This window comes from Zosterops lateralis (genome assembly GCF_965231275.1).
Source record: "Zosterops lateralis genome assembly, chromosome: 1".
NCBI lineage: Eukaryota > Metazoa > Chordata > Aves > Passeriformes > Zosteropidae > Zosterops > Zosterops lateralis.
This window is the reverse complement of record NC_139762.1, coordinates 58,154,976-58,409,112: the sequence shown is the minus strand read 5'-3', so window position 1 is coordinate 58,409,112 and position 254,137 is coordinate 58,154,976. Positions and strand designations below refer to the sequence as shown.

Sequence of the window (254,137 nt, the reverse complement as noted above, 5' to 3'; positions counted from 1 at the left end):
CCCGGCCTCTCCTCCTCCTCCTCCTCCTCCTCCTCCTCCTCGTCCCGGGCCCGGCAGCGGGCTGCCCGCGGGCCCCCTCCGCAGCTTTTCTTCCCCCCGGCCCGTGGAGCGGCAGGGCCATGCCCAGAGGGAGGACTCGATGTGAATAGAGGACTAAGGAGAGGAGAAGAGGGCACAGGCTCGCTTGAATTAGTTTATTTCTATTTATGTATAGTATTTGAATTATTAACATACTTGCAGACATCTCTTTTGGAGCGTCGGTTGCAGCCTTGCAGTACTTTAATGGGCTTATGAGGAGAAGGGACAGTGACTTCTTGTCCAGGCAAACAGTGACTGGACAAAGGGGAATAGTTTTAACCGAAAGAGGAGATGTTTAGGTTAGATATTCGGAAGAAACTCTTTATTCAGAGGGTGATGCATTACAGGCACGGGTTGCCCGGAGGAGCTGTGGGTGCCCTGTCCCTGACAGTGCCCAAGGCCCGGCTGGATGGAGCCCTGCTGACAGGTGCCCCCGCCTGTGCCAGGAGCTTGGAACAAGACGGGCTTTAAGGTCCTTTCCAACCCAAACCATTTGTGATTTCTGTGACTGTAAGGTAACTTTATAGCAATGTTTTCTCCTTGAAGTTACTTTGTGTATGGTGTATCCAGTGACACTGCAGGAGAAGTGGCCCCAAGCCTGGGCTACCAAGGGGAGTGACCCCTGGGCTGGGGGGACAGAGGTGAGGGGGCTCTCATGGCTTGGTGCTGATCCATCACCGGTGTCAGATCCAGTCCACAGGGTGTGCAATTGAAGAGTCACAGTAGGGCCACCACTGGAGTTTATTTTCCATGTAGAGATCAACCTGCCCTCCCCCCACCTTTTTTTTTTAATGTAAGAATTAAAGGGAATTGAAGTGTAAGCCATCCAATGAAGCTAAAATGAACGTAAGTTACTGATCATTTAATTCTGCTCATGTGGCCGCTTTGCCTTGGTCATTCCAAGGTGAATGGATCAGCTTCTGACAACTCCAGGCTTTTTGGATGAGCACCTTAGCATCCCACTATCAGATTTTCCAGCAATAGTAAAACAGGAAAATTTTCAAAAAACCATGGAATTCAGTGTCCCACAAGCTGCTTTTCTGTTTTCCAATCTAGTATCTCGGTGACCTCCTTCTCCAAAGATAAGCTACCAAGCTATTGATGACTCCATGGTCTTATATAGCCTGGAGAATCTGTAGAAACTCTTTAAGTCCAATATCAAGTTATAAATGGTCAAAAAACTAATAAAAAACCAAAACAAGGCAATAGAGGAGAACATTCCAATAATTTGAAGACGTTTTCTCTCTCTCTCTCTACAGCAGTATAGAGCGAATAAAGTGTATTATTTCTTTGTCGACCAAAGCCATAAAAAATAACAGTACATTTAGTAGTATTTTAATTTGAAGGCTTTTATTACTATAATTGTGAATTCTAGAAAGTGAAAAGTCTCAACTGTAACCTGGTTACACAAAAATCTTTTCAAACTGGGACAGAAATCATGCTGGTATGTAAGTGAGGTTATATGCCAGTTAAATACCTGGGCTTCCCCCCACAAACCAAGATTGACTTCTGCTAATTTTCCATCTTGAGACTTAAAATTCATGGCGAGCCCACAAGGCGGCAGCAGATCCCAAAGGAAAATCAGCCGGATGGCTGAATTTGTGGGCTGGTTTAGTTCCTCTGAAAATACCGGCGTCCTAAACAGTTTAGATGCATTTTTTTTCCCCTCAGTAACGCTAAATGGTTTAATCTGGCTTGATTTTGGATGAGGATGAACTGCTGTGCATCCCACTTCCCCTGAGTGCCATTTCTGTGCCAAGTCATTAGTAGTAATTTGCTACTCAAGCAAACAGGGAAAGAAAAGATGTGGGTGAGTCTGACAATTCAAAGGTCATTACTTGTCCCTCTGAGTCACCTCTTCAGGTCCAGATGAAATATTTGAGATCACTGAAAGTATTTCCTTTGCTTTAAAGCAGCAAAGTGAACTATGAAATAATATCAGCTTCTAAAATTTGGCTTTTTAAAGCGTGGTATGAAGTTTACAGTAATTGTTCTAGAAAGCAAAGATTTTTGTCCTTGGGACTTTGGATGCTGAGTCTGCAGGCTACTGTTTTCCAGTTAAACCGTGTGCATTGGCCTTTTCAAAGCAGCATCCATTTGAAATTGATTCCTACAAAATATTTAAGAACGAGGAGTGGAATTCTGGGACTTGGAATAATTAAATGCCTCAGTGTAAAGCACTTTGCTACAAATATGCTGACAGCATAATTTTATAGTCTGGCGGTAAGACAGAAACTGTTCTTCAAGTGTTATGTTGTTTTTTGCTCCTCCTGTCAACTGCTAAGGAAAAGGGAATATTTTATTCTGTATGCTGTACTTCCTGTGGCCTAGAATATAATAATGTCTGCTCATTCAGCTACACCTTTTGTATTATCTTGAATAATTAGTTAATTATATTTTGTGCTGAATAGCATTTGATCCTGCCTTCTTATCCTAAAAATTGCTGAATACTACTCCAATAGTTAATGTTGAAATCTCCCTCAGCAATAGGTGAAGATTCTGATATAGTTGCTGTCTGAGTTACTGGTCCAAAACCACATTCTACTGAAAGAGATCTGACATGATCAGGATCCCCTCAGAAAGTGAAATGATGCCACATTTTTCTTAAATCCAAAATGTGTCGAATCTCTGTGTGTTTCGGCAGAGTACTTTGTGTACCGAAAAGAGTGTCCTATATTTGACTGTTACACATTGTATCTCATTTGAGATCTGCAGTGTTTTGTTGCTGTAATTCTCAGGATATCTACATCTTGCAACTGGAAAGGTGCTTACAACACCTTGTGAACCTACTCTAATTAGCATTAATTTGCCTAATCTGTGTATCAACAACTAGATACCTGCATGATAAGGCAGTGCCAGATTCCTAGCGTGAGCTGAATCGTTTTCCTGTGCTGGGGCTTGTTCGGTTTCATCTCCAGCTTGGCTCCAAGGTAGGGATTTGCAGCTGCCTCAGCTGTGTGTCTGGGCAAACTGAGAGGAGCTGCGGGACCAGTCCTGGGGCTGTCCCTTGCAAGCTGCTAGATAGTAAGTGAGGCTGTTGCCTGTTTCTTCGGGCTAAGCATGGATTTCCACAACAAAGCCTCTTTCAAAGAGATTTTTTTTCTTAAGCAGGTATACCTTCTTGTTCAGGCAAAGCTTAGCGACTTTATATTTTCTCTGTTAGATCTCAGCCAGCATTTTCCACCTGACTTTCCAAATAATTAATGCGAATAAGAAAGATTATTTTTAAATTACTTCTTCATCTTATTTTTTTTAAACCCAGAAAACTAGATTTATATTAAAAGAAAAAAGTGTTAACACAGAAGGTGGGTTTGGTGGCTGCTATTACACACATCAGAAGCATTTTTGCATTTATGCTGATAAAGAATGCTGTATATAAAGCAACACAGATGTGAAATAAAAGCCAATTGAAGACATACATTAATGCCAAATACAATGTCTGCAATTAATTTTGAGCAAGTTGAACATGTGGTGCATATTACAGTTCATAAAATCTTGCCATAGGCAAATAATTAACATTGCATACATCAAGTCTGGAAGGATAGCCAGCTGAAAGTGATTAAATTGTTGAATAATATATAATTAATTAAAATTTGCTGTGAAGGTAATAAAGAAGTAAATAAGATTCTGTCATCATCAGTGAGCATAAGTTAAGAAACTATTCTATTGTTTTAGAAAGGAATTTGAAATCGATCTCATGTTTGCTTAGGGACAGTTTTGATCTTCATAAAGCCACTATAAGAAATCTGGCACTGCTTCACATTGCATAACTCTTCTCAGCAGAGCAAACCACCTGAAACTAAAGTTACCTGTCAGTCTAAATTTTAAGCTCCTGAAATCAGTTACAGGGTTAGAGCTCTATCTGCTTCTCTTCAAATGAGAATGCTGAGTGAAGTAAATACACTTCTTGGTAACAGAACTTATAAAATGGATAATTTAAAACCAGGCTGTGCACTGATGGGAGCATCAGGACCATTCATTCTCTTTGACTGAGAAGAACTTCATTGGTGAAGTGTAATTACTATGTCCTTCCATGCTAAAGAAGGTGATGCTAAAAATAATGCCCAAAGAAATCACTAAGATACATGTCTGCTATTTGGCCAGATGCTTCTTGCTCTCTATGCTGCTTTGTATGCTTTGCAATCTCTGTTTTGTGAGTTATCAAGGGTGCTGTGTACTCTGTATAATGGAAATATGTATTAATGGATCTGTATCAATTTGCTGCCTTCAAAACCACTGCATGAGGGGTTGCTAGAAAGTGTCTGGAGCACCTTCATGTAAAAGACCCTCTATTTGGACAGATAATTTCAAAATTATTTCTAGAATAACATTGAGGGATTTATAGATTAAAAAAAGAGTTGATTTTCAGTTTGAGAAGTTGGAAATGAGGGAAATTACACTGGCAGGTCCTGGCGTTTGGGATTGTGGGAAAAGATTGTTTCAAACGAAATCATGTTCAGTCCAGTCAAATCCTTCAACCATCCTAATGATCTAAATCTCAATCTAAACTCAAGCCTGGCACACCTGTACCATAGCAGAGATGGGCTGTGCTTATGCCAGTTGAAATCCTACCTTCTTGCTGGCCTTGGCTCACCATCCAAGAGGACAAATAACAGCATTTAGCTGGTAATGACACATCCATGTATCATCTGTGTCTTTGGATACAGATAAAATGGATATGCATTTTGCTTTTCAACTCAGGCTTCTGTAGCAGCAGTGCATCTGCCAGCATTTCATAAGTATGGGCTGGAGATAGAAAAGGATGTGTTGAAGAACACTGAGAATGCCATATGGAAATTCTTCTGTGGATTATCCCACTGAATCATCTAGTTGTGTATAGGATTAGTTACTACTCCATATGGTGTTTAAGGACCAAATTGCTGCTAGAATGTTTTCCAAAGGTTATTTTTATGTTTTTCTGTACTATGGAACTGTGCTCAAAATTACATCATAACCTGCACCTACAGTGAGATATTTTAAAGAATCCAAAGAGCCTTATTCATTTCCTTTCATGCTTTAGCAGCTATAATTCTCTCTCAATTAGTAATCTTTGAGGGGCTGTATGTAATTCATTCACTGCTATACATTTATTTCCATATGAACACAGTCTGCAAATTTTGCAAAAAGAGGTGTGGGCTGTATGAAATAATTTCTGCTGCTAATTGGCAATTGTGCCGTTGCTTCTACTTTTAATCAGAAAAAAAATCAATGTAGACTGGCAGGTTAAATAAAAAAGGAAGGGGAAGGCATAAAATTCCATTTTTTGCGACCAGTTTGTGTCATACTATTTAAATCAGTCTTAGTTAAACTTGCTAAAACTAATCAGTTTAGCTACAATGAAATTGTTTTATTCTTGCTATTCCATAATTAGCTATCAAGTTCCATCAAGATGACATTATAATTACATGAATTACAGATCAGTGCCTATTCCCACTTGTACCTATGCTTGAGTGACATGAATGAATTATGGTAGAACTTTGGTAGTATGCATTCATCCTGAATACTTTTCAAAATGCTTTAATAAAAATATTGAAAAATACCTTATTTATCCTAGCTTATGTAGCCATTTGTAATAAAAATACATATAGATATGCATTATTTACATATTAAGAGTGAAGGAAGTTATTTTGAGAACTCTGATGTCTTTGCTAGGAAAGGAGAAACAATATGTGTCTGAGAAGAATGGAGAGAGGGAGTTGTGCACGGGAACAAGGCAGTGATGTAGTGAGAGCAAGAGCTGAATAAAGGAACATAAAATTGAAATTGACTGCTTGGAGGCACTGCCCGAGTTCCTTCACCAGACACTTCTTCCTACATCCTTAGCTGGGCCATCCTCCAAAGCTCAGCTCCTCCAGTGGAAGAGAGGCAGATGTGAGTATTGACATCCCAGACAAAAGCTGGAAACCCCTTCCCTTCTGTGTGGCCATGCTCTTCTCATAGAAAGCCTGAGAATAAGCAACCTCTCAAAAAAAGAATGAAGCCCATCACAAAGCGTCTTAAAAGGACAAAATTAAAAAGTAGCTTGCTTTGTTTAGAAGTGTTCTTACTAGGGCCAAAAAGGAAAATCAAGTGGTAATTTACCAATGTCACAGATAAACAGATGATGTTTTTTATGCATACCTGTATACTTTACATGCACTATTTGTTGTTTTAATTCAGCATTTAATTTCAAAAACAGAACCAAAATTTTATCTTTAAAACAACTTCCAGGGTCTGAAAGCCCTCTGGTGTGTTTTTTGCTGTTCTGTACCTCCTAGATTCAAAGATATGGGAAAAATAGTGAAACACAATCCTAAGTGGTACTTTAAATTCTTCTGTGATCCCTAGAGAAAAAGCTATCTATAAATGAAAGTGTATTTATAGTAGTTAGAAATGGAGTTTCATGATGGAACAGAACAGAATGTACAATTGCCTCAGAGGGTGCAGCCTCAATGTAATGACCAAAGCACAATGACCTTAAGTGTAATGGCAGCCACCTGTTTGCACACAAGCAGCCCCTCTTATCTCCCTTCCTCTCTCTTTTCCTAGGCTTGTTCCTTCCCTTCCTCCCTTTCCCTGCCTTTGGTTCCTCCCCTAAATGTGCTGTGGCAAGCCCAGCCAGAGGCCAGATGCAGAGAGCCTCTTCAGCAGCAGGATCATCAGCAGGGACTCACAGCTGGACAGCAAGGCTGATGGCATTCCCTGGGCAGCTTTGGGACAAGGGCTTCATTCCTCTTACTGGGCTCCAGGGATTCCCCATCCTGCCTCTGTGCTTCTCATATTTGTGAGGATGAACCGTTCCTCACATCAGCCAACATTGAACCAAATAATATAATCCACTTTTTGGTCTCTCAGTGTGTTATCTGCAGGCCCAAGAAAACCAGGACACATAACCAGGTAGTTGTGTTTGGTTCACCAGCCTTGTGATAACCAGGCTGAGGTCCTCTTCTTTGTAAAGGACCTGGGGGATTTTATAGTTATGCTAGGAAACTAAAATGGGGAAAAATAAATAAATTACCATAACTATTAAAAGCTGCTCAGAATATAACCTGAAGGACATATGCAACAATGAAAGCAAACAAGAAGGCCCACAATGAACAGAAAAACCCAACAGCTGAAAGCAGACCACATGTCTAGAGCTAGTACACTTGCAGAGATTTTGCATTCCTTAACCTTCCTCTTGCATTCCCTGAATTTTTCTCTAAGGAGCATATTATCAGTCATGTATCCCTGTGAAGCATATGCAGCTTCTGAATATCTTACCTATGAGCAAAGCACGATGTGTTAAAGAACAGTGTGAGATTTTGAAGGTACTATTTCTACAAAAGGCCTAAAGACTCCATCTTGCTTCTAAAAATATGCAAAAGTGGCAAACAAAGAAAACTCATTCTTTCCAGAAGGCACCAAGGGCATGCTCCAGGTGCAGTGCAGGTAATGGAACAGAGCACTCAGGCACATGGATTTTCTGGCTGGTTAAGTTAAGGTTTGTTATTTTTATCCTGTTTATTATTGTGACAAAATGGTTTTTGTATTAGTAATGCAATTCTAGTATTGCTAGTTAGTCACTAGAGCACTGACTCATTGCCAAGCCATCCCTAGTTCTACTTACAGATTTAGAAAATCTCTAATATTCCTTTTTCTTTTTGACTCACCATTATGAAATGTTCTTGTTACTGCTCATAGAATAAGAGCAAATGCTCATGTGTCAATGTGCTCATGTGCATCAAAGCCATCAGCCAAAATTTAGTTGTCCAGAATTATTGCCAAGTACCATTTTGCCAAGTCTAAGATTGTTTCCAATATCTGATCAGTTCTTTGTCCAGGAATGTGTAAATGCAAGGCCTAAAATTAAGGTAAGAGTTCTTCAAATTGAAAGCTTAATTCATATAGATTTGAAGTTAGCATTATCACATTCAGTTGATCAGTATTATCTATTTAATACCAAACCAGGGACATAGAAATGCTTTCAGCAGAAAGCAGACAATGCTCTTGCTTTCAGCAAAGCAGAAACGCTCTCACAGGAAGTGGCAGATTATTTCATCTGTGTTAATTAAATCTTGACATTATCACAGAATGGCTTGGGCTGAAAAGGACCATAAGGATTATCTAGCTCCAACTCCCAAATTACTAGAAATAATTAATTCCAAACACTTGAAAGTAATTAACTCCAAACTTCTAGAAGTTGATAGCTATCTGATTGTATCACTGAGTGAGAAAAAGCGAGAAAAGTAGAATATTGCCTTCAGATTAGTTCAAGGTGGGTCATTCATCACAGGAATTAAAAAAACCCACCTGAAGCAGTTGGGACTTGGTGTTATTTTGGCAGCTTGTGAAGGATTGGGAATGTACTGAAAGATTGGGATGGTGGACTGTGATTCTTTTGAAGAGGAGCAAAGGAAGGAAGTAAGAATTTTTATACCAATCATTTTATTTTGATGGTTTGGGGGAAAAAAATCCACCCCAAATGAGTCATCTGATATTATTTTTGAGTACCACCATGACAGCAAGCAAAAGTCAACAAGTATTTTGTTGCAGACAGGTTTTGGCAAACATAGATTATTTTCCTTCACAAGAACAGAGGCAAGGAAAATTGGGTTGGAATAAAAAACCTTTCTAAAGATAAGGCCAGTGAAATATTGGAATGTATTGCCTAGGAAAGTTGTAGAATATCTATCAGAAACAGTCTAGGAAATCTTTCAGAAATAGTCTATGCAAGTGTTTACCAAGCACAGGGATATGGCTTATCTCCCTTAAGTGAGAGGAGTGTGAAAGCTTTGATGATTTCCAGAATATTTTTCAGGCCTTTCCCCTCTGAATCTCCACACACTCCTACAGGCTTTATATGGGACCTTCACAAACAGGGCAGAGACTGCTGTGAGGGGCTTTTTTGGGCATCTGAAGTGCTCATGGACAAACCTGGAGCAGCTGGAAGCCCCCTTCTTCTGGCTGGTCCTTTGCCAGTGACCACCTGTAAGAGTGTGCTGGAAGAGAAACCTAACAAATGGAGCTGCTGAGATTTTTCAGCCTTTCTGGGGGTTAAAACAGAAAAGTTTCATTTTCAAACTCAGAATAAGACATGATCACCTCAAGACAGCACAAACAAAACTGTTTTGTCTCTAGGAAATGGTCTTCATTTGAGAACATTTTCTAAATGTCAAGAGTCATCTCCCACGTTGAAAACCTCCTAATTTTCATCCCTTTCTATCACAAAGTTCAAACTCCTTTTTGCCTACCCAATTTTCTGTGTGGCAGCTTCTTGTATTTCAAGATATAGTAGAAATGAACTGGGATTACATATCGTAGGTGTTATGCCCTCAAATGCTTCCAAGGAGGCTGAAATTGAGGATGTTTCTTACTTCACTTACCATCTATTTGCGGGAGAAATTCTGTTTGCTCTTGCCTTGGGCAGGCTCCCCATATGCTGCAGTGCTGTATCCACAGCCACTGCAGCAACCTCCTGACACCACCACTCTGCTCCATAAGGGCTTTTCTCAAGAAGAGCGAGTGAAAACAGTCTGTTCTTATATTTAGACCCATAGGAATTAGAGATACTATGAAAGAAGTGAGCAATAACAGTGTAGAATTAATTCCAAGGAAATGAGTTATATATTCCTTCTTTTCTTGGTTGCTACTGCAGATGCTTGAGCTATGACTGACAGCAGTAACTCTTGGCAAAATCTGTGCTCTGAGTAAAGTATAGCTATGGAACTATTTTCTTCAGAAGAACATTTAATAGCGGTCTGAGAAAGCATAGTGCAGAAAATACATAGCTAAATAAAATTACCTCAGTCCCAAAAAAGGTAATATAATTAGCTTTCCACACTTACGCAGTAGTTTATGTGTTTTATTGTAGGATATTACAAAATTAAATAATATTCCATTTACAACTTATATTAATTATTTTAAACAACTATTAAATTGTTTAAATTGAATTGCTATTACACTTTTGAAAGAATTTAAATTATTCTTAAAATGATTGTTCAATTATTTTATTATGGAATCTTAAAATCCCGAGAGGGGAAAACCAGGAAAGTTTTGAAAAAGCATTATGAATAAAGGCAGTTTAGATTAAGAATCTTTTCTAGTAATATTTGTTATTTGCTGAAGAGTTATCCTTGTTAGGTTTCTGCACTGTTTCTGCAGTTTGTAATGTTTATGATTATAATGATTATGTTTATAATCACCTCAGCCATCAGCACTTCTAATTAAAAAAACCTACATTCTTTTGGGAAGTACAATGTAAAAGAACAGATATTAAGGATTTCATCACAGTCTTTTTACCCTATTCAGCCTTTTTTATGTACAAGTCATTAAATCATGAGCCATGACTTATCAATTGTGAGGTATTAGATTTAAGGTAGTAGGACTTCTGATGAGATTGCTCTGTTATTCCTGAAACTAAATACCATGTTGTCACAATGGGACATGAAATAAAGATGTTTGACTCCAGTCAGAAGGCAGTAGAAATTAGAAAGTTTTATTTGCAATTTATTCAGCACTTTTATAACATGCTGCACTAAGAAAGTACGTTATTAGTTCATAGGGATGACACTTTTCTTTTAGTTAAGTAACAGAAATAGCAAACAACACCTGTTGTTATTAAAAAAAAAAATATTTACACAAGGTTGTTTTAAGAAAAAAGACAACTGTTGAAAGGTTTCCCTTGAGAAGAGCTAGCTCAAGCTCAAAAATATTGAATTTACACCATATAGTGTTTTGTACACAACATGAGATGTCTAATAAATGCTACATATTCCTCACAGCAGATATATTAATTTCCAGAAGAACAGGTTATTTTTAATTTAGATTTGTCATTAAAGGGATTATTTTTCAAATAACGAAGATTCCTTACTGAGGTCAGCAATGCAGTTAATTAAAAATGCAGCAAAATTAACAAAGATATATTTATTTTTTAATACCTATGTGCTGTTGCTAGTTTACCCTCTGCTCCAAATACTTTAATATGTGGATATACAAGACTTCTTGCAACAAAAGGTAAAAAAATTAAACAGCTATAAATTATCAAGTGCATGTAGTTAAACAGTGACTCATTTTCATTGTAGTAAGGCTGAATTTCTACTGCAATTTCTTGATGCCATGTCTCATGCAATGAAACACAAAAGAAAAAGGAAAATCTTCTCATTAACTTGGATTACTATGCTTGCATTTGAAAAGAATTTGATATAGCAGGAGTGGATGGGTAAATCTATCAGTAGAGCTACTAACTAACTCCAGTGCTTGTTTTAAGAAAAAAAAAAATCAAAACATATTCCTTGTGCCTTGTCAAATGGTCCTTTTTGTGCCAAGAACGATGAACTCACTGGCCAGTAAGAGTTGTATTCCATTAAATCAGTTCCTTCTGGGTCTTACTGTAAGGAGCACTTTCCTGTTTCACCAACTGTCTTGATTTAAGCCCAGCCAGCGGCCACGCCCTACGCAGCCACTTTCTCATTCCCCCAGCAGCAGAACTGGGGAGAGACTGGGAAGGGTAAAGGCTGGAAAACTCCTGGGTTGAAATGAAGACAGTTTAATAGGAAAAGCAAAAGCCATGCACACAAGCAAAGCAAAACAGGGAATTGATTCACTGCTTCCCATGGGCAGGGAGGTGTTCAGCCATCCCTGGGACAGCAGGGACCCATCACATGGAACAAGTTGGGAATACAAACACCATCACTCCAAATGTCCCCCCTTCCTTCTTCCACCACATTTTTACTGACCATGATGTCATGTGGTCTGGAATGTCCCTCTGGTCAGTTTGGGTCACCTGTCCTGGCTCTGTCTCCTCCCAAGCACACTCACACTCCTTGCCAGTGTGGCACTATGGAAAGCAGAAAAGGCCTTGGCTCTGTGCAATCCCTGCTCAGCAATAACAAAAATATCGCTAAATTATCAACCCTGTGCTCAGCAAAAATCCAAAATAGCCACATACCAGCCACTGTGAAGAAAATGAACTCTATCCCAGCCAAAACCAGCACAACAACTTATTAAGTAAAATTTGGTTTGATTAGGATTTTAGTAAATGTATAAACTATGTAAATAATGTTAGACAGATTTGTAATGGGTACTCTTCTCCAGTTTCATAACATATAAGATGTTATATGTGTGTATTATAAAATTGGCTTTTCGCAAGATGTACGCTATATGATTAATAGCATAGTAAAGATATAAAGGTATAAGTTTATTTCTGCTATTGGTAAGACTAGATATAAAGGGAGTAGTTGATGTAGCAGCTGCTTAAACTGTCTGTTTGGTTGGGATAACATCCAGTGAACATGTAAAGAAGACTCTGCTACTGATAACACCAACTATCAGCATCTATCACCCGCAGCAAGCACAGACCAAGGCCCAAGCTGGACGCGATAACAAGGACACAGCCACGAAACACGCATGCTCTAAAAAGGCGGACCCAAGGAGGGACCCTGCAGGGCAGTTCCTGGAATATGGAAACTAGTTTATGGAATTTCATATATCGATATAACGAGAAGGGTATTTAACGAGTATCCCTGAGAAGGCAAGGTGTGGACTTGGCTGAGTGCCAAGTCACCCGGCCGGCCGTTTTTGGTTTTTTCTTATCTCCTAATTGTCTTAATTATTTTATTAACCATATTCCTTAAAATTTACTAAAAAGTGAACCTCGTTTTTCACAAAAGATAACCCGAATTTTTGTTGTTTTAATTTGAAAAAAAGGAAATTAAAAGCCTCTGTATCATATCACATGTTCTTTTCTAACCTCTCCTTAAGCAACAGCAAGCAAAACCAGAGATAATGATCTGAAGAGTTACAGGCTTGTAAGAAAAAAATGTTTCAAAGCCATATAATTCAGATACTTCAAAAGTTCTTTTCTCTATGAAAAATTTCAAGTGAATTATGAACTAGAACAAAAATGAAGTACAACTCAACTCCCTTTCTCCCCAGAAAGAACTTTAAAAGAACATGACTAAGATTTTCTCATTAGGAGATAAATATCTGAAAAATCAGCCCTTTTAACTTGGAACTAATGATACCAGGATACACTCATGTTTAAATAGTATGGCACTAAAAATACCAGCTTCTTTAAATTATGAATTTTTTACTCTCTTGTAGAAAAGAATCCCATAGCAACATTATTTTCAGGCCTGGGCACTTTTAAGTAGATGTGTATTAAGGACTTTGGTTATTATTGTCTACAGTTTTTTTAGCATTTATAACAAGATTAAACATTTATAACAAGGATATATTTTCAGGATTTTAAAGTGAGTGTTCTGGACAGTAGATCATCTAGCTGCAGAATTGCAATGGGTTTTTGTAAGCAAACTCACTGCTGTTCAGTTCTGAAGAAACAATTTCTCTGATGCCTAAAGCAAAAAATGTTTAGTTTTGGGGAAGAACAAGACTCATAAGAAGTATCGTTCCAATCTCAGTTAAAAGATTTATTGCTGTCTGGCGTCTTTGATCTTCAGCATGGGAAGTAGAGCTGGCAACTGCTTTTTCTCATTCTCTCTCTTCCAACAGTGCTGATCTTATCCAAAATATTTAATTCAATTGCAGGAGAATGATTAATTGAAGTTGCAGGAAATATTATTTTCATAGGTCAGAATGGGAAGCTCAAAGAGTTGAGTGGTTGCCTAAACTGACTCATAAGAATGAAAAAAATGAAATGCGGTGTTTGTTATGGACAAAAGCAAACAAAGAATCTGAAAGCTCAACAAAAAAAATCTTTCATTCTTGTGTGTAAAGTACAGCATCACCCAGACTAGGGCCACCTTCTACCACCATGAATTAAATACAATAACTTAGTCACACAATTATGTTCAGTAATCCCCTCTAGTCTGTTGACAACAATACATTACTGACTACTTGAAAATTAAAGATGACTTGAGAAACTGAGATAGCTTCTAATACTGAATTGCAATTGTACATCACCTGTGGTATAGATGCAGGCAGTATGAAGACAGGAGACCTTACAGCATCTTCCACTACCTGAAGGGAGTCCTTCCCTGGAGAAGGACTTTTTACAAGGGCATGTAGTGACAGGGCAAGTCGGAGGATGGCTTTAAAGTGCAAGAGGATGGGTTTAGTTCAGGATTGGGAAGAAAATACTTCCTGTGAGGGTGGTGAGGCACTGGTATAGGCTGTCCAGAGAAGCTTGTCCAGGATGCTCCATCTCTGGAAGTGTTCAGGGCCAGGCTGGATGGGGCTCTGAGCAACCTGGTCTAGTGCAAGGTCTCCCTGCCCATGGCAGGGGTTGGAACAAGGTGATCCTTAAGGTTCCTTCCAACCCAAGCCATTCCGACTCTAGCTAGTACTGCATATACGTGTGTACTAGCATGATTGTTTTGGTACCATACATAGGCAGATCACTAAAAACAACTGAGAAACTATCAAATCCAATCTTCCTTTCAGCAGAGTAAAAGTATCAAAGTATTTAAAGGCAGAATGATCTCACGTAACAAGATTTGTAAAACTTATAAATTCAGGTGTGAATGCTTCAGAAGTATAATGCAAGTTTTGACAAAGTGTTTTGATTTGATGCTTTTACATTTTTGCTGTAACACATGAATAACTCTCAACCTACCTACATCTCCTAGTGTTTTGCAGTAAAAATAGCAGTGCTGAGCCACTTCCTGAGGTACAAAAACAATCCTACAATTCCTAAACGTGGGGGGAGATTCTTTTCCTCCGGTTAAAACAAAGAAATCATTGAAATAAGGAGCAGTCTTTAAAAATTCTTGACTGGCAGCTCTTAAAATTGCCCTCTCCTCCCTTCCCAGTATTAATAAAATATTATTTTCCAAAAACCAACTAGATTTTGCAGTGAGTATTAAATGTAATATTTTGAAAAGAAATACCTTATTTTAGATGTTGAGCATTAATGTGTACATATAATTGATGCATTTGAGTTTGATCCATGCTGTGACAGGCTTTGACAGCCAAAAATGACAGAATTAGCAGTGCGACAATAGGGCTTATGACAAAAAAGAAAAGTATCAGTAGAGGATTGTATTGTATCACACACAGAAACAAAAGAAAGCATATGGTCCATTTCCATATCTGCTTTTACTTCACCTGACTTAAATTTTCTTCAGGTCCATTGAGATACTGAACTTTGCAGAAGCTTGAGGATTTATTGCAAAGAAATTAATTGCCTCTGGTTGCAGCTTACCATGAAGCAGCCACATAAAATGGAGACAGACATCATTACAGTGTAGCCTGTCTTGTTTCTTTCAGGAACCTGGAAGAATCTACTTACATGACTGTCAAGCTCATGACTTTGAAACTAAGGAAACAGAAAAAATGAGGACAGAGGCAACAAATAAACGTTGCCTGAACATGGCAGTCAAAGAAGAAAATGTGAATTGTGCCAATCTTTTACTATGTACATTGACAGAAAATTCCAGGTATTGCAGCCAGGAGAATAAAGGTATTAAAAAAAAAAAAAAAAAAAAAAAAAGGAAAAAATTTAGCTATAGTCTGATTTCTTGATCTGTTCAGTGAGTCCTCCTTCTCTATAAACCTTTTATCAGTAAATAAGACACATACAAAACCAAGTGTGGGAGGTGCCAAACTTCAAGCTTGTATAGTGCAATAAAGAACTAGACAGAGACTAATAAAAATATTTTACAAGAAATGAATGCTTGTTATCACCTGCACAGAATGGTACTGTGTCTTTGTAGATAAGGGAATTTTTTCTTAAGGAAATAGACCATTTAGATTTAAATAGCATAGTCTGTTGTAATAAAGCCAGAATTAAAATACCAAAAAACCTCAAGAGCATGAAGACAACAAATCATATGGCAGCCATGCCAAAATGCTTGCTGTACCCAGACAGATTTATAATAACACAACAAACATATGGAAAGTAGTTTCATATTTACTAGTCCGTGTATTAATTACATTAACAAGAACAATAGAAATTAAAACACCTGTACCTTGAAAATAGGAGCTTTTCACTGTTCTTCCAATTATGGTGGTGGCTGTAACAAAACACAACAACCAGACCTATGGAGAATGCAGTCCTGCATGTCATTTCTCCACTGGACTCCTGGAACAAGACAGGAGAGGACTGTGCTGTAAACCCAGGGAAAACACCAGTAGTGGGAGACCTGGCAGAACAAGCTTCCCCTTCCCAAGTATAGCTTTGCTAATTGCAGCCATGACATGACTGTGCATGCACAAAAACATACCTGAATGGAAACCCACTTTTTCCAGCCAGGAACACACAAATGCTGCAGTGGGGCATCTGGAATCATTACTAATGCTGGAATTGTCCTGACTGCAGCAAATTTTTGTCCTACCTACAAAGAAGGTCTTCACATTACCTGATACACTACTTGGCTAGGCTTTCACTGTGCATTTGTCCCACATGAATTAATGTGGTCCTTTCCTGAGTAACTGCAGGGCTAATCAGACTGTGCAGTGGGAGGTTAAAACACGGGCTGTGTCTGCAGACAGAAAGGGTAAAGCTGCCCAGCATTTCTTGCTACAAGACAAAGTCATCTGTGGTTTGCTGTGAAAGCAAGGGAAGGAGCCTGTGGGGGTGCTGAAATTGTTTCATAGGTTTTTTAGTTGTAAGTTTGATGTGATTTGGACTGTAACCCTAGCCAGGTAAAGTTCTTGTCTTGGATTGTTCTTATCAGAAGTTGATAAGAGTTGCCAAGGCAACCTAATCCTCTGCCCAGAGTTTCGGTCATCCTATTGTATTTTCCCCCATCACAATGTATATTCTCCCCCACATGCCCATCATCCCCCAGACCCCAAAACCTTCGGAGAGGTGTCGGACAGTGATTGGTGGATCTTCCAGGACCCCATCCCAAATTCACCTGATTTGTTAATGTTGTGTATTGCATTTGGCCTTACCCACCTGGCTTTGTTTCATTGGTCTTGTAACTTGTGCCCACCCCTGAGATTTGTGGTAAACAAAAAACCCCCTGCAAACCAGGCCGGGGGTCACTCCCCAGAGGCACAGGCCTGGAACCAGGGACTGCCCCTGTGTTTCCCGAATAAAACCTTTCTCCCTGAGCCTCGAGAGTGTCCCCTCTTTTGAACCACGGCCGTGACAGCCAAGGCGAAGGTACTGTAGAGCCAAAGACCCACGCAAAGGTACTGTTGGGCGTATCAGAGCTAGCAGGGTGGTCCAGCCGACCACTGGACTGGCCTGAGAGACAGATACGCGAAGCAACAGAAGCCTCCTCCCAGACCAGGATGCCAAAGCTCACTGCTTTTTCTGGGTCCCATAAGCCATCAGCAAGATGCCTTTTGCAGAATGGAATAATCTGGGATAACTTTCCCCCCACATTCACAGCAGAAATGTAATCTACTACATTGGTCTCTTCCAGCTTGTTCTATGTCCTTTCACTATAGAAGTCTGATTTATAAAAAGAGTCATGGCTTTCCTCCTAGATACAGAGCATGTTCTCCTTCATTTCACTCTTCTGTACTGGAGAGCTGTATTTTCTCTGTATCTCGGTGTTCCAACTGTCCAGATTACAACAAGCCATGTTTTTGCATAGTTTTCTTGCTGTAGTTTAAAGCCCATATGAAAACAAACTGATTCTGGGTTGATTTTCTGTATGAAAGACCAAAATTACAGTACAGACAATGCACTACTTGTGTTATCTTCAACATTGCTTTCAAAATAGGATGTGTCAGCAAAATTCTGTCTAGCACCTCCTCGTATGCACAGATGGCATGAGAACTGTAGTGATACAGCTTTGTTTCTTTCTTTCTCACTTTCTTAGCCTTGAATTTTCATCCTTGATTTGTCATATTCGTGTCTTTTAAGTTTTTATTGCATCAGATTGTGTTTGTGTGTTTGCACAGCCATTTCTTTATTAGACCTATAAAAATACCTGTCTTACGTTCCTTGCTATGATAATTTTCTCTCTATAATTATTTTTAGCTTGTCATGACTCCCAAGCCTTCCTCAAGGAAGATAGATGAGTCCTTTTTTCAAGGGTGTGTTTCACTGTCTCACCTGTGAATAGATGGATATTTGCCTACCTGAATGGAAGTACTTGACCTGGTAAAAAACATCAATCCACACTAAATTGTGCCTAAGCAACACCAAGTGATGGAAAACTATCTCACCTCCTATCTTCTCTGTGATCACCTCTGACTTCAGATAAACCTTCCTTGATTTTTAGGAAATTTTCCTATGCATTTCTTTGAGAAGGGCCTGACATGAAAATCTTTGCTTAAGAATCAGCCTTGGTTTCTTCCTTCAATCCTGCAAAGTTTGAGAAGACTTCGAGAAAACTGAGATGAGCAATGTCCCTTCAGCCTGACCACCTTTTTCACGCCCACAATCACATACTCTGCAAGGACTTATAGCTCCTACTTCCCAAATGTCAAGCTTCATCTAGGGAGACAGCTTGAAAGAGGCTGACAGGGAGCCAGAAAAAGCACACAGGTCTGTATTTGAGGCATTGATTCATAACCTAATGAGTCACTCATAAGTAAAACATCTGTAATAATTTATAAAGTTCCTCTACTCCAGCTTAGACATAGTAAACAGGTCACTGGAGAGATGACACCTTCCTGAACTTTGGCCTATATACATCACCTCCAATTGTGCTCAAGACGTTAAGGAAAAACAACTGCATGAAAACACATGGCTCCCCAGTGACCAGACCCCTGCCAGAGCAGATCTGCTTCATGAATCAGTCACACAGAGTGCCTTGAACACTACTTCTGCTTCAGAAGTGTGTCTTTGCCTTGAGCAGACCATCTAATTTTCCCAACACCACTTAGATAAGGCATGTGGCTACAACTAAAACCCTCAGGAGTGCAGAAAAACAAACAAACAAACAAACAAACAAACAAACAAACAAACCTCTTCAAATTTCTTCTAAATCTCTTCACTTCCTGATCAAATATGAATCTTCAGGAGCTCAGTCACCATGTGTAACTATTGTCATAACCCAGGACTGTATGATGAGAAATTCAAACCAATTCAGATCTATAAATATTAGAACTTCTCGTAAGTTTTACATTTATTCCAGGGTGTAGCCGCCTTAATAATAATTTCTAACAGATGGACACTGAAGGAAACATGTTGGTATGTATTGAAGCTCATGAGCTTCAAAGTGACATCACTGGTTGTTTGATTTTACTCTATTTTTACCTCTATTTTTTGGTTTTCCTAAGGGCTGTTGTAAACAAAGAATTCTTTAAAGCATAAATTTAAGAATTCCAACAAGAACAGCTTTCTATCTTTTATAGTAAAGACAGGGGTAACATGATAATGATCCTTTCACCCCAGATAACACTGAATGATGTCTAGTCTTCTCCCTTCTTCCTTTTCCATCTAAGCAATTTCATTAAAGGAATTTTATCTAGCTGGAGTTCAGATATTTTCCAGGATGGTATCAAAGACCAATACAGAGGTCTCCTTTTATAAGTCACCCCATGAATCTTGCAATCATAACTTATTTCAAACAGAAAATTATACAGAAGAAATAGAGAATTACAAATTGCTGTATTTTACTGTACAATTTAGAACTGCTTTATGTGTGAAAATCTAGGAGAGGTTTTGAACATTAAGGATACTGGAGTCACAGTCTATATCAATAGAGAAGTTTTATTCTGCAAACTTCAAGCATACCACTGAGATGTTTCACCCTGTAAATCTGGATGAGTAAGGGGCCAAAGCAAAACAACCATGTGTGAAGTATTCTGTGTACAGAGGTGCACAAGTAAGGGAGCTCATGTCAAGAATGATCTGTGAGAATTCTTCTCCCCTCATCCACAATAATGGTAGGACTTCTAGGATGGGGAGACCCACTGCTGGATAAAATTTCTCAGTAAAGTCTCCAAGGTTGTACAAAAAGGTAAGAAAACTTTGAGAAATTGCAGAGGAAAAGAACCTTTTCAAATGAACTAAATCAAACCAACTGCCTTCAGCTTTCCAAGTGGCTTTCTGACATGGAGTAGGAAATGGAACTGTGGGGAGACAGGGAGAACTGAGTGCCAGTGACTCAGCACACATGATAGTAGAAAGATTTTTGCATTAGCTAAAACAGAGGAGTGAAGTAAGAAAGTGAGCAAGATGAGTGCTGGAATAGTCTTTCTCCATACTACAACACTAAATACACACAAAATGCAACACAGAAATACCAAGATAATTATTCCCAACAGAGAAGAACCATTGGATGAAAAAAAAAAACCCCAAGCAGTCATTCAACTTCTAAAAATGAGTGGCATGGTGTGAAAAACAGTGATACCTAAACATTTATCAATTGAACATCATATTAAATACGTTTCTTTAACTTCAGCCAAGTTTCAAATGGTCTAAAGAAAACATCAGTTTTTAATTTGAAGGGTATCAAATACATTGCCTTTAGCATAAATTATTTCTTTTAAAAACAATTTTAAAGTATTTTCAGCTGCTGAATACAACATCTTTGGAAGAGGAAACAACAAAACACATCTGGCCACATGAAACTGCAAAAATGTGGCTGCAGCAACACATCATTATGAAGGAAGAAATCATCAAGAGCCTAAAACATGTAATATTGTGTGCTGTAACTCAAAGACTAGCAGAATGATGAACAGAAACAGGTTACTGTCCTGGAACTTTTCTTTAAAATGTCTTACCTGTTTGTACTGTTACACTGCGATTATCTGTATGCAAACTCTTGGGTAAATTTTACCATATGAGTTTCCCTAGTATTATACTTCAAGCCCCCTGCAACTGCAGCAACAGTAAAGCTAACAAAGCATCCACCTCTCCTTCTCATGCATCCTCCTAACTGAAGAACCAGAAGAGCTGGACTTCAGGAGAGAGGCTGTGAGCATACTGCACATACTGACAACACAGCCTGAAGAAGTTAAAAAAAGAAATGTTGCAATACGTTTTTCTTCGCAATATTCCCTTCTCCGACTTGAAGTTCACAGAATCGTTCAGGCTGAAAGGGACCTCTGAAGACCTCCTAGTCCAAACCTCCTGCCAAGGCAAGGTCACCTAGAGCAGGTTACACAGGAATGTGTCCAGGTAGGTTTTGAGTGTCTCCAGCAAGGGAGAAGTTCAGTACTGTTCAGAGGGCTTTGAGAAAGGGACATGCTTACCTGCTCTACCAGCAATGAAACGAGGCTTAGGAGGCTACACGCCTGCCATCACATAAGCCTCAGCACAAGGAGCCTTTCCAAGAGATGGAAATTAGCAATTCGACAATATTACTGCAGTGAAGTAACTGCAACACTCCATGGACCTTTCATACCTGGATAGATGGAAATAAGGATCTCTTGTAAGGGCTCAGGTTTCTCAATACAAAAATTTAAAGCCATCTACCATGGGGAAGAGTTATCTTTGCAGAAAAAGCATAAGCAAAGCAGTTTCCTGAACAAAGGTAAGAAAAAGGTAGCTCGCTTTCAGGAAGAATTGTCCAGAGAGATTCAGGAACTGAATCTCACTGACCCTTCTGTTAACAGCAACAAAAAAACTCTCTTCATGGAAGGAGATGTAGGTCAGAGAGTCCGAGCTACAGGAGGGGAATAATGAAAGAAAACACAGCTTGATTCCACTCTTTGTAAACACATAAGAGTTAGACAGCAACTGTGGTATCACAGAATTCTTGCCATTCTTTCCCCCATTCCTATACTAGTTAAGAGTTTGAACAGTGGGACTACACATGCATGTTTCCCATGCCCATAGCATAGAAGGGAATGGGAAAATTGATTGAATACAAATTAGTATCCAGGGATGTCCAGAGCAATAGGTAAGCTATTACAAGAGACTCAACTTGGAATTAATCATCAACCCTCATTTTACATCATCTTAAGACTGTTACTTACTGTCTTTGCTTTCTAGGTTTTTAGATATTTAATTTAATGCCACAATAACATAGATGTTTTCTAGTCCCTATGGGTAGATGACCAATGTCAAGAATCAAAACAGTGATGCCCAGTTCTGGATGTACAAGCTTCTATTGCCCAAGCTACAAGAACCAGGCAAGCAACCTGCAACAACTGCATTGGGCCACAAAACTTCAAGAAAAACAAGTAACTGTATGTGCCTGTTAGCAGGTAACATAGAGCCATCTGAACAGAAGGATAGATCAGAACAGCCAACACTAAAGACCCCCCACATCTTCAGAGGCATAGATGTACTCCCTGCAAGCAGCTGCCCCACTGCCAGTCTCACCACCCACTGAAGTACTGGAGCTGCAGTCCCATTGGAGTTACAGTCCCACTCCAGTCACTGGTGCCTGGACCCACACTCTGGCCACCAGCACTATGGACATCTGTGACCTATGGTCACACTCCAGCTACTGACACTTGGATCTGCTCACTCTGGTCTTTCCCATTGCTTCACCACAGACTCACAGGACCTCCCCACTGTGATCTAGCCCCAGCTGCTCTGCTCAGACATCCCTGCACCCCAGAGCTGAGTCCCTCAGGCAGGAAGGGATTTAAAAATAAAGGAAGAGGCTGTGCTGGGCACAGATGGACTGGCACACTGACTGGTCTGCTATTTATATATGACCCCCAATTTTTGTCTCCTTATTCCTCTATTTTCCCATGTTCACTCCTTTCCAAGTCACCTAAACCTCTCCCTTTGCCTGTCCTTTTTTCCTCCAGTATGCATCCCGTAAGTCCTGCAGCCTGCTTGGATTTAAAGTCATATTCCTAACTCCTTCAACTCTCATTCAAAAACATACATAAATATATTTGATATTATACAAAACTGAGTATCATGTGCCCAATTCTTCAACTGCTTACACAGACTTTCTGCTACTGGTGGGTGGGAGAACTCTTCTCATTTTCCTCATTGAGATAATTAGAAACACAGCTTGAGGATGTTGACTCTTCATCTCCAGTGAAAACTCTTAATACCGATAAACACTGCAAGCTTGCATGGAGCATATCAGTATGTTTTGCTCTCGCTTTATTTTTCTTTCTTCTCAAAAGAGAGGCAATGATTTCAGGTACCATTTTACCTCAGAGACTGTGGATTTATATCTTATTTTCAAAAAACTCTGAGGAAGACTTAAGGGTGTGGGTTTCTCAAGCAGTACTGGATTTTATTTGCAGTCCAGGCAAGTTGACAAAGAAAATTCTGTGCCAACGTTTCTTTTTTTCCAACCTAGCAGACTTGGGAACAACTCCAGCCACTCTAAGATAGAACTTTGAGACTCAAAACCCCAGCAGCCTATCATGTTGGTAAGGGGATTTGCAGTATGAAGTTCCAGTAACCCTTCATCAACAAAACAATGAACACTTTTAGTTCCAGTTAAAACATTATGGCACAGGTGGATACATAAAAATAGCTAGTTAGAGCACTGAGTGAGAGATTTGGAATTTCTGATTTCCTATTTGAAAGGAATCTATTTTCTGCCAGGACCACTCTTATGCTATACTACAATTACTGTGTACATCACTGTACATCACTTCGGAATGCCACAAAAATTGATAAAAGGAAAATTGCAGCACTTGGTGCTGCATAGAAGGGGTTTGTTTATATACCCTTTAGCTATGCTGCACCTACAGAAAATATTCATTGCTTGGCTGCAGTGGGTATTAAAAAGAATCCCTTTCAACAGTCCCACACTTTAAAAATTGAAAAATAATTATGCTGGGCAAAGCAGGCAGCTGAAATTCTGCCACTCTTTATGCTGACTTGCAATCCAAAAGAGCATGCAGATCTTCCAAATTCAGCGTCTCCTCTAAAATGATCCTAAAACATCCTCATAATTAAGTTATTTGTGGGGATTGTTTGCTTTTATGTATTTTCAGTTGTTAGGCTCAGACCCTCAAAGTATGAAATGGAGAAAACTACTTCATGAAAACAAAGTTTGGTAGACAGCAACATTGCTATGCTAGCTCCAGGCCACACAATTTCTCTACTAGTAAATGCAGTAGAGGAATTCAGGATTTTCCTGAATTTTGGTTACTTGCAGGGGTAGCAAAAGCTTTCCTTTAGCCACTCATGGGAAAGGGACTTTTCTCACCCAAATAATCATAGCTCCTGTAAAAGCATTTGAAAGGAAGGCAGTATTTTGACATTGCCATGGGCTTTCTCTGGACACCTTATGGCTTCCCATAGTGGAGAAAGTTTACTGGAAGAAGTAATTTTTGGTCATTCTGTCTGAGCCAAAACTGAAGGATGAACCTAAACTTATGTGAGGGTAAGATGTCCTATTTTTGTTGTGTCTAAAAATCACCACCTTCCTTCAGAAATGCAACACCAGCCTGAAACTGAGTTTTGCACAGAAACAACCCACTCCAACTCAAGCTGATTTTACTTTCAGTTCTGGAATGCACTGAGGTGCTGAGCTGCTTAAACAGACTAAAATAGACTAAATGTTATTTCTATGCAAACATAAATGTGGAGAAGGAACAATTTGTCATTACTAATTTTGTTCAGGAGATGAGAGACACCAGCAATGTTCTTATACCAATATTACTGTAGCAGGCAAGGAAGAGCAGGCATTTTATCATTATGTACATAGCAGAGATGAGGTGGATTGCTTTAGCAGTAGCAAATCCTTTTAGCATTTTTGTACTAGAAGAAGCCCCTTCTGAGGAAAGACATTCACAGTAAACCCATATTTGAGCAGGTAGGAACATCACACACAAACCCGTATCTACCTGCAAGTTCTTGTTCTGAAAGACAACTCATGCATTTTGAAAAAAGTTATTTATTTTCACTGCTTTAATCTCTCTACTGTAGTGTTAGCACTTAACATAAGCATCCACTCCTCTACTGTCCTATTTACAATCCATTGAAATGTATACTCTACAAATACAATACATATTTTCAGAAATGTAAGGGAAATGCACAATTTGGTAAGGTTTAAAAAAGTGACACTCATCTGTACAGGATTCTCAAATCATCCAAAAAGTAAAATTTACAAGGCAGTATCCACACAGCTATGTAAGGGCAGGTGCTACAGTGACAAAGCAGCAAACTTGCTAATACAATAAAATAAAGAAAACAAAGTGTTTTGGGGCACCAGATAATACACTTAGTACCACTGAAGTTGTAAATTTAGTAATACCCATATTTCTAGAAACATGTAACTGCAAACCTGGAGAACATTCTGAAAAATATTAAACATTATATACACATGAGGTAAATGTACCTTGGTCTTTTAAGAGGTAATTTGAGTTTAAAGCAACAGATATGGTGAAGGGGTTTTTTTGTTTGCTTGTTTTTTAAACACAAAATGATTAACACCTTGCAATTATTTCAATGGCACAATATAAACAAAGAACTAACTAAAAGGTGAATTTCATGGCAATCACACTCAGAGCCATTACTGAAAAAAATAAAATAGCCTCTTACTTCATTTGACACCTTCATGTCCCCATACAGTCAATCCCAATGTCTTTACTTATGTACAAAGTCTTTCTCTAGGATTACAAGCAGAACCACTGGAGGGTGACAGTGTGTCATACTTGGAGAGTCTGCTTGAGAAACATCCCAGAATTCCAGCTTTTAAGGTTGGAAGGTCCCTGAAGAATTCCAGCATTTCAAAAATGACATCAGACCATTTCCAATACTCCTTGTTCTCCTCGTCCATATTCATCTGGTCACAAGTCTGTAAACCAAACTGAGGCTTCAATGCTACTAAAAGGTAAAGTTGATTAAATCCACAAAACTTAAGTGAATGTATAATGCATGTAATATTTACAATAAACATTTGCATCAGTATTAATCAGAAACTGTTTTGGTATATACTTGAAATGATACAAAATTAATATTTTGAATGCTAAAATATTTTGGTCCCCCTGGATTTCCAAGAGCAGATCTGGTGATATTACAATCTTAATTTAAAAAATACTTATGTGTACCTGTGTCCATATATATAAGATATGATCTTACACAGGTAACATTTAAAGTTACATAATATATACAGACACAGCCTTTGTAAAAGGTGTTCAGTTCATATAATGGAAAAGAAGAACAAAGCTTGAAGTTGTGGTGTCAGAACTGAGGATATATATAGCTCTACTCAGAATTTTCCTGTTCTGCAACCCAATAGGAATGATAAGGTTGTTCTAAAATACTGTTCCTTATGTCATACACTGTATCAAGCATCCTTCCGTGCTTTGTTTTTGCAAGCTTGTATTACAAAGCTAAATTTTGAACAAAGTAAGAACAGTTGCTAGCAATTCAGGAGAATGAAGACTTGCAGGTGGTTGAGGCAAAATCACAGTTACATTGTTGACAGAATCATCTGTGAGCCATGATGCTGTTCAGCTGCTGTACATCGTCTTTAAAATGCAACAGAACTGTTCCATATATTTAGGAAATTAAATGTTATGCTGATAAGGTTTTGTGGGTGCTAAAAAAGCTGCTAAAAAGCCACTAAAAATTATTTGATGAATTATACTGCAAGCTCTCATGTTACCACCAAAAATACCAGAGAGATCTGAGGCAATCCAGTAGCCTGATATTTTTGAAGTAGGAGCTGTACCATTTGTTTCTATGGTAAGGACCCCGGGACACCTATGAAAACTTGAAATGTAACAAAATAGAAAGCCTTTGGAATTAGCATGGAGAGCTTGACCTATTTTCATGATGACCTGTTTTCCTTAAGTTCTGTACTGATACATAGGACTTGCTGCAGAGGCTGCCAAGCAGATGGGCTTGGGAGTTACATTATATTCAAATGTGTTCTTTTGAACAGTCAATTGAAAACCTCTGCAGTGCACAACTGTCCACGTGCACAAAGGCATAGTTTATTTAAAATACCTACATGAGGTAACTTTTAATCCTGCTTTGATTGATGGAGGCCTGAAGCCCATAAGCCTGACTTGTCAGATAATGCCAAACACAAGAATGACAGCTGTATGTATGTCTAAGCCTGATTGTTTTCTAAGAACTTCTCTTATTTTTCCCTTTTCTCCTGGATACTGTCTTCCAGAATGAATAAATTCATCCATTTTATTGTTGACAAAAGCATTCCATAATCTGCAGTTTGACCTCCAAGGATCTATAATTCTGACACAACTTATCTCCAAGCAAGCAGTAAGAACACAGAAATAAACAAAAATTATGTGTTAAGGCTTTTCTTGGATAAGGCTCGTGTCAGCTATGTAGCCTCCACTCCCTGGGCCTCATTCCTCTTCCTGCTTTAGCTGCCACACATGATAGACCATGGCACAGAACCTTGATTGTGCTGCTGCCAGCAACCACCCTGCCACTGCCATCATCTTGATAACAAACTCCCAGTGGGCTCTGTGCTGAGGGATGAAAAGGAAGCTAAGTTAAAGGTTGCCATGTGTGTTGCATAATGGGATTTGTGTACTGTGCTCTGAAGAGTGGAAGGTTAGGTGGCATATTAATTACCAGGCATATTTACATACTGAAATACTATTGTTTTGGACATTAATGAAACCAAAGGTCAACCAGACTCTTCCTAAAATTGCAATTAAAAAAAAATCCTGGTAACAGCAAGTTTTTGTTGTACATTTGGGCAGGAAGCAATTTGATTTCTAAACAGGTTTGTAAAAATATTATGATACTCATAAAAACTCAGGGAAATCTTGACTACAGCCATGCATATTCTCTTCTGTGTTCTTATGACAACACAAGTCACCATAAGCTTTGTTCTTCTAACAATGAAGAGGATTGCTGGAATCCCCTGATATTTGTATCCAAAGACCTGCAGCTCACCACCTCTCTAGCTCACCACTTTGTGTATGAGGCACACACAACACACATGCACATAAAATTTTTAAGCAGCTTTGAACTGTCTAGTACAAAAGCCCAAATAACTCTTCTCTAATGACAGGTGCATTTAATCCTTGTGTAATTGCAAATATTGTTCTTTGAGCATTAAGACTCAGCAGAACTGCACAGAAAATAAGCTTTTCATACTCATTTAATGAAGCAAAATCTCCTTTAACATTTTACTTTTCCTGCTACTTTTCTGAAGTAGATAGGTACTTCAAGGATTTTAGAAGTACCACTTGATAAAAAAACCTTCTACATAATTATGACTCATAATTTGACAATTACAAAATATGACAGTGAATTTACTAGCTTACACTATTTAAAACTCCTACAGTGGTTTCAAGAGTCAGATTTTGTAAAATTGAAGATACTGTATCAGTTATGTACTCACTGTTGCAATGAGTGAGATTTAGATCTCAGCTAGGCAAAGGAACAACTTTTAACTTGTATTTTTGAAACCAAAAGTACCATAGGCTTTGTACATCCCTACTATTTTGCATTAAAAGACTCAAAAGTGGCACTTACTGGTGTAATACAATCTATTTTGAAGGCAATGTAACGTTCTGAAAAAGTGGAAAAAAACCAGTCATCATGTATAAAGTATAGTTGCATAAGTTATGTTCCCACAACTGAATGAGGTCAATTTGTAAGTCAAGGTAAGTGTCCAAAAGATGCACTACTTTAATAGCTAGCAAGATATACTCCAATAGTACATTCACAACCTGAATCAAGGAATTGAGACAGTGGTTCAGAGTAGTCAATGTACCAGGCAGGAATAAAGTTGCTTTAAGAGCCATCAATGCACTGTAGAACAATATAGTGAACCAGTTTCATTTCAGAAATGACCTCTTACTTTTAGCAGTTAACTAGCAAAGACCAGCTATCAACTTCCAGAAACAAAAAATTAGATTAATGAAACTAGAGTACATGATGTTTTGCAAGTAACCTGGGAAAGAGGTTCATAGTGCACAGAAAGACCCAACACAACTGTTTAGCACATCCACAAAAATCCTAATAAGTGACGTTCCTATGAAGTACTAAAAGGCAGCAATATCCTTCTGTTCCCCCAGTGAGGTAGAACAATTAACCTTCTTAACACGCCACTCTGGTGCAGATAGGGATTTTTACAGTGTTCTTTGATAGCAAATCCAGGATTACATCTTGATCCCCTCCTGTTGACTAAGTTGCGATAATGTTTTCTTAATGCGCAAAGCTGTCAGCCGAGCGGCTCCGTTGGCATACCAGCATTCCCGCATAATTTTTGCCATCACTCGTAATGCCTGCAAAGGAAACACAAGTCATTGTGTGCACTGCTGTTCCAGTGTAGCCCAGGTAACTGCTGCTTTGCCTTAGCCTCTTTAGGCATTTCTGAAGTCCACTACTAGTATTACAGTTGTATGATTAAAAAAAACTGTGTTTTTTTTTAAAAAAATCTTACTTTATTTACAGAAAAGTAAAATTTTAAACACTGTAGAGCAAACCTGATATTTTTTCAGTAGACTTTTGGCCCAAGAAAAAAGTATTTTAAAGAAAAATTACTAGCTCCTCTATAACTGTTTTCTGAATTTTCACATCAGACAAAAATACACTCTTTTATTTGCAGTTAAGGAGTTACTTCAATGAATAGCAATTAAGTTCATGAGCTGTCTTCCTCAAATTGAAGCTCTGCAAGGATTCTAAAGGTTTCAGAAGCCTTTTCATCTGTCAAACAGCCATTCTTTGAAATCTGAGTGCTTCTATGAAATTACATTTAAATACTTATGTATATAACTAAGGAACAAACAATGCTTTTAATAAAACCATAATGATTAGAAGGAAATTAATTAGGTTCTCCTAAAAGCAGCTCTTCTCTCTTCAACAATAAGTGCGATTTTTAAGCCAATGAAATCACTAAAAGCTCTAGTGTCCATTAAAGCAGCTTTAGCAAGGTTAGTTAATACCTCACAGCTCTGCCATCTGTTTGGAATATTGGGCCTTAACTTCTGTTCACACACAACTTTCCTCATTTCTTCAACAGAAGGGTCTGAGGGAACGAGGTCATAGTATGGCAACTGGTAATCTTCATGGATTCCTGTAACAGGTAGAAAATAGCTTAATTTTAGCTAACACTGAATTACATATTCTTCACTTTTTACTGTGTTCCTTATCAGTACCCTACCAGTTTTTGGTTTTCATTTTTAAAAGTCACATCACAATGACTGACAAATAAAAATCCTAAACCATACCTTAGGAGTATTTACATTACCCATGAAGAATCTAAAATTTATAAATTTGGAAGAGATACAAGCTACATCAAATCTTTCATATGCTATATTAAAAATATGCTTCTTCAGAGCACATGATTTGTAACAGCATGCTTCATTTTACATAATTCAGATTTATCTGAATACATTATAGGTAAGTCTTGTAGTGTTTGCCCCTTGCTCACAAGAGTATTAAATCTTACCCTTTTCTTCCCTCTCTGTAAATATTTAGAAAAGTAGACAAGAATATTTCCTATTTTGTCAATCTAGAAAGAGGCTGACTAGACCAGTTATCATTTACAGGATTAACAATTAGAAAGTCTGAGACAGACTGGCTATTACTTTGCACTGTTTTGTGAGCAAACTGTTTCCAGAACTTGAATAAGTTTAAGTTACTTATAGTTCCTCAATATGTCCCATTTTGTAAAGATTGCCACATACCACCAATTGAACACCGCCGAGCTATTTCCCAAAACACTAATCCCATTGCATAGATGTCTGCTCGTTTGAATGACTCAAAATGTTTCATATTTATGGAATCATCTAGAACTTCAGGAGCCATGTACCTGTGTGAAAAAAAAATAATTTAATAAGCACTTAAGAGTAGAAAAATTCAGCACTACTGATCAGCTCAAATATAAAATAATGGGTTTTTGTGGAAAAAGAGACAAAGAAAAACTCCTTCATTAAGGTTATCTAATCAGAGACAATTTAATGAAAAGGGACAAGTAAACTGAGAGAAACAAGCAGAGAAATAGGGGAAATAAGCCAAATGTCAAACAATAAACAACTAGAGCTATAAACCTGATACACAAGGCGCAATTGAGACAGTGACTAAGACCGAAAGTCTCCAGTTCCTCATTGATAGGCTATTAAGAAACTCCAGGCATAACTTTACAGAGGTGCACATTGTGTCTGGACATTGTGACTGTTAATAAGTGGGAAACAAGAAGAACACAAGGACTGAGAATATTGAAGGAAGGCCTGTGCAACTATACAATGCTCATCAAGGAATGCTCAGGAGAAAGAGAACAGAAGCGCAGCAACAGATGGTAAAGGGTAGCAAAGGGGCCAGTTGCATAAGAGGTTGCTAGTCTGCACATGCTCACCAGTGTACCCAATTTCATTGAATCCTAACTATTCTGTGCAATCTCACTCCCAAGCCCACGTGCACGTGTTCTCTAAGAACTGTATGACAGCAACTGGAGGCAGGCATGAGTCTGTTCAGGTCTAGCAACTGGCGCAGCACAAGGGATGAAGCTGACACTAGAGAGAAGGAGGGGCTCAACATCAGTAGCTGGAAGGGGAACTACAGGTCTAGGAGCATGCCTGCAGGTGCTAAGAGCACATATCTGGAACTACTGTGGGGGGACCACAGAGTGGTCATTCTGTGAATGAATTCTGGGCTAGCAACTGTAGTCTGACAGAAGGTGAAGGAAACCCTGGTGCCAACAACTGGAGCAAATGAGTGGGTCTGCTTCAGCTACTGAAATAAGACCATAGATCACAGGCTTCATGGTCACACCTTACATGTACCAGCTACAGAGGAGAAAGGAGATGAGAAGAACAGAATGAGGGCCTCTCAGTACCAGCAATAGGAGTGGGAGTCATGGTTGTAAGGTCTGTGTGACTGGGTGCCAGCTGCTGGACTGGGGCAGAAGGTTTGCATTCCCCCAACCCTGGTGGGGGAAACAACACAGCTGGTGTGCAGGACTGTAATTCACTAGTTTTGTTTGTGAATTTGTTCACAAAGGTTTGTTCCTTTTTTACTCTAAAGATTTTTTTTCCCCGGTAAGTTACCAAGGAGATTAAGTATTGGGTGCTTAAGGGTGCTTGACCAAAACAAAAAGGTGACCAAATCTCGGAGGGGGATTTTTGGGGTAGGTGAAGGACAGAGCTGGAGGCAGCTTTGCTTTCTGGATTTTGGCAGTCGGAGAGAGAGAACAGCTAGGCTGCTGCTTGCAGATACCTGTCTTTCCAAACCAAGACAACTAGCAACTCTCAAGCTGGTCTAGCCAGCACCCAGGAACCCAGGCAGGGATATTTGCCAGGGCAAGGGCTCATGTTGCTATTTGAGGGAATCCATGCATGGAGGCATGCATACAAATACATCAGCTGTTCGCTGCTGTGTGTTAACCCACCTGGGGAGTACGAGATCCATGGAGCACAGGAAAGGGGAATAGACACAGCAAGCTTTGGATGGATGGTTGAGGGGCTCATAAATGTGCATGGAGTTGTGAGGCTGCAGAAGGCAGTATGTACTTTCCCTAATGAAGTTCAATCCTGATCAACTGAAGAGAAGGAAGGAGACTTGGCTGTCTATAGTTGTGTTTTATACAAGTTCTGACAGTGTTTTATGTGGGTGTTGAAGGCAACACATGGTGCATAGCAATCTGTATAATCAGCCCTGTCAGTACTGTATGTGTCTGTGTATGACTGGTTGGATCCCAAGGAAGAAAGCAGCAGCCACATCCATGGACCTTAGATGAACAGAGAGCCCCAGCTCTTTGGAACACACCAACTGGGCTCCAGAGGTCAGACAAGAGGAAGCCCCAGCTCCTGTAATCTGACAAATTATAGCAGCCACTTAAAACATCCCCTAACGAGCCTAAAGCAAGAATAAACAAGAAGTGCTTGTTAAGAAACCAGCACTGTTAAAAATTTCTTGAGAACAAAGGCCCACTATCATTGTAGTACTTGATTCTTCATCATACAGTCTGCAAGTCCCATCCTAAACCATGCTTTTTAAAAAATTAGTAAATCCTATGTCAATTATAAATTAATAACTGGGCTCACAAATTTGGTTTACCCACACTTCATGCAAGGAGAAAAATTCATAACCAACTTTTCCCTAAGAATCAAGGCCTCAAAACTGGTCATGGCATCCAAATGGTTGTTACTTTGTTTAGTGAGTAAGTCTGACACAGGAACATCACAAGCAAAACATCAGTGAGGACGTTACTGCAAGAGCTACTGACAGCAGTAGCTGCTGGAAAGAATGAATGTTATTTGCTGCATCAAGTCAACATCACTGTTCTCTCATTCTGGTAGTGTTCTGGCAGCCAAATCCAGTATGTGATGTTTAGCAGAGCTCAGTGTATTTCTCCACATCGCTACTCTAGCAGTCTTAAGCTGACAAGCCAATGAAGCAGGCCAACAGTGGCACCTGGGCTTTGAAGAGCAGTGTTGACTGGTAAAAAAGCAATGTGTGCAAATTACTGGAGTGGAATACAGTGTCAGGCAATAGCTCTACCCCTGAAACAGCCACAGAAGCCTAGACGTGGTTTCCTTTAATCTATACTGTAAGTAGGATTTTCCTTTCTAGTACCAGGCACAGTAGGAAGAATACAAGACACACTACTTAAAAGAAATTTCAGCACTATCACACCTTTCAGAGCTCACTCAGCACTACTGTGTCTTAAAGAAATTACACAGATACAAGGAAGCAAGGGCTATCAAGATAAGTAAAAAAATGCAACCAATGGTTGCATTTATTCTGAACTACCCAAAACTTCAACTAAGTTTGCTGAGATGAGAGTTCTCCTAAGGCATAGAAATTTCTCACAAGTAATAAACACAGCACAAGCAGAGGACAGCTGTCTGAAGTTGACTGTAAGGTTTACTTTGACAGTATTTATTGAACAGAAGGGGAGTATTAAGTATTGTTGCAATCCTTGACATGGATGAGGCTCAAATTGTTCTGGTCCACCCATATCAAAAACATTTTAATCAAGAATGCAGTGAATGCTTTAATGTTCTCCAAGGATTCTGCATTATTGGATACTCTTACAGTACTTCATGTGCTTGACACTGTAAGTGATTATTCTTGGAGCCCAGCAGAGAGAATATTTGATCTATCTTAAGATGACATGAGGATGAAAAAGAGTGATGAACCCAAAAAATCAACAAACTAGAAACCCCAACCATGGTGCAAAATGTCAGCCAGAAACAATAAACAAGCAGTAAAAAAGATTGTCTCAACTCCTGTGAACCATCCAAAGAACAAGGCTTTTAACAGGAAAGACCATAAGAGGCTTGAACGTGGCAAAAAAAATCTCCTCTCCCCCCATGTGAGTTCCATTGGCAAATTGACCTCTTACCATGGTCCTCCATCAATGCATTTAGATTGGCTCTGGTTTCCATGGCATAGAATGGTGAATGACTGCTGAGAGATTATTGCTGGAACAAAAGCAGAAAGGCAAGGAGGTCGTGTAGTGAGGTCAGCAGCTCAGCCATTTCATGGCTGTTAGACAAAAGAGAGAGAAGCATGCATCTCCTTGTCAGCCTATGTGCTGGAAATGCATTGCTTGGCAGAAGCAGTATCTCAGGTTCTGGAGAGAGTAACTCTATTACACAGAGTAACTCTGACCTTCTGAGCCAGCTCTGCAGCTCAGTATCATCCAAGAACAAAAGGAGAAGTCTACAAAGAAGGATATAAAGTATGTTGAGCATGGTCTGGCCAAACTTTGGGTGCCTGCTGACCTCTTTCTCCCATCTCTTAGTCCAAAAGCTTGGTAATAGTTGTCTAAGTTTCTTGTACAACATATAGGGAGCTTTGTGTCAAACAGACCCATACACAACATGTTGTGTGGCATCTCCCTTCATCAAGCCTATACTCTACAATGTAGAATTCTGCCCATATTTTGTTTAGGTAAACTTCAGAGAAGCAGTCATGGTTAGAATTTCTGCCAAACTTCTCTTCAAACACAACCTATTTGAACTATCAAAGGTAACAGCTAGGCCATACAAGAAAAAAAAAGAAAAAAAAAAGAAAAAAAAAGGAGAATGACAGTTTTTTTTACTTGCCTCATTACTTGCTTAATGAAGGGGGTGAGAGAGGCAAATTCTATCTCCTTCTCAGTTTAAAGCTCACATTCCCTGCTTTATGTCACAAGCTGAGCTGTGAAAGCACACAGTTCACCGCCCTGGTAAAGCTAAGCCTCTGAACAGAAAAGAAATGAAGTCAGAAAATCCAGTCAGAAAGCGGGATCATCAGTCTGACTCAACACCTTGATCACTCACACAAGAGTAAGTCTGGTTGCTCCCTGGACATACATTTTTACAACTATCATTAGAAAAATACAGACTTTGTCAAATCTCCCTGAACTTGTACACAGAGCTTCCATGTGCAGAAGAGGTATCAGCAGTGACAATCAGAGGGAGTTAAACCTGTCACTGAACAGGTAAGACTTGAACTGTACTATGAAAAAATTAATCAGAGGTGCAGAGCTACTCACCTAAAAATGCACAAGAGAAACAAGAAAGGTTGAAGCCTCTTACAAGAATGAGCAATTTTCAGAGAGGTAGAAATGACTAATGTTTTTTAAAGGGGAAAACAGACTTAGCCCTCCTGCTGCCCACTGCAGCAAGCAAGAGTTGCTACAGCTTTACCCTTGTGAAGAAGCATAAGGCAGATGAACAAGCAATTTAATAATGCTTATGCAAGAAAAGATCTGGTAAGTGGGATCCGCAAACACAGCTGAAAGGATGCTTTCTCTAACGACTAGACTAAAGAAAGTAACTGATTTGTACATCATTTTTCTTTGCACGTAGGTGTAGTAGAAAATTCAAAATCACACGTGGCATGCACCCTGCACACAGCTAAATTTGCAATGACAAATTCTCAAGTAAGCCTGCTGTTTACTGGAGACATAGAGAAGGGATTATACTCAGTACCTTATAATCTAGGAGTAGTTCAGAAAATAAGTCTTCTGATCATTTGTGTGGTATTTTTAAAATTGACAAAGGACTAGTACAGCAGAGTTTTAGAACCAAATAGCTTCAGCAACATAAGTGTCAGTAAAAGAAATTTTCAGTATTTATCCTAAAAGCTTCAGTTAACTAAGCCTTAAAATAGTAAGGTTTTTCCCCTTCCAAAAAAACACAGCTCAAGGGGCATCCTAGTTCACTGTAAAACCCCAATCAACACCCCATCTCACAATATCACTTACTACATGGATATATAAAAAAAAGTATTTTTGATTTATAAACTGGAGATTGGATAACATCAACACAATTTTCACCAACACTGCTACGCTGTATGGGCTTGGCTGTCACACACTTCTCAGTGAGCAGTTGTCCAAAGTCCAGTTTGACATAGCATTGAACCTATAGGCATCAGAAGAATGAAAAGTTGCCCACATCCAAAATGCTTGCTGTGGTTCACTGTTAGTGCTGCTCTCTCTGTATTCTGTATAGCTGCATGGATTACTAAGGGAAATTTATTTATAGCTTCCAGTTATTATTACCTGAAGGTTCACCAGTGATAGATTACTGACAGTAAGTTTTACTGCACTTGTGCTGAGTTAAACAGCTCTGAATTCTTTTGAGGGCAAGAAAAACCTGTATTTCCAAATTCAGAAACGCTTTTAAGAGAGACTATATTGACTCATCCGCTGAAGATTCTATTTATGCCTTAGATGACAAAGATTACTGTTTTAACTTCTTGTATTTCTATCAAAAATGTGATTCCAGGACAGCCCATGTCCAAGACTCCGCACCTTGTATGTTCTACCACACAGGCTTCGCACTGAAAACCACAGCTTTTCACTGTCACTATCAACATCCTGTCTTACACCCCTGATGGGGTAGCAAGTCACATTTCCATGCAACACATGACAAGAAGAAAGAAAGAGCTCTGAAGTCTCTAAAATCAGTCATGAAGTCTCTTAATTGTTTTAATACATATTTGTGCCCTACAATACTTTGCGAGTTTTCAGTATTTTAGACATGCCAGCATTGAATGTGCTTTTTAAGTGCCTACCATCTAACTGAAATACCAGCTGCCAAGGGAGTGTGCCTAAGAACTCTATCTGCCATTATATTTTCTTGCTGCTTATATTTCCATCAACACAAATTTATATGGGACAAGAAAAACCAAAGCACTTTATTATAAAAGTTGCCTGACACATCACATAAATGATTTTACCTTTTTGTTCCCACTCTGTGGTTTGGGGCAATGTCAATTGTATCTGTAGCTGAATCGTGCCTGACTGCCAACCCCAAGTCTGCAATGCAGCATGTTCCATTCTTTTTCACCAATATGTTCTTTGATTTTAAATCTCTGTGGGCAATTGCTGGTTTGCCTGTAAGGGAAAAAAAAATAGAAGATGTAAAAAATCCCCAAACCAACCTGCCTTTATTCTAAGCCTAGGGCAAAATTTTGTTTGAAGTTACAGAATTCCTTCCAGCTCTGACATTTTATGTGCACCAGGGTACCTCCTGAAATCATTCATTGTAGATTGTCTGGCTGTTCAGGAAAATGCCTTTCATGTTTACTTGTATTACACCACTCTTGCTCCTTTCCCTCTTCCTGCAAGTATTTATTGCACACACATCCTACTCAAACTTTGTCTCAGCTCAGAGTTAAGAAGATGCTACATGCACCATTACTTGATGCCTTTTAACAGGTGTTTTGTAGGAAGGATTGTTACATCACAATACCAGAGAAAGGAAGGCAAAAAGCCTTTCAAATTAAGAAGTTCTATTAATTTGGAAATCATCACAGAGTAGAACGAGCTACTTATGTGTCATCAGAAAAACTAAAAAACCAATCACTATTATCCACATGATATGCAGAATAATTGTAAGATTACCTTGTGTGCCAACAATTTCCATGTGGAGATGAGCAAGACCACTGGCAGTAGACAAAGCTAATTTTATCATTCCTTCCACTGTTACTGTATACCTGTTCAGGTAATCAAACAGTGATCCATGTTCATGATAGTCTGACACTAACCACAGCTGAGTCCACGTACCATTGTCTGCAAGATAAAACTGGCATGAATACCACACATACACACACAAATGACAAATAAACAATATGTTCCACTTTTATACAATGCTTATGAAGTACAAATTATGGCCTGCAAGTAACCTCAGTAAATTAGACTCTTGCTATTAGACTCTCAGACTTTTCTATTCCTGTAACATTTAAATGTCCCTGCAAGGGCTGGTAATACCATGGGAGAGTTTCTGAAAAGCTTAGTGAGCATTCTTGTATTTAAACTAAAACACAAACCATAGAAAGCTGATTTCACTATAATTCTGAGGTTCAGGGTATTAGCCAGGCCTTTCCTTTCCCTACGTTTCCTGTTTGAGACAGGGCATAGGGAACAGAGCTGAATGTATGATATGAAATGAATCCCATCACTATCTGTCTAGCACAATACTGTCCAGGTTAACCATCAAAAGTGTTTCAAACTTTGCTCCCTATAACCTATATATACTCAAACAATTCCCATAATGGAAAAAGAACTCTCAATGGCTTGCTACCTCTACAGAATAATCTCAACTAAGTTGTTTAAACAGGCAAAAAAAAAAAAAAAAAAAAAAAAAGTCAATCTGTATAAGACTGGTAAAAAGCTACTACTGCTGCAGGAAGAGTCTTATAGCCACACAAGGGATGGCTAAATTTTGGTTTTTAAAAAAGGAATAAGGAAATAAAAGATTAAAAAAAAAATCTTCAATTATTTTCCAGTTAGAACTGCTACATCTCCTGCTACTTGGCAATATCCAAGCACAAACTCATAGAACTCAGCATAGTATTAAATGTGACTTTTTCCAAAGAGTTATGGTCTCTGAAGAATCAATTCAACAGTACTGGCTTCACTAAACCAGTCTTACAGAACCATTAGAAACAGGTATGACTTCACAGGCACAGAAAAGACGCTCTTAAATACAGTCAGAGAGCTCCAAAAAATTGCAGAAGTTCCAAGTAAATGAAGCTTATCATGTGAGAATATTTTCTTTACTCAGTTTTATTCTACTGGGTCATCAGTTATGTCCCTACATTGCCTGAAACAATCCTCTCCTGGGCATTAACATCATACACACTCATTGCTTGGTCCTGTATTTAATTTCTTCTCCTGTTTTTTAAGAGTGGGATACCTCAGTAGGTGTCTGTACTAGACACCTAGCTGTAAGGACAGAAATAAAACTTATTTGAATTAGTCTACCAGACCTATTGTGTTTAAACAGCTCTATAAAAGATGTAAGTTTCTGAAGAATTATCACAGCTTTGATTCAAGACTATTGTGCCTTTGCATAAAGTTCCTTCTTAACACTTTATTTCCTCCTAAGAGGAGAATACGCTGCTGGTTACAGACCCTTCTATTCAGTTTTATCTTGTGTATTACCTGCAAGTTTTAATATTCAAGCTCTCTCGCCCTTCCAAAGGAGAAATATAAGCTGGGCTTACCATCTAATCTGAGAAGAACCATGATTCATTCTTATATGCCATATTTATGACCCTTCAAACAGATTTTAAGAGGGGACAGTGCTACATCCAAACCTACAGCAATAATATTAATTACAGACAACCTGAAATGCAGCAAGAGGTCCAGTGTCCAGCTATCAGAAAGGACCTACTATGTTTTCCTTGCCTTGCTATATCTGACAAACTATACATTTGTTTAGCACTCCAAGCAGAACACATTACGATAAACATAAGTCTTCTTATTCTATTGACAGTAGTTGATTATCACCAAGTAATAATTAATTTGACCCCGAGTATTTTTGGCTGCACCGTAAACAGCATCTGCCATGAAGATTTCAATCACAGGATTTGCATTATCAGGTAGGAAAAAGTAACTACACTCAATAGTAATTACATACAGTAGCCCAGTTTTTCATGATCAGGTAATCTAATTTAGTTTATATACACACAGCGATCAAGAATCTCAAACAATTTCAGAATATTAAAAAAATTACAAAAAATTTGTATGTGTTATTGGAAATGTGTTTAAGAGATTAATTATGGTTATTTCAGCTATTTCAAGAGGCCTGAAAGCATTTTATACCACCAAGATCACTCAGAAGTAGAACATTTTCATTTTTAACTCTAAAAAAGACTGAAATTCTGAGAAAATAATTTTTCAGATTTGTTGTCACAAGACTGATTACAGCTTGGGAAAAACATTACTGATGTTCAAGCAAAATCCATCTTAGAGCTGACTCGTGAAGAAAGGAATTTATACAATTGTTATCTTAAATATATAATCAAATTTCAATTTAAATTCAATTGACTGGAATCACTTAAATGAAAAATATTTTTTTCACATCAACACTAGCAAAACAAAAATGTTTCCTGTGGTGTTATGTAGCAAAGTGTTTCAAAGCAGCGATTTAGCCTTTTTTGGCATGCAGTTAATGTAATATTAGAAAAAAAAACAGGAAAAAGCAGCAAAAGTATCAAATTCAAATGGGATCTACAACTAGAAATCTCTTACAAATGAGCTATTCAGAGAGATGGCACTACTGTCATCGACTGGAGTCTTGTTAGCATAACAGCTTGACTCTACCACATCGACACAGTCATCTGACTAAATGATGAAAAGCTCTTGAGCTGTGCAGATTCCTTCTTCTCAGGCTGAAGTCAGAGCTTCAAAAAGGATAAACTGCTGAAATACTACTTCTCAAGAGGCAGGAGTTCTGTTCATTTCTTTGCAGCATATTGTTTAACATCACTCTTGGGGATCTACCTACCATGAAAGGTATTCTGATCAAACCAAACTATCAGATAGGGAAGTGCAGCTTTCAGTAAAGTGGAAGGAATGGAGAACTCAAGGTATTTTAGTGCATAAAGTTATCTGGAAGTGTGCAGTGCAAGACTTCACACTATTTTAATTTGCCTACAGACAGTTATGATTACAGCCAGCTAATGCAGAGAAACCTTTAGTACTGTAAACTGCAGTTGCTGATACTACTCTTTTGCTACTAGAATATTACAGATAAGTAGTCCCTGATACACTTTACCTTCAGGTAACTGGGTTAGAAAGAACAAAACAAAAAACCATGCACAAAACAAAGCCTGTGTTTAGATGGTTCAAAACATGACAACACGTGGCCCTGAAAGCAACTTCCCTGACCTAGCAGTATTTGGAAGTTAGAACACAGTTGCTCTGCAAAGAGCTACCCAGAACACAAAAGTGCTTGTCAGGCAGACCACAACTGCAGTTAAAATCATTCATTGCTTTTCAGCCCTCAAGCTGCCTTAACTGCAGCACTTATTTCCCAGTAGATTACAGGATGGGAAGCAGACAGATTGGTCCAGCTCCTGTAGCCTTCTGAACATGATAGAGGTCTGGGGAAGTAGAAGAGAAGAACGGGCCATTAGGGCACATGGACTGTCTTGAACAGTGTAGTAGAAAAAGGAGTGAAGGCAGCAGTTTAGTCACAAGCTCTAATCTAAACACACACCCTCCTACCCAATGGAATCCCTTCCACCAATTTTACACAAAATAGCCAGCCAGATGTTCCTGAGCAGTTGTAAAAAACTGCAGTTGTGACAGGAGGAAAGACCTTATTAAAATGCCTTCAGCAGCAGCAAGAACTGAAGCATGCCTTGGTTCTACAGCTCTTTTACTAGTCCTTTGCTAATTTTAAAATTACTAGTACTCCTACATTTCTACAGTATCTCAGATTCTTGCAGTCTAATGCCTTTGTGCAGTCCAGCTAGGCTGTAGTAACTCCTGAATACGTTCAAAAGTCAGTCCTACAGAGAAATGGATGCAAACCCTCCACAGATATCACTGCTGTGAAAGAATACATAATCTTGCATCTGGCACCACACAAACATTCATCACTTAGCACCAGCATCTACAATGAAGGATTGTTCCTTAAGCCACTGGTCTCTAAAGCCATGCTGTGATACACCTTCTCCTTTCAGAGTACCATGATAGTGCACCTGCCATGCTGGGAGAACTACCCCTGTAGTGGTCCCTCTATGTTTTCCCATTTAATGGGTACAAGTGGCCTGAAGTGCTCTAAACAAGAATTGAAGTATTAACCTCCTTCAATATTCAGGACTGAATTCTTATCTCAGGGAGTGAATAGTGTGTACATATTTCCTCCCTCAGAGAATGTAGGTTATATTACAAATTAATTCTGCATTGATGGGTTAAAAGTCTATGTATGCTCAGACAGCAGTTCTGTTAGAGAACACAGTCAAGAATCATGGCATTTTCAAAACACATTTTTATCTCTTTTTCAAAAACCAGACACAAACTAGTTCTCAAAGTAGAAGTGTCTTACCCTGAAGAGCTAAACCAATGCCATGACCTATCAGTTAAAGATTTCTTCTTTGTATGTAAAGCATATTAACAGAAAAACCAGAAACAATTTCGTATCACATTATATTATATTACAAGAAAACTAAAGATGACCAAAATGCTATAGCATCTGCAACACAAACCAGCAAGCAAGAAATTATTTTAAAACTCCATCCATTTAGGAAATCTTCCTCATACCCTCTTCCTCACAGCAGTCAAATGTATTTTTGGGACAAACTACCTGAAGGTTTCAGGCAAAATGAGACAATAGTATACTTAATCACAGAGGGATTTTGTGGAAAGTTACAACCAAGATATTGCAATATATACCTTATGCTTTTAAATGAGAAATAGAAGCTAAAGTTCCTGCAGAGATGGCTTTAATGCAGTAGATCTAATTATAAACCCAGGCCCTAGATACTCCCCTAGGCCAAGCAGAGCAAACTCAAGCTCTTGTAGGTGCTGGTAATACCAAACACAATTCTTATGAAAATAAAACAGTTTCTAATGGCAAACATAGTAAGCTGCAGGAAAAAGTTGCCTGGTACGGTCTTGATCTGCACGCTCTTGGAGGATAACAAGTTGCACAAACATCTGTTCAGAGCAAGTTAACTTAGACAACCCTTTCCTGGAGAAGCGTTCTGCACAAGCTCTTGCATTCTGTTCCAATTGTACAGATTTATATAGAAACTTGAAATTCATCTAATGGTAATTAAAAAGAACTTTATACATACTTGACCCCCACTAAAACCATTTAAGAATTTCCCACAAGATTGAGAGCCCTTTAAAAATTCAGCATGTGTGTGAATTATTGACTCCTCCCTAACGTGACAGAATTTTCTATTAATGCTTTCTTCACGAAGATGTCAAATGCAATTTGTGGTGAAACATGCAACTTCAGATGAAACTAACTGAAAGAAACAGCATTTTAATATCTTAGCTCCCCTTAATGAAAGAAATTCTAAACTTCATTTTGCCAGATTCTTGCATCTTTACTGGAATTGCAGGAAAATCCAAGAAACTTTAGCCTGACCAAAATCACAACAAATCAAAGTTGAAAAAAATGGTTCCTCTTACTGGGTGATTAAAAGCTTATCAGGAGAGCTTCAGGAAGCAGGCATAGCTTTACTACTAGAAACAAATCATTAATTCCATTTTTGCAATATACTTTCTAAATTTTCTAAAAGAATAATGTCTCCTAATTCAGCCTTAAGAATAAATCCACTATCTCCTCATTTATATCAGGACAACAGGATTAGACACAATCTCTTTCAGTCCCACACATCTATATTATTAGGCTATGAGGTAGTGACAGGTACAAGTATTCAGCAGCTGTGTGGGCTCACAGGATAAGGCATGTCCTTTTTGATACCAAAGCATTTTAAACAAATTTAAGCCAAGTATATTCGTCAGAAAAAAAAGACAATGTACTTTTTCCTTCATTAAACCTAAGAAAAGCATACCAAACCCTGAACTGCTCCAGTAGCAAAACTATTTTTTGCTACTCTTAAATGGATCCTCAACTTCTTTTCCCTTCATGGTACTGTCTATTCTGACCAGGTGCAGAATTAGCAAAACAAATTCATAGTGCCACCAACCTTTGTTGTCTGCAGCTATAAATCCAAGAATGTTCTCGTGGCGTAGCATCACTGTCTGATAAATTTCTGCTTCTCGAAACCATGACCGTTCCTCCCTTGAAGAGAAGATCTTCACAGCAACTTCTTCTCCTCTCCACTTCCCCCGCCAGACTTCTCCAAAGCGACCCTTGCCAATGCTTTCTTGAAGTACTATAGTTCTTGCAATTGTTCTTTGCACAAGTAAAGGTAAACCTAAAAAGAAGATTTTACATTAACCTTAAATATCACTGTACAGAATTAGCACTTATCCCACATACTGAATATGAGATCCTATTTCTATTAGGGTATTTCTCTCAGAATGCACATATTCCCCAAGATTTTAACTGCTTGTTGAGAACTGCTAGCAAGCACAAAGGTAAGATTCTGCCTTCCCCTTACAAAGCCAGTTTAACAAGCACTCAAGCAAATTATGCTACAAACTACTTCTATGGTTGTTAAAAGCACAACACAAACTTCCTTTCAGCTAGGAATGTTGTCAGTTGCTGATCCATAAAGTTTTATTTAAATGAAAAAAAAGAAGCGATGATGAGGCAGTCAGGACCAGGTTTAGGGCTTTTTTGGTTGCTTGTTGGTGATGAATGTGAGTTTTTTCTTTATTTTTGGAAAAAGGATCTGCCCATAACTCTCTTGTCAAAGCAGTTTAAGAGCACTTTTGCTACTGATTTATTTACTTGGCTTATCACTAGATAGTCCATTTCTAAGTTAGTTACACCACACTTATCAGCAACACTGACTGCTGAAAATCCGCACTCATGCCCAAGTGTGCCAATAGCCTCTTAGTGATCCTGAGTCACTGCAAAATAGGAAAACATCCTTGTAAGACAAGCTTCCTGCTTTCCTGGCTGTTCTTGTGCACCTCACTGTAATTCTAATTGAGAAAAACGTTTACATTCATCAAGGTTTTATATCTTTGGAACATTTACATGCTTTCAGCAAAGAGCACCTCTTCAGTACGCTTCAGTAATTTTATACAACAAGCAGCACTGGCATCCCTCAGCCAGGCTGGGTTTTTGTTTATTTTACGTCTTTTCTATTGTAACTGCAGGGCTTGTCACTGGATTTCACGCTGATACCACACTGCGGGATGAAAGCATCAGCCAGGTTATCTGCTTATGATAAGCTCTTTTGGTATAGGATTATTTCACTTAAACCAAACACTTTACAAAGTAATCTATTATTCTATAATCGCTGCTCCAATAGCTGACAGAACACCTGCATTTCCTTATGTTATAGAAAATAAATCCCAACTAATAGCTCAGATAATTAATTCTTGTCCACCTCTGGACACTCTTTGCTAACAGCAGCACTAGAAGGACATCTGATCTGGTTGGCAGCATTGCCATACTTGTGTCCCAGTCTGAGAAGAGCAAATTAAAACACTGCAATATTCAGAAGAGCTCCTCAAAAATTCTAGACCTAGGAATTTTCTGCATGGTCTATGCTGACAACATACCTACATGAAGACAGGAAGGAAAAAAAAATGTACACTGTGCCAGCAATTCAATCATTGTCAGGTGCTATAACAATTTCTACTGAGGAAGTTAAAACTTTTGCTGTAATAGTCCTCAGGTGAATTGTACTGCATACCCAAACTATAGAGGCTCTCCTCTAACCTTCTTCATTCTCTATGAACAGACTTTTGAAATGCAGAAGAGGCCAGATTAGAACAACCACAGGACTGAATTCAACCCTGAAAATGTAAAATTTTACATCATTGGTCAGAGAAAGTTTCTTACTTAGAATTTATGCACAACTGCAAAATGTATAAGCAAATGTCAAATACAAGCTGATTTTGTGTACCTGAAATGGGTGATAGGCCATACAGTTGTATCAGAAAACTGTGTATTCCCACTTTCAGATGCACTGCTCTCAACTTGCTGCATCTTTTATAGACATCTCTCCTTGTTTAAAATGTATGTCCAAGGATATCAGCTAAACATATACTAACCTCTAAACCTTCTAGACAGAAAGCATTTCAATTTCACATTCATCACATTAACATGCCACTGTAGGATAAAACCCCTACTGTGATCTATCCACTTACTCCTACATTTGTTTTTACAATATTTAATATTCTTTTTACAAGATTCAACTAACTTGCTTCCGTTTGTCTGAAACTGATCTTTCTCTTACTACTGCTGCTTCCAGAAGATTGGAATCTTTATCTTGCATTCATAGCAATTCATTACAGACTTTCTGTTGCAACTGAGCAATTTCCTCATTTTGCTATAGAAGAAACACAGGCCTGTATGATCAGGAATTCGAGCAGCTGCTGTACTGTAAACCAGACTGCCTGAAAAACATCTCACAGGACACAGCTACAGCCTCAGCCTTTCACATACACATTGGGCACAACTGTACTCCAAGCTCTTGGATACACCTTCTTTTAACTGTGCATGAAGAAAGATGATAGCCAGTTTGCCAAACAGGAGAATAAAAAAATTTGAGCCCATATTCAATTCAAGAATAGTTCAATGTTTGACACCTTGCATTTAGCCATGGTCATCTGATTTATTTCTGAAAATATCATCATCATTTTCTTATATCATAAAGTATCCTCAAGCCTTCTGAAAGTCTAATAAAAAAAGTTCATTTTCTTTTCCACATCTTAAGCGTACTCTGATTAGTTTAGTGACTTTCCAATGCATAACGAGTTTGTAAGTAAGTTGGATAATTCAAGAATTAAGTTCTAGAGCCCTACAGGTAGTCAACAAAAGCAGCTGCTAGAATTGCATTCTTGTTCATAAGTCTCTGCCCAGAAGACTTCCTCTGATGAGTAATAAAAAACCCAACATTCCATGAACTGCAAAAAATCTTATTTCCTCCAAGCTTGTGTGAATTGCAAAATGTTTTTTAAGGAGCTTTACATTCACTTCAACTGACTCAACTCTGCATTGATTTCTGTGACCCTTTAGATTTCTAAATACCTTAAGTTCTTGCTGGAAGTCGCCTACCAATACTATCCAAAGCGTCTCCTCTGTTGTAGGCAATTCTTCCTACTCCCTTGTAACTAAGTGACTTCGTCATTTGTGAGTTAAGACAGTAACAGATGGGCGTCCCCATCTGTCTATACAATATGTAGTTGATATTTAGAGATCTGCATAATGATCTGAAAATCATTCTCAGCTCCAAGAGATTTTGAAATCCTTCTCTTAGAAGCTGTAGCTTCATGGATCTATTTTAGATGTTTCATTAATTCCTTTCATGGAGTATCTCCTTATTTCAGCTCTTGTTCGTCATGGAACAACATGGTAACAACTAACGTAAGTCAAGACCAAATAATTAATAGCAGCTTACTATTCATCATTGCAGCAAATGAATCCTACTCCCTTTTGCTCTGAACAGGAAGCTGATTTTTAGAATTCTGATTATTTCTGTTTTATACACTTCTCATTGGAGAATACTGAATTAACGAAATTGGTAGAATCCTTTTTATTTTACTATGAGCTCTTCTGGTCTCTCAGCATGAATTTAAGAGCAGAACATGGCTTTTGGGTCACCAACCTAAACACTTCCTTAGCTGTGACTCTTGGGTCTGGATTATTTTGCCTTTTCTGTACATTTCCATAGTGTTTTGGCAGCCTCTTGTCCCAACACCATTCCTTTCCGACAGTTCAGTTTCTGACAGGGTTAAGCACTATTTTAACTAGCAGCTCTGACTCTTCTCCCTTTGGACACCCTTTTCTCTACCCCCAATTTATTCCAAGAAGGTACGGTCTTCTCAACTTTAAATGTGCTGTACCCAAACTCTGGGTTAAAATACACATTTCAATGAGATTCCAATGCTGCAAGCATACTTCAGGACACACAAAAGTTATCAACTCAAGTACTAGAGCACTGTGAATTTGTAGTCATTTATTTACTAATTTTGAGACAAAGTGATACAAGTCATTGCAAATACACACCCTGCCAACAGTACAGAAAGTAAGTCCTTGAAGCATCTCATATTTCACTGTCATAATCAAAGTGAAGTAGACATCACTAAATAAGGCTAATACTTGTCTTACAAACAGCTCAACGACATGGAACTCACTGCAGCTGAGGTTAAAAGATCCCTTTTAAGGAAACAAACAGCCTTGTTTTACAGTCTTTCAAGCATAAAAGTAAATTAGTGAAGAGGCTTCCTTAGGGATAAGTCCAATTCAACCACATTTGTTGGTTTTGCTCCTTGGATGCATTCACCAGTAGCCAATGCTCAAATAGCACAGTAGGTCAGGTGCTCTGGGAGTCCAGACCAGCCTGAGTGCCCTGAATTCAGCTGTGAAAGCTTAGCAATTCCCTAGCAGGCTCCTTTTACTTATAGAGTAATTTGCAAATAGGCAGGGGAAGAGTCAGTAGTTTCTAGCCATGTGCTCCAGAGGAAGAATCGTAAGTTTCTTCTAACTTGGATTCTCTACCTTTCAAGAGCTTATTTTGAAGGACTACTTCCAGAGTTTTCAAACTAAAAGAAAGGTGCTGAATCACCACAGGTAAGAAGGCCAGAAGAAAAATGAAGGAATATCCCTGATAATGAATGAAAAGACCAATTGACAATTAAATTTGAATTTTAATTAGAATTTTTTTCAGTTTTCCTTAGGAAAAAGTCTAGATGTGCAGACATTAAGTAGAGTTTCACACTTCTAATACTGTAACAATTATATATATTAAATTTTCTGCATTGCAAGATACGTAAATCTGACTCATCCATGTTATCTCTATCTCTGACTACTGCATACTCCTTCTAGAACAAACAGAACTGGAGGCCTAAATTCAGAATTTCCACTTATCAAGCTATAGTCCAACATATTGGAAGTTTCATTAATCGCTTTCATTATCGGACTTGGTTACTCCTGTTAGTAAATGAGAAAATTGATATGAACACAAATTACTAAAACTCCAGTTCTAACCAGAGAACAACTTACCCTTATCAGAATCAAATCTTTTTGGACACATAAAAGCTTTCTCAGCTGAAACATAACCTACACACCTAGTGCAAGCTCACCTTATTTAGGGAGGATATGACTAAAATTAATTTTTGATCTAGATTTTGAACATGTTGAGCAAGTTACATTAATTTTATTTGACAAAGCAATGGACTCTAAACAATTTCACTAGTTACTGTCCTTGGAAAAGAAACACAATCTAGATGCTTGGGTTTTGTTGTTTTCATTTTTTCCAGTTCTGGGAAAATAAAAGATACAGTAATTGTGAATCAAACACCAATATTTCTTTCTAGAAAGTGTTCCTAAAGGGCATGGATGTTTCAACACATATGTTTGCAAGTAGTAGGAATAATTTTCAGTATTAAATTATTTAAATTTTATAGAGTAGAAGGTTGGTAAAAGGTTGCAGTACACAATTTGATGTCTCCTTCTTTAACAGGGACCAAAACTCAACTTATGTAATGATTTACCTGGCACATCATCCCCTAACAACACCTATTAAACTACATTTCCATGACACAGACCACCATAATCCTATAATTAATGGTCAGAGTTACAATAGCAGAGACTATATTACGCAATGACCAGACTAATGCCTCATCTTCCCAGAGCAACACCTCTTCAAGTCACAAAACAAAAAACCACAAAATAAAGGGACAGACATTCATCAGACATGGTCTGCATCCATTCTATACACAGAAAGGGCTATTTGTAACTGAAAATATCTTCTGTAAGGAAAAAATGGCTAAAACATTGATTCAGAATATTCTTTATACACCAAGAGCTACATCTATAAATTAAGTTTAAATTTAAAGCTAAAAAATACCCTTCACAAAGTTATCCAGCAAACACAGAAGATGGTAGTTCAGATAGGCTCTACAGAACAAAAAGGTAAATGACAGCCTTACAGAATACAAAACATTTACAATAGTTGACTGTGATATTCCCTGCATTATATATTTATATAAATCAGCCTACTTTGAGAATTAGGAATGGCAGCAATAATTCAGTGTTTCTTTTATTTCACTTATTTCCACACAAGGAATCTTCACTGATGTTGACTGAATGTACATGGAAGTTGCTTTTCTAGTATTTTCTCCAGTTAATTGTAAGTTTAAGTAGATTTGACAATATAAAAGACGATAGTCCTACAAGGCTCTTAAGCACAGAGTAATTGCTACTAGAAGTGCCACATTACCTGATCCAGAACCTGAAGTTGTCATATCATAAATTAAATCCTTTAAAGTGGTTCCTTCTGATATAAAGGGACGATCCAATGAAGGGTCTTCTTCACTTGGCACACGATGATGAATTACAGTACGATTATGACAAAGGTATAGAATCAGCATCAGTGAAATGCAGACAAAGCAGACAGGTCCAGCAATGACAGCAGCCAACTCCACAGGTCCAAGGTTAGAAGCTGGTTTTCCTGGAGTAGGACCTGAAAGTTAAAATACAAGAAAATGGTAAAAACATTGATTTCCTTTTATTCTACTAAACTTATAGTACACCACAACCGTATTCAAAATATTTTAATGCATTTGTTAAAACTTTTGCACAGTAACTTTTTTGAGGATCAAAGTAAGTACTACAAAGGACAAAAGCAATGTGCTTATTTACACTTTTCATTTAAGTCTTCAAAACTGTCCTTAATGTCCCTATCCAGAAGATTACAACTCTTGTTCAGGTATCATGAAACTGTCTTTACAGAATCTTAGGTGTACTTTAGGCCTTCAAATTTATCTACAAGTTCCACTCCTACAGAATTTTGTTTGAAAAAATGAAAAAAAAAAAAAAAAAAAAGATAATCAAAGAAACAAAAGAGCAAAAATCCCAAGCCCTTACCTGGTGTTGGAATTGGAAGTTCTACTTTATTGCAGAGAGGTGTGTTACAGCAATGAAACACAGTATGGACTCCTTCTCTGTTGGAGGGGGAGCAAACAAAGGGCCTGTCCCGGGGAATCAGATCAATTTCTGCTATACACATACTATTGCGCATTATTTTGTCTGCAGTTCGTGTTACTGAGGCAAAACATACTCCATCTGTCACACACGTAAAGTTGTCTTTTGTACATAGCTGGCAGTAACACTCTAATTCTGTATTGAGAAAAAAAATTATGTTAGTACTGGTATATGTTCCTAGTTGAGAAACAATTTGAATGACTAAAGAAATACAAATTCAAAATGCTAGGAGGCCTTTTTGGTTACATAAACACAGAACAGCAACACTAAAAAAAACAACACTACAAGGCTTTTTAGTGGGACAAAAAAATTAGGAGATGAGCAGAAGAAAGTCGAATTTAGATCTGAAGCCATCTTTCCTTACACAATAATGTATTAAAAGACAAAGGGTAAAATTCTAGCTGTTCCTCCAGACAAAGAAGCACCACTACAGTTCCTCCTACAAAAGATCTAGGCTTTTAAAACAACACAGCATGCAAGTCTGCTATTTTCAAAGCAAATACAAATAATGCCTTTTTTTTCGACAATAACCACAGGTGTAGCTTGAGTAAGTGACAAATTGGATGCTGTTGGTTACCCAAGATTAATACATTATGCATTATTTGATGGTTCCCATTTTGTGCCAAAGGGCAAATACTGCATTAAAAACCAAACCCCACATGATCCTTTCACAAAATCAGAATGTGGTTTAGCCTTGTTATTTATGAAGCCACAGGAAAACACTGTCTTACATTACTCAAGGTGGTGATTTAATAAAGCTATCAATCGCAGTAGTAAAGGAGAGAGCACAGGGAGGGAAGGAGGAATGACAGGCTAATCGCCCCTAAGATGATCAGGTTTCATTCTTCACATTGCAGAAGTTCTTGGAGAAGGAAGACTACTACTTCTAATTTCTCTCTGCTCTCCTTCCTGCTTTTGCAGCACCAAAGCCATGCAGAAAATGGTGCAGGAGCAACAATAAAAGTATCAATACATCCTGAGTCCACTTGTTCAACTGTGAAGAGTAAAAGCTGGCCTAGAACTTGTGTACACATACACAGAAACATTAAATACAGAAACTTTACAGACAAATTTAAAATCCTAAACATTTATGATCAAAACACAAAAATTGTCCTGAGCCGTAAAAACAGCCTCTTTCAAGGCTACATACAAAAACTCACACCAAAAGGATGAGGATTAACATGTGGCAACCAAAAGGTTCCCCCAAATCCGAACCTGGCGTTTCACTTAAATTCAAGAGTTTACTATAACCACATGGATTACCTTGCATTTTACACCCCTCTCTGTCACTGGATATCATGGCCTAAAGTGGCAATCTGATCTCGAATATGTATGTATGTCATCTCAAAGTTTGAATCCTGAGAAAGATTCTCTTAAAACACCCCCTTCCCCCAAGATTTTAAATCAAACCAAATCATTGTCAATCATCTTCTACTGTTACTGAAGAGATTTGATAAAATGCTTAGGACCCACTATAGAAAGATAACCCTGTTTCAGAGAGAATCACCAGCACACAGATCAGTCAGAAAAAGGGAGGAAGAAAACCCTATAAATGGGATTACAAATTTTTTTTATTATGAAGATTATTAAATATATATATATATTAGAAAGTAGATAAAATAAGAACTGGCATTCAGGAGGGTAAATCTTAACAGCATCACTTTCTGCACATCTTTCCCTGCCTCATGAAGGAAGTAAGGAAAGTCTTATTATTCAGAGTTTAACTACAAGAAAATTTAACATTTATTTTCATGTTGCTATCCATTTGGTAATTTACGCCTGAACAAATTATTTTTAACCTATCCAAACCACTAAAAACTTCCTAAAAATATTTACACACACTATTTCTTTCAACTTTGAAAGTGAGGACACCTTTATTTCACTTGCTTCATCATCCATTACTTTTCTCTATTTAAACGGTAATTGTGGCATCCTCACAACTGCACACACATCTGAATGCTTACAGCAAGAGACAGATATTCAGTGAGACATATTTACATTGAATCACTGTGCAAAGGCCAAGTTACTTGAAGTGAAGAATTACACTTGGGTTGCCGTTGTTACACTTACTCATCTTCCTGGTCTTGTGAAGCTGTTTCACTGTGACACTGTTTCAACAAAAACTAAATAAACCATTTTGTGCTCCATCTTCCTCATTCACTTTGTTCCCACCTCTCTTTTGCTACAGAATGCCCACTTAGTGCAATTTGATACAATTGACACTTTTGTTCTGGTTCGATGCCACTATCTTTTCCACTCCCGCCAAGACGCAATTCACTGTCACACACAACGGAATGATTTTCTCGGCACAAATAAATCACTGCTTCCGTCTGAAGCTGCTCTTCCCCTCCCATAAGAGGGGAAAACAATGCTGTCTGAATAGCAAAGCCTCTAGGAACACAGGTTTTTGCTGCTCTCTAGTGGACACACTCTTAAAAAAACTCCAAAACCTGGTTAAAAATGCTTCAGCCCCCTTACTACTCTGGCCACGTAACAGTTCTTCATGCCTTCCAACTCAAGTAGGTAACAGCAGAATTTCCATGTTTTACGAATGGGTAAACTAATTCAGCAACAATCCATACCAGGAGGTGAGAATATGGAATTAGAATATCCTTGCCCATGTCTCATTCTCCAGTTATCTGTGCAAAAAGAACATAAACTATGTGAACACATCACAGATGAGATTTAACATCAGCATGAGGAGATGTCAGTGACCAGCTATAGTTAAATCACTTCATTCCTATAAGGAAGTGTTTTCACTTATAACTGACACAAAAGAAAAAAAAAATCCCTCATACTGTTGTTCTCTTGGAGACAGAATTTTTTGCTGTTTGTTCAAGTAGTCTCTGTTCTTCTCAAAGAAGTGATACAGTAATATTAAAAGCTCAGACAGAACCAGCCAGATCTCCAAGTTCACTTTAATGAACACATACATTTCTAGAATGGATTTCTAACAGAAAGGGAGGAGAAATGGACAACTGATGTAAGCTGATCTTCCAGAGCCAGTAATCTTTCAGGTAAAATGCATTTCAATGCATTTGTGGTAAACACTGTTTATATCTACTACCACAAAAAGCACTTTCAAAACTACTGAAGAAGAGGAAAAAAGTTTTCAATCAAGTCTGCCAATATCAGAGAACTAAATTTTTTTTGGTAATTTTTACAACAGGTTTTGGATGGAACCACTAGCATAAGCTCCACTATCAACTAGTGAAAGGTCATGTCTGTTTAAGTGATACAAGATTGGGGAAATGACAGTACAAACAACTAAACAAATGCACTGAAAGTCATACAGACAAGCAGGGACATAGCCAAGAGCAGAAATTGGCTCAACATAGCAATGAAGTTCCTTGTGCACTGCATTTTGTCACTGCATCGTTATCATTCTACATAGTCATTCCTGCTTTTTGAGACTGACTACCCCAGAAGAAACAGTGTGTGCATTCTGACATTATCATGTCATATAAGTTATCAACAGCATATGTCTCATATCTCATACCACAAGATTAACTTCTCATGTTGAATACCATTACTCGTGTAACTGCTCAGACTCTGAATTTGACAGTTTTGCCTTTCCTTTAGCAAGTCTCTCTTCCATGAATGTTGCAGCCTGGAAAGCCCCCAGTGAGGGTAAAGCAAGCTGGTAGCACAAATGAAAGCCTGAAATGATGCAGCTTGACACGACTTAAAATTAGCTGATTCCCAGGAGCTCAGATATTAATACTACACACAAAATGTGAACAGAGAATGAAGTACCTTCTAGCCACTTAACTTTTACAAGTCTGTATCAAAACCAGACCGTTACCTACTGAAACAGTCTTTTTTGTATCTGCTGTCTTTCTGAGGAAAGAAAACTGCAGAAACACTGTTTTTTTAGTTACATAAAACCCTATGAATCACTATATAACATTTGTTTACATCCTGCATCATTACTTCAACCAGACAGTTCAGCACAGAATCTCACCTTCAGCTAAAGAAGTTTTACTTGGAGATTGTAAGTTGAGACATCTTCCAAAAGATGCTAACAAGGAGCAGCACACTTGTGAGGTGCTCAAAAAACCCTCAAACTCACATCTTATTACAAACAGTTAACAACTTCACATTATTAATACTTTATTTAATAATATATCTTTGCTTCACAAATTTAAAAAAGACAGTCTCAGCCTCCCAAAAGCAACAGTTGGCTGAAAAAGTAACTTCTCTTGCGATATTACAACTCTTCCTCCATGGAAAATACAATTTTTAAAACAAAAACTTCACCTGAAAGTAGAACGTCATCAGAAGAGCAATCACAATTCTGTTCCACAAGATGCAGAGGCTCGAGTCTCTGAGCAAGATAAAGGAGCAAGGCTATGCTCTAATGCAAGAGACATAGACAGACTTTTAGGGATATGAGCAAGAGGGCTGTAATGCTCACTGGCAGTTTTTTCCCTGTCAAATAAAACTTGCCAAAGGAAAAAAAGCATAATACATAACAGTGCAAATGTCAGCTTCTGAGTCTGTAATTCACATAATCCCCTCAAACAATACACCTGACTCATCTCTGAACTCTTTTAGCTCAAGACACAGCAAGGTTTAGGTCTTAAAGTATCTGGGACATAGGTACAGTTTTTAAAACCACAACAGTTCATGACCTTCACTAACACATTCTTCTCACAAAGGCACTAATTAAGTTTCACTGTTGCAAAGCAACAGCACTGGGTATCAAGTTTTCAGGAAAACTTTCACATACGTTTCATCCATCGTTGTTAAGCAAAACTTCCAGTGCAAACAGCAGGTCTTGTCAAACAAAGTGATGCATTCAAGAAAACAGACAAACTACTTTATTAAGGCCCTACTCACAACCTCCAAGTAATGATAAAACCTTGTGTAAACTCCCAACTTCAAAAAAGTGATATTATATTCTCTGCAACGTAGCTGCCGAATGGCATTTTTAATTTTCTTGCCCTCCATCCAAAACACTACCCAGAGATCTGTTCATGCAGCACAATACAGTAATAATTTGTTTCCCTATCTTTGGTAGAAGAATAGGCTTTAAAAAAAAAAAAAAAAAAAAAAAAAAAGGCAAACAAAAACTAACTGAAGAAAGATAAAATTAAAAGCTCAGATAATAATTTTACAAGCATTATTAAAAAAAATCTTTAGTATGGTGGAATGAATTTAGAAGTACAAGTAACCAGATTGCTATCTTTATTTGCAATTAGAAGCAATTGTCTGAATACAAGAGTTTCCAAGTGGTAACTCCCCAGAACTTAGGAAGACTAAAGACTATGGCCTACACAGTGAATACCAGAAAGCTTGTTTTCAGACTCAGTCCTAAAAATGAAGGGTGTTTGACTGTTCAGCTAACTGCTGGGATTCATTACATGCCTGACCCCTGTATAGACCATTTTGCAAGACGACTCATCCACACAGTAACATCAGCACACTGCAGAACAGCCCCAGCAGACACAATCACAAAATGCCCAACTTGTGTCAACCCACAATACGAACTCCAAGTACCAGTAGCCAAATCATGCCTTGAACTACTTTGTCAACTTAGACCACAAGGCTCAGGCAGATTCACTGCCTTACCCAAACCAGGGCCTCTGGATGAGTTATGGATCAGGAGGCCTGGATTCCTCCCGATTCCATTGAACAGAGAGAATTTGTCTTTTTTTAAACAAAAGGTAGCACACCACCACTTCCACCTATAACATTCTGTATGGAAGTCTGCGGCCCTGTTTTCACACAAAGCTGTTAGACCTTGATTTCATGCCTCAGATTAAGGGAAAACTGTTGATTGACGGGAGGCATTAAAAAGGAAAAAGTTCAAAGCTCAAACTGAGCTAAAATTTCCTTCAACATCTAAATTGAAAGCGCTACGTAAGAAAGCTTTAAATTATTAAAGCCTGCCGCACCTTTTCAAGAACACAAGAACAACCCGTGGGTAACTTAAGCTTGTTTCACTGTTTACACATCAGAGATCCTGCACTGCCTTTAGCAAAAACATGGGTGATTAACAATACATTTTAGCATAGCAAGTTATGTTTTAAGTAACCTTTTTCTTTTCAGCATGAGTACCATTTTAGATTGAATTATGAACCATATTAGATTGAATTATGATACAGATCCAGATTGAGGGATGTCTCAAAGCTGTAACTGAAGAAGTTGTGGTGCTTCTCCACTTCCTCTTTAAAACCCAAAGCAATATACAATCCAACTATGAGGGAATTTAAGAAGTGAGCCAATTATAAAACACAGATTTCATCATACAACTTAGCCTAGATAAAAACGAAGCCTCCATCAGTTCGGGTAGAGTAACACCTGTGTGTACCATTAGGCCACACGTCCCACACTGCTAACTGCAGAATAACACGCATGTTTAAAAAAACACAAAAAGGAAAAAAGAAAACTACCCAAATGTTGCATTTACGAATGCTGTTAAGCACTCCTGTTTCATGCACTAGCTCTGCAACAGCACAGCTCTGATATCAACTCTCTCTCGCAAGACAGCACAGGTACTGGAGGATAGAGGAACAAAACCATTCCGCTGTACAATATTCACCCAGAGATTTAATCTCCACAGGGCTCGGCCCAGAGTTCACCTGTCCCCCAGCCCCGCGACAGCAGCACAGGGTGCAGGGCGGGGGCGGCAGAGCGGGGACAGCCCCTGTCACCTCCGCGACACGGGACACTCAATTCAACACGTCCCGCTCCGCCGCTCCCCCGGACAGCGCTGCCAGCGCCCCGCCAGGGCCCGGGGGCTCTCCGGGGCTCCCGGAGGAGCTCCGCCGGCGATAACCAAGTTGCCTTCGCGGGCCGAGGCCACAGGCGCCCGCCCGGGCAGGCACCGGGAGACAAAGTTACCCCGGGCAGGCGCGGCCGGGCGCCGCTCGGCGGGGCGAGGAAGGAGCGGCGGGCCCGAGGGGAGCCCTCCCCGCCGCCTTCCCGCGGGGCCGCCGCCGCTCTGGGCCAACAAAGGGCCGAGCGGTCCCCGCCGGGCTCGGACACCGGGGGTGGGGGAGGTGACTCCGCCCCAGCCGGCCCCTCCGCCATGTTGTTGAAAGGAACCGGCGGGGACCCGCCGCCCCCCGCCGCTCTCCGAGCCCGGCCCCGCGCCCCCGCCCCGGCCGCCGCCGCCGCCGCTCCCGCCGGCTCCCCCCGCTCCCGCGCCCCGCCGCCCCGCGCGCACTCACCGCCCGCCGCGGGGCAAAGCAGCGCGGCCGCGGCCAAGCACAGCAGGGCCCAGGGACGCCGCCGAGCGGCCGCCGCCATGTCCCGGCCGCGACTCCCGGCGCCGGGATCCGCCTGGCGCCCGCTCCGCCCGCCCGGGGACCGGCGCGGCGCTCGCGCTGCGTGCGCCCTCCCGGCCCGCTCCGGCCGCGAGTGCCACCGACGCGGCGGCGGCGGCGCCGCCTGATTGGTCGCCGCGCCCCGGCCCCGCCCCCCGGCGGCCGCGGGCAGCCCCGACAACAACAGGCGGCGGGAGCGGGCGCGACCCGCGGACAGCGGGCGGGGCGGCGGCGCCCCCTCCCGGCGGGGCGGGGACGGGCAGGGCCGGGGCGGCCCGGCGGGACAGCGGCCGCTCCCTCCCCTCGGCGCGGGTTCCCAAGGGACGCGGGGGGAGGGAGGCCTTGGAGCTTCCCTGCGGCCGAGACCTGCGAGAGCGCTCGGGCCAGCGGCTGGGGAGGGACCCGCTGGCAGCCCTGCGGTGTGGAGCCCCGGGGGCTGGAGGGCGGGCGCGTGTGGGCAGCCCCCGAGATGCCTCCAGAGCGCAGGAAAAGAGCTGTGGCTGAGGAATCGCCCGTCTCGGGAGGCACTGCGGGCGGGCAGGGGGAGCGTGCGGGGCCCGGGCCGGTCCCTGCGGGGCCGCAGCGGAGGGATGGGCTCCGGGGCCCCGGACAGGCCCGCCGCCATCCCGGGAGCAGGGTGGGCCCTCCCGCAGCAGCCACAGCCCTGAGCCCTCGGGCGCTGTGCCCGTGCGGGACGAGAGCGGGGCCCGGCACCAGGTGTGGCCCCAGCTCCCCGCACACTCCGCACGGAGCTTCAGGAGCGCGCTGGGAATGGGAATCCGGCTCAGTCCAAACACCCGCCTGAGGCACACCTCGGACCTTAAAACCTGGGGAAACTAGGATGCGCATCGCGAAGAAAATGACCGTGACTGGGGTTGTTACTTTTACCCGCAGCTTTATTAGATTTTCATGAGTGGCAGGGCAGGAGGGAGGGCTCTCCTCTTCCCCCTTGGGATCAGATACCCTCTCTCCCAGCAGTTACCTGCTTGTCTGGGAATCCACCACCCCCCAGCTCCAATAGCTGACTGTTGCCTGCAGATCCTGAATCACTTCAGGGTCTCTCAGGATGGGCTTTGTGGCTTGTTTTGCATGCAGTGTGCCCCTCCCATCACAGAGCCAGTCACGGAGATCCCAGGCGATTTCCCACGTTATTTGCAGTGGCTCATGCGAGCCCGTGCCCTGTCCCTGTCAGGCCTGCCTTCCCAGCCCCGGTGCTCAGGACAGCACCCTCCTCTCTCCACAGCACCACATCACTGCCAGGGCATACTGAGCTGCCTTTTACCAGCAGCTGTTCAGCCAGCACTGCTTTTATAAAAACTCTTGTTTCTCCTACAGTACACTTCACCTGGTTAAGAATCTTGATAATATAATAGTTCTAAGTGGGGTAAATATTTATGAATTCATCCTCTTTCCCTTTCTCTCTGAGCAACGATTAGTGTCATACATAAACACATCCCAGTTATATTTTCTCTCACAAAATAACATTTTAATGACATGCATTTCATGACAGATGTTGAACCAAATGTCTGGATTTGATATAGATTCGTGCTGTAATGAACTACTTACTGAAGCTGACAACACCAGGCAAACATGTTCTTAGTTATCCATACGTAGAAACACTCAGAGGGCTAATCCTCAAATAAATATATTAGCATCAGAAAGAAACACTGAAGCACTCAGTTAAATTGCTAAAATCCTGAGATACCTTTTAAATTAATGTAGAACATTGAAACTATAAGTTAAGAAAGCTATATGCTCAGGGGAAAAAATTCCACTAATCATTTCTCCATCACAGATCTCCTGGGTTTAAGGATGGGCCAGAGACTATATCTCTGAAGGAAGGCAGGGAGCAGTAAGCAGAGCATGGTGAAGGATTTTTTTTTTTGGGGGGGGCTCCAAGTTCACTTCCTGTAGGGAACATTTTGAATTAACATCCCAAGTGACATTTGGCTGACAGACACAGAAAAATTAAATCAATAACTTACAGGTAGCAGCTCACCAGCTAAGGTGGATTCAGGTCATTTCCAAGGAGTGTCACTACAAAGGATGTATTTTTTTGCCAGGCCTCACTCTTGTTTGGTATCACACATGAGACAGAGACCACTACAGAAGAAATACTAAAATTATGTCATCCCCTGTCCTGATCCTGATTAGATCTCTAATCTTGTGTATGTTAGATTTAAAAACCAAAGTAAATGGGCCAGAAGCAAAGCTACCAAAATGGATTCTGCATGTCCACAGTCTCCCCTTTTCTTGCTTTGCTTCCACGTGTCCAGATTCTTAGGACCTCAGCTTTTGTTCTCAATTAAGGTGGGGTCTAAGAACTTCTGATTATGATACAGACTCTTGATATTCAATGAGCTCTGGTAGACATTTGGGTCTTGTTCTTGTTGGCACCTTCCCCCGTTAGTTCCCCCTTATCACTGTAAGACTCATCCTGGTGTTTCTCCATCATCTTTCTTCCACTTTCACTTCTGCTGTCAATGGCCCTTTCCCAACATTTAGGTCTTCCCATTTCTTCTTATGAGCTTCATAACTGCTTTTGGTGCAGCAGGGGGTTTGCTCAACTGGGCAGTACCCATCTTTAGGAGGGCTATAGGAGAAGTACTTAGATTCACTGGTTGAGATGAAAAATAATGCATGTTACATGTCCTCTTTGGTAACAACAAAATCTGCATTTGTTTTTGCTATACAAAATGGAGCAGTTAAATACAAATTGCAAAATAAAAATGATGGCCTGAAAAGATTTAAATCATCGGTTCCTTCCTATGTCTGCAAACAAATTGAATGCCAGTCCAAAGAAAATTAGGAGATCTTAATGCCTGCATCTAATTATTTTCATCCTTAAACATGCTAGTTAGTCAAGTGAGGCTAAGTCAGACAATGACACAGTCAGTAAAACGGTTTCCAAGATATGCCTTTCTGTAAAGTGACATTTTGTTTAAGAAGAAAATAACCATTCTGTGATCACAGATTCTGCGAAATTACAATAATTGCTTGGCCTTTCCTGCCAAAATAGCATGAAAAAACAATTTCACTGTACAGATTTGCCAAGTTCAATAGAAAAAAATGCATGACCATTGTATAGTTATGACATTTTAACTGGATGGATTAAATATCATTTTTTCAGTATTTCCTGTAAAGGAATTCTTAAAAGCACTTCTTACCTACTGCAATCCTCAGTGCTTACTGAGGATGGAAATAATGTCATCAGTGGACAAAAATTTAGAAGAACAGGCAAACTCTCCCATTTTGCCTAGCCTAATTTTTCTAATAAGATAATGAATTCATGACATAATTATATTCCAGTTATAGAAATATGCAACAAAATCATCATTATTTTTAATGCAAGGCAGAACACAAAGCAAGATGATGCAGAAAACCCAAATGATCTGGATTTATGAGATTTGTTTAAATCATCAAATTGGCTGGACATATTTGAAAAATCCTTGCTTTTTAGATTGAGTTAATCAGGTTATTATACAGGGAATATCTACAATTTAAACACTGATTAATTTCTTTCTTCTGTACTAGAATGTGACAGTCATACGCAAGTGCAGCACCCACAGGGAGAGAGAATGAAATAATTAATCTTTACCTAGTGCTACTTTTATTTTTTGCAAGAATTATTGTCAGTGTATGAGCACTACTTATGCTTCTCTTTTCTGGGAGAGGGAAAACAAAAGAATTGCAACTGCATGAAAGTTTCAAATGTACTCTGTACTGCAAAACCGCCACAAAGTAAAAAACTACATAGGGCATTGAAATAAAGGACATTTTGGAAAGGGACAAGTGGTGAGATATACAATTATACAAACCAATTTGTTCTATTGGTTAACCTTTGAGAAAGATCAAGGATATGAATGTACTTGTATTGTAGGCTGATTTAGTTCCAAAAATGGGCACCAATAAATTCGGGATTTTTTAGGTTTTAAAGTAAAAATATATGTAAATGTAATAGGTAATAGTATTAAAGGTGATGACTAAAAGTTTAATTAGTCTTTCAGTGTAAGAGGTATTGTATCAGAGTAATAAAGAATCTCTCTCCCACCAACAGTGTGTGCACCATTAGTGCTAAAGCAATAAAAAAAAAGGTGTTGCAAAACTTCATTTTTCACAGTTTTCTGTCTATGATAAGTAGCTAAATGTTATGTTTGTTTGTTTGGAAGAACTATTCAGTGCATCATGATATTTACAAATTACTTTCACCAAGGAATTTAGCAAGAGGAAAAGTACTGAATGTGTAACATTTACCAAAATAGAATAAGTTATTGAAAAAACCCCAACATTGCGCTCCCCACCTAGTCCTTGATTTTTCCAAACAGCTTTACTCAAACTGGGACAGAAAATATCAAAGTGCTTATTAGTGTGCAGTTTCTGTAAGTACACAAACCAGAAAGTTTCACAGAGATCTGTGATCTTTCTAAATCAGAGACAAGCAAAAGGGATAATTTTTTTTGAAGTAAATGCTTTATAGAACACTCAGAATTACTCATTTTATAACCCTTATAAACATTGCCTGATTTGACTCATCAGTGTTTCCAAAACTAAATACGGTGAGATCTTAGTTATTGAACACCCAGTTAACCATCTCCTTTAACTGAATGCCAGTTAAATCTTAAGATGTATGAAGCCCTTTTTGCTTTTAATTCACTGTGGAACACTTTATATCCCAGAGTTATGAGCTGGACAGCCCAGCAATGTACCACATCAGTATGCAGTTTCTTGATCCCTGCAGCTAACACCCACCTTATTTCACAGATAATGGATTTGTGGATATGTCATAGTGTCCTAAGTTCTTAAAGCAGATCTCAGTGATGACAATTAAACCCCTTAAACTTGTGTTTCATTCCAGCTTGTAGAGTCCATCAGCTGCAGTGCTTGTTTACTACATGTGTTCTGATCCAACTTCCCTTGAAATCAGGTAAGAACTGTTCAAAGAGAGAGATGTTGACTGCAAGTCTCCTTACAGAGAGATCTCGTTTATGCTGAAAGTAGGGAAGAAATGTATAGTCCAAGACATGCTGCTAAACACAGCAGTGACTAGGAAGTCTGGGTAGCTTAGGGAGTGGTTGCCAGAAGCAAAAGGCTGACATCAGCCATGTCCGGAAATTACTTTAGGCTGTTTGTCATTATGTTTGAAGGCCTTACATTGCTGAAGTAATTCTGTAACTCTGGTAACTCTGAAGGCACCGGGGCATCTCAGCTACAGCTACAGCAAAGGATACATGAGTGAAAGTAGCTTGTCTCTTATTAAGAAAGGATATTTCTTTTCCTGAGGAGGTACAGCTTTTACCTGCTTGGACACTACTCATTCCAATTTGATGGTGCAAGTAATAATCTATATCATTCTGCTTATCTAAGAAAGTAATTTTCCTCCAGAGACTGGACTCAGTTTTGCCTAGAGTGGGGAAGGAGCAGCATGTGTAACCTACCAAAAGTTAATGTCTTTCTGGCAATGCACAGATCACGATTTTCTGGATACCCATTAGCAGACAGGCGTCCTGTGGGCTTGACAAGCTTGATTCTTCTTCCATGGAATAAAGGCTCATAGCAGACAAGAAATTTCCTAGACCTGGAATTGGGAATTCTGGTGACAAGTTGCTAAGACCTAAAAATTAGATTTGGGGATCTAGATCACAACTTGGATTAAGTATCAGTTATCCTGAAAAAAAATTTTAAAAATCAAGTTTTTTGATAAAACCTTCACTTTGTTCTTAAAACAACGTTTTGTTCAGTAGAGTATAAGCTCATAATAAAAATAAAAAAAGGAGACAAGAAAATAACATTTAATTAATTAATGAAAATTAATAAAATAATATTTGACTCCTGACACTGATTTATTAACCCTGAAAACTGCAAATGAGAGAAGAGTGAGGTTCTTCTATCATGTACTACAGGAACTGCTTGTTTTGCTGCAGCTGTTTTAGACTTGATATATATTCCCCATCCACTCTCATTCTTCAGTGCATGTGGCTGTAGGTTGCTTGAGATGATAGCATTAAACCTTCTATCACAGTTTAGATTATACAAGGTTATTTCAAAATCCTGTTACTGTAGTCTCCCTAAGCAGTATTTTCTGTATGTTTCCACATGGTCATTTACAATCAATCGATAGAGTTCACTTTAAAGGTGCTCTACCTTGAGAAGTCTCAAGAAAGTTGTTTTGTAATGTGTTCTAAAAGGGTGCTTTTCCCTTTAAATCAGGTGGTGGAATTTGTACCTACTCAGGAATAAAAACTGAAGAAGAGATCTATTTGAAGATCTATTTGAATAAAGATCTATTTGAATAAAATAGCAAATTATGGGGTGATGAGAAAGATGGTGGAAATACTTCATAGAACTTAATTCTTTACCAGTTCTTGAGCTATTAAGTTTCTAACTTTTCTCCAAGAACATGTAGTTTTGAGATTGTGTAAGTCTTTGGTTATTTCTACATTTCCAAGTGACATTATTAAGAGGGAAGATTTTTGACACTGTAATTCATGCTGTTTTAACCTCTAAATTAGCATGGGAGTTCTCCTGAACAACATTTTCCTGGTTGCAAATAACAACCACTTACTTCATTCTGTTTCTCAGAATTCTGTTTCTCTATTATAGTGGTCATTTTCCATCAGCCATATCCCTTGAGTGTAATGGCTGACTTTTATCCAGGAAGTCTTAGTAGTCTGGATACTAGATTGCTGAAGTATCTCTCTCTCTTGAGAATTTAAGCATGTTAGATTAAGATTCTAGATAAACTAATATCCTAGAACTTCTGCAATAGTAGTGGCAAAAACACATTCATCACACCTGGACAACACAACTTCCTGTTGTCAGTGGTATTTAAAGGCAACCATTGCAAAAAAACCCAAGAGAATTGCATTCCTAATTTCAAGACAGGATAATATTAAGGGGAAAAAACAATATTTAAATGAAGATCAGGAACATATCCATCAGGGCACTGGATCGTTCTGCCAAAAAATATTGGAAATGATGGTAATAAGTATATTCAGTAAAGAGTAAAAGATGGGAAAGGAAAAGCCCTCTTTAGCAAGGAGATAATTTCAGTTCAACTAACTGGTCATGGGACTAACTTGCCAAAATTAATGATTATATTACAAGACAGAAAATGAAGAGCCCAAATAATGTTCAAAATTCAGTAGGGCAAAAAGACTAGAGTATATCTGTGTATCATTCTGTTGCAGTTTAGTTTTATGGAGGAGGTTACTCCTTTTGCAGCTGTAGCTGAAGCCATGAGAAGTCCAGATTTTCTTAAAAAGCTGAATGCTTTGTCTTTTTCCGGGATACATATTTTCTCAGAACTTTGCTGAAGGTCAAGGGGCTGTGTAAATATTACATTTTGGAGACTGGCTGAGGCTCTTTTTTAAATAAAGTTTTAGTTTCCACTTGAATCAACTCTCAGAAATTGCTCGACCCATGAGCAAATGAGAATTAGTTCTTACCTCCTAGCTAAGAGGAGATGCCTCCTGGCATTTGTAGGATAACTGTTCTCCAAGCCTGAGAGGCTGTGGGATGATGCCCTCACTTCTGCTGAAGTTTGCTCATATCTTATCCACAGGAACCAAAACAAAGAGCAAAGTCAGAAAGGAACAAATATCTTTTAGTTTGCTGGGTGTTTTTTATACCCTGTACTCTCTGTGGGGTTTCATAATTTTGAGGGTGGGCATAGGCTAGGATACAGGACATGGAGCACAAAGGTGTTTGTGTCTGGTTGAACTGTATTTAGTCTATTTTAGCCTGGTACTGCATGTTGATCTACTCCACACTCTCTGTCACCTACTCTAAAATGGACCCATTTATGTGGAGCTTTTCCTCCATGAGTGAATCAGGGACAGAATTGCATTCCTTTGGACACTGTTCTGTTGCCACAAGCATGAGATCATCCTTTCTCTTGGGCCACACCATGCCTTAGTCATGCCTTGATGAGTAATCCTAGTTCTCTGGATATCACTTTCTTGTGAGCAAAATGAGGAAGAAACCCTGTGAAAAGGAAACTGCCATAAACCACTTGAGCCTGAAAGGCAGTGTGTATTTGAACATTGCTATCAAAAACTGTAAAGGTTTGGTCTCATCAGGTTCTTGTCCTGTTCTGTACTGTTCTAACTTTGTCCTGTAGTTAACTTCTCTGTATGCTTCCAAGTTGGCTTGAAAGGGAGAATCACAGCTGCCACTGGACTTTACTGATAATACTGAAACACACTGACATGTTTTCCCAGAAGTAGTGGAATAGGTGAGTTGTTAACCCATTCTTCTCTTGCTTATGAACTAGGATTAACTTTGAAGCAGGCTCTAATTTTGTAAGAAAATTATTTCTTACCTTGACCAGCCTTTGATTAAAATAGGTTTCAGTTGTTTAGAAGTAACTTAATTTAGATGTAAGCAGCTAAAATTTTTTCACTGTAGCTTTTTTACAGTTGAGTGCTTAAGTTCTCTGCACAATGTACAGAGAGATACCTAAAAATTGAGAGAATATTTTGAAGAAAGGTTGCCTAAACTTCAATCTCTCCACATAGTTAATAGTTTCTATCTAGAATTAGGCTATTCCTGCAAAAGTATTCCTGGGAGCTGTTACATTTAAACATATTATTCTACTAGAAAATGCAGGTTTAATGCCCAAGTGATTTGTGCTCACAGACCTTATTTGCAAGACGAAGGATATTTGGAGTGCTACACAGGGTCTTTCCTACTGGAGCTACTTCAACAACTCTGGATTCACACCTATTCATGAACTACAGAAAGATTCTTGCTCTTCAATGGCCTAAAGTGTCAATGGCAGCACAGTTTCCCATGGATGTCTAAACTGTGGCTAAGCAGAAATTAGAGGACCATGAATCTTGGACATGGATACATAAATCCTTTTCATCACTGTGTTCAACATCTATTGGAATCAGCTGGGCTGTCCTTCACAACCATCTTGTTCGCTCTCCCTTTTATAGCTCTGACTCTAGCCAGTGTTGTTTAATGCCTTCAGATTTTCTTTAGCAGAAACTCTACAGAGCTGATAATTCTATATCTCATTCTAGTTTCTCATTCATAGAGAAGCTTTAGAATGTTATTCCTCCTCCCCAGACTTTTTGACTTTTTGTTTTACCCTGCTCCCTTCCCACCTTATGTCTTACTGAGTGTGCCAGTACAACAGGACACAGCTGTGACTATGTTGATCCCTCCTCTAGATTATTCATCAGTTTTCCTGAGCTTTTCTCCTGGTGATGAGCAATTGGGTTTTTGTAAGAAAGATACTGTGATTCAGTAACTTTGAGGGAATGAGTAGCTTATTACCTGTCATTATATACCACTCAGTTGAGAACAGGACTTTGCTCATGTGTGCCCAAGGCTTTCAGTGTCCTCTGATATATCATCAGTAGCTAGGCTGGGAGAGTTGACTTTATTTAAAAAAAGAATGCATATTAGGAGGTGACTGAGTTAGATGCTGTTAACTTACCTTGCTTCTCTCCCCATACCTTTTCTTTGTCAGAACAGAGATCTTCCATTAGGAGATAAATTTTGGGAAACCCAGGTCACAAATTTGTTCTGACTTTGGTGGCAATTACCTCTATCCATCAGCTGGATGCTTTCCTGACCTAACAGAAGAGAATCATGGCACGTAATAGGGACTTCTTGCCTTCTTAAAATGGAGGTGTAGACAGCTGAGCACACTGCTGCACCTTCAGTTTGTTTGCCTGCAATTTGAGAAGATCGAGCTTTGAAGTTAGCTTAGCTGTACTTGGAGCAGAGAGTTGGATTAGATGACCTTCTGAGACCAATTCCAATCTAAATTATTCTACTATTCTAAGACATATCAAGCTACAGCAAAGCAAAGAGAGAGATAGTGAATAAACATTTAACTATGAATCTCAACGAATTCTGGCTTTTAATAAGTTGGTTTTTTAAAAAACTTTTGAATAGCTGTCTGTATGTCCATTTCTTATTCAAGTGGATTAAGGGATAGCATCAGTTTTGGCTGGATTTTAAACCTTTGCACAAAGAGCAGTCCTATGTCTGCTCTTTTGAACTTCTGTAAGTTTTATTTGGATTAAAATGGAGATCAAGATGGGAGTTCTGTGTGATGTAAACCCTTTTAGATCATCCCCCCAAAGCTTAAGCTGTGTCAGTGGTATATGTATATTACTCAGATCATCTCTGTCATAGCAAATTTTAGCATGCTCTTCCAAACTCTTGAGCCAATTAGCTTCTGTATGTTGGTTTTGGCTCTCAGTAAAAGAGGCAAACAGTCTCAGGATATACTTAAAAGACCTTGACTTGTGAGTATATGATGTGAAAATTGATGTGTCTTCCTGATATTGACTACCTCCAAATCCTGGATATTTGAGATCAAAACCAGAAATATCCAAGATAAATTTGTGGTTTAAGAACAGATTTGCTATAATGATAGAGAAACTTTGTCAAGTAGTAGTGTGGTAAAAAGCTGCTGGGAGCCAGTTGGTTTCTTACTCTGTAGGCAGAAGTGGTAGCAATGAAATACAGCAGTGAATACTCCTGAAATAACCTGTTCACAGGTGTACCCTAGGGATTTCACAAACCCCAGTACCCTTATGAAGGCTCAGAGCCCACTTTGTTATAACTTCTTGGAAGGAAACATGGACTTCAAAATAATGGGATCAACAAACTGGAAATTGCTTTGATGAAGCTGATGAACTATTCCCAATTCACTCAGCTGGAAAAAAAAATTAAATGTAATATGACTTGGGGCTTGGTTTTGGTCAACATTACAATAAGAATTTGGTCAACACAGAAGTTCAAACGCATCACTCACCCTACCCTAATATGGTGTAGGATCAAGGGATGGATGCAGTCTCATATTTCAAAGTATCAGGGAGGCTTCTTGGACATCGGCTGAAAGGGTGGTGGGATGATTCTGGGAAGTCATGTTTGGTGTCTCAGGCAAACCTAAGCACACTTCCAGGCACTGAAAAGTCCCTGAGGGGATGCTGCTGACCCTAGAATGGGAAGCTGTTCCGTACTCCTAACAGGCAGGCAGTACACATCAACATGATGATTGATCCACCAGCTGGGGTAAAGCACTCAAACAAATGTCTTGTGTTGCCCTGTTTGCTAATGAAGGCATCATGGTAGTAGTTATCAGTTGTACAGGATGACTATACCAGTGCCCTTTAATTCTCAGATGTTTGAAACATCCCAGCTCTGTGAACAGTCAATCCATGCGCTAGCCAGTATGCTCATCAATGTTGAAAGAGGTGAGGATATGGCACAATATATCTATATTGATATATAGATATCAATATATCTATGTATTAGACAGATATATCTAATATATGTATTAGATGGACCTATATATCTAATATATATATATATTAGATCTATCTATCTATCTATCTATTAATATGGCTTTGTATGGCACAATGTATCTATATAGAGTTTGTGTAGGACAATGATGGCTTTAGGGGATGCCCTGAACAAAGGCAATCTGGACATGGGGTTTACAGGAGTGGAGAATGTTTGCAGGAGAAATGCATATGACTAACTTTGGCAAAAAGATGTAAAGAACCATTGATATGTGTTCTGTCCTGCAGTCCCTCTACGGGCTTTCAGTGTGATGAGGAGTCCAGTTAGCCCTGAGACCAGGAAAAAATGCTTAAGCACCTGTGAGTACAATTAAATCTTTCTGTTCCAAAATAGGGTGGCTCCTTCAAACTATCCACGAGAGTAGTTCTTGGCACTTGCTGTCAGTGCAAATCATCCCCTAAAGAAGTGGCTGGAAGGGTTACAAACGGCACTGACCAGAACTGTGTCAGGGAACAGTTCAGCTGTCAGTCAGATGTGATATTTCTACTAACAGCTCTGCCTTGACTGTGGTATTTTTCTAGTATAGTGGTAGTCTTGGGGATGAGAGTAGCTTCAGTTGAAACCTTGAGGCCTGCAACCTGAAAATATTTAACTGTAAAAGAAAGCTAAATACCGGCAAATAATTTTTTGTATGTTAAAACCAACCCATGTAACTCAGTGGGGAGATAGAGTTTTTTCAATAACAAATCATCACTAAGGCTAGGACCTCAATGTGTATGTCTGGAACCAAAGAAGGTCAAACTAAACACCTGTGAGGTGGTATTGGTACTGGTCTGTGGAAAACACAGTTGTTATACTGCTATTCATGTGAACATACTCGAAGTGCACAATACAAACATATCTTTCCTGCAGAGGCTATGTCATCATCGTCCTGACTTGAATTTGAATGTGATCTTAGGTACTTCTTGTAAAGTCCAAGAGGGCTGTCACCCCCTTTTCTGCTGAAGCATTACTAGTATCCCTGAGACAGCCTCAAGGAAGGTTATAAGTTGCCTCTGATCAACACCAGGGTGTGATCTGAATTAATTTTATGTACGTGTTGTGGCTTAACCCTGACTGACAACTCAGCTCCACACAGCTGCTTGCTTACTTCCCTCAGAGTGGCATGAGGGAGAGAACTGGAAGAGTAAAGATAAGAAAACTCCTGGGTTGGGTTTGATAGGTTAAAAAACCCCACACACAAGCAAAGCAAAACAAGGAATTAATTCATTGCTTCTCCCATTTTCAGGCATTGTTAAACCATACCCAGGAGAGCAGGGCTGGAATGGAATGGTGACTTGGGATGACAAACGCCAGCAGTGGAATTATTCCCTCTTCCTGCTTCTTCCTCCCATTTTATATGCTGAGTATGACGCCATCTGATATAGGATATCCCTGTGGTGAACTGTCCCAGCTGCATCCACTCTCAACCCCCTGTGCACCCCCAGCTGCCTTGCTGGTGAGAGGCAGAAAAGGCCTTGGCTCTATGTAAGCCCTGATCAGCAAGAATGAAAACATCCCTGTGTTAACAACACCGTTGTCAGCACACAGCCAAAACACAGCCCCATACCAGCTACTGTGAAGAAAAGGAACTCTACCCCAGGCAAAGTGGCACAATGTAGAAATTCCCACAGCCAGTGCTGTCTGTAACTCCATTCCTCTCTTTTGCCCACACAGGATGAAGAGATGTTTCAACTTAGTGTTCCCTCTCCCTCATGCAAAGTCTACTACTGCTGGAACTGAGACATGCACTCTGGGTGCACCTGCAAGTTAGGCTTTGTGTATGTAAAGCCATTAATTAGGAACATTAGGAGTAGAAGAGGGTGGTGTTATGGTGGTTTTGTTTTTCAATATGGATACAGTGGAAGGGAATATGATAGGAAAATTTTAGATCAACTAGTAACAGAAGTTGCACCAAGGTGCAGAAAAGCCCTTTTAAGATGCAGCAAATAGCAGCCCTCTGACTGGTTAAAAAAGCCAGGCCAGGGTCACGTTAAAGTATCAAAGTAGTCAAGTAATGTTCATCTAGAAATATTTCTATCTCTGGGCAGCTACTGTTGAAGCATTAAAGAGACACAGCAGGGAGGAACTGTTAGAGTGCAGGCTCAAACTATTTTTCAGACCAGCAAATAAAAGCCAAACCCCAACCAGGCTTTTTTTAAGATGCATGCATGGCATTAATCCCAGTACTTGAACACCAAGATGAAATTGCAATTCTAGCATGTAACTTTTAAAAAATCTAGAAGACTTATTCTCTTTTCCAGTGAAAGTGGAGTGAAACAGGACTTGTGAGTATTAATGCAGAAGTAATACCTGAATCTCAGTGCCAAAGAGGAGGAACTGTGGAATCTTCCAGGCAGGACATGCTGCAAGTTGTTCTTTCTTCTCTCAGTGCACAGCTCAGAAGCAAGGCTGGCAGTCTTTGGTTACACCAAAATGAGTTTGGTTGATTGTTGGTTCTTTGAGATGTGCATGCTGCACTGCAGAAACTCACAGGTTTGGCTTGATTATAGCAGCAATGGGAGGAGAAACTGCTCCTCTCACTGCAGTTCTTCTGAGCAGGGCAGCATGTTACTGATAGACGGTAACATGACATGGTTATATGATTGCCCAGAGAAAAGCTCCCTGAACTGAGAAGGGTGAAAGACCTGCTGATTACCTACTGCTAACAAAACCAGCGGGCCAGATCAGGATACTGGAGTAATCACAATTCAGTACAATTTGGACTGCTACATTGATTTCTTGTGCAGTTACTCTTTTCAGCCTTGCTCTAGTGTTCTCTTGGTGATTACTTTGCCTTATACACAGTTTCTTACCTGAATTAGCAAATGTTCTTCCTCAAGTGCAGCTGACCTTCATGTTGGAACAGTGCTGAAAAAGGTATTCTCCTTTGACATAGAAAGCTAATTTATTCCTAAGTAATGGGCTAATTTTTTCTCTGTCATATCCTTGATGAATACTATTTTTTCTTTTCAATTATACTAGAGAATCTAAAGAACAACACTGGCTTTGAAAAAAAAAAAAAAAGTGTTGTTGTTGCTGTTGTTATTGTTGTTTTCCCCAAGGGAAACATCAAATTTCTAACAGGTCTCTTATGCCATTCTCTGGTAAAGGTGTCTCCCTCAGCGTGTGAGCAAGCCTGTGAACTCAGCACCACAGCAGCCCAGGTGGTGCACAATTTGTGCTCTATTTTTAGTTAAAGGGTGTACAATAAATTGCTGTAGCCTGTATATAATTGTTAGAGGTGGGAAGCAAACACGGAGAGATTTTTAGCAACTTATTGATGGTGCTTAACCATTTCAGTTCCCTGCTAAGCTCTGTTCAGGATACAGAGATGGGTTAGCTCTGTGAAAGGACTGGCACAAAGATCTCTGGATGCATTTTGCTGGACCCAACTTATACTCCAGTTCAGTATCTCCTAAAACCTGCATGTTTTTATTAGACTTCTCCTGTCCCCCTTCACAGAGCTCTTCTGTGTGATCCCATGACCCTGCCACCTCTTGTCACTGCAATTCCAGGCAAAGGCACAGCCAGCTCCTTGAGTGCTGCTCGAGCTCAGGAGAGGAAGAGCGGGGACTGATGTGGATGAGTGGCTGCAAGCAGAGACCCCACTGGCCCGTAAAGGATTAAAAGTAGATGGTTCCTGCTTGAAGCAGGTAAAAGCACTTTATTTCCCCCCTTGATCCTTCTGTGACTCAGAGTGTAACCCTGCTGTACATAAATAACTCTTCCAGCTCTGTGAACTGGAGGAATTTGGCACAAGAGTGGCTCAGAATTTTAGGAAAGTCGACTATAAATGAGTGCAGTGAATTGTTATGCATACATTTTAAACATAATACAAATGGCTTTTGCCTTATTACCATTTTGTAATAATGGAGTAATTTACATTTTTTGCTTTTCCAGAAAATAAAGAAGATATCATTCAGCTGACCCTGGGAAATAAACTTTTATAATCAATTGGAAAAATAAAGCTGGATTTCAAAATATTTAGTTCTATAATTATAACATTTTAGTGTTGTAAGTATAGTTTACTTTTGTCTGTTGACAAAAGCTGTCTAGTTATTTAATACTCTATTTGTCAGCAAATGAACATGTATTTCCAACATGGATTCTTGTTTAGATCTTAAAAAAATGAGGATGTGGAGTTTGACCTCCATAGTCACTGTCTGATAAAACATAAGTAAATATGTTGTTTAAAGTATGCAGTAGACAAATATATCAGCAAAAGACTTCAGATATTATGGTGAAACTGTTAGTGAAGAATATTACCATTTCCTGATCATTCCTATAATTGTTGCAGTTATTTTATATTAAAGATTTTTTAATTATGTGAATGCCAGAAGGGTAAATTCACAAAAAGGAAAATCACTTTACATATAACTTAGTGGGATAACAATGTGTAGAATCTATTTTAAAGAAACCATGACAGACATATTTCATTCGTCAGTCTGACACAAAAGGAAATTACTTCCTCTAATATGCAATGAAATAAATAAAGGTCAGATGGTTCATTTGTCTGCATTTGTTTTGTTCAGTTCTACCAGTTGAACAGGATGTTTTCTATTAACATTGCTTTCAGGTTTCCTGGTAACAATAGCACCAAAATAAAGACCAGATTTTGTCAATGTGAAATTCACTCCTCCTGCATAAAGTCCTATGCCTAGAATCTGCAAAGAGAAAAGCTGAAATAAGATGTGGGAGCTGCTATATGTCTGTGTAAGCACCAGGCTGAGATCCGTACAAACTTACAGGAGTCAGGTACTCGGCTTCTACTCAGACGAGGTGAGTACCTTTGTTCTTAAAGCTTTGTTTTGCAAATGCGAGCTCTGTAGGGCCTAAGGGCCTCCTAGTATTCGCTGTATATATGAGTATACATGAACGGTGCCTTGGGTATCCAAAATCTATGCAAGTGAAAAGGAGAGCACGGAGCATGTAACTTCTCAGCTGTGAAGCAGCAGCAGCAGCCTTGCTGAACCATGCTGCTTATGAGGCAGGCTACTGGATCTTCCTCACCCACCACACTTGGCTCGTGCCCTTAGGTGACCTCCAGCTCAGGAAGAAGAACATGAGTTAATTGCTGGCAAGTGTTGAACCACATGGGGTTCAAGTGGAAGGAAGGGCTCTATGCCAGTCATGTGTGCACTGGATGTTCCACCTAACTGGAGTGTGGTTTGTGTTGAGGTATGTTTTCTTTGTCTATTTCTTCCTGAAATGTGCAATTACAAAAATTAAAATATTTACATCATTACAAATGAAATTTCAGTGTCAGCTTTTTTCTGTTGTCAAATGGAATATTCCTACGTGCAGCAGGTGAATTATTTTCTTTGGGGATCAGTTACAAAACTGTTTTCAATACAGAGAACAATAAACAGGTTATTACAGCTGTATATTTTCTGGTCAAGAAGTTTCCCTGTGTTCAGAGGTGATGCTTGTCCCATAGCTCCCATATCAGCTGTGTGCCAGGCTTCACAGTAGTTGCTAACCAGTCGAATCCCATTTGCAGTTGAACCATGCCATATTATTTTTTGAGGCCTGAAAGGTAACATTAAGAAGTTATTTACTGGAAAAACCTCATTTGCTTTATTCAACTGCACACCTGTATGTGTAGTGATCTGCACTCCTTGTGCTTGAAGCAAAGAGTGCTTAGGTAAATATGAAGACAGACAGGAGAGAAAGAAAGGTGAACACAACCTGATACCCCATTTCTAGACTATCAGAAAGGTAAAGAAAAATGGCATAATGAAAGTGAGAATTTTTTATCACATGTCTAGCAGCCCCAGATGCTGCTCCTATTTCTATTACTATCTGGCAAAAGTAGGAAAAAACCCCCTTACATATAACATGTAAAACATAAATGGTAATGTCAACTCACCAAGATGAATCAGTCATGACATTCCTCCCATCAAAGGAATATATTGGAACATGAATGTTGAATTGTCCACCATTTCCATCAAATATAGACTCCCAGTTATTGAAAAGGGTTTCTCCCTGTTAAAATTTCAAAGCCACTTTTACAAACAAAACAAATCCCAAATCTACATCAAATACCAAGTCTACCTTTATAGACTTATCTGTAAATTGAAAATTTTATCTGCATTAAAGTACAATTGTGATTTCATCTTTCACATCAGTTTCTGCATAATGTTCTTGAACAAACTTGTCTCATCTGTCATCTCTATGCAAATAGCTGTCTGGTAGCAAATAGCATGCCTTTGCCTCAAAGTTTTCTCTCTGTTCTGTTGTCACTCCAAAAATTCAGCTTGATCACCCCCTGTCCGTTTCCTCCTAAGGCATTGTTTGAAAATTTGCTTATAACTACTGTAGCTGTAGAGAAAATATAGACATAACTTGTACTGGAACTCCTGTTAAGGTCACAGTTTTGTGAAAAGTGTTGCAAAAATTCAGGGCAAAACCTTTGCTCTTGACTTCCTCTAAAACTGCTTTTGAGTTTTTCCAGTCAAAGTTGCAACAATATTGTCTTCACAAATTTCTCTCAAGGCTCTATGTTTGCGTGCACTTCAGAGCAGCATCCGTTCAACATGTTCCAAGCATCATGTGTTATTCCTGTAGGTTTCTTTGGCCGCTTGTCCTGGGAGCCAGCCAATGCTACAAAGACATGGTTTGTTTTCCTCAGTTTTAGAGTGTGTCTGTTTATGTGAGACCACAAAGTGACTCATGCTCTAGACTCTCCTCTCCGTTTCATTGGGGTATATCCAACATCATTCCTAAGTACAGAATTTGCATTTTTCTTAGAAATGAGAAAAATAGGTATTTTATCCTATGATCACACTAAAAGGTAGAATGCCATAACTCAGTAGTTTTCTTCTTCATCACTACTTTTTTTGTTTCTTGAATCTGGCTGTGAAATATGAAGCAAAGCTGCTTCTTTATAAAATGCAGTTTGGGCCGAAACTTAGTGCTTTTTCTATTTTCTGAGATTTTTGGGGAACCTACAGCCTATCCTAAAAAACCCCAAGCAGTAAGCACTCATTTTTACCTGAAGATTGACTATTGGCAAATGCTGTCGGTCTGTTTTTCTGACAACTGTGGCTAGATCTTGCAAGTGTGATGAGAGGAAGGCTCTATAGGTGGATGTCAAACCGGCAAGCTGGGCCTGCCGAAAACACTGAAAATCTGCTCGCATGTCACCAGACAGTGGGAAGTTCAAAGCCACCAGATGCAACTGGAAGAAAAAAGAAGAAAAGGAACCACTTTTAAAAAAAGTTTATGACACAAGGAAGATATATGTTGGAAAAGGAACAGCTCCCTCCTCCTGCCAGCACAGAACACGTACTCTTCATGACAGGTACGAAAGTTATTTTTTGCCGTAACATTACATTTATCAGAGTCATAAGATCCTTAGCAGAAATATCAATTTATCTTTCAACATTAAGGAGACCATGAAGATTATATACTCCTAAAAATAAAAATCTTTTAGAAGCAGCTAATATTTTCTATTGGAAATCTTTGAGTTTTCACATGAGCAAAATCCCAAATCCTACAAACATAGAAAAAAATAGTAAGAAGCGACTAGGTACCATTTAAAAATACAAGAAGTAGCATGCTTAAGTCAAACAGCACAGATGCAAGAACTAATCCACATTCTTGCTTTCTTTTTCTTTCTGGTTTCATTTTTGAGGTATGTCAGTTAAATCTTGCTTTCTTTATCTAAATATTTTAAAGTCTTTTAAATAAAGGCTTAAGTTCTAAAGTGTCAATCTAAGCCAAGCAGCAGCAAGAAGATTTAAAATATTGTAATGAATATTTTAATTATTTAATTTTTACACTATTGTTAGTTTAGAAGTTACTCTGTATTGCAGGTACAATCACTAAGTGAAGAGGTACTCCTAACTCAGAGTCAGGGTTTTTTTTGACTTTGAGGTGGGAAAGGGGCTGGGATGATGAAAATAGATTTAGGGGGAACAATTTCAAATTGTGTCTGGGATGTTTGAACAAGTTAAAGAAGTGTATTTGTAAATTTCTGAAGTAAAATCTCTGAGTTTGAAGAGCAAGTATCACAACAGTTCCTCAAGATGCAAACTGTCACATAACAAAGCACAGCTCTGCCCCTGCAATACAGATCTCATACTTACTGCTGGTTTTCCATTGTTCATATTTGATATTGGTCTCAGTGCTGGAATAGACTGAAATCCCTATTATTTGAACACAAGCAAAAAAAAAAAAAAAAACAAACCAATTAAATATCAGAATTTTATACACTCAGTAATTTTAAAAATAAAAGTTTAATCACACTTGCAGTCCTGCATGAAAACAGCCTGCTCTTGGTAGGAGCAGAAGAGCAGTTGAGGAAAATCAAAACTGAAAGGGTAAGGAGGATGTGAAAATAGAAAATGTAATGGGTGGAAACATTTCTCAACACTGTTAATTGTTTCAGGAACAGCAAAATTTTCTTCTCTAGTTACGGCAACTATGAGTAACAACCCACCAGCTGTAGCAGATGGGAAACTCGGGTGGTGTCAACTGGAGGCTGCAGAAAATTTCTTCTGACTTGAAGTCTAGTCATTTTCCCAGTGTGCTAGGCGAACTTCTCCATGACCTACTCTAACCTTTTTTATTTGTTTCTGGCCATCTTCCTTCTCACTGCCCCTTCCTAGCACTCTCTTGCCCTTTCATTTTCTCAGCAGATCAATTAATCTGTCATCAAAAAACCCTTCTCTATTTCCTTTATCATTTCTTGATTTTCATCCTCTCAAAAATTCTTTGGATAGACAAGCATGTTCACATGCAGGTTGGTACAATAAGTTGCAGAGTGAAGTCAGGTCCAAACTAACAATTGAGGCTTTAGAGTATACCCTCTGCACACTGTGGGGTAAGCTACATTCAAGTGATGGTTATGGTAAACTGAATGCAGGACTATAACCTTTCAAAGAAAATCTGCTTTTCAGAAACCCTTTTCTGACCTTCCTTGAAGAGGATCAGTATGATTGATTCCAGGCTTATGAAACAGAATTCTGTGGGTTTGTGGGTTGGTGGTATATATATATATATATATATATATATTTTTTTTTTTTTTTTTTTTTTTTTTTTTTTTTTTTTTTTTTTTTTTTTTTTGTGTGAGCATCTTTGTTTATTCTGCTTTTTGTAAATGTTGCTTTGTCTCTGTAGTGTTTGGGATCTCAGCTGGAAACTGATGACTATCCAAGCAAATCAATCTGCAACTTATGTAGTGATAGGATGCTTATTTTGAACTGACAAACCTCGATGGAAACTCACATTGTGCAGGGATCTGCATACAGCTTCTGCCAAGTGTATCAAACATCTAGACTCAGTTTTTCATGGTCCAGTATTTTGTACTTACATGGCTCGATATGGCTGGAGGAGGAAGGCTGTCAGCAGGGATAGGAATCAGCTCACCAAGCTGAAAGAACCAAAAAGGAGAGTAGAACAAATAAAAATAAAAATTAAAAAAAAAAAAAAAAAAAAAAAAAAAAAGACTTTGCACTCACACTTCTCTCCCTCTGTAAAAATATCTCAATATCTCATTCACTGTCATTGTGAGGAAGGGAATTAGAAAAGTTCAGGGTATAGTGCAATAGTACCTGCAATTTTCTCCATCCTCTTTGAACACGGATAAAAACCTCACTCGTTTCCCTCAGATAGATTAGTGTACCTTCTGCTACATAATGAACTTTTTCCAACATAGCCTCAATGTTTTGGAATGTTGTAACCTGTCAAATATGAAAACGAAACATATTTCATCAGACACACAAAACATTTTGCAAGTTAAACAGTCTCATTTGGACAGATAAATATCAAGGCTTCTTCTGCAGGAAATGCTCATAAAGTCAGTTTTATGTAATTTAACCCATAAAGTAATATGAATGTCTTGCTACTTTGGCATACCAGCATCATCATTCTGTGGACTGTAGTAGAACTCCAGCAATTTTGTACAAATTTTCTATAATGTGAAGATTGTTGCACTCCTAGAGTTTAGCAGCCTGGTTCAAAATGGCAGAGTTCAGAATAGAATTGCAGTAGTTTAAAACTGGGGCAAACTTCAGGAAAGTGCAATTTCTTTCACTTTTTTTTTCTCATTTCTTCATTGTCAGAAGGCATATGAATGCTTAATAAATAATGTAGACCCTACTACAAAGTTGTATATATTTTTTTTAATCTTCGTTTTGACCTAAGTAAGCTCAGACCTTCTGTCTGAGACAGTAGCTCACAGCCTGCAACTACAGCCTTCTGTCTTGGGGCACCAGTCTTTGAACATGTATTTCTCCCCTGAGAATTGCAATGAATGCCCTCTGCTAGCTTGTATAGGGCTTTTGGGGATGATTTTCTTAGGCTTTTTTGGTGTTTGGTGGTTTTTTTTGTTTGTTTTGTTTCTTTTTTTACAGAAACTATGAATTCTTAACTTAGAAATTACTGAGACTTCTGCTGTGGCTTTTCTTTTTTCTTAATGGGTATCTTATCCAGTTTTGATTAATTTCATAATATAAGAAAAGGAAACAAATTTACATGTATTCTCCAGCACAATGATTTTTAGATTTGCTAGGGAAACCTACAGTTTGCACCTTAAAATTATGTGGTTAATAAAACATTCTACTAAATAAAAACACAGGATGGAACTTTCATTCCTCTTTCAGTGCTACCAGTGACCACCAAAAGTTTTGAAGAAAATTTTCTATAGCAAACTTCCTTATTTTGCTCTCTTACCAGATTCCTGGTGGCAGGTGACCCTGGCTCTCCAGGAGGACCTGGTGGCCCAGGCATTGCAGCTGCTAAAATAAAATAAGCATACAATACATACTGAAGGTCATATTTTTTAAGAGAAAATGTGAGTGACACAAAGAAAGCATTTAGTGATGGTGTCCAGGAGCAGTGGAAGTTTTAAATAGCCGTGTCTTGAATACCTCAAGTCAACTACAGAAAATACATTCTAAGGAGCTTTTTAGAAGGAATGGCAAAACAGTCTTTTCTCTGTTTTTTTGGTGGTTAAGGCCAACAGGTTGCAATCTGTTGTAGAAACTGCAAATGAAGAACAAACCCCACTTAAATTGACCAGAATGCTGTTAGCTAGTGCACATGGAAGAGGAAGAACTTTTTGCTCCTGCCCATATAAGCTTTGAGGGAGGGAGACATTGCAACTTTTCCTCTAAAGGCAAACAAAAATTTACTTTTCCTTAGATGAAAAATTCATATGTGTAAGCTCAGCTTTTGTTACAAAGCAAAAAAGAATTCTTCAGGGATATGAACTTGGACTACTAAGACTGCAGTTCACACCACCTGGTACCTAGTATCTGTCTCTAACCTAAATTTCTTCACCTTGAGCTGGTTTCTCAAGTAAAAACTTATTTCTTTTAAGGCAGGAAAGATTCAAAGATATGGAAGACTAAAAGTATGCATTTTGTGCAAATGCATGGCATGAAAATGGAACTTTGGAGCTGTTTGTAAGGAGCTTCTACACAAGGACCTTACTTGTTTGGTTATGTGAAACCCAGAAGAGCCTTGAAATCCCCTTTTCCAAGAAGAATCTATGCACTGAGGCATTTGCAAGGATACTCCAGAGCAGGTTCTTCATAGCAATGGCAGGGGTAGGGGGTCAGCTCTCAGAAGTGTTTAGAGCTATTTACTTGGAGATAAGCCATTCCTCTTTCCCCATATTACAATATGTCAACTCTCTACTACAGTATGTGAACTCCGTAATTACAGATGGTAATAGCTTTAAAAGAGATAACTGAACCTTGAAGATAGGGAATAAATAAACATCTGTTCTGAACATTTAGTAAAATGTGTGCTGCCTTTGCTTTTACACAGCAAAGAGGAAAATGTGTAGGAGGATGATGAAGACTAATGGCAGAGAGCATAAACGAAAGTATAGGGATGGAATACTAATAATAATTTTTGTCTGACTGGATCTCTTAGCTAATATCCAGAAGTGCTTAATCTAAATTACACAGGAAAAGGCCTGAAGACCTTTATGTGCTCCACGGATGCTGCAGCTCTGTCTGTATTGTGATGATCAGGGGCTGATTCACATAAAGCCTATGTTTCAATGTTGAACATGTTAAGGATTTTTTCTTTGTCAAATATTATTCAGAGGATGAATACTTCTGATAGACACTAAATTGATAGTATTGACTGGAAGACAGATTGGAAGTCTCACTTGCTGTATAAATGAGGCTGACCAGGTTCAAGAAATACCTGGAGAGAACAAATTGAAGAGAGATATGTCTTCTCCCCAAACTAACACACTGGAAGCATCAGTCTTGTGGGAAAACAGGCTAATTGTTAGTTCTCAGGAATGGAGACCTGTATTTGCTAGACCTGTCAAAACTTTAGGAAGAACAGATCTCTGTTACAGCATCTCTATTCAGTTAAAGCCTTTCTACTAGTACACCATTTTCAGCTGAGATTAGGAATGCTCTGCTCTGGTTTTACCTGGCTGGCTTCCTATGCTGGTCACAGATCCTAGAGGGAGGAATCTGTCATTTTCTCAGGCATATCTGTCAAGTAATGTCAGAGGAGCCCAGGACCCCATCCACCACAACCTAAGGCTTGACATTAACAGTATGAGGATTGTCACTAGGAAACCTGTGATCCAAAATTAGTCAAAAACACGAATGTCTTGAACTGTGACATTTGATTTCTAACCACATACTCCTTTTTATGTCACCTTATTTGCAAAATTCCTCTCTTGATGTGACTATTTGTGGCACATTCTGCTCCTTTTCTAAGCCAGTAAGTTGAAAACCATTAAAGGCAGAGTAAGCAACCTGAAGTTTCATTTCTATTCAGCATTTGCATAGCAACTAGTTTTTAGAAGCAGTTCTCCAGCAGTCTCATTCAAGACCTAAACTCTACTGTGGGTACTGCCTTTTCATCAGCAAATCAGAGGAGCACTAGGTCATCACCTCCACCGGTGACACCAAGAACTGCCAAGTCTACTACTAAAACACGTCCCTAAATGGCATGGTTATGCTTCCAGAGATGGTGACTCAACCACTTCTTTGGGCAGTCTGTTCCTGTGGCAATCCTTTAGGTGAAAACAGTTTTCCTAATATCCAATTTAAACCTTCCCTGCTACAACTTGGGGCCATTTCTTTTTTGTCCTGTTGCTTGTAACCTGGGAGAAGAGACTGCCTTCCTTTCAGGCAGTTGTAGACAGTGGAAAGTCACCCCTGAGCCTCTTTTGCTCCAGGTTGAACACCCCCAGCTCCTTCAGCTGCTCCTGACAGGACTTGGGCTCCAGACCCTTCCCCAGCTTTGTTGCTGTTCTCTGGACACATTCCAGCACCTCAGTGCCATTCTTGTAGTGAGGGGCTCAAAACAGAGCACAGGATTCAAGGTGTGGCCTCAGCAGTGTCGGGTACAGGGTCAGTCACTGCCCTGGTCCTGCTGGCCACACTATTGCTGATACAGGCCAGGGCCACTGGCCTTCTTGGCCACCTGAGCACTGCTGGCTCGTGTTCAACTGCCAACCAGCACCCCCAGGCCCTTTTCTGCTGGGCAGCTTTCCAGCCACTCTGTCCCAGCCTGTGGAGCTGCCTGGGGTTGTTCTGATGCAAATGCAGGACCTGGCACTTGGCCTTACTGACCCCCAGACAGCTGGCCTTGGCCCATTAACCCAGCCTGTCCAGACCCTCCTGTAGAATATTTCAGCACATCAACCTTCCTGCCCAGATTGTAGGCAAACTCACTAAAGTGTGCATTTGATTCCCTAACCCAGATAATTGATATTGGATAGGTCTGGACTCAATACTGAACCCTGGGAAAAACCCCCTGTGATGGCCACCAGCTGGATTTAATTGAATTCCCCAAATGAAGAGTGTTTTGTCCCAAATTTAGCCAGCTGCTCAATTTGATGGATTTTTCAAAGCTGTCAATGTAACCTATCTCTACTATGCAGATTTCCTCCCAGCCACAGCCACAGCACGATCCTTCACACAATAGCACTCCCATGGCACTAGTCAGTGAAAACTCTCTGCAGAGAAATTGTCCCTTTTGTGCTCTCAGTTCCAATTCCCCACCTAGGAGAAACTGGTAGAGGGAAGGAGGAGAGCAGGGAACAACTTGGTTCAGATATGCAGAGAGGGTGGGCAGGTGGGACAACCTGCCAGGTATGAAAGAATTGGTCATGTGTGGGTTGTGAGCACGTGGCTGTACACTTGCAAATACACTGAAAAGCTCACCTGAGCCATAAATTGCAGGAGGCCCTGGTGGTCCAGGTGGTCCAGGTGGGCCAGGAGGTCCAATTTTTCCATAACCTGGTAAGCCTGGTAAGCCAGGTAACCCTGGAGGTCCTCTGGGTCCAACAACTGAGTCCCCTTTTGGTCCCTGTCAGTGATGAAAAATATTTCCTTGAATGTATTGGTTTCACTGCTGCAGGGCCATCATCACTGCTGCAGGGCCATCATCTCTGGTGGCAACATTTACCAGATGCCTGCCACCACACTACCATTCAGACATGAGTCTGTATGTAATTTTCTCCAAGGAGGCATGGGTATACTGGAAAAAATAAAATTTAACCACATATTGAAATAAAGTCAAGGATTTTAATTTCAGAAAGCTTTCTGAAAATTTTCATATCTATCCCTGAGCAGCTGATACCTGCAAGACTCTCAACAGTGCTTTCAAAGTCCTGGACTTCTACTCTGCTCACACTGAGACTGCTTGCTTTGATAGGCTCAGAGAGTTTATGGAGAACTTTAATGTCAAGTGTGTCTATGCAGGGTGTACACCACATGAGGAGTGCTGCCTTCTCTCTCCTGTGATCAAATGTTAGCCCTTAACCTCTCCAGCTGCCAGACTTGTAGAATAAAAAGCCTTCAACTCCCTTCATTTCCAGTTTAGCAGTGTGTCCTCAGTCTGACTGAGGAGGGCTCGTGCTCCCTGTGCTCACACCATCCTGCAGACATGGAACACACTGGACCCTGAATGAGGAGAGCTCAGCTGTGCCATCCAGCTCCTTCTTGCCAATAGAACAGGTTCTAAACAGGGAGATGGTTCTCAGCAATGTGGAATAGAACCAGGGGGATTTTTGAGGGTGGTCTTGCTAACCTAACACTTCACCCTCAGCTGTGGCCCACTCATTCATGGTTCTTGACATTGACATGGCAATAGAGGAATGCAATGAACATATTTCTTGCCAGATCCCAGGGATAAACTAGTTTCCAAAGAATTGGTGCATTTTGTTCCAAAGCAGCTGTGGTGGTAATTGCCAGAAAATAAAACTAAAAGGTAGACAGTAGACAATGGCTGAATTTTATAGAAATGGTCCAGATGGCTACACACTGGTCTTTTCAGTCATGTTTTTGGATTACTAGGAAAATAGGATTAATTATTTAGATGGCAAATCATTTTCAAGTCAGCCTTTGACTAACTTTATATGGCCTATTTTGGTATTTATGGGGGTATAAGTAGTAGCATCACAAATTATACATAATGCTTTGATTTGTAATGCTGTTAATAGCGTGATCTACATACTGGTGTAGCTACAGCTGAGCACACTATTACATCGGTATTTCATAGCAAAGTAATTCTATGCACAACAGTGAAGTGTCTGTGTTTACACTTCATGCAATTTTCTTCTATTCACCTAATGCTTAGCATGGCAGTTTTCATATAGTTCCTAGCAATCCTGATGTTTATCTCTTTTTAGTGCCTTCTAAATTAATTCTAAATGGGTAAGTCACAAATATTCCCATTGTACAATTTCTCTGACTTACAATTAATCCTGGTCTTCCAGGTGGTCCAGGAGGTCCTGTCAGAAAAAACCCTCCATTTGGTTCTCCTTTTTCTCCTTTTACACCAGTGACTCCATTGTCTCCTTTTTCACCCTTTGAAAAAAACGTATTTTAAAATGTTGATCTGAAGTAAGACAAGAACACAACGCACTAAACTTTTAAATTTACATGAAATCTCTGAGTTTGGTAAAGGAAAGCACCTGCTTGAAATGATGTTTTTGACATCACTTTCTTCTTCTGTGATATGGGATGAAAAGGAATGCTTTCTTTATTGAGGCTGCAAGACTTAGGGCAAGGGCTAGGGGAGGTGGGGTTCGGTGGAGGAAGAGAAAATGCCTCTGTTGCTGTTTCCTGCTGTTCTGCCCAGCAAAACCTTGTTCAGTGCTGTAGCTGGAGGCAAAGAGAGAGTTGGAGGAAGCATAAAAGCCTGGCTTAGTGCTTTCCTCCATCACCAGGGAAAAAGCAAAGCAAGATTGACATTGAATGGACAACTATTTGAAAGTATGTGACAAAGTGAGCAGAGCAGGGTGGGGGAGTGTGCCAGGATAACAGAGGAGACACCACACAAAATTGCAGACACTTGAAAGAGTCTGTCTTCTGCATGGATGATTATCAGTTAGTTTGGGAAACAAAGCAATAGGTAAGAATTATTTAAGTACTACATTATGATGTTGCTGTGCAAGATGAGCCACAGCATTTACACATTCCTCCTTACATATTTTTTTTTCTGTTTGTCTGCTTTTTTTTCCCCTTCAGTGTTATTTTTTGTCTATTTTTTTCATGTTTCTAAGAAATAAACCTGTGGATAGAAGAAGCAAAGGGCAAAGGAAGAATGGCAGGTATCTGCAGACAGCCAGAGGACATGGCTATGTATAGCTCCTTCTCTGACTTTTAGTCTTTGTAGATTCCCAGTAAACATGACTCAAAAGGTTTCTCTATTCCAGGCCAGTTTTGAGGTGTTGAAGAACTAGATGAAAAATGTGCTCTTGGCAACTAAATCTGTAACACTACAGACATTACACTGTAAGGTAAACCCCTATCAGCTCTGCCACAATCATGGGACACTTCAAGCCATAGGAATAACTTGGGTGTACTCAGCCAAGCAGAAATAAAATCCTAAAACCAGGCAGCACTAAGAGTTCCCCAAGAGACTGTCAGTGCAACACTATTGATAGCATCATTAAATGATAATTTGATTCAATTTTTTTCAGTTCTTTTACTGATAAAGAGTCTTATTCACCTAAAACCATTTAAAATATATCATATTTTTATTAATTTTTGTCTCTTGAGGCAGTCAAGAGAATAATGGAACAGAGAGACCAAACAAATCAAGGTATGGGTATACTTTGCTGTAAGAGCTTCCAGGAAAAGTAGTTCCCATAATTTAATTTTATTTGATGTGCTTAAAAGATAAATAACATGACATGGAGGTGATTTCCACTCCCCTTTCCCCTCACCCAGTGTTCTAGAAGCCTTTTAGGTAATGGATGTCTTTTACCTGAGCTGGCATGGAAACAAAAGCATTCATTTAAGGCAGATATGTTAGGTAACAGTGAATTATGACTCACTTTAATACCACTGGGAAGGTAAAAAGCCTCAACAATAAAGTTGCTTTCAAAAGTAATCTTTATAGACCTATGACAACTGCTATCTCTATACTTGCAATAAACTTGCCTATGTTTATTAACTAGCTGGAGTTTAAGAAATTAATATAATTTGTAATTGCTGATACTCTTATATTTGTGTGTTTCACCATGTTGCATTGATTTGTGCTTAATTTATAGTAAAGAACACTTTAAAAAAGCTTAACAGAACTCAAACACAAATGGGATATAATTACCTTTATGCTATTAATAAAGTGGCTGAAATATGATGGAGGCAGAAGTGGACCTGAAAAATGAAGAAAATACAATAAAGTAGCGTAATTATCTGTAATTTTCCTTTTAAAAGCACTGCTTTTGGTATTACTGGTTTAGAAGTTTAAAGGAAAACTATTTACAATAATGGCATTAACCTTTATATCAAACAGATTATTTTTAGTTTAGTTGCCTAACAAAGCAAGACTTATACAGCCTATCTTGTCTGTGCCCTATCTTGTCTGTCACTCTTCCACCTTAATAACTTCTGAATCTGGTTGGGATTTTAGAAAAATTAGAGGCAAAGAAAGCTCAAATATGAAAAATTCCCAGTTTTCTGAAAACATAGCAGCTGGGAAGAGGAGTGAAAGAGAAGCATCCAAGTTAATCCCTTTGATGGAAGCCAAGGTAAAAGAGAAGCTTTTCATATGTTTTGTTGGTAGTGGGATGATCCATCAGTAGATGTGTGATCTTTCCTGCAAAGACAGTACCAGAGCTGACAAGAGAAAGAGATAGTGTTCCTGCTATGCTGTCAATTGTATAATAACTCTTCTTTGACATTTTTCTGCAATGAAAACCAATGTCAGATTCAATGGTTATAACACTCATATTGTCTGCCAATGTTGGTCAGCCAAAGCTGTCCAGCACAAAAGGCTCAAAAAGCCTTCAAATATTATCTGCTTGGTGTACATTTGAGGAAAAAAAAGCGCCCTATTTTGCAGCTTCCCGTAACAGTTCAATACATTTCCTTCAAATGTGTTTTGGTTAATTTTTGAGAGTTTTGGGCCCAACCCTCTGCCAGCTATAGGGCTCATTTCCCACTGTGCCACCTCAGATAAAATTAAATCAAGCAGACATTGTGGGGCAGAAATGTATTCTCATTATGGCTCCTGTTTGGATTTTATTCCAACCTTACCAATTACAGCTTGCAGCAGTGATCTGCTTGATCCTTGTGAGGGTAAGGGAATGGACAGATCAAATGGAATGACAGGTGTCCTTCTCAGATGTTGCTTAGTATTAATCTCTACACTGAGCACTATCTGAGGTCCCTATAGGATGAGTCTAGGTCTGAATAAGATATGTGAAGTCCATGTTGGTTGAGTTTGCTGTCACCCTTTTTGTGTTGGCTTCATATTTTTGCATGTTATCAATTAATAGACCTGTTTATAAGGTTGGAGAGGTGACATTTTGAGAGAAGCAAAAATAAATCCACTGCATGGACAAATACTGCAGTTCAAAAAGCTTTTCTGGTTCCTGGAACTCAACAAATGTAGTGGAAAGAGTTTCAGCCACTTTCCCCTCAGAAAAGGTTTTTTGAAACACTCCTGTATTTTAATTATGCAATGACTGGCTTGTAAATTTTCCCTGTCACTGGTTATGTGGACACCTGTGAGAACTAGAGAACTGCTTTGTATGAAAGAATATTTTAGCAACTATATCATTAAGCAAGACCCAAACAGGAATATTTTTTAAAGCAGCAACAGAATTGGTCTTAGTTAGCACACTTCAACCTCATGTTGAAAAAAATCTTGGAGCTAGCTGATCTGTTGGATCAAATGAATAAATCTATGTTATTATAGGAGAAAAATGAATTTAGTTTTCAGTTTGACCAGAATTCTTATGTTAGTTTTGGTGTCCTTTACTAGCTGTAGTTTTACAACAAAATCATAAGCACAATCTTCTCACAATCTTCTCCTTATGGAGCACCTGAAATCATCAGATATAGGCAAGAAAATGCTTCTAAGACATTAATTTGTGTTCAGTACAGAACCTGAAAAGGAGCAGACATGTTCATGGCAGATATGCCAGCACAAAAGAGAAAATTTTCTTATTTTCTTTGAAAAGGAAAGCTTCTTGCTTCCTCTTTTGACAAGATGACTGGAAATGGCTAACTGCTTATTTTAAGATATTGGATCAGAATAAAAATTAGTGAGGACAAGACAGGAAAATTGATTTTATTACAACAAACAGATGTTGTCTTCCAAATAACCAAAACACCGTCTTCAGTAAGCAGAATTACGTCTTTGGAACAAAGACAGAAATATCCATGTAGATGTAGTGAGGGGTTAATATAGTTATTATATGGGGAGAATATAGTTATTATCAATGCATTAAAGGAAAATTACTATAAATATGGTATAGCAACATTAATTCAATATACTGCATTTTCTATTTCAAATGATTTTTGGCACTCATCTCAGTATATGAGATTTCAAAAAATGTACAGAAAATGAAGCATTTGTAATTACAATCTTTTCAAACAGATGCTTGTTTCTGTAACTCTTTTTGAACTTGTAAGAATTAGCAATGTATACCAACTTTTTGACACAGAAAGCGAATCTTTGGGTGAGAAATAATTCTTATAATGCTCCTACTGCTAGTGAATTGGTATTTTCAGGGCAGACAGACTCTGTGATTTTCACAAATAAATAATGAAATATTAAAAATTTGGTTGAAATGGAAATAATCTATTTCCACCTCCTGTTAGAAGTGGGACTGTCACTGTCAACTGACTGCCTTGAACTCAGAATGCACAGGTGTATTACTCTGAAATGTGAAGCACTGGATTCCAGCACAATTGGCTCAGAAAGACAGCAAAATGATGGCTCAGGAAGTGCCCATGATGTCCTTCTAAAATGCAAAAAAATCTCTGACCAGCCACTTACATTTTGATATCTATTCTTGCACTTAAAACATTCCTAATGTGTTAAGTCTGTCTTTTCAGCAGACATTTTGGATAACATTCTGAGCTTTGCTGTTCTGTGCATCAGTTCATCGAGGAACACTGGGGTACATCTCTAGGCAGGTAAGGCTGCAGAGATAATTATCCAAGTATCTTGCTGAATTGCTTTTCAAATTATACATATATTCCTCCACAGGATGTCAATGACATATTAGATTTAGTATACCTGGTGGTCCTGGAGCACCTCTGTCTCCCTTTTCTCCTTTTAAGTGTGCTGAAGTGTGCAGTCCCCAGGAATCTCGGTTTGCTTTAGCACCTGCCATAAAAGCATCACAAATTCATGAGAACTTGAAAACAGCGGAGACTGTAGCAGTGACAACCAAACCATTGAAAGTGGGAGCAGACTTTTCCATATATCTGAGGCACATGGCTCCTATCCCTCTATGCCCTTCTCATGATCATTGAATGGCCTGACTCTCCTCACTTATCAACTCATGTATGCGAGACAATCTCTCTCTCACAAGTCAACCTTTAACTCCCCTTTCCTTAACCACCCAGCCTAAGACCCTCTGAACAAACCTGGTTCTATTTTTCCATTTGTGAATTTCACTGCAGCAGATGCAGAAACAGTTCCTGAATTATGACTGAGTGTTGCATACCACATCTTCTACTACCTCTGGATTCCCTTCCCTTCCCTTCCCTTCCCTTCCCTTCCCTTCCCTTCCCTTCCCTTCCCTTCCCTTCCCTTCCCTTCCCTTCCCTTCCCTTCCCTTCCCTTCCCTTCCCTTCCCTTCCCTTCCCCAATAGCCAAGAAAGAGCAAAAAGTTCTTAAGTATGAAAAACCCAACCAAAAAAAGAGAACTTATTTATACCAAAGTACAAGAATAGAATTACCCACCATGGTCATTAGGAACTTCTTGATTTCCAGGATAGGGATAGGGAGTGTTCACCTTCAGACAAAGATATCAATCAAAAATTATCCATACATATTAAGCAATGGAAATGCATTACTTAGTATGGCTGAAAAGCCTGGCAAGTTTACATGCTAGTAAATATTATATCAACACCCTGGGACTATCTCCAGTTTGACAGGGTCTGAGTATTAGCTGATCAAGTTTTTATGAGGATTATGCTCTCTTTGACATGCAACATGCTTTCAGCAAAAGGGTAACATCATGCATTTTGGAGGCATCAGCAAATCCTACTCTCAGATGTGTCAGTGAAGCATCAGAAAACTCATTTTCCAAGAACAATTCTGAATTTATGACACTATGTTTGGAAGCAGGATTTAATTTTTGACTGTGAGATAACAGCTTGTGTTCAGAATTCTTTTCATCAGACCAGGGCTATGTTATGTCTGATGTTAACCTGTCCTTCAGGTGCACTGAGAGCACAATGGGGAGACAGAAGCTATTCTAGTCTATCCTTTTCTGACACCAGCTACCTGTAACAGTGGACATGCTACCTACCTCTGTGCCTGTCCTCAAAATAGGGATGATGCAGGAACTGAAATGTGGCACGGTGCCTGGAAATCTTGGTACTTTCTAGTACTATTTATAGGAAACTAAGCAAGTGTATGAAAAAATGGAAGTTGCTGAATCTGGCAAATCCTGTAGTATTAGTCTGTAGAAGTCTTACTCACATGGATAAATCCATTAACTTCAGAAGTTCAGTCCCCATGAGGAAAACTGGTGGGGTTGAGTCTGTAGTTCTTAATCGACACTCATTTATGTAGGCATGAACAGCAGACTTCTTATCTATAAACCTGGATAGGTTTAGGAGATTACTCACAAATGGAGGACAAATCTATCTAGAACACTCTGCATGAAGAGATGTTTACAAGTATGTGTTTCTATTATTTTTGCATGTAGAAGTTAGCGCTATTTTTCACTAATTGTAACCTTCCTGCAAAGTGGCTATTATTATCTGAAATTCAGAGAAAATAGGCTTGTTTTGTTTGAATCATTCCACAGAGAATCAGAGGAGAATTGAGGCTGGAAGGCATCTCTGGAGGTTGCCTGGCCTGAAGGAGGATCAGCTACAACAGGTTGTTCAGGGCCTCGTCCAGTCAGGCTTCAGAGTGAGGCTGACAAATACATATGTGGTTATGGACATATGTTATCAACGTACATCAGTGTTACACAATAGGAGTGAGAAGATTTAAGGGAAAAATTCAAAGAGGTGAAAAAAATGATGAGTGGAGGTGGTAGGCCAAAACTGTAGAAATGGCAAATTACTGTAGAGGAATGGCCATTTAGCATTAATTCCCAAAAAGGTCACAAGTTGGGATACAACTTTCTTCAGCAGTAAGGTTAGGGTGATGATGAGTATCAATACATCTAACATAGAGGAAGTCAAGAGCTGTTTCTCTAAAATAAGCAAAAAAGGACTGGAATGCAAATTGGAGGAGAGGGCACAGTATTATTCAGAGCTATAGAGTTTAACAGAAAAGCAGAACTACAATCCTGAACCCTACACTATTCAAGGGTGGACCATGGCTCCCAAAGACAGAATCCTTTCCAAGTACATACCCCACAGCTTAACAGTAGGATATTGCTTTAGGGAAAATACTTCCAGGACTGAACTACGTTCACCATTTATTCTAAAATACAATTTCTGTAATTCATTAAACAAAAATTGCACTAGGGCATTCTGAAAATCTGAAATCCAACTCCTTTCTTTTCATACTATGTGTGAAACTGCAGGTCCTTTGAAGGTAATGAAAGCTTTGCCATACTCTTTGAAAAGGAGGGGCAGATCTTCACATGCTGACATTTTATGTGAACAGATTGCATTTGAGGGTCAAATAAAGAACATGATCTTTTCTGATGCATCTTTCATGCCACAATGAAATACATAACAAACCTTATTTTGGACAAGCAAATTAAATACAGCTAAAGACATAACAACATGGGGACTGTATTTATACATACATCTAAAAAAATACTTATACCTGTATGCATACACATTCAGGTCCCCAAAGCAACTCCTAAACTATGGAAACACAAGCTTTGAAAGGCAAAAGTGTTAGAAAAAAACAAGTAATCAAAGTGATTGAAGCAAAAGAGTCTACTGTTTCTAGTTCTGTTATATATTTTATAGATGGCTAAGTTTTCATATATGGCTAAACACTTGAAAATCTGTTATCCTGAAAAACAAGTTAAACACATCCCTGGTGCAAAGCAGAAGGCAGGGGAAGGAAAGCTGCAGGGTTATGGTGTTCAGGTGTACAGCTGCTTTGGTTATGTTCTGGCCTGGCCATGCATCCTGCTAAGAGCAGATTCTGCATGTGTGACTTACTGGCATTTTGCAATGAGGCCTGGGAGGGACTGGGAAAACTGTCTATTGAAAACAGGAGGGAAATTACTTTAATGAGCATAGGTATGATACAGCATGTCACACACCATATAGATCTAACAGTCATGATGAGGCTAAGCCTGGAAACAAAACCAACGCCCCTCTAGAAGAAAGCCCAGCTGGTGCCAGGTTTGTCATCATGTCCCTCTCTGTGGGGCCATGGGGGCAAAACTCTTCCATGACAGTGGCTTTGATTAAGAGATCTTTTTTCTCTGCACCCACAGCAAGGTCACCCACAGTGAACTGTGTTGACTGAATCCAGTTTCGATGTTTCCCTTTGCAAACTGCTTCTAGAGTAGCACATTTCTGCTACAAACCAGTCACTGACCCCCAGTTGTACTTACTCCTTTGATATAAAGTATACGTCCAGGAGGTCCAGGGGGCCCTGGGGGCCCGGGCAAGCCAGGCAAGCCCTGGTAAGAGAAAGTAAAAGAAGGAAGATATTAGACCAAGATAAACCCCAACTGCAAACTGGAACACCTAAAGCACTGCATATTGAAACTAAATTAAAGACAGTGTATCTTGCATCCAAGGAAAATTAGGTATTCTACACTGATTTAGATCTCTCAAGACTACTAAGACTCATAAATTTTCAAGTGCCAGTAAGATATGTACATGCTAATTAACAACCCTGAGGTCCCCTGCTAGACTGGAGGCATACTGCCTTTTACAAAAAATGTGTGTCAGCTCTTTACTGTGTAATCTGAAAATGTGGCACAAGGCTGTTCGCCTTTCAGTCCACATCAATGCAACTTTCCATATGGTGACATATGTCATCTCATCAATAATTAGAGATCCATTAGATTTTATCTTCCCTGACCACTCCAGGAAGGACTACTAGAACATGTAGCCTCTTTTTTTTGCTTGTTTGCTTTAACTTGTCAGCCTGATGTACTTATTCTAGTTATACTTGCTACAATAGCTTTTGTGTGGCTAAGGCAGATAATCCAGAAAATGAACTCTAATATTGTTTGAAGATATGAAGGAAAAGAAAATATGCTCTCATATTTTCTGTCAGTGGGTAGTAATTTATCTGTCATTTTCTTCCAATTAGAATTTGTCCAATTTGTCTGTTTTCACTTTCCAGGAACTATATTTCTATTTGTACCTTCTTCTAGAGGTGTAAGCCACATTCAATATCTGGTCTTTTTTACTGTGGAGATACTTAAATACTTACCAATTCTGCAAAGATATTTACCAGTTCTCAGTCTCCCTGCTACTCAAATCAAGCAATATCATCCCACTTATATTTATTGTCTAGCTAGACAAGACACTTGTGTCTTGCAGTGTGTGTGCCATTTTTTTTTTGAACAAAGTATAACCAGAGGCTTCTTACAATAGAATCCATTTACAGAAATTGCTCTACTGAAATACAATGATACTGACTTTATGCTAAAACAGTAACAAACCCTTGTATTTTATTTTTTCAGCATTATCTGTGATGCAGATGAAATAGCATTAGCTGTTGTTGTGGCATGGGTACCAATTTTCCTAGCACAGATTGTCCTGTGACATCAGAACAACCACACAAATTACTCTGCTATTGTGAAGCTTTTTGTTTATGCTCAGCAGAGCTAGCTGTTGCGTAGTCCAGTCTCAATGTTTGTCATGAGACAACCTGTCTGAAATCTTTTCATGAGAACAGACTTGCAGTAACAGGAGCTTGGGTCATCACTTGTCATTCCACAATTACAGGTTGTAGGTGAGCATGGATATGCTGTCATCCATGCAGAAATCATTATTTTGGATACATGTAACTGTAGGAGGTAGCAAGTATTAGTGAGTATCTTCTTGTTAGTAAAGTAGATACCATTTCTCTGTGATATGCTCAAGTGCTCTTTGTACCTGGGCTCAAAAGCTCAGAGCCTGTGGGGGTGTCTTCACACCATGAGAGGTCACACTGGTGGCCTGGTTCAGGAAGTCCTTGATATATATAAAAGGACTGGAATTCCAAATCCTTTGCTATTTAAAGCTGCTATGGTAGCAGTGAATGACACATATTACACCTGGGAGATGACACAGCTATGTGTATCTGCATGAACTGCCCAGAAAGACCCAGAAGTTGACTTTACAATGACTTCTGCTAGATAGGAAAAATAGCAGAAACACAATTATTTCTAGAACATTTCAGGATTTTAGTCCCATCATCATTTGAAAGGAATCAATATAAATCAGACTTCAAATTTTAATAGATTTTTTTTTCAACTAATTGAAATACAAAAACTTACATGGACTGCTTCACCTCGATCACCTTTCACACCTCTCAGTCCATTCAGTCCTGGACGGCCCTGAAATAAGTAGCAATAATTTAGTATGTGTCAGAAGCAAGATTTTCTATCTTTATCCCACTTGAGAGCATAATACATACTGGGCGTCCTGGGAAACCAAGTTCTCCTTTGGGTCCAGTAGGTCCTATTGGTCCCTGAACAAAAAATAAAATGTGATTATGGGCCATTTTGTTGACCTGTATTTGATTATTTAGAATAAGAGACATAGTTTTATATCTGCATTAAAAATCAGTCTGTGATTGCCTGTAGAGACTGCACAGAACATTCTCTCTGCTTGCTCTACTGAGTGATCTCAGAAGCTGAGGACAGCATGTAACAGTCTGCTCTGGTTTGGGAAAGACCACCTATCTGAAATGAAATCTGAATTCCCAGCCCCTTGTAGGGTGTGCAATTCAAAACTGACTCACCATCTGTTGAAGAATACATCAGTTAGGAAAAGAAAAGAAAAATAGAGATGTATGCTTTGTTCAGATTTCCGCCCCCCCCCCCCCTCCTTTTTTTTTTTTTATTATTTTTGTATCAGGCTCTGTGAGGAAATGTCTGTGGATTGGCCTAAGAATTCCTGCAGTGCCAGGCTTCTACTTGCCTCCTACCAGCCTGAGTTTGTGGATTCGTGGGGTTGATAGCTGAAGCAGAATCATTCTTTCTGTACACAATTTTGACTGACTCACCAGGCTCCACAAAGTAATACAAGCCACTCCAAAAGGAGAGGACAAAGAGGGTGCCTGGGAAAGGTGGTCCAGGACTATGGATGACCTGTGATGGGGCATTTGCAAGCATGAAGCTTCTAGGCAGCCTGCAAGTGATCAACAAAAAGCACCAAATCTGAGGATCTACAAATTTGCAGCTGCTGTCAGCTTCCTGAAACTCACCAAAACCACAAGGGTCTAGACAACCTCTCTACGTATGTGTCAGCCTTTTTGATTTCATTTCCTTTTTTCAGTCTGCTGAAATGCTGAGATTCTCCTTCTTGTATTACTTGTTAGATAATATGTCTGTAGATCTCACACAGATACCACTTACGTGTGACAGTGGGTGTGTTTAACCCTTCACATGATCGCTTTTCAGTGAAAAGTGATATGTACATTCATGAAAAATTTATCTGATGAAAAACATAATTTCTCTAGCTGAAATTCATGGATTAATTGCTGTAATTTTTATTCTACTGAAACTGAAGACTGGATTAGACCTGAAATTCATAAGCAGTGACCATATGAACATATTCATTTATAATGTCGCCACTGTAATCAGAATTTAAAGCTCACTAACATCAGCTGAAAGTGCTTGAAGACTTTTATTCATCTTCTATTTTATTTCCTGTTTGAAGGTAATTTCTGCCCGTGTGATCAAAGTTAATGCCTGTGTCTCAATGAGGCAAGAGATTGCTGGCAAACTGGCAGATGTGAATTTCAATATTGTTCCCCAAGATTTCAAAATTCAACCCACCTTTCCATGATACCACATCCAATAATGAGGTTTGAAAAAAAAAAAATTCAAAATTCTAAGAAGCATTTTCCTATTTCACTGTCTGGTACCTGAGCCTTTAAAGATTATGTATATCTGAACTTTAATCAGCAGTGAGGAAGATTAGAAACAGACTTCTTTTATAGTTTAAATAAAGATCAATGCTTTAACTGGGATTCCAAATAAACATTAACAATGTGAGTGTTGACTAAGCTGGGCCCACCTTTACTGTTTTCTCTAAGTGCCAGCCCAGTCTGCCAGGTGTTAGCAACTCCCTGAGACAGAAGCCAGCAGTCACAGCTAGAAGTGAAAGAAGGAAGCGTGGAGGCTGCAGGAGTCTGCTTACCACAAAAGGAAATTTCATTCACAACAGCACAGTAGATTTGGCCAGACTGACATTGAGCTCTCCTTCAGTGATATGCAGCCCTTTGCTTCCCTGACAGGGAAGAGCATGATCCAGCATGAAAAAGGTTCTCATTTCTCCTGTGGCAGGAGCTTGGATTCAGTGTGCCTCTTCTGCTTTTGCTAACAATTGTACTGGCCTCCTGACCATCCCTAATTCTCATCTGCCAAACTGCTACTTCTCTGTAGCTCCCTGTGCTCCTAGCTCCTGTGATCCTATCTTCTGCCCAGCTGAACTCTCAAAATGACTATGGATTTGATTTTAAATTCTGGAAATTTGTGTGTGAGTCTAAGAGCAGAGAGGAACAATCAGAGTCCCCTGCTACCTCAAAGTTGTTCTTGGGCCAGAGACTCACTTGGAGCAAAATCGAACAGAACCACTGCACTAAAACCTTTGATAAGTTATGTGTCAGAGTCTCTGGCCTGGCATTTGAAGTCTGTATATTCTTGCTGCACAGGACTCACACTCACTACAAAGGGATTTTTTTCCTACAGGACAACAGCAAATCGTATCACTCCATTAGCAGCAATGATCAAACGAGAGTTCTGTGCTAAGAAGAGAACTGGCTGAGCAAAGCCTCGAGACAGGCTCCACTTTCCTGAAGTGTAACCATTCCCACCAGTGCTGGCAAGAACTTCCTTGCCTGCATGCTGAACTGTGTGAAACATCTTGTGGCAGTACAAAAGGAGATGTAAAACACAGAGTTTGAAGCTGAGAGGAAAAGGACATGTCTGCAGGATGCACAGCAAGTAGTAGTGAGCTAAAGCCAGAACATGAGAAATTCTAAATAAATATAAGGAAATTTTTTTTACTCTGAAGTTTGTCAAATGTCTGGAATGTGCTGCCCAGAGAGGCTGTGGAATTTCTATCCTAAGAGCTGTTGAAAACTTTGCTTGACAAGTTCCTGAGTTAAAGAGACCTGCTCCAGGCAGTGATGTGCATGAGCTCATCTCAGAAGTGTACTTTCATTCAAAGTTATTCTACGTCAAGATCTACTCAAGAAAGGGTAGATCATCTTGCAGTCAAATAAGGAGGAGGAGAGGAATATCCTTTCTGGTAAGTTAGGATAGCCTCCTCAAGGTATTTTGATACACAGTAATTAAGAAAGCAGTTACTCAGCACACCCAGTTAGCCCCTTTTGAAGACAACGGAAACAGATGTAAAAATCTCCTACGCACCTTGGTGTGCAGAAATGTCAACACCTACTAACATTCACTAAGGCACAACAGTGATCAGGCTACATCAAAAGCAGAAGCAAAGAAACATCCTTGATTTTTGGAATACTAGACTAGAAAAATTGGCACCCTAATGCTGCTGAGTCTGGGCAACTCTTCTTATTTTATAACTAATTTCTTGTGCTTTCTTACAACTTTTGTGTTCAGTCAAATGTATTAGACCAAATACTTGAAAGAAGGCCTCTAAATCTTGATTTTGGTACATGATCTTACTCTACTGACTGGCGTGCAGCTTTCTCATAATCAATACAACACTGTTGCAATTGCTTGGCATTGACAGAAATTGAGCTGATGCAATTAGTTGTTTTAATGTAAATCATATAAACAGAGAATAATTTACGTGGAAAGAGAGAGATCCTCTTGCACAACCTCTTGCTTACAAGACAAACTTGTAAATTAGGCTTGTAGGTTAGGTCAATACCTTGTTCCAGAATCTATCACCTCTCTGGGCACCTATTTCTGTGTTTAATCACTTTTAACATGAATTTTTGTCTTTATATCTAAGTGAAATTTCCCCCTGCTGGAACTTGTGATCTTTGTTACTTGTCTTTTCTCTGTGCATCTCTGAGAAAGACCTGACTTGTTTTATGATTCCCTTTCAGGCTGCAGCATGATGATATTTCACTGTCAGTTTAGATAGTAACAGAAAGTTGTTCTACCAGAATTTAAACTCTGCATCAAGTTGGCAGTTCACAGCACCACATATGTAACAAACACATTCTTCTTCTGAAGGACACTGATCACCCTGAAGCATGAATACTCCTTATCATCCCTACTCAGAAGGAATGAAAAGCTAAACCAATTTACCTTTACATTTACTAACAACTGTAAAGCCAAAGCAAAATTAAAAAATAAAAATCCATCCATCCATCTTTGTAATCATCTTACCATTGGTCCCACTGGTCCCATCACTCCAGCTTCACCCTGTTGAGGACCAACACAGAGAGAGCAATGACAAGGAGAATTCCTGCAATGTCTAGTAGAGGTGGCTGGTAGCATGGCCACCAAATTATTCTGGAGGAACACAACACAGCATTAGCTCACCTTCTCCCCTTTTTTTCCCAATAATTCAGTTAAAGATCCATCAGCAGAAATGATAGCTCCTGGTTCTCCCTTTTCACCCTGCAATTATCAGAGTAATTACTGTTTACAAAGCAGTTCCCAGTGAATCAGAAGAAGTCAAAGCAGCTTTACTTTTATTTGAAGCATGAAAGATTAGTCATGCTGTGATATCAAACAAAAAGTGATATCAGTATGAGTAGAGTGAATCTTGATTCTGGGGAAGAAAAGAGATGATCTCTCTTAAAACATAATAAAGTACACTAAAAATATCTCCCTGAGATGAATAAGCTCTTATTTTTCTTAAAAATTCTTAAATTGCTCTCTATACAGTAACTATGCGAAATATGCTGTGTTCACAAAAAGTCTCTGCCAAAGACAGACAGATTATTGGTGTCTTCTTGTGTACCATCAGCTTGATGGTCAGCAAATCCCTCTGGAAATACACCATCTCGATAGAGCCCGAAATGTTCAGATTTTACTATCAGGAAAGCATGAATCATTCTCTCTATGTGCCTGGCATGATGCAACCTCATTAACTTTAATGAGGCCAAGTCTCAGCATCCAAACTGTGACCCTCAGCATTCCTATTTCACCACCATGAATTATCACTTCTCAGTGCTAAGTGCATGGTTCCCACTCTGGATCTTTCAGCTGTAACTTTCCACTTCCTACCTCAGGCCACTTGCTACAACATCTTTCCCAAGATCTCATGGAAAAAATCTGGCTTGAAGCTAGCAATTGCATTGCTGATTAAAATGACAGTCCAGGTTATAGGCCTTTCATTGAGCTCTAAGTGCTGTAACTCAGTTCTTCTCACAGATTCTTAAACCATTGTGAGTCTTTTAAGTCTCCCTGAAGATAGTTGGAAACTTTGGAGTCTCCCTAAGGCTTCACTGACTTTATCTTCTGTGAGAGTTTATGGACCTGAGGTTGAATTTAATGATCCTTCAAGTAAAATGCTCCTAGGTGTGTGTACAGCTTCACTGTGGTTCCCAAACTTCATTGCTCTTGATCATAGCCTGGTGTTCACAGCTCAGAAACACCATCAGATACATCACTATGTTTTTGGTGGGTCCAAAATTAAATGCTTTCCAAGCTTTGAGTTCTTGCCAGTGTGGACACCAGAAGCAAAAAGAAAGCACCAACCAAAAAACAAAAGTAAAAACCTTCACAACCTAAACCAAAAATCACCCAGGTGGTTTTAAGGTTGAGCTTGATCATTTAATGTACTTTGTAAAAGAACAGGAAACCTTATGATAAACAGGGACTGGTATTTGTGGCCTGAGAAGTTTCCTTCTGAGCAATGACAATGCTGTTCATCTGCTACCCCATTTAACCATAATTAACCATTTCCAAGTCTTCCGATTACTTTTGAGAAAGTGAGCTCAGCTACTTAGAAAGAATAAGCAGAAAGTGTTCCTGTTTTTTGTGTTTGGTATCCCCAAGATACTAGATGTTCCTCTCCCCTGCTTTCTGAAGGTGGATAAGAAGGTAAAACTGAAACAGCTGCAGTATTTTCAAAAGAGCAGAGTCAGTATTTAGTAATCTCTTAGAAATGCTATAAAATACACACTTTTTGTGAAGAAACAAGAGAAAGAATCCTAACAAGAGAGCTCCTCGAGTCTTAGACTTTCTTTGGGAATTGAAAATTGCAGTCTTCATTCTGTAGGCAAAGCTCTCTCTGGCCTAGGAGGAAAAGTTTTGGTGTGTTGTTTTTTTTTTCCTTTTGGATAGGATTCCAGGCTGTCAACAGAGCAATCAGCTGGCAAGAAGAGGTCACTTCATGTTTAATGTTTAAAGAGACTTAATCTGATAAGTGCATACTGCACTGATGAACTTCAACACTGGGACAGGAAGATTAGCTCTGTGTGGAATTATATCAAGGGATGTCATTTAGCCTTTTCACATCCACCTAGTACATTTTTCACATGAACTTACTAAAGTTACAATTCCTACCAAAATTAGAATCATTAAACTTTTAATGTCACCAAGTACTTGCCGTCTAACACATTTCTCAGCATCTACTTTCCCCTACGCACATTTTTCATACCTGTTGTCCTTTAGGTCCTTGTGATCCAGGCAAACCAATGTCACCTTTTGGACCCCGAGGGCCCTAGGCAAAAAAGAGGTACATAAATCCATAGAGATATTTGTGAAGAATATGGAGCTAGGCCATTTTACTAAATGTAATTTTCAATTGCTGGCAAACTTCAAATTAAATCATTGTGGTTGCAATCTAAGAATTCTTACAAGACTAAATTGCTCTCTGAATCAAGTTATTCCCTAAATCCGATATCATACAAGGAAAATCTTTTAGAAAAACAAAAATGAAAAGTCCTTGATGTTTATCACAGTGTAAATGATACACACATTCACAAAGAGAAACATGTAAACAATAAGAGTGGAAATTCAACCTAAAATCCTCTATTTCTTCTGTAGTTGATCCTCTCTCTCTCCATGCTCATTCAGCCAGACTGATTTTCAACAGAATTTCTGAAGTTATATTTTTAACAGTATGTAAAACAAAAACAAAAAAAAAAAAAAAAAAAAAAGGGTATACGAAATAGAATTTATCTATTTGAAAACAAGATGATTTATCTGTTTTGTGGGGAAAGCATTCCCCTCAGATCAAATCATACTTTACAATCTTCCAAGAGCATTCAGAAGCATTTTTTTTACACACCAAGATCTAAACTCAGGTCTACATAATTTCTGCATTAGTCAAGAGATAAATAAAAGATATGAGGTGAGAACAAGAATGGTGTTTTCATGTCTGTAGAAATTCTATACAGGACAGAGAACAAGAATCCATTATATCACTTTCTAAATGTTATCAGCTCTTTTTAAATTAAATATATTTTTAAGGAGGTTTCCCCCCTCCTTTCTTTGGTTTTCTATGCAGTCCACAATACCCAGGACTAGCAAGCAACCTTCTGTAGAATTTTGGGCAATTTGCCAGCATTTTGTTAACATCTTTTGTCATCTTTCCCAGTTTTTTCCTTAATTGTTCTCAGGCAATAGACAAAGGATCTTGAGACCATATGCATGCTTTGAACTGTAGAACAATGATAACAAGGGAAAGTAATTCCATCACATTACACAGAATATGAATACAATAATTAGAACAATACTATCTGAAGTCATAAGACAAATAGTCACAGAATCACAGAATATTCTGAGTTGGAAGAGACCTACAAGGATCATCAAAGTCCAACTCTTGGCTCTGCCCAGGACACCTCAAGAGCCCCACCATGTTCCTGAGAGCATTGTCTAAACACTCCTTGAATTCTGACCAGAGTTTTGTTGCTGTGACCATTTCCCTGGGTAGCCAGTGGCAGTGCCCAATAAAAGGTGAAGAACCTTTTCCTAATATCCAACCTAAACCTCCTCTGACACAGCTTCAGGTCCTGTCACTGGTCATCAGAGAGAAGAGATCAGTGCCTGCCCCTCCTCTTCCCTCACAAGGAAGTTGTAGACTCTGATGGGTCTCCCCTCAGTCTCCTCCAGGTGAACAGTCTGAGTGACCTCAGCTGCTTCTTACACAGCTTCCCTTCAAGGCCCTTCATCATCTTCTCAGCCCTCCTTTGGACACTTTCTAGCAGTTTAATATCTGTCTTATATTGTGGCACCCAAAACTGCCCCCAGGACTTGAGTTGATGCTGCCCCATTACAGAGCAGAGAAAGACCTTGCCTGGTTGGCCATGCTGTGCCTGAAGCACCCCAGGACACAGTTGGCTCTCCTGGCTGCCAGGGCACTGCTGACTCAGATTCAACTTGCCATGAACCAGGACCCCAGGTCTCTTTCCCTGGCACTGCTCTCCAGCATCTCATTCCCTGGTCTACATGGATGACCAAGGTAGATAGGTGACTCAACCCCAGGTGCAGAATCTGGCACTTTCCCTTGTTGAACATCATACAGCTGGTGATTTTTCAGCCCTCTGTGCAGGCTCTTTCTGCCTTGGAGGGACTTAACAGCTCTTCCCAATTTTTTTTTACTTCTGCAAAATTGGTATCCCTCCAAGTCCTGTGTCTAAGTCATTAATGAAGACTTTTATACATGTTTATATGGCAGTCTAAGTGCAATAGGTAGATAGCATAGCAAAAGGCATCTTTTGATACTCTAGTTGTGAAATGCTTACATGGTAGCCCATGAATGTTATTGTAAAATATCATAAATATTTCCTAAAGGATAAAATAAAAAGGGTATATCTTATAGGGTTTTCCTGTATTCCGTAGTGGGGACAAAAAAACCTGAGGAATAACACAGTTACCTAAGCATATGCAGATAACTTTTAGAAGTTAATTTGTTCCATTTGTTTCTCTTATATGGCATAGGTTTTTCCTTAGGTAGTAGTTTTGTACGAACTACACCCCTATTTAAACCACAGAACTGACACTGAGATAAGCATATCAGAGCATACTTTGTTTCTGACAGAATAAATTTCTAACTTGGTTGGTAACTTCCTAAGACCTGCAGCGTCCTATACGAAAATTTATTAGACTTCATGCAAATTGTGTACAATATACATTTTAATAAATACTAAACTAGATGGAAAAATACTTAAAAATCCCAGGAAATACTTTTACATCCTTTCAATTAATACTTACAGGAAATCCTGGTAGACCTGGCTTGCCATCTGGCCCCTGCAAAATTAAAAAACTCACATCCTTACAAACACATATTGCAGAGTCCCCCCAAAAAGTACGCATTTTTCATGTATTGTGTCATTTGTGAATATAAACTCGTCTGCTACTGAATTAAGAACTTCATTTGGTTGATGGTAAAGACGTGAACCTCCACAACGACCTATGCTTCTAATTTAGCATTTTCTTTCAAAAACTGGTGAGATAGAGATCCAGAAAAGAATAAAAAAGGATAACATTTTCTACATATGAAATGCATGCAACCATTATTCGGCCTCCTCTGAATATTTTCTAGATACCAGCACAGAGACCACAGTAGCCACCCACCTTTCCTGTTTTGGTCCTGGATGTCTTTGGATAGAAAACAGAGTGTGTAGTAGGCTGTGAATAGAATCACAGATTGGGATTTGTATTGGACATATGTAGGATTTCCCTGCTGTGGTAACTGCAGAGAGACACTTAAATTCTGGTTCAGATCAGCAGGATGTCTATTTCCCCACCCACTATGAGCCTACATCTCTCTCCTCACTGGGGTTAGAGCTTTGATACTGAGGTTCAAATCTTTCTCACTGCAACTGCTCTTCAAGCTACAGGATCTGCTTTTTTTTTTTTTTTTTTTTTTTTTTTTTTTTTTTTTTTTTTTGTGGGAATATGACTATAACATCTATCACAAAACAAAGGTTTGAATTACCTGTGACAAGTACCTCATACTTGCCATAATATCCTGGCACCCTATTGTGTCTGGGGATTAGGGGAACCAGATCTTTGAGAAATACATGAAAATACTCTTCAATGAAAACTCTTTTACCATAAGCATGGCTGGATGCAGCCACAATAACATGAAGTTGTCCTATGGTGTAACAAGTGGGAAAGAGTCATGCTAGGCTAGCAGAAAAAGGTTACAAGCTGCTGCTGGAGCTAATGCCCTTCTACCCAGGTCAATGACAGATCCAGTAAATATTTGTTTTGGGACAGCTGTAATAGTAGGATACAAAGTTTTTGCAAACTTAAGCTATTTAGAGTGAAATTCTGCTATTGGCTATGAACATTCTGACTTTCCTTGTTTCATCAGGGATTGAATGTGGGGGAGATCACTGTGCTCACCAACAAGAGAACAGATAAAATGAAATACACAAACAAGAATTCACAAATGAAACTAGATGTGTAGTAAGTTGCTTAATTTGTCATGGTTAAGATTTTGCAAATTGCAATATGTTGTACACTTTTGGGCAAGTTTGAAAGACTCCACATCTTGGAAAATGTAGATTTCTCTTTGGATCCAGTCCTAGGAAATTGAAATCATTACCAAGAAGCATTCAGGATTTCAAGTATTTGACTGAACTATTTTGCAGCCGGAAGAGAACCTGAATTTCACATCTGTTGTTCCCTCATGAAATTCCTAGTTTTTCATTCACAGCTATAACTTGTGTGAGACTAAACATATACACAAGGAGCCTAGCATTTCTAGTTGAAGCCTCAAGCAGAACTGATCAAAATACTTTTTATCCCAATGCTTTGTGACTTGAAAAACAAGAAGGAAAAAAAGGCAAGAAACGTAAATCTTGGTCTCTATTTTTGCAACATCTCTACATTTCTACAATTCTGAGCATATTGTTCAGAATTAGAGATAAGGCAATTTCTTTATTTCATACAAATGTGTAAAATTACTTTGTTCACATAGAACTCAGTTCTGCCTGAAAGTACTTCCTCAGAGTTTGGTGCTGAAGTTAGCAGAAACACAATCTTAAAGCATAGGAAATTAATCTCTAGTTGACATTCAAAAGGGGACATGGAAGATAGAGCAAATCTGAAGATTTCATAAAGCAGCATATACTCACTGGAGGCCCAAGCAGTCCTTTAATTTCAGTAAAATTAAAAATTCCATTTGTGTCATTGAGAAGCAACTAAAAAGAAAGTTAAGAAATAGGTTATTTCAAATTGCTTATCTGAGGAATGTATACATTTTTAGAAATGTAAAATTATCCCTTTATAAGTATGACAAACCAAACATAAATAAAGTCACAGAAATGGCTCTCTACTTCTATTTTTTTTATACATCTGGAATAACAAAACTAGAATTTCTTTTACATTTCTTTTGTAAAGTATGCTTTCAGAAATTTAATTAACTGACTCATGATTTTAATTTGAAAGCTATGAGACCAAATTTTGCAGCATGAAGCCATTTCTCCTCAGCAAGATAAAGATCAAATGGAGGTTGTTGCTCTAGTATGTCACTGGCATTCTAAGATGGTGAATCAATCTGAGCACACATCCTCTGTTGCAGAGCTGAAGTTTTAATTGTATTCTGGACATGTCTGCATCACACCATGCAGTGCCATGCTGCAATCCTTAAGTCAGCTCTGATCACCCTGCTGTGTCTGAAACCAGCTTGGAGCCCCAAACTGTGATGTGGAGCCCCTCCTGTGCTACCCAGCTCTGAGTCTCAAGGTGCCTGAACAGCGCAGTGTAATTGCACTGCTGTTATCCTGCTTCCTATCCTGGAATCGGTGAGCTCCCCATTAGCCCAGGCATTTCTGCATAACTCAATTACAGAATCATAATAATGAAGGTGGACAGGGACTTTTGGAGCTCTGGTCCAACACTCTTCAGTGCAGGCCTAAATGGATCAGGTCACTCAGGCACTTGTCCAGTTAATGCTTGAACACCTCTAAGGATGGAGATGCCACTATTATTTTGGGAAATTAGAGTATTTGATCATCATCAGGGTAAAAGAAGTTTTACTTTTATTTAATTGGAATTTCCCTTTTTCCAGCTTGGGCCTGTTGAATATTATAATATTTCCATACACCTGTAGGAAGAGGCTGCTCCCATATTCTCTGTATCCTCTGATTATGTAGTCGTAGACAGAAACAAAGTCACTCCTTAGCCTGCTTTCAGCCAGGCTGATCAAATCCAGTTCTCTCAGTGCTCTGGTCCCCTGAACATCTTGGCAGCCCTGGATGGGGCTTGCTTCATTATGTCAATGTCTTTCTTGTGCTGGGATCTCACAGCTGGAAGCAGTACTCCAGAAGTGGTCTTGTGAATGCCAATCACAACTCCATGAGTCCATCAGCAGAGCTAATTTTACACCTGTTTTATCATTCTCTTATCCACTTCATAGGTCATCAGTTTGACGATAGCAAGGCTATGGGAGACTGCGTCAGAAGCTTTACTAAAGTCAGTGCCCATCCCTGGTCCACAAAGAAGCAGTGATTTTGATCAGGAGCAAACTGCCATTAGTAAATCCATGTTGGCTTCTTCCCATCAGATTTTTGTCCTGATGTTACAATTAGGCTTCTATTTTGGTTTCAGATAGCTAAATTTCTGGTTTAAATAGATGCTCCCAATATTGTATCTCATGGTCTTACAGAACAGTTCAAGACCAACAATATGCAAGTGCTTGCTCCACATAAATGTTTTAGGCGAAAAGATACCCTTACTTTTTTTTTCTTTGGTAATTTCTTTCATTCCAGTGGCCCCATTTGACACTTTAGCCTTGTTTTGGATTCAGAAGTATATCCTGAATCTCCATGGAAGCTTGAAATGGTCCCTTTGTTTAGCAGGCAAGCCATGCCATCCATTTCAGGATAAGGCTCTGTGCACGGCATTATGTTCCCGTTCAATGAATGGAAATGAAAATCTGAATTTCACAAGGCCAGGACAGGGCCTGCCTTCAGGTGACAGGGATTTAGCATGCACATGAATAAACACGTTGTCACTGAGGTTTTGTGAGATTTGAATGCCTCTTTTTCTGCCTGCAAGCATGTGCAGATCAATACTATCACAATATTTTCCAGCATTTGTTATAAATACAGTATCCAGGAACTGAGTTTGAAACTACCCTGCTTTAAATAGGAGGTTTGACCATATGCCCTCCAGAGATCAGTTCCAATATTCTTTTAAGTCTCTGAATACTGTTTTTCAAATCCAGATCACACATCCTATCCTATCCTCTCCTCTCCTATCCTATCCTATCCTATCCTATCCTATCCTATCCTATCCTATCCTATCCTATCCTATCCTATCCTATCCTATCCTATCCTATCCTATCCTATCCATGTTACCATGTTATCTGAGCATGGCAATATATGGTCAGCTTTCTGTACTTTGAGGTCATGTTGAACAATTCATACAGCTAAAGCTTCTACTGGGTGCTTCTTTTTGCTCCCTGTCCTTACGTTCTACAAAAACCACTGGAAAAATTGCCAAGTAAAAATAGAGGTTAGATCCTACAGGCAGCACTCCATCTCCCAGGCTGCATGAACTCTGCTGTACTCTTTAGGGGTAGTATGATGCCTTTGGTACCATTCTATTTCCAGTTCTACATTGGAAAGAAACAGGACACAGACTACTACTTTAATGACAGTAATAAAAAAGTCCTGCTGCTGCAATTGTTCTGCTTTATCTGGTGGCAGAAATCCAGGAGCCCTGGGTTTACACAGCCTTTTCACTATGGAATCACTCAGTATTCATTGTTTTTGGGCTCAATCCAAACTTTGGGAAAAGAATCTCAAAGGCTTTGCTGAGTTTGGGATTAGACACATTGTATATTTTACACATACAGTTGATCTGCAAATGTAAATTGTGGCTGGAAGTCAGAAAACTGTAGATAATGCTGAAGAAGATTTGAAAACAAAAGGTAGGAGAGTGATGATTAGAGGAAAAAATTGCACTCTTCACAACCCCCTCCAGGTATATAATTATTTATCTTTGGGTTTGGGTGTGCAAACAGTTTTAATAACAACAATCCAGCAATATAACTCTTCAACACACTGAATTAGTTCAGAAAGTTCTGACTACAATAGTAAGGACAACATCCATATTTTCTTCACTGTTATATTTTAGGATGATTGCGTTGATTTCTATGCAAACCTTCAGCTTTGCATCTAAAAGGCATGAATATGGCCTTGTTAGAATTATAGAAAGAACAGACTGAACAAAATCTTTTGGCATCTGCTTTACACCCTCAACATTAACCTCTTTTTGTGACTTTCATTTCTTGTACCTAAACAATGGGTGAATAGTGGCAGCCAAAGATAAATGTTTAAAAGTTTGAAATTTAAATTCAATAACATTTCTCTATTCAAAATGACATCTGTACTATATCAAACTAAATTTGTGTGATAAAATCATAGCAACAAATATTATAGTTTTCTGGTTATCATGATTCCATTAATGAAAATGCACTGAGTATCAGCAACTATGCTCCAAAAGAGTGAAATAACCAATAAGGATGAGAAATATTGATTTTAGTGTTTTGGAATATCAAACAGCAGCAAACAGAGGAAGACTTTTTTAAAATATGATTGGTCAGAGCAGACTTCCTGATCAGTCACAGGAGGCAACAGAGGAAGCAGCAAGGACAGGAAGCCTCTGAGACCCACATTGCTGGTGGGAACTGCAGAAGCTTGGAAGTGGATAGGTTCCACTGCAGACCTCAGTTTTACCCTAATGCATATTTTCATGGTATGAGAAGCGGTTCTTGAAGGAACCAAATCCCCTCCATTCACACAGGGACCAGGTGAAATGAGAAGGAAACCAAGGTCCACTTTTCAGTGCTGCTCAATCAATGTGCTATTAGCCAGTGACTGGTGAGGGCTGGACCTGAGCCAGAGCTGTCTGTGTCAGCTCTAAATATTTCAACAGTGCAGCATAAAGTCAGTTTAGGTGTAGCCACAGAACCCTTCTTAAGAAAACTTCCTTCCAGCTCTGACGGACCAGTCCATTGGGCTTCTGTAGCCCAAGAAGTATTGTTCTTGGCTACACAATGGTTAAATGAATGACCCTGACCTGGAAAGTGTGCCCTGTGGTTCACTCAGATCACTGATCTCTGCTGCTCTACCCACATCAAGCCAATATCCACATTACAACAGCTGGCAGTGTTATTTATTTTAGTTCTGCAATTCCAACTGCAATTGATAGGTCTGCTTGCAATAGTTCTTTTCCATATTTGAAGCTTACTACAAAAAATGAGACACTGAGTCAACAAAACGCACTTGGATAATTTAATGTCTATCTCAGCAAACTTATTGCAAACAAATGTCCTGTTCTTACCCAAACATTTGTGAGATAGGAAGAATTCAATGTCATACATAGTGACGAATACTTCCACACATGTTTAATTAACTGTATCAAAATCCAGTACACCAAGTCCTCAGAGAAATCTTCTGATTAACAGTACAGAGGATTTGATGGCTCACACTGTACCTTCCCAGAACACCCATACTACAAATGTATATAAAGCCATAAATGCTCTCAATTTTTTAAAAGAGCTTACTTCTAAAACTCAAAACAAGAGAGTAAAATTCTCTAAATATTATTTAGAGAAGGAAATGGGTTTCTGTATGGATTTGTAATGAACGTAACGCAATACAGATTCTACCAGGCTCTATACATTTCTGTAATACATGAAAAAAGTAGTTTATACAGGGGATCTGGAGGATTCAGAGGAGGCACTTTAGGTTTCTTCAGACATAGTTACATGTTTGACAGATGTGTAGACTGTGACTAGTGCAGGTAGTGAGACATGTAGCCTCCATCAAGTGTCATTATTTTATGTCAGCATCAATAATCTTTTTGTGTTCTTTATATGTACTGTCCCCCCTCTAATGCTCTCACAGTGTTTTTTTCAAGTATTAATGAGCTATGGAGCAACATATTGAGGTTCATTTTTACTGCAAACAGAGCTGTTTAGTCACTGATAAGAGTTAAGGCCCCACAGTGGCACCGTGGCAAGGCAGTGAGAAAGAATATGAATTTTATTTTAGCATTTCTATCACACTATTGAGCAGCTCCCCAGAAACTCTAACAGAATTGTGATAAAGTGTAGAGCTGCTGAAAGCCCCACTATGACCAGGATGTTGAAGAAGATCCTCATACTGCCAGCATTTCTGTGGATCTGTAATTCTGCTCATCCAAGACCAGGGATCCAAGATCCTAGTATTCTGCATGGATTCCCAATAAATTCAGTAAAGAAAAAAACACTTCTGTTGGGACAAGTGATGTGACCTATAGGATGGAAATTAATGCTATATTTCTTATTGGTAGCAGAAGCCTAAATGAAAGCCTAGTTATTTCAGTCAAAAAACGTTATGTGTAGTTCAGCTTTATGATAATGGTGGTACCAAGCTCCCCTTAATGCAGATTTCTCAGTTGGGCATTTTCTCTTCTTGAAATTACAAAACACTTCTTACTGCCCTTATTTGCATTTCCTGTGGACACATCTGGCTGTTTTAGGCACCTCCACCTCTCAGAGGTGAAGTTTTCTGCAGTCACTCACACTTCCTCCAAATCTTAATGTCATACCAAGACAACTACTAAGATTTTTGTTGTCAGCTCCAAGTGGGATTCATCCTAATCTTCAGCCTTCATTACTGCTAATAGTACTGTTTTTGCAAAGGCTGATGTACACACAGCAAAACTAACTGGAAATATACCTGCATCTAAAGCATACTGGAGAGTTTTTATGGGCTTTTACTATTTCACTCTTTGAGGCTTCCAGTGTCAGTGCTCTGGTTTGTACAGTGGACAACTGTCGGGAAACAACTCTCCCCCACATACTGCTGTGCCACGGGTGCTTTGTTTTGTTAAATGTCCCCAGTTTTGTGTTTCTCTTTAAATTTTTATTTGATGTTCCCAACTCCTGCAGAATCACCTAAAGAGTTTGTGAGATGCCCAATATGACCTCATAATTCTTGTAAGTAAGCTCTTTACCCACTTTCTTCCAGTCTAATCTTTTCAAAACAAATTCATTTGATACAGAGATTATTGAGATTCTTTTGTTTTGAGGAGTAGACTTATGACATGAATGTGAGCAACAGAATTTCCAGTGTGTTAACCATTTTTGCCCTCTTCTCTGTAAGGGGAGTTACAGACCTCAGAGTTGGCTTGACATACACCCTTACCTCAGGTATTGCTATGACTGGTCCCGGGGGTCCTGGTGGTCCTGGCGGTCCCACAACACTGTTCCCATCCTGTCCTGGTTCCCCCTATTTCAAAAGCATCACATGTGAAAAGCCAATATACTAAACACTACATTTCACATAGGTTTTTCAAAAAGAATGAAATCCACACAATCTCACCCGAGGTCCTGGGTCACCCTTCTCTCCTTTTGGGCCCTGCAAGTGATAAAAAAATGAGCATTAAGCGATTTAAAAGGGGAAATTATGAAATGTGCTCTCCCTTGTTTCACAAAAAGCACAGCAGTGAATTGCATGTACAGAACGATCAAACCCCAGCTCTCTCAAAGCACACATGGGGCCAACAAGTTTCAACTCAGATCTTCTGAGGGTTTGATGTTTAAAAGTATTTCCCAGAACTTTTGACAGAGTTCACAGATTACTAGAAGCAAATGGGCACAAAACATTTCATTAGCTGGGAATTAATCCAGTGAACCTTTCTTTCACTGCACTGAAATTAGCCATCCCTGGCTGTGCTGTCTTTTTCTGGCATCAACCACATCAATTGTGTCCGGGTTTTCCCAGGGGACCAGATAGGAGAAGACAGGGTAGTTGAACTGTCATCTTTCAGGCAGCTTATTTCTAAGCTTGATCAGCCCCTCTGTAGAACTCCCTGTGCTGGAAATGCAGACACTTTGTCTGGCACAAGTGAGAGGAAGGCGCCAGGGGACAAGCCATGGGACTTCCCAAGCAAAGCCTGCTGTAATCCTCAAGGGTCTTAAGCATGAGAAATACATTAAAATCACCTATGAGCCTGCTGGCTTTTCTCTAATTAAAGGCAGAGCTGATTTCTGGATAATTAAAAGCAGAAGGAGCACTGAGGAATCAGAGCTAGCCTCTGGAGATGCCTGAATCTCTCCTGACTGATGAGGGAGGCATGGGCAAGGTACACTCTGCTACTGTGTTTTTTGTCTGAGGTAACTGCTCTAGGTTAAGCAGGACAAACACAGCCCCAGCTCTTCACACTCTGCTAGCAAGCACTAACTTTATCCTACTGGTCCTTAAGAGGTAGGTTTGGGAGCCAGTGTGTGTTAGGTGACCACAGATTATGATAACCCTACTCACCACTTCTCCGGGATGCCCCGCAATGCCAGGAGAGCCTGGTTTTCCGTCTGTGCCCGGCATCCCCTGCCACAAAAACCACACTGTTATTCTCTCTGAGAACTGAACATTAAACTGCATTCTGTTTCATACAAGCAGGAGGCTGCCATTGGGGAGGGACATGGTACAGTTCTGAACGGGCTGGTGGGCAGGTTTGGGGGAAGCTCATTATCTCATTAGTCATCTGCTCTCTCCACTCCTCCTGCTCTTTCCCCCTCTCCAGAGCAGGCTTATGGCTTTTTTTTCCCCCTGCAGCTTCGATAGTTTTCCGCTGCTTCCACCCCTGCTTAGCAAAAGGGTGAATTTCATTGCTTTCCTACAAAATACATTTGATGAGTTATTTCCATCCTCCAGTTAAATGACTCTCAAGCTGGAGGAAGAGAAGGGATGTAGACATTGGTATTGGATGTAGACAGGAGTCAGTATGCGGGGTAAAAAACACCCCCTGCTGTATTTTAATACAGGCCTGTATATGACTGCTGGAATCTGACAGCTAATCTGTTCTATGGGAAAAACAGAAGCAGTAATGATGATGCAGTTTGCCCTGAGAAAAATGGATAAAAGAAGGTTATAATTCTTAAAGGACCAGATAAACAGCAAGCTATACTTTTTGCATCTGTTTTTCTCTGCATCATATGAAAGAGCAAAGGAAATGACACAGAGCAGCCTAATGATTCATTCAAGGGACCAATTACTCCTGTTAGCTTGTTTTTGTGGTGGGGTGTTTTTTTTTTGTTTTTTTTTTTTTTTTTTTTTTTTTTTTTTTGCTTTGAGAGGTTTTTATTTGCTTGGGGCTTTTTTTTTTTGTTTCAATTTGGTTTTTGGAAAATACTGTTTTGTTTCCAACATTTTTCTCTGCTTGAAGAAAATATTTTTTGGGTTTTAACGGTAGATAGTACTGCCAGAAGAGATTTAATGTGTCTGCTTCATTAAGAAAGGATATTCTCATTGCTATTTCTGGTTTTTGTCAGTGATCAGTGACGCGTGTGAGTCAGGAATAAAGTATGATTTCTGAAGTACTCTATTCTTCATTTTAGAAATAATTTTATAGACAAGATAAAGGGTGTCTGGATGCTAATGGAATTTAGGCATCAAAGGAGCTACCAGGATTTTGGTGTCTGCATGAGCAGTATGGTACTTAAGTCTTGGGTACTTACTTGGGATGTAAGACTCTCAAGTGCTTATGGAAAATTATAAGTGCCTATCTGCAGCCAAGGTAAATGGGCAGAAGAAATAACTTGGACCAACAGCATTTCCACAATAGAATGTTGTCACTTCGGGCATGTTGGTACTTGCAGGACAACTTCCTACCATTACAAATGCTTAATAATTTCTCCCACTAGTTTTCCTAACGAAATTTAAATGGGAAGAAAAGATCCAGGATAGGTAAGATGTTTTATTGCAACTAATGTATTCAGAGACATCTTTATTTCTAGCTCCCTTCATAATTTAAGAATCTAGCTCATTGCTCAGGTATAAGAGGAAAATGATATTTTTTAGTTTGAGGGTTAAAGAGATAAATTACTAAATTTTTAAATAACTCTGTAGTCACTTCACTTAGACACATATTCAAATACATCTATCATATAAAACAGTAATAATTACTAAAAAAAGTACCTCAGAAGAAAGGACATTTAGTCATAATAATAAAGAAAATATTCTGCAGTCTCAAACAGATTAATAAGAGTTAAACTACTGTCCTGTGTGTCAGTGCATCAGCTTTAATTATCATGCTGACAAATATCTATGTGAAATGACAACACTCAAAATATGTACAGCAGATGGAATTTATAGCAAGAAGAGTCTTGCTACATTGTTGGTATTTTTTAAAAATAAACAAGCAGATGCTGCTAAAAGACTGTGATAATACTCTTGTAAACACTCAGCAAGCATAACTGCATTTATCTTGTTTCCTAGTGAAAATTCTTATTTCAGGGCTGTCCCAAATGCAGGAGAAGGATGTTTATTTTATTTTATTTTATTTTATTTTATTTTATTTTATTTTATTTTATTTTATTTTAATTTAATTTTCTATGAGTCACATCAGCGCTCTCTGCTGGCTTATGGCTGCAAAAGACACTCAGGTCAGGTAGGGTCCAGCAAGGCGCAGCACAGTCCCAAACAGGAGTTTTGGGGTGAGTTCCAAGCGGAGTTCAGAGCAGAACAGGCAGAGATAACGATTGACATGAGCCTACTACTGTGGCACAGACCTGTGTCATGGGTGGGGTGTCTCTGGTGTGGGGTGACAGCTACACACCACCACAGGAAGGAACAGGGGGCAAGTGGAACTTAGGTTTCTGTCTAAGCTTTGCTGATTTTCATCTTTATTCTGGTGAAAATGAAAAGGTCCTTGCAAGACACCTTTGAAGACATGCACCTTTTAGATGCAATTTTAACCACATTTTAAGCAGAAGTGTTAAGCACCAGGTTATACTGGCTCCTGATACTCCCATTTCACCAGAGAAAGGGGTTTGTGAAGCCATCCTGGGGTTTAATATGCTGACACATACAAGAAATGCTCATTATCCCCTAAGTGCATTAAGAGATGAAAGGATAGAGAGGAAAGAAACAACTGAGGTGTTAGATCAGGTTAAATAAACTTCTCACCTTTGAACCTGGTGGACCTATGTTGCCTCTTTCTCCCTGAAACAGAGACACAGTAGGACTCAAGTATTAGTGAGCAGTAATTGCAAGGATTTTAAACATGTATGCTGCTTTCCTTAAAAACAAAGGAACCAAATGAAATAAAATGATTAGCAAAAATATGGCATATTTTTGGTAAAGTGGTGCTCAGCATACATTTGTGATTTGGTTCTGGGATTTTAACCACTCAGCTGCCACCCACATCTGAAGAGTTTGTGGTCACGACTCATTGTTTTTGCCGAGCATCAACCAAGCCACATGCCTGAATCCTCATTTTGATGTCTGAAATCAGCTCATGGTAACATTCCTGAGATGTACCACTGTGGCCATGACCTTGTGCCTCCACAAAGGACTCACCATCTTCCTCCAAAATAACACAGTCCCCCCACACTGCTGCTCCCTCCACTTCCCCAGGCACTGCGTCAAACCACTAGTGAAATAATGAACACTACACTGTTCCTCCTTTGGGACCGATTCTGCAGGATTTTGGCCCTAAGTAGACACAGTTCCTCAATTTTGTAACAAACAGAGAACATCCAATTTAGTTTGTTTCTTTGGAGATAGAGGATATAAACTGGAATAAATCAGCCATTGCCTCAAATGTTTATGCTTACTGCTTTTTGGGAGTTCTTATATTCAAGAGTGTGTGAAGACTGTAGGCTGTTTTTTAATGAAAACAGCTTTTCATAATAATAAAATTGAAAGCAGAATTTGGATTCATGCTTACTTGATAAGAAAGAGAGAAAATTGATCATAGCTGGTCTTCTCTGACAGCTGTACTCGTCTGGGGTATTTGAAGGATGAAAGATGCACGAAACAAAACTACACCTTCAACTCCTCGTGATGCATTAGCTCTTGGATTTGGGAAGTGGGTGGTTGTTGTATTTTGCCACTGTTGCTTAGTGAAGTAATTTATAATCATGAAAAGTGGGTGTAAAATTCATCCCCATGAGAATGATAGTGTATTAAAGCTATTTTATATTAATTTTGCCATAGTGTACCTGGTTTTGTAAAATGTCAGACAATAGCGTGTTCCTTTCTGTTTCTCCTGTATCTTGGGGGTGAATGACCCATGATTAAACCAAGGTGACGGTGAGGTCTCTTGACCAAGGTTTATGATTATCTCTATCGCTCCAGCCCATTTCATAAATCCTAGGAATGATGCTACCTCAATTTCTGAAATCTCTGTGAAGCAACATTTCTTAGAAACAAAATTTCTAGCTGAGGGCAGAGAATAAGTTCTTTTAAAAAAAAGTATTTTCAGCGTGGAGACTCGGCACCTACTCATGTGCACAGAGCAGCATCATGTGAGAGCACATCTATTCTTGCCAGTCCACTGCAGTATCACTCACCAACACGTGCTGTGCAAATTGCCATTTTTTCTCTCATAAGTTATGTGCTCCAGCAGTAACAGGAGTAGAACCCAATGGAGGAACTTTTTTCAGCCCTAGAAGCTGAGCTTTACAGACTCTAGACAGAGGGGCCTGGCCAGATCTTTGGTGGCTGTTGTGCTAGGAATTAGGTGCCTGCAGTTATTGCCAGCAATGGGCAGTCAGTGATTAGTGCTGGGTGTAAGTTCAGGGGAAAATTTCACTGGAGAGGATGGGCACTGCCACATCTCATCTCCCATTTCCTGCTCTTTCAATGCTACTGTTATTTCCCAAGGCAATGAAGACTTCAAATTTCTTTGACTTCATATTTAAGGTGTTGTCATGCTGTACTATTACCCTGAGTGGTAGTCAAGCTTTACATAGGAATAGGAAAAGCTTCTTCTTGTCTAAGGACCCATTCTGCAAATCTGCCCTTTTGTTCTGCGATTTTTCATCTCTCCATTTTTTTCCTCATGAGTTACACAACCAGTAGCAGCATCAAAGTGGAAAAATTCAGTTGCTTCTAAGCTCAAATAAAACCAAGGCAAAGTAGTCATTGCTCCCCTCTTCTTTCTCCCAGCACCTTCCAGAATGTTTTCCTATCACCTTCTGGGATCAGAAGGCCTCCTCAAGCAGATTTCTCTTTCAACAGCATACATGTAACCTCTCAGAGACCAGAGCGATGTACAAATGAGCAACAAAGGGAAATTGCCAAATGTTAAAAAAAAAAAAAATTAACAAAGATGCCATGTAATGTAATAGCCCAGTTAGTATTTACTCATTGCTCTTGTTGGATGCGAAATAATTGTAATAATACACATTCTACATAGATATCCAGTGTAAATGGGAACAAAACTTGCCCCCACTTAAACAGTATATGAATCTTAAATCTGTTACGTTCAGGCAAATTCTGGGAATATAGAAATAATAAATAAATAAAAAAAATATGCCAAAGCAGTACAGATTATCTTTCAGGTGTTTTTACCTTTGGTCCTAATGGCCCATGCTGTCCAGGTCTTCCTGCAGAACCCTATAAAAATACACTGAATTTACTGGTAAATCCACATGGCCCTTCAAAATAATTTTTTTTCAGAAAAAATTTAACTCACAACCACAACTGCTACAAAAATCAATGCTGGAGACCTGCAGTATTAACAGAGAGCAATAAAATGTACTTTTTCTTACAAATGCAACTTTAGTTCTGTCACTGCATACTCTACATATTTTTAGAAAAAACATTAGAATTAAATTTATCCAAGGGCATTTGTTGCAATGGATTGCTTTCAACTGCCTATAATTTTTTGAATTTGCATTCTTGGCTAAAATTAAGATATGCTACCAGTTTAGAGGCAACAGTCTTGCTAAGTTTAAAAGCAGTTTCGCAAAAAGTTTGTTTCAAAAAACATTTGGAAATTCAAATTCCTCTCATCTCTATATGGTGACATGTAAAGAACAATTATGGGTCTGATGGTAAAATGGACAGCAGTTAATTATTGGTCATTGTAGAAAGTTGAATGGAAGAGAAAGGAATTCAACAAAGTGATTTAATTGTCTTTTTCTGGAATATGAAGGCACTAATAAATGGTAATGCTAAATAACGAGAAGACACTAATGAAACTTTACACTGATCGGTGGAAGAAAAAAATAGAAACCCTGGAAATGAGAGCTGAGCCATCAGAAAAAAAAATAATTCTATTTCTACTTCAAACAACAACCACTAGTTTCTGATGAAAGATTAATAGAAATCTCAACAGATACAAAGGCAGTGCCAATAAGTATAATTTATGTCCTAGCAGCAGTTTTGAGTTGCAGCCCCCTTGGAAGCAGATTTTCTGGTTTCACCTAAACACCGCTGGGTACTCCGGAGTTGTGATAAGGTGTAAATGGCTCATGATGCAGCACCAATGTTTGTAAAAGCATTTTCATAACTACAGCTGAATTTTAATTTTTCTTATCTTTTTCCCATCTGGCTTCTGTACTCACTCAAACTTTTAAGACTAATTAAGCAATAACAGGAAAATTTTATTCAAATTCAACAAGCCATTTTTTGAATATTTATAGCTGAGTGACTTGGAAACAATGCCTGTTATAAAATCAAATGTGAGAGTAAGGCTGTGACTAAGGCCAGTCAGAATGCGCAATTTTGGCCCGGTTGTGGACATCTTTTTTCAGCTAGAAGATTCAATACTTATTTTTGTAACTGTATTTTTGTGATATTTTTAGTATCTAGGAAAAGACGTAAGAGGGGGCAAAGTTCTCTAAGCTATCGGCTACAACTTCAGTGACTCACAATTACTAGTACTTTCAACCAACACTGTAAAGAGCTGCTCAAAGTTGCTCCTGCCTCCAGTGTTCAGTTGGTGCCTGATGATTCATGAAATCACAGGCACAGGATTGTACAGGCCTGTGGAGGGCATCTGATCTAATCATTCTCTTGAAGCAGAATTGTCACCAGCTTTGGATCAGGTCAGTCACATTTCTGTCCAGCAAAGTCTTGATAACTCCAACACCAGATCAGACCTTCTGCAACTTCCCTGGGTGAATTGCCCCAGTCCTGCACCAACCTCCAAGGGAACAGCCTTCTCCTCAGAACATCACAAGCGGCAAATTGTAACCACCGTCCCTTGCTGCCCCATCTGGGATTACGAGTAACAGTTTGGCTTCATCATACTTGCAGTTGCCTCTCAGAGACTCATTAGTAGCTACGGGATCATGCCTTTGTCTCCTTTTGTTGCCAGACTAAACCACTGGAGCGCCTTCTATTGTTATGGATGACAATAAATCCAAATTATCTGGTTGGTACTGATACAATATATTCCCATATTCTCTACTTGATGATTTAAGTGGCCCACACTAGCAAAAAATCTCCTGAGACACAGTGATGGAGAAAAAAAGCATCCCTTTGTCTGTGACATTGCTTCCACATTACTGGGAACAATTTTTTAGTTTAAAAGTGGCATGTCGTATTACGCACATTTGATTGTCAAACTATAACATTTCAGTTTCATCTTCATATGTGTGATTCACCTTCATATGAGAGAAAGGAATCCATTAGGGTAAAAGAAGCAATAGAGAGCTAGATAACATGAAACTCTTATTTTACCCTTTAATATCTCAAAAATATATCAGAGCAGAATCAAAAAAATCATTAGCTAATGAGGTATCAGAAAAATTCCATTCAGAGTCTTTAGAGGACACAGTTATTTTAATGACATTCTAAGGCAAGTGAATCCATCTCAGTGTAGTGACTGTCAATCTATAGCTGTCTGGGGTTATATGTTTCAAAAAAGCAGAATGGGGGAAACTTCTGTTTGGAAAAAAACCCAAAACGAACCAAAAACCCAACAAAATATACTCCCCTCCCCCAAAATACCCACTCACCTTCGGGCCCCTTGATCCAGGAATTCTTGACTCGCTTAAAAGGTCGATGCTACCTGATCCTTCCATATCCTAATGGAAGAGACAAAATGCTACAGAATTTAAGAATTTATCTTTTTTTTTTTTTTTTTTTTTTTTTTTTTTTTTTTTTTTTTTTTTTTTTCTGGTTTGTTGTATTTTATTTTTTTTAACTGCTTTGTTTTCTGAAGTTCTGTAAAAACTGGAAACATACCAAACACAAATATTTTAATCTTTTCTCATTAACTTTTTTTCTGAGACAAATGGATGATGTTCTGGAGATAGGCTTTGCTCAAATGTGAGAAAACATGTTGGTCTTCCTTACAGAAACTCTGATGTTTACTGTCTTGTCAACTTTTGACACCATTGCTCCAGCACTTCAGGCTGAAGAGCATCAAGCAGAAGTGAGATGGTATGTACTATGTTTAAGCACACTTCTAAGCAGTATTCTTCTGTATAGCTGCCATCCAGCTGTGGAAACACTAATGACTAGTAAGGGTTACCAGAACTGATTTATGGCAGGGAGAACTTGCAAACAGTTTGTTAAGGGCAGCAATCCCTTTTCATCAATAAAGGTTCTTCCTAATTCTCACTGTTGAATACTGAACTCCTGCCTAAAATACTGCCTTCTGAAATTGAGCAGAAAAAAATAGTTCCACCATCAAATAGTAGAATTAATTATGTTGAAAAGTTCTCAGAGACTGCCTGGCCCAACTTCCTGTCAGAAGCAGTGTCAACACTGAATTCCAATCAGGTTGTTTAGGTCTTGGAACCTTCCAGAGATGAAGGTTGAGTGTTCTCCAGACTAAGCAAGCTCAGTTCCCTGAGACTTTCATGATAGGTTATCTGCTCCAGCCCACTGTCCATTTCCATTGCCCTCTGCTAACTCCAGAAAGAAATCTCTGTGTAGTGGGAGTCCTTGAGAGCAGACTACCTATTTCCCATGGGGATTTTTTAGTAGTTTTAAATGAAACTGCACAGAAAGCAGCAACCTCCCTCCAGCTTTCATTGCTCTATGGCATTCCAGATCCATGGTAGGAGCAGGAGCTGCCAGTTCGAAAGCAGCAAAGAAATAAAATTGCAGGCTGCCATAATTACTTGTTTCAGGCCCAGTGCCTGTCATGTTCCTGTCCCTTGTCTTGTGCCTAGTCTAAACTTGTCAGACTGTGCTTCAAAACATTTGGATGAACCATGCCAGCAAGGAACTGTTCACTTGCTTTTAGCTGCAGTTTTAGTTGCAGCTGTGCTGGCTTAACTGTTTCTTTTTTCTGAAAAGGGAAAACCTTAATCTTTCTTTGTTTCAATTCCCTGCTCACAGCCATACAACCTTCATTTGCAACATCAGCATTGTGTGTCAAATCCCCTCACTTTCCTTTAGATGACTAAAATGGCAGAAAATACGTTACCTTTGGGATGCGGGTGTTTCCTAAAATTTTAGTAAATTAAATCGGCTCGTGGGAGAATGGAGGGAATACTGAATATTAGTGCATGTGAAGGACAGGTATGTGCCAGGAATGTCTGCAGATGGGAGAAGGAACAGGAGCAAAGGAGAATCTCCACCTCCTAGTGACAACAAGCCCTTGTCTCAGCTTACCATGTTTAGAGGACTCATACTCCTGGCCTACTTAGCTTTCTGCCAGATAGTGACTTGAAATGGCCCAGCTTAGCACAGCTGTGAGGCACTCAGGACATGGTGTGAGGGAAAGGGTGAGATACCAATTAGATGAACTTCAGCTACTATTGAATGACAGCTTAACAACAAAGGTATGGAAAACATAATTTGACCTGACTCCACTGAAAAAGAGAGATCTTCTGACCTTTTCTGCCAGCTCCACAAGAGTTAGGGAAGCAGAAAGAATGTACAGCTAGAATCAGGTCCTTCTTTTAGGGGACCAAGGTGAGAAACCTTTAGTGCAACTTCACCTAATATTAAATTACTGTTATTCAGACTTTTTGCTCCTCCATCAGCTATTGGTGTAACAAGCACCAACAGAAAATCTCCTCATATTCTCTTTGGCCTGTTTAATCAAATTCTCACTGCTTAGGATAAATCACACTGTGTTTCTGTGTCCTTTCCCTTGACTGTACTATGCCAGTCTGTTTTTCCCTTTAAGAGAGTGCTTGATGCCTGCTTGATATAACACATCATCTCTTTTGACATCTGCATGTTTTCAATGGGTTTACCAGGTACCTTCTGCAGCTCAAACTGTTCTTTTGGCAAGCATAAGTGCCAGCAAACACCATGCCATTTGGTTTTTGCACATAGCTTATCACAGATGCTAACAAGTGCTAACAGGAGTGTTTTGCAGAAACAGCCTTACAGCAATAAACAGACTGCCAACCAAAAGGTAGTGTTGCCCTAACAAACTGGCAGACCACGGTGCTGCCTCAACAGATGGCAGGGGTGGGCATCCAAAAGATCAGCAACAGCTAGCAAGCCTGCTTAAAGTAGTATACCTCTCAGGGAAATGACAATCATACCAATTTTACTTGGACTAGATAAAGTTCAAATTGAAGCCAGTCAAGATACTGTTACTGCAGTTAGAGTTCAAATCCTTCTGCATTTACATCCATAAAAGTGGGGACTCTCAGTTTTCACCCTTTCCTGCTCATCTACTGAGTTTTCTCCTCTGAGACTTAGGTATCAAAAGTGGCAGAGTTTGATCCTAAGCACCTAATTTCAGAGAACTCTTTGGTGACATAATAAGGGCATGTTGCCTTCTACTCAAATAGTGCTAATGGGGAAAAGTGGAGAATCTCATAAATAGTGGATCCTCACAGGTCACAGAAGATGACTGTAAGTCAGAGAAGCCATTATTCTGGGCTAAAACTCAGGCCAGGCCTGGGATGAAGATGTGACTTGCCAGTGGTCCTTAACTCATTCTGAGACAAGTAGATATTTATTCAGGGGAGGGTGTAAACCAGTGCAGTGCACCTAAAGCAAGGCAAAGGACTGTTTGTATACTGAGACTTCAAGCTGTTCCTTGCTAACAATTTTGGTGCTGCAATTAAGAACTTGTGAACTGCTAGAGAGATTTTTGTCCAGTGAAATTCACTGACATCAGTGAGATTATTAACCAGGAGTGTATATAGTACAGTATTCTTTAGTCAGATCTTAGAAAACAAATTAGGTCTCTAAACAAGCATTAGTGGTCATGTTTGTGACACCTCAAAGTGTCTGTAGAGTAAAAAAAAGAAAAATACAAAAGGGCTGGGGTAGAAACTAAGAGAAATGTAAGCTGGTAACTGAAACACCCCCACTTTACTGCAGCTGTTCTACAGGTGGCCAGTAGTTTCAGTCAAAGATTCCTACTTCTCTAATGAGACTGTCCTGAGTTACTGTGCAAACTTTATTATGATATAAAAAGCTTTGGAAAGACTTTCCTGAGCCAAACAGCTAAATTAGAATTGAAAAGTATATGAGAAAAAAAGAGGAAAAAAGGGAAGACACAAATATGAATATTGATATTGACACTTTCTTGACCTCTCTTCACAAATATGTTAAGGCAACAGCTCTAATTCTTGAACCCTGGTGTTCTTCCCTTGCCTTTCTTTATTGCAAAGCCACGTTCTGCTTCAACAACATTACCCAAATGAGCAGTTCTCAAATAATATGCAAAACTCATCTGGAGCTTGCCTAGTCTCATATTTTTAAGTGATGAAGGTACTATTCTCAGAAGTAGAAAAAGTAACATCTGCAATTTTATATTTTTAATAGAACATTTTTGTTCTAAGTAGAAGAGACCATGAGGTCAGAAATGAGCGTGTCTCTGTATTTACACTGCTTGACAAATTTCAGTCTAGAACAAATAACTCTGTCATCAATTTGGACTTAAATACCTTTGAAATATACAGATGATCACATTATCCTTCCTCTGGAGGAAACATATTCATTGTTACAACAAACTTCAGAATAGCAAAATACCTCAAATCCCAAGCCGTAACCTAGTCCTGGTGGTCCAGGAGGTCCAGGGGGCCCAGGAGGCCCAGGAGGTCCTGGTGGTCCAGGATTTCCAGGAGACCCAATAGGGCCAGCTTCTCCTTTGGGGCCTGTTGATCCAGTGACTCCAGTATCACCCTAAAATAAAAATTCAGTCTATTGATGCACTGAATATGCCTAAGTAGAGGCAAGTAAGAAGATTTACAGGATCACAGAATGGTTTGGGTTGGAAAGCTCATCAAAGTTTCAATCCCTCTGCCATGGGCAGGGATACCTTCCACTAGACCAGGTAGCTCAAAACCATGCCCAACCTGGCCTTGAACATTTCCCAAAGTCATCCACCAATTATGATCATAGCCCTCCCCTGGACTTGTTCCAACAGACACATGCCTTTCTTGTGGCAGGGCTCCAAGAGCTGGACACAGCCCTCCAGGTGGGCTGTCATTAAGGCAGAGTAGAGAGGGAGCATCCCCTCTCTCAACTTGTGTCACCCTGATCTTTTTCAGCTTTCTGATGTTTGCATTTTTGTAGTAGAGTTTCTCACAAATTGTCATGTAAACAAAGAAATGTTATTGTAAACTCTTCTTATTTATCATTCCTTTCTTGAGGAGAGACAATTGATTAACTTCTAGTTTGACCAGTGTAGTTGGAGAGGTGTCAACCTCATCCTCCAATCCATAGTCATTGTGCAAAATCTATATAAATTGAAGTCGAAAAATAAAATTCCCTCTTTTTGCCCTGATGACTTGACTGCATGTGTGCTGTTCATTTTGTGTCTTATAGCAACAAACCTGCTGGTCATGTGTATTGATTCTGGCTGAGCTGGAGCTTGTTTTCCCCACAGCACTCCTCATGGTGCTGTGCTTTGCATTTGTAGCTGGAAAGGTGGTGATAAGACACCAGTGTTGTGTCTGCTGCTGAGCAGCACTGGGACACCATCAGTGCCATCTCTTTAACAATTCTCTCATCCCCTCCTCCTGTCAAGTGGGCTGAGAGTGGGCAATATCCTGGGAGAGGACACAACTAGGCTAAAATAGCTGACCCAAATTAACCAAAGGGGTATTCCATACCATACGATGTCAGCTCAGATAAAAAAGCTAAGGCAGAGAGGAGGAACGGGGGACATCTGTCATTTTATAGATTTGCCTTTGGAGCAATTGCTTCCTGGGAAGTGGCTGAACATTACTCACTGATGGGAAGTAGAGATTAATTTTTTTTTCTCTTTGTTTATATGCATGCAAACTTTCACTTTCTTTTTGCTTTAGTAAACACTGCCTTATCTCATCCTACAAGCTGTTTTCCATCTTATCATCTCCTTCCCCAGTCCTGCTTGGAAGGGGAATGATAGAGCCGTGTCCAGCCAAGGTTACTTGACTACACCACATTTCATAGAGGAGCATGCTGGCCAACTGAGAAACCAGATTTATCTGCTTCATTAGGTTGCACAATAAAAATCTTTAAGATTTCTCAGCCCTTTTCAGCAATGTGCTATATCACAGTGATCTTGCCATTCTATCAAGACACTGTCTTTTGTTACCTTTGCACCAGCAGAACCAGGTAGACCCTGTTCACCCTGTAAAAGAAAATGAATTCTAAGTACTTAGAATAAGATGATTAGGCAACAAAAACACATTTACGGTATTTCTCTTCATCTGAAACATCAGACTTCTCAGTTAAAAAGAAAGCAATCTGTAATTCAGGAGTTACAGTGACACATTAATACTCTGGTCTAGTATGCTGACTGGACTCAATCTTGTATTTTATTTATTGCTGCAGATTTTAAGGGTTTGGAGCACACAGAATTAGACAATGCAGGTCACAATCCTCATGCTTCTGAAATGTCAAAATTCTTAAGGGATATAACAGAAATGGAAACTGGTCCCACTCAAGTTGTCTAGGGAACCCTTCCAAACACAAGATGTGATGACTAGGAAGATTTTAAGGTTCCTCTGCAGCAATCAAGATTTTATCCATATTTGCTTTTATACACTTTACTTGCATACTGGTCATTTCCATTTCTATTCCATGGAATAGACAGAAAGCCAATAATAATGCACACAAATAATTATTTTCCAAATTGCTCTGAGTCTAGTGGAATAATTTTTATGTTGGCAAGCTCCTGCCCTTACTCACTCAGCAGAAATATTTCTTGAGTAAAGTCTGAAAAAATAAGTAAGCACCAGGAGTAAAATGATAATTTTTTTTCTGAAATCAATGGCTAAACTCCATGTCATATATCACTCCAATGAACAGACTGAATTTACTTTCAATGCATCCTGTTGTTTTTTCCCCATTATCTTCTCTGGATTAATTTGGAATAGTGTACAAAACAGGTACAGCAATATAAATTAAATCAAGATTATCAGAAAAAAAAATAGTAAAAATTGAAAAACTCTTACTTGTATTGAACAGGTGCAGATACATAGTACTTCAATTCTAATTGAACCTTTATCAGATATACACTATGCAGCAGACAGACTCAGTAAGGCAAAATACTGTAGAGCTTTTTTTTTGAGGACTATGATTTTTTAAGAAAATTAATTTCTCTTTAATTGCTTCTCTCTTCCCCATCAATCTTCTCTTATAGTATGTGATTCAATTTACTTCAGCTGGAGTTTTTTGTGTTCTTAGGCTCCCTCATGTAAAACACACACCATTGATTACAATGGACATGGGTTTCAGGTGCCTGCTTTGTAGCACGCATATTGCATGTTCTGGAATGCTACTGCTCCCGTATGTGTGCTGCACTTTGATCAGCCTCAGGCTTTTGATATCACAACTCAGAACCTTCAGCCTCCAGACATAAAAATAAATCAATGTTCTGGCCATTTAAGACCTTTTCGTGAATGAAATGAAAATGCCTTTTCATTTCCCTTACAGTGCGTAAGCTTACAATGTACAATTGGGAATTTACTTGTGTGTAAGGTGTGTTGTCAAAGCTCACTAGAGGATGAAATTGTCTTGTAGTCTTTGTCTTTGTTTTCTTCACATCCTTCTTGAAGTGCAGTGTTAAAAAAATGGTGCTTAAATGATGTTTTGATTAGCAATGGATTAGATTAATTTCCCTATGTTGAGTCTGTTTTGCCTGTGACAGTAATTGCTGAATGATCTTTCTGTCCTTATCTTGACCCATCAGCTTTTCATTGGTGGGCACCTGGTATCCAGCCAGCATAGGCCATGACTTGGTCTCTTGTTTGCCAGTTTAAATGGTTTGTGCTCCTTCAGACTCTTCTCCCCTGTCACACAATGTGCTGTCACTCTGTGCCAGGCTGAGCTAACTGGAGTTCTCTCTTTCCCCCTCCAGACTCCCCTGTCTGGGCATGGTCATGACTGGCTTTTGAGTGCCAAATCACAATGGAATATTCATACTGCATATCGAATATTGCATGCTGCAGAAAATGAGACAGTATCCAGTAGGAAATTCTGGATTTCTGAATATGCCTTTTGAGATGTGTTCTAATAAGCCATTAATATCTGGATTCCATTAAAAAATACTGAAGCCAGATGCTATTGTGTTGCAGGGACAACTGTTTACGATTTTTACAGCCTAGAATTGACAAAGATTTTCCACTGAAGTAGGAGCAAGACAGACATTTAACTCACCTTTTCTCCCTTCCATCCTGGTGGGCCAACCACTCCATCACGGCCAGGAGGACCTTGAGGGCCCTGTAGATGACAGTAAATCTAAAGCAGATGCCACTTGAGAGCTTGATTTCTAGAACACGTGTTTAAGTATTAGGGACCAACTGGTGATGCAGCATTACGAAAGACTAATGTGTAGCACCTCCCACCACTAAGTTTTAACACTTTTGTTTCTTGTCTTCTGAGAGTTTGGTTTTGTATCAAACCAGTATTTAAATATATTTTAATAGAAAACTATATACAACAATCATAGAATAATAAGCAAAAATAAAACCCAGTATATTGTAAATATAACCTTAGCATGAGAGATTATGGTGCTATCCAAGCAGGTTTTGACAACACTGTAAAAGACACAATTGGGATCCATCTCATGGGAATCCATGAGAATCCCCAGACATCTCAGTTATCCACACTTTTGGCAATGTCAGTGCTAGAGGAGTCCAGCTGAGAAAACCTTGGTATTGACCATATCAGTGGCCAGGTTTCCTGTGTGGTAGAGTCACTAAAAGCAGCTGTGATATGGAGGGAATGGTGTCAAACAAGAGACTTGTGTGTTGTCACTGCAAACAGAAAAGCCAGTAGGTTGCAGAGGTCTTGATTCATAAAGCTCCAGTGATATCCTCACGTGAGAACAATGAGGCTGGGCCTAAGCTCCCCATGTGGGGCAGCACTTGGCTTATTCAGACCCACTTTGCCAGGTGTCCCTGGGTAGCTGAGCCTGGAGGTGCATTCCTACACTTTCAGGAGCAGTACTCCTCAAGAGTCCTTCTGCAGAAAAAAAGCTGCTGCTGCTTTGCTTTGGTTGTTCATAATGTTCATGACATCTCACTGTAATTTTGCCTTGAAAAGTGTGTATTAGGTTCTCCACCCAATTTCTGGTGTTATATCCGTGACTTGTTGTATCCTGCCTGCATTTGATTGAGGAGGCAGGCTGGGAAACCCTGGCTTTGTAGGGTCAAACAATAAATCAGTACAGGTATTGAAGTCCAGCCCAGAAGGTACGGTAAGGTAACAGGCATATTGCACAGCCTAGATTTTTAAAACTGGGCTCTGAAAGCCTTTAACTACATTTACAGGGGTGTATTCTGGCCTCTAGGAATCTTTAATAATATTTATTTATTTATCTATTTTGGGGAAGAATATAAATGTCTAGTGAAGGAGATAGAAAACATTGTTTCCCTCTGATGTTTTCAAAATTATCACAAAGCCTTATTTTTCTGGCTTTCTTCTTCCCCCCAACCCTGCTTCGCTCTTTGGGTGCACTGCAAGTCATAGAGTAACTAATAGATATTTTTTTTTTTTAATATTGAGAATAATCAGAAATATTTTCAGTATGTTTCAAACATTTTCATGTTGTATTTTGGCATGATTACATTGACAGAAGAGAATAAGAGAAGAGGTTGAGCTAAGAACTATACCTGTTCTAAAGTTTACTGATTACTTCTACTGAACTGCTTAGCAATTTTAGGCTTTGTGGTGGTAAAATTGCTAATTTCCTTTAGAGCTTTGGAATAGTCTTTCTTATGCACCTAGTAGGCAACACTGGGACATTTGTTCTTCTTGTCAGAGTATATTAGTACATTTGTGAGCACTGCAAACAAAAAATTATGATAGAAAATATCCCTATACAATGCTATGAGTCAATTTGAGTTCATGTAGGATTTAAAAAAATGTATTTAATCAGATCAATATCATATAAGCGTGAGAAGCAGTTTGTGCAGGGCTATTTCCCATTACAAAATGCAGTCTTTACTCAAACATTTCCAAGACATGTTTGCCAAGAGAAGAGGTACTACATCACAAAGTTCTTCATTTAGCAAGGACTTAAGCCTGTTCCCCAAATTCAAGGGATTGGCTGGTCTTCTGGAATTACAGTTCACAGCTGTAAATCCTGTATAACACAAATGTGTTAATGTGGTGCTTAATGGGGATTCTCAACCAAAAAAATTCTTCTAGGAATTGATGTCACTTCATTTATCCAGAGTGGGCAAATGTGTGCAAAACTTTGAAAAGCAGGATGACAGTTTCTTAGGTCATCTGAAATTGTGGGAATGCATGGGTCTGTATTCTTAATAGCTGGAGTTTTCCTTCAGCAGCCTGCAGGTTTGTGCTGGTCTGATTCTTCTGAGAATGTTTTTTAGTAGTCTTATTAACATTTAACTTCTACTTTTTAAACTAATATGTTTCCCAGGAACTATCCTGAAACAATGATTTCTATTGCATCAGAAAATTTGCTGTCTATAAGTAGTTCATGTTATTGGCTGTGAAATCCCAAACTGCACAAGAGGGAATACACTCATCTTTAAAAATAAAAGATGAATCAATTCTTATTTATCCATTTTCTTTTAATTCCTTTTTACATTATTCTTTTATGGCAATTTTTAGTACTATATCCTGACCATTTGAATTACTTTGTATTCTAAAGATATAGAAACAGCCACAGTCAGGAAAGTTGAAGGTACATTTTGAATTGCAAAGAAGCTGTTATAGAGAACCTTCTAATCTAACACTGCACTTTATCAAATGCAGTAAATAAAACATTAGGGTAACTGTCTTTTTTGTAAGACTTGCCAATGCATTTTCCTTAAATTATATTTGTAATCCTCAATACAATTTGATCTGTCTCGGATTCAGAAAAGAAAAAGAGTACTGTTGGGAGTTTAGCAATTAGATGAAATCTGTTCAGCATTTCAGACTTTTTAATTTCATACTGCCTTCCATATTACTATCAGTAGATGCAGAGAATAATGAATTTGCTTGGCTTCCCGTGCACTTGACTCTTTAATACCATATTAAAGACTTTCAGGTGCCTAACGTCTTTCTGCACAAAAGATGCTGCTTTTCACCTGGATGGCCAAACATTTGTAAGATTTTGTATCAACTCCCATCTTGGTTATCCTCAAAAAAACCCCTTCAAGACAGCTGAGATATAGTGAGATCTCCTTTTCAACACCTGTCACCCATACACTTCCTTGATATATGCCAATGACACCCTGTCAGGTATGGAAGTGGTGACTCACTTTGAGAGCTGTGTGATATACAGGACAAACCTTGTCCTGAGAACAACTGCTGCTGGCAGATGGTTGATAGGGAGTAAGAGAACCTGATTACTAAATATATGGAATCAGCGATTATTCTGAATTGGAAAGGATCACCATTAGATCAATGGCCCACACAGAGATCAGACCCACAACCCTGGCTTTATTTAGCACCATGCTCCAACCAGCTGAGCTAATCTCATAGTTCCAGAGAGTATTCTCAGAGCTCTTCAGTCCTAAAAAAATTGATTTTCTTCACTGAAAAAAACACTTTATTGAGGATTCATTTGCAAGTTGGGCTTTAGCAACATTTTTTACAGTAGCATTATATTTCACATGTCCAGAGGAATAAGTGTTTCTACCTAGCTGAAAAAAAGGACAGAAGAGGAAAGAGGAGAATGCAGTTTATTCTACGAATTCCCTGAAGCATATATAAGTGATTTAGCAAACTTCATTTTCCTGAAAGTACCACAGGAAAACTGATACTTAGTCTTATTCAGTGTTGATAAAAGCATTCTTAGTTTTTATTTATTCTGATCCAGATTCACCAGTGTCTGTCAAATGTACATTACTCCTGTGCAGTAATGTGCCTTGGTTAACAAGATCTTTATTTATTTCTTTCTTTTTTAAATAAATAAATTTGCATAAGATTCAATCTCTTAAATTAAAAATATTTTGCAATTTAATTAAGAATTTTACAGACTGTAAGTCTTAGAACTTAGTGTTGCAGGACAGAAACAACATCAATGCTGGGTACAGAAGGGTACTTACTTCAGGGCCTGGTTCCCCAGAAGCTCCATCTTCTCCTGGTGACCCAGGAGGTCCTACACCTGAATCAGGTGCTGGCTTCCCTGGAAGACCAGGCAGCCCTGGAGGGCCTGGTGGCCCTGGAGGACCCTGTGTAAATCAGCAGGACTGTTAGAGATTATCCTAGCCAGGTTCATTTCTATATACACGGAACAGGATAAAGCTCACATAGACTACTCAGGCTTATAAAACTCAGCTGGGGTTTCTAGCCCACTTCTGCTTCACCGAGAACCCATTTTAGTTACACCCTTACATGGGGTCACACTGAGCTCCCTCACCCATGCTCTCTGGACTTTGCCACCTCAGAGCATGCATTGGCAAGCAGGACATTGAAAACCAAAACATTTTGTGTCAGCTGCCTGTAACCCAGTACAGATCTCAGACATATCCCAAGGATCAACTTAATTATAAGAGACCTAACCATAGTGAAACCATGGGATCATTGTACAGAGGGAAGTGGTCTGTTTTTTCTCCTCTACCATTTCATAGGTTTTCTCCATGTTATTGCTGGAGCACTGAGAGTCTCTACTCATGGTCAAGACCTGCTTAATGCTGTAAAACTGGCCTCTGCTCTAAAGTTCTATCCTGTGTGGACATGAGCAGAGGTATTTAAATTGAATGAATTGAACGAAATGAGCAAAATGTTGTTTTAGGGGAAACAGTACATTTGCAAATATTCTCTCTCATGTCCAAGTGGGGAGCTTGAAGTTTTGGGCCATGGCACTCTAGGTCAGTGTTGGGAAAGATGAATCAGGGAAACCTTATAAATATGATTGTTTAGCAAAAGATTCTGAAAATATGAAACCTGTAATCGAAATGAAAGCGTACTTTGAGTTGTAGGATACCAAGTCTTAGTTGCTGTATAACCTAAAGACAATAGCCTGGCCAGCTGAAGGAGAATCCCTTTTGATTGAACAATGCCTTTCTGCTGGCTAAGGAATCCAAAGGTCAATGCAGCAAAACAGAAAAGTCTAAAGAGTAGTTTTTAGAGTTTAAAATATAACACATGGTAATGTAGTAGTTCTTATAGGCTGTATGTAGATTCTATAGGGTTGTGTGTCTTGTATTGGTTGGTCACTGTAAATTAGAATATTCATCACAAAAGAAGATATAATGTATTGTAACCTGGACCTCGCTCTCTTGGCTTTCTCTCTCTTCTCCTCTCTCTTAGCCCCTACGCTCTTGGCCCACTTCTCTTCCCTGCTCTTCTCCTCTCTCTTGGTTTGCCCCCTCTCTGCTCTTCTCTTCTCTCTTCCCCCTGCACTCTGACCCCTGCCACGTTTCTCTAGCTCTCTCCCCTCTTCGTGCCAGCTTACCCTCTTTCTCTCTCTCTCGTTCTCTCTCTGGGACTTCCCTTCAGCCGAGGCTGGTGGCTGAAGGGAAGGCCCTTTCTACCCACGACCCTTGCAATAAAACCACGTATTCTAGAATATCTCAGGTTTGCAGAGTACCTTGTCCCTGTAAGTCACGGATGCTTCTACAGGTCAGGAAACCTTTAACTCTGACTTAGGGCCATGTATTTTCAGTATAGTAAACAGAGCCTTCTGCAGGACACTCACTGTCTTGTTACCTACAAAGGGCATCTGAAGAGGCTCCTAAATTAGGCAAGATAGCTAACTTTCAGCATGTGGGAATTGACTCCTGAAGGGCCTTGAGAATAAGGTATTAAGCACTTTTGAGGAAAAAGTAAGAAACAGGAGTTCTGAGGCAGAAACCAGTCTGAAAGAATGAAAAATATTGCTGGTTGTATTGCAAAGCAGAGGCCTCCAGTGTGCTATAGCATTCTGGAGTTCATAGAAATCATAATGGACTCAGAAAGCTGCAGTGTTACTGATGTTCAGTTCACCAGAAAGCTGCACCATAAAGTATTTCATACAGACACACTTATTTTTTTAGAACAGGTACTCCAAATTGAAAAAAGCAAAGGCTAGTGTCATATAGCACTTTCCACTGACTAAAAGGGGCTTACAAGAGAGCAGGAGACGGGCTGTTTACAAGGGTATGTAGTAACAGGGTAAGGGGCAATGGCTTCAATCTAACAGAGAGTAGGTTTACATTAGACATTAGGAAGAAATCCTTTACTGTGAGGGTGGTGAGACAGTGGAACAGGTTGCCCAGAGAAGCTGTGGATTTCGCATCCCTGGAAATGCTCAAGGCTGGGCTGGATGGGGCTCTGAGCAACCTGGTCTAGTGGAAGGTTCCCCTGCCCAGGCAGGGGAGCTGGAACAAGGTGACATTTAAGGTCTTTTTATGATTCCGTGAATCTATGATTCCCATTCCTCTCCTATTTACTGTGTCTTCTCACAGTCAGATTAAAAGCATTTTCTCTTTTTAAAAAATCCTCTTGCCATTATTTCTTTTTTGGCTTCCTCATGTCTCATGCTTCTTCCCCACTCACAAGCACTTAGGCCTTTCTGACCTCGAAATGAAATCCTACAAATCCTTTCTGGATGCTGCAAATTAAGCATGTATAAAACTTGCATTATGAAATTGACCTTCTACAACCTGCATCAGTAAAATTAAAGCTCTTTATTATGAGAAATATCAATACATACTTACTCTTAAGATCTCAGTCTCTCCAATGCTCTCAGTATCTCCAGAACCTGATTCTTCAGTTTCCAGTCTATTCTGAAATTAGGAAAATTCCATTTTAAGTTATTGCTTATAAAGATGACAAATGCAAATATCACTTGACATTTACTGGAAATACAGCTATCAATATCTTTACAGGAGTCTATCACTAACAAAATAAATTATAATTCAGCAAAAAACATTTCACTTATGTTTCTGGTGTTTCATACCATCTTCTTTTGTAATCACTGAGCAGTGTATTTACCTGAAGGTGCCCTATGAGCACAGTGACAACTATCCTGCAGGCCATGTGACTGTTTAAGTGAACTGAAGTTATGTCTCAGACGAATTTTAACTTCAGAGAGGTATCTGTCAACATTACGAATATCCTAAAATGCAGATCTTATACATAACCCGTTTTCCACAATGTGCTCCTCATTTTAAAAGCCAAATCCTGAGATTCTTACAGCTTAAAACTGGAATCAAAAAGATGACTTTTATAAAGAGGAATCAATATCAGTCAATTTTCTAAAATATTCTGTTGAAAAAACACCTTAGTGTTTAGTCTTTGGTGAGTTTCATAGCCATATACATTTTGCAGACTACAAAGAAAAGTACAGAAAAAAGTACTACCTGAATAAGTTATCATCATACCAAAGCTGGTGTTTCAAATGCCTGGGAGTTAAGGATGCCTTCCTTGGCTGCACTGAGACTTCTCCTACTTCACTACAGAATATAAGGCCTTGAAATGTGCTGTCACAGAGGACAAGAAAGTAATGGGGGTGCAGGACTTGGTGTTCCCTGCTGCATTTAAAGAAGTGGCCTTTGACTGGGTAAAACTGTTGGCTGGAGCACCTTGTCCTAGGGACCTGGAGCTGCCTTGCTGGTCTCTGGAAGTCAGCATCAGTGCAGGCTCAATAGTGCAGCAGAACACTGTTAATCTGCTTTTATGCTCCAGAAATATAGTGGCATAATTTAGCAGGCCCAGAATCAAGGGAGCAAATAATCCATTTTGGTCAGTGGAATACATTTCAGACTATCTTGTTAAATAGTCATGATGCCCAGTGTGACAGATGGTTTTGTTTAAAAGTCCACCCCAGGATTTCCACTGTATCCATGGTGAACTATGTCTAAGCGTAAAATCAGCTCTCACACCATGAACGGAAAATTCAGGCCAGATTCCTTCTTTAGCTGCGTGTACATGTATCCTCACAGATATAGTGGGAAAAGTCCAAGTACAGCAGTAAGATGGATCTGAAACCCATTCTTTAACATTGCCTGAGCACGAAGCATTCAAAGTACAAACACTGCCGTCATGCTGATACGTGTTCTAGTACTTAATGACAGCAAACATAACTGACTGTCAAACCATTTCTCTGATCAGTAGCAGGAAGAAATTAATAATTCAGGTTTAGAACGCCTTTTTGTGGAAATTTTTGTTTAATGTTCTCCCATATATTTTTGCTTTTGCACAGGGGAACACACATATCCACTGACATTTTAAAATGCGAATACTGGGTGTTTATGTAGCTTACAGTATTCAGACGCTTCAGTCAGACATTTATTTGCATTTCTGCATGAATGTTTTAGAAAACATGATTATCTCTGTGGCAGTCAGGCTAGTTTCCCAGAGAAAACCTCCTATTTAGTTCTGGATTCCTCTGTGGCAAACTGAGCTCGTTGACAGAGAACCCCAAATACTCACTAATCCTCTGGAAGGACCAGATGGTCCTGTGGGTCCTAGTAGTCCAGGGGGTCCTGGCAATCCCTCACCAGGATCACCCTGAAATGGGAATTAAGATAAATCAGCAAGGATTTAACCATATAAAGACTATAAGCACCAGCTACAATCTGTGCGGATTTCCAGTCACAAGAGTGGCAGCATAGATGCTATGAGCAGGGTTGGACTTTGTTCATTTCTAAGACAAGCTGCCAAGGAACATGATCTTTGCATTGGCAATGGAAGAAAGAACTCTTGCTTTTCTAACTTCTGCAATGAATTTGCAAGTGTACAAGCAGCATTAACAGCATTAGGCAGCGCATATGTCTTTCCAGAATAAGTTTAACCATGGATCTTGCATTTTTAGGGTATATTATATATGAACCCTCCTCCTACCCCAAAAAACCCAGCCCAAACCAAAAAAGATGTAGTCAGTGTGATCATACCACAGTACTCAATCTGTAAATTTCTTGATTTATTGCTACCCTCTGTAATGCTTTTTTCAATACCATCATTTGGTATTGATGTGCTGACCTTTATCTACTGCCAACACAATGAAAGACGCTGTTCAAATATGTGCCATTTTCTCTTATGATTACTACCATTTCTTATAATTTGTCTTTCTTACATCACCTTTGACATTTTGCTGAGGTTACTTTGAACTGCTTCAGCTTAAGATGTTTGTGACTTAATTTTTCCACTCAAATGCAGTATTTTTCACTCAAGTCAAGAGTTGAGGTTTTGCGTCCACTGATCTGTGCTTACCCTCTAACCTTCTGATTTGCTATCAGGACTTATGAGTATTTTAATTGTGTTCTATAAATTCACATATTTGGTTACATAGCAGGAAACACTGCCTTTTAACTGCCTCTTGGTCACTTGCTCTTTATGCTTGAGAGTTCATTAGATAAATGTATTCATTCAGTTCTTTGTTCCCTGTGGCTTTGTCAAATGGTTCCTATAGTGATACTTCAGTCATATCCACAGAGAATGTGTTTAATTAATTTGGGGCTATTTTCACTGTACGCCAGCATGTTCATTTACAGATGCTCTTCATTCATTTTAACACATCCTCGCTTTTTTCCAATGACTATTACATTAGTTCCTGGCAGTGTCTGGTGCTTGTTTTCAAGCAATTTCTTCCACTTTGTATGCACTGCAAGGAAGACAAAAACCCCAGATCTCACATTTGAGTCACAGTCATTTTTAGGACACCTGACTGTATCCATTCCCAAGGAGCATCTCATGGCTGTATCTCTGCACAGAACATGGACCATGGAGGAAAAGTGACAGCCAGCTCCCCACTCTCCACTGATATGTAGCACCCCATCCACTCCTGGCTTTCTGTTTTCAACTAGAAGAACCAGAAGGAGGAAGGTGGATCCTACTACTGTTCCTGAAATTTAGATATTGTTATACTGGAAAAGGTGCTGACTGTCTTTAGACAGCATAACAGTTTTGAATTTTTGTGTGTTCTTTAAGCTTTGGTCACTCTACCAATACAGCCAGGCCTAGGAAATCACACTGACTAGGATATTGAAGCAATTTGCTGAACAACTGACACATGTATAAGAGAAGTTCAGAGGAGTGTCTTCTTGTTTGTCCTGTTTTTACTGCAGGAGTTGGGTCTTTAAAGTATTGCCAAAACAAAGCTCTGCATATGAAGCTGTTAGCTTTCCTCAGTGCTTTTGAACCTCTTGTTAGGATTTTTAGCACTCTTTTGCTAACTTCACAGTGTCTGCTTAGAAATGTCCCTTGAAAATATTTGTCCAATTTTTAAATGAAAAACAAAGCTTAAGATGTCTACTAAAGGAGAAATAAAAGTAACCAGGAATAAACTAGTATTTTCCTTTCCAATAGAACTCTTGCTCTCTACAGCTAAGCTGCTTCTCCTGCTGCTAGAATGTTCCCTTTCCAATGTCTGTTCTGATCAATAAACTAAGGCTGGATGGCCTTTGGCTGTGAGGTCAGCTAGAACAGACTGGCTATGCCCACAATCCTTATGTACTTGACTCTGGGACTCCTTTTAGCCCTGCATGTTCAAAGCTAGCATTTTGAGTACAGTTTTTTGTGCATTTTGAATGAAATAACTTTAGACATATACTCAAGTCTATCAGCATGAGTATTTGAAAGCAAAAAGCTTACTGAGGTGGCACTGGAGGAGTACAGAGCCAGCTTATGCTCAGTCTCATCTTGCAGCATACTGTGAGCAGTTAACAACTGATGCTGCCCCTGAGGCATTGTCTGAATGAGGTCTATTTGATACAGGACAAAACATTGCCAGAAACCATGCCTGCAATCTGAACCATCAGTCAGTTCCTGGGCGTGCTCCATTTGGCAGTGTAGGTGTAGCACTTGTTGCTGAACATTGGAATGGTCCCTAACAGGAGCTGCGGCTGTAGCAGCTGCAAAATAAAATGCATTTGCTGATTTGCACTTTGCTTATAAATAGAAGAAATGGCAATGGGCGTAATCTTGACATATTTTCCATTTGCTTTGTTTTCATTTAAAGAATCCTGACTGATTTTATGGTTTCCTACACATGAATTATTTACGTCAGTACCAAGTATCCTAGAAATAATTCTGTGTGCAAGAAGGACTAAAGCAGATTTGCAAGAAACCTAAAAAGCTAATTGTGAAAGACATTTACGTGCCCATAATGCCTGTTGACAACTGATAGACTGTTTTTCTGATAATCTGCCTTCCCAGCCTATCTTTCCTGAAGGGTCTGTGTCCATGCACCACAGCACTCCAGTTGTGAGTGATCCCACCATGTCTCTGTCACCTCTGAGAGGTGCCAGCCCTCTGACTGTGCACAGACTTCTAAGTCCTCCTGTTTGTCTCCCATGCTGCCTGGTTTTGTGAACATGTACCTGAGACAGGTGCCAGAGGAGAGCTAGAGTGCCCATCGTGATGTACCTGAGATGCTCCCTGACTGCCCACATGCCTTCATTTCTCTACAGTTCACGAGAGCCCTCTGCTCAACATATCTTCCATTACAGCTGGACATAGACATGGGGGGTTGTCATGCAATATCGTGACCTGATTCCTGTACTGGAGACCAATTTTACCTTTGAAATGATTCTGGATCATTTCAAATCAGTCTGAATAGATGAGATTTATATGGGTCATGTTTGTGAATTTATGAAGCTTGTATTGTTTTGTTAAACGGATGAAAGGGATTATTAATTTGATACTTGGAGCTGTATGTCAATTTTGTGTGCAACATGTACTTTAATAATAGATTAATCCATTACATCTCACTTCATCTCAGAAGAGATACAAGCTGTTACTTCAGATGGATTGACTCTTATTTCAATTATGTTCATTTCCTTAGGGTAATATGATTATACTGCCTCTGTTAAATCACTTAGCCAGTAGAGTAAGTTGCCCAGAGCAGTTATATACAATTGACTTTTCTTTATTAAGTGTTCAATACATCTTCCTTAGCTCTTCTGTGAAAGCCCAACTTTTTCTACTGCTGAAGCTTATTCACAGCCTTGAAACATACTTATGATTCTGGTATGGTGCCATCCAGCCATTCATGGATGAACAGTAGGATGTTTAAATTCTTCCCGTGACTCCATATTTTTACGTCTCTGTCAGAGTGTACTAAATTCATACATGTCCAAGAATAAATAGTATCTGATTAATTGTTAGATATTAAGAGGGCACATACCTTTTCACCTTTTGGGCCTGCTTTTCCTTTCAGTCCTGGCAACCCCTGAAGTCCATTTTTACCCTAAAAGGAAATAGGTGTAGACATTATCTTTCATGTAGGTTGAACAGGCTGCACACTTAGCAGCAGAGGCTGGATGTAAGGATGCTAGATTCTAACTCTTGGTTTGTACAGTGGCAGGAAGTATGGGACTTGGCATAGAATGCCCCTGGCAGTGCCCAAAATGTGCTTCTCACCACATCTACTCTTCCTACAGCAAACTGGCAGAGAAGGCTGTTTGGGGGATACAGATGGGAACACCTGCAGGCTGCATTTGGATTTGGCAGAGTGCCAACAGGACCACCACAGCACTGATGGCAAGGATTTTTAAAACTATAGTATTTGTAACTCACTACTGCCAGCTGCTGCTCTGAGTGCACAAAATCATACCATTAACTTAAGCCTGCTCCCACCATCTACTAAAACATTTTTTTTGTCCTAACCAACTTGAATCTATTCAGTTTCTACGAACTAGGATCCTTTCTGAGGACATACTTCTGACAGGCAATGTGAGATACTAGGTAACATTTCACCCCATTTTCCATTTTAAACTTCACCAGTCAAATGAATCCCAAATTATCCTTCTTTACATCTTCATATTACCTACATAAAATATGCATATGCTCTTCTTCAAACCTATAGAGGTTTGTTCATGGGCTAGAAAGAAGTCCCACCACCTTTAAAGTCAGTGCTATTATAAAATGGGGCTGCTTATAAATTCAAGTTAGGACACTCAGGAAAATATTCAGAAGGCAAATAAATAATATTTTCCCACTGGCATTTTGGGAATCTGGACAGCTGTGGTTATGGACTCTACTGGACTCGTTTTAGGACTGTCCTAATTTTAAAGATGCGTTATATAAAGTCATTAGGGAGAAAAATATGTCTCTAAGACTGGATAGTGGGTTTGTTTTTTTTTTCCTGTGATGATTTTTCCTGTAGAGTTACTGGTAGCAAGTTCATAGAAAAGCATCAAATACATGACCAACATAATTGGTTGAACATATAATTGCTACTGATATGCTATATATATATATATGTTATATATGCTATATATATATGCTATATGTTCTAATGATATGTTAATTTCACTGCTGAGTAAAGCCCCATCAAAACAATAGTAAAGTTGCATGGGTATATGTAAGATTGGAATCCAGATACACATGGACAAAAGAGTAACTACAAAAAGTACAAGACACTGTCACAAGATGCCTACGACAGAAAATAGGATTCTTTTCACAAGGACAAGACAATTGGTTTTGAAGCATTTGAACTACATTTGAAGAATTTTCTCTAAGACATTGATTTAATAGAATTTCCTTTAAAGATATGCTGCATGAAGTTAGTCAGGCTTCTGTTAATACACAAAATATCAACTTCTTGTCCAAAAACAACTTAGTGACACATAACCTGAGTTTTGGCTAAATATTTGCAAATCTAGCTACATTTCTTTGAAGACACCAGTGTTAGAAGGCAGCATTCAGGAAGGAGCTCAATAATACACTCCATGAATGACCACTGAATTATTTTTTTACTATCTTAAAACATACCAGTTTCATTTGAGGTTCAGTTGCAGGGGGCAGGAAGGCTCAGGAAGCTCCCAGCAGCAGCACATGTTAGTATGGAAAAAAGAGAGAGGGCATGGGAATAGTGACAGCCTCTGGGTGGTAAGATCCTGGAGAGGGGAAAGATGCACAAAGCAGCAGCAGGAAACAAATGAGAAAGGAAATAAAGAAGCCAGGCAGCAGAACATCAGCAGAGGACACATACAGAACAGCCACTGAGACATGCACAGAATATGACAGCTACAGATTTGTCACTGTGTGCTTTGCTGGGCAACGCCTCACACAGAGGATGCATGTGCAGGCTGTCAGCAGCTTGTGGTGGACTGACCCCGGGGTGGGAGTTACCTGGAGAAGGAACACCCCAGGAAGAGGACAGAAAATGTGACAGAGAAGGGTAAAGTAGAGGAACTCAGAGAAAGGAAAGCAGGAATGATAAGGCAGAAGATGCAGTCAAATTACTGTACAAGAGTAAAGGGGTGAGAGGTACATCTCAATTAACTCAAAATTACTCTCAATTAACTACAAAGTTAATTGCAGCTGAGGTTAGGAGCAGGCAACATGGAAGGATGTGTCTATGGAGGGTCAATGAAGCACCCCTCTAGAAGGGGTCTGAGTATGTCCCCTTTTTGAAATTCCCCTCTGCAAAAAAAGCCAGCCTCACCACAGCTGAATTCCTGGTACAGCTGCTTATGCCATGCCATGCCATGCCATGCCATGCCATGCCATGCCTCTTTTTTTGTTTGCAACTGGGAAATCATAAATTTCTCTTAGAAAACTGGATTTTGCTCTCTTGACAACCTAAGGATGTCAACTGCAGTACCAGAACTGTTTTCTAAAGAGAGGAGATGAAGAAAACACTTTGCTGCTTAAGCCTCAATGTAGCAGAGCCTCATAAAAATGTTGTGTTTTCCTTAATTCAGTTAACCAAAATATGTATAAAAGAGTACTTACAGGTAATCCATTTTTACCAGGAATGCCCTAAAATAGAACATCTTTGTTAGAAAGATAAATAAAAGACTGTAACATAGATGTAAGAGAAGAGAAAGGTAATTAATTAAATTGTGATGTGTCATGCAGTGACAAAATGACAAACAGAACTATATCAAACACTGGCACAGTGGGATATTTTGCACCTTTCTTTAATCTTATGTATCTTATGCGGATGGTTCACAAGGATTTGAAGTGAAACATCCTGGATTATAGAGAAGTCACTGAAGGAGGCCTGTGAGTTCTGCACCTTTGTCCACATTCAAACCTGACAGCTGGGAAGGTGCTGCAGCACTGCCCGAGGAGTTGGTGGAATTGCTGCTCTGAGAGCATTTGTATGTTGGCACAGCAGCTGCTTGCCTTTTTTCTGATGGTTGTCACTTACCACACCCCTGCCCCTGACACTTGTGCAGTGCAGGCAGGATCCCCCTGAGCTGCTGGGCCAAAACCCCTCTCGTAGAAGTGTAACTGGTTACAGTGTGTAAGATTATGCAGTTCCAGGTCTTCACATATGTGTGATGGACTACCCTTTCTAAAATACATGTTTTCTTTCAAGAGAGAGAAAATACTCACAGGTTGACCAGGTTGCCCAAGTTTCCCTGGAGATCCAGGAGGTCCTTGATCTTTATTTTCCATATCTTCTATTCCTGATCCTCCTAGAGACTCTGTGGACCCGTCCTCTACTTCCTGACCTTTCTGGCCCTGAGTAATTAAAATGTGAAATATGAAGAATATGTTATATTACTTTTCCCATTTGTCTCTCTTCCCCCCTCCCCTCCCTTTCTCCTACAACCATTGTTTTGTTAAATGCAGTCAGAACCTGACAAGCACCATACAAGCAGTATATTCCATCCAGCAAATTAAAGATCATTCATGCACCTACAGATAAGCTGGTCTCTGAGCTGGTTACCTAGATGCAAATGACCATGATTTTATTTCATATCCACATAAATCTGCACAGTCTAAGTCAATAGTGTAGGTTTGAAAAAAATATAATGTTTACATACTCAGTCTGTCAGGGAAAAAATTGTGAGAGTTAAGATAGACATGTTTAAGAGTGTTTTAGCCAGCTTCCCCAAGATCCATGACTCTAACAAAGAAGGGTTACACATTGATTAAAAAATGGCAGAAGATGAAATGATAACAAAAAATAAAAACGGAAAACAGCAAGACTATAATATTGCTAAACATTAGTATTTGGTCAAGAGAAAGTAATAATAACAAAAAGAATAATTTAAATATTCCAGGAACAAAATTAGACCTTCCAGGAATGAAGCTTGGACATTAATACATATTTAAATTAAAAACCAGTATACAGAACAAAACACGTAAGTCAGTAGTGTATTTTGAAATAAACACTAGAATTTACTCACATTTTAAAGCAATGAAATATTTTGAGTTCCATTATCAGCTAATGAAACTAGGAGGGATGAAATATAATAAGTCTCAAAGTTAACAGGATGACAGCTTTCAGCAAAGGAACCGTAAGCTGATTTTTTGAAAGACAATTCTGGGTTTTGCCAAAAAGAAAGGTCCCAAAGACCAGCAATTTTTAATTTTTATTTATTTATTTATTTTTTAGATCTGGACCTATTACAGAATTTTTTCCCATCTGGAAGAGCATTGGAAGAGAATCTATTTAGTTAAACTGTGGGTAGAGATCATAGCCTGAATGAGATAACAGGATTGTGGACCCAGTGTTAGAGTATTGAAGGAGGTAGCAGATGGTATGGCAGGACCCCTCTCAATCATCTGCCAAAGATCTTGGGAGTCTGGGCAGGCTCCTGTTGACTGGGAGATAATCAGTGTTATTCCAGTCTACAAAAAGGGTGGAAGGGAAGAAACAAAACTACAGATCTGTTAGCCTGACCTCAGTTCCTGGAAAGTTAAGGAGAAGATCATACTGAGTGCCATTGAAAAGCATTCAAAGAACACTGCACTTGTCAGGAACTCACAAAGGAGTTGCCTGGGCTCACAAAGCAAAAGTCCTGTTTAACTAATTTGATATCTTTCTGTGGTGAAGTCATCCACCAGAAGGATGAAGAGACAGAGGTGGATGTAGCTTCCCAGGGTTTTTGTAAGGTTTTTGATGCTGCCCATCACAGCATCCTTTGGGAAAAATTGTCCAGCTGTGAGATGAGTGGGTTTGTGGTGTGCTGGGTGAAGATCTGGCTGAAGGGCAGAGCTCAAGGGTTGCAGTGAACAGAGCACATCTGGCTGGTGACTGGTCACCAGTGGTGTTCCCCAGGGATCAGTCCTAGGGCCAGTTCTGTTCAGTGTATCTCTCATTGATCTGGATGCAGGAGTTGAATGCACCATTAGCAAGTTTGCTGATGGTTCCAAACTGGGAGGTGCTGCTGACTCTCCTGAAGGACAGGAGGACTTGCAGAGGACTTGCAGAGCCTGGAGCATTTGGGCAGTGATTAATAGCACGAAACTGAACAAGAACAAATTCCAGATTCTGCACCTAGGCAGGAGCAACACTGGGTGCAAGCAAAACCTGAGGAGGAAGGGGTAGTAACAACTCTTTAAAATTATTATTTTCTAAATGATTGATCATTATTATAATATATAATCATCTTAGGTATCTGTGTAGTGAAAAACATGTAAAAATTGAAATAAAGTAAGGAAAATTTGTAAAGATAAGTGAGTAGGAAAATCACTTGTCACAATATATTTAAGATTAATGCGTCACCCTTCCTAAATGAAGACCAAATTTTTATTTAAGTAATATGGCGAGACAGTAATAGCTTATCTGATATTTAGTTTATATATTTATTTATATAAACTGATATTAGAATTGCTGCTTTAAAAATATGTGAATTCAGGCATGAAAATGTTAGATGAATTATATTTGGAAGTTCTCCAACAAATACTAAAACTTCTGGTATGTCAGCTCCAATGGGTGATCCTTAACTTAGTATTTCACCACTGGCTATATTTTACCACAGTAAACACAGGAACACAATAAGACCCTGCAAGGAGCATCCTTAAACACTTGAACTAAGCATACACAATGTGGAAGTTTTATTCTAAATTTCTGTCATTGGTGACACAGTGTGTTTTCTGGCAAAAAGAAGCTGTCATGACTGACTGTAATTTCAAGCAGTAAGAAAAATGAGCTTTTGGTGTAGGAGTCTCAAGGTAAGAGGAAGGAAAGGTCATTATTTATTTTTTTGCTTGGAAAAATCTGTGGTGGATTTTTCAGTAGGAATGTTAATCAATAAAAAATGTACTGACAGATGATTATTTTGAAATATACCAACAAGTAGGGCAAGTATTCCAGTAGCTCACAGGATTCCAATTGGGTGACCTATCTAATTCTAATTTGTAGAATCATACAGAATTCAAGTTCCATGCTACCTTACAAATGCAATATGTATCAAAGTCCAGATTTTCCTGTTGTTGGGTCTTAGAGATTAGCCACATGAAAAACTCATTATACAGACCTCCTCTCTGCTTACTCCTGGCAAAACATCAGCACCAGAGCCATCTTCTTCTCTTAACATTTCCGGTGTGACTGTGGTAGACTCACTGTTGCCTTGTCCAGTTTCTGTGACAGCTACATCTAAATAAAATAATCACTTATTAATGAGACAGCAAAACAAAACCTGCCCAGAAGTATTTATGAGACAGATGCTGCAAGTTGTGAAAAATGAAAAAAGAGATTATTCAGATTATGATTAAAATACATTCCAAAGATTAATATTAATCATTTTACAACTCTGAAAATTTTAAAAGAGAAGAAAAAAAAAGAGAAAGGTGAGAGTAAAATTACAAAACATGTCTATTTTAAGGTCAAGGACTATATTGCATCATCATAGTTTCCTCGAGGTATAGTCTAATGGTTGCCTATTTGTCATCCATGTAACACAAAAAAATAAGAATTAATTACAACAGATACTATCTGAAGTATGTGTGGAATCAAAATAGGAACATTGTCTTTGGCCTTATTAATATATCTAGCTTTTCTTTTTGTTTTCTAGGAGTGCCATGAAGTTGTCCTAGCAGTGGAGAACTGGATTCCTCACTGCATTGTGCCTTGCTGTCATTGTTTTGCTGCCTACACTTGCACCCAAAACACCCCAGTGGTGCACTAGGTACACATCCTTTGGAGGCAATAAAAGTAGTAAATAGTTGTTTATTCCGTGGAAGGCTGTGCTTTACTGTATCAGGTCATGAAGTAAATAACCATCTAAAATCCCTTTTAAAGGTGCAATGTGGCTTTAGAGAGACAGCAGGAGTATTTTCAGAGGTGTATGACTTGAGGGGTGCCATGCTTCTCACTGACCTGAGCAGAATGAAGAGGATTTTTCTCCTTTCATTCCCTTTGCCTAACACTTACACTTTTACTGGAGTGTTGTAGATTGTCACAGCAGTAGCTCCTCAGGTCAGTTTCTTAGTTTTATTCAAGTACTTTTTAAAAAAATTAAAATATGAACTACAATTCTGTAACTGAAACTTCCACACTATAGAAGGGTAAATCCATTCTTGGCATGTTTAACAACAATGAGTCTGAGATAAGCCCCTATATGGAGGGAGAAGTGAGAGGTGTGTTGAATAGTGGCTGTAGTTGCTACCACTTACTTTTGCTGCTATTAATGCATTGCAGTTTAACAGACTGCACTTTCAAAGACCAAAAGTTTGATGTGCCAATTCTTTTCTAGCACACAGGATGTTCAAACTCGTAGGATTTTCCTTTCCTGGCTGCACCCAAAATATGACAGTGGCTTTACATACACAGGGAAATGATAGACTCAAAACCAGAGAATGTAAATGATCCCATCCCCCCAAAAACCGCAAAACCAGAGGCAGTGCCTTGTTCTTTAAATTTAGCTGCTTCTGAGGTTTCTTCTGGTCTGGGATTTCCAGAGAAATCATTCTCTTCCAAATAAGACAATATGGTTGGGGGGGCTTCCACTGGCTCAGCCAACGTATCTTCAGGCTAAAAAAAAAAAAAAAAAAAATCCCAAAGAATGGTTTAGAGTAAAGGCTTGTCACATGTTTTAAGGGAAGAACCACTCAATTACCTCCCTCAAAGCCCAGTAATCAGAACTACCATATCTATAAAGCAAACCAGAATTCTGAGAAAAATTAGTGTAGTATCTTTGGAGTCCATTCCTCCAAAGCAAGGGATGTACACTTGACAAATGCATAGAGAGGGAGGAAACCAGAAGCAATGTACATTTGTCAGAGACTGCATTTCCAAGAAGGACCTTTGGGTTGTTTCATTCCAGCTCAGTATTGCTTTACCTATTAATGTGTCTTTTTTTTTTATCTCAACCCATGAGTTTTCTGACTTCTCTTCCAATTCTCTGCCCATTCCATTGGTGGGACAATGAGGAAGTGGCTGTGTGGTGAATAGTGGCCAGCTGAGATTAAATCACATCCTTCAGAAGGAGGAATAAAAGCAAAAAAAAAATCTACTATTCCTGTATGTAATTTTGAACCATGCAGTAATTTTGAAGACTATTAAACAGAAGCTAAAAAAAAAAATAGCTAAAAGAATTGACATTTTTCTGGATAGAGAAGCTAGACATCTTTCCTGAATTAGCTACAGTTTTATCCAAATGAGAAAAAGTCAAGGCACAGTAAGATTTTATGGATTAAATTTTGTGGTGTGATGTAAAATGCAGGAGTCATCAAGCACTAGGTGATTTTTCTGCCATTTGGAAAGACCCCACCTGGCTGCAGAAATTCAGGAAAAGTAAAGCGCAAATCCTGCATCCAGTGAGGAATTACCCCATCCAGCAGTATCATGTGGGGCCAGCTGCCTATCTTTTGATCACTTAGAGAAAGGTGACAGAGTAAGGACTGCTTCAAGAAGGCTCAGAATAATCTTATCAATGTGTAGAACATCCTGATAAGAGGGAGTAAAGAGGACACAGAACCAGATCCTTCTCATTGGCTGTAGCCAGTGAAGGGAAAACAGATAATGGACACACATTAACATACAAGAAATTCAGGCTCTATGTCAGAAAAAAACCTGCATTGAAACAGAGAAGCTGTGGAGTCTCCATTCTTGAGGAAATCCAAAACCAATTGGCACTGAGCAACCTGCTCACTGAGCTACCAGCTGTATTCACCTCTGCTTTGAAAAGGGAGGTGGACAGGTCAATTTTCAAAAGTCCCTTTCAAACTCAACTAGTTTGTGATTCTGTGCAAAGCACAAGGCCGACCAAAATGAGTTTAAGGAGCTCACATGTAAAAGGCAAAAAAAAATTAATAAAAATTTATTCAAACACATCAGGAACAGGAGGCTGGGTCAATACTTAATAAAGTTATAAAAAGAGTGATTAGAGAATGTGAAGTCTATAATAGAAAAAAACCAAGGTTTTCTTCCATTCATGTTGACCTCGGAAGACTTAAAATTTCTGAAGAAAAATATTCTTGGGAAACTCAGCAGTGGATACAATTAAAACTGAAGTCTTAGTATGAAAGGGGTAGGAAACACAGTAAGTGAATGACAGGACATCACAACCAAAAAGTATTTACCCATGGGTTCTATAAGATTCAAGAGTGAAAGAGCTGAACTATGTACAATATCAGACAAATGTGAGAATGGTTTCTGTCAAGTTATTTCTCAGAAACCTACTGATTTTCTCTAAAGGAACCAATGAGAACTTGTATTAAAAAATAGAATGTTTGACAGAAGCAGCATGGAAAGCTTCATTTTGAGGAATGGACTGGAATAATTAAGACTGGCACAAAAAGTGAGGAAGACATGATGAGTTAGAAATCTCTGTGGCAGGAAACAGCTGTTTACTCTGTCCTCCAGCCCATGAACCACCACATGAGAGCTGCAGTTAGCATGTTCAGAAGGGCAAGAAAAAGGTGCATGGCCTTCACTAAACATGTCTTAAATTAGGTAGGGAATTCTGCAGCAGGAATCAGAGGGTGTTAAAATTCTCATGTGTTTAAAAAACCCCAAACAACAAAACAAGAAATTCAAGGATGAATAATCCAGCTAAGTCCCACTAACCACATATACTCTTGGCTCAAGCATTTCCTGGGATAAAAATTGATGTAGGGTAAAAGAGTGTTCCCAGGAAGCATCATATATATTTTCCCAATCTTGTATTATACTCTTCCCAAGATCTGGTTGCTGATTGTTGTCAAATATTCCAGATTTTTTATCTGGCACTGAGCCATCGTTCTCATGGATAGGTGCACGTTATTCTCATGGGAGCCCTTGGAAATTGCCAAATATGAAAGCTACCAATCAAGTCCAGACCCCACCCTTTAGAAGAGTAATATTAAAGCAGAATTTTAAAGTAAATAAATCAAATAATTTTACCCTCATGGGAAGATGAGGAGGTGCAAGAGCTTCTTGTGCCTCAGAAGTGTCATATTCTTCAATGCTGCCATTGCCACTGCTGTCCCCTGAAGCCTGTGCAAAACCCAATTATTGACAGAAAGTTCATAAAAGTCAGAGAAAAAAGCATGACCTCCAAGGAACTGGCCATGTAAATGCAGGAAAATGCCCCTTTTTTTGGCTAGCAAAGCCTCAGTATCATTATGATGTTAACTTATTTCAGTACTTAGAGCATTCCATGAAAATGAACGTTCAGAAAAATAAAAGCCATAGTTCATTTCCTGAAAGGTGTTTTAGACAAAATAAAATGATACTTTCTGGAAAAAAGAAAAAAAAAAAAAAAAAGTTTGGGGGTTGTGCAGAAAAAAAGATCTACCCCACATATAGATTGAAATATGACACAATATTTCCAAGAAAAAAATACTACATCTGGTGTTACAAAAGATGCCAAATGGAAATTTACTTTGAAATCTCTGGGGCATTGAGGAAGTGTTTATGAGCATACTTACATAAGGGTCATCATCTTCACAATGATCTTCAGTAGCCCTCGGGTCAGATTTGATTGTCAGATGTTGAATCGAGCCCTACATGGAACATCAAAAACATTTCAAGGAAGTAATATTTTAAGCAACATGTGTGACGGGGAGAGAGGGTGGGGGGTGGGAAATAAACAAAGCAACAAAATACCTAAATTGTGTTCTGATTTACTTGGAAAAGGGTCTGAAGTATAAAATTTTATTATGATAATCCAAATTTAAAGATATAAATTTGTTCGCAATTTTTCCTTTTGCAGAATGTAGAGCAAAAGGGAGCTGCCAGAATATGATGACTGTCATGTTGCAATGACACTATGATCACCACACTGCATCGTTAGTGCCCCAGCTGAAGGATCTAGTCCTGGATTATGCCATACCCTCTGTAAAACACTGTCTGCTTTTTTTAGTAAAGAGGTGCATTGCAGCTCTGGAAAACCCTGGCATGTGAAAGCCCTAAAAATGGAGACAAAGGATGGGAACACCAATAAGTGATGAAGTGAGTCAGGAAGAAACCAGTTAAAAACTTTCCAGAGAGGAAATAAAGGAGATGGCTTTTCTGATAACAATCAGTAAATTCAGTTTCTTTTTTCAGAGTCACAAACTGTACTTCTCAGTCTGACATGCTGAAGGAGCTGTAGCAATTTCATTTAAAACATTTCTGCAAAGACTCAAAGTGTTTTAAGAAATGTAGGGGATGTTTTCTTTTTACAAGATCTCACAGTTAGATGTGATGCACAATGAAACACAAAGATAGATATTCAAGTCAAGAACCTGGTTACATGTAACACACCACCTAGAATATTTTAGAAAGGAATCAAATTTGTGATTCTGTCTTTAAAAATCCTCTAATTTATCTACCTTTCAATCTACGAAACTCATGCACTTGGTGCCTCCTGAGTTTGCCTGCCTTCTGAGGCAACAGCTCAGTAATCTCAACATCCTATTTCTCTCAAAACTTAATGGGCAACTCAGATATTGAATGTTGTCAGATTGAATGAACAGTTCACTGAAAAATCATACATGAAAGGAGAGACAACCAATTAAGCAGTCTCTTGGAAGTGATTTTTTTCACAATACAAGTGAATCACATTTGGAGAACACATTTTTCTCCTCTTGTTTTAATCTGTGGCCCTGGATGGTAAAGAAAGCAAAATGGAGAGCTCTAGTGTTTCCCAAGTGTTACTGCTAGCCAATTCCTCAGTTTCTCAAACTTGGAAAGTCATGGACCAGTCTGCATCATAGGGATGGCAGGTACGCAATATTTAACTCTCTCTCTCAGTCTTATAGATGCTGCTGCCTCTCCTGTAAAAGCTAGTTTGCAGCATCTGGCATCATCACTGATCTAGCTATACTTGGTGTTGTTTACAAGCATCATGGCTTGATTTTCCTTTAGTTTCAATAAATCTGATGGTAGTTATGTCCTTTTGTGTCTGACAACCAGAGCCTTAGACACATGAATTCCCATTAGCCAGAGCAAAGCAGCATCTGACATCTATTCATTTACACAATCTGCTATGATTTGTTTCTGTTTTGGACAATTAATGTAAACAGTTCTTGGCATAGAAACAGAGTTTGAGTCAGGTTCAAGCATTTAGTTTTTCTACTCAAAAGCAATTGTGACATGATACATGAAGAAATAAAGGCACAGGAATCTAGAGTACAAGTCACAATTAGTGCTAATGAAGCACTCAGAGTATTGGCTGAAATTTATGTACTCAATGTAGCAGACAGAACAGCCTGTTTCAGTGGAAATGCATTACAGTGTCATCCACCATGCATTTCTGTCACCATATTCACAGATTTATTGGTGATAATCTCAGCAAATGATCATCACCTGTGTTCTCCAGGTGGGATACCAAAGTGTTTTCCTTTTCTTGAATATTTCTCAATCCTACTTAGTGATCAGGCATTCACAGTACTCCAGTCCTCCTATTTGCCTGAGAAAGGTAGCACCAACACTGTTTTCCTACATGTCACTTTGCACCCTTTATTTTCTGCTAATCCATATAGTTCTGTGATTCTTGGTGCTTAGACTAGTTACACAAATTATAAAAGTGCATTAACCTTGCTGCTTAACAGGTGGAACTCACAACCTGCCAGTATGCCTGAACTTTGGAAAGAATATCTTTATTCCTTAAAGAAAAGAATCCACTCTGTTTTGTGCTGCTGCTTGACTAATTTACAAGAGACATTAATCTCACAAATCACAATACAAGTTCTGAAGTACAGGAAATACAAAAATAGGACGGATAAAGTGTGACATTTTCCTTTCCATTTGACAATGAGTTGATCTCACGCATGCTGGGTGCTCTCAGTGGCTGAGAATTTCAGTCAGGATGCAGCATGAAGGATGCTTTCTCTCAAGCTAAGAAGGCTTCTTAGTAGTGGTTTTGGTGCATTTTATTTCATAAAGCACCTGATAAGTTTCAAATAACATATAAATTTTAAAAATACACCCTTATCTTCCAACTATCTTTACCTTTGATTACATCATTCTCCTTCTGATGTTGAATATGAATACCTAACTAAGAAGCATTTAAAGCATTGGCTAAATAGTAAGCTGTTCTCAGAAATTAGGAAAATGAATTCTCTGAAATCTGCCCTTCTTAGAAAGGCCATAAAAATTATGTGACATATTTACTTTGAAGTTTCTAATATTCAAACTGAAGAATCTGCTTAATATCTAGACTATTAATAAAATTCTGAGGTTCTCAGAACATTTGTATATTAAACCTGAGGTTATATAGCTTCACTGTCCAAACCCTAGCTAGGTATGGAAAATAAGCTATATGATTTGATCCTCACTTGGGATATAACCTCTGTAAGCAAGGTTTTTTGGGTAGAGAGTACATGCATTAAACACTGAGGCATGTGAATTTATCAGATAGCACTTACTGTGAACTTTTCCAGTCCTGTGGCTCCTGCATTACCCACAAATATCCCAGAGCCAGATTCAAATGCCAAGGGTTGAGCAGACCTTTGAAACTGAAGCCTCTGATATTCTTCACAGTCCATGAACAAAGCAACATCATTTCCCTCAACAGTCACTGTAAATTTATTCCACTTGTTAGTCATCACTGGCACTTTAAAGGAAGCAGCCTCTCGGGAGATATGGGATCCAGGCTCTGTGTAGTACATGATTATTCTCTGGGTGCTGTCATCCACTGGTGAAATCCTCAGTCCCAGGTAGATGGTTTTCTGGAAGGCATCTGTTATTGCAAAGAGCACTCCTCCACGGTCGCTGTTGGGTTTCACGGTTACCACGACAGCGAAATCTCGGTAGAAAGGCGATGGAATTATAGCGCTGGTCAGCCGGCCGATGTTGGAATCTGGACCAAAGCTGTAAGCTGGGAACCCTCCATAGCCCGTGACAAAGTAGATGGAAGGAGGAAGAGGGACTCCGATTAACTCTGTGAGGTCAAGGTGTCCTTTTGAGCCTCGTTCTGTGCATGAGAAAAAGCATGTTATTTATCCTTGAGGTACATGGCCCATTTGATTTACATGATTTAAGAAAGGCCTGAAAAACTGAAATGCAGTGTTACAATACCAGGAACATAATTCTGATCCTTCAGGCTGCAGTTCAGGTAGTGCTGAAACACATGTAGCTATGTACACACATCATGTTTTGTCTTTTGACTAACAGAGGTTTACTCATATGCTAAAGGAAGGCACATACAAACATTTGGTGCAATTGAATGGCAACAAGTATTTCCTGCAACATATATTTACTTCAGCTGTCCATAAACTGCAAAAAATGCTGAATGTGCATTCTGTGGAAAATGAGCAACATCTTAAATATATTGTGATTCTTTTTTCTCACAAAGACAACAATAGTTCTCTACAAACAGCATGGCACAGTTTCACAAAACAGGATAAAATTTACAGTGGGTTTGCTTTAGCCCTTACAGTTGCTTGTGTCTACAACAGAGGTTAGATTTTATTTATGCCCTATTTTCACATTTACCTCCTTAATTGCATGTTGTACATAACAAATACTGTTCAGCAATCAAAACTCAGTTTTGAAAGGAGAGAACTTGCACTTCGACAAGCACACAGAATTTTGTATCTCTGCCAAACATGCCCAGAGAAACAACTCCTACCAGGTGATGAAGGAACAATGACAATATCTAAGTATCTGCATTCAATTTTAACTAGAACCTTGGGGAGGCACACTCTAGCAGCATACCAGAAACACAACTACCAATTTTCTTCTTCTAAGAAGTAAATGCAAGCAAGAAAAGATAACATTTTTAACCATAATGACCCATTCAGATATGAAGCTATACAGAAATCCTCTTTCAATTTTTAAACTTATTCAGTTACCTGTGACTGTAATGACTATATAGGCTGAATAAATCCAAATAGAGTAGTAATGGAAAAGGTATCACAGTTCATCTGAATGCCACAAGCAAAATGAACTGAAAAACTTTGCTTAAAATACCTGACTAAAATCAAAGAATCTTACTCTTTGCTCTGTAAACTGACAAGCTTGTTCTGATGAAGAGCTAGAGAGTTTATTCAGCTGCAATGCGCTTCTGTTATTCATTGCTCATATGCAGTACCAACCTGGAATATGCATGGCAAAGTGTTCCATTGTACTAGTGGTTTGCAAAGAAATTGTTTAGTTTTCTTCCTGTGCCGAAGATGTAATTCTAGAGTAGAAATAAATCCTAATCTATCTTCTTCTCTGTACTGTATAATCATAGAATCATAAAAGCTGGAAAAGACCTCCAAGACCACGGAGCCCAAATATTAAACCAGCCCCACCATATTCACCACTAAACCATGTCCCCAACTGCCATATCCACACACCTTTTGAACACTCCCAAGGGGAACTCATTAACTGGAAAAAAGTTAGGTGATATGCTGTGCTTCATACAGAAACTATGCCCTGAAATATTTTTGAAAGTATAGATGTTTTGTTTAGAAATACTAGCTCCTCATCCAGAAACCAAATTCTTTTGTGAGTCTAATATTGGGTCATGTTTTCTATCCACACATACATACACATAAACTAACCCACACTACAAACGAAATGCATAAGCCATTATACAAGGGTAAGAAGGTTGGGAGAATAGTGATCTTGAAGGATAATATAAGAACTGTACACACATACCAAAGCTACATCCAAAGAGTCATGGTAAAGTCACCAAGAAAGGAGATGGACAGTATCTAAGATGTTCAGCCATCAGCCTTGGACAGCAGGATGCATCCAAGGAGCGAAATTAATAAATACAGCTGTAGTTTCACATTTCCCATTCTCAAGGGGAGATTTGGCAACTGGGAAAGAGCTCATTCATTCTCCCCACACAACATGTGCAGCTGCAGTGTAGTTGCAGTTTCCCAGTCACCCAACAGTAACACACAGAGCCCCTAACACAAGATCTTTTAACCTCTGAGACAAACAAAACGTGTTTGCAAAAGGTGGCAGCAAAAGACAGCAAAGAATCGGGATTTTCATTTGAGCAAAATAAGTCAGAAGGACCAGGAAGAGTCTGAACTTTAGTGAGGCTGGGGTAGAAGCTTGCACCTATCCCCTACAGAAAATCAAAACAAACCACATTCTGTACTTACAGCTCATACCCAGCTCTTAATGGATTTATGAGGACCTAGACATAGTTAAAAGCAGAATACAGACCTACAACCACAGGTTTTCAACTATCTCTGACAAAATAATGTCTCTCTAATGCAGTTATGTTAGAATAAAAATACTCTCTTATTGCCTTACATAAGTAGGTAAATGCTATGCTATTTTAAGTACCTGTAAACCAGCAGAGAACTATGTTGCATCAGAGTAGTTTTGTTTCAAACACTACTGAGGCATTGGATATTGGGGAGCAATATCCAGAATTCATCCCGTCTCTATCCATATTTCCTAGACCTGGGAAACTGGAAGTTGTAGTACAGAAGCAGCTTTAATGTTAGTGATATTTTATCTCAACAAGCATAACCCCATAAATTGGGATGATATTTTTTATAGTTTAGAGCTATGAGCTGTGCTGTACTTTGCATTTATTACTATTTATTACTATTTGTTACTGTATGTTACAGTTGGAATTGTTATAATTTGCTGATAGCTGGCTATTCCCACTGAGTAGCTTCAGGGACCACTTGAGAAGCACCAGTGTGTTAAAAAAAAATGTCATGTAAGTCAGTATATGGAGTGTTTCAAGACTGCCCAGGACATTAGTGGGAATTAGGTTGTTGTTTTTTTTCTTTTATTGCAATTTTTTGATGTAGTTACTTAGGCAGGGTGGAATTTCAAATCTGTGGGATCCAAAATGCTTTTTCACTGCTAACAAAGGATGAAGTACAGAGGAAAGAAAAAAACCCTACCTGCTTGGAGGCCTAACACATTTGTTTTAGATGTTAAGGCTCAAACACAGTATTTATATGTTATAAAAGGGAATGGAGGCAGAGAAAGGTCCACATTCATATAATTTAACTTATTACACTGTGACTTTTTGGCTAGGAGCCTCCTTTCAGAGGCAGTTCCTGGCACCTGCAGCACTTTCTGGACTGTGCATGTGTTACCTCATCCTGGCTGCCTCCTCCTCATGTTTTCCCTCCAGAAGCAGGGTAGCCCAAATGCTAGGCCTGATCCAAAACCCTAGGATGATCCAGCTGCATAATAGAATCATAGAATTCTTTAGGTTGGAAGAAACCTTAAAACTCAAGTACTTCCAGCCCCCTGCCATGGGCAGGGACACCTTTCACTGGACCAGGTTGCTCAGAGCCCCATCCAACCCGGCCTTGAGCACTGCCAGGGATGGGGCAGGGACAGCTCCTCTGGGCAACCTGTGCCAGTGCCTCACCACCCTTGTAAGTAAGGAACATCTTCCTTACTTCCCAGATGTCATCTAATCTAAACCTATCCTTCATTTTATGTGCCTGACCACTACATGCCCTTGGGAAAAGTCCCTCTCCAGCTCCCTTGTAGTCCCCTTTAGATACTGGAACTTGCTATAAAGTCTCCTGAGAGCTTTCTCTTCTCCAGAGAAGATGCTATCAGGATGCTGTATTAAAAGCTACTTCAGGAATATGACTAGAATCCAAAATTTTCTTACAAATAGTAGTTTTAAACACAAGATTATTCACTGGGAGTAGAGTATTTGTATTTCCTGTTGTCGACAAGAGCTCATATAAAACTTGGAATATCCACAGTCCCTAGTTTCTAGTTCTTACACCACACTTCAACACAACCTAACTTCAAAGGTGGTATAAAGCATACTATCACACAGGCTATGGGAAACTACTGCAACAGAGTCAAAGGCTACAGGGTTACAGATAAGGACACTGTCAGTCTACTTTTATCCATGGTTTCATCACTAGAAAATATAACAGAAGCAGAGTTCAAAGGCAAGGCCCATGCCTCTGACACAGACAGAATTACCCATCTCAGCCTCATTTTAAAATATACATTTCTAATGTTCCAAATCTGAATTAAAAAAAAAAGAGAAATATTGACAAGTCCTTTGAGCACAAGAACATGTTTGGCAGCGGTATGGTGAGACCAACCCAAGTCACACAACTGCAAGATAAACACACTGCTGCTGTCTTCCATGCTGTGAGAAGATGCTTGAGCTGGACTATCTCAACTACACGAATGCAAAGACTGAAGTTACAAATGTTTGTTGTATTTGGCGCCAGCCACCTACACATTAGCAGTACTATTCATTCAGCTGATATTTTAAGGATTGTCCCATTTATGTTTCCTATTGTGTTTTTACCTAGAAATGCCTGTTAACAATTATTCAGGTAAATCAGCTGCCACATTTGGCCCAATTCTGCTCCAGGCTAATGAACCATGATGGGTACATAGGGGTCAGAATAACATGCTCAAGTGGTTGCTATTTGCTAAATATAAGAAGTCAAGCACCCTGTTGCTGGGACTATGACAGCTGGTTTTAACTCACTAAGGGGAGGGCTTGGATGGCTCCACACAGATGGGAGTGGGATGGGTGCTGGCTTTTGAAAGAAATTATTATTTTCCCTTTATTTCTAACTTAACTTCACCTACTGTTTCCCCCTGTTCCTCTTCAGAAACTTTTACTGGAGCTGCTCCTGGCCCATGCCTGTAAAAGTCCATTCACCCCATAGTCAGTGACTCTCATCCTGTGCTAGAACACCTCGTTTCACTGCTGTCCCTGCTGCATGAGCCTTGCTGGCAGTTCCTTTTCATGTTCTTTTAAGGAAATGAGATAAAGCAATGTTCTACAAAGGCTTTCATAACCAAAGCAGGCTCAGAGCAGCCAAGATCAGGCACTTCTCTGTCTTAAACTTGAGCCAAGCTGACCTTGCTTCCTTGCTTTCTTCCAGTCCAAATAATCATAACTCCAGGTTGTATGCTCCCTTTCCAGCAGCATAAATAAACCATCTCTGTCTCAATGGCACAGACCCTCTACTCTCTCTACTCTGCATTCGAAGAGATGCTGTAATTGTAATAGAACATTATTTTATACTGAGTGCAGTTAAGAGGTGCAGTAAGAAAATTACTTCTTCCTTGCTGCCAAAGTGCTTTTATTTTGATTTAACAAGAAATATTTATAGCAATACCATTAAGCAGAGAAAGATTTCCACATCTACCAAATAAAATTTATTTGAGTACTGTAAAAAGAAAAAGAAGGGGAATATTGTAACACAGTCCCAGATGTGCTGCATGAAATGGAAGAGGCCAGCATCATTGCTGCTACCAGGAAAAACAGCACTGGCTCTGCCTGACCACACTTTTAGCTGCCATTAATACACTGTTGGAAAACATGGATAGAATCTACTGGTATTAAAGGCTGCAGCATTTCCTTCCAGATGCCTCAGGACACCTCAAAAGCGCTTTCTAGTGATGTTGCACACTTGGAAGTCAGGCTGCAGCCAGTAGGAGTTGGGGTACTCACTGACACGCCCGAGCAGGGCCGGCAGTCCTTTGAAAAAAACACTTTCCAATACTTTCTGCCAGCTCCTGCTCTTACGTCATTGTCATTCTGCCCTCTACTGGGCAAAAGTGGTTAAATATAGTTAATTAAATAGACATCTATTTCGCACAAAATACTGTTTGAGGGTTCCCCTCACCCCCCCCCCCCCCCCCGTTTTATTTTGTACGAGAAACTATATTTCATTAAAATGATTTCAAACTAACCACCATCATCATCAAAACGCTGCCTTCCATGCAATCTGTTTTTCTGGGTTTTGTTTTTTCCCCTGATCAAATACTTGACTATTTTCTTACTGTTTTGTCAGTTGTTCTACTAGAAGATCTTCCATATATTTTTGGCACCTTTTTTTTTGTACATAAACCCAAAGCTTTTTAATATGTACTCAATGAACTGTTCTCCTATAATGACAAAAATCTATGTTTTGAACACACTGGTTTTTTTGAGCCACAGCAGTAGATAATACAAAATACAGTATAGATACTAAATATTCTTCTTTCCTCACAAACAGATGGGAGGAAAAAGCGGGAAATATTTAGCAATTCAACTCCAGTAGTGAGGCAAAGCTAACTGGGCTGTTAACAAGGTCAAGAGACTGAAACCACTATCTGGAAACCCAGAATCCTGATTCTCCTTCTGAGTTTGCAGCTGCATGACACATCTCTGGAATTTCTCTACTACTACGGTGCCAGGTTCACACTCTGCTTATGAGGCCTTTAGAGCCGTTTAATTACCTGTGAAAGGGATCCTTTTTCTCATGCTAATCCTTTGGGGATGTACCAGACCCATCAATTTCAAGACACTTTCTTTACAATTGCATCTATTCCAAATATTCCATATGCATTAATGGAAAAGGAAAGGCAAATAGCACAGATGCCCTTCATGGAAAAAGATTTTCAGACTTGCTAGGATATCCAGCCTCCTAAATGGAAGTTGACAAAGCTAACCTGTGCAAGAATTAGAGTCTGCATCAAATATTGCAGCTGCTGTTGAACAGCAGGCATCTGTGGCCAGGTTGGACACTGACTTTATGAAATAAAATCTGTGTGGGGTGCACATCTGTAACTGATATGGGCAGTCTGATTGCCAGCTAGAGGGACAAGTAGCTTTTAATGACTGCAGGAGAGCAGGAGCTTTTGCAGTTCACCACTAGAAAGCAACACAGCACTTCATAAATCAGATGGGAGCTTTGGCTGAGGAGAGAACACTGCTTACGAATCACCAGTGTCAGTGCCTGCTGTGCAAGCTCTTCTACAACATCTATGCTGGGATGTTTTAATTTCCATTACATCTATAACAAAGCAGATGTGAATTACCACTTTACTCTTCTTCTTTCACAATGACCTTGAAAATTAGACGAAGTACATTGTCTTCTGTGCATTTTCTTGCGGGGGGGGGGGCATATATTGCTCTTCTTGTTTTCTCTTTCCCTCTGTCTTTTTTAATCTTGGATTTTAAGGGACAAAATGATTAATGCCCTCATTGCAAAAGAAAAAAAAAGTATTTCTAAGATGATGAAGACAGTTCACTTTTAAAATACTGGCAGAGGCAGCCAACACTCCTAGATTTAACAGTAGTACATGCCAGCAGAGAGTCTCTTCCCAAATGTGGAAAAACAGACACTGACATAGTCTGGCACACTGACCTGAATGTAGATTCTCATCCCTTATAAAGAGGTTGGATGGGAAGCAAGGCTAGAGAACACTTAATCAGCAGCTCCTGCAGTTGCCCCTGCTGTCTTTACCAGACCCTGTCTCTACTACAAGGTTCTGTCATAGAATAGGGGCATAGGAAGGGATATGGGAAGGTGGGATTTGTGACTAATGATTTGCTCAATGACAATTTGAAACCTTCAGCCAAAAATGCTCTTTTGCTCCTCACACCTGAACGACCTGAACACTGTCTTCTCCCTGTGTTTCCCATGAGTATCACGCCTTCCTGCTTTTCCTCTGACACTGTGAGTGACCCAAAAAGCTCTCTCCTGTCAGGAATTCCTGCTCCCGACAATCATGTGCATAGTCAGTGCCTGTGTAAGAAGATAGATGTCATGGTCCCTGCTCACACCACTTTCAGGACATCTGTTTCATCACAGCAGTAAAAGTCTGTATGTTCAGTGAGCCTTCAGGCCAACTTCATATGCTGTGTGCAGTTTGATCTTGCAAGCAGTCCCTACCCAAGAACACCCAAGGACAAGCATTACCTCCAGTATGACTGGAAAGGATGCCTGCAGAGAGTTTTTGAGTGGAACATGAAAGAAACAAAGTGCTGATAGATATTTTTGTAGCTTCTACTGTCTTTGCTGGTCTCTGTGTAGTGGAGGCTGATATATTTACAACACATCATCAGAGCTTTAGGCAAAGCATTATAAGACCTTCCTCACACAGCTAAGCTGAGAGTAGAAAATCACTTCATTCCAGTTCAGAGTAGATGCAAACAGAAAAATAAATATTGCAATAACTGAGGAAATGTTTTGGACTTGGTGTTTTGGTCTTTGTTGTTTTGGGGTTTTGCTATTGTTGGGGTTTTTTTTATTATTATTATTTTTAAAAATTAAGGGCTATAAATCCAGTAAGGTAACAAAAAATAGAGGATTTTTTATGCATCCTTGACTCTTCCACAGCACTTTGAGACCCGGTGGACAGCGTGCCTCTCTCAGGTGACTAAGCTATCCATCTTTTTATGTTAATCAACAGAAGTTGATGCTTTGTTACTAATGTTTCATTTCCAAGTCTTTAGGAGGACTTCTGTTGTCTTCCAGGAGCATCCTTTTCATAAATGTTCTCTGTATGTCTGTATCCAAATTTATGCACCTGATATTTATCATTACTTTTTATCTTTCTAAGTGTATTCTCATGTGTTCTTTATGCTATTGGATTTAGTAGCTAATAGATTTGATATATAAATGGCCAGGATTCAGAAAAGTTGAAAAAAGATTGTGAGGTAGATGATATGGGAACAGTAAATACTAAAAGTATGTCTTGTGTTGAACATTAACATTTCTGACAGCTAAATGCTTTTATAGCATGAATGCACCAGTAAAAATGTAGAAATAAAATGCAGCCAACATAGTCTTTTTTCCATCTTCCTTTTTCCCAAGAATATAATTTCCCAAGAGCTGTGTTACAGTACTTTTATATCTTAGTATAAATCACATATGCTTTTATTATGCTTCTGGTTTTTTGCATTTCCCCAGTGAATGTACTGAATTTTGAAAAAAGTAGATTGATTTTAAACAAGATATCATAAAAATGTCATCTCTAGTCAAAAAGCTCTAGGTTGAAATCCTGGCTAAAGTCCTAAGCGAAAGACCTTCTGGTTTAAAAATGATTACTTGATACAAATTCCTAGAATTTTGTGTTATGATTGGATTCTGTTGCCAGGAGAGGGTAAGCACTCACTAAAACTTTTCCAGCACTTAAGACAAATTCAAATATGTTGTTTCTCCAAACAGTCCCTCTCTAAGTGGAGACAAAAGTACGTTTCCCACTCTTCTTCTCTTCCTGATCCATGAGGTCTGTAAGGGTTTAATGGCCATCAGGCCTCTGTGTCTTTGTGAAATTTGGTGCATAGAAGTTTGGGCTCAAAGCAGACTCAGGAATCACTGCACAGTCACATGCTGCAATAATATATGCATTATTTTCTAGTTAAACTCAAAGCAGCACTGTAATCCTTGCCTAGAGATATCCTCTTAAACAGCAATATAACAGGTTCTTTTTTTCAGCTCAGTGGAGTAACTACTTTTACTACTTACAAACCACAGATTTCCCACTAGGGACCTCACACATGGTGCTGTGCAACAGTAAACTAAACAAATCTGGTTTCAACTACCTGACTGCATAAACAAATATTTTGTTAGGTATCTTCTAGAGGAACTGCTATCTTCATTAAGAATAATATAGAAGTTTTCTTTAGAAGACAAATGAAATAAAAATGAGGTGCTGGGTATAGGTATTTCACCCTATTCATACAGATGGAGAATGCAGTGTAGTGACTTTACTTCCACCTGGCTTCAAATGTGCACAGACTCACACATTACATTATCCATGTTTTTGGAACTTTCTTCACAACCAGAAGTACTAGAAGTTCAGAAAAAAATCCTCAGATATAGACATACCCACTGCTGTCTCTGTCAGAGAGTTCAAAAACTTCAATAGTTCTGCAAAGAAGATTTATCATATTCTTTTTGTTTTCACTGACATACTACCATGGAACACCAATAAACTGCTGGGTTTTTTTCCAAAAAGGCATCATGCAGAAAGTGACCATGCTATGAAATGTGTTATTCTATGTAGAGGATAACCATAAGTCTTTCCTCATACAGTAGCATGTATTTTCTATTTTCAACTTTTCTATGTATTTTTCTATTTTCGATTTTCAGGCATGTATTTCACCTTTTACTCCATCCTTGTCCACCTATCATCACACAACCCAAAATGCAGTCTCAGCCAATAGCTTGAGAAACTTGAGAGAGATGAAACAATGTTTCACTGTGATTCAAAGCTGCATTTCTCTTGTGCTGTTTCCAAGGAAATATGGCAGGAGCAGTGTGGCAACATTGGAACAGCCCCACAGATCAGACCTTTCAGCAATGCAGCTCACTGTTTGAATCAGGCTCTAGCATGTAAATGGGGTTTTCTATATACACATACTTGTACCAAAGCTTGAGTGATCCAGCTGTGATATCACTGATCACGGCCTGATGACTAGATCAGGGAGACCAGATTGCCAGGTAGATCGCAATTAACCGTAAGAACACTGACACAAAGTGAAGTAGAAGATAATATGTTTTCCAGCTTGGTAACATTAATTTTAACAGCTCTACTACTGTGCAGAATTATTGAACTAATTCTGATGTCTGTGCCGCTTATTGCCCTCATGAGCAGTTCTCCACTGCTTGTATACAATGTGAATTAATCAATGGCTTCTGTCTAGAATAACTGAAACATCTGTTATATTTTATTCAGGATTTAAAGCTGTATGACCAAAAGGGGAAAAAATGAACTTTTTTTTTAACCACACAAAAAATATACTATGTTTTACCTGTGCATGGCCAAAAATAATTTCATTTCCTCCAGAGTATGAAGAGAATAGATGAAGCCTTATGTTTGGTAAATATTATATTTTTAGTTCACTCAAATGTTATTTGAGACAAGAGCTGAAAATAGAGAAAAAGATAAAAGCAGCACACAGCAGTAATTCTTACATCTTGATACTTGATACACAGTTGAAAGTTTTTCCCAGAGAAGCCTCATCTGCATGCTCTTCCTAACTTGGAAAATATAGCTGATTTACATCTGCATCCAATATTTATAAATCCATTTAAAATGTGTTGGCATATTGGCCTGATTTTAGAAAGTTAGTTGTCAGAAAATATTGTTCTTTTTGCTTAAATTTCAAAGGTTACTTTCTCAAGGCCATTTGTGTTGTGACAAGAATAAGAATAAGAAAGAGTGATGTCCTTAGAATTTATTGTGTTTTTCTTAATGCTCGCTTGAACTGAAGATTCAGAAAGTCAATAAAAGAAACTCACATAATAAGCAACAAATCATAAAGTCATTGGCACTTTTTTGGCTTTGATTATATGCTTTGCTCTTTATTGTCACTGAGCCGTCATTTGTATTTTAAGACACTGGTTTCACTAATTTCACTCATGATGAGTACAGCTGTGTTAGTAATAGGACAACTATGTTGCATAAAATTTTAATTAAGGCTGAATTAAAGTGTGCCCTTTGTTGCATCAGACTCCAACAGAAGTCTCCAGGTAGTGGAAATTATAGCACCATGCAGCCTAAAAGCTGTGTTTCCCATGTTCTGAGAAGTGAGTTCTCCAAATCTTTCAGCTGTCTGCTCTCACCTCCTTTTTCTTCCACCATCAGCTGGGATCACCTTCCTCCTCCAACATTCCATATACAGTCAAATACCACCTCATCTTTGTTCTTTGTTTAGCAGCTTCTTGCCAAAACCACTGGACAAAGACATGCCATCCAATGTGCCGAGCTGCAGCTCCAGGAGGCATTTTTCAAACTGCAGGCTTTATGACAAATGTTATAGGCAGTGCTGGAGCCCTTTTCCCTGAGAACATACTGCAGCTTAATCTTGCTCCCTGGCATATGCTGCACATGCTGCCAGACCTGTGAGCAGAAATTAGCTTTGACACGTGTACATGCTACTCTATGCACTAAATACAGCAGTAATAAAAAGCATTCAAGGAACAGCAGAATCATGCTGTAGTAGGCTAAACCTGAAATCATTAAGAAAACTGAGGAGAAAACATTGCTGTTAAATAGATTTTTTGATTCTCAGGAGCTCTGTAAATACAGTCAAAAAACCAAAGACGTGTAAGTAATTTTCACATGGGGTGAATCATAGTAGTTCTGTTGCTTTTAGTACAGGAATGACAATTTTATATAATACAGTAGCTGCTCTCAATATGCAAACTGAGGCTGCAAGTGTGGAAACATATGGTTGAGGGCAAACCCAAACTTGTGTGCATCAGTTATTTAATCTCTTCTAATTTAATCATCTTCCTCTTGTTTAAATGCTAAATATGTTACATAGAAACATAAATCACAATTTGACATGATCACAGCAGCTGAATACAGAAGGTATAAACAGAACATTGAAATTTGCAATACAGAGACTGACAGTATCCATCCCCAACAACTTTTCCATATGGATTAGTTTCTTGGTGAGCCAGGTCAGTTCCCAGTGGTCTGTCTGGCAGCTGCATTGCTTGTTTTGGAGTAACACGAAGGAACTAGCTGATATAGCCTGTGAGGTCATGTGTAGGGGCTTTTCTGTTATTTTAAAGTAAAGAAAAGAATCACAAAATTATTTTGGCTATAGAATGCAACTACAATACTTCAGACTCAACACAGCAAGAGGTTTATCTTGGATCTGGCAGGATTTCTCTTTCTGCAGCTGAAATTTTGTAGTCTGTTACATGACCACACAGCCAAAGTCACAGAAATATTAATGTATTTGGCTACACTCTCATATCTGGCATCTGAACATCTGCAGTGACCTGAAGTAACCTAGTGAATTCTGGTAGGCCAGAAAATAAAGACAGGTCTTAAAAACCACTTAAGAGATATCTAGAACCGTGTCCCAGCTGAGGTTCTGTGCCAGACTGAAAGGGAATGAACAGAAAGATACACATTCTGGTTAGCAGGAGAAAGAGCATTCAGAAGAAATACCAGCAATACTGCCAGTATCTTTATTACATCCATCTCTCTTGGAAATTTTTGGTGGTCAAGAGTAACTGCTATTAATTAATTACAAAAAGTAATATCTACTTAGAAACACAGTTAATGGCAGATCTGCTAGTAACAATCTACTTGTGAAGCAGTGCTGTATTTGAATGGGAACATAATATATATAGCTATAAAAGAATGGATGCTTTCACCATTGTCCTTCCTTTTATGGCTTTTCCTTGTCTTCATAAACACTTTTGGAGACAGTGGTAACTTCATCCATTTGATGAGGTTCGATCTCAGTGTCAAAGACTTCATATTGTAGCAAATAATTCCTCATAAGCAAAGGAAGAATGAGCTTGAAAGAACCTAACAGAGCTTCTTTATATATATATATACATATTTTTGCACACACTTGCTCAAGTGTTTTCCAGAGGAAATGTGGCTGGAGGAAAGAGAGCTTTGATCCTTTGAAGTCTCTTATATTTGCAGCTATTAGAGGCAATTTTTTTCAAAGAAGTGCTAAGGATCTGACACACAGGACCTTATTATATCCTTGCTAATTTATATAAAAAGATGAAAAGTTTTTTGGTTTTTTTGAAAGAGGATAATGCCAAACCCTTTTCAGTAGTGCCCATGGACTGGAAAAGAGATGATGGGCACAAACTGAAACACAGGAAGCCCTCTGGGCATGAGGGAACCCCTTCTCACTCTGAGGATGACTAAGCACTGACACAGATTACTCAGGGAGTTTGTGGAATCTCTTTCCTTGAAGATATTAAAAAATGGTCTGGACATGATCCTAGGCAACAGGTCAGCAGGAGACTGCACCAGATGACTTCCAGAGGTCCCCTTCAACCTATAAATGAATAGACTCCAAAGTATTTATTTCCCCCATTATTCTTTGTCCTTTATTTTCAATGTTTTTCATAGTGAAAAGAGCCACTGATTGACTTCCCACTTGGAAGTCCTACTTTATTTTCAACATAATGTGCCACTAAGGAGAAATTGTCTCAAACCCAAAGACTGAATAAATCCTGCTGCGCAAACTGCCAGACTGCTCTGGTAGTTAACCATGACAGCAGGCAATGCACCAAAAGCCTACAAGCCTGAACTCTCCTGTTGATCAAAGCTGCTGAGGTACATGCGTGTATAGATATGTTTGTACATATAAATATACTTCTCAAAAAATTAACTTGTCCAGTTGTCACTATACAATGATAAAAAATTTCTTCTGAGACTTCTTGAATCCAAAGCTGGAAGAATGACAAATTAATTCAAATTATGCAATCCCTCTGGAATTCCCATAAACATTAAAACAGTATGTGGTAGCAGACTTTTTTTTTGAACAAGAGCTGCTCAGTCTAGTTTTGAAGCAGTTGGTGAAGTGTTTTCTAACAGCAGGGCCTTGTGCTGCTTAATCCAGTTTTGCCTATGTGGCAGCTATAGATATTCCAGACTAAAGATCAGATATTTATTGCTCATTCATTTCCACTGAGACAAGTTTGAAATGGGCCCTTGCGTTTGTACATAGTCCGGTAGTGGAAGAGGATGAAAACAGAAGCCTAATTCTCTGGCATGCTTCCTGCACCCAAACACAACACGCATGAAGATATGGAGCACTTCAAGTAGGAATGGTTGTGGTTTTCTCTCTTGAAAAAAAACTCAACCCAATCACAAATAGTGGACACAAGCCAGAGAAATAACATGCTGAAAAGTGAAAAACAAAGCACATACCCTCCACAGACAACTGGGAAAAACCCATACTTCACTTTGAAAACTTATTTTGCTGTTGGGTCATTAACAGCTATCAGGACTGCAGCATTTGCTTACTGTAGTCACCAATGAAATTACCTGACTGTGCCCTTTTTGAGTGAAAAGGAGACTTTGTTCAGGCCAAAGAAAATTCCTCAAGGGGGATTGGGAATACTTTGTGAACTGTGATCATTTTCATGTACACATTTTGTGTTTGTTTTACAACTTTTTTTAATTAGCCCTTTTTAGTTGATGAAGTCAGCACAACAAAAGGCTTATGATAAAAAAATATTTGTTTAAGAGATGCATTGATACATAATAATATAATAATATAATATATAATATATAATAATATATTATCGGATTGTAAAATAAAACATGAAGCCCTGCCAAACATCTTTGGATTATAATTCTGGCATAGTTTAACAACACAATAAATTTAGATTCCAAGGTTTCTGCAATGTATAAAAATATCATCATCACCTAATGTTAAGGCAGAAATTTCCAGTTTAGCTTTGTAGAGTCTGCCTTTACAGTTTGCCAGGAATTGTCAGTCTCCTTGTTGGTGCTATAAAGCCAATATGATGGGATTGACCCTTGAGCTCAGTTAATGAGCTAATGTGTGTTTCAACTTAATGTTGAAATTTGTACATTCCTGGGTCACTCAACTCTGTGGCCAACTTCTAGGTGAAATTATAAATCCTTCAGCTCTTTCAGAGGATTGGGTCTTGATTGCTGAAATTATTCTACTCGGCTAACAGATTTTCAGTCTGTGAAAAATAACCAAGTCCACAGGAGATTTTTACAGTGCATGAATTACTCCAGTATTTATACTTCCCAGATTTCATTCTCTTCAGTGAACTAAACATTCTCCACTACAGAAAAGAAACAGTGCTTTACGGAACACACATTTAGTTTCAACTTTTAACAGTTTAGAGCCAGGGAAAGGTAAATTGAAATTATTTTTCAATACTTGCCACATTTTTCTATTTAGTTTCCAAGAGGATCCCAAGCTGAAAGAGGAAGCAGGTTAACTGGACACCAAAACATAATCCTGCTTCACTTTTTTCTTCATATGTTTGTAATTTCATCATACATATTTATGATAGTCATGCTTCTGACAACCAATTTTAAAATTAATTTCTCTGTTTTCATTTTGATGGTAAAAATGAATGGAAATTTATTGTTTAGCTTGTGAGTCAGATTCACTTATGACAAAATGTGTTTTAGCTCAAAAAATGAAGCCCAGCAAAGTATTATCTGCTAAAGATATAATCTAAATATTATGTGCCTCAATCAGGTCTAAAACATGATTGCAAAAAATAGGATATTTTTCAAAGCACACACTGCTTGATTGTTTTCTTTATACAAAGTGCTCCAGTAGCTACCTTTCTTTTTCCAGTTTCCTACATTCCATAGAAATTTCTTCCATTCCTTACATTGATCAATGGAGTTACTGTTTGATTTACAGCAGTCTTGATTCACAGTTGGTGAAAGATGTTTTTCTAGGTGCAGATCTGTTAAAAAAAGGGAGCCACTGCCATGTTTTAAATGCCTTTTTGTGAAGCTCCACTTCATTTGTCCCCAGCATGCTAAGGTTTAGAAGAGGCTGTGATGAGCAAAACTTTTTCTTTTAGAATCACATTTAATAATGCTCAGATTTTTAAGCATAGATTTTGCAAATCTTATTTAGAAGTTGTCAGAATTCTGTGCTTATTTAATATACTCTCCATGCACACACATCTCACAACAAATTGTTTTCTAATGCCAGTGAAATGAGTGGATAATGTAGAAATATTTGATTAAAGAATAAATGTAGCCTTTTGAAATAATTACATCATTTACGTATCTAAAATGTAAGTTTATTTTTCATTCCCATTTCTTCTTCACTGCTGACACCAGAACTGCTGAGGATAATAAAAGCAGATACTTTTTCCTTGGCCATTGAGTTCAAACCCTTCTAACAGACTGGAATCCAGTGTTATATCAGGGTGGAATGGAGTAACAGTGTACACAGGAGAGGATGGCATTGCCAGTGCTGCTTTGCAGGATCACCTTCCCAAGAAACATGACGTTTTGCTTTCAGTTGCCAGGCTACACGGAATGCCATGTGTATCAACCCATTGGAAGGGTTAAAATACTTTCTCCAAGTAGGTCCATCACATCTAGGAAGTTCAAGGCTAATCAGGCTAAGCCAAAGCTAATTTGATCTAAAAATTGTCATAATTTGAATGGAAAGTTGGAACAGATGATCTTCAGAGTTCCTTTCCTTCCAAGCTGTATTTCCATTATTTTGTTTTACAGGTAGAAAATAATCTTTCATAGCTGTCATTACTCACCGATAGATCACTGTGAATATTACTGGGATTTTAAAGAGGACTAGGAGGCAACAACTCCACTATGAGAATGCTGAGACCATACTGCACAAACTTTAATGCATGGACTTGAACCTGCTCTACTGATCTGCTAAGGGAGTAGCAAGACTTTAGAAAAATCTTGGTGGAGCAGAAGAGTGGTAGACAACGTTTCTTTTGAAGAAACCTTTACAAAATCTTTAGAGAGAAGTACCTGGTGGTGAGAGGGAGCTGTAAGCAATGAATGCTAGGAAATGGAGTGAATAGGGATTGCAGTAAAAAGGGAACCTGGGAGATGTCACAATCTCCTGGAGTGCTGTGAAAATCCATGCATAGCAAATACCAAGGCTACAAACACCTAAATATTCATATGGCTCTGCTTGCCAGGTATTTTCCCTCCTAATAATTTATATGAACACAATCCTGGAAAATGTAGAAGAGCAGCTTCCCAAGTTCTGCTTCTATCAGTTTCAGAAGACACTGGACATTTTCAAGCCTCTTCTCAAGGTATCAGTAGGCTGCAGAATGGTGGTTTTTAGGCTGGTTCGGAATGGAACTTAGGGACGTGCCTTTGGGGACATCACCCCACAGATGTGAGTACTGATGTTTTTAAAAGCAGGGACATCCTCAAATACTCTCTTGAGCTGTGGCTGTGCTGTCTTCTTATTCATGATCATCTCACTATTAGAAAAGTAATGTGAAATTTCCAAAACAAATCTCTGACAATCAAAACTAATGGTGTATTTAAAAGACTGAGCATCTTGGTGCCCTTAAAAAGATGATAAGGTTTTCCTCTGTTATCTGGTGATATCCTCACTGTCCCTGACAATACAGTTTTTGTATTTTCTAGCTAAATCTATGATAAATTCTCATCTCACTGAAGCTTCTTGTAGCAACAGCAAAAGAATCCTATCCAATATCGTTACTGTGAAAGGTTAGCAGACATCCTACTGATAGGCAGTAGTAACTCCTTCAAAAGTAAAGCTAATGGCTAAAGGATTTTTTGTTTAAAATTGAAAGAAAAATCACTTTTGTGTGAAGAGTTACTAAAACAGATGTTTCTTAGACAGGTTGTCCAGCCCTGTGATACTGGGCAATAGAGGATCTAGTTGCTACTGTGCTTCTTGCAGAGCTGATTTATTGTTGTGTAATTCTTCAATCTGACTGCAATGAGTAGGAAATCAGACTTTTATTTCATCACTCATCATACACACTGTGGAATGGATTGTATAATGGAAAATATTTTCCATGCAGTAGGGAGGGGTTTTGATAATTAACATGATTGATATGGCTGTATATACTAACAGCACTCTAAGTGATATAGACCAGAACATTTTGCAGAAGCACATCATGACAGACTTTAATAGCATTTATGTTAGCTTTCCTTTCACAAATATTATTATTTTAGAATGACCATGGAGTAAAATTTTTTGGTTATCTTGTTAACAGTAATGTGCCTATCAAGCAACTTATCTATGGTAGATTTATTAACTGATATGGGATTTTTGCTGGTTTACGAGAAATAATCTGGGAGAAATATGATTTCAAAATCCTTGGAATAGATACTCCTCTGTCATCTGTAACAGTAAAATAAAAATGAGCAGATGACCAAGAAAATACTTTTTAAAATAGCTATAAATGTTTTAATCCTTGGAACAGGATTAAAGAAAGGACATGGAGAATAAGGAGGAAGAAAATTATACAAATGAGACAAAGGTTACAGAAATAAATACATGCCCTTAAACTAGCAACTCCCAGAAATCCTGCAGAATCTTACTGAAAACGTGGCAAAGTATCATTCCAAGCAAGTATTAATATTACAACACTCTGACTACTTTTGCATTTTAAGTATATATTATTGTTTTTAAAAAGCCAGCAGTGAGTCTAGCAAAACTGCTTGGCAAGAACTTACCTTCTTGAGGTAAACCAGACTGCATGTCAGCACCACCCCTGACCTGCTAGGATTTACTATAGAGCTTAACATATTGCGAAGGAGAGATGGGAGCTCTGTGAAATGTCCCAGTGTCTGACTGTGGCATGATTTCTTTAAAATTTATTTTTCTACAGCTCAGAGGCAGAATATCATAGAATCACAGAATGATTTGATCTAGAAGGAACCCTAAAGATTGTCTAGTCCCACTAGTCCTGCCATGGGCAGGGACACCTCCCACTAGACCAGGCTGCTCAAAGCTCCATTCAACCTGGCCTTGGACACTACCAGAGATTGGGCATCCACAGCTTCTCTGGGCAACCTGTGCCAGTGCTTTAACACCTCCACACAGCAGAAATTCTTCCTGATAAACCTACCCTCTTTTAGCTTAAAGCCATTCCCTCATGTCCTAAAACTAAGTGCATTTGTAAAAAGTCACTCTTGAACTCTCTTATAAACCCCCTCAAGGTACTGGAAGGTGCCATAAAAGCTTCTCTTTTCTCCAGGCTGAACAGCCCCAATTCTCTCAGTCAGTCCTCACAGGAAAAGTGTTCCATGCCTCTGATCACCTTCATAGACCTCTTCAGGGCACACTCAAAAAGGTCTATGTCTTTTGCATGCTCGATTTTCTACTTTTGAGTATTCTGACTGATTGTAGACTTGATGAAATGACTGAAACACTGACAGTGGCATGCCTTGGTTTATGTATGATTTGTCTACTTTTTAGTGTTCATAGGAATGTTTTCCCTTTGATTATCTGCTTTTTACGCAACTTCTTTTAACAAAAACAGCAATAAGAATATCCAAATGTCCTGCTCAGGCTTTCTGAATCAAGTTCTATGGCCATTATAGTGTTAAAGAAAAAAAGATATTTAATTTGCAGTACATGGCACATTTATCTCATTTGAATGTAATTAAAATTGTTTGTATAACTTCTTACATAATGTAGAAAGACAAATCAGCTCTTAATTCTTCCAGTTCTTCCACACTTCTTATATAAAAGTCAGCTAAGGGAGAAAGATAATAACATCTTACAGACTTTTGGTTATCTTTATGCTTATTATTAATAAAACAAAAGGTTTTTCATTCATGCAGATTATAAAAATAGAAAAATTTAAGACCAGTCAAATAAAATTCCTCTCTGATATTTACAAAATTTTTCATTTGAGACAAATTTTTCTACTTTCATCCTCAAGGCTCAAAGTTTTATCAGAACTTCTGAAAACAAAATTTTGCAACAAATTCACAATCTCTCCATATAGATGGTTGAAAATGCTTTCTCTGATTTAGATCTTTTATGAAAGTCCTTTTGATCTTAACAGTTTTGGTAAGATTCCAAATAATTTAAAAAAATGTTGTCTGTGTTCAAAAATTTGTATGTGTTTGATACAGCAGGAAATCCATATTTATCTATGGAATAAATAGCAATTTTTTAAAGTGCTCAGAATTATGCTGGGCAAGCACTAATTGTTGTGTAATGAAGCCATCTTCCAGAGACTCTTGACACAAATTTTGTGGACACCATTCCAGTGTCTACTGAACATTTCCAGCTCAAATGCAGAATGACTGAACCACTCATTAGTCATATATTGCAACAGTTTGGTCATATTCCACGTACTAATTCGCAAAGTTGGAAAGAAAATTGGCAACACTCAGTAAATTCCATCTGCCCTTGATTTTTCTTTGTGCAGTTTCTGTTTTCAAGGCAGTGCTGGGTCTTCATGATGCTGCTTTGGCTTTATCACACCATGTGCTGGTTTAGGATCCAGGCTTGCAGAGAGCAGCAAAGATTTCAACCTCTCTGGCTCCAGTTTTTCATTGCTTTTGTATTTGCTTTAGCATCCGGCCTGCCTGAATTTTCATCTCCAACAATAAATACCACATAGACTATTCCTGATAATCAGGTCCATAGTTCTGATTTCTTTTTCCTAATTGATCTGAGGAGGATTTTCATAATGAAGTGGGTTTTTAAAAAAAAGCCTACTGATTAAAGATTTTTAGAAGACATGATAGTGCCAATGAACTTCTGCCAAAACACAATCATGCTTCTTTTGATGGGTCTGGCATACTATGTAAAATCAGATACCAAACATAAAATTGTAACTGATTTTTTCAATTCACATGGATATCTCAAGTTCAAGGCTTCAGGATACTTTCCTGAAGATTTCCATAATACAGAAATCCCCATTTTGTAACTGACAGCATTAGGAGTTGGACTCTCCGGAACCACAAATTAACTTGGAAATGCTGGAACATGTTTCCAAGGGGTAGTAATATTTCATATCTTACAGAGTAAGTGGGGGGAAATTGTTAAGAAAATGCCAAAGTTTCACTTTACATTAAAAAGAAACACAGATTATTATTGATATTGTCATTTTTAAGAGTGTCAGAAATTCCTAAGGAAAGCAAAACTTGACTTTATCTAGAGCTAAATCTATAGAAAACAGATTCTGCAGCTCAGCCTCATTTCTGCAGTCTTTCTATATTGAAACTTCTAAGTGGGGAAAGAGAAACCTTTTTAAGGAAGGCAAAGGTACAAGCTAAGAACACTTATTATGTTTAATCACAGCAGGTTTCTCTTGGTCTTGGCACAGTTTCACATGCAAGGACACATCCAGCAGCAATTGGACCAAATTTGGTCTATGGTGGGAGTAAAAGTGGTAAATAAAATCCCTACCACAGCCTCAGCAGGTGCCAGCTGTTTTTCTGCACACTGTAAGCTATACTCTGTCAGCAACAAAGAAGGCACCCTCTTGCTACCTCACAAGACATCTGTTTGCTTCAGTCTTCAGTGGTGGCTGCTGCACAAGTCAGAGTACAAAAGAAAATGAGTAATTATGGAAGAGGCTGTCCACTGGGAAAATGAATCCTTCAAGTCTTGCAAAATCCTTGCATCTTTTTACTGGTCAGCTTGTTCCTGGAGGAACAAGAGCTGTCTTCCTTCCATGTTTTTTAAAAAAGTCCTTGTTTTAAAAAGAAAGGTTCTTTAAAAACAGTCATACTCTTGCATGAATTTTAGCATCTAGTTCATCCAAATGAATGTTCATTTCCTTTAGTAGTAACTGGAGACCATCTGCTGCAACCAAAAATTATTAGAAGTTGACAGACATCCAAAGGCAGCTTTCCCTCATTAATCTCTGAAGATCAATGGCTGCCCTCTGTGTCAGACTTGTGTATCTTCACTCTGGGTACATGAAGCACCTCCCCTCACAAATGTGCTGGTTTATGGCCAGGGGTCAGAGGTGTTACAGAAACACTTAAGAAAATAAAATTACTTTCTCTACACAATACATTGAAACCTGCTTTTCTGGAGAAGAGCTACATTCAACTACTGCACAACTGCCTTCATTTGGCTGAAATTCAAAATAATCAGTGGAAAAAGAAGCCAGTAACAATACTGAGTTCAGAAAGCAGAGGACAGTTTCTTCTGAAATGATCCAGACTTCAAAGTGTCAGTTCTACATACACAGAGCTATATGTTTGAACAGTTGGCTGTAGCATAAAATGCTTTAATGCAGAGAAAGAGCAGGCTGGAAGCAGTTATAAATTATAAAGTTATAAATTACAAAGTTATAAAGCAATTTCTCTCTGAACAGTGTGGCCATCCCCATATGTTATTCCTAATGTACAGTTTAATAAATGGCAGTTACAATGGATTTGGTCAGTACCCTTGGCATGAAAAAGAGACACCATGAACACAGACAAAACTGATCTCTGAAATACATCAGATTTTACAGCTACAAGGCCACTGGGTTTTGTCAGGCAGAGCAAAGAAAACTTCAAACCATCTTCTCAAGGAGCACATGCCGTTGTATCTCTCAAATTCCTATTGTTGGCCATATTGAAATAACAGACATGAAGCAGCAAAACTAAAACCAAATTATTGTTAATAAGAAGGAAACATGGTTTTCTCTGGACAAAATATCATGCATCTAAGGTTAAGCTATGGTATCCCAAAATCAGTACGAGCTTCACAAAGGTCTCTCTAGGTTTTCTTGTTGGAAGTTATTATATTAGTTACCACATTAATTATTAATTTTAATAGTTAAAATGGCACTGCAAATTCAGAAAATATCTGGTTCTCTGCTTTGGCAAACGGGCATATTTTTTCTCAGTGTGTAAGCAAAAATAGACCTGTAAAGTATGATGGAGCAGGGAATCCCAGAGTCCAGAAGGATTTCGTATCATCATCATTAGTGACAGAGTAATTTCTGGCTGCGAAAAAGAGGCTGTTTTGCATAGTGACATCTCCAAGCTTTTCAATATCCAAATCATACAATGCCTGTGCTACTCTTGGGGCTCTGCCCTGCACCACAAATCCTCTCAGACCTTCCTCCATACCTGTCCTGGGTTGCAGTGTAGGATGTACACAAAGTATTTATTCTATCACCATCTTCATGAACTGTTGAAACCAGGTGGGCTAGTGTCTTCCCAAGCCCCCTGCCTTTTCTGCTAATGGCCCATTAACGCCTTTGGGGTGTTTTCTGCTAATGACTTCTGGGGTGTCTCCTGCTAATGGCCCATGAGTCACAGGTAACTCCTTCCAGGGGTTATCTCTGTTAATGGGCCATCAAGGACCCATTTCACACTTCTCATGCTATTGTGAGGTGCTCTGCCCAGGGGGAGGAGCCAAGCATTCTCACCTGGATATAAGCTGGTATGTGGGACAGTGCAAGGGGCACTTATCCACTGGATTCCCAGAGGACCAGAGCTCCCAGACCTCTCTACAGGATCACTGCTTCAGGAAGAGCACCTCACCTGGACTGCTTCCACCATCCTGCTCAGGTTGTATTCTGGCTCTGTCAGTGGTCCTTTGTGTTATTGTATTTATTTTATTTTACTTTTACCTTTTTACCTTTTTTCTTATTAAATTATATCTCTGACTTGGAGCCTCTCATTCATTTTGCTTTCAAACCACAACAATGCCCCAGTGATACAAAGTTTAAACAGTACAAAGTTTAAATGCTTCAGGGATATCTCACAGGACTATCTGTTAGGGCTTCGATTTGCAGCATTCTGCCATTTCTATCTGACAATAATTGCTGCTGGCACCATTGCTTCTCTGCAACAAAGGCACATAATAGGCACAGATTAATAATAAGGCAACATCCTGAAGTGAAAGTCTGGATCAGATCATGCAGTGTAACTACCATTCTCTCTGAGACAATTTTAGACACCATCCAGTGTATAATCACTTCAGCTGTAGTAAAAAGCCAGGAAGACCTTTTTTATTCTATGTCCAGACAGGAAACCAAGACAGCTCTCCACTACACGTTAAAATCCAAAGACAACTCAGTAACAAAGGGGCTCACTTACAGAGCAGGAACAGAAACTTCATTGTTCTGTGACAGTGTAGGTCTCATGCATTTAATATTCCCTGTAAAAACAGTTCTAAGAAGCCACAGCAGGGCTTTCCCTCACTCCTCCTTTTGGCAGTTGCCTTCAAACTGAGGATCTTGCCTTTGGTCCGTGCCTAGCAGCTGGCTAGTCCATGCCCAGCCACGAGTCCTGCTGACTCAGACCCAGAGCCTTACCCAAAAACTTAAATTCCTGGCTTGACTTTCTGGCTTCCTCATCACTGTGGACTTGTGCAATGATACAGACTCTTGGCTGAACACGGCTGCCATCAATAAATACACTCAGATAATTTTGCCTTCTTTCTGTGGAACTGCATCCCTGCTGGTGAGGTCACTTAGTCAGATGTTTGGCTTCCTGCTCCCTGACCACTGCAGAGCAGCTTGCCTTTGGTGCTCTCTGACAGTCTACACCTGCTATCATGAAAATGAAAACTACAGTAACATCTTCCCAAGTATATATTTAGAGCATACATGTATTCATGACATGGCTTCAAAATTAAGAAAAACTATGAATTAAAAAGAAATTAATGTAATAAAGCATCAAAACTTTCTTGTATCTAGAGAAACATGTAATGTCTAATTAGATTAATAAGAAGACACAAAGAATTTTTTAAGTGTAGTAATTTGTAGTCTTCAAAGACAGAATCTACCAACTAATTCTTTGTAAGGTCGTATGTCTGTAAAACTTTATATAATGAGAAATACACATAAGACTTGATTAGTGATATATATCACAAATAATCCAGGCCCAAGTCTTCCAGCAGAAGGATTTCCAGTTAGGGAAGAATATATGTGTTTTTTTCTGAGTTAAAATTAGGAGAAAGCAGTACAGACAATGATTATACAATTGTGTTAGGTTTTACTGCCTTTTGTGAATTTTTGGCCTCTAAGTGAAGAAACCTGTGTTTGTTTTCTTGGTCTTGCAGCATACTGTCTTTTGTTTATTCAAACCTTGATCCTACAGGGCTGAGATTAGCTTTTAGGAGCTGAATAAAGCACCAGTTTTAGCAAGGATTCATGGTTGGTTTTAAGTTTAAAATATCCATTAATATTGCAGGTGGAAACCTTTCATAATGTTCAGTGATAACCCTAAATTAGAATGCTGTCTAATACCTGTGACATGCATATAGCAGGAATAACACAGAATCAGAAGGATAAATCACAGCTCACAGACTCACTGATACTTTAGGACTCTGGCCCATTTAAGACAGTCTTCTGGGTCTGAAATATTTTTTTTTTAATTTGAGGCAAGCCTATCAGATAGAATTGGATATTTGTTTAACTAACTCCAGGTAAAAATTACATCTTGGAGTGAGACAGAGGGGAAATTCTCCTCCATACTCTTCTGTATTGCAAAAATGAAAATGTATGTAAACAGGACACCAAGAAAAAAATGCAGTTGGTCCTATGTACTGTATTGATCTTGCTAATAATACAGTTAATATGACAGCTTTTCATTTTCTGTCTTTAGACGTATGTCCGTGCTCAGGTGTTTTTTGGTGTGAGAAGTACTTCTTGAAATCAGAGACTTCCCTTTCTTTTTATTGAGAGTTTATCTTGTGCATTAGTAGAAGGACTATAATTCAGGAGAAAATGCATGACAGTCACAACAGTAACAGGTTTGCTTGTACTAATGCAAAGCTACAGTTTGCCTCTGTCCCAAACAGCTGAAGTTTGTGGCTATAGTCAGGTCACTGTGACATGTTTGCCCCTCCTGAGACTGAGGGCAAACAGCTGCAGAGGGGGATGGACCACGGGGTTTGTGGTCAGTGTAGCCTGCCTGATCATGAGCCCCGAAAGGTCACAGAGCAAGAAGGCACTTAAATTTCAAAAAACTTTCACCTCTACTCTCTTGGAAAGGAAGGACAAGAGCATTGCTTAAAGAGCCTCATGATCAGCAGGACCATGATGAAAGATGAGACATCATAAGGTTGCAGTAATATATTCCTGGGTTCTTCTCCAAGATTATTTTCCCAAAAGCATTCTACAGAACTTCAAAACAAAACAAAATGAGAAACAGAAGTGGAAATTGAAAGGGAGGAGAAAGGGGGGAAGGGAGAAATAAAAATGGAGAAAGGGTGAACAGGAAAGGGAAAAGAGAAGAGGGAAAAAGAGAAAAAGGAAAAAGCAAAAAATGGAAAATGAAAAGGGTATATCCTTATATATAAAAGCATATATCCTTAGACAAGCATATAAAATGGATATTGGGTATTAGTATTAACAGCCTATCAGCTCTCTGATTATTCTAACAGGGCTCACAAACAGCAAGGGATTAAAACAGCCAAGCACAAGTCTTTTAGTATTAACTATATTCTCTTTCCTCATCTTTGATGTCCTTTTCTGTGATCACATCACTGAGAATGAGGCTCAGAAACAAATTAATTATGCAAAGCCCAATTTTAAGATCTATTTTTAAAAATCACAGAAAAAAATAGTTTACAGGAGTCCTTCAAAATTCATCTAATCCAATCTGCTGTTCAGTACAAGGCTATCCTGAAGAGTAATGTTGCCAAGAGCCCTATGTAATCAAGTTTAGAATACTTGTAAGAATGGAGATTCCAGAAACCCTCTCATCAACGTCTTCCAGAGTTTAACTGCTGCCATGGTGAAGATTTTTTCTCCCCTTTTGTTCAATCAAAATTCCCTTTGTTGCATCTTTTGACTGCTACTTATTCGTTTGCTCTGTTTTATTCTCTAAGAAGAGTCTGGCTCTGTTGTCTCTACCACCATTCAAATAGTGATGATAATGACCACGTCATCACCTTACCCAGAAGTGGAAACTTCTTGAAGCACAGGGTGGCTGAAGTTATTAAGACAGACACCTAGGATCTACAATCCAACAATAATAGAATATTGAACAGGAACTGCTGATAAAATGGTGATATACCAGTAAAGAGAGAGAGAGAAGATGTCAAAAATAAGTGCTGTATACTGCAGGCTATTCTAGCTGCTTAACAAAAGTTTCATCTTCAGATGAAGAATGCCTTCGAGTTTCTAAACTGCAACAAGACAGTTCAGTTTGGGAAATCCACAGATAGCATGAATGTGACCATCAACTTTTAGGCTTTCCCTACAACTTACGAGATGTATTTTAAGTAAACTGGCAGCTGAGAACCCTTTGTTTCATACCATTACAGAGGTAGAGAACCATCTGAAGCCTGTCAAATGGATCCACTTGCACTTCAGGACAAATACAGACATTATGACCAAGTTCCTCTTTGATCCTTGTGCAAATGCAAGAGGATGTGGAGAAAAGTGCTGAGTCTCCCTGCCTCTTTTGGTCTCACAACACAAAGTTTGCTCCTTCTACATACTCTGAATAAAAAATGGAAGGCCAAAAGAAGTCGGAGGCACACAGTTGTCACAGTTTCCTCAGTAAGGAAACACTACCTGTCAACCATTTTGATGATGGTGTCATTCTAACAGACTGTTCCACACAAATTTTCCTTCATGATTTCAGTCTGCATTGTTTGTATTGCACTGATCTATGTTTAGAAATTTATCCATGAAGAAAACAGAACAGAGCTAAGTATTCAGACACAAGAAAACCTTTTGTTCCTATCAGATAAATATATCACACAGGTATAGTTAATATTTCCAAAATACTTCAGTGTATGGCCATGGTATTGCAATTACACCCAGAACACAGGACAACACAAGGTATTCATGTAGATAGTCTTGCTTTCCCCATAGTTGTTTTAGGTATATGTACCAAATGTATTTACTATGAAATTTTCTTCTGCTGACTGTTTAGGAGCTAAACGAGACAGTAGCTTCTTTTGAAAGCCCTTTATGGAAATTCTGCAGTGTGTCTGGAAACAATATGTCCTGGAATAGGACCCTTAAGAGATTAGTAGCTTCAGTATATCAGAGGGCTTGTAAAGAAGCATTCATTTAAGACTCATACTGTAAATACTTGGGGGTGTCAGCATTAACTCCTAGTTGGAGCAGCAGTTTTATCTCCACTTCTTTTTTTAATGAAAACTTTGTTGCAAGTCAAAGCTCATGTGGACAAAGCAGTTGGCAAATTGTGGCAAATCCCACAATTCCATTCTGTCTTTTGAAATTCTGTAGAAGTGTAAAAAAAGGAGCCACAATACTTCAGGTCATCAGTGGTTTGTTTATTTTTCCACTGAGAAAGCATCCTTGAAATTTTATGAATGTTTATGCTTGCACTGAACACCACCCCCACTCCCCGACTCATCATATCTCAGCACAAGGAAGTTGCCATGTGGTACTCATTTGCCAGATTTGCATCTCGTGATAGATAGAAGTTTCACTATAAGGGCATCAGAAAAAAACCCCTACATCCCCAACCCCCCAAAAAAAACCCAACAAAAAGACCCAATAAGATATACACATGTATAACTGAAGCCTTGATTATAATATAAGGCCACTTTATGCAGTACTTCGAGTTCAGTCAAGTAATGTTTGGTAAAAACAAATGGAGCTATACACTAAGATGACATACGATGACATACTTTATAGAGCACTAAAAACTAAAACTCTTTCAGATAAGTGTTTTTTACATTAATACTATTTCACTACAACAATTAAAAGGTTATTTTGATCAAAAGTCAGATTTTTTCAGCTGAAAAAACTTTCAAAACTTGTATGTGTTTTATACATTTCCTGTAATCGCATGTGAAAGAAACTAAAGACAGAAACTAAAAAAAATCAAACCATGTGTGTTAAACCACATTCATGGCTAGCCTGAACAGGATGAAATGTTTGCTTGTTTTTTACTGTGAAAAGCATGAAAGGATTTGAGTCATGTATACTCACACCCACAAGCACCACAAAGTGGCAGCACTACTGTGGAGCATTCATTACAGATGAGTGGTTCCCCCTTACCAAGTCAAGAGTTGTGCTGGTTTGGCAGAGTGTTGAAACAGATGGAACTGGAACAGCCTTTGGAAAGTTGAAGACTAAAAAAAGCTAAGACTTTGGCCCTCTGAGAATAAAAAAGCATCACATTCACAGAAGTGACGCAGTGTATTTAGTAAGTCCGTAGCTAACCAAAGTGGGTTTGGGAAGTAAAAATCCTTACTGTGGGGAGACACTGCTCCCTCCCACCTCCTGCTGTGAGGTAGCCAATTCACTGGCAAGAATTCCTGATCAATGGATATTTTGATGTTAGGAATTCCAAGTAGAGAGGATTCCTAGAAAAGCCTTGGGTTTTGCATAATTTTCCCTTCGGTTTGCTTTGTAGACCACAATGTATACATTAATGCCTAATGATTACTCAAGTTACCAGCACATTTGTTTTAATTATCCACAACAACTCCTTTCCATGTGAAGGTTTACCGTCTCATGCAACATGACAGTGCTGAGCCAGAAGTTTTCTGTGGGATGGAAAGAAACACAGGGACAAGCAGCAACAACTCTAAATTAATATATTTCAAGAAATGTTGTACCTGCAGTGTATGATTGACAGCTGTTAGTTATCAAATTAAGATATCAAACATACAGTGTATATGCCTAATGGTGGGGAAGAAAAGGCTTGATATATACTGTCACCTGGTTCAGTTTCTTTGGTACTGTCAAAGAAGAGAAGATGATAAACTTAGGGAAGTCACACAGTTCTTCAGCCCCAGAAAGATCTGCTCTTTCTAGTTGTCTAGTTTTTCCCATGAGCATGATTCACAGCTCAAGTTGTAAAATTTTTGGAGAGATCACTCTTGATCACGGGACTGGATTCTACCTGAGATGTTCAGGGTTCAGTCTATCACATCATCCATGCTGTGCATGAAGATGTTAAGGAGTGTTGGTCTCAGTGTGCACCACGGAGTAGTACACTAATGGAGTGGTAGCTGGCACCCAGTAACTGCACTTCATTCCACTGATACATCCCTTCAAGCATGTGTAGGTCAGACTGTTGTCAACACACATCCCACTCATCTCATCCTTACTTCCAGAGTTTAGCTATGTGGATGTTACAGGAGACAATGCTGAAAGTCTTGCACAAGACCACAAATATCAGCTGTCTTCTCCTCAAACACTGGTTATTTCATTGCTGAAGGCTACAAGACTCCCGGGCCAGATTTTCCCCTTCCCTCTTATGTGGTGACTACTCCTAATCACCTCGTTCTTACTAGAACGGCTTCCACAATTATGTGCTCCCACACCTTCCCAGGAACTGAGGTCAGCTGCCCAGCCTGCAGACCCCCAGGTCCTGCTCCTTTCTCTTCTTGAATATAGGAGTGACACTGGATTTCCTTCCATCCATAGGATCTTATTCTGATCACCACAATCTTTCAAAGATTGCTTTCCAAAACTCTATCTCAATGATATCAGCCAGTTTGATGAGCCCTCTTGGATCTGTCTTATGAGGTCCTGTGAACTTGCAGGTATCCAACTGATTTCAATGTCCCTTCTCTCAGTCTGCCTCAATGGAGGACTGTTCATACCTTCAGACTTTCCCAGTGGGTTCAGGGGCTCAGTTTCCTGGAAGGAAATCTTACTAGTAAAAAATGACGCAAAGAAGGCATTGAATACCTGGGCTGTTTCCATGCCCTGTCACCAGATTCGTTGGCCCATTTCATTTTGCAACAGATCCACATTTTCTCTAATCTTTTTGTAGCTGGTGTATCTGTAAAAGACTTTCTTGTTGCTCTTCTTTTCCCTTGCTAAATGTAATTCCAAATGGGTTCTGACTTTTCTGAGCTCATTCTCATACTCTCAGAGTCTCTATATTTTTGCCATGTTACCTGACCCATTTCCAACTCTCATATGTTTCATTTTTTCATGCTTGAGTTTACTTAGAAATATCACCAGAGATGAATCAGAGATTGGATGCCACACAGTTTATGTTCTGAAATGGTTTTTCAGTGAACTCCAGTTACAAACAGTTATCCATAGCTTGTAGGAAATTTTGAAGCATGTCTTGGAGTACTATTCTTTTCTGTCGAGAGTCATCACTTACTCTTTAGCAGGCAGCACAAAATTAGAATTGTTTCTAGGTGGGTTCTGTTCTCTTTGAGTTAGGTTATGTGTATCAGTTGTAAGGGCAGTGATTATAAAATGCAATGGGTAAAGACAAATGCTATGCCATCTTTGTCACCAACCACCAAAAAAGTACAGAGGTAATCAAAGGCTATGTTCAGCTTTCCAAAGAAGCAGAGACAGACATCATGAGTATGTATGGAACTCTGATAAGGTAAAAGGAAGGTATGTCACAAATAGGACTGGAAGTTTAATCTTACCTGAGCAGTTATAAGTTACTGTGGTAACTCCACAGCAAGAAGTGGATTCAGCGGTAGGAGAGGAGGTAGACCCAGAGTCTTAAGACACAAGAGGTTCCCAAATATAGAATAAACTGGCTGAAGCCCTTACTTGCTAATATTTTTTCTTCTGTACTAAAGATGAAACAAAAGACCAGGAGTGATGGGGCAGCTCATATTCAAATCTCATTGCTGACTCACTATTACCAGATTTAGGCTTCCAGTGATTGAATGTTTGGGATAAAATGCATTTGAGTGCCTCCAGAAAAGCCTGGTTCTTCTCAGAACCCTTCAGGAACATTTGGTACAGACCCCAGTTCTTCTCAGACTGGGCTGTAAGACAGCTACAAATTATTTAAAATACTGCAATTCTTTTTCAGGACTCATTCAGCTCTGCCCAAGCTTTCCTAAGCCTTGGGAAAGCTTTTCCCAAGGCTTTCTGACCAGAAAGCATTGTGAATAATACATTTGTCATTTCACACTGCTCATATACAAATACATTAAAACTGAGGTCTGCTCATTTTACTCATTCTTAGGGAGAATTCTCCCTGCATCTGACTCTCTGCAACATCTGTGAGTCTTTAGGTTTGGGAGCAGGAGCTGCTAGAGATGGGAAGTTTTCATGAAGAGAATTGACCACAGTCTAAATGGCTGGTTGATTTTGCTGTTTTATGAACCTGCTGTAATCATGTGGGTAGGCCAAATGGGAAAAGATTGTTTTAGGACTTAATGATGATAAAGAGGCATACTCTCTTAAATAGTTACCATTAATTACAGCCTAAATAAAGCAATCAGATTTCACTAAACTGTAAAATTTACTGTCTTTCTAGCCAAGGCACACTGGGATAAATTGCCAAAGCTACTGCATGAATTTGGTCACTACAAGAAAAACTGATCCATGGCTAACACAGCAAAGGAAAGGGGAAGAAATCACAGGCAAAGGGACAGAGAGTCTCCAAAACAAGCTTTTGATCTCATAATTAATGTGTTAGAATAAGAAATATGTTCTTTGGAACCCTCTGAATAAACCAAACATAAGCAATGCAGTCAAATCTTTCCTCCTGAGGCTCATTTATTGAAATGATCCTTCAAATCTAAATGCAAATGGCAAATGCAAGCGCAAATGTTATTTTGAGTTCTATTCAAGATCATGGAAACAACTGCTTACTCCAGACTTTCAGTGTGCCCAAGGACACCTCCACAGAGGAAATGAAGACAGTTATTATAACACTATATCCACCCCAGCTGGTTTCCTCTTCTGAGGCCTCAAAAAAAAAAAAGCTAAAAACCATCTTCTGTTGCCTGGTAGAGTCGCTTAGGAAGCACGCAGTTTATTGTCCAAGAGAATTATCATGTAGAGAGTGTTATACAGAAAAAGAATCCATTTAGAAAAGTGACAGAATGGAACAAATTTTCTAAGTCAGGTTTGTTCTATTGGTGTTATCAATCTCTTCAGCTACTGAAAAAAATGACACCCACTGAAACCAACCGATTTTCTAATGTAAATTACTGTGTTTTGCATGGAAAGGCCTTTTATCTACTATGAAATCAGGCTCAGCTCCACATTAAAAACATGCACAACAGCTGGTAACAGCTTGAAGACGTGCCTGAAGGATCACAGTGGCTCATTCAATTTAGACTCAATTGCAGTTTGATGATGTCCAAATGCTCAGTCTGGTACAAGAGAATTTACAATGCCATCTGAATTCTCTTTAAGGACTGTGCTTTATTATCGCTGTAATTGCGTCCTGTCTTTGGAAAGAATGGACTGAGCCACCCCATCACATGTGTGATTTCACACATTTGACACTCAGAGCACATACAGCAATGACTTGGTAGAAGCAAGATTTGAGATGCACAGACAAGTTTGTTTACACTCGTTATGTCAGCTCGCTGTGTAAAGAAGTTCTGGTTCGCTGTTTGTCAGAATCACATCAGTTGATCATCAGCCAATGAAAGTCAATAATTCAGGATTCCTCCATTAAAGTCAGCAGGTCAGGAGTGCAAAGTTTATGTCAACAGCCTAATGACAGCCTTTCTGTGTACAGAGGGCCAATGAAAGACACAAATATTTACTTTATGTAAACTATCGCTAAGCATGTTACTTAGGCCAAGAAAGAGCTGTTCAGCTTGGCTAATAATAAAACCCAGATGCCAATGAGAAATTTGTAAAGCTTCTTTTAGAGCTCATAAACATAACATAAACTACAGAACCACACATATTTAAACATTTTTTCTATATTTTTTAAAATGCAGACACTGATTTGACTGTAAAGAACTGAGAAACACTGATAACTGCCTAGACAGCCTAAAAGAATAAACGTCACTTCTGCAAGAAGCTAGAGTAAGTCATAGGAAGGATTCAAACTTCAGCAGGGTTAGAATGGAGATTTTCTAACTTTAGACCTGTCTACAGTTTGGGTGCCAGCCTGTTCAGGGCTGTGGTCTGAGTATCTTCTGTTCAGTAATTTGATTTGTTGTTGAAGAAGCAGAACATGTTAAAAGCAGCCAGGGTAATCAGTGTAAGCCAAGATACATTATCAGGCATAATTAGGGCCAAGTACATGCACTGCAAGGCAGTGCCAGATAAGATAAGGTAGACCACGCTTTTATGAAGAGATAGACACATGCTTAATTGTCAATTGAACAAAAGAGAAGTGGTGAAGTAATTCATTATGACACCAACATATCTTCAGTCCTCCTGCACAAAACCAAGAAGAATAGGGTGCTGTATTTGCATAATTTTTGTGAGCACAAGAGAAAAACTGCAAAAGCTCTCCATGGTTCAAATGACACTACATTTGAGTGAAGAGGATTTCATTCCTTACTTATTTGCATGTGTGCAATGCTAGTTGCAGTGAAATGGACTAAAACCTTTAGACAGAGATAGTAAAATTCACCATTCTAATTCACAGAAATTGCTGAGATTTCAGAACTGTTCGGTTTCACTCTGAAGCAAGGTCACATTACTTCTTAAAAGTTTTGTTGAAGCAAAGACCAAATCCTATCAATTTTCAGACCATGCAACTGAGTTCTAAAGTTCTGAAATAAATATTTCAAAATTTTAAATATTTGTTTTACAACACGTAGTTCATTACTTTAAAAATAAGTGTTTATGTACTTTCTTTTTTTTAAAAAAAAATCTGTTTTATTCTACCATGAAACCAATAGCCAGACATTCTAGGACTTGGAGATGAAAGCAACACTTCTACTGAAAAAATGACCCAACATCTCACAAGTCTGCTAAAAAGTTAAACTAGAGCCCAGAAGTTCTCAAACAATTTCAGACTGTCACCTGAATTTTTCCCCTACAACCCTCAACCCTGCTCCACAATTCAGTGCTTGCTTGGGGAAAACAAGAAGACGAAGATGGTAAAGGCAAAGATGGCAAATTTTTCTAAACTCTGAGGGACACTGCTTTGTTTTCGGGTTTGTACAAAATAAGTTAGCCCTTCCCCATCCCTCAGTGAATAGTTTAATCCCTGAACAATTTTCTTGCCATTATTTAATCAACTCAAGAACATCTCAAGGTATTCTTTCTCTTTTGCATGTAGCCAGCACAATGGTCCAGCAGAAGACACCTGCACTGTTCCTCTAAAACCACGTTTACTCATTCACAGTTTCTCTTTCATTCAAAGGAATTTAGAGATATGAATTTGTGCTATGGATAGATAGAGCTGGGCTCAGAAAAGCAGTTCAGCATTATTCACAGGGCTGGAACATCCTGGAAAGCAGTAACCTAGAAGGAGACAGTGACAAAAAGGACATTGGATGAAGCATAAGTTTAGCAGCAAAAGGCCTGAATACCAGAGGGCAAATTCATCACTCTGTCGCCAAATATTTTCATCTTAAATACACAGTTTATTTCTGTGCACTCTGCTGATAAAAGGAACTGTGAGAAAGGAAAACGAGGTCACTTCTCCAACAGTTAGACTGAAAGGTTTCAAGTTTGGAACTCTTCAGTTGCAAGTAGAATTTGTATTAGTCATGTATTTGCAGCATCAGAAGGAAAGGAATATTATTCATGTCTCTGGCGTTCAACACCTGATTTCAGAAGATGAAATAATTTAAAACAAGCATCAGCAAAACATGTAGTGTAATGGAAAGCATGAGACCCTCAATGTTCACTATCCCTACTGTCAAGCATTTAAAAATTAGATGTGAAAAGAACTTAGTAAATATTTGGGGACAGGAACTTTTGTATTAACAGACAAATGAGTAGGGAATATTTGGCCAAGACAATAATGTATTAACATACTCCCAGAGCAATCTCCAAGTCTCCAGTGATCTTAGGACACTTCCATAACTCCACTTGATCTTCATTCATGGTAAGGTTAGGAGTCCTTCCAGCAACAGTAAAATTCTGCACTGGAAGAAGTTGTCCAGAAACAATAGGGACTATCTTTCCTACTTCTGACATCTGATCTGAGTTTCAAAGGTAAGATATTTTAAAAAACCCCAAATCTTCAGGTAATAGAAAAAAGCATAGATCCACTAAGAAAGAAGCTGTGTGTCAAATAAATACTTGCAGTTTCTGTCACTTTACTTGCAGTTCTAATAATCTTCTGTTTATTAACTTGAGTGAACCAAAATTTGGTTCTCTCCTGTCCAGATCTCTCTCAGGCACTGTCATTCATCAGCACAAGGAAAACATTGATGCAACAGATCTGCCTCCAGTGGATAGACAATATATTATATGTCACTCACCATTCAGATATAAATTTCTTAATTCTAAGAGCTGGTTTCAGTTTGTTTCCTTATTTAGTTACATGTAATATACAGCATCACATATTTCTCATCTGTACCTATAGCATTTTTCAGTGATAACTAATCAGTGGCTTTTTCTCCTACTGAAATAACTACCTAGGGCTTTTAGATGCCAAAATGTCAGTGATCTATGACAGTGATCAATTAAAAAGGTAAAAACTAATCTGAGTAACATTAAAGTCTTCATGCATGGTATCTACTTCCCACCAATACTTTCTAATGCTCCTATTACACGTTTATCTAGAGGTCATTTACATACCAAATTCCAACTATTTTTTTTAAGAAAGTTGCAAAAGCTTTTTGGTGTAAATATCATCATTCCTAATGGCAAAATAATATGTAAAGCTTTTTCACTTTTCTCAAAATTACATGTAAATTCTTAAATCAGTGTTCTCTCTCACTAGTTAAATGTGAGGCTACGCCTTCCAGAGATGCTTAGGAATTTGGCACTGTTACAAGAACGTATGATCTGAAATTACAAAAAGACTTTTCACTGAAAGTCCATGAAGACCGGACTGATAACACTAAACATTTAATTCAAGAGATTAGAAAATCTCAATTTGTTCAGACTCTTACCAGGAGAAATCTCTAAGCACTGGAACAGGCATCACATCTCTATCTTTGCACTCACACAATGCCTGGCACATTCCTGATATGCCCACAGTGACACATATCTCTATCCTAATTGTAAAAGCATTCAGTAGTCTGAATTTCTTTAAAGTACTTTCTGTTAATTATTACACCCTGAAGATCTATTGAGAAAGCAGTCATGATAGGCTGCCTTAGAGCTGAAGAACCAATGTACTTATTTACCCTCATCCAGAATGAATGGGAATTCAAGCTCCTAACTCACAGCAGCTTTCCCATATGAAACAATGAACGGTAAGCAGCAGAGAAAATTAAGATCTGAAATTGTAGGTTCTCTTTCCATATTAGGAAAGCAAATCTTAAAATTCACACTTACTCTCAATTTATAAACATGATTTGGAGAGCCTTACCTTCTATGATCTGAGCTGCTGCCCCAGCATGGATTGACAAGCCAAAGAGCAGTAGTGACAATTCCCAGGTCCACCAGGCGTGCCTGGAGCAGGTGTGCCAAAAAGAAAAAAAGGGGTGGGGGAAGAATGAGACCAAAAAGTGTAACACAGAAACACATGGGGAAAAAAGAAAAAGTAAAATTTAGAAGCAAGAGTTCTTACCATGAGAGCATTTTCTGAAAATCAGTTGAAAGAACTTAAGTGAGGAAAAAGTGCAGTGCACATGAGTTTTATGCTTATGAAAATAAGAAGTTAACAAAAAACTGGAGCCTGCTGTTTCTCCTCCAACGTTCAGACACAAGTGGAACAAAGGCAGCACTCAGGCTCTCTGTGTGACTCACTGCAATTCACTGCTGCAGCTCTGAAATCTGACTCCGTGTAGACTTTCCTGTCGGACCACTGCAGAAAACTTCCTACTGTATTTATGGATGGACACCGTTAATGCTGTACACCGTCCCAGTGCTGTCGTTATCCAGCCCTGTCTTTAACTGCTGCCTACCCTGACAGGCATTGGCACAGCTCCCCCAGCCTCCTCTCCCGCCGCTCCCACTGCCCACAACCTCCGCTCAGCCAATAAAATATGACCTCCAAAATCTTTCCATCCAGCCTTACACAGGCAGTGATACAAATTCGTATATGGAATGGACATTCCTCCTGCCATTTTAGCCAAACTTTATCAGAAGCAAGTTTGAAGATACGAGCAGGACAGAAGAGCAGTTAAATGGCAACAGATGCCTGGGATTCACACCTGCACTGTTTTACAGATTTTCTGTCACCTACAGAGTCATTTTGAAGTACACCCTTTTATCTGACAAGCTCTCTAAGTTTAATACTCATATTTACAGAGATTTACACCCTGCATGTAGTTTGAAGGTGTCTCTACCTCAGCAGCTGTACATTTACGTGTCTGCTATGGAGATCCTGTAGCTGAGCATTTCTAATAGTTTCCATTAAAAGTGTTATTTCACCCCTCCCTCCTAACTCAATGAAAAGCATTTTTTTCCACATGTAGTTCTTCAAAGCTAGTACTTGCCCAAGGAAGAAATTCTGCAAGGATATGCTCGAAATTAATCAGACAATTTTGAAGTCATGAGATGTTTAACAAAGCCTTCAATTGTCACTTTTTGACTGGGGCAGGAGAGAGCTTGGAAAGCGCTGCATATGGAAAGAGACCAGTGGGCTTTTGGTACATCTAAGCTGAAAAGTGCTGAAGATCACCTTACAAGAGTCAAAACTGAAAATGGATTAATCTACGATGGGAAGTGGAACACAGACAGGAGTAAAATTTTTTGCAGTAATGAAAGAACAATCCTAATCAATAAACAAAATTAGGAAAAAAATCATTTTACTCTGAATAAAACACTTGGGTTGGGGAGTGGTGGTGGTGATGTTTAGTTGGATATTTTGGGGGAGGTTTGTTACTGGGTTATTTTGGTGGCTTTTTGTTGTTGCTCTTCTTTGGGTTTTTTGATTGCAAGTTTATTTATTTACATTTTATTAAATTAGGAAATACAGAGGTTAGGGCTTTAAAATCTAGAATCTTGATTCTACCCTAGACTCCCCTTTTTGGTTAGAAACCATGACAGGTCAGATCTCTCCAGGTATATTTTTAACTAAGCCCCACACCAGTGTTATTTGCTATCCACCTTCTCCATAACAACAGGGAACAAAGAGATTAAATTATCTTTTAACCAAGTGTCTTATTATAAACATACACAGTTTTATCTTCTTAAGAGGACCAAGAACCTCCTTTTCTAAGTCCCACAGTACTATATCAGGGCTGAAAAAAAGGTTTCATCATTCACCTTTTCTACTTGAGGCTGTCAACTCTTTGTTTTCTCTGTCCCTGAAATTTCTCCATTGTTACCACCAGCTTACAGGAACAATGTTTGTAACATTTGGTCAAATCATATTTTATGCCTTTATCTTGCACACTATATATATATGCTATCCTAAGAGAAAATACTGAGTTTTTAAGCATTCATGGAAAATGTATTTATGTACAGCTTGACTAATTTTTCCATTTTTTCAGGTTTAACACTTACCAATAGCTACCAAGAACCATTATTAGTCCTGTTAAACTATTTTTTAGGAACTCAGTTCCTTCCTTTGATAGGAAAGAAGAAACTTTCTGTCTCTTTATCCACAAAATGTCAGTGGCTTACCTGCATAATCCTTCCTGTTGCAATGGAGTTTTTATCAAGTATATAAGACAAAAACAAAGGTCTGACTTGGTATCTTATAGTAGACTAACATATTTAAGAGACAAATGTAGAAGCAGCCTCCAGATTTGTATAAAACTTGTAATGAATTTTTACAGTATACACAGCAAAGACTTAATTATTGGGTGGATTTTTCGTCCAATTTTAGAAAACTCATGGAAATTAAGGAAGTGCACTATTCATGCAGTTGATCTACATGAAAACCTGCTGACAGTGCCTTTAGTTTCTGCTGGACATTTTGACATGGATATCTGGCCAATGCTCAACATTTTTCTCCAATACTGGATAAAGGAAAACAAGACAGAGCATGTCCTTGACCTCTGCAGTCCATTAGTTTTGAGTGGATGGCTGTGGAGGAATCCCTAAATACAAACAGTTTATTACCTCCCTCCTGTAGGTCACTGGGATTTCTTGAGTTTCTAGTGCTCATTTGTAGGCCAAAGAATTGCTGAAGGAAAGGCTCTTTATGCCTGCTGTATCCATCTATCCATGTGTATCTTACTCCCCACAAGGGCAGTGACATTTGTACACATCCACTTAGTTTTAACCTTGATGTTTGCCTCATCTTTTTCAAACATGGCAGGATTCCTTTGAATTAGGACATCTGTGCTTTCCTTCAGTACTATGTCCAGCTGCCTTCAACTAAACTGAAGTTTTCCTTCTTGTTAAAAATCTGCATTCTCCAGGCAAAAGTTTTGTTTACTTCCCCTAGCTCTTTCAACTGGTTACACTCCTTAAGACTGCAAATGGCAGGCCAAAATTCTGCTGTTGCAGTTTTTTATCCATTCACTGGGTTGGTCTGGCTGGCTGTTGTTATATTTCTGATCACAAGGGATTTTTTTCTTTTCCTGATGACTGCAATACAAATTTACTAGCTGCACACTTCCATCCTCTTTAATTGTAGGATATAAGGCTCATAGGAATATTCTTATGCAAAGTTAATGTTAGAGAAGCAGTCTGGACAAGTGGCCTGAGTGAGTGAGTTGAGAACCACACTAGAAAAGAATAAAATGCTTATCTTTTGCTTATACTGCTCCTGAGCATGTACAAATAGTTGGCATTTACCATATCCTCTGGAAAGGAAGTCCATGGCTTAGTTATGCATTTCATAAAGACATCTCTGCTTTTTTGTTTTCAGCTTAAGTCCTGCTGATGTTCTTTGATGTCTCTGAGTTCTCGTACTGAATAGGGTTCACTAAATCAGTGCCTACTTTTCTTTCTCCGTGCCCTTTGTGACTTAAGAAGCGTCTTTTTTATACCCTTTCCACTTTTCTTTCTGTACTAAGCGTGAACTTACTTGGTTGCTTCTTGTAGTGCAGGCATTTCACACCTTTAGTTATCTTTTTAGTCTTTCTCACAGTTTCTGTTTTCTAGAACGTAATTTTTGATCTCTGATGAAGTCAGGAGAATCATGACTGCACATGATGCAGGTAATCTCAAGATTTCTTGAGTGACATAGTAATGTACTCTGTCCTTTCCCTGGTGAGGAAGACAACTGATCTGCTTTCTTGACTGCAACCAAGATGACATCTTCATAGAACTCTTGTAAGCTCAATAATTCACGCCTAAGGGCTATTTTTATGTGTAATTAGGATTTCTCCTCCATCTGAAAAAAATCATAGCAAATGGTAGAAATTAATGTAGTCTACCATTTAATTCTCCAGTTATTCCCTCTTAGAAGATCCATTTGGGATTCTTTACAATCTGTCCCATCCTTATTAAAAAAGCCCTCATAAGCAAAGTTCACTGCACAGCACTCACGTAACTGCCTGCCCTCACTTAATCCCACAAGAAAGATGGAGAGAGGCTACAAGTGCATTTAATGACATAACAGGGAGGAATGGCTTCACACTGACAGAGAGTACATTTAAATATTAGAAAGAAAGTCTTTACTTTCTGTAAAAATGGTGAGGGTGGTGAGGCACTGGGATAGGTTGCCCGGAGAAGCTGTGGATGCCCCATCCCTGGAAGTGTTCAAGGCCAGGTTTGAAGAAGCTCTGAGAGTAGTCCCTGTGCATGGCAGGGGGTTGGAACAAGATGGCCTTTAAGGTCCCTTCCAGCCCAAACCACTGTGTGCTTCTATGATAAGGCAGGCAGTACAATATCTATAGAATTTCAGTGGTGACAAATCTCTACTACAAGGGCTACCAGTATATTCCTGACATTTTTGCCTCTCTTTTAACCAGTAGTTCGCTCACAGGCTCATTTCTTGTGCCTTGGGTTCCTGAAAAGCCAAACACTCTGAGTACTCATTTAGGTAATGGACTACTGCAGGGCGTATCAATTTATCCAGAAAACTCTGAATTACATTTTGGCTTTGAATATGATCAGCTGCTAAACAGCTAATTTCACAGTGGTTTGGTAATATACTTTCAGAATCATAACAGATGATTCAGTATCTGGTTTTCTACATTTTTTTCCTTTAAACAAAGCATCTTAGGGAAGAAAATCTGTTAATCCATATTTTTAAATATACTTATGAAGGAATAAGAGTGTACATTTATACACCTGAAGACAGGGCTGTAGTAAACCCTACAGATGGGTACAAATTAAGGTCACACAGCAAAATAATTTTGGCATTTTCTGGTTCTTTAGTACTTAATTTCAATTAATTTGATTTTCTGCCTATTCTATCTCTCCCTCACAGTATTATAAAAAGCATTGGAAAAAATTGTTAAATCTTTCACATAGCTGAGGCTGATTGGCAAAGGAGACAAAGAGGAATCAGGGACCTGATTGGAAATCTTAGAAAGAAAGGAATCTCCCATCAATACTTACATTGGGAGATAATTTTTGAAAGGGAAGAGACAAGGCCTGTTGGGCACACAGGGGGGTAAGAAACTAGATGAAAAATACAGAAAAAAAAGGAGAGTAAGACTGAGTGAAAAGCCTGGGATAACAAGATGGGAAGAGGTGAGGACAAAGCTAACAATACTCAAAGCCAGTTAGGAAGCAGAAGGAAAGGGATGTGTTGGTATGCTACCTGATGCCAGGTAGCAAATACACCAAGAATAAATGTTTAGCCATGTATATTTCTCCTCTACAAACTCTGGCTCAGTTTTTTTTGCCAGGCAGCATGACAAAAAGAGAGAAAACTCTGTGATACTTCTGTTATAAGCAGGCATCCATGAAACCTACAGGCAAAGCATGACTTGTGCAATACCCTAATATTTCAAGCAGTTTATGCTGTGATAAAGGATATTTCAGTACTTCTGGTGGCAATTGCAAGTGTCAGCATGCCCCTATGTGTTTCTGAGTTCGTGTTCTAAAATGAAAAAACTTTGTAACTATTAACCAATTATTTGACAGACTCACAAAAATTATAATTACCCAAAATGGCAGAACAGTTTCTGGTGAAGTTTATGGTATTGGCATGAGATACTAAGTCAGTGTTTAGAAACTGTACAAGCAATTGAAATTATTCAATAGAGCATGTGGGACAGCTGTAAAACCAAGCATGAATAGATGTTCTGCTTGTAATTTAAACTCATGTACATAGCAACACTGATCCTATTAGTATACTAAATTAATTTATCATGAGCTGAAGGGTACATAGTTTTAAAGCACATTAAAAAAAGTAAGTATTAACCATGTTAAGTACATGCATTGCACTGAAAGGCTCCATTCAGACTAAATGTCACACATTCCTTTTATATGAATAAACCCAGAAAGAATTATATGCAGCACTTTTTCTGTCTGTCTCCATGTGCAGCTGAGCTGAAGAAACATTTTCTCCTCCAGACACATGCGCAGAAAATAAAACCTTCACCAGAATCCCTCTCTCCTTCTGTGCAAGGTAACTTAAGTATTTTCCTTGTAAAAATACTTACAGAGTTTGACTCAGTGAGTGAGCTTAGTGATTACCTTTTACACTGCCTTGAGATAAACCTGTAAAAAGCCTGCTCTTCCATACTGAGACAAACCTCTTTTCACACAGGTTTATAAGAAGTAGGGTTTTCATTAGAAAAGTAAAATTCTACTTTTTAAGCCAACCTCAAGGCAATGCAAATGACAAATCTTTATTCACTTTAGATTATTTTCTCAAATTTCTGCTTTGCAAGTCATCACAATAACATGGACAGGATACGTGAAGAGCAACTGATGTCATCGACTTGTACTTGTGTGAAGCATCTGACCCTGTCATCCATATGTCTGTGTCTCTAAACTGGAGAGACATGGATTTGATGGATCGGTGGATGAGGAATTGGCTGGATGGTCACACTCACAGAGCTGTGATTAGTGGTTCAATGTCCAGGTAGAGACCAGTGACAAGTAGCATTCCTCAGGGGTTGGTGTTGGGCCTGGAGCTGTTCAACACCTAGGTCAGTGGCATGGACAGTGGGGTTGAGTGCACTCTCAAAGAATCAAACAAGGAATGACAATGGAGGGACCATTACCAAGCAGTCCTGTCAGAGTGGGGTGGATAGGGCTGATTAGCAAGAGGCATAGGGTGATGTTGTCACAAAAGCAGAAAAAAAGACTTAAATGGGGGCACCTCCAGACTTTGCCTGTAAGCAAAGCAACATTACTGGAAAAATCCAGGCACTGAGGGTTTCTAACTGTTCTAGGATGCCTCTCTGAAATGCGTGTACATAGCACAGGGAATAAACACGATGAATTAGAGATCTATGTGTATCTGTTACAATCTTCCTGCAATCATGGAGACATTGTGGGATGGCCTATAGGCCATTCCTGCTCCCAGCAAGTTGACAGAGGTTGTCCTTCCCCTCTGCTCAGCTCTGGTGAGGTCACCCATAGAGTGCCATGTCCAGTTCTGGGCTCCCCAGTGCAAAAATGATGTGACCATAATGGAGAAAGTCTAATGAAGAGCCACAAAGAGGGAGAAGGGACTGAAGGAATCAATTCCTTCCCAGATCCCTTCCCCCTCAACCATGTATGCTTTTGGGATTGTTAATAAAATGGAATCTTTAACAGTCTAATTGAAAGATCACCATTAGTCTTTTTCTAATTATTACAGAAAAATAATGAAAAATAAATTAGCTACAATAATAATATACAGGAAAAGATGCAGTAATTGCAACAATACCATTAAAAATTGAACACACACTATTTTCTTAGCTTCTAATCCTTTTCTGATGTTATGCTCATCCTTTCACTGTTCCTCTGGGTCTTAGTCTTGGTGGTTTCACTCTGGTATTCCTCACAGGGATAAGGTCTTAGAGCAAGTTCTCAATATCTGGAGTCCTTTACTGGAGAGAATACTATATTTGTGCTGATTGCATCTTCTTCCTCTAACCTAATATACATTTGCTTTAAATTTAGGACATTTTAGAAATTGTAAGCAAAATCCAGGACATAAACAATGAAAATAAGATATTAAGTGTGACTAAGTTATAAATTGAAACTAAGATCTATTCAGAAAAAATCCCATCACATAGAGATGAAATGTCCAAATAATAGAGGTGTCAGAGCAGGATTTCCTTATCTCATGAAGTTTAACAGGTGCAGTTCTCACCAGCTGTCAGTGGAAAAATGCCAGTCAAGACCACTGTGTGTGGTGCTCTCAATATGACGGCTACATTTGCTGGCAGGATGATCTATTCATATTTGTGTCTAGAAAACACATTTCTGATGAACACAAGATTTCACTTTCAAAGTGACAAGGCTCCATGTTACAGGAAGGTATTTATTTGCCAACACAGCAGAGCAGTGTCACAAAGATCTTTGAAAATAATTTCTCTTCCCCCTTCAAATCTCCTTTATCCAATCACTCAGCTGCCATTATATTACTTAGAGAAAATTAAGGTATCCAATTATCTTAAAATTTGAAGAAATTTGTGAGGATTAGGAGAACTAGCTATACTCAAAAGCAGAAATATCAAAACTTTTTCAAATAATTTTTAAATAATTCTGTTGGTAAATGATTTTAAAAGATGTTTACAAAGTCCATAAGGGTCATTAAAAATATTCAAAGCAAAGCAGAATTTAAATAGAAATGTCAGTTTTTATGTCTTAAGTTTCACTTTTCAGTTTAGAGAACGGAATTGTTTTTCTACAGGAATAGTGTTATTTGAGATATTCATCTGTTGAAGAACTTTAAGGATAGTATATGACCACTTTAATCTGGCATAAAATTTTACAGATAAATGCATTCTTTTATCCAGGTATGCCTGTTCCTGCTTCATTCATGTATTTTTGGAAAATGCATTCCAAGTGGCAGATTATTTTCACACAATTTTGTGAACTGTTCTCCCTCTCTTCTGAAATTACAGTGAATTCTGCCTTCCATATTGCCAGTCCTGCCATTACCGATCAAGATTGTTCTTCTCCTGATCACTTTCCGTGTGAGATTTCTGGAGTGCCTGTTCAAGAGAAGACAGCAGAGGTTAAAACTGAAAGTTGCCCACAGGTAGTGAGATTGCTCATTAAGGGGGCAGGGGAGAGAAAAGCTGGACATTTAAATACCACAAAAAGGAAACACAGCATGCCAGCAGGACAGAAAGTGTGTTTATGCCGTGTGTGGCTGTTACAGGATAGCTGCCACCCACACTTAGGAGACAGAAATAAGCACATTACCCACATACGGGTTTGACTCTTTTACCACAATTTAAAATGCAGTTATTTATAGATCTTAAAAAGTATGATGTGGGCAAAATTATCTTTGAGCAACAACGTGATTCTCATCATGTTTTAAGTCTGACTTTTTTTTTCATTGTTTCTGTTTTAGGAGGAGGTGTTTGGCACACGAACACATCCAACGATGCTTTACACAAAACTACTCGAAAGTAAAAAGAGACACCCTTCCACAAGTTAAACAAACCGATGGCTTCTGACACAGCATAAGGATTGTTCAATGCTGCCAGAAGTATTCACACAGACAAGGTTTATGACTAAAGGTAGTCCTCATTAAATAATATCAAAAACGCACTGATAACAACAGGGTTGGGAAGGGTAGCAGAAAGAGACCAGGGAGCAGAGAAACCTGGCTGTATCCATGTACGGTGCTTCATATAATGGTATGTTCATAACTCTTAAGGGTCTTTGTCGAAACAGACTCTAAGCTATCACCACTAAACTTAAAATTAAAAGATTATTTTCATCTACTACCTCTTGAAACTAAATTTCATTGTCCAAAGGTTCAATCACAGATTAAGAAGAAGTTACCAGTGACAAAGTAGTTCTTTGCTTTAGCCAGGCAAATGATGCAGTCCCTAATACATATTCAGATAAATAAGAGTACAGCTATTTACCTTAATGTCTTCAGAGATATGCAAACTGTGTTTTCTGATTTCCTGGAGATCTGCATCATGCCAGCCAACTCAGATCCTGCACATGCTGCTTCTCAGCACACCTTCTGCCTGGTCTGCTGTGCTGCAGCAGCTCTCTGAGCAGTATTGGTGGACTGATGGGCCTACCTGTGCTCAGAGGAGGCACCGAGTGCAGTTCTGCTGCATTCATAGCAGTGGGAGCACTAGCCTAGGGGGATGAAGACTCTCATTCCCACAAAATCCATGAGAACAGTTCTGGGGATAGGAAGTTTCCATCTTTGATAGCTCTACTATTTTAATTTTGGCTGACATTAGCCATGGAGATCTAAATTGTTTTGCACGTGCGTCAAGACTCCTACTTCTCATAATTGCTGTGGTTGTGTTATTGAATCAACTTAGAAGATCATTTTCTTTTTCTCCCTTTGCTGCTGAGATGCAATGAGCTTCACTTTTCCCATGGATTAAAAACAAACAACTGAAAAAGCTTGCATTTTGATGATACGAATTCTTTTTGCCAGACGTATTGCTTTCTTCCTAAGTAATAAACTCTAAAAAATTGCTTAGCAATAGTAAATTAATTAACATTATGCCAATATATTCTGGCTTTTTGGTTCTTCTTATGATGGCTTTTATCTACAAATACTTTATCATTATTTTCTTCCTTGCTTAACACACAAATTAGGATGTGCTAACTCAGTCACCCTGTATTTTATCCCCAGCTGAGAGAGAGTCTTGTAATACCTGAACACCAATTACATGAACAGTAACTCTATTCTGAATTGCCTGTGTTCACACCTCATTGCTTCAGAAACCAGCTGAGCAGTGAAGACAAGCATGTACTAATATCCCAGGGTGAGTCCTGAGTCTCACCTGCCTTTCTCACTCCATCACTGTATCACCTAATTATAAGTACGTTTTTCTTTCAGCTCCCAGTCCCCGCCTGTCTCTCTGTTCTCACAAGCTGTAAGCCCAGTTTCATTACCACTTCATTCCTTTCAACCACTTTTTTTTTATCAGACCTTGTAGAATTATTTAAGCTTTCTGTATAACAGAACCTAGGGAGGACAACCTGGGTAGGAAATAGTTGTAGTTAATTTTAAAAAGCTGAACAAATATAAATAATTTAAGGACATGAGCCAGTATTGTGAATGCTGAGTGCACCAACATGCATTTCCCTGCAGCACACACATAGCACATCCCTCAAGCCCTCCTAGAACTCTAGTCAGCTCTCAAATGGGTGAAGAAGTCATTGTCAATCCCTTTTAGTGTTTTCATCAGTTTTAAATTAACATGCTTCAAGATTGTGCTTGTGTTTATGTGATAGAACTAAGTTAACAGAACCCCTGAAACAGGTCTGAGATACACCTGAGATACACCTGGCAATGTGGTCCTTCTGCCACACTGTGACACCTCCTACTCTGGTATACACTGGCTGTTAATGTATTAATGGTGTCAGTCACTCCTCAAGACATCAAACATTAATTCCTTGCCTATAAGGATGAGCTAACCTGTTCAAAATGTTGCCTAGACAAAATAGCTGACAACACTTCTATTTTTACCATCCCTGAAAGGTATATGCAGACCTTCTACTAGAGTTTCAGGGTTTTCTTCTACTGCTTTGCCCAGCTGGAGCAGCCACAAATCCCTGATGTTCCTCAATGACTATGTAAACCTACTTCTTTGATGTGCTGGTTACACAAAAACACCAACAAAAGGAAAGGAAAAGCCTTCTGATTGTATGCTTTGCAAAGAGGAAGTCAACGAGCAAAAAATATATTTTTGCGCACATTACTTTTACATCAGTCAGGATGATGCATGAGATTCTGCACTGTGCAGCAATAAGGAAAGAGAGAAGAGATATTTCTTCTTCTTTTCCAAAATTGAAGGTAATCTCAACTTTTTTAAAAATAAACAACAGTTTAAATGCTGATACATGTAACAATCAATCAAACAAAACAAGGAAGATACAGTTTTAAAAAGAGAGCTGAAGATAATTCTCTGAATAATAGTTGTAAAAGAAACAGGGAAAAGTGGCTCTTAGATTTTGGATTTTCCAAAAATGAATCATGGCAGTTATTTGTAACTCTGCTTCTTGGAAGAAAACAAAACAAGACAAACAACATAACCAGAAGACTTACTTAACAACCACGAACTGCTAGTTTTCCAGACTTTCATTCTTCCGTCCTTTGTGCCTAGCTTCTACTTTTTCTTGAGTATTGCCCAAAAAGATGGAGCAGTATGTATTAGCCAGCTACACCTGCAAAGGCAATGATAGCAGCATGGGAAATGCCCAGACTAGAAGTGGGAACTTATGAGAGTAGTTAAGACTTTACTTTGAGAAAATTTTGATAGCTGGTAACAAACCAGTACAGAAAAAAATCTAGGTTGGATTTTTGGCACACAGGTGAACATGCAAATAGCAGGAAAAGCTAATTTAAAACTTAGTGCACTTAGTATGGTGCAACCAATATTAAATTGATAGAGAGCCTGTGCAGGTTTATGAAACCTTTACACTGACCAAGGCTTTATTTTGGTCACAGACCTGCTCTGTTGCTGAGGAATTTTCTTTCTTTCCTTTAGAAGTGCCACAAACAGCAGGAGGGAGGGCATTGAGTCAGTGGATTCCTGGCTAGAGCAGCTGCTGCTGCAGAGCACAGGGATCTTTCAAGCAAAGTTTGTGTTTACAGAGGTGACTTGTCAAAAAACACCTGAACTTTTGCATTGTTTCATTTTTGTAACCAGCCATGATGTTACCATATATTAAAAAGGGATTTTATAAGCACTTGTTTGCACTGATAAAGAAACTTGTGTTTCCTTGGCTCCAAGAAAGTATAAACAAAGGAGAAATGGAAAAAACAAGTAAGATTAACAGAAGTTTCTTTTAGCACAGACTCATTTTAACTTTCCTGAAGCAGTATAATCCAATGCAGATGTTCATTTGCCTCATTCTTGGCAGCTGTGTCAGATGAACTTCCTCTCCTCAGCAACATTTTCTCAGGGATTTATTGTCTCTTTGTTAGTCTGCCCTTAAATTGCTCATTCCTTTCATGTGACAGTGAAAACCCAAAACGGTGACAAATCAAGCTAAACACACAAAAGAACTACGAGAAAATTGTAACATTGTGTAAAAGTAAATGCAATATTTAAGTGATTTAAGTACAAACAATGATCTCTGCTTTCATTTTATCATTTCTGATAGTGGAGATGATAGTGGTAATGAGAAATTTATTAAGTCAAAATAAACCAAATAATTACATAAGAAAATTAGAGAGATGGAGCGGTAGAAATAAACCAAATGACAAGGTTTACACTTAGTAGCAAATGTATATAAATGTGCTTTCTCAGATTTTTTTTCAATAACCTAAAGCATTAGGTTCTCAGATAAATGATTTTTTTTCTCATAACATGAGCACACAGCTTCTGATAATGTGAATATGGAAGAGAAGTCAGTACTGCCAAGTTCTTTAGCATTCAGGTTGTCCTTTTAATTGCAAACTTTCCCTTTGCTTTGAGGCAAAAATGCTACAGATGGTCAAAGCCTTGAGTGAACCAATAGACATCAATTGTTCTAAGACCCTCATTAGGGACTTTCACTGTACCAGGAGCTCCATCAATCAGGGGGATTTCAATCTCTGGGCTGTGCTGCAGGTGTAGCTATCTGTGCTCCTATCTCTGTTACTACCTTGACTCCAGAAAACCTGTGCTATTTTATCACAATTCTATCTCCATTAGCACTAGCTGAAAATGTGCCAAGGAATTTTAAAAATGTGTATGTTAGGATATTTTAGGGAAATATCTAATTAGGGGAAATTCAGGTGGAGAAAAACACAGTTAAGAATCACTAATTCTCCTTATGTTAAAAATAGTTTAATCAAGCCCCAATTTTATGAAACTCTAAAATGAAAACATTTTACATTAAGCAATCTTTATATTACCCTTTTTTTTCTTGAAAATACTAACTGGAGTCCTGAATTCCAGACTCCTATCTATCTCTTTAAAAGTGACTGAGAAAAAAAATCACAGTGTGACCGTTCTGGGGGTTTAATACAATGAATGTCCTTGAGGGGTTGCCAAATCAAGTAGCCCAAGAGAGGCAGAAGAGCCATTTCCTTGGGTCCTGCCTGTGGTGAGGATGAGCAAGATTTCCCCAGAGCCACACAAACACACACGATATCAGAGTACACCTGGCTGGCCACACAGATCAACATGGACAGAACACAAAGCACTCCCAAAGAGCACCATCCTGTTCCTTCCTGTGACTGATTAGGATGGAAGCCCACCCTAACATGCAGCCTGTCCAGCTGCTGTCCCCTTCATCCTCTGGTCTTTCAGCTGCCTCTCACATAGGGACATACACATGCGAACAATTCTCTCCGACAGCTGGTCCAGCCCTGAGGCCCTGCCAACAACCAATCCCCAGCCCCACCTTCTGCTCACTCCAGGAGCCAACTCACACACCCTCTGGTCTCTCCAGGATCCAGCTCAGACTTAACAGTCTCCAGCCCATTTCCTGTCACCTAAACCTCCAGACACTCTCATCCACACAGATTGACTCTGCTAACCAGGAGAGAGGCATGGAAACAGACAGAGGAAAACAGACAGACCAGGCATCTCTTTACGCACCACCAGTCCCTTTTTTCTCCCTTATCCAGCTATTTTCCCATGATTGTTCCTCCCCAAACTGTTGTGATTGCCCCACCTACCTCCACCTTTAGTTCTTCCCTTAATCAATCCCGGTAATCCCACACAGCTGTTGGGCAGTGACTTCCTGCACTCCAGTTTAAAGCACATTTCATAAGGAATGGTTGACAGGAGTCAAAGGCTAAAAGTATGAGATGGAGGATGGAGGCTGGTGGTGGCATTACGTGGCTGTGCCAGAAATGCAGCTTCCTTTGTAGATGATGTCTGGTCCAGGATTCCTGCACCGACACATCGTTTGTATGTAGCATAAGCAGTGCCTGCAGTCACTCAAACTAAAATATTTTAAAAGTGTGGTTGTGGCTGTCTCAGTTGCAAGTTCATTACACTGTCAAATATAAACCAGACTTAAACAGGTCTAGGAGTGCCTACATAAAGATGTTTAGCATTTTAGGAAAAATAATTTTAACAAGCTTCTTGTGTGGAACTAATGAGAATGCCTGTCTAGAGTACGACTCATTTGTTGTTCCAATATTTATATATTCCTACACTCTTTGGCTCTCAACACTAACAGGATGTCCTAAGAGGGATGGGTGATGCTCTCCATGATACAGAAATCACTGTCAGTATCTCAGTACATGTTTTTTGTATGTGTGTGTGGTTTTGTTTGGTTGGTTGGTAGGTTGGTTTGTTGTTTTTTTTTCTTTTGTTTTTGGTTTGGATTTTTTTTCAGGGGGAGGGTTGGGGTTTTTTTTAGTTTTGTTTTGTAGTTGTTGTTGTTTTTAAGAAGAATTCAGATTTCTAAACAATTCCTTACCTCTCATGAAACTGTTGCGCTGCAACAACTAGAAACCCATTCTTGTTTAATCTTGAAAATTTTCTGAAATGAAAAGCCAAGGGTGACACAAAAACTTAGAAAATCTGCTCTATCCAAAACCCCATCGCACCTTCCAAAAACTGAACCTGGAAACAAATTTGTCACTTTAATCGTAACATAGAAAATATACCAGTAATTAATTGCTGGAATGAAAAATCTATATTCTTTCTTACCTGGGGAAGTTCCAAAGTAATAAATCTGGATCAGTTTTGAATTTTTTTTACAGTTGTATCTGATACCTAAAGTATCAACTAAAGTAGGAGTATTTTTCAGCCTAATTTCCTGTCAGCACAAGAGTATTCCCCAAAATATATTTATAATACAGGATTTTGTGGGAGTTTTAACTGTACCAAAAATAAACTTTGCATTGCTTATTCTGGAATCTGATACCCTTTCGCTGTGACTCCCATCTTATCATTGAAAGTTTTGATTCAAGTAACCAACACCATTTTACACTGACTAAGACTAGTGAGCAAAAATTTTCTAGATAAAGTAAGATCTTCACATACAGTTGCCTTGTTATTTCCCTGGGCAGTGTGAGAGCACTGTGAAAGCAAAAGGACAATACTAGTGTCAGGACTAGGGCCACTGCTGACTCTCATCAGTGAGAGGTACAAGTAGCCCCAGTAACTTCTCTCATGTGCACAGGGTGGCTGTGGAAGAGACCATGGCTCCAGTGACACCCTGTTTTTTCACCTGTTACACAGAAATAGCACACAGACATGTATGAAACCTCTGGTTCATGCCTCAGAAGCAGGTACTCAGAACCCTGGTAAATGTCTCATTTCATTAAAATAAGGGAAGACATTAAAATAACTTTACAAAGCTTTCTAAATAAATTCCGTGCTGGCAGAAGAATCACTTGCAGGGGATTCATATGCTTTCTACTGAAAAAAAAAATTGGCTGTGTGCTTTTAGTGAACCTTTTATTTTTGCTTAAGGAAAGTAATAGCAAAAATTTTCATGGAGTTTAATGAGCATATACAGGGCCAGTATCCTGAGAAAAACCAAGCTGGCACATGGTTTCTGCCTATTGCCTCCCAAAATTTCTTTTCCATACATATATTAGTTGCCTCATTGAGATTTAGGAATAGGCCAGCAGGGAAATTTCAATGTGTGTAGTTTCTCAAAGACTTAGGCAACTGCAGACTCAGAGCAAGACCTGAATCAGGTGGAAAGTAAGGACAGTAATTCACAGCCAGGGGCAGCAGATATGCAAGACTATGACAGTTAGAACTAAGTTTGGTTTCAATTGCTCTGAAGTCAAAGCCTAGGTGAAAGCCAAAGCCTAGAAATGAAGTTTTGCATCAGTACAAATCAGTCCATGGTCTTTCATTAATTGTCACACACATGACTCTTCTGTGAGCTTACTAAACTGGCAAGGAGTTATTCTGTTAATTTCTGCTGTGCAAGTAAGAACATTTGGCTTACAGCATGAAAGTTGAGAACCAGGATCAGAAAGAAGAATTTGCATGGATGTACAGCCAGGAGCAGTAGGAGAAGGAGGGAAAAAACATTTGCTTTCTTTATTTTGACCAGTTTTGAACACAAGAAGCCCATCATGCCCAAAACTCTCTCCACACATGAGACAAAATGAAAAAAACAGCACAAAAATTGTTCCAATTTAAGCAGATTCTTCCAAGCTAGTACTTCATCTTGCACTGCATATTTACAAATTGAACAACCACAGTAAAATTAGTAAAGAACTATGGATCATTTCTTCATGTCCAGTAAATCTGTAAATAACTGGAAAAAACAAATTTTTGACAAGTGTCACTGGTCCCACCTTACCAGGTCTCTATGGCAGTGTGCAGTCTATGACAGAAAAAGGAGAGATCTCTGAAAAATCAAACAGGTTACAGCAGATGGAGGCACTCCAATAACAATCTGTTCTCCCCAAGATCACTTTGAGGCACAGGAGCAAAGCAGTGTGTGAGAGATGCTTGCCTGCAGATAAACAGAAGGTTTCTTTCACTACAGCTAATGCCTCACATTTTCTTGATATGAATATTAAGGATATAGGAATTTACTGGCTCGTCTGAATAAACACCACATGTGCAGCTGTACTAAGTATGTCAGCAGTGCACAGAGTAGAGCGGTTTTATTTGTTCAATACAATGTGTTAGCTTTGTATAAAATACATGCAGTCACTATACCTATGTATAACTCAATGCAATATTTATTAAAACAGTCATATATTATATTATGTAACTAAGAATTAAAATAGGTTGATCATATTTAAAAATCATAAATATGCATTCACCCCATGTATACTGTGTATTAGTTATTTGTTCTTACAGGTGTTTGTGATCAGAAAAATCCATGAGTCTGAGTCATTCAGTCAAGAAATACAGTGATAATATCACTGATGCTTGAGATAAAACAATAGGCCTTCCTGAGGATCTACAGGAGCAATATCCTATAGCTGTAGTTATTATAACATCCATTTATTCTATTCATTTATACTTCCAAGATCTAGACTTTCTGAATTTCCAGAACAAACTTCAAAAGGAAAAAAAACAAAGATTGTTTCTTAATTCAGTAGCAATCGCTGTATTCTTTATATATGAAAACAAATCTTCTTGTAATTATTTGTAATAATTGAAAAATAGTTTCAAAGAGATTGATGTTTTTGGATATACTGGATATTTGGATATATTATTATCAATAAATATGTTGATTAACTGTTAACAATATCCCTGTACCTTTCTGCTGTCATCCTCTTTAGACAAAGATTTATATAAGAAAAGAACAAAAACCAAACTGAATGTTAAGAGTTGGATTTCATCTTGAAATAAGTAGTAGTCAACTATGGGTTTTCTTTGCATAGGGACAGAGAGAGCATTTTAAAAAGCATTAGAAGACATTATATCTTCCTTCTTCTTCTGTCCAGGCTTATCCTGGAAAGAAAATATTCTCTTTCCTTGACTAAGAAAAAGGAGTTCTATAAAATCAAAAGAGTGCACATTCAAAACATACATATAATTGCTTTGAGACAAGGACTTTTCATGGAGAAATGCAGTCAGAAGAGGACACAGTAGTCAGACTGTGCCTAGCAGCTTGCAGCTCAGGTAGTACAGACACAACATGGTAAGGAAGAGTGAAATAAAGCTCCCTGTTTTCCCTCCAGGGAGGTGAGTACAGTGTATGTCTCCCTATCTCCTTCATGGACACAAAATCTGAAGGTGGTGAGGCCTCAGATTCCATTCCTGTGTGTCCACTGTGTGAAATCTCAGCAGTCCCAGCTTTGTAAGGACCTGTGTGTTTCAGAGTTAATTGGAAGAACCTGGTCCAGGATTGCTCTCCCATGTGTGTGAGTGAGCAAATTGCAGTGGGGAGTGGGGCTAATTACTTCAAAAATTCTTTCTTTGGAGATACTCCATAAGCAATCTCACCTAAATTGGTCCTGCCTTGGGTAAGAGACTGGACCAGTTGACTTCCAGAAATATTTCACAGTATGAATTCTTGGAATGGTCTGTGATTCTGCAGGGGCATTTGGAGGGGAAGAAGACTGCAAGGGGCCATTCGCCACACTTGCCAACATGCAGTCCTGAGGTTCATGAGCAGAGAGGATCTCTCAGCAGGAGACTAATACCAAATCTGCCTTTACATTCAGAAGGCATCTGGGTCAAGAAACTGTCCTTGTAAAGCCCATCCCACAACCATAAAGAAATTGATCTTTTCTTGAAAGTATACTTTGTATGTTTGGAATGAAATAAACACAGAAACCAAGGCAGGATTGTGATAGGCTGGACTGTAACAGGCATCAGCAGATGTCTGTGAGAAGAGGCACTCACATGAACACTGCTGCAGCACTCCTTAGGTAAAGATTAAATAAATTGCTCAAAACTATTTAACAGTCAGTAGCAAGGCCAGGTGTAGGAATACAGCTTAGAAGCAGGACTCAAAGTACTGCTGAACTCCTTACAGAAGTAGATGTGCTAGAGGGCTACAAGCCCTGGCAAGTCAAGGCAAGACCCTGAAGGAGGAAAAGATGAGGGTGTATTGTAGGTATGCAAGACAGTACAGGCCTGTACAAGTCTGTACTAGCCCGTAGTTAAGCAATGTTACTAAGAGACATAAATATGGTTATTATGCTTGGAAAGTATATAAACCAGGAGTGTGTTCAATAGGCAAACCATGGGGACCCTGTCTCTTCAATCACCCAACAGCCAGGCATAGGCAATCATAAAACTGGGAATGATCCAGCTCAAGCATATCAATCACATTTTCTGATTTTCTTTTTATAAAAATACTTAGTATTCTGTTGAATAAAGCTGGAAAAACAATAATGTAATAAGCCATGTGGAAATATGCACAGTAAACATACAGTTTTATTTCAGTAAATCAGTAAAAAGTATTTCAAATACTAAAAATGCAACTTAGTTAACGACTTCAACAAATGCTTGCTGAGCGCTCCAGCTTCCCAGTTAATAGATGTGGATGATTAAAAAAAGGAACAGTAACAGAGAATCTATGCACATCATACTATGCTGTTACAAGTACTGAATGCAAACTAAAGAACTGTGACTGAAGCGGTAGAAGAAGGACAAAGCTAATAAAGGGAAGAAAAAAAGAGTTGTATTAATTTGACAGGATGAACCCCACAGGCACCTTCAGAGATGAAACCTGGATCACCTCCCATTTATAAATCTAAATAATTGAATTCAGAAGGCTCCAAATCCAGCCAAGGATGTGGAGAAGAGTCTACATTAGACAAGACTCTGAGTATTTAAACTATTGCAACTGTTGTAGAACAGGTTTGCAGGCAAATGTGTTCATTGTAGATCTAATTTTTTCAAAATGCAGACACCACACTATGAAGAACATCAGAGGTGGCATTAACCCATTTAGGTGTAAGGGGCTGATGTCACTAGGCAGGAGTCAGGGCTCTGAGTGCTCTGGGGTCACCTTAATGGCACAGAACCCCCAGATGTGGGGCCTCACCCACAGTCCAGGATGGGGGTTCAGTCTTGCTACTGGGGACATGCCGCTGCAGGAGGTTTGCATCTGACAGGTTGGGACAGCAGGATTTCCCCCAAAAGGAGGGTCAAAAGTTCTCTACCTTCTAGCATACTATCCAGATAAAGAAAAAGGAAAATTGATGTCTGCATTTGTGGTGTTTTTTGTTTGGTTGTTTTTCTGGTTTAGTTTTGCTTTGTTTTCTGTGTGTTGTTTTTTTTTTTTTTCTCCCAAGCCAAAGACTGTTGCTCTTGTCTTCTCATTTCTTTGATCAAAGCATTAACAAAAAGTTAACACTTCAAGGAAAAAAATCACCAATTTTGTTTCTAATTTTTTTTTTTTTTTTAATGAGACACCTCTTCATAGTTAGTGTCTTAAGAAAGGACTAAGCCCTGATGTGGATAATGAAAAAAATGGGGTACAAAAACTTTAGAATAACTGCATCTGACTCTTGGTTTCCTTGGCAAAGGAGCCATCAGTCATCATGAATCTTCTGTTCCATTGAGAGCTAGATTACACTCCTCAAAGGTTCAGTGATTCAGCTATATGAAAACTTGACATAACTTACTGTTACATTTTAGAAGTGTTGGTCTGCATTGTATTTAATATTCAATCTACAAATAATTGAAAATTAGAGTAATAATTGGCAGCAGGTTAATGCAAAAAAGAGAGCTTTCAGAAAAGCAAATGCTGTTCTAGTTCCCATGGCACCATTCCCAATATTTGTTTTATACTCCTGAGAGAAAAGAGGAAAGCAGAACAAATGTTAAACCTCCCACACAAAATTCTCAATGTAATATTATAATTCCCCCTAAGGCTCCAGCCTTGCTGTCAAATGCTTTCTCTGTCAAGTTTCCAAATTCTTTTATTGAGAAAGGATAATAATTACAATTATCCAAAGTTTAAGTTGGTGAGTTTTTTACTTAACTTAGTTAAGCTGCAAATTCTCATTGAAAAACCTTGTAGAGTCATTAATTTAATTTACACAGTATGATTACCACAATGAGAAAGTCTCATATATATATATATGCTTGTGTAAATGCATTTTTTGTCTAATTATCACCTTCATGGGAAAATTACTGGTTTGTATCAGCAATCTCAGTAATTATTCATATAAAAATGAGCTCGGTATTTATTGCTTCAAAGAATTATTCACTTGTGCACATATTTTCTTCTTCACTTTTCAATGATGTACAACTTCTGATGCAGTGCCATATGACTTTTCTTATCCATTTAGCTGATTGCGCTTTCCATAATTCCTTGGGCTCAACGAGAACTTTCCTAGAATGCCCAAGAAATTGTTGGGGTTTTTTTCAAGATTTCAGTTCAGCCATGTTTTGCCTTTGGGGAGAGGAAATGTTATCAAAGTTCCCTTTATCGTATTTTATTTGTAAATATGTTTTCAATACTGAAGTCCTTGGTATTCACAGAAATTAATTTCTAATTTGGCCCTCAAGTGGTGGTACCACAGATCTTTAAACATACAAGGCCGTACAACTTATCTGCTGTATGGCACTGCCAGGAGATACTCTGAAGTGATTAAAGAAATAGAAAGCAACCAAAGCAACACAGGTAAGTTAATAGCTGGAAAGACACCTTAGCTTCTCTGTGCATGCATGACAATTCTTCTGTTATCATTTAGTTAGATTCCATTAGAAACTCAAGTCTTCCCTGTACTAAATGCAAGACAAGCATGCAGAGCAGCTCAGATGAGATGCTTTGTAGGGGATGTGTTAAATGGATGAAACAGGTGCTTGAAGACAAAACTGCTGCAAGAAAACTCTTTTAGATGGTCACAGTTTTTGGACCAATATCGTTTAAAACCCCTAACTTTGGCACCAAATGTTAAGCAGAGAAGTAGTTTCCTGCATCCCTGAGGGACTTAGGCAAAGTACTGAAGTATACCAAATAGGTGCTTTTCAAAACTAGAACCTGTCAACGTTTTTGGGATGCTCCTGTCACCAACCGTTTATTACTTTAAAGCTATTTGCCAGAAGTCTCTAACCCATAGATAATATGTCACCAGATTTGGCTGCCTCTAACAGCACCCCATAGACAGCTCTTTGCAATCTGAGGAAGATGAGTCCACAGGCTCTATCTGAATAAAAATCAGATTCTATCTGAATCCTTCAGCTGAAGGATAAACCAGTACACACTAGTATCTTTACTAGTGCAGGCTAATTACAGACTAGACAGAGTTTAAAAGCAAGGTTATTTAACCACCACCACCCCCAAAAACCCAACCAACCCCCCAGCTTTATACCAATAAAACGTATTTATAAAAATCATTGCTAGAACTGGAAACAGTTGCAAGAAAGTTAAGCAATAGCACATCTTATTAAACATCTTAATATTTGAGTTATTTTCAACATCTGTTCTACATTTCATTCAGCTAGAAGAGCTGTCAGGATAATCTCACAGCCCTGAGATCTGAGGCCTACTTTCTTAGACAAACTTGGTTCCCTAGACACTTTTTTCTAGTGGGAAATATCGGCTGGGTCATTGTTCCCTTTTCGATGCACTTCTATTTATGACATATCCCAGCAATTGTGTTTGTGCAGTAAGTATGTTTCAGAATGAGTTTAATCAAAATGTTTAACAAAGCAATTTGGTGGCTTCCCAGTCCTCTAAAGAAAGGCTGTTCTTCCAGGGTTAGTCTTTACTCTGGAAAAAACAAACCCAACTCAGGCAAATAACAAAACAAAACCCAGCAAAAAACTCAAAGAGGCTGCAATTAACAACCTACTCAGGTGCTCTTCCAGAAAAACTGAGTAATGCCTAAGCACCTTGAAGAAGCCTCCACTTTTAGAAGACCTGCAGAGAGAGGCCAAGTGCTGTTCAGCATAAATGAGCTCTGAATGGATATCCTTTCCTTCCTGGGATTCTCCTTTCCTGGTTACTGTGACTGAGGAGCTGCAGTGGACAAGTGCAGGGAAGCTTCAAACAACCTCTGGCTCCTAAATCCTTTCCGTGGACCAAGCCCTCCTGCAAAGCTTTATGAAATCGAAAGAAGGACCCAAGCCTCACAGTGATATTTAGTGTCTTTCAATCAGACTGGAGAATCCCAGAATAGTTTGGGTTGGAAGGGGCTTGCAAAGGTCATCCAGCCCAACTCCCCCAACATGAGCAATGACAACATTGATTGGCACGTCCCACCACCAATGCCCTATCGCAAAAGAACATCCTAATCTTTGAAGTATGCAGGGAAATTGACTGATAGTTATTGTAGTCAGTAAGCCTTTAATAGTTTGAAGGACACATAAAGGTCAGAGCTACTGTAGTTGATTTATTTGTATCTATCTGTAATTGTAAGCTCAGTTTTACATGGAAACATAACAAACCTCTGGCTCTGTGATGTCAAAATGCTTGAAAAAATGGGGTTCTTCAGTTTTGTTGATAGCAGATGGTCAAAAGTAAACAGTCCTTGTAATAGCGTGGCCTTGACTGGTGGTTTGCTTTGCATTGCTCTCAGTCCTCCCCAGGCTGTGGGGCCCAAACCCTGATTTGACACCCAGGACCATTTATTTGCTGGGGTGTTTAGGATGATGCTGAGCTCTGTTAGAAAGTGCCAACCCACAGTCCCTCAAGCAGCATTGGATGTGACGATCCTAAGCCACAGTGACATCCAGGAGCATGATTCTCCACCTCCTTTTGAATGGAAGCACAGCTGGGTGGTTTTAGGATGAGGACCTTCCTCAGGAGCAGAGTGATTTTTGCTTCATATCTGGATTACTTAGGAGGCTGAGCACCAGCCTAGCATTATTCCTAGAAGATTATCAATTGGAGTAAGGCAACTGACCTATTTAACGATTAATGATTACCTCAGATTAATTTGATGATCATTCTCTCTAGCAGGAAAAAATCATCAAGGTGTTTCCATGACAGCTTTTCACTTCTTCCACAGAGCTGGAACTCCAGAGCAAACTACCATACAAACATTTCTACTGGTTCTAATGATTACAACTTATTTCTGTGCCATAAAAAAAATCTAAGAGAAAGAAAAGTTTCTTGGAAAACAGCATCTCCCCAGTCTAGCTTGCTGCACATTGCTAAGTGCAGTACCAAGCCTCTGTTGATTTCCAAAAGTTTGCTTTGAAATCATCATATTGTTCTCAGTGTCTGGCCTTGCCTCTCCTACCCTGGGCTCTCATCCTTTCCTGAACTGAGAATTAAAAGGTGCAACCGTGCACTGAGAGAGAGCCATGAAAGTAGGATAATTCGAAATGAGTGTTTCTGCAGGTCCAAAACTTCAGAGAGCTATTTAACCTTTAAAATAAATTGTAGAAAAATCACTGTCTTTGCATAATTTCTAGTGAATAAATTGGGTAATAAAATCCTTCTGTCTTCAGCCTCCTCTACTCCAATTTTTAAAACCATGTCATAGGATCTGGATCAGAAATGAACAATTTTTGCTGCTTGGAAAAACATTAGTCATGGAAACATCTCATAAAAATAAGCTGTGCTCAGCTTATTTTCTCAGTCTATATTTGCTTTTTCCAAGAAAAAGAAAAAAATATTTTACTTTTCTATTTCAGGATTACTTAACTCTTCTAAAATCCCACATTTCAATGTGCTTATGCTGAAAGTCTTTGCATTCAACAGGCTCAATATTTCATCATCTATGCTTATAGTGATCTAGATCCCAGATATTTTTCTAAACCCACCAGCCAGTAGATGAGATGGTAAAAGTACACCACAAAATAATTTCTGCTGCAGCATAGAGAACTCATTGCTTTTCATTTTTGGATCAAATTCTGCAATGGTTTTCTTTTATCAGGTAAAACATTTTTAATTTCAGAATTTTTCTGTAAGGCCAAGCAGAGAAATTCTATGGTGTTACATTACATTACAGCTGACATTAGATCCTGAAGAAGGATTTTCACTGCATCAAACTCTTGCTCATTATGGCTTTTGCAATTTTCAGTCAGCATTCCTATTCTCACACAACTTGCTAAATCTCAAGGATTCAGTTTTGCCATCTAGTGGCTTTGAGCAGAATTAAAAGAAATTTGTAATGACAAATTTGAAAATTATTGTGATAAAACATGGCAGTTTTAATTTATGGTTATATTTGAAGAAAATATTTATACCTGGAAAAGAGGACTATTCCCTCTACATAACCATTAAATGAACACTGAAAGAAAACAGGATTAATGTGTGGCCACTGAGACTCTGTGAAAACAACAGCTGAGGTTACTGGATTGGAGTGTGGGACAGAGTTGCACTGACTGAGGGAGGAGGTTACTCAGAGGACTCCTCAGATATTCAGGTTACTCAGATATTCAATGTGTCTTTCCTTATAGCAGTCCTGGAGATTCATAAGACAATCCAAGCAGAACTCTCTTCTGCTGCCCACCTCCCTTCTATTTTAGGGGGGTGGATACGGAACAATATTTAAACAAGTTATTTCCAAAAGGAGTATAATGAACAGACACTTAGGCTTAACAGAGAGGCTCTTTTTACCTACAAATAGATGCCATAATAAAAAATTAATAGAACTTCACAAGCTCCATTCAAATTTTTAACCCATAGCGTATAGTGTTCATTAGTAACTGTAACTCAGTTAGTCAGGATAAAAATATTTCATTTTATGAATGTATAATAAAAGATTGATTTAAAAGATACAAATAAAGAAGCAACAAAATGCACTACCACTAAAGTCTTTTAACACCAACAGCTAGGAGGCATCTCTGAACTGGATACCATCAGCTTGAATCTCTCAATTTTCTCTTTAAAAAACTATGGTTTGGGTTGAGACCTCAAATATCATCCAGTTCCAGCTTCCACCACTCCCATGGGCAGGGCCCTTCCCACTAGTACAGTTTCTTTAGAGCCCCATCCACCCGGGCCTTAAACACTTGCAGGGATTGAAATCAAGGTTTGTCTGGGCAACAGTGCCAGTGCCTCACCACCTTCACAGCAAAAAAAAATCCTTTCAAATATCTAATCTAAACCAACCCTCTTTCAGTTTAAAATTGCTCTCCCTTGTCCTATCACTACACACTCCTGTAAAAAAGTCCCTGTCCCTCTTTTTATACAATAAAACCAAACAAAATTTTCATTTAAGGATAAAACATTTTAGTTACACTTCATAGAGAAAACATGGTCCACTCTGGTTCACATAATTTCAAAAACATGATGTGAAATTCTGATGGGAACCCCCCAAATTTTACAAAATACAATTATGTGATCTCGTCAGTTTAAATTTTTGAATCTGATGTAATTAAAACCCATAATAATTGACACTAAATTTCAAGATAAAGAGATATCAGTATGACAGATTAGATCTGTCCCTGAGCACTTTGAATTCTTCCCAGTTTCACGCCTGTTATTTCAGATGAATGGATAGAAAGTTAGGGATTAAGAAACAGGGAACAGAAGCCTGCCTACTTCAGCAGTGGCAAAAAGATGGAAACTGACTTAAAACAAAAACCTTTTACCATCCTTTTACTGACATTTGAAATAAAGGTTTCCAAAAATATGCTGTGAATTTCCTTAGTTGTTTATTAATGAATATTTTAAGAAAACAGATGAGGCATTCCAGGATTTTTAAGGTGCTGACATTTTATTTTACAAATGCATAAAAGTAGCACAACTTGTATGAAAAATGTAACAATTCAGTCAACTAAAAAACAGTAGAGTATCACACACAGTCTGCAAGATTCTTTTTTTCTTCAAATTGTTTGTCTACTGCAAGTGAAAGGGCCTGAAGAAAAGTTGTCATTGTAACACTGGGGGACTGAAAATAAGAGAACACTTTGTTAGACACACCACAGCAATAGGCAGACATAGAATTTTATAAACAAATCACAGTATTTAAAAGCATTTGAATTTCATGTTACAAAAATTGAAAAATGCTATAAACCAAACTGCAAATTTATTTAAAATCAGCTAGCACAGCAAAGTCAAAGTCAACCTGTGCCAAGTCTTCAGTCACAATACTGTATATTTGCTTAGAAAAAGGTTTTTAACAAATTATTATTTATAAAGTGGTAGAAGTTTGGGATTTTTTTCAGAAAGGAATTATAAGAACACCAATATTAAAGTTCATTAATTTAATTAAAAGTAGAATGCTCAAGTCAATCCCACCTGTCTTCAATCCTATTCTAAATTATGGGCAGTACATAATTGTTTCAGTCTACAAAACTTCAGAAACAAGTGCAATTTAGATTAAAAGGGAGGTTTGGACCAATCTTTCACTTCAGGCAGTGTTCAGATGTCTTCCTACCTCTCTCAAACCCCACCCAAAATACAATGAACAGAATAAACTCACTTGAATATAATAAACTTACTTGAATATAAAGTGCATGTGCTAGGAAAGGAAGCTTTCTCAGGACCCGGCCACCAAGACCTTCACTTTTTCTGTAGTAAAACAGAGACAAGTCCTGCTTAAATGCTAAATATCCACTCTTAAAATAAAGCCTTTCCTTTTCCTGTGTTCCTCCATTAAGTTGCTCTAAAAGAACCTCACATGACAATTGAACAGGTCACTTGCAGTTCTTTTAGCAGGAGCAGGGTGTGAACAGACAAATTCTGCTTTATGATGGGAGGCTACACAGCAACAGCACAGGCACAGCTGCCTGCCAATGCTTACATCAGGCCCTCCACATAGTTTTGGCAATCTCGTGGATTTGGGGGGATGTCTACCACCACTGTACAGCATGGTACAGACACAGACACTTTTGGAAAGACTGGGAAAAAAAACTGGTTTGAATGCTGGACCTTATGGGTACTGCCTGTCTCCTTCTACCCACCATTTACACACAGTTTCCTTCACCTCACCCACTTGGTGTATGTTTGTATCTTTTCCAAGCACCACTCTGCATACGTAAAATGCAAACCTCCGTTCCTGGAAAAACTTACTTGCTTTTACTTCACTCCTCACTGGTTAAGACTGCTTACTTCAGGAACAGAAAGAAAGCACACTTTCCAGACTTTATGAATATTATTTTGTTTCATAGGAACCGGCACTTTGGAAAAAACTATTGCTTGAAATTGTAAATACAATTTTTATTGTTTCAAGAACTGTTATGCTGCAGTGAAAGACCATCTACTCTACCAGCATCCTCAGCAAATCAAAACACTGTCCATTTACACTTTACTCCTTTCCCCCTGGTTTCTGTCCACTTATATCTCCATGCTAAATACTAATCTAGCAGACAGCAAGGCATTTCAAGACACTTTTTTAGCAGGACCTAAGGCTCATTCTATTTCTACTAAAGTGCATTACAATTCCCAACATCCACTGAAATCTAAGGCTAATCCAGCCAGCAACTTTTTAAGAGGACTTCAAATGGTAGAGCACAAAACAGAACCAGTACTAGGCCAAGCCAGATCTGAGACTAAGAAATGTTAGTAAATTGCGATTGCTTTCACTTTTTGTCCCCTGAAGGTTTTTGCACTATCCCAAACAGAAAAAACCATGGAGTTATTTCAGATCTCCAGCTGTTGGGAAATTTGGTTACTTTTACACAACATTCCATAACTCAGTATATATGTATGAAAAAAGCAGAATTTCAGAATCTTACCTTGAAATTTCTTTTAGTACAAGGCTTAACCTTGAGACATTATTTTCTACGAAGCCAATCATCTCAAGCTCTCTGAGTGTCAGAAGCTGCTGTCGAGGATAAATTATTTGACACTAGAAAAGAGAATTACACTCTGTTGTATGAAAAACAAATGCATTCAAAATTAGGTTCTAGAGTAAGAGTAGAAATACAGAAAAGGAATGAAATTTATGCATTTGTGTTACTTAGGAAGTATGATTAAAATTTAAAATTTACTAAAGTATGACATTTTTCAGTTTTGCTTTCAAGTATTACCTTCATCAGTTCTTCTAGGCAAGAAAGATATATTTTAAATATTGCTGCAGTAGATGGAGGTCCAATGTATTGTTTTATGTCAGCCCTGTCTACAAAGGCCATGTCAATTTTCTCCGTAATATTTGAGGTAGTCAGGATAACTACATTGGGATACCTTCAAGACAAAAACAGATTTTTAGGTCACATATAGAAGATTTATCTTTCTTTGTGACTGGCGAGTCGAGACCTTCCTTCCTATGATTCAAATAATTTTATGCAATAAGCTGTCACATCATTCTTGTCAATCAGGAATTACAATAAATGATCTGAAGCTCTTGGCCAGGTATCACCAGACTATTTCAATGAATAGTCTCTTTCCTTCAGCTGTTTCTCAAGTGTCCATAGTTCCTCTAATTCTATTTCAGAAGTGATACATGTTAACTATCTAGAACCTACTGGCACAGCTTCTGACACACACACAAGAAAATTATGATAAGAATTTGAATCTTAATCAACATGTTTTCCGTTTCAATTTTGACGTCTGTTCTCCAAGCAGACATCATGATGATCTGTCCTTTTTCTCTCCCCATCTTTAGGGGAAGCATACTATCCATAGATTTGATTGTCCACCCAGGTACATGCAAAATATTCTACTGGATTACTCCTATTTCTTTTCAAAATTAGCATCATTAACAAAGAATAGTTCACTAACTAATCTGGTTTAGTATTCCAAGTAGGAATTGAAATTTAGCAGGAATAGGGATACTGAAACTGTCAATTACCTTTTGCTGTTGCAATAATATGCAAACAATACCTTTTAATCTGATCTATTTGTGTCAGGACAGCATTGACCACACGAATAGCATCTGAAGGCTCTGTGCCTGCCTTGAAGGCACTGCGGGCTGCTGTGAGGCTTTCCACCTACAAAAACCCAAACCAATCAACCAAAACAACAACAACAAAATCACCAAACACGAAAAACCCCAGAAGAGTGCACTTTTGGAGTCCTGGCAGCAAACAGGTAACCCATGCAACACACCTTCAGATTCCTGTGCCTACTATCTAAAACTTCTTCAAAATCTTTTATTAGGTAGGAACTTCCAGGGAGAAAGAAAGGCATGTCAACGAAGCAAAGTGTAATGAGGGAAATTCCTGTTTAGATGGCAGAATGGAGGCTGATTTTAATTTTAAATTTTGGAGGTGGAGGAATGGGACACACCACCAGAATAGTGAATAGGTTGAATTTAGAGTGAGCTTCCCCAAAGGAACTCCAATACGACAAAGCTAATAAGGTACAAACTTACTAAGCTGCTTTTGTGTGCGAGCTTGAAGAAAATCTATTGACAATGAACTGAACCATATTCATGTTTTTTAGAGCTTTACAACAAATGCAAATAATACAAACCTGGGCTACTTTGAAGTTTAAAACAATATTCCACTTGCAAACATAGCAGCAAGGGAAATTCCACCAAGAAAGGTTTCAATTAATTTTCAGCTGGAATTTGCCTGCTAAGTCATACTATGTTCTTTCCAAACCTCTCAAATCCGCACAATCACGTAGCTTACAAAATAGCATAAATTAGCTTTTATTGTTCTTTATGAATGAGCACTACTGCAGCTCCTTCCCATCAAATTCCTTTCTGTTCTAGTTTATGCTCCATAATGTTATTGGAACCATACCTCATCAATCAGTACAAATACAAGAGCATCTCTGTCATCAACCAACTCTTGGATCTTCTGGAACATCTTGGTTACAAGCTTGCCACTCTAGAAAGACATCATATTCATATGTTAACTCTTCCCTTATCACACAACTTTCTAAGGTCTATCATATTTAAAGGTGTAAATGCCTGGATTTTCCCACAACTTTCCAACAAAACTTCTCTTTAAGCATTCTCAAACATATTAATTATTCTGAGCAATCTCTGGTTCACATACTTAGGACAAAAGCTCAACAGAATAATTACAATGTAATTTCTAGAATACAAAGTTTATTTTATTAGGTACATCAATACATACCTCCGAAAACCATTTAGAAAAAAGGCTATGGCTGTTTATCTCAATTAACTGTCCATACCTATACCTAAAGTATGAAGAGAGAAAGAAGTATCAACTCCATTCTAAATAGAAATCAGTGACATCATTAACTTCTATAAGTCTCATTCTTGACATTCTGACCCTGGAATTCTGTGAATTAGTACCTTAAATTACTTACCTTTCAAAATAAAATACATGTTTTATCAGTATTATTTTTGTTGCTGGAACTTGTCATATTGCTGAAAATGTCAGTAGAATTCTGAATATAAAATTATTATTAGAATTTCTTCATTAGGACAGGGTAACTCTAATAATTGCCTCATTCTTCTCTTTGTGTAAGATTTTCTTCAATATAGGAAGAAGTGACAAAGTATCTCAATCATACACTACACTGCCCGTGATTTTCATACATTCAGTTTGGGCTAGAGCCAGATCATGCCAATAATTGCACATTATTTATGCTACATCTTGTATTTTATATGAAATTTATTTTTTATATAATTTTGTTAAGTTGCTATGAACTTTTAGGCTATTTCTTATTACCTGTCTGATATACAAACTGACCTTTGCAGATCATGCCATTCGGACAATCCAAGTACAAAAGAAATTAGTTTAAAAAAATCACTACCTATTAAAACCAGGCTCTATCAAACATGAAGATACTAAACCCAAAATACTCCTCCATCCTTTGTCCTTTAATATTCATTGATGTACAAAGTGAGCAAAAATTACTGTACTGCCACTGGAATGTCTTTTACACACCTGGGCACAAATAATTACACATTTTACAAGGCCTTAAAATATCTTAGTCAGTCTAGCAGATCAATTTTATTGCTAGCCTGGTGCACTACAAAAAGAAAGCACATTAGCACGAGGTACAAGTTACTTGAAATCACATATGAAATATACTTGGGCCACTGAAAAAGAACAAGTATAGTAAGCTAAAGTGAAAAAGTTAAAAAAAAAAATCACCTGTATGACAGTCGAATTGTCAGCTTCTGAGCCAATGCTTTACAGAGAGAAGTTTTCCCAGTTCCAGGAGGGCCTGGTTTGAAATCAGATCCATACATTACACGGAGTCTGCATTAGATTGTTAATGACATCTAACAGATTTTAATCTACTATTTCATTACAGCACTAATTGTAGAGTAAAAACACAGCAGATAATGATTGTGTACACCAGAGTATTTTGAGAAAATTGCTTACTTGACTATAATCCCAGAGCTCATGTTTGATTTTATATACTATTCAATTATTAGTATAATTAATATAACATTTTGTATGCAGACACCATAAAGTTAAAACACTCAACAGCCACAGAAGCAAAGTGTATCACCCCTGCAGGGCTAACGCTCATCTGCATTCTCTGTAATCAGTGCTATACTCAAATCTGTATCTTCTGAAACACACTCTTCAAACATGGAAAACAGAAACATATCATGATCAGTTTCATCAGCTGTCCACTCTCCCAAAAATTTCTTCCTTGGGGCAACCCAGATCATCTTGGAAACTATACTCTGGGGCAAACCTTTTGGATCTGGCTTAAAACCCCATAGAAGAGCCACAAAGACTTTGTCCAAAGAGGCAAGTACAAGCACAGTTACCAGAGTATTAGTCTGAAATAAAGTCTTTCAAACAAAAACATCCTGAAGCTTCTAAATTGACAGCTGTAATTTAAATACAATCAACCAATATTTCCACTATGACCTTTTATTTTTGAATACCAATCTTCATGACAAAATCAATACAAGATGCATTCTGCAAGAAAACAGATTCAGTTGATTCTAACCACATTTGTGGTATAACCTCCACAGTAAGCTAGGACTGACTGAAGATTTCAGCTTCACTGAAATAACAGTAACAAAACTAACAAGAGTTTGCAACAGGACACAGTGTCAACAACAAAACACAGATTGTTTTCTCAGTTTCCCCAAAGTTTTTATGAAGCTATAACTAACAAAATATTTAGTATTGTGATAGAAGTCAAACTAATATATACCTCCTAATATCTTCAGTATCTGCATTATTTTTGTTCATTATGTAAAATGCAACAATTTAAAATTAATAAATCCACAGTTGTTACTGCACTGTAAATTTTAGAATTTAGATTCATGCAAAACACAGTACATGTGAACATTGATTTGACTCTGACATTACATTTCATCCAAATCTGTACTATTGAGGTGCTGCTTTTGAATCCCCTCATTTCACAACACAGGACTGCAGTACCAGTCCTTCCAGGAGGAAAGTGTAAACAGACAGCCAAAGAATCAACTTGGTTTAAAACAGATAATTTTTACCATGCAGCAAAACAACTCTGTTCCACGAAATCACGTTGCTGTCAACGTTTTTGTCGGAAAATAATAATGTTGTAGTCACATAATCGAGTAACTAAATGAAGAGAACAAATATAAAGACACAAATTAGACATGACAGCAAATACAACTACAAATAGAATCAATCTCTAATGGTGTTTATTGTGTACTCATAACAACAACAAAAAAAAGAGCTTCTGTCTTGTAGTCAGGAGGCAAATTTAGGCAAATTTATTTCTGCAAAGGATGGGAATTAATTTCTGTCCTGCTTTAAGATTAAGAATAGCATGTACTTGACACAAATGGTGCTGTGGAACTTTTAAATGAATAAATTAAATGCTTTAAGGAAGGGAAATTGATTCCATTTTTCACTGTCTCACGTACTGTGTGTCTATAAAACACAAAACCCAGAGTCAAAGACTCAGACTCTGGGTCCTGTTTAGATGTTGTACAGCCATACATTTGTTCAGTTTGTTGTAGTCAGCCCACCAAACAAAGCATTTCCTGTCACATTTATTTCCTTTTTACTGAAGCATTTGTATCAGCTACTACAAGGAATTTGTAGATTAATCCATTCTTCCAAATAAAGGAAATTGCATGTATTTCCTGGAATAGTTGCTTTGAAAAATACTGCAGTTTTATCTCAGAATTATCTAGAATTAGGAAGTGGAGAACTCTTTCAATAAAATGAATATGAACTTCAGGTGTGAATCTATAATAATTTTACCTATAATAACACCTGATACCACATTATCTTCTGTTGCTCCCACCTGTAACGTGTTGGGACAATACAATTGTGCTCCTGCAATATCTCATGCTCAAGGTGGAGAAATCACAAACAGCAAAAACAACTGAACTTAATGCACATATTTTCCAAAATTCTATCGACACCGTGCTATTTTGAAAATTCACAGCAACCGTTTCAGAGCCCGTAGAACCCAACCATGCTCAGGCATTTCCACGGTTTAAAGAATGAAGATTCATCATAATTTTACAGCCATAGTTCTAGTTTCAGCCATTAAAAGCAACCATTTCTTCCTACCTATACACACTTACATTCAACAGTGATCAGCTTGCTGTTATTTAGTACACCAGCAAGTCTAATTAAATAGTCTTGTCATTTCACAGATGACTTTGAAAGCTATTCCATAAATTAGACAAATGTGGATATATATTAATTGATATTTACCTTATAAATTAAGAAGTACAATCACTGGAATGTTTTGCTTTTCTATATTTGGTTATAAAGACTTAAGGGAAAATACTGTGTCTACGGTATTACAAATAAGCTAATGAATTAATTATTTGTGTCCAAGAACTTCAGTTAGAAGCTGAATTGAACTATTTGTGGGGTTTACTTGCATCACAATTACTAAATTTCAGATTACAGTATTACTGTTCTAAAAGCTCTGGCAGTTATCACAACCTCTGTTGAATGCATAGGATCTTCAAGCTAGAAAATGACCCCATGGAAGTGTTTTGTTTCTTTTCAGTGTCTTGCCAGCACTCAGGTGGCAGGGCACTCAGCTCTGGCCAAATCACTGAATATGTATTTGCATGAACAGTAACAGTGCTGGCCAACACTACTGCCAAGCCCATTAACTGTTTAGCTGCTGCCAGAAACAAAGTTAAACTCCCATTCCCTTCTCCCCAGCCTGCACCCATATCTCCATAGGACACAGCAAACTTCAAACAGGCTTAATTTCAGCTCTTACTTCTCCTCAAGCAATCTTAATCGTTATTAATTTTGAACTTACATTTGATTTTACTTCAGTGTCATAGATAAGATTTTCCCAAAGGCCGTGGAATTCAACTGCAAAAGCAATATATTACATACCTGATTAGGATAAATCAATCTGGAAACTTGTAACTCATCATTGCATCACAAAACAGTTTTCAAATTATGCTCAATTGAAATGAAGAATTAAGAACATATATATGAAAGCAAGTAAAGCTTCTGTGGGGAAAAAAATGTTATTTTTCTCAAAATGCAAACATCGCTTTCTAACAGACAAAGTCTTTTTCAGCATATAATGTATTGGAACAAGGTCCTTGCTTCTCTTACTTCTTACTCTCTCTAACCTCACCTCTCTTACCTTACCTCGCTTACCCCTACTCTCTCTCTTTGGGGCTTCCCTCCCACCGAGGCTGGTGGCTGAAGGAAAGGCCCTTTGTACCCATGACCCTTGCAATAAAACCATGTGCTCTCTCAAGAGTGTCTCAGGTTTGCAGAGTTCCCTCTCCCTGCCCTCCACAGATGTTCCTACAGTAAGGAACCAAAAAAAACATGTAGCTGAATAATGCATAAAAAACTAAAGTTGTCATTTGAGTATCAATCATTTCTAGCTGTTGGCTTCTAACTTTCAGCAAAGAAAAGCAAATAAGACTGAACAACTATAAGCCACAAAACCGTGGCAATAATGTCAATGTATCAGATTTAATTCTTCCTGAAAACAAATGTAATGGATAATTAGGCATTTGACAACATGGAAAGAGTAGGAAATGTTCCAAAACTACTGTCTCTCCGAGCTAAAGCTCACACCTGTGCTTCTCCTTCCAGGCAGAGAATCCAACTTCCCCAAGCACAAGACAGTAACGGAAATAAACGATGCGCTTTGCAATCACCTGCAGCAGTACAGTCAAAACCACAAAGGAAAAAGTCCAAATATATTTATTCCATTAAGAAAAAGGTCCAAACATTTTTGTCCTATAGACAAACAATAACTACAGATAATACCTTTAACAGGTAACTATAAACACTTCTATCCTTTGTGATATTTTTTTATTGCTCGAGAGGTTCCAGCAATGTCACAGAGGTACCTGATGGTAGCACCCAGTGGTGAGCTGCAGTGATATCCTCATTCTCTTCTTCCAGGTTTTCAGAGGTTGGTCCTTCTTCATTCAGATGAAAAATATGAAGAGAAAGACTGCTCATGCTCAGGTCAATAGGCTAGAATGAACATAAAAAAGATTTGTTATGTGTCATATTTCTCATTCAAAGTTAGCTGAACAAAACAAAGTTACAGTTCTCAGCTGGCATTTATCTCCAAAGCCTACTACCTCTGTTTCAGACCTTACTAAGCAGTAAAAAAAATTTAGCCACATTTTCCTGGTTATACTAGTCAGCCTAAGAAGAGATGCTCCATCATCCTACAGACCTTGTCTTGCTTATGCCCTTAGGGTACCACCAGTCTACCTACAACTAGTTCAGGGGCACATAAACAGAGCTGCACGTTTTTGACTGGGAATACCTGTCTGTCCTTCAGTTTCAGCTCTGTATCTACAATCGACACAGACTGCACGTTGTTGTTTAGGAAAATGTCGTCAAACTCCGTCCACTTGTAATCACCAAACACGATGTTGTGTCTGTTCAACAGCTTTAAGACACTCATCTTAATATCTTCTTTCTTGGCCACACTAACAAAAAAGGAACACCGTTACTCCATGGCATTGACATTTATAAGGAAATTTGAATTAGTTGTGCATTATGGATTATTTCATAAGTGAGGCCTTCATGGACAACAGCTTCCATCTCATACACACCAAAAAACCCAACCAACCAACCAACCAACCAACCAATAAATCCCCCAATCCTAAAAAAAAAAAAAAAAAAACCCACAAAAAAACTCCAAACCCACTCAACCTTCCTTAACATTCTACAGGAAAAAAGAACCTGTCAGATTTAGTCTGTCTGCAAAAGCAACAAACTTGATAGTTGTTTTCAGTTTGTGCATTAAAAGACATAATCCAAATAATACTATTGCTCTGTTTGGGGTCATACCATGGCATACTGAATGAGACAGGTAGATTTCAAGAATGGAAAGCAGTTATGCAATCTGTGGTTTAGTAGGAAACCCAGAAAGACTCAGAGTCAAGCTACAGACAGAATCTGGTAAGCTTAGCTTGGTAGCTCAGTTATACTTTCAGGAGAGCTGAAACGTCAGGATGGGGACATAATATAAGGAGAATTCTAGAAGAGACAAAAACTATGGGAAAAGGAATCTCATTTGAAGATTTAACTTAATCTTGCAATTTCAGTCATCTATAACCAGTGCAAATACTTCCCAGTTCTCCGTTAAACCTGGCAAAAAAAGCACAGTGGATAATTTACACCTTGATTTTCCTAATACATCAGGCATGCTTTCCTAAATCCTTCAGATATCCAAAGTGGTAAGATAAGAACTGGATAAATGGACAAGGAGAGTTGGACTGTCTAGCTCAGAGGGCTGTGATTAGTACAAAGATTAAGCAGAGCTGTCAGTAACTTGGATGGGGAAAGGCAGTGAGGTGCTGTTAGCATTGGGACCAGCACTGTTTTTGCATCCTTGACAACGGCATGAAAAGCAACTGCATCACGTTTATGGATAACACCAAAGCAGGGAGAACCATGAGTATTCTGGAGGGCGGGGCTGCTGTTCAGAGGGACCTCTGCAGGGAGGCATTATGGTTTGACTGGAAGCTTTTGACATAAACATGAAATCTTAGCTTTCCATCCACTGCCCAGACAACAGAACAGATCAGAGGCCAACAGGATGACATGCAGTTTTGCAGAAAAAGGCCCACGGGTACTGGTGGACAAGTTGGCAATAAGTCAGCAGAGTGCCCCTGCTACAAATGAGGGCAACCTCATGTGAGGCTGTGCTACCAAGACTGCAGAGAGCAGCTGCCTCCATTCGCTGGCTTTGTACGACCACATCTGGAGTGCCGTGAGCAGTTGTGAGCACCAGCACAAAGGAGACAAGAATAAACTGGGGCAAACCCCGAACACGGCCAACAACTTATGAGACTGGATGACATGACCCACAAGGTGCAACTGAGAGAAATGTATTTGTTCAGAGTTAGGAAGAGACAGAGGTGAGGAGACTCCTGGGAGAGCCCAGGGAAGGCAGAGCTGTGTCCTGCAGGCTCTTGGCAGAACCAGGGCGAGAGGAAACGGGCACAAGTGGCAGCAAACAACGCTCTGACAGAGACCTGCTCGACTTCTGGTGAACTTCCACATGGATCTGAGCGCCGTCACACACGTTGGGGAGCGCCTGCTTCAAATCTCCAGCGGCGTCATCCATCTTCCTCGCTCCTGAGGGAAAAGCGACACCAAAGAGAAACGGAGGGCCCTTTCCCGGCGCCCCGTCCAGGTGCACACACCGCCCACCGCAGGGACCGGGAGCGGGAGCGGGAGCGGGACGGGGATCGGCACTTCCTCAGGGATGGCGACGACAGCCCGGGGACACGCCGGGCGCGTAGGGAGGGACGGGCGGGCACTGCTCCCGCCTCAGCGCCGGGGACAGGGAATCACCTCGGGCACGCGCGGCCTCGGGAGCGACGGGAATCGCGATGGCGGGCGAGGCTGAGGCAGCGGGCACCCGCCGCTGTTTGTAAAGGGCGCGCTGGGCGAGGCAGGGCCGGCCCCTCACCCGGATCTTCCTCCGCGGCGGGCGGGAGGGTCCAGCGCTTCCGGCGGGGCCGGCCGGGCTCCGCCATGGGCAAGAAGCACAAGAAGCACAAAGCCGAGAAGGCGGAATGGCGCTCGACCTCCGCCACCGCCTATAGCGGTAAGGGCCGGGGGGGCCCTTTGTAGCCGGGACGCGCCCGCCCCTTCCCTCGGCGCGGCTCTCGGCGGGGCCCGGCGTCCCTCCGCGGGCGGGGGGCCTGGGCGGACACTGCCGGGCCCGGGGGCGGCCCCAGGAACGCGGGGCGCGCGGGGGGTGAGCCCGAGTCTCCCCCGCTCCCCACGGCCGCTCCTCCCCCGCTCCCCACGGCCTCTCCTCTCCTCCGGGGATCCGGCCCCTGCGGCCCCTGAGGGATGCTGGATTTCACCTTGCTCTGCAAGGACCTTGCGGCGTTTTCAGGGGAGGCCGAAGAGCCGGTTTCTTATGTCTTGCGGGTCTGTGGAACATCACAGCATGAGACGCGCAGAGCGACTGTTTGTGAGCTTGGACTTGCTGGTCTTAGCTGTTGTTTCGCTTTCCAAATGTATTGTGTGTATTTTTGACTTGCAGCGAATTCTTATAAGCAGCAGTTCTAGAAGAAGCTTGGGAGCTGGGGGTGTTTAGCCTGGAGGAAAGGAGGCTCAGGGCAGGCCTTTCCCCTCTGCAGCTGCCCGAGAGCAGCGGGGTGCAGGCGGGGGGGGTCGGTCTGTCCTCCCAGGAAACCAGGGCCGGGACAGGAGGACGTGGCCTCGAGCTGCACATGGGGAACTTCTGGTTGGACGCTGAGAAAGAATTTCTTTACAAAAAGGATAATTATGTATTGGAATGAGCTGCCCAGGAAGGTGATGGAGTTACTGTCCCTAGAGGTCCCTAAGCACCTAGAAGTGCTTACAAAACTGAATGTGGCACTTAGTGCCATAGTCTGATTGACATGTAGTGTTTGGTCATAGATTGGACTCAATCTCAGCGCTCTCTTCTGACCTAATTGAGACTGATTCTGTAACTGCTGTGTGCTATTACCTCCCTATGCATTTATTAATTTTTTTTTTTTTTTTAAATTTAGATTATGTGGACAAGCCTTTGGAAAAACCCTTAAAGCTGGTTCTTAAAGTTGGAGGCAGTGAAGTCACTGAACTTTCTGGGTCAGGGCATGATTCTAGTTACTATGATGATAGATCAGATCATGAGCGAGAACGGCATAAAGAAAAGAAGAAAAAAAAGAAGAAAAAGTCAGAGAAGGAAAAAGAAAAGCATCTAGATGATGAGGAAAGAAGAAAGAGAAAGGTAAGCTGTGATTTTTACAATTCAGACACACCAGTATACATGCTTGCTTATCAGATCTAAAATCTGGTGCAGAACTTTGTTTAAATCACTGTTGCAAGAAGCTTATTGTCTGGATATAGCAATTCAGAAATGTAGAGGACCCTTATGAGTGAGTTGGTACACTTCTGTCATTTAAAGGAGATACCTTTTGTCATGATTCTATGAACAAAGTAAAAGCTTCCTTCTTATAACTTTTTATTCTCCTTATTTATTTGCCTTGAATGCATGCTTCTGTATTTTAGCCAGGTCATAAATGTGCTTTGCTACTGTTTTGGGAAGGATATTTTCAGCTATTCAAATTAATCTAGGCTGCATTTATCTTTTTGAGGTGTGCCAAGTTACTGGACATTGAAATTGATGCTGTTGAGTACTGTGGTACTTTACTTGGAACAACCTGTGTGCTGCACTTTCTGGCTTTGTTAGTAGCAGGTCGTGTGGTCACCTTAGTTGTCTGTGTTGAACATTGGGGAGTTTGATTAAAATCAGCAGTAGGGCATTGGCAGCACATTTACTTTACAGTTTAATTTTAATAGTGTTTCTTTTATATAGTAATGGTTCTCTGACCTTTCTGCTTTTTCAATTCTTTCTTTCCTGTCAGGTAGTTCTACTATTCTTATGTGACAGATTTCAGTGGTACTTTGTGTGCGTTTGTGGCTAACATTTATCAGTTCCAAGTAATACAAGCCTAACAAAAAAATCAGCTGGAAGTGACAGATCTCATGGGATCGTTCAGAAGCTCTTGAATACAGCACAGATAGTGCATGATTTTCTTAGTACAGATGTTCCAGGTTGGGACTTGAAATGTAGCAAAACCAGCTGTCCTTCGTACAAGATTTTGCAGTGTCAATTGCCTTTACTGAGTTGTGGGATGGGGATTGTTTGGATTTTTTTTCCCCCAGAACTTCATTATTAATACATTCAAATTAAGCTAATGAATAACTAAGTAACAAAACCCTAGTCTAAGGAAAGGTTAATGAAGGTGTGCTTTTCTGGGCAAATGTAAATAATGATTGTGGTATTTTGGGAATGACTTAGGTGTGCCTTTGCGTTAAAACTCAGGAAGAGATCATTAATTGCCACCACTGTTTCTTATGGTTCTTTTGTTGGCTGAGTTGTCATGTATTTTACTCATCTCTGTTTAATGTGACAAACAACAAAAATACATTGGTGAGAGCAGAGCCACAGATTGATCTTTACAAGTAGAATCAATCTCTAATGTAATCAATCTCAATAATAAATTGACTTTCTTTTCTCTCCAGTGTGGCTTATTATTGTGCAGTTTTACATATAAATAGCTCCAGAATTTGTCTTTTCAATAAACATGCAGGAATGATAGAACAATACTGTATTAAATACAAGGCAGCAAAAGATTAACACTTCAATTTTAATTGGAGAAGAAAATTGAAAAAGTAATAGTGAAAATGTATGCAGTATTGTTTAAACCATATTATGACTTGGATATTGAATGAGTATTCCAAATTAAAAACATCGCAGTTTCTTACCTTTTGATCTGTAGGATTGCACGTTCCAAGTACGTCCCTCTAAAATAAATCTTCTCTCTGCTGTCCTAGGAAGAGAAAAAGAGGAAAAGGGAGAAGGAACAGTGTGACACTGAAGGAGAAACTGATGACTTTGATCCTGGAAAAAAGGTGGAGGTTGAACCTCCTCCAGATCGTCCTGTCAGAGCATGCAGAACTCAGCCAGGTGAGCAGTATGAAAGATTAAATTATTTTTGTTCTTTTTAAAAGCACACAAAACAAAGCTTTTGTCAAAGGTACCAAAATGTAAAATATTCATGAAGATTTACTGAACTGTAGAGACTTTTTCCAACATTCAGAACTTTCTGCTATCTGAAAAGTCAATATTCCTCTTGGTGCTTCTATTTTTTAGTAGCTTTTTTTTCAGGTGACTGGCTTTGCCAAGGACATCTGTCTCTGGCTTCTGTTCCTAGGCAGAATAAACCTCATTATAAAAGTATTATTGCACTAGTGTTCCCCTAATTCATTCTCCTTAGCATTTACACACCAGTGATCAGAATATCTGAAATTAGGTTTCACTTATTTCAAAGGAAAAAACTCTCGTAGAGACTTCTTAGGTGTTGTTGTGGTCTTATTTTGTTTTCTAACCTATGTGAAGTTTTAGTATCTATTGTCCTGGAACGGAAGTTGTGGTAGTGTGTTTTCTAAAGACTGTAGACACCACACACCACCGCCTCTGGTTTTCATTTACAAATCTTTAATTCTTATCACCAGCCAAAATATTTGTCAGTTGTGTGTGGCAACTTTTGCATGTTTAATCTTTTCAGATTTTGCCATGATTTTTCTACCTGTAGCCTTTGCTTGGTAATTAAAACTGAGCATTACTCAGTGGAAACCTTTACTTCAGAGAATTTTCAATTACATCATGATCTCAGTTACACATAAACGTGGAACCTAGTAGTAAAAAATTGTGTCTTTAGGAATATTGTGGGTCTTGTCTTTGGAATACTGCCCTTTGACTGGTCAGGTAATCCCAAGGAATTTTATAATTGTGACCACACATTAAATTGAGAAATGGTGGCCATCAGCTGTCAAGGTAACTGAAATTTTCAGGTCAGAATTTTATGTCTCTGGGTAGTCAGGAGCCTTAAAAACTGACAATGTAAAAACTACCCCGTTATTATTCTCTTTTCGTCTGGTTGTAAAATGGTATTGGAAAGCATATAAATTACCTGACCTATTCTGGTTAAGAAAGGAAATGTCTTTCCTCTATCATGATGGAGAGTTGGATTTTCAATTCTTGATGCTTCTTTAATGTTTCACACTTCACTAAAGCCAGTCTCTCTGAAGTAGCAGGTAATTAACACGTAGTGTTTCTTGTGTGATCTGTACAGGAAGTGAAATTGTAATTGTTTCCTCTCTTGCCAGCAAGTCTGCATCTGTCACTCTGTGATTGAAAGGTTTAGAGAATTGCATGGGGTTTATGGTGAAAAAAACATTAAAATTTGCATGGCAAACTGTGGAATCCCTGCAGCCCCTCAACATGATACCCAGGGTCAGGCCTTGGCAGTTACGTGCCCAGCCTGAGAGAGGAACTTCCCAATGGTGCTCTGCACACACGGTTTGCCCTGGTTCCTCCCCCCGACAATGCCCCTGGCCCTTTGGTGTCTCCTCTCCTGGGTCTGTCTCCATTGGTTGTGGGACCCGGTGACCAGTCTTATCTCCCCTATGGAATACTGACCTTACCTGCCCTTTGCTCTGCCCCATACCTCAAGGTCAGTGTCTGCCCAACCCCGAACTAAAGCGGGCACAAGCAGATGTCTCACTCTCTTGGCTCTCTGGTCTCCCTTTGGCTCCTGGAAATAAACCTGCTGGAACTGACCTGGTGTCAAGGCCTTCAGCATCTCCTGGCTGTGCCAGCCACATGGTGTGTGTGGATGTCTGAGCTTGACTGCTCTGCCTGAGTTTCCCCAAGCGGCCTTTCCACTGGAGAGGCATATTGGGATCTGGGCTCCAACTCATCTCCTAAATAACACAACACCACAACGGACATGTTGTATGAATGTGGATTTCCCAACTGCAGTATTTTAGCCACCAAGTTTCACTTTTTCTGGAAAAATATATGATGTAATTATTTTAATCTTATTAATACATATTCTTAGAGCTATTAAACTTAGCACTCCATCTGACTTAATGGGTACTAGGTTTTAATGTGATAAAAAAAAAGGCCCAGAAAATATAAGAAGAAATAGGTATTGTGTGCTTAGAAATCTGATGTGCTTCTGCTTTGAAATCCATGTCACATTCAACTTCAGATCAGTAGAAGCTGTAGTTGTAGTAAGATTTTCTCTCTGGTATTTATATTTTTAAATAAGCAAATATATGCATATGCCGGTTCATTTCACTTATCTGTCTTTTTATCTCAAAATGCAGCTGAAAATGAGAGCACACCAATCCAGCAATTACTGGAACACTTCCTTCGCCAGCTTCAAAGGTAATAAATATTATTGTGTCTATAGCTGTGTTGGCCATGTCTGATACATATTTATATGTCTGACTTGGCAACTTCTTACCCTGGTTTTCTGTTTGAAAGTGGTGCCTAGAGACTGATTGTAATATATTTGTTAACCTTTGCAACCATGTCAGACCTGGTAGTTTTAAAGATAAGTTGAAGAAAATTATAACCAACTGCAATTCTAGCATTGGACAGGGAAGTTAGTGTTTTGGGCAGAGGATACATTGCCTTTATAAATTTATTAAACATTAATGACCTAGTTGAGGAATTAAAAGCCTGTTGTAGCTCTACAATATTTTAAAATTCAACTGTTGAGTTAAATTTTGTTTTATTTAGTGTCCACTGTCAGACACAGAGCAAATTTGGACTTAGTTACTTGATAATCTTCTGAATTTGAGGAGGCGTTTTATTTTATTGTTTTCTTAAATCTCCACCTCATGTTTTAAAAAAATTCTTTTTTTATTTTGTAGCAATAAGCTGAATTTGGAACTAATTTTTAAAAAATAAACATTGTATTTATTTTTGGAGGAGCTTATGAACAAGAAGCATTGACCTTTTTTCCTCAATGAAGCCAAAAGATCAAGTTGGAGTGTAGAGACATAGAAAACATAAAAGAATTAATTAAGAAATACAAGAATTAGTTTGACTTGATCATTGAATTGAATTAAAAGACATTTTTATTGAAAATTTTCAAGAATTTCTTTTTTAAAAAGAAATACAATATTTCTTACATATTGTAAGAAATATGCATGTATGTATTTCTTACATTCTATATATGTGAAATCAAAATGCTCTCCTTTATCAGGAATTTCTTTCAAACATGGATCTGTTTAATGAGAATGTTTTTAGTGTTTTTTGGTTTTTAAGTAGTGCTATGGAGTCATTAATGTGATACAAAAGCAAGAATCATTTTGCTTGCTGCTGTAAATCTAAATGTATTGTTTTTATTTTTAGGAAAGATCCTCATGGGTTTTTTGCTTTTCCAGTCACGGATGCTATTGCTCCTGGATATTCCATGATAATAAAACACCCTATGGATTTTGGTACGATGAAAGAAAAAATTGCAGCAAATGAATACAAATCAGTCACTGAATTCAAGGTGAATTAATAAAGATTTAGATATTTCACAACTCGTAAGAAACTGAAGAGTCTTTTGAACTGTAGAAGCCTTTCTTACATTAATTAATGTTTTTTTTTTAGAACTGAGCACTTTTGTATATTCAGTGTGTTACAAATAATCTGTCAGATTCTACTACAATCTTCTATAAATTACTATGGAAACCAAGAACATTTTCTAAAGTTCTGTGGTATTTAGGCTGCTAAACTTCAACAGGAGTAAGACTATCACAAAGGCTTAAGCCATGGAGGTCTTTTTTTTTTTGTCCTTTTTCTCTTTTTGATCTAGACCTTGTTGGATGGGTTTAAATGTAATTTGGACCTGTCTGCAAGAAACCTGTGGATATACTGAAGCATCTTGTATATGAGTCAATAACAAGTACATATTTTTTATCTTTAATTATCCTGTTTTTCATAGAACTTCATTTGAAATTGTCTTCTGGCAGAAACTTACTTGGCAAATTTATTTGCAAATTAACTTAGTTATTAAGTGTATTTTTGCTGCTGTAATAATTTATTAGATGCATCATGCTTTTACAGACAGTGCAGTAAAAAATGTTTTCATGGTATCACTAGCTCCTGAAGGAGAGGAGTTTTCCTTAACTGATTCATCAAGGTCATGAATTATTAGCAGCCTTTGGAATTGCTTTTTCCTAGACTGATGTTGATCTGATGGTTGATCTAGCCTTGGCAAGAGAGCATTGGTTTGTTTCTCAGGGTTAATCTCTTTCTTTGAAAGGTCCAGCAAGGTGAGCAAAGAATGGTTTACATTTTTTACAGATGCTTTGACAAAGATTATTATTCTGTTTCATTAAATATGCTATAGAGATTTATAGGAAATAGTGAAAAAGGATTCATGATAGCATTGCACTCAGAAATGCCTTCAGGTCTCTAAATTCTGTCTTGCTGGATTGTCTTTGTCTAATTCAGCAGCTTAGAAGGAAAGTTTGGATGGGAGCTCTGTGGCTGTTAAGTTACAGGCAAGGTTGCAGTATTGAAACTGGTGGGATAGAAACAAGAAAAATAACATTGCAGCATTTTTGAGGCTGACAGATTTCTTTTTTCTCAAGAACTTAGCTTCTGCTGGTGGTCAGAGGAGTAATAAAACTTTGCTAAAGTCTGCCCATGTTAAGAGTGAAAAAGGAATTGGACTCCCTTTCTAGATACATGAGGGTACCTAATTACACAGAACTACAAAGCCATAAGCTTAATACAGAAATTAAGTTTGCAGATTTTTAGCCTCCGAAACAAGGTCAGCTCCAATGATTACCTGTCTGATATAACTAGCTGAGGCTAGTCACAAGACAATAAATAATCTGTCTAAGAGTAGAGTTGGCAAGTACTCTTTCCTGCATTTAGAAGAGGGGCAATTGCTGCAGAAAACTCACTTGTTTTGCTTCAGAAAAAAAGGATCTACTTCAAAGTTGAGCAAGCAAAAGACTGGCTTTTTCTTCAGCACTTGAAAGGCCATCACTAGGAGTGTAGCTTACCTACACTTTGTCTGCTTCTTGGCCCATAGTTTGCTCCTCAGTGTCACCTTCTTAATTTCTGTCTTTGTGATTGTCTTGGTAATTGGAAGCAGAGGGCTTAAAAGTTACATTGGTGGCTAGGTCCAATGTTCGGTCCATTTGATTAAGGAGATGTTGCATTTGACATTCAGGAAAGAGTGCGTTTTTTATAACCAAAAGCCAGTTCTAAAGGAAACTCAGCATCTTGAAGAGGTAGAAGAGGCTCAAACTTTGCAGTTCTGCTTTTGGCTTGCATTCATGAGCCTGCTGCTAGAATATTACTCTGTTCTTCAAAATGCTGCCAAGATGGAGTGGTATCTTCCAGTCATTTAACAAAGAACTTGAAATGTTTACAGTTCTTTTGTTTTGTATTTTACAGGCAGATTTTAAACTGATGTGTGATAATGCAATGACTTACAACAGACCAGATACTGTTTACTACAAGCTAGCCAAGAAGATACTGCACACAGGCTTTAAGATGATGAGCAAAGTAAGAGACTTACTAAAAACAAAAAGCAGAAACTCTGGGGGTTTTTATGTTACCATACTTAAAAGGAACAAAGTAAAAGTGGTAGAGGTTGTTTCATTCATCTGTGATGGTTTATAACAGTGCCAGTTAGTACTGCTGTATTTCAGGGCTTAATGGCATTCTTGTTATAACCCAGTAATTTTTACTTGTTTGTCAACCTTCTCTGCACCACAGAAGTCTGTAAGAGCTTCTTTCAGTGGAAGCAGTTAATATCCACATATATTGAGCTCTACTATAAAATCCTACTTCTGGCTGAAACTTTGAAAGCAAGATCTCTTCAGTTTTATTTCTGCATAAACAAGAAAGCACTACATTTGTCAAGGTGTTGGGTGCAGGGGAGTTTTCAGAGGTGTCACAAATACTTTTGACTCTAATACAGTTGTTGGCTTGTCAAATGAAGGTTTTTGTGTGAGCTGCTCTGTGTGTGTGTGTGTGTGTGTGCATGTGTCACAGTGATGGTAAGTTTTGTGTAAAATAGTTGTTTTTGCATATGCAGTTTGTTTGTTTGTTTGTTTCTCTCTTGATAGTTGGGCTGCAGAAATTCTGATGCCATGCTACCATGACCAAATCATGTTGCATCGCCATTGAGAACGAGACATTAAGAACAAAATAAGGCCATGGCCATTCCCATCCCATCCCATCCCATTATCATAGCATCTTGGCTATGAGGGAAAGGTTAAGTCCCTGCTGCTCTGTCCTTTCTGATTCTAGGAACGGCTGTTAGCTTTGAAGCGCAGCATGTCGTTTATGCAGGACATGGATTTCTCTCAGCAGGCAGCTCTTTTGGGTGATGAAGACACAGCAGTTGAAGAACCTGTTCCTGAAGTTGTTCCTGTACAAGCAGAGACTACCAAGAAATCCAAAAAGCAAAATAAAGAAGTTATTAGGTAAAAGTTTTAATGGGCCTGGTTTCTGGCTTGTTGCAGCTTTTGTAGTATTACACAGCAGCAAAGAACTGAGGGAAAAAACTTCAGCATTTTTCTGTGAGGTCCATAGGATAAATAGGCAATTTTATTGTATTTTATTTGTTCATTTATAGACCTTATTTCATAACCCAGTGATTCCTAACTTGAAGCAAACAATTCAAAAATTACTGCATTTTCTTTCAAACACCTAAAATTAATATCTACAGATATATTTTCATTCTTCTTTATATTAAATAATGAGTGGTTCCTTCTCTTGATGGTTTAAAGCGCTATTTTATTTTAGATATAGCTACAAATACCTTTTGAATTTTGTCCGCTTTTTTTCCTTTCCTGAAGTAGTCTCATCAAAATGTAAGAGATCCTTTCCAGGAGGGCAAAGTGGTCCCAGATCAGTGAGTGATTTTATTTAACTTTAACCTTGTCTGGCAGGTTGTGAAAGTATGGGACATTATTTCTGGAGCAGATGATAACATCTCCCCAGTGAAATCTTATTGAGCTCCTTGGTAAAATACATTGCTAGTGCAATAGTAATCCTCCACCTAATATGTACCCTCATGTCACAAATTCTTATTTTTATAGCTAAAATCTAATGTTACTAAAAGTTGTTTTTTTAAAAATCTGAATTTAGTCATTTTATTTTATGAGATTTTAGCAGAAACCGTGATATACCAGCAACTTATGTTGTTCAGCATTCTTGCATAGGCATTATACAAAGATAGACTGAATTTAAATTGTAGAGCATTATATCAGCTGGAATTTTATGGAAAACATTCTGCAACAGAGCATCACTAGTCGTAATATTATAAACTAGTTATGTCGTAAATAATCTAATTTTGTAGATGTGCTCTGCAGGTTTCTTTGTAAATCTTCAAAGTATAAAAAGTGAACTATACCTTGTTTCATGTTTTTTAAAAGTGAACTTTAGAGTTCTCATCAGCCACTTTTCATTTTTTATACTTTCAGCATTTTTTTAATCCTTAATGATGACAGAAGTGGTAGTATTCTAATTTAGGGTTTTTATGGAAATAGAAGACTGCAACATGTAGCTTCAAAAATAATTTTTAACAGTAATTATCTATGGTGGAAGCTATTCTAATGATAATACAGAAACTAATCTGTTGCTCTATCATAGAGAATTAAGAAAGTGTAATTTGTCCTTTGTTTAATGGATTATGGATAGAAATCACATGATTTCTGATGTGATTTCCAGTGTGAAGACACATTTTTGTTAACAAGTCTTGAGGGGAAGTGCTTTGGTTTTTGGTTGTTAGTATTTTTTTAGAAGACACAATAATTTGGTTTGTGTGCTCTCCTCCAGCATTAATTCTTGCATAAACTCTGCCACAGGAGTAACTTTGTTCTTTGTCACAGAGCAGGAAATTGAGACTGCCAAACAACACGGTTTGTCTTTAATATCTATCTTAACATACAGTTCAGATAGCTAAAAAGTTATGACCTTTAATTTTATCCTGGTACCAGTTTCTCAGCAATCAATTGTAGTATAAATCTACTTTTCTGTTCTTTGCAATATTTAAATGACTTCAGTAGTTGGAATTAGTTTGTTTTTTTCTAATTCATATGAACTTTTAAATACTTGTATTTTTGCATCTGTGGGATTGATACTTTATTTTTTGATGAGCAATGAGAGACCCTCAGAGGGGAAAATCAAACCTAATAGAAGATATTTTTGCCTTCATATTTTTCATGGTTACAAACAGAAGGAGTTTAAATCAGCTTTTGCAAAGTGCTAAAGCAGCTTAGACCTCTATATGGAGGAAGAAGTGGCTTGATCACTTGGATATCCTAGTGTTCAATTAGTTTTTGAAAATTTTGTTTAGGATGTTGAAATTTTCTGAACATTCTCTCACAATTCTTATCCTTTAAGTATTCTGTAGTGTGTGATAGAAAGTGCCAGTTGTTGAGGAGTTTCCTGCTGTGTACACCCTTTCTTAAAGTTTCAGTGAAACAAAATAGTATAACACATTTGTCTTGTAATAGTATGATCCTGTGATCTTTTTATTGTCTTTAATAGCAAAACTTACTTGTGTATCGGATCTGAATCTCTGTACAGAGAGAAATTCTTAGCTAAGCAAATGGAAGAAGATAACCCAGGAGAGAGAAATGGATTTGGTGTGAGGAGATGCTCTACCCAGTACCTAAGGTGTTTGGCCCTAGTGTCTAATGTCCATATAATGCCCTGAAATATTTTGATGTACAACATTTATTTAATATATAAAATATAATGAAGACTGCCATATTCTATGATATCTTCACACTTTCCTTTATGATACTGCCTTTTTCTGAGTTTATGTGATAGCTGTGTCCTGTTTCATCCTTAGGTATGCTGATTTGCTACAATTTTATTGGTTTGGAGCTTTAATGAAAAGGGATCTGCTGAAAGATAAATGTTCAATTCTGTAATTTCAGTTACAAGCAGTTGTGTGATTGATACAGATTAGGAATGCTAATTGCCAATACTAGAAAACATAGGAATTAAAGCACTCCCTGTTAGACTGGGAGTTGTGTCCTACTTCTGCAAGCAGCTGTATGACATAATTATCATAAATGCAACATTCACCCAACTACTCAGTGTTGGGTTTTTGGGTTTTTTCTCTGATAAGCAACAGTTTCTATCCCTCATTACATAACTTCTTTTATGCATCTTCCTGTTTGGAATTTTTGAAAATAGCATATTCATGCATGTGGGAGACTAAGGATGCATGCAATATTCACCTTGTATTAATGCCAGTTTTACTCCCTATCTCTGTTTTGTACTTCATTTTATACTTCATTTTCATCAAGATACAGAAACCATTAAATTTTTGAAGTAGTTTGGTAGTTCACAGCTTCTGCTGCAAAACTTCATAATATGATTATAATTCTACTTAAATGCTGAAGTAGACTGACACTGAGAGAAGAGTGGGACTGATTGCTTTATTAAGCAAAGCCAGAATTCAGCCCTTTGTTTGGTTTTAGCTTTTAATTTCTACAGCTCCTCTTGTTCTCTTTTTTAGCTGTATTTTTGAACCTGAGGGGAATGCGTGCAGCCTGACAGACAGCACTGCTGAAGAACATGTCCTGGCACTAGTGGAGCATGCAGCAGATGAAGCTCGGGATAGGATCAATCGATATCTACCCAACAGCAAGGTCTACTGCACATGGCAGTTTGCAGTTCCAGTTTGTGCTTGACTACTGAATGCTTTGTTTCACGTTAGGCTTTACTGTTAGGCTTTCTGAGACTGGAACATCTGGGGTGTATGTTCTGTGTGGAATACTGATACCACTGTTGTCAATCATTTAGTTTGCACTGAAAGCCACTGTAGGGGGTCCTGAGTGGATCTCGGGTTCTATTGTGTGTTGAACATCTTTGGAAATTCACTTGCAGGAAACAGTGAAGTGTTGTTCAATCTTGAATTGCAGCCCTTAGCATTGAAAGTGATTAAAATAACATCACACTTCTCTTATTTTTGTAACCTCAGAAAAAGCAAACTATGGGGTAGGTTGAAGGACTATTAGGATTCCCCCTCTCCTCCCCCCCACCCCCAGGAATGAACATATTTTTAGTGTTAAATTACTGTTTTTAATGAGGAGAGTCTGTAAACTCTTGTAGTTTTGTGTTTACAAGTAGCTGTCAGCTGTAGCACAAGTACCAAATGCAAAGATCTTTTGTTGACTAGGTTTAGATAGCAAGTTTGACAGTCCTGAATGCGATTCTGATGTTGTTCTGTGTTTGAGTTTTGTGCTCTTCCAAGGGTTAGAAGGACAAGCTTTGTGGTTTAGAAAAGGATCCTTCCTTTTCTCTGAAGGATCAATTGTTTTAGCTGTGAGTTTTTTAGCTCTCTGATGATGGTGTTGAATTGCTTCATTTCCTTATGGTAGGGTTGGAGTGAGTGCCTGGTGCATTCCCTACAGATCTGTACTGAGATATGGTTACTCTCTTGTCCTTGAATTTTATGAGACTTTGTCCCATCTTTGCTTCTGTTTCTCATCTGTCACTCTAGTGGCCACTGCAGTTGAGAAAAGAATCAGGATGTATCCACATCCTGCATTTTTCCACCTCTTGAAAAACTACTGCAGAAGAAACTCTACTTTGAAGCAAAAGTGGTGTTGTGTCTTCAAACTTAAATGTGCATTTCTTGGGCAGTGGCCCTGATCATGCAGTCAATTTAGGCTCAACTGGATTGTGAAGTAAAACTGTGAAGAATAGTGTGTGAAGGCTTAGCTTCAATGTATTTGTTTCTTTGGATAATTAGAAGACTTGCTAGGATTAAAGACTATTTGTAACCTCCAAAGCAAGAGTGACTTTTTAAATCTCTTCGAAGCAATACCAGTCTTTCCTGCTGATGCAATCAGCACTGTTCAAGGAAGTTTCTCAAGGTGTCCAGCTCTTAATTGCTAAGGCTGTTAAATCAGCTTGACAGCCCCACTGCATGTGTGACTAAATCTAGGTAACACCTGCATGTTCTTGGAATTCAGCCATTCATTCATGCTAACTTTTGCCATCATTTGAAGATACTGTTCTTGTTCATTCTCTTTCCACCATCTCTTGCCTCTGTTTTTATTGTATGCCAATATTAGCTTTGACCTCCTGTACAGAGAGAGCTTTAAACTTTCTCAGGTGGAAGGGGATAAAAAATAAATTGTCAATTTCCTTGGAAGTACTTACTAATATTTTTGTAGAGAGGGAAGAGTTTTCATTTTCCTTTAATACTGAGAGGGTACAGTATTTTTTTTCTCAATTCATGTGTGGTTGATTTCTGAGATTAGCTTTGCTTGTTGCATCAGATCTGGTGCTGACTTCACAGACCCTGGTGTGCTCGGTTGTCTTTCACATATTGTCTTTCACTTTTTGACACTGTGCTTGTCTGCTTCAGTTGGTCTGTCACAGCACTTCTTCTCTTGAAGAACTCGGTAGTGTGTTCATAAAAGTACTTCTAATTAGAGGAAGTTGTGAGTGAGACATGAAAACAAGCAGTTCAATTGACATTTGAAAATAAGCAGTGACTTTGTGGATAGGAGTTAGAGATCTGCTTCTAAAGAGAATGTGTGTTCTAGGCTTTGCAGTCAGGCTGGCTCTGTGCTAATAATGGAATTGGGTTTATCTTGGGTGAAAACTTTAGATCTGATTTAGAAAGATGAATAAGGCATTGTATATATGATGTATGAACTTTTGCTCCTAAGTCTTCTGTTCTGAAACACTTGCTAAGTGGTGTTAAATAGTTGTGTCCCAAGGTTCTCTGTATGAAAAGGGAATACCAAAGTGCAGTATCTAAATACAGCTAAAATTCCTTTTTATAGTTTTCTCTGTAAATGGGCAACTCCTTCTTTGAGTGTGAACAGTTTTGAATGATTCCTCCTATGTCTTTCTGGTTCTATTCACAGATTGGTTATCTGAAAAAAAATGGAGATGGAACTTTATTATTTAGTGTAGTAAATTCATCTGATCCAGAAGCCGAAGGTAAAAGCCATACTCTTTCAAGAAAATATTTCTAGTCTTGAATGTTCTAACAGATTTTATAGTCTTAACTGTAGATACAGATCCTATGTAGTATAAGTGAGTTTTAAAATGGTTAATTTTTTTTTTAATTATTATTTTCATATTATTTCCCAAACCATTTCCCCAAACACCCCAAAGGTGTTTCTGTTTGCCTTTCATATTTTCGCTCTTTAGATGGTTTGTTTTACTGACGCTAACAGTGAGGAGATAAAATAATACCTCCTTATATGCACTTGTACATTGCTACTACCTAATGACAAAAGGTGAATGAAAATGCAGCAATTCTGCGTAAATGTGCAATGCACAGATGCCAAGTGAGAATAATCTTTTACCTCTTTATTACCTAATTTAAATCGTTAGCTAAATTTCAGTTTTAAATTTGAGGTTTTGCTCAATTTTTTTTCTTTAGTTCCTTGATCATCTCTTGGGGTTTTTTTTGTTCTGTTGCCATTATGTTATTTGTACTGTTTTATGCTTTTCCTTTGTTTTAATTTCAAGGTCAAGTTGCAGAAGTATTGAAAATTTGTATGAATGAATATGTTTTTGGTGCTGAGTGTCGTGTTGATTTAGCACTTCCTTCTCTTTTGAGATTAGAATTTTTTCACAGCCTTCCTCTTGTTTCACTGATGAATGCTTTTGGCTGATCACATTGAGAGATGCTATCCTGCTAAATTCTTTTTCATTTGGTAGTAATTTTTTCTGGAATATAATTGAGCATTTTGGCTGCTATCATGCCTATTACCTATTTCTGAAAAAGAAATTATTTAATGCCTCTGAAATTATGCCACTGAAAACATGTAGAGTGATGGTAATGGATTTCTATAAACAACCAACCACACAGTCAACATAAGAGACTGCAAGAGACTCCTTTTATGACTTCAGTAATATCTGGATCTCAAAGGTTTGTGATTCATCCACTAAAATAATTACAGACGCTGCTGTATACTTTAAAAATGAAATAAGTAAGTCATAGATTTTGTGGATATGACATGGAAGCATGTTTATAGCTTGTGTTTGAAATCTAAATGGAAAACCTGAATTACAGTACCTACCTTTAATGTATAGTTTAAAACACATTTAGTCTTCATTAATTACAGCTCTAAAATAGAAAATTCTAATTATTTGTCAAGCAAATTGTAAACATGAAATACTTTTCTAAACCTTCTTTTAAATCAAATTATTAGAGGAAGAAACTCACCCAGTGGATCTGAGTTCACTGTCAAGCAAATTATTACCTGGCTTCACTACGCTGGGCTTCAAAGATGAACGAAGAAATAAAGGTAAATACCAAAGACTGTGTTTTAACTCTGTATTTATTAAATGTTCAAGCAATTACTTGATATAAAATAATTTCAGTTTATACCTGTCTCTGTATGAAAGTTTGCTTGGTAATTTTTATAATATATAATAATTCCATTAACAGCGAATGCAGTTTTTATTAAGTTGAACTTTCTGCTTATTAAACGTAATTTAATTAGCAGATTTTGGATTAATATTTTATCCTCATGTTATAGCCACACTAGGAAATTTCCAGTAATGGTAGTCCATTTCCTCTGGGGGGAGTAGTTTTTCCATAGTAATTGCACTTATGGTTGAAAGACAACTTCCAGTCATTTGCATTTTTGCAACATATGACAGAGAGTTTTGCAGACTGGACTTTTTTTCCTGATAGTATTGACAGTTTTTAATAGTTTCTAATCTGCTGTCCAGAAATGGACTGGCAACCAAGAGTAAAGTAGATGCACACAAAATGTAGAAGTATAAAAGGGAACATGGCCACGAACCTTTTTCTTCTTGGTGTGGGGTGGATAACTTAGTGCTTGATTTTTCAGTAGTATGTTTGTTTGTATGGTTAAAATAGTTGTGCTGATTCTGGAGTCTGGAAGTGTCCTTGAGATATTGCTCTTCCTTTCAATTGGAGACAAAAGTACATGGCACTTTCTGCATCTGTTTCATAAAGCACAATGTTTTTGTTTTTTTTTCCCCCAAGTGATTTGTGACACTTGTGCTAATCATTTGTTGTGTCTTTTATCTGTGTAGTAACCTTTCTTACCAGTGCCAATACAGCACCTTCCTTGCAAAACAACTCTATATTTCACGATTTGAAACCAGATGAGATGGAGCTCCTATACTCAGCATACGGTGATGAAACAGGGATCCAGTGTGCCTTAAGGTAAGGGCTTCCTTATTAGGAAGGTTAAGTCCTCATATCAATTTTTTGCAAAGGAATTTAAACCAGATCTCAACAAAGAGCCTCCAAATCCTGTTTTTTTTTCTAAAACTTTTTATTGAATAAATCACTAAAAAAATTGAGGCTGGCTTTCATCCTTCTTGTTTTGTTTTTTGTTTGTTTGCTTTTGGATTTTTGGCGGCGGAAAAGGTTTTGGGGAGTTTTTCTATTTGTCCTTTTAAGCTATTCTATTTTATTGCAAGGTTGTTATGAATCTTGTTACTAGAGTCTTCAACCACAGTATATTATAGGTTGCCACAGATTTAGTGTTTTGCTTTAAACCCTGCAGTAAATAATTTTAAAAGACAAATAATATATTTCAGTGGCTTTAAAACTATGTTTTTCAAGGGGTTTCAAAAGAGTTAAAGCTACTTGAAAAGAAAAATGCCACTTATCATTAAATTCTTGATCTTGGAGGGAAAGAAATAATTTCAAGCTTTTTATCTCTTGTGTTTTGTCTTTTAACCCACTAACCTACCATCAACGATAGTTCAAGTAAAAAATTGCTGGTACTTGTGAAAAGTAAGTTGCAGATCTACTTTCTATTAAAATGAAAGAAAAAGCTCTATGTCCTGACAGCCTTAATTGCTTTTCTGAAGAAGCATTAGAGTTAAAGAAAAAAGAAAATATCGGTGTAATGCAGTGTATTTGGGAAAACATTTTAAGATGAAGTAGTTTTTACAAAAGTAAATGTTTTCTGTAATGCTTATCTCCATTCCTGCTAGCTTACAAGAATTTGTGAAGGATGCTGGAAGTTATAGCAAGAAAATAGTTGATGATCTTCTGGACCAGATCACTAGTGGCGACCATTCCAAAACTATTTACCAGCTAAAGCAGGTGTGTCCTGGGAGCACTGATGTGTCACAGATTCATCAGAATAAGAATGAACCTATTGGCTTTTTAATACTGTGTGAGATACTTTGTTTTCCACTGTCAGTTTAAGCAGTGCAATTTCAGCTGTTCAAGCAATCATAAACTTTCAACTTAATTACAAAAGCGCTTTCCTTATAAGATTTATACTAAGATTGGAGAAGAGAGTTTTCTCAGAAATGTGTATAATTCTAGTGAGAATGTTTGTTTGCATTCCCAAGACAAAGTAAGCTAAAAAAATTGCAAAGTTTCTGAAGATAAGTTTCATGTTATCTTCACTTTGAAAACCACTCTTAGTTTGAAATAATTGCTATTTAAAATGCTGACGCTGAAAGACTGAAGAATAAAGGTAGGCAGGGTGGGAAGATGGAGATTATTTAGGCTTTCTGACGTGGTGGAAATGAGATTATGCTACATCTTTGCAGACTTCGAAATGGAATAGGATAGTTGGTGTTTGGAAATAAGGAGACAATAGAATGAAAAACACCAACAATCCTTTAGAATTTTCTGGGTGTTTTTTTTCCTTACGAGAAAGAGATGGTACTTATAACAGGGAGAAATGTAAAGGATTAGCTCAAAAAGTTAAAACCCAATATTTCGAATACTCTTCTACATACAGAAATGTGTGTATGCAATGTCAACTTAGCTTTAAAATAAAATGTGCCTTTGCCTTTTACTACTTTTTTCTATGAAAGTCATTCTAGGTGAGAATTTCTGAAGATCTCTCAAATGGTCAATGGCTATTTACACTTGAAAATGCTGTTCAGTTGTGACATATTACACAATTGTGTTTCAGTGGTCATATGCATGATGTTTTATGCTTGAGCATTTTGTACTGCTGCATTTGATTAAGAATTAGTATCTCTGAAAGAACAATCTTAATGATTTGTGATCAGAATTTACTGAAGTAATGGCAAAGATACTGAATTTGAATATAAAGTTTGTGAGCAGAAGAAAAGAAATGGTATAAGGGCACTCAAAGATTAGTCAAAATGCATAATACTAAAATATTTAAGAACAGCAACTATTGCATTCTAATTGCATTACAGATATGTGAAAAAGTTAGCTGTCTCTAGCCTCCTTTTGTGTGTGGTTTGAATATACTTGAGGTGGTACAAGAAAGACATCTTTCCTGTGTGTTGACTATAAGTTATTGGTATTCTTTCTTTCCAGAGGCGAAACATCTCAGTAAAACCACTGGATGATGTTAAAGTAAGTTATGCTAATACTCAGTCTGTTTGATTGGGGTTTTTAACTGGGAAAAGTGTTTTGGCATTTTAAGTGAGAAAGGTATGTTCTCTGAGCTTGCAACATTCATATTTTTTAGTTTATTTAATGTGCCTCATGGTAATACAGAAAAGATTGATAAGTGGAGTATATGAAAAAGGAGAGGCTTTAGGTTGTTCCTAGAGAGGCTGTGCTGGTTAGTTACAAATTGTTGGCATGACTGTATGTGATTGCCCTAGAGAAGAGCTGGTCTTTGTACTTTTGTGAAGGTTATACTCAAGCATCACAGAATGTGGCATTTTTTTGTGATGGCCCAGCGCCTCATTGTGAAAAACAGTAAATTACACAAACATTCTCAAGGAATATTCGTAGTAAATATAATCTATAAAATGCTGAGATATAAAGTATTTCTTTTTTTTTTTAGGTTCTGCCAGTTCTTATAAAAGAAGAACACAAGTTGCGTAATACCTGTCTGGATTCTTCCAAACAGATTATGGTAAAATGATTGGGGGATGGGGAGGGAAACAGCAGGGGAAGAAAAACGAAAAAAGCTAGTATTGAGACATGATTTTGTTTGAATGCATAACTGAGGTAGAATATTAAAATTACGTTATTTAGAATAATGTTGCAGTACTGAAAATTAATTCTCTGATATTCAGTTTGGTTTTGTTTGTGGCTTTATTGTTCTTCATCTTATTTTATCATGCATAACTAAGTCTCAAAGGCAGAAAGATCACATAGGAATCTTAAAAAGGTACTTGACCTGCAGATCAATATTTGAGGTTCAGCCTGCTGTAAAGTTGGAAAAGCTTCATTAATATTAACCAGTTTTACCACATCCATTGAAAATGTCTATTATCGTATGCCTTTACAGCTACTAATCAAATCTTTCTTTAAGTGGTATTGGTTTTATCTTGTGAATTATTTATGACAACAGAAGATATGCACTGCATACCGTGGCAATTCACATAAAAATTATATGGATCATATTATAGCAACTAAAAAAAAATCATAGTTTTATAAATATTCCTTATGTTTTGTGGAAAACTGTGGATTTCTGTAGAAGGTAAGTTACTTCGTGTAAATGCTAGGTTTCATTTTCATACTTCTAGAAGATAATATCTGGTTGTGTGTTTGCCTGAGTGTCTCATTTCTCCTGCTGGATCAGGCCTCCTTAGAGATTTCCCTTAGAACAAGTTTAGAAGCTTAGTGACTCTGATTTCTTCCTTTGTGCCATTACATTAGCATTATTGCAATGGGTGTGGAAAGAAAGTTAGTAGTAGAGTGCAGGCTCTATTTCATTATCCAGATGTATAGGAAAAATATAGAGGCCAGTTCCAGCTGATACTGTGAAGAAGGGGGCCCACTGTACAAAAGATTTCAATAAATCCAATGTTCAGATATGGAGGAGATGGAGGAGATGAAGGACACTGGTAATACTTCCAGTTGTTAGGGTTCTACCATGAGACATGGGTGAGTTGAGTATGTAATTGAGTTTCAGCAGTCCTGGATCATGAGATAGAAGACTTGGACTACTGTGCACAGCCCTGGCCATTCATGTGACTGGTCTGTCACCTGACTGGAACCTATTTGAGCTGTCTCTGAATTTCAGGTTAGCCAAGGTGGTTATGGATGCTCCAATCTCAGATGTTGAGATAACACTTCTGAGAGAATGGATTTGTGCCTCAAACATTGTAAAGTTAACATGACAGCTTGTCAGTCTTGCTAATCTGTCTGTTTCTTGTATTTTAATAGGTTGGAGAATCTGCTGGAGACAGTAACACTTCTGACTTGGACTTTCTCTCCATGAAGCCGTATTCTGATGTGTCTCTCGATATTTCTATGTTAAGTTCATTAGGTACGTAACTAAACACACAAGACATCAGTTATGGTTTAGTTGCACCACAAAATGACAGCTGGACTTGCTAAGATTAAAAAAAGTGTTTGAAAAGTAAGTATACGTTTGACAGAGGCTCTGTTTTTCCTTTGAGACATCCATGTGTTATCCAAGCTAACTTTTCCAGTACAACTGAAGAAAACAAAGTATTTATACCTCATTATTTTGATAGCTTTGCTTGTATTTCTTGTCTTCATAGTAACATAAATTTTAAGAATCAGTGCGAAGCTTTCACGCAGAAATTATGTTGCTTCATATGATAATCTTTTAAAATAAGTTAAGAGTTAGGTAAGTGTCAATCATATTGCCACTGGGAGTATCCCCAAAACAAAAACTGAAAGAAACTTCTGGTGCTGGATAGACTTCATGTTCAGTTGTGTAAAAGAATTTGGATGCTGTTTCAAATACATGTCTTTGATAGTTATCCTTTAAATACCACAAGAAGTACTGTTGCCATTTCTGCAGGCAGCTGAGCTGGTCACATGTCTTCAAAAATGTAATCCAAGCAAACAACCTGCTTATGTTTTAAGGTACTTTTAATTCTGAATGTGAAAGAGGCCAAGCTATCTATTATAAAACACAACCAAACTAATCAAAGGTTTAAAGGGAAAGAATATTTCTACAAATTTCTCACATAGGTGCAGTTTGAAACGCAACTGTAAGCTCTGACTATGCTGTCTCGCCCTAATTTTATTGCAGTTCAGTAAAGAATTAATAAATGTCCATTTTATAGATAATGTTTAGACATATCAGTCTAACTATAAACTTCATGCACCACTGAAAACTGCTTATATTTTCTTCTTTGGCCTTTCTGTAAATAATCATACTGCTAGATTAGTTGGCTTTCAGAGAGAGTTTATGGCATTACTTTTTATCATAATTCTTGCAAAATTAACATTTAAGAAAGAGAAGAGAAGGAGGTTATCTTCCTGTTTACAGTTGAGGGAATTTTTTTAGGTCTTCATATGAAAGAATAGCATATATTGGCACATACATCCAGTGCTTTCCAATTTCACAGTTTAATTTGGCTTACTACAAAATCAGTGTAGCTGGAGAAGATACTGTTCTTAGAACCTTCTTTGATGGGGATATCTTTGCCTCCATAGATTTCATGTTCTGTTTTAACTGTATTTTGAGTTAGATATTTAAGTGATCTTCTTGCTGACTCTCTTTTGCCACAAGCTAAGTGTGTTGTTTACTGGGAGGATGGTGAGGCACTGGAACAGGTTGCCCAGAGAGGTTGTGGTTTCCCCATCCCTGGAACTGCTCAAGGTCAGGTTGGATGGGGCTTTGAGCGACCTGGTCTGGTGAAAGGTGTTCCTGCCCATGGCAGGGAGGTTGGGACAAGATGGCCTTTAAAGTCCCTTCCAACCCAGGCCAGTCTGTCCACGTGTGGCATTTAACAGCTAAGGGAGACAAATTAAACCTTTAGAGCTGTTTAAATACTGGGAGTCAGTTCCATTTCAGCCATTTCTGTGGGGCTCTTTCCTTCATCTTCCAATACAGCACATGCCCACAGCTGTTGCTTTTTAGAAGTGCAAGGGAAAATGCAAGATTGAGGTAATTTGTGTATAGACAATGCTTGTATTAATTAAATTTTGAACTTTTTTATAGTGACTTGGTAATTCATGGGTTAATGTACATGTTCTAATTATGGGTTTTGGTTGGTGGTTCTTAGGAAAAGTGAAGAAGGAGCTTGATCATGATGATAACCATCTACACCTGGATGAAACAACTAAACTGCTTCAGGACCTTCATGAAGCTCAGGCTGACAGAGTGGGATCCCGGCCATCATCTAATTTGAGTTCCCTCTCCAATACCTCTGAAAGAGACCAACATCATCTTGGTAAAGTTAGCTGTGTCACAGAAGTTGCAGTGCTTGTGCTCTATTTGAAATTGGTTTAAACTTGCATTGTAATTTATATAAATCTTCGTGGGAAACTACTCTGATAAAACAGTGTGCTGCTTGATCATGTTTTAATTTTTAAATATGCCTGGCAGAGATAACTAACAAGACATACTTTTGACCTCCAGAACTAAGACTACTAATTGTAATTTCCCATTTTTTGATTAGATGTGATTGAAGTAATTGTGAAGTAAATTGATAACTCACTGGCAAATCCCTATAAGCACTTGCATTTGATGCCCTTAGTTGCACTAAGGAGTATATAATAATTATTTTACTTCAGCATAGTTGTGTGCAACAAGTAACAAGTGAGATTCTGCAACAGCAATTCATGGTCAACTGTAAAATTCAGTGACAAGATGAGATGCTAGTATACATACTGTTTAACAGTTTAGTGCCATTTCTGAGAAGGCAGAAGATGTTGGATGGATGATAGTTGCATTTTGTATAATTGTTCAACTCAGAGTAATAGCATAATGGTTACTTTTCTAAAGATTATCTAAATTACTAAGAATCTTAGATTACTAAAATTTTTTTTTCATAATCTCCTGTTTAAATATCATTTAGATGTCTGTCTTACTTTAAAAGTTTAAAAGGAACATGTGAAATAACCATGCTGATTATATGTATAAATATCTCTTAATTTTTTTCTATACTTTTAAAGTTGTGATTTTTTTTTCCTCGTGTTCAACAGGAAGCCCCTCTCATCTGAGTGTTGGAGAACAGCAAGACATGGTTCATGATCCCTATGAATTTCTTCAGTCTCCAGAAACCTCAAATGCTACTAGTAACTAATCTGACATGTACTATATTTATTTTGTATTTTAATTGTATTATGTTTTTATAAAGTTTTTGTCCATGACAGAAACTGCATTTTTGTCCTCTTTTCTATGAGGATTTCTGTATAATATTATCATGTATACAGGATTAAACAAACAAACATATAAAAAATCCCAACCCCAAACTAATTAGTGCATAATGTCATTAGCAATATATCAAGAACTGCTTTCATTCTGTTTGTTAAGGGAGAGTGTTACCTACTGGTGTGTGAGTCTTGACTGAAAAACAGCAAATAATGTGTTAGAAAAAATTATATTTTATAGACACTGAAAAGTGATAATTTTCCCAGAATCATTGCAGCAGTCATTAAATGTTTGCAGTACAATTATCAACTAGTTCTGTAGATAATTGTTCTGGTTTTAATCTACTGTTCAGGTTAAGACCTGAACATCTCCAAGGAGGAACAAAGAACTACATGGATTGGAATCATTATTGTGTTTTCCAACTCCTAAAGCTAATAATCTGTAGAAATTGTTTTTAAACATTTCCCCATATTTTTAAATAATTTTTTAATCATCACTCTAGAGAGCATTTAATTTGAGAGTAATAGTACTTAGTAGTTCCAGTAAAATGCTCATTTACAAACCCTGGATTTGAAGAAGATGAATGTTACTGTGATCCCATGTATCTTGAAACACAAAGAAAAGATAATACTTGTATTTTTTAATACGGTGTGTATATCTCATAGGATGGAAAAAATACTGGATAAGGTGTGCTTTTCAATAATGCCAAAATAAAACTTTTACAATACATCAATACTGAAACTGAGGGGTTTTGTACTACTGCTATGTGCAAACAGACAATTGTTATGAATTTACATTATTTTGTAAATATTAATAAAAATAGAAAAGCAGTTTTGATGTATAGCAAGTCTGTTGTTCTTGTCATGGAAAAGTTTGCTTCCCTATACTAAGTCTGAAATACTAAAGAGTTTTGGGTTGAATTCATGTGCTGCTTCAAAAGATTAATTTAGCCATGACACATGTAGCTATAAACAAAAAAACCTGTCAGTTTTTAGGAACCATCAAGGAAGTCAGTCAGATAATTGATAGTAAAGTCTTGATACAAGTCTAAATATGAAGACTGTTTAATTCCAAGCAGGA

General features: G+C 38.7%; 4 protein-coding genes across 7 annotated transcripts; 1 reads left to right on the top strand and 3 right to left on the bottom strand.

The window, feature by feature from the left end:
• Window positions 1-24,664: 24,664 nt before the first annotated feature.
• TGFBR1 (transforming growth factor beta receptor 1) lies at window positions 24,665-57,735 on the bottom strand. The gene is made up of 9 exons (XM_083873437.1): window positions 57,711-57,735; window positions 50,416-50,667; window positions 49,769-50,011; window positions 43,610-43,840; window positions 37,557-37,724; window positions 36,890-37,046; window positions 30,403-30,527; window positions 29,659-29,789; window positions 24,665-28,998 (listed from the first exon to the last, which is right to left on the bottom strand). The coding sequence occupies exons 2-9, from the start codon at window positions 50,567-50,569 to the stop codon at window positions 28,873-28,875; spliced, it is 1,335 nt and encodes a 444-aa protein (XP_083729563.1). The 5' UTR covers window positions 50,570-50,667; window positions 57,711-57,735; the 3' UTR covers window positions 24,665-28,872.
• Window positions 57,736-72,780: 15,045 nt separating this feature from the next.
• COL15A1 (collagen type XV alpha 1 chain) lies at window positions 72,781-191,209 on the bottom strand. The gene is made up of 43 exons (XM_083858826.1): window positions 190,828-191,209; window positions 190,627-190,709; window positions 153,018-153,565; window positions 150,096-150,170; window positions 149,569-149,661; window positions 147,090-147,216; window positions 145,721-145,839; window positions 142,845-142,973; window positions 142,236-142,262; window positions 139,681-139,743; window positions 135,987-136,064; window positions 134,270-134,338; window positions 131,675-131,800; window positions 127,827-127,889; window positions 125,761-125,796; window positions 124,209-124,361; window positions 120,269-120,337; window positions 117,873-117,917; window positions 115,482-115,517; window positions 112,839-112,901; window positions 111,897-111,932; window positions 111,720-111,803; window positions 105,654-105,719; window positions 103,780-103,815; window positions 101,222-101,284; window positions 99,154-99,231; window positions 98,998-99,033; window positions 95,088-95,141; window positions 94,948-95,007; window positions 93,064-93,132; window positions 92,663-92,704; window positions 90,261-90,312; window positions 89,589-89,678; window positions 86,664-86,713; window positions 84,806-84,916; window positions 83,270-83,414; window positions 79,794-79,858; window positions 78,674-78,802; window positions 78,433-78,492; window positions 77,207-77,266; window positions 76,111-76,296; window positions 74,986-75,101; window positions 72,781-74,645 (listed from the first exon to the last, which is right to left on the bottom strand). Exons 1-43 carry the CDS (start codon window positions 190,836-190,838, stop codon window positions 74,429-74,431), a joined length of 3,918 nt encoding a protein of 1,305 aa, XP_083714952.1. The 5' UTR covers window positions 190,839-191,209; the 3' UTR covers window positions 72,781-74,428.
• Window positions 191,210-217,156: 25,947 nt separating this feature from the next.
• Window positions 217,157-229,127, bottom strand: TRIP13 (thyroid hormone receptor interactor 13). Its single transcript, XM_083863823.1, has 14 exons — window positions 229,040-229,127; window positions 228,718-228,820; window positions 226,998-227,163; window positions 226,567-226,696; window positions 225,504-225,559; window positions 223,732-223,822; window positions 222,404-222,476; window positions 221,414-221,477; window positions 221,075-221,161; window positions 220,209-220,315; window positions 219,416-219,569; window positions 219,122-219,234; window positions 217,886-217,955; window positions 217,157-217,332 (listed from the first exon to the last, which is right to left on the bottom strand). The coding sequence occupies exons 2-14, from the start codon at window positions 228,807-228,809 to the stop codon at window positions 217,237-217,239; spliced, it is 1,299 nt and encodes a 432-aa protein (XP_083719949.1). The 5' UTR covers window positions 228,810-228,820; window positions 229,040-229,127; the 3' UTR covers window positions 217,157-217,236.
• Window positions 229,128-229,186: 59 nt separating this feature from the next.
• Window positions 229,187-253,926, top strand: BRD9 (bromodomain containing 9). 4 transcript variants are annotated; one of them, XM_083858867.1, is made up of 18 exons: window positions 229,187-229,295; window positions 230,236-230,456; window positions 232,067-232,199; window positions 234,407-234,467; window positions 235,443-235,587; window positions 237,492-237,602; window positions 238,353-238,528; window positions 240,639-240,728; window positions 241,582-241,714; window positions 243,950-244,025; window positions 245,249-245,344; window positions 246,105-246,237; window positions 247,020-247,131; window positions 248,338-248,376; window positions 248,816-248,887; window positions 250,147-250,249; window positions 251,967-252,134; window positions 252,889-253,926. In XM_083858867.1, the coding sequence occupies exons 1-18, from the start codon at window positions 229,223-229,225 to the stop codon at window positions 252,987-252,989; spliced, it is 2,043 nt and encodes a 680-aa protein (XP_083714993.1). In that variant the 5' UTR covers window positions 229,187-229,222; the 3' UTR covers window positions 252,990-253,926. The 4 variants fall into 4 exon arrangements, with proteins under 4 accessions (XP_083714993.1, XP_083714992.1, XP_083714991.1 ...); XM_083858866.1 differs by lacking the exon at window positions 240,639-240,728 and having other exon boundaries at window positions 238,416-238,528; window positions 252,889-253,918; XM_083858865.1 differs by lacking the exon at window positions 240,639-240,728 and having other exon boundaries at window positions 238,413-238,528; window positions 252,889-253,918.
• Window positions 253,927-254,137: the final 211 nt, after the last annotated feature.

What these genes read in the sequence shown, in the direction of transcription:
- TGFBR1 (XM_083873437.1), bottom strand. Translation starts at nt 50,569, where the DNA reads ATGCGCAATAGTATGTGTATAGCAGAAATTGATCTGATTCCCCGGGAC. An exon ending in TATAGCTGCAGACAACAAAG is followed by an intron (nt 37,725 to 43,609) that starts GTTGGTGGCACT and finishes TTTATCTTGCAG; the next exon opens with ACAATGGTACGTGGACTCAG. An exon ending in TCGGCGGTGTTCAATTGGTG is followed by an intron (nt 29,790 to 30,402) that starts GTATGTGGCAAT and finishes TACCTGTTACAG; the next exon opens with GAATCCATGAAGATTACCAG.
- COL15A1 (XM_083858826.1), bottom strand. An exon ending in AGCAGCTCAGATCATAGAAG is followed by an intron (nt 153,566 to 190,626) that starts GTAAGGCTCTCC and finishes TCTCATGCACAG; the next exon opens with AACGAGGCTCAAAAGGACAC. An exon ending in CTGGAAGACCAGGATTAATT is followed by an intron (nt 83,415 to 84,805) that starts GTAAGTCAGAGA and finishes CATCACTGACAG; the next exon opens with GGACCAAAAGGGGACTCAGT.
- TRIP13 (XM_083863823.1), bottom strand. Translation starts at nt 228,809, where the DNA reads ATGGATGACGCCGCTGGAGATTTGAAGCAGGCGCTCCCCAACGTGTGT. An exon ending in GTTCACCAGAAGTCGAGCAG is followed by an intron (nt 227,164 to 228,717) that starts GTCTCTGTCAGA and finishes CTTTTTTGTTAG; the next exon opens with TGTGGCCAAGAAAGAAGATA. An exon ending in CAGAGTTGTTTTGCTGCATG is followed by an intron (nt 222,477 to 223,731) that starts GTAAAAATTATC and finishes ATTTCAAACCAG; the next exon opens with GCCCTCCTGGAACTGGGAAA.
- BRD9 (XM_083858867.1), top strand. Translation starts at nt 229,223, where the DNA reads ATGGGCAAGAAGCACAAGAAGCACAAAGCCGAGAAGGCGGAATGGCGC. An exon ending in ATCTGATCCAGAAGCCGAAG is followed by an intron (nt 244,026 to 245,248) that starts GTAAAAGCCATA and finishes TCAAATTATTAG; the next exon opens with AGGAAGAAACTCACCCAGTG. An exon ending in AAGAGACCAACATCATCTTG is followed by an intron (nt 252,135 to 252,888) that starts GTAAAGTTAGCT and finishes CGTGTTCAACAG; the next exon opens with GAAGCCCCTCTCATCTGAGT.